The sequence below is a fragment of the Excalfactoria chinensis genome, chromosome 11 (assembly GCF_039878825.1).
Source record: "Excalfactoria chinensis isolate bCotChi1 chromosome 11, bCotChi1.hap2, whole genome shotgun sequence".
Classification (NCBI taxonomy): Eukaryota; Metazoa; Chordata; class Aves; order Galliformes; family Phasianidae; genus Excalfactoria; species Excalfactoria chinensis.
The window spans coordinates 16,533,571-16,805,501 of NC_092835.1; the positions used below are offsets into that span (position 1 = coordinate 16,533,571).

General features: G+C 50.8%; 21 protein-coding genes and 2 non-coding genes across 38 annotated transcripts in view; 12 read left to right on the top strand and 11 right to left on the bottom strand.

The window, feature by feature from the left end:
• The first annotated feature begins 342 nt into the window (after positions 1 to 342).
• Positions 343 to 414, top strand: TRNAH-GUG (transfer RNA histidin (anticodon GUG)). The gene has a single exon. It is a non-coding gene; the product is annotated as a tRNA-His (tRNA).
• An 868-nt stretch (positions 415 to 1,282) lies between these two features.
• Positions 1,283 to 54,236, bottom strand: RANBP10 (RAN binding protein 10). Of its 2 annotated transcripts, none has more exons than XM_072346680.1 (14): positions 53,943 to 54,236; positions 53,351 to 53,462; positions 37,242 to 37,294; positions 21,305 to 21,472; positions 16,011 to 16,033; positions 13,325 to 13,509; positions 12,367 to 12,479; positions 9,896 to 10,004; positions 9,366 to 9,514; positions 8,841 to 9,036; positions 8,319 to 8,443; positions 7,344 to 7,489; positions 6,792 to 6,903; positions 1,283 to 4,726 (listed from the first exon to the last, which is right to left on the bottom strand). In XM_072346680.1, exons 1-14 carry the CDS (start codon positions 54,145 to 54,147, stop codon positions 4,596 to 4,598), a joined length of 1,827 nt encoding a protein of 608 aa, XP_072202781.1. In that variant the 5' UTR covers positions 54,148 to 54,236; the 3' UTR covers positions 1,283 to 4,595. The 2 variants fall into 2 exon arrangements, with proteins under 2 accessions (XP_072202781.1, XP_072202780.1); XM_072346679.1 differs by having other exon boundaries at positions 4,042 to 4,726; positions 7,344 to 7,486; positions 53,943 to 54,190.
• Positions 54,237 to 54,709: 473 nt separating this feature from the next.
• On the top strand, positions 54,710 to 67,987 carry TSNAXIP1 (translin associated factor X interacting protein 1). Its single transcript, XM_072346320.1, has 16 exons — positions 54,710 to 54,774; positions 55,416 to 55,506; positions 55,965 to 56,077; positions 56,299 to 56,422; positions 56,819 to 56,912; positions 58,525 to 58,721; positions 59,236 to 59,377; positions 59,608 to 59,777; positions 61,003 to 61,162; positions 61,314 to 61,444; positions 62,022 to 62,150; positions 63,184 to 63,345; positions 63,908 to 64,017; positions 64,758 to 64,881; positions 65,181 to 65,287; positions 66,810 to 67,987. The coding sequence occupies exons 1-16, from the start codon at positions 54,710 to 54,712 to the stop codon at positions 67,036 to 67,038; spliced, it is 2,148 nt and encodes a 715-aa protein (XP_072202421.1). The 3' UTR covers positions 67,039 to 67,987.
• CENPT (centromere protein T) lies at positions 58,556 to 87,725 on the bottom strand. 5 transcript variants are annotated; one of them, XM_072346318.1, is made up of 14 exons: positions 84,383 to 87,720; positions 83,956 to 84,079; positions 83,250 to 83,343; positions 82,214 to 82,347; positions 81,260 to 81,290; positions 79,959 to 80,101; positions 79,088 to 79,489; positions 76,067 to 76,240; positions 75,145 to 75,351; positions 73,412 to 73,508; positions 72,412 to 72,576; positions 71,502 to 71,606; positions 70,102 to 70,192; positions 58,556 to 58,613 (listed from the first exon to the last, which is right to left on the bottom strand). In XM_072346318.1, exons 1-14 carry the CDS (start codon positions 85,340 to 85,342, stop codon positions 58,608 to 58,610), a joined length of 2,733 nt encoding a protein of 910 aa, XP_072202419.1. In that variant the 5' UTR covers positions 85,343 to 87,720; the 3' UTR covers positions 58,556 to 58,607. The 5 variants fall into 5 exon arrangements, with proteins under 5 accessions (XP_072202419.1, XP_072202417.1, XP_072202416.1 ...); XM_072346316.1 differs by lacking the exon at positions 58,556 to 58,613 and adding an exon at positions 64,648 to 64,782 and having other exon boundaries at positions 84,416 to 87,725; XM_072346315.1 differs by lacking the exon at positions 58,556 to 58,613 and adding an exon at positions 64,649 to 64,782 and having other exon boundaries at positions 84,383 to 87,723.
• A 3,060-nt stretch (positions 87,726 to 90,785) lies between these two features.
• On the top strand, positions 90,786 to 110,516 carry NUTF2 (nuclear transport factor 2). Of its 2 annotated transcripts, none has more exons than XM_072346834.1 (5): positions 90,786 to 90,909; positions 99,112 to 99,236; positions 100,529 to 100,600; positions 103,486 to 103,584; positions 109,992 to 110,516. In XM_072346834.1, the coding sequence occupies exons 2-5, from the start codon at positions 99,138 to 99,140 to the stop codon at positions 110,103 to 110,105; spliced, it is 384 nt and encodes a 127-aa protein (XP_072202935.1). In that variant the 5' UTR covers positions 90,786 to 90,909; positions 99,112 to 99,137; the 3' UTR covers positions 110,106 to 110,516. The 2 variants fall into 2 exon arrangements, with proteins under 2 accessions (XP_072202935.1, XP_072202936.1); XM_072346835.1 differs by lacking the exon at positions 90,786 to 90,909 and adding an exon at positions 90,917 to 90,996.
• A 1,125-nt stretch (positions 110,517 to 111,641) lies between these two features.
• On the top strand, positions 111,642 to 140,578 carry EDC4 (enhancer of mRNA decapping 4). Its single transcript, XM_072346689.1, has 29 exons — positions 111,642 to 111,797; positions 114,913 to 115,069; positions 116,038 to 116,149; positions 116,960 to 117,059; positions 118,482 to 118,671; positions 119,204 to 119,351; positions 119,852 to 119,956; positions 120,879 to 120,988; positions 121,559 to 121,642; positions 122,175 to 122,270; positions 123,075 to 123,177; positions 123,613 to 123,793; positions 125,585 to 125,657; positions 126,062 to 126,153; positions 126,684 to 126,880; positions 127,285 to 127,373; positions 128,142 to 128,295; positions 128,804 to 129,267; positions 130,364 to 130,465; positions 131,638 to 131,790; positions 133,036 to 133,072; positions 133,875 to 134,055; positions 134,429 to 134,584; positions 134,952 to 135,067; positions 135,729 to 135,894; positions 136,420 to 136,606; positions 137,721 to 137,940; positions 138,638 to 138,801; positions 139,708 to 140,578. The coding sequence occupies exons 1-29, from the start codon at positions 111,719 to 111,721 to the stop codon at positions 139,898 to 139,900; spliced, it is 4,209 nt and encodes a 1,402-aa protein (XP_072202790.1). The 5' UTR covers positions 111,642 to 111,718; the 3' UTR covers positions 139,901 to 140,578.
• Positions 140,579 to 140,723: 145 nt separating this feature from the next.
• NRN1L (neuritin 1 like) lies at positions 140,724 to 142,543 on the top strand. Its single transcript, XM_072346552.1, has 3 exons — positions 140,724 to 140,874; positions 141,852 to 142,026; positions 142,104 to 142,543. Exons 1-3 carry the CDS (start codon positions 140,802 to 140,804, stop codon positions 142,375 to 142,377), a joined length of 522 nt encoding a protein of 173 aa, XP_072202653.1. The 5' UTR covers positions 140,724 to 140,801; the 3' UTR covers positions 142,378 to 142,543.
• Positions 142,544 to 145,189: 2,646 nt separating this feature from the next.
• Positions 145,190 to 168,618, top strand: PSKH1 (protein serine kinase H1). Of its 4 annotated transcripts, none has more exons than XM_072346718.1 (4): positions 145,190 to 145,255; positions 146,751 to 146,857; positions 147,830 to 148,861; positions 164,575 to 168,618. In XM_072346718.1, exons 3-4 carry the CDS (start codon positions 147,917 to 147,919, stop codon positions 164,890 to 164,892), a joined length of 1,263 nt encoding a protein of 420 aa, XP_072202819.1. In that variant the 5' UTR covers positions 145,190 to 145,255; positions 146,751 to 146,857; positions 147,830 to 147,916; the 3' UTR covers positions 164,893 to 168,618. The 4 variants fall into 4 exon arrangements, with proteins under 4 accessions (XP_072202819.1, XP_072202822.1, XP_072202820.1 ...); XM_072346721.1 differs by lacking the exon at positions 164,575 to 168,618 and adding an exon at positions 156,144 to 156,325; XM_072346719.1 differs by lacking the exon at positions 145,190 to 145,255 and adding an exon at positions 145,299 to 145,407.
• A 794-nt stretch (positions 168,619 to 169,412) lies between these two features.
• On the bottom strand, positions 169,413 to 170,962 carry CTRL (chymotrypsin like). The gene is made up of 7 exons (XM_072346690.1): positions 170,911 to 170,962; positions 170,674 to 170,777; positions 170,515 to 170,594; positions 170,268 to 170,349; positions 170,009 to 170,189; positions 169,747 to 169,880; positions 169,413 to 169,574 (listed from the first exon to the last, which is right to left on the bottom strand). The coding sequence occupies exons 1-7, from the start codon at positions 170,960 to 170,962 to the stop codon at positions 169,413 to 169,415; spliced, it is 795 nt and encodes a 264-aa protein (XP_072202791.1).
• Positions 170,963 to 171,548: 586 nt separating this feature from the next.
• On the bottom strand, positions 171,549 to 179,629 carry EXOC3L1 (exocyst complex component 3 like 1). Its single transcript, XM_072346467.1, has 13 exons — positions 179,466 to 179,629; positions 178,524 to 178,684; positions 177,492 to 177,711; positions 176,560 to 177,220; positions 176,309 to 176,426; positions 175,994 to 176,119; positions 175,677 to 175,777; positions 175,223 to 175,333; positions 174,948 to 175,077; positions 173,838 to 173,960; positions 173,498 to 173,653; positions 173,168 to 173,292; positions 171,549 to 172,727 (listed from the first exon to the last, which is right to left on the bottom strand). Exons 1-13 carry the CDS (start codon positions 179,506 to 179,508, stop codon positions 172,541 to 172,543), a joined length of 2,262 nt encoding a protein of 753 aa, XP_072202568.1. The 5' UTR covers positions 179,509 to 179,629; the 3' UTR covers positions 171,549 to 172,540.
• Positions 179,630 to 180,114: 485 nt separating this feature from the next.
• E2F4 (E2F transcription factor 4) lies at positions 180,115 to 191,146 on the top strand. The gene is made up of 10 exons (XM_072346704.1): positions 180,115 to 180,320; positions 181,428 to 181,537; positions 181,953 to 182,114; positions 182,392 to 182,435; positions 184,877 to 184,938; positions 185,218 to 185,503; positions 185,697 to 185,888; positions 186,955 to 187,002; positions 188,930 to 188,974; positions 189,280 to 191,146. Exons 1-10 carry the CDS (start codon positions 180,162 to 180,164, stop codon positions 189,393 to 189,395), a joined length of 1,224 nt encoding a protein of 407 aa, XP_072202805.1. The 5' UTR covers positions 180,115 to 180,161; the 3' UTR covers positions 189,396 to 191,146.
• Positions 191,147 to 191,895: 749 nt separating this feature from the next.
• Positions 191,896 to 199,826, top strand: ELMO3 (engulfment and cell motility 3). Its single transcript, XM_072346312.1, has 20 exons — positions 191,896 to 192,019; positions 192,107 to 192,147; positions 192,619 to 192,691; positions 192,766 to 192,816; positions 193,258 to 193,427; positions 193,975 to 194,074; positions 194,156 to 194,307; positions 194,553 to 194,631; positions 194,826 to 194,876; positions 195,057 to 195,179; positions 195,343 to 195,474; positions 195,591 to 195,695; positions 196,229 to 196,337; positions 196,487 to 196,623; positions 196,701 to 196,864; positions 196,971 to 197,083; positions 197,197 to 197,301; positions 197,578 to 197,660; positions 197,893 to 197,973; positions 198,458 to 199,826. The coding sequence occupies exons 1-20, from the start codon at positions 191,942 to 191,944 to the stop codon at positions 198,668 to 198,670; spliced, it is 2,160 nt and encodes a 719-aa protein (XP_072202413.1). The 5' UTR covers positions 191,896 to 191,941; the 3' UTR covers positions 198,671 to 199,826.
• Positions 199,827 to 200,259: 433 nt separating this feature from the next.
• Positions 200,260 to 204,369, top strand: TMEM208 (transmembrane protein 208). The gene is made up of 6 exons (XM_072346534.1): positions 200,260 to 200,374; positions 200,454 to 200,549; positions 200,620 to 200,679; positions 200,779 to 200,915; positions 202,711 to 202,795; positions 203,918 to 204,369. The coding sequence occupies exons 1-6, from the start codon at positions 200,369 to 200,371 to the stop codon at positions 204,053 to 204,055; spliced, it is 522 nt and encodes a 173-aa protein (XP_072202635.1). The 5' UTR covers positions 200,260 to 200,368; the 3' UTR covers positions 204,056 to 204,369.
• Positions 204,370 to 204,838: 469 nt separating this feature from the next.
• MATCAP1 (microtubule associated tyrosine carboxypeptidase 1) lies at positions 204,839 to 221,315 on the bottom strand. The gene is made up of 7 exons (XM_072346803.1): positions 220,835 to 221,315; positions 215,786 to 215,929; positions 207,558 to 207,690; positions 207,091 to 207,396; positions 206,384 to 206,481; positions 205,611 to 205,771; positions 204,839 to 205,162 (listed from the first exon to the last, which is right to left on the bottom strand). Exons 1-7 carry the CDS (start codon positions 221,279 to 221,281, stop codon positions 205,060 to 205,062), a joined length of 1,392 nt encoding a protein of 463 aa, XP_072202904.1. The 5' UTR covers positions 221,282 to 221,315; the 3' UTR covers positions 204,839 to 205,059.
• A 406-nt stretch (positions 221,316 to 221,721) lies between these two features.
• LCAT (lecithin-cholesterol acyltransferase) lies at positions 221,722 to 228,135 on the bottom strand. The gene is made up of 6 exons (XM_072346717.1): positions 227,908 to 228,135; positions 225,190 to 225,346; positions 224,780 to 224,895; positions 224,342 to 224,437; positions 223,847 to 224,071; positions 221,722 to 222,897 (listed from the first exon to the last, which is right to left on the bottom strand). The coding sequence occupies exons 1-6, from the start codon at positions 228,059 to 228,061 to the stop codon at positions 222,263 to 222,265; spliced, it is 1,383 nt and encodes a 460-aa protein (XP_072202818.1). The 5' UTR covers positions 228,062 to 228,135; the 3' UTR covers positions 221,722 to 222,262.
• A 489-nt stretch (positions 228,136 to 228,624) lies between these two features.
• TRNAK-UUU (transfer RNA lysine (anticodon UUU)) lies at positions 228,625 to 228,697 on the top strand. Its single transcript has one exon. It is a non-coding gene; the product is annotated as a tRNA-Lys (tRNA).
• A 2,016-nt stretch (positions 228,698 to 230,713) lies between these two features.
• Positions 230,714 to 233,087, bottom strand: LOC140257507 (C-signal-like). Its single transcript, XM_072346845.1, has 6 exons — positions 232,941 to 233,087; positions 232,588 to 232,639; positions 232,231 to 232,418; positions 231,241 to 231,399; positions 230,958 to 231,077; positions 230,714 to 230,824 (listed from the first exon to the last, which is right to left on the bottom strand). Exons 1-6 carry the CDS (start codon positions 233,085 to 233,087, stop codon positions 230,714 to 230,716), a joined length of 777 nt encoding a protein of 258 aa, XP_072202946.1.
• A 2,391-nt stretch (positions 233,088 to 235,478) lies between these two features.
• LOC140257393 (C-signal-like) lies at positions 235,479 to 238,008 on the bottom strand. The gene is made up of 6 exons (XM_072346685.1): positions 237,862 to 238,008; positions 237,519 to 237,570; positions 237,162 to 237,349; positions 236,653 to 236,811; positions 235,895 to 236,014; positions 235,479 to 235,592 (listed from the first exon to the last, which is right to left on the bottom strand). The coding sequence occupies exons 1-6, from the start codon at positions 238,006 to 238,008 to the stop codon at positions 235,479 to 235,481; spliced, it is 780 nt and encodes a 259-aa protein (XP_072202786.1).
• An 842-nt stretch (positions 238,009 to 238,850) lies between these two features.
• Positions 238,851 to 241,184, bottom strand: LOC140257386 (C-signal-like). The gene is made up of 6 exons (XM_072346677.1): positions 241,038 to 241,184; positions 240,684 to 240,735; positions 240,327 to 240,514; positions 239,519 to 239,677; positions 239,267 to 239,386; positions 238,851 to 238,964 (listed from the first exon to the last, which is right to left on the bottom strand). Exons 1-6 carry the CDS (start codon positions 241,182 to 241,184, stop codon positions 238,851 to 238,853), a joined length of 780 nt encoding a protein of 259 aa, XP_072202778.1.
• A 1,701-nt stretch (positions 241,185 to 242,885) lies between these two features.
• Positions 242,886 to 245,213, bottom strand: LOC140257387 (C-signal-like). Its single transcript, XM_072346678.1, has 6 exons — positions 245,067 to 245,213; positions 244,724 to 244,775; positions 244,367 to 244,554; positions 243,567 to 243,722; positions 243,302 to 243,421; positions 242,886 to 242,999 (listed from the first exon to the last, which is right to left on the bottom strand). The coding sequence occupies exons 1-6, from the start codon at positions 245,211 to 245,213 to the stop codon at positions 242,886 to 242,888; spliced, it is 777 nt and encodes a 258-aa protein (XP_072202779.1).
• A 3,173-nt stretch (positions 245,214 to 248,386) lies between these two features.
• Positions 248,387 to 250,581, bottom strand: LOC140257391 (C-signal-like). Its single transcript, XM_072346683.1, has 6 exons — positions 250,435 to 250,581; positions 249,973 to 250,024; positions 249,616 to 249,803; positions 249,091 to 249,249; positions 248,789 to 248,908; positions 248,387 to 248,500 (listed from the first exon to the last, which is right to left on the bottom strand). The coding sequence occupies exons 1-6, from the start codon at positions 250,579 to 250,581 to the stop codon at positions 248,387 to 248,389; spliced, it is 780 nt and encodes a 259-aa protein (XP_072202784.1).
• Positions 250,582 to 254,545: 3,964 nt separating this feature from the next.
• On the top strand, positions 254,546 to 257,479 carry LOC140257298 (C-signal-like). 2 transcript variants are annotated; one of them, XM_072346510.1, is made up of 6 exons: positions 254,546 to 254,725; positions 255,159 to 255,210; positions 255,751 to 255,938; positions 256,142 to 256,300; positions 256,585 to 256,695; positions 257,203 to 257,479. In XM_072346510.1, exons 1-6 carry the CDS (start codon positions 254,579 to 254,581, stop codon positions 257,314 to 257,316), a joined length of 771 nt encoding a protein of 256 aa, XP_072202611.1. In that variant the 5' UTR covers positions 254,546 to 254,578; the 3' UTR covers positions 257,317 to 257,479. The 2 variants fall into 2 exon arrangements, with proteins under 2 accessions (XP_072202611.1, XP_072202612.1); XM_072346511.1 differs by lacking the exon at positions 256,585 to 256,695 and having other exon boundaries at positions 254,560 to 254,725; positions 257,203 to 257,461.
• Positions 257,480 to 259,517: 2,038 nt separating this feature from the next.
• The window catches only part of RIPOR1 (RHO family interacting cell polarization regulator 1), a 21,808-nt gene continuing 9,394 nt past the window's right edge, over positions 259,518 to 271,931 (top strand). For 2 of the 6 annotated variants that reach the window (XM_072346769.1, XM_072346772.1), the window contains exons 1-2: positions 263,957 to 264,194; positions 270,624 to 270,750. In XM_072346769.1, the coding sequence (XP_072202870.1) occupies positions 264,128 to 264,194; positions 270,624 to 270,750 (194 nt within the window). In that variant the 5' untranslated portion in view covers positions 263,957 to 264,127. Of the gene's footprint in view, positions 259,622 to 263,956; positions 264,195 to 266,642; positions 266,740 to 268,511; positions 268,745 to 270,623; positions 270,751 to 271,931 lie in introns of those variants that run through there. The other 4 variants (XM_072346768.1, XM_072346770.1, XM_072346771.1 and 1 more) reach the window with 4 other exon arrangements.

Sequence of the window (271,931 nt, forward strand, 5' to 3'; positions counted from 1 at the left end):
ATCGCCGTGGCTCCTATAGTCCCAATAAGGTGTGATGTCCAAGCTTTTGACTTGCCCGGGATGCACTGAATGAACAGGAATTGCCTTGGGAGAGCTACAGAATATATTACAGTGTTAGCATAGATCAGTAGCAATACTTACTTTGCTTGAAATCTAATAATAAATAAATAACATCAATACCAACATCATAAAACCAGTGCAATATTTGTTTATGCTTTTGTGATCCTAACGGACCAGAGCTGATGGATGTACCTGTGTTCTCCTGCAGTGCTCCTTCCCCACAGCCACCCCAGCAGCTCTCCCCTCCCTCTGCTCCATCCTTGTGGTGCCTCGCAGCGTGCAGCTGTGATCGTATAGTGGTCAGTACTCTGCGTTGTGGCCGCAGCAACCTCGGTTCGAATCCGAGTCACAGCAGTGGTTTTGCAGACACGGGGCTGTGCACAATGTATGCCTTGCAAATGAAGAGGAGGGAGCTGCAGCGAGGCTCTTTGCAAAGGCGGCCACATACGCTGTTTCTGAGATGAAATTGTTCCTCATACCCAGCCTGAAGCTCCGCTGGCACCACGTGAGGCTGCCACCTCTCCTATTGCTGCTACCTGGGAGCAGAGGCTGCCCGCAGAATCCTTATCCAGGAGAAAAGTGGTGTTGGAATCTGTGGGAAGGTTAAGAAGAGGTAGAAATGACCTTAAAGCTGTGCTGGGAGCTGGGAGCCTTGATGGCTCTGGGTAGTGCCATGCCCAGCTCTGTACGGGACCACCAGTCCCACGGGCTGCTGAGCACCTCTCCCAGAACAGCATCATCAGCACATTTGATTTTTCTTCTCCTTTCTTTTTCCAGAGAAGCTGCACAGAGCCAAGTTCAAGGAACTGCTGTTCTCTGCTTCTCTGAGAAGCCCTGCCCCTCCTCATCCCCTCCCACACTCCCTCTCATTGCCACCCCACGCGGGTGCCTCAGTTCACACTGACCCCAGCCACACCTTGCCCCCCCCCCCAGGTGTAGCTCTCAGTGTGGAAGCTGGGTGCTGTTGTGCTGCTTTCAGTCCGTGCCCCTCCTGACCTGGGATCAGACCCAGACTCAGCTCCCCTGCTGCCACGACCCCGATGTCCCCATGCCGTCCTGGGAGCTGCAGCGCACCCTGTGATGTGGTTGCAGGATCCAGCACCCCCCTCCTCCATGTGTCAGCATTCAGAGTTGGTCCCTCCAACTCAACCAGAAGCTTCTGCAGACCCAGAGCTTGCCATGCACGGGGCCCACAAAGCACACAGCTCCACACGAGCGCTTTGCACATGGATGTGTATTTTAATAAAAATAATTCTGTCGATATACAGCGGAACGTTGATTTCTTTGCCATATTTCCAGTATATTCTCATAGGCTTTTCTCAATTAAAACCCCCCACCCCCCCCGTTTTGTTGTGGTTTTTTTTATTTCAAGTTTTCATGCGAAGCATCAGGTAACTTAATTCACAAATACTACGCTTAGACTGAACCAATGTGCACAATGCGTGTGACCTCCACGGAGCCGACGTTTGTGCCACAGAGGAGGAAACCCTCCAACCCCGGGTCCTGCACAGACCTCCTTTCCCCATCTCCAGCCGAGCAGTTCATACCTGAGTTATGAGTTCACTGTGCTGCAGGCAGGTCTGTGCCTGGCACTGCTGGGTCCTGGCTGGAGAGCCACGGCATGGGAGCAGCCCAATGGAAGCCTTCACCAACATGATGCCCTTTGTAAGAGTGACCACGTTTCTATGCTGAACGTTTTCTTGCACATCCCAATTATCCTCAGATCCACCCCTGGCTTCTCCTTTTCTCCACATTGCTGCTCACAGAGGAAGGAAAGGGCCAAAACCCCACAGAGAGGAATCTGTGTATCAGAGCAGTCCCAGGATGCCCAAAGGGGATCTCAGATGCAAACAGAGGTTTGCGTGGACTCCAGGAATGTTTCTGTGAGTGCAAATCCCACCCTCCTGGAGATAAATAGGTGCTCCTGGAGCCAGGGGGGTGGTGTTCTCCAAGCCCAGGGAAGGGCAATGGGGAGCAGGTGGGGCTCCCTTTGGAGGAGGCTCTCAGCTGCTCCCTTCTCCTCTCCAGACCTGCCGTGACCGCCTATGCCTCACCAACAACACCCTCTGCAATGTGGTGTTACCAGAGTAACAAAGCACAGCAGCACCAACAAGGTTGATGCCCATGGAAAGAAATGGTAAATTCACCCCCCCCCCCCCACGGCTGCTTAAACCAGCTCTGGTTGTTGGCAGTTGTTCAAGGGAGTCTCAGAACCAAAGCTCAAGAATGGTGCCTTAATGAGACCATGGGACAGGTGAGGGCACAGCTGGAGGAAGGGCAGAAATGTCACAGTGAGAAACCAATCATCAAAACACGACCAAACAACAGAACCAGAAGGAATAACCGGGCGGACGGGGCTGTACACAACCACAAGAAGCAATGCTTGCAGAAGGGGCCGTTCTTGTGTTGGTCACCATCTGGGGTGTTCCGAAGGCCTCCCTCCCTCATTCACATCTGTTTCTCAGCAAAGCACGAGGCACTTGAAATGAGAAATCCCAAATCGCTTTTAAATATCACTTCTGAGCTTGTCTGAAGGCTCTGCTAATGTTGTAGCCGCACTCAAAGACCTCCATTCGACTCGCTTCCCTTTTTAGAATGACTGCAACGACCCAATCAACTCTCACTGATATCATAACAAGGCTCCAAAACGCAAACCACACAGGAACAACCACAAGAACTCAATGCCCAGAAGGCTTTTACATGTAAAATCAGGCTATGGGCTGCATGATGTACAACATTGGTGGCAGGAGGCAACTCGGCCCTGCCACCATCAGGGACAGTCAGCACGGCTTCGCTGGGAGCCCAAGGGTGATCCATGACAGAGGTTTGGCTAAAAGGAACTAAAAACTACCCCAAAAAGAAGGAACAGAAAACTCAGAAGGAGACAAAGACGGTGCTGCTGCACAGATGGAAGAGAAGTCTGACTGCAGCCAGACAGCAATGAGCCAAATGACGGCCAACAGCACAGGAATCCAAACGGGAGAGCCACCAGTGCCCCAAGGGAACACTTGGTCCCCTGCTCTGCCTTTATTTCAAACTGCAGCTTTCATTTCATGCTCCAGCAGCAAATCGTGGCACTGTTAGGTTGAAAGGGACCTTTTAAAGTCTATCCAGCCCCCAACCCTGTCATGGGCTGGGTGCCCCACCAGCTCAGGCTGCCCAGATCCCACCCATGGCCTTGGGCACCTCCAGGGATGGGGATGACTCCAAACCACATCCGCAAATGCAGCAAACTCTGAGAGCTCTCAGCTCATAGGCAGAGTTCTGACACCAACGTTCTTTCTCACACGGTACACCAGTTCAAAATGCACTTAGAAACACTTGCTGGCAGATGGTTTGAATACCAAAGCCTTAGCAGCACTTGGAGTCCCCGGACCACAGCAGTGACACATCAGTCTTACTTGGAGGTTACTCACCCACAGATCCTTGTTGGCCACTCTTGCACCTGGAACTAAAATCACCTTCTTAGTCCTCAAAGAAACATTGCCATTCCTTTCTAAATGGGTACAAAGATGGCACGGATCCTAACCTGCAACCTGATCTGCACCCTGCAAAGACGAGCACACTTCAAATCAGTAACCTCAAAACAACAGAACGTAGCAGTGATCGTTCAGTGAACACTATTGTGTAGAGTCTTAGTGGAGAAAAACAGGGATTTGGTGATGCAGCACAAAAACCAACAGCCCGACCAGGCAGCATCCACAGCTCTTCCTTACCATCACCTGCTCCCATCAGTACAGCAGGTGGCTTTGTGTTGCTTAGCCCTGTCCCTCCAGCTGCCCGTTTCTCAGGGGCTGTTTCTACTGTGTGGCCACTGACACAGGCAATGCCAAATCTTCTACTCACAGAGAGAGGAAAGACCGAGCTCCTTCAAGTCCAATTGCCATGGTTAGCATAGGACAGGACACACCTCACTGCGGGGATGTGGGAAGTGCACGGCTGGGCCCAAATCTCTGGGCAATAAATACATCAATGACTTTGTGGAGGTGGAAGAGACCTTTTTAATAAACAGGATTCAAATAAAATTAAAAAAAAATATATAATAATAATCCCTCTGAACTGCCACTGCAAGAAGAGTTCAGGTAACCAGCACGGATGATGTTGCATGTGCACGGATGGAGGAAGGAGGGAAGAAAAGAACAAGGTGTCACCGACTTCACGAGCTTCCTCCGTGTATCAGCAGAAACCAGCTCAGCAAAACTCTCCAGATTAAAATACTGGTGGATCCATGAGAAACAACTCAAATCAAAACAAAGAGAAATCCCTACGTTGGAAGGAGCTACATTAGAATAACCAGCGAAATACTGAGTGCCGCCGGAGTCGCAGCGGTGGCGGGGAGACGGGTCAGGTCTGCCAGTCACTCCTGGGTCAGGAATGGCCACGTGGTGAGGGAACAGATCCTTTCACAGGCAGTGTGTGTGTGCTAGAGGGGGTGTTGGTGGGAGCTCGGGCTACAGACGAGGTGGCGTTGTAGTGGCAGCAACGGAGGGTGAAGGGCAGCACTCGACGATGTCAGCTCCATCTTGCTCTGGTGGCTAGTGCAAATAGTCGTCTACTCTGGCAAAGGAACAGGAGCCCAAGCCCACACGAGCCATAAGTCGCAAACATTCCGAGGCCTGGCCCAGGGCAAGCATCAGTGGGGGCTGCTTTGGCAGGTTCTGAGACTCTGTGGGGGCAAAAGGAGAAATCTGTTTAGAAGAGGCACCATGGCCACCACAGACTGGCTCACCTGCAGGTCCCTCCTGGGCACCAGGACAAGCATCCCTGGCTCTGGAAGGAAGGAACCCCTGAGTTATGCTGGCTCTGCACTGCTGCTCCTGGGCATACCCCACAAACCTGCCCACCCACAGGGACACGACTCAACGGGGCCTTTTAGAAAGTGCTGCTTTCTCAAAGATGTCCATGGTAAGAAAATGGCAGTGTTGCTCCTTCTGCCTCTGCCAGAAAACCCTCCAAAGCGTGAGAGATCAGAGCATGGGAGAATAAGGAGAGGTGGGAGAAATGGGCTCTAAGGGGGAGGCAACTGCTCCCTCTCCTCCTTATGGGAATCCAAGCAGTAGTCTACAATCTAGACAAACTCACTCACTGGTCACCACTTTTTTGCAGTGCCATTTTTGCCAGGTCTGCAAGAGGGAAACCTCGGCTGCTGCAGTTAAGATGTGCATCGGAGGATGTCCAGACACTGCTTTTCATTCCTCTCTGGAGACATCCCTAAGAGCCTTACCTGGGCTCCCCAAGCACTGCTGCCCAAACAGTGGCTGGAACTGAGCCCCTTGATGCACACCTGGCCTCGCTGACTGTCAAGGAAAGGGACTCTCCTGAATCCCAATATTCCTTTACTCAGACAGGACAGGAACTCTCACAGGTTTGCCCATCAAGCGGTTCCTTCCCCAGCCTCCTTCCTAAACCTCCTTCTGGCACACTCAGTTCTCAGGTGAGCAGATCCACAAGGAGAAATGTCTGGGCACCACGAGCTGCTGTGTGCACAGCAGTGAAATAAGTGTTTCTGAGACAGAGGAGCTTTCCAGTGCACTGTATTTGGCCAGCTGTTGGATAGACTCATCTACCCAAGACAGGAGAGTGTCCTGTGAAGTTATCTGAGCAACAAGACAGTGTGTATAGGGCCCAATGACAGGATTATTGGGTCTACCTGGTGTGAAACAACTCCTTTCTTACAGATTGGTGGCAGGTTATAACCTTAGTATCTACCATGGGTCCTACTGTAGCTGGAGATGGCAGGATGGTCAGCAATGGAAGAGCAACTCACTGACTGCAAGTGCAAGACTTCCATCAGGGCAAGCTATTGCATTTCCTACACCAGGTTTAAGATAGGAGAATAAAGGACAAGCTGTTGGGCCAAAGATCATGCCTAAGAAGGCTGCTTGTGTCTGGAAGAGCAGCCATAAACACTCAGCTCTAAGGACACAGAGGACTTCTCATACCCGGATCCAGCCATGATCCATCCTGCTGACACAAAGGGCAAAGCTCATCAGAAAAAAAAGGAGGCTGGCTTGCTAGCTTAAGAGAACCAACATATAGCAGACCTCTGCACCAAGCAGGTCTTCACCAGTAACCCAGCCCTGATTCCAACCACAGGCTCCACACAGCCAGGTATCTGAGCTTCACCAAGCATACCACGCCACGGGAAACATGCAGAGACATATGTTCAAAGGGAATACAAAGCCTGCCTGCACTTAAGACTGCATGTTCAGTGTGGCTTTAAAGGTAAGAGGAATTGATGGCCCCCTCTGACTTAGAGCTAACACTGTGGGAACCTGCTGCATTTATGAGCTGCGGCAACAGAGCAACTGCATTCCCCATCAGAAAGCAGGATGGTGCCAGGTCAAAACTCTGTCAACCCAAACAGCACAGAAAACAGCCTTGCTAAGGCCAGCAAACTGATTAAGGTGTGTTCAGAACAAGAAAGAAGAGAAATGCAGCAGGGATATGTATCCAAAAGGTCTTGGCTCCTTGGTAAGCTGGGGAGGAAAGTCCTAAGGAGAATTCTTAGAAGCAGCACTGAGGAAGACTCAAGGAAGGGGGCCAAAACAAGGCCAGACTGGAAGCACCCATCCCCTGCAGCTTCACTCCCAGCTACAACCCTCCCCTGCATTAGAAGGAGAAGCAAAAGCTATGGACAAGTACATCCTAATTTCTCCTCACTCTCACAGGACAGCACCTGTGAGCAGGTATGTCCAGTGGATAGTGCTCACACAGGAACCAGGTCTTACCCAAAATAGCACTATTAAGAGCAGCACACACAGGTTCCCTCTGGATTGGGTCCAGCTGTTGACCAACAGGGCAGTTCCAAGGGTCCGAGTAAGCTAACAAGCTAAATGCATCCTGTGAGAGAGAACAGAGAGGTACAGTGAGGTGACGCACGGCTACAAACACACAGGAAAACTGCCCAGTCTGTTTGCTGGGGCATTTCTTGCCATCATCAATGTGACAGTTCCTGCCTTCTGAAAAGAAATGGCCTTTTTCTTCTTGGCAGCAAGGGACTGCACTGGGCCATCAAGGCAGTAGATTAAAGAGGGTGCTCTCTCCACTCTGTGCAGGAAGGCAGGGAGAAAGACCATGCAGTTACCCCTGGAACTTTATTCCTTCTCTCTTGTGCTGAGAACTGGGTTCACTGAGCTTCACCCTCCAACCCTCATGCAGACCCCCCCCCCTCATCCTCACCAGCTGCAGAAATGGGGAACACCCAGAGCCTTGCAAGGAAACCCACAACCCCAGCCCCAACCCAGAGAACTGCTGTGAGGCAGCATAAGGCCCAAGCTCACCTGAAGCATCTTTTTGTGCAGTGTGTTCTTCCCGTATTCTCTGCACAGCTGTTCACTCAGCATCTGCAGCTCCCGTCCAAACTGGATCATCCGCTCGGTGGCAGCATGGTTTCCTCCACAGAGCTGCCTCTGGGGACAGCTGTCTTCTAGAAGAAAGGCAGGGGAGAAGGAACAGTTGTCTCATTCCCCACCACCGCTCACTGCACGGCAGGCTGCCCACCCTTCCTTAGCCATAAATCCTTCCCCTTCAGGAGCAGTTAAATGCTGTTTATCCAAGCAGAAGCTTTTTCTGAGTCCTGCACTACAACAGTGGGCTGTGGTTTTTGCATAGGGTAACCCTGAATTCTGTTTAATGCTTGCAGACTACCTACAGATCAAGTCCTGTGATAAAAATCATGGGAACTTGCAACCCTGGCAGTTTGTAAGGTAGTCCACACACCACAGAAAACCTGGTCTAACAAACTCTGGTCTCAGTCAGAGATACCAAAACACCACCAACTTTCCAATGTTTGGTAGCTGTGAGATGCCAGTAATTGGAGGAATTCCCAGTTTCAGAGGTAATGTAGCTGATTCCTATCTCCGTCTGGGCTGAAGCACCCACAAGCAAGATAGTTCTAGCTGACCATACTGTGCCACAGATCCTTTGCAGCTGGGAATCAGTCTTTTAGTTCAGTTCATTTCTTCAGCTGTTAGAAGTTCCTGGGCTGCTCTGTGCTGGAATTCACAACCAGTGCTGAACAAACCTTTGACTCCTATTTCCTTCCCTGGCCCACAGTATCACCAGCACTGCTGCACAACTATGAAAAGTCAAAGCTAGTCTCAGTTCTGAGACAGATTTATTTCCCTGGTAAAACTGGTATCTTGAGAACTTCATTCACCAGGGCTGGGAAGGAAACCCCCATGATCCAACGGTTACTTTAACTCCTGATCTCAGCTCTTCCCATCTCCCATTGCCTCTCCTGCCCGAGGCCCTACCCATGCTGGATTCATCTGTCTGTAGGATCTCTTCGTGTTTGTAGGTGCCATTCATTATCCTGGTGGATGAATTTTCCAGGACTCCATTGGGGTAGTGCTCAGCCTCCATTTCCATCTCGCTGTCGCTGCAGTTAAAAGAAGAAAGGAAAGTCAGATGTTTACAAGTAGGGAAGAAATGAACAGTTCGGATGACAAACGATGCCCAACAACAGCCAGTTGACCACAATTAACTGCCAGTTAAACTACAGGAAGCGAGATGGTTTAATTCAGTGCAGTAAAAATCATTGCCAGCTTCTGAAGGCAACTGATGAAACAGGTTCCTGTTATGAAATGAACCTGCAACCTGAGCCAGAACAGGGAACTGGAACAGGTCTGTGTCTGCTGGGAACAGCAGTGACCTTGTAGATAGGAAGAGTTACTCTGTTGTTTAAAAAGAGCAGGACAGATGCTCTTCAGACAGAACACCGAGCCCTCTCCCACCACATCACCCTCCTCGGGGACCTACAAGGAAGAAAATGATACCTGGTTTCTTGGTTACTCGTACTACTGTGCTGCTGAGATTTGGTAGAATCTGTAGAATTGGACTCTGAGTAGTTCACAGATGAGGGGGAGGAGGAGGAGGAGGATGACGAAGATGAACTCAGCGTTGGGTATTTACTGTGGCTCTGTTTGCTTTTTGTGGACATGACTCCATTGCTACAGGTAGGACTATCTGCTCCTGAAGGTCAAGAAGGATGGGAAAAATGAGACTAGACTGACACTCTACTGGGAAAACACCAGTTTATCAAGTAGACCCCAAAGGAAGAAAGCAAAAGACCAAAGATCTTCACTATCCAGCAATATTAAACTCACGGGGTTTAGAGAAAGCACAAATGGATATGGAAAGAACCGAACTGTTCTTTCAAAAGGAGCCCTATTGGAAAGCAAGCAACATAAGGGAAAGGAGCAAAATGCACAGCAAGTAGCAGGTAATGCACAGTGCAGCAGCCTGCCTTTCATATTTGCTCCTTGCACTGGAAGACATAGGAAATGAAATAAAGCACCTACCGGTACTGTGAACGTGTGAGTTGCTGGATCCGTGTCTGGGACTTAAGCTGGGGGACCCAGGGTAACTGTCCTGGGATCTGGGGCTGCGTGCACTGAAACAACGGACTTCACTGTCTGTCCCGTTCACCATCTCCACGAACTGCCGACACCTGGTTTCATGGGAAGGAAGAAGAAAAGGCCGCGTGACAGCCAGCATGTTCTGCACTGCTGGCTCCTCACTTACTGCCTGCAGAAGCCTTAGGAATTAGACAGGAGTTGTTTATTTCCTTTGCACTGTTCCTTTATGGCATGCTTTCATCTCCACCACCTCCACAGGTAGTACAAAATTAGACCATGGATGGGTTTTTCACTACTAAAACTGCCAGTGAGAGTTCACCCTTTTACTCTGTAACTCAGAAACACTGGTGACCAATGGGACCTCAGGCAGAATTCAGACCAAGGTGTGCAGCCTCCCTGGATGACTGGGCAGCCCCTTATCTCCTTCAGCTTCACATTACGGCATTAGGGAGCAGAAAGCTGTTCATACTTACTTTAGCATGAAGAGCAGGTTGGGGTTATGTTCTAGGAGACCAGGGTACAGCTGCTGGGTGGCTTCTATAGCCTCTCCGACTCGGCCTGCTAATACTAGCTTCTGTATTCCTGAAAGTAAAAGGAAACCTGTTGACACACAGGGCAGGCCAACAAGAACAATTTCAGAGAGCAGCCTTAGGTACGTCACACAGCTCCCCACTACCTCCCCACACAAGGGCTGGGGAGAACTGGGGATGCTCATTATTACGGATTAGAATGAAGAAAAGTCTGTGTAAATGTGACAGAATCTGTTAGCAGCTCAGAAACACCCGGAGCATCTGAAAGATGAATTTGGTGCACCTGGGTGGAGTGCTCTGTGCCTTTACTCCTTTAGTCAGAGAAGCTTAGGCAGCAGTGGGAAAAACCAAGGACACAACAGCTGGACGGGAGCAAGGAGGGTGCTGGGGAAGCTAGGATTTGAGAGGGGAAGCCCCTGGGTCACCCCATGCTGCATCCTCTTGCTGGTTCTTCCTTGGAACTTAACCATGTGGCTGGCCACGAGACAAGCATGAATGAATGGGAGGCTTAAGCCACAGCAACACCAACAATGAATCACAGAACAGTCTGAGTTGAAAAGCACCTCCAAGATCACCCAGCTCCAACCCCTGCTGTGTGCACAGTCACCAACCAGCAGCCCAGGCTGCCCAGAGCCACATCCATCCTGGCCTTGAATGCCTGCAGGGATGGGGCATCCACAGCCTCCTTGGGCAACCTGTTCCAGTGCGTCACCACCCTCTGGGTGAAAAACTTCCTCCTAATACCCAACATAAACCTCCCCTGGCTCAGTTTAAAGCCATTCCCCCTTGTCCTATCACTGCCCACCCTCACAAACAGCCATTCCTACTCCTGTTTATCATTAGAAGGCCACAATGAGGTCTCTCCAAAGTCTTCTCGCAAAGCTAAACCAGCCCAGTCCCCTCAACCTTTCACCATAGGAGAGGTGCTCCAGCACTCTGATTTTATTAGTCCTTCTCTGAATCCATGCAGAGCAGCTGAAAGCACAGCCCAGCAATCCTCATTACCAGCGACAACTACAATAACAAGCTGAAACAACTCGGTCTGGCTCCTGCTTTTGTGTCTATTTGCTCGTTGTCATAGCTGACAGCTGAAGCCAACGATATGCTTCGCACACCGATCTGTGTAGCAATCTTCTTCATTCCCTTCTGTTCCTTCTACTTCCTTGCTCACAACTTACCACATCTTGCTGCTTTTGTTAGCTCTCCTCCTTGCCTCTGGCAGCGCTCACAGATGTCTCTGCCTTTTCTACCTTCTTCTCTTTTTGTTTTCCCACCTGTGCTCTCTTCACACCTTTATTTAAGCCCCAGCTGCAGAGCTCTGTATTCCTTCCCTCCGGGCTGCCTTGTCACCTGTGCTCACAAAGATCAGAGCAGGTTGTCTCGCACACTGGGAGACCCAAACCAGCAAGAGCACCAGCTGGGTGAGGGCCGCAAGGCCTGGGAAGCAGACAAACCCATCAGCACTAACCATACAAAGGCACTAATGGGCAGCAGCTCCCATTACTCTGAGCAAAGTATCCAAACCAATGGCATGCTGGCTCAGCATGTGTGATGTATGGAGGTGATGCACCTGATGTGTGATGGTCACGTGAGAAATGGTTCACAAAGGAAAGGGAAACACACAGGGCAGGGCACAGCCTGCATTCAGTGGGAGAATGCAGAAAAAGCACCAATGTTCTGTGAGCCTGTGGTCTGAGTCTGTGAATAGAATGGCTGAAAAAGCAAAAGTGCAGCAGGAGAAAGCTGCAAAGCCTTATTCTACAGGAGCCAAAAGGGCTTACATGCTAAGAGATGGACCACAGAGGAAAGTATTCAAGGCAGACAACAGAACACTAATTCTTACAACTGTAGAATCATAGAATCGTTTGAGCTGGAAGGGACCTCTGAAGGTCATCTAGTCCAACTGCCCTGCACTGAGCAGGGATACCTACAGCTCCATCTGGGACTATAACAGTGCCATTGTAAGGGATCTATGATGACCACTGAGTCCAACTGCATGACCACTTCAAGGCTAACCTAAAGATAACACATTAAGGCCACCATCCAACTGCCTCTCAAACACTGGCAGGCAAAGGGCAGCTCTCTAGGAAGTCTGTTTCTGTGCTTGACCACTGAATTTACCCAAATGAATGCAAAGGGACTGACAGACTCATTAACTCTGAGAGCTGTAGTTAAAATACATCGATATGTCCAGGTCCCTGTAACCATGCTAATAAAACTGCCTTGCTGCAAAAGAACGCACTGAAGAACCCAAATCCAAAGGAACCTCGGAAGCACAGTGACTTCAGTTCAGTGCAAGTCCTACGTGATGAGATTTATTCTCCACCAGTCTGGCACTACCTCTGTTCCAGATAGCAACGCTGCAGTCAAATAACGCAGCCAGAATGCCACATGTGACCACCCCATAGACTTACTTTGTCTGTTCTTTATTGAGGTCTGTTCCTCCTGGATTGCAGTGTCTGTGACCCTGGCGAAGGCAGTTGCTGTTGAACAGTACCCATGATGAACCAAATAGGAAGAAACCATACTAGAAAACAAGAGAACACAACTGGATGAAGAGGCATTGATAATGTGAATTAATCCCACTGTGGGAAAAAATCAATAGCAAAAATCAATAGAATAGAAGTTGTAATTTCAGTGAACAAACTCAGCTCAGCTCATTACCAAGGCCCTAACAAAAAAACAAAACTTCCAGCGTATACACAGTATTTATTTATGTAATTACTGCTGCCTAAAGGTCATCTGTAAGAGCTCACTACTATGTAAGTGCCATTGATGTCTCCAGGCCACACAAGGCACAGCTCCCTCTCTCTATACACACAGAAAATCCCAAACTCAGAGAAGCTTGTGGTTTTCAGGTAGACCTCAAGGAGCCCCAACATTCTGATCCTTTCTTTCTTTCCACTCTGGCCCTGAATTTACTATCGCTTATTTGGCCAGGAATTATTGGTAACTGGTAGTTGAATCCACTTGTGAACTGTAGACATTAAGGAAGGAAGATGTTAAACAGGACTTTGGCTTAGGATCTTTTCTTGCTCTTTCAGTTCTGAATCCAGCTGACTTATGTCCTGGCCTTTCTCCTATGATAGAATATTTATGGTTTCCTCTCCACTCCTCTTTACCCAGTGCATCACCTCAGCGTATATGTCATTATTACAAGCCTTCATTACAAGCTTTCACGTGCCTGAAAACTTCCCCAATATCTTTTAAGTTTTAAGCAGCAACAGTCTACACAGGAAAGGCTATTAAACAACGGAATAGAAAATAAAACAACACGTGTTAGATTTGAGCAAAGCACAACTTTTGCCATAAGAAAGCAGAAACAGGCACGTAAGAGAACACAAGAAGCTGAAGAGCAGAACAATGACTTACTTCTGCAGCATGGCTTGCCACTCGCCCAGCCTGTCTCCTATGGGAAACCGCTTAATGGTGCTCTGAATCTTGGCTCGCCACTCCCTCATGTAGTCCTCGATGTCAAACACAAATGGCTGCTGCCCAAAGTTGGCATCCACTATCTCCCCTGGAGTCTGGAGGCCCACCGTAGGGTACAGGTTTGACTGGGAAGGAGAATGAAACATGCATTAAACTCAGCTTTCTCTTACCGGTTCTGGTTACGTGGTTTGGTAAACCAAAGAGCTGCTCTTTCAAATGAAACACATAAGAGAACAAGAAGGGGAACAGGCCTTTTACAGGTATATCTCAAGGAACCTCATGACTTACTCTGCAGTTATTAGAAGTTACTGCATAAAACCAGAGCAACAGGTTTAACCTCAAACAGCAAAACTAAGTGCCTTCCATTGTTTCCAATGAAATCCCTTAATCCCTGACAAGAACAGCTATCAGGGTATTTTACACCTCTGGTGATAAGGAAAAGGATGGTAGAGGAGCTCTGAGGTGAGGGTCCCCATCCCTGGAGGTGTCCCAGAGCTGTGGGGATGTGGCACTGAGGGACGTGGGCAGTGGGCACAGCAGGTTGTGGTGTCTTGTTCATGGTTGAGCCTACGTCAGGTGTCAGGAAGGTAAAAACATCAACATAGCTGCAGACTCTTCCACTACCAAAAGGGAGGTGATAAAAAGATGAAAACAGATTCTTCTCAGAGGTGCTCAGTGAAATGTCCAGAGGTACAAGTTGCAGCCTGGGAAGTTCTGATGGTACATACAGAATACACTTTTCCTTTTGAGGATGAATAAGGACTGGAATAGGTTTCCAGAGAGACAACAACATCTCTGTTCTTGGGGATCTTCAGAACTTAACTGGGTGCAGTACTGCACAACCTGCTCTAGCTGCGAAAACAGCCCTGCAGAGAGCAGGGGTTAGGCATGATGATTAGGAGTTGGACTTGAAGATCCTTACAGGTCCCTTCCAACTCGGGATATTTTGTGATTCAATGACCTTTGGAAGTTCCTTCAAGCCTAAATTCTTCTAAGATTCCATTATTTTGTGGGACGTGGTGTCAAGATGGTGAAGGGGCAGCCATATAGATGAGCTCAGATGAACACTCTCAGTATTATGTCATGGAGGAGCAAAGGAATAACATCAGCCCCAATAACAACAAGGATCTACTGCAGGAGTGCAACTCCCTGACAACAAACAAGCTGTCAAGACCTGGAAGGAACCCTTCTCATTTTGGTGACCCTCCCAGCCCCTCCTGTGGGATTACACACAGCCAGACACCAGATCACCTCAGATCTCTCTTCTATGTGGAGTCCCACACTTGGTTCCTCAGTGGTTTTCCAACCTTCTCCTCCCTTTGTGCCCCTGCAGTCCCACTCTGGGTCCTTCCACATTCTTCTTTTGGCACATTTGCACTCTCACCACACACGGCTGCTTTGCCAAGCAGGACTAACCTGATAAGGGCTTGTGTAAATAAACAGAGCCAGGCATAAGTACTGATTCATAGAGGGGAAACTCCCTCTGTGGGATCTCCACTTCCATTTGCAAGCAGTGACTCCTGTATTAACTTCAGCCTGTTTTCCACCTACACACACTTGACCAAATGTAAACACTCTTCAAGGGGAACTGAAATTCGGAACAAGCTGAAGCAATTACGCTTCACTGTGTGTCAGAATTATCCCAAGAAAACATGAGTTTCAATTACAAGTCCCCATTTCAGCTTCCTGCTATGGCAAATATGGTGCCTTCCTCACTTGTCTCTGACAGGGGAACTTTGCAACACACACTTTCAAGGCCACAGTCACCAAACTGGTAGCGTGTACCTTCATTTCTTGTGTAGTCTCATTGAAATGTCAACACAATCACCCTAAAGGTGACTGAAACTCAAGAGGTAGAAAAGCAATGGGGCTTAACCAGCCCACCTTACGCTCCTGCCTGGAACACAATGTTGTAATAAATGAAAGATATAACTTGCAAGCTGTATCAACTTCCTATTTCCTACTACTGCAAGATTTCTCTAGCAATAGTTGCACTGAGTAAATCAAAAGCCTAACATGGCTTTTGGATCTCCTTCCTCAGGAGGGGCAGCAGACTTAACTCTCTGGGAGAGCAACCAAGAAGCAATGGACTGAGAGAGCAAAAAGGGCCAGAATTATACCCTACTATGGAATACACAGATGTGTGCAAGAGAGAGGAAAGAAGGAAATAACTGCAGGAGATCAAGGGGAGACTGAGGAACAGCAGGACAGAGGGATGGCAAGAAAGGAAAAAGCTGGGAATAACATCACTGGGCATCTCTGTGCTCTCTGATGGCAGAACACAAGACCAGCAAGTGACTTTGCACATACACTCCCCACACTGGATGCTGCCTTTGGAAAACAGTGACCCATAACAAAGTCTGAATCCAGGCTTTAATTCCAGGAGAAGGAGTGACATATTCTTCGAGGTGGTGAGGGAACAGAGGAGGTGTGTGAACAGCCCACATCCCAGCCACGGGACTATGAAGTTTCAGTTTCTGCACCATTCGGCGCTGTGTTTTACTGCTTGTTTTTTAACAGGGCATGAGAAGAACAAGGTTATCATTTCAAAAATCACATCCCCATCCTCTTCCCCCTCCCTTCTGTTTGCAATCTCAGTTAAAACACTGAAAAGAGGCGTACTTACTGGGAGGTCCGTGAAGGCTATACCTGTGGGGGCAAAAATATTACAATTAAAAAGATAAAAGATATTTTCCCTGCTTGACAACATCCCTACCATGCTACAAAATGTTACTACATCTCAATCAGCCCCACCTCTGACCCTCACTTTCACCACTTGTCACACTGAGAAGATCCTTCCCTCTCCAACTGCTCCTCTGGAGAAGGTGAACCTAGAGAAAGGTCCTAAAGAGCCTCAACCTTTTGGAAACCTCTCCTTAAAAGATACTTTTCCAAATAGTAGCTCCTCTTTGCTTTGCTTCTCCCTCTGTTACTCTGAAGGAGGTGCTTTTCCAGGCACACTCTGTGTATAGATCTGGAGCTTTACTATCAGTAAAGCTTTGGGTTGGTCTGTAGCTGCTTCTCCTTACCAGTCAGAGACAGGAATGAATATCCCAATGCTTCCCATTACAGCTGAGGAATGTTTTTGCCACTGGACCAAGCAGCAGCCAGGGACAACTGAGAAACACTGTGCAAAGAACAGCTTCATCCTCCACGATGCTGTCACAGTTCCAAATACAAGCAATGGAGAAAACGTGTGTGGTTTCCCATTTTGTTCACTTTGACATATGGAAAGAGAGAGAGAGCAAAACCTGCTAGAAATCACAGCTAGTCGTAGCAGGATCCATTTCTGCTCTAACTCACATCCCACTTTAGCCATCCCTTCTTTGCTGCACTGAAAAGCCTGTGTCAAAGCAAGAGGACACCATTCTCTGATGTTAATGTTATGGCTGTTTTATGGGGAGATTTCAGGTAGTCAAACAGTAAAAGAAAAGCTGCAATGAATCAAAGAATCATGGAATGGTTGAGTTGGAAGAGACCTCAGCACCCACCCAGTCCCAACTCCTGCCATAGGCTGCCTGCCCCCACCAGCTCAGGCTGCTCATCCATAGCCTGGGGCACCTCCAGAGATGGGGCACCCACAGCTCTCTGGGCAGTGTTACCAGATGAGCCTGAAATAGCCAGTTAAACCAAGTTTGGGAGGCAACATAGGAAACAACCACCATTTGAAACAGCACGGATCCAAAATCAAATGCTCAGAAAAAGAAAACAAACAACAACAACAAAAAAAACAACTGGATTTTGATTACATAGCCAATAATGCTTAATTAGCATCATGGCAATCTGTCTCATCTATCATGTTGTCTACTTATTCTTTGCACATTGGGCATGTCCTGCCCTAAATCTATTTCCCACACGCTCCCCACCACAGGCATAAGCTTCACACTTTGCTTCTACCCTTAGACAAGAACGAGGCTTATCTCCTCTTTGGAAGCCTTCCTTTGCCCTCCAGCATCTCATCCACCACACGGGCAAACACACAACTTGTGAGTGGACGGCAGCGTGGGTGGGAATTTGGCTGGATTGTCAGCAATGAAGGGTCAGTAGCACAAAGTCCAAGTGCTGTCCTGCAGAGATGGACGTTAGGGTCAATGCAGTTTAACATCTTCACTAACGACCTGGATGATGGGAGGGTATGCACTGCTCTCAGAAGGCTCGTGGACCAGGAGCATGGACAGCATGATGGAGGACACTGTGCTCTTCAGGCTGCAGAAAGGATCCAGCACAGAATTCTTCTGTTGGCATTGAGTCCAGCAGAGGCCAACAAGAAGCGAGGCAAAGGGAAAAGGGGTTGTTTGGTCTAAAACATTAGGGGAGACGCTCATTACTGCCTCCAACTACCTAACAGGAGGGTACAGAAAAGACAGTCAGACTTTGAGAAAAGTTGCTTAATAACAGGAGATGGGGGGGGGGAAAAAAAGAAGACAAGTATCAAGATCTGGGGATCTCCATTCCTGGAGACAGTAAAGTTGGACACATTTCTCAATAAGCTGACATAGCTGGCCCTGCATTCAGCAGGGAGGTGAATGCATGACCTCCAGAGATCCCTCACAATGTAAATCGCTCTACGGTTCTGCAAATAAATTTATTACACTGCCTTTAAATTAAGGCATTTTTATGTTTAACGCCCTCTATTATGAAACTAAGACTAATAAAACATTTTAAACCTACAGATCTAGATCTGTTGCACAAACATATCTGAACCTGTACTGCTACATACCACCATCCAACAAAGTCAACAGCAGAAACAGAAGAACCACAGCTCTAACTAGGCAGCTGAATTTGCACTCTCCAGTGTCTCCAAAGCCTGGATCCAATGTGAAATACATGAGAAATGTAAAGATGTAAGAACCGGACAGCTCAAGAGGTCACGAAGCAAGAGTTGGTGAGTGAGAAGCCTCTTCTATAGGTCCATAGTGGCAAGCTGATGGAAAGGCCTTCACTTTAAACAAATAGTCAGTGCTGGGGGGGCGGGGTGAAACACCTTCACCTGCTGTGCTGTGGACTGTAATAAGTGCCAACGTATTCAGCAAGATGGGCACCTTAAAGACTAGATTATGAAATATCAGCCTGTGAAATACTGCCTTAAGTTGTTGAGGAAAAGCATTATAGTGCTCAACTCGGGTAAAACTATTCCTACAGAGAAACCAGGCAAAATGGGTAACTTGGTCTCCCAAGAACCTGCATTCGAATTCAGGTGGGACATTTTCTATGCCAGTGCTTCAGAGGGTTGCATGCTGTTTCTATAGCCTTGTTGGTCCATTTACCTCGGGTTGCTGTCTAAGTTGTGGATTTGAAACACTCCCTGAGCAAACTTGTCCACTTAATCACAGAAACCTACAGCAGTGGCATTCCCTAATCACAGCCTACATCCAAGACCATCTGCTTAACGGCTAGAGCCCCAAGGTTCTCACTCTTCTCCTAATTCACCCTCACCACACTCCTAGCCCTGTCACATCATCTTTTTGCACTGCCAGGACCCTGCTCAGAACTTGTCCAAAGCATTTAATTATAGCAGAAGACACTGCAGACATTTTCCAGAACAGATAATTCAGACTACATACGATGTCAAACAGTTCTCATATGGTGACTCCAAGCAAAGTTCAAGACTTAGCTCCAACCAAAACATCCAGAAACTGTGATGGCCAAGAGTTCCTACACAGTGGTCCTGATGGATCTGATTACATGAAAAAGTATGGAGACAATGGGAGATCACAGCTATTTAACAGGAGAAAAGTGTAAGGAAAACAAGGGAGGCGTGTATCTAAACAACAGACAAAAAGGAGTCATGATGAAGAGAGAATACGATGAAGGGAGAAAATATTACATCTAAGGCAAGACGAAGCTATGGTGTGTTCACTGAAAGTGAGACAAATTAAGATGCCCAAAGGCTGGGCTGTGAAACCTGCTGCCAAGTTAACTGCCATCAAAAAGGGGCTCATCAGTCTCATGAATATTCTCCTATCTGCTGCAGCATTACGCAGTGACCTCATTCCCTACAAGGAGAGAGATTCAGCCTCAGCAGCTGGAGCCTTCACATCAAGGAATGCCAACAGAAAGCACATTCATCCCCTTCCTGATAAACCTCTGCAAAACACACAGCAAAACATCCCAGTCACTTTTGTGGGGGTCAGGACAACAACTGATGACCTGCTGCTCCCCAGTACTTCAATCACTGCTGACCACATCAGCCCTCCTCGCTGAATGCAACCATTAGAGAATGCCACAGCCTCTGACTGACACTGTTAGATGTTGCTTTCACACCTCTACTTGTCTTCACAGTACAGAACTGCTCACGGATTGAGTTAAATTTAGAATAATACAGCTAATGATCGGTCTTGTTAGGTAGGAAACCAGAAGTCTTCACCAGAAGCAGCAGAGCATCACACATGGTTTGGCCAATAAAGAGTTACTTCAAAAACAGAAGTAAAATCATATTCCTAAAGAAACATCCTCAATTCTGAGCAACAATTCGGGAGGGTTATCAGAGAAGTTTTATCTTCCACCAGGGGCTGCAGACCTCCATGTGTTGCAAAGCATCTTCTGGGAAGCCACGTGCCTCACTTCTAGGCAACCATCCCCTAAAAACCAACAGACAGTGGGAACGAAACCAGAGGAAAACTGAAAACCATTTTTCCAAAGAAGTTCTGTCTGCATGAGCACCAGGGCCTTCTGAATCTGCCTCATGGAACAGACCCTTCCTGAGACAGAGGAGAAGCAGCTCCATACTGCAGATCCATCTCTCTGCTACCACAACACAGCCTGCTACCTTTGCAGCATCGCAGACTGGAGGCTGGCAGACACTTCTGGAGGCCATCTGATCCAACCCTCTGCTCCAGCAGGGCCACCCAGAGCTGTGCCCAGGACCACGTCCAGGTGACTTTTGAAGATGTCCAGAGACTCAATTTTGGGCAGCCTGTGCCAGTGCTTAGACACCTATATAGCACAGCTGTTCGCTGGGCTCTCTGCTGTAGCTCCATCTCTCTCATGTATTGGGAAGCCTTGTATTTTTCTTACCAAGAACTCACCAGAAATTGTCCACATTACAGGCACATACTGCACTCCAGACCCGCTTCTTCCTTCAGCCCTGCCACTCACTCAAACAACTGCTCTGATAACTCTTTTAATTGGGTATTTTTCTACCAGCTTCTTCACTGTGATTCAGCAAAGTGCAACTGACACAGCAAGGAGAAGCAAAGGAAAGGGATGCTTGCCCCCTATTTACTGCATAGCTTATAGAAAAATTGACCAGAGTTTATCCAGGTTGGAGAACACGTCATCCAAGGGAAAGATAGTTCAGGTGAGAACAGACACAACCTTTTTATTTAGACAGGTGAGATACAATAGATGCCTGGAAAACACCTGTGAGATACTCCTTTGGCCAAAACCCTTAAGTCCTTTGCTTTAGGAGAACTACTATAATGACTGAAATAAAGCAAATTGTGGGTCAGTGTTTACGTCAGGCTGCTTATACTGAGCTAACATCTATGTTTGGGAATACTTGGAACAACGTGTTCAGCTTACGAATGGACAAGTTCCTTTAAAAAGCAATGATGCTGGTAACTGTGGTTTTGTAGCTACTTGAACAATATACTAAGCTTCCCACTTCTTTACTTCCCCATTGCCCTGCCATTAGCTTTCTTATCTAATCTGCCACGCAAAAGCAGAAGAAAGGAGCAGAATGTGGGGACCCAATCCCAACCTACTGAAACTGAGCAGTACAGAAACCATTTTAGCTGTTGGAAGTATTTATGTCTTGAAGCCAACTTACAATCCTGACTGCTGCTGAGTGCTCTTTCTCTCTCCCTTGTTTCTTGACACTTACCCACAAATGTGGAACAGGAGACAGAACACGTGAAACTTACTACAAGCAAACAGCAGCTGAGCACCTTCCTGTTGAGAACAACTTTCTTTACTCACCTAAACTGTGGCCATTTTTTGTGTAGAAGCAGGTATTGTTGATGAGGTTGACACAGCAACCGATGACATCTCCAGTTGTGAATGTAGGGCCATAGGGCTGTCCTGTCCCCGAGGAACAGAAGGAGTGCCCATCATCACCGTGGTACCCATAAGAATGTTTGTCCCATCCTGAAGAAAGACAGAAGAGCAGGTCAACAGTGAAGGCATATCAACAGTACAGGACACCATTTTTTACATTTAGAAATGCTCAGTATAACTGATAGCTGCTGTGTTTTAAATTGATACGGCTTGACACGCACTGTGCCAAACTGAAGCAGAAGCACAAGAAGGGGCTCTGACCATCTCCTGGCCTTACGCAACCTACAAGAGAGAAGGCAACAGAGGACCAGAGAACCTGCTTAAATGTGGAGCAGTATTTGGTAAATGGACTACAGAAGAACTGAAACAACACTCAGCTGGAATCAGTAACTGAATCATAGAATAACTGAATCATTGAATGGTTGGGTCAGAAGAGACCTCAAAGTCCATCCAGTTCCAACCCCTGCCATGAGATGGCTGTCCCCCACCAGACCAGGTTGCCCAGGGCTCCATCCATGGCCTTGGGCACCATCAGAGGACTCCACACACTCATGGTTTCTCAGAAAAATATGAACTATTCAGTAGATGTCCAGAGCTCCCAGTTCATTGCACTACAGTGCAGTAATGCCAATAGAAAAGACATGGAATGGAGCAAGACTGAAACACGGACCACAGGGCAAAGTCTGGGAGTGAAAGCTGTGACAGAGCCCTAGCAAACCACAGCCTAGAAATGATGAATGATTCCCCATTAAGTCTCACACACCCACAGGGACTGATAGACATCCCAGCTGCCAGCTCTGCCCTTCCCAGGAGCAGCTCCAAACAAGCTGTGACACCAGCTCCAGTCCTGTGTCATATTCTCCTACAGGACAAGGGCAGCAGCACCCTCAGCAAGACCGAAAGCAATGCCAAACAGGGCTGCCAAAAACAAAGCAGGGAGTGACAGAGGCTCTAGAGTTAACTGCCAGGATTCCCCTGCTGACTCCTTCCAGTAAGGAACAGTAATACGTAAGACAAGTAATACGTTGTCCAGTGCTAAATCTGGACCGAACACAACAATAAGTGCATTAAATCTGTCAGCCTTATCAAATCACCATGGCCATCCTAAAAAAACAAGTCAGTTTCCTCTGAGAACGCCCTGTATTTGTTGTAAGATGTGTGACACTAATTATATGCCTGACCCTTAGTTATTTATTAACCAAACAACCTCACCATCATAAGCACCATCATGGTAAGGGTGTGCAGGTTGGCAAATTTCAGCCACCCTTCTGGAATTCCATGCCATTCTCAATTCCAATACTTGCAGGTCAAAGCCCCACTGATCTAAACAGCACCTCCCTGTCAGAAGACATGTGGCATTCTCTCTTGTTACCAGCAGAGTGGGCAATAACTCATCACACGCCCGTTATCAATACATCCTCTGCCTTTTCTCCAATATTTGCTGCAAACTTGGACTGTTCTGCACCATTAATGATTTACTACCGCCACCTAGTAATAAGTCCATGGCATTACAATCAATTCTTGGCTTCCTCTCACTCCAGAGCATCTTCCTTTACAGTCCTAACACTTCAAAAGGGCTGAATGAGGCTTCCCAGATGACTTCCCCACACTTAACTCTGCAGTTCCTCTTGACAGTCCAACCTTTGTACTGCCCTCACTGAAGTATTTCCAGCTGTGACCCAGCAGGCAGAGATGAGATTTGATCTTTAGCTATTCTTCAAAAGAACAGCTATATGGGATATTGGGGTCAACCTAGACAGGGCTCCTGTTCAACATGTGGTTGCCTGTGAGACAGCACAACACAGGACATGAAGCATCATGCTCTTATCGAACATATCCCAGCTGTGTGCAGCACAGACACCAGAACCGGATGGAGAATCTATTTAGTTAGTGCTCCTCAAAGGATTTTCTTCCTATGGATTTCCCCAGAGGAGCACACGGCGGTGAGTTCTACAGCATGACTGCAAGCTGTGTGAATCCAGCCTCCTCCTCTTTGGATTTGGTACCTTGCAGTTCTTGCACTGCCAAAGATGGCAAACCATGTACTCAGCCCCCAGAATACACACCGTTGTATAGGCTTCTACATAATCACACATTTGCCTTTTTAGCTCTTCTCTGCTTTTCCAACCATCATCATCTGGACCTTTCCCAGGTTTACAGCATTGCTTTCCACAATGGAGATGCAGGTGCACCACAGACAAGGGGAGCGGGCTGCAGTTGTTTTCTGTACTGGCCCCATGTGAGTTAATCCCAGCATTTTCCCCTTTCTAATCCTTTCTACCACTGATGTTTCCATGAAGCCTGTTTTTTTCTGTGTAGCCCTTTCATCGTGTAGCCTAAAGGGTCACGCCGAGTCCTAACTGCATCATCTCTCCTGCCTGTCAAGGGACCATGCTGTTCTGTGCTGACCCTCACCTGTCACTGTGCCCACCCCTGCAGGGCCATCTCTCACGGCCCATCTCCAGCACCTTTCACCTTGCTGCCCATAGCAGCTCAGTGTCTATGGCACAGACACTGCCTCCTTGATGCTCCATCACTCCTTCCAAGCCATTTCTGACCACTCTTGGCAGTTCTGCCAAGCCCAACCCTATGGCCACCACCTTCAGCACAAGAAACCATTCACCCCATTCCCTTCCTCACTTTTAAACAATTCAGAATCCCCATTGGCACATCCCCCCTCAGTCTGCTCAGCCTCCACACCTCACCAAGGGAACTCCTTAGAAGCCTTCTGGACTTTCAAGACAAAGACAGCAACCCAATGGCCACATCCATGTGCCCTTGTGCACACCAGACACTGAGGTTCTCACACTCTTTGCTCTCTGACCCTTCCGAAGCCCTGAACAAGAGATGTAACACTTCTGTATGCACAAGTCATTGAATAGTCATGCTAGCTGCTGTTTCACGAAGCTCCTCCTGAATAAAACAGATGGAACAGTCTTTTCCTCTAAGAAACCACCTCAGGTTTCACATACTGAAAAGAAACCAAAGCGAGGCAGCCTTCTTACATGACATGTAGCCTGGGCAAAAGCCCAGCTCTGCAAGACTAGCAGATGCTTTAACCTGCACAACTCATGCACTGCCCTTTATATCAGGATTCAAATCAGAGAGCTCTCTATCACCATTGGCTTATCTTGATCAAAATCACCATTTGCTGTTCCAGAGCCACGTGCCTTGCACAGAGACAGTGAAGACAGACGGGACGGCCATCCATGCAAAGGCACTGCTGTGTGGGAACTAATGTACCATGGTACAGCTATATCTAGTTCTTCCATAAAGTAGATCAGGGACACCCAAAGGTCCTTACACAGGACTCCAAAATGTAGTGAGCTGGTGTGGCTGGCAGGCTCAGCCAGCACAGCTGTTAAGGCTGGCTATTAGGAACAATTTCTTCTTGGAAAGAGTGGTGATGCAGTGGCACAGCTGCCCAGGGAACGGAGTCCCCATCCCTAGAGGTGTCCCAGAGCCGTGGGGATGTGGCACTGAGGGACGTGGTGGTGATGGGTCAACAGCTGGACTTGCTGGTCTTTTCCAACCTTAATGATTCCACGCTCATAGCTCAGAACTGAAACACACAGCAAGAGGCCAAATGTACGTCACAGGGACAAAACAGTGATGAATGTTTTAATGTAAATGACCAAGAGCAATGTTTTAATCATCCCTTTGCTGACCAGATCCTCCTTCCACACAGAGTGCAGAGAGGAATGCAAACTGATGACGATCCCCTGTGCATCAAGCTTTGAACATGCCAGACTGGCCAGTGGGCACAAAAAATACTGGGAAGGCAACATTCATGGGCATCTGTGCTGAGCTCTCCTCTGACGCCGTGCCAAAGGGCAGGACTGCAAGGCCTAGTAATCATGGAAAAATGGCTGTTTCAATAAGGCACGCTTTGACACCCCTACCTCCCTCTGCTCTGCCATTTGTCATAGTTAAAAGGACTGCAGTCAGACAGGCTGACTTCACCACTCACACGTGGACTTCATAACAGAGGAGAAACATGTTCCACGAGGTTTATGCCACACATTCATGGTGCAGAAGCTGCTGCAAAGGGCAGGGCCTTAAAGAGATTCCCCAGCAACCTGACCAGCCATCAGGAAACCTGAGACATCTTAGGAGGTAAGTGATGCTGGTGAAATACACACTTGGCCACATGAAGAAAAGACAGGAGTTCCTCAGAGAAGCTGAAATGAGATGTGTGAACAGAGGGGTTGTGTCCTCAGTGCTCTCTGTAAAGCTGGAGGCTGGTTCTTCAGGACAGACTTGGGTGACTGTTCTGCACAGAACCCCTGCAGCATTTATACCTTTCCAAATGTTACCTGCACCTATTTTCTTTCTTTGCAGCTGGGGCAGACAAGAACTTATGCCAACACACTGAAATAAACCAAACAAAATAACGTCAGCAAGACTTAATGAATATAAACACAGCAGAAAGAGGAGCACAAATCTTGCTTGGGGAGTGGAGCCAGCTACAAAGCCTGACTGCAGACCACCTTGCAGTGTAGTTTCACTGCGCCAGTGATGTGCCTTTGCTGTCTGTTAGCCCATGCCAGAAAAGCATCGTTTTGCCACTAGCAAAGGGAAGGTTGTGCTCCTGCAGCATTGGAAGTTAAAAGCTTCAAGAAGAGCCTGTTGCCCCCAAGAAGCATCTGTGGTGCTGCAGGATCTCAGCTGCAGTTCAGTTTCACAACCTTCACGCCATGCCTTACAAAGTTGCATAAACACAGATGCTTGGGTGAGACCAATAGCGCAGCTTTGTTTTCCTTCATTCAACCATGCTTAAGAATCAAAGCAACTGTTACTGTTGCAACACAAACCTTGTGCTTCAGAATCCTGACAGCTAAAATATTTGCTCAGAAGCCACGGCAACTTGTGCTATAGATATGGGGTGGTGGGGACAGAGCATGCGTGGTCCTGGCCTGGTGCAGTCACAACACCAGGATGGGAGCAGAGAGGTCAGCAGAGTGGTCAGCATCCAAGCATCCTCTTGGCAGAACTTCCATCTGCCCAGAAAAAGTCAGGGGGAAAAACAACCCCCAAACCTACTTACCTTGGGGCACAAAGAAATGATGAAGCCCAAGCTAGTAACACCCCAACTTTTTATCCACGCAACTCCTTTCACATAACAGCTTCCACTTCTGCAAGGCAGCCAAATGACTTCAAATGCAGACACTACAAACACTTCACCCCAATGAGGACAAACTTCTCCAGGCAGTGATTGTACACAGTCAGGTCCACTGCATACAGTCCTTACAGAGCAACACTGGGTGATGCTTATCAGAGACTGCCTGGCTTTTGGCAGGGCTGGCTGCAGGTTTGGCTCAGGGACTATTCTATGGTTTTAAATACAGTATTTTCACTTGAAATTGAGAGAGAGACAAAGATTGGAGCAAATCTTAATGGCAGAAAGTCTGTGGCAAGAATCCAAAGGGGAAAAATAAGAGAGAAAACACAACACCTACCCCACATCAACTGGGAGCACCAAGGAAAGGACAAAAGATCAAATAGAGCCTAAGACAGGCAGGCAAAAAAGTCTGCATGGAAGTCTTGCAACAAAATGCGAATGCTAACAAACTGTTCCATCCATCACACTGTACCTAAGCACAAAGTAACACTGTACATTTCCCTTTTTAACATAATTGACCTTGCACGGCAATTTATAGACCGGATCCTCGACTCCTACCATTTGGCAGCCACTAGATGTTAACTAAGCTTCAAAACAACATCAAACCACGGCTGATGCTTAATTATATAAATTGACACTACCCATTGACTCATAGAGAGAAGAAAACAAAACCAGCAGCCTCTGGATGACTGCAACATGGGCCATACCTAATCAACAAGAATGTTCTGTTCCACCTGCCCCACAGACCTGCTAATGAATCTACTGCACTATGACTCGGCACGCAGCTCACCACAGAGCACAGGAACCCAGATCAAATCCTACTTCCTTAAATGAATAAAGATGGCAAGTCCTTCTGACTTACAAGTTTGATGGCTCAGAGAGCTGCAATAGATCGAACGCCTTTCGCCAGCATCAAAACATGATCTAGTCTTCCCTATGCCAGAGAGGGCCAAGGCATACCACAAGCCATTTACTGCCTCGTAAAGAACAGCATAATTAAAGTGCAATTACAAAACAGGTTGGTTTATCTACAAAGGCAGGGCCCAAAAAGCTCTCTAGTACTATCACTGTGTGCTGCATCCACTGAGCTCCCTGGCACTGCAATGGGAGGCGAGGTGGAAGCACATGGGTCAGGTTAACCTAACAAAAGGTTAGGAGTTTTGCCACTGATTTATGAAGTGGCAGGGGTAAAGAACAAGCTGGATACAACAGCTTTTATCACGTACATAGGCTTCAAATGTCATCACACTACATTATTCGTATTTGTGTTTATATGCTGACCTATATCTGATGGGCAGGAGCACCTTTATAAAATAGTACGATGCCTTCAGAAAAAGTAATGTGCGTGGTTAATGCACAGTGATGGGCTAAGCAGGCTGGATGGGGCTCTGAGCACCTGATGGAGCTGAGGGTGTCCCTGTTGATTGCAGGGGGTTGGACCAGATGGCCTTCAAGGATCATCTTCCAATTCAAACCCTCCTATGAGTCCACATTGAAAAGCCATTTACAGAGACCCTGAGGCAGAGCAAGTAAACGATTCAGTCAAAAAACAACATCAGAGCTGAGTGGGGAATGCAGGCAGGTAGCACTCCGTTACCATTACATCATCCCCTAAAAAGGTATCTAGAGAGAGAAGAAAATAACAAACAGGAACGTTTATGCAAACACAAAACTTTACCGAGTGGGACTTCTCCCAGAAGAGCGGCACTTCATGATGGCAAGAGCTGAAATAAACCCTTCTAGATCAAGAAACTGAGATTCCTTAAGTATCTTCCACATCAATTAATGTAAAGTAATAAGGTTTTCAGAGGAGGACTGTATTTATTCACCCATCTGAGGTTGCAGGGAAATCTAGCTTTGTGATGATATTATCTTCCATCTGAGAGGCCCATATAATAAGCACAGCCACTATAAAGGCCTTTTTATCTATAAAACCATCAGCACTGGTTACAAAGGGCTGATAATATATTTAATGGCTTAAAAACAACTACAGCAAATGAAAAGAGCAGGTCGTTAACATTAACATTACAGGTCACAATTATAATGTAAATGGTGTCTGCACTGCTAGACAGTGAGTACTGCTGCTAAGAGCATCTGGGTGTTGGAATGAGGTGGTCTTGGAGGCCTTCTCTTCCAACTCATAGCCATGCTGTGATTCTATGAGAAGCTCAGCTTTCTGTCTGCCTCCTCACCCCCAAACCGAAGCCCTTTGTGCCCAAAAGTCAACCCGAATACAAAGATCAGATCAAAAAGGGAGGGGCAGGAAAGAAAAAGAAGTGGAACAGCACCACTGTATAATGCTGAGCCAATGGCTGGCAGCAGTTTTCCTGGCTGAACAGAGGGCAATCAATACAAGTAGAGACGAACAAAGGCAGGTCTAAAGGGGGAAAAGGGAGTAACTTCCTACAGACCTTATTTTCATGTAAATAGCTATCAAATGAAACGGGAGATTAAATCTAACCTAAATTCAGAAGGTTATTTACCCTCACCCTGCGGCTCAGGAGATGTTTCTGTTACACTCCTGCTCTGAACACAGCTGATAGGGAGGACGAAGCCATCACCGCCATGCTGTCACCCTGCAGCCACCGGAGCCCACTATCAGCTCCCTGCAGAAGGCTGGTGTTTAAAACACATCCCACCTAGACAAGCTATATGCAAGATAACCTGGTCATGGGGCACACCGACTGCATAGAGCACAGAAAGGCTGGGTGAGGCTGCTACCGTGCAAGGACAGCCATAAGGAGGACATAAATGGCACACAGGTTCCTTTTGAGGGGCTGCTCTCCTAATTAATGGCAACAAAAGTTGAGCACGTTTGCCTATATATATCTATATCTATATATATATACATATGCATATATATTTAAAGAGCAAGATAATAATAAAGATGCAGTTTTAAGCAGCTGTGTACTTCTCAACCATCCCTGGATAACCAGCAATAGGATGAGGGGTGATGACCTCAAGCTGCACCTTGGGCAGGTTCAGGTTGGATGTTGGGAACAACTTCTTCTCCAAATGAGCAGTGATGCACTGGAATGGGCTGCCCAGGGAAGGAGGGGAGTCACCCCCCTGGGGGTGTCCCAGAGCTGTAGGGATGTGGCACTGAGGGACGTGGGCAGTGGGCACAGGGGGGTGGGCTGGGGTTGGGCTTGGGGATCTGAGAGGCCTTGTCCAAACACAATGATTCGGGTTCTGTGACACATGAAAAATCAATGGGAATAAGATGTGGAAGAGAACTTCCAGTTCTTCTGGATGTAGAAGGGAGCTGGGGATGGGATATGCATTTGCTATGAGTTCATTCATCAAAGCCATTTCAATATTCAAGCAGTCATTTGCATGGAAGTTCAGATGTCCTCGATGTGCCGATCAAGATCATGGAATCACAGAACTATTGAATGGCAGACTGTAAAGCAAGCAAGCTTATGCAGGATGAAGAGAATAAGAGAGCAATTAGATGGAGCCTGGCAAACCTCAATGGGTAGTGGATAGCTAAATCCATAAGCATGATATGCAGAGCATCTTTTTAAATAAAATAACAATAATTTTAAAAGGACCATGGTTATGAGAAAGAATAACCTTCTGAAAGGGTGCTTATTGACTTGCAGAGAGTAGCAGCAGAAAGAACAGATGAGGATAAGGCTGAATGTGGCTACCATCCAGTAATAGGAGGATGCCTACCTCCTATTACTCAGCCTGGATGGTGTGCAATAACTGTGATCCTGGAGAGCATCTTTCAGCTCAGGTTAGAAGAAAGAATGGCAGCACAGCTGGAGATGTAAATCAAAGCACAGCACGTGGTGACCACCAGGACATTCACTTCCCAAATACACCCCAGTTCCAGCACAAGTCTAACTAACTCAGGCAAACTGAAGAGGGCTGTAACTTACAAAGACCAGACCTCTCCGCAACGCGTATATTTTCTTGACAGCATTTGTTTCATATCCAGCACCGTTTTAAGCCATACAATAGTTTTCACTGGTCTGGATGAGATCCTTCCAAAAATTCCCCGCGTACAAGAGGATTGCTAACTCCAGAGTGGAACTGACACACTGACCCACTTTGCTTTCATTTCTTCCATTACACAGTACCAAAACTTGCAATTTCTAAGCGTACCGACCAACCCCTTAAGATGCTGAAGGCAAATCATAGAATCATAGAATCATAGAATTACTCAGGTTGGAAAAGACCTTGAAGATCATCAAGTCCAACCGCAGCCTAACCAGTAGCCTATCTCTTAAAAAAAAAACAACCACAAAACAATACCACAACAACAAACCTCTTCTAAATCATATCCCTGAGTACCACATCCAAGCGGCTCTTAAACACATCCAGGGATGGCGATTCAACCACCTCCTTGGGGAGCCCATTCCAGTACCTAACCACCCTTTCTGTAAAGAAGTTCTTTCTAATATCCAACCTAAACTTGCCCTGGCGCAACTTGAGGCCATTTCCCCTCGTCCTGTCACAAGTCAGTAGTGAGAAGAGACCTGCCCCACTCTCACTGTAAGAACCTTTCAGGTACTGGCAGACGGCAATAAGGTCTCCCCTCAGCCTCCTCTTCCTCAGACTAAACAGCCCCAGCTTCCTTAGTCTCTCCTCATAGGGCTGATTCTCCAAGCCCTTCACGAGCCTCGTTGCCCTTCTCTGGACCTGCTCCAGTACCTCCATGTCCTTCTTGTGCTGAGGTGCCCAAAACTGGACACAGTACTCGAGGTGAGGCCTCACCAAAGCTGAGTACAGGGGCAGGATGACTTCCTTAGTCCTGCTCACCACACCATTCCTGATACAAGCCAGGATGCCATTGGCCTTCTTGGCCACCTGTGCACACTGCTGGCTCATATTCAGCCGACTGTCCATCAGCACACCAAGGTCCCTTTCCGTCTGGGAGCTTTCCAGCCACACCTCCCCAAGCCTGTAGGGTTGCCTGGGGTTGTTATGACCAAAATGCAGGACCCGACACTTGGCCCTGTTGAAACTCATTCCATTAACCTTGGCCCATCGATCAAGTCTATCCAGGTCTCTCTGTAGTGCCCTTCTCCCCTCAGGCAGATCAACACTCCCTCCCAGCTTAGTGTCGTCTGCGAACTTACTGAGGGTGCACTCAATCCCCTCATCCAAATCATCAATGAAGATGTTAAACAGAAGCGGCCCAAGCACCGAGCCCTGGGGGACGCCACTTGTGACCGGCCGCCAACTGGATTCCACTCCATTGACCACAACTCTCTGGGCCCGGCCATCCAACCAGTTCTTCACCCAGCGGAGCGTGCACCCATCCAAACCACGGGCAGCCAGCTTCTCTACCAGAATGTTATGGGGGACAGTGTCAAAGGCCTTACTGAAGTCCAGGTAGACCACGTCGACAGCCTTTCCCTCATCTACTAAGCGGGTCACCTTGTCATAGAATGAGATCAGGTTAGTCAGGCAGGATCTACCATTCATAAACCCATGCTGACTAGGCCCGATCCCATGGCTGACCTTTAGTTTGTCCATGATGATACCTGAGATTATCCTTTCCATAACCTTCCCAGGCACCGAGGTGAGACTGATGGGCCTGTAGCTGCCAGGATCATCTTTCCGGCCCTTTTTGAAGATAGGCGTCACATTTGCCAGTCTCCAATCCACCGGGACATCCCCAGTCAGCCAAGACTGCTGAAAAATTATGGACAGTGGTTTGGCGACCACATCCGCCAACTCCCTCAGAACTCTAGGGTGCAACCCATCCGGCCCCATGGACTTATTACTCTTCCAGGTCAAAACCTAGTTAAGTTAGCAGCAAAAAGTGATGCTTTCGGAGCAGTTCTCAAGCTACTCTGCCTTCTCAGCTCCTACAACCACCACCATGAACTTGAAAGGCAGAGGCAGACAAAGCAAAGAGCTGCAGGCAGGCAGCCAGGCTTAACCCAGCCCCAATGCCAGCCTGCAGCAGGACGTGCCTTCTGAAAACCCATCTGCAATGAGCTGGGCAGCTGTGTACCTTTAATTAAAGCCTTCTGCACACATCTTAGGTGAAAGTAGTATTTGTTGCTATCGAAAGTAATCTCAGCCCGCTGTTACCCACTCATTGCTTCACAATAAAGCTTCACAGAGGAGCTGTTTCAACACGCACTACCTGCGTGATCAACTGGGACACAGAACACATCCAAGTTAATAATAACCCTAAAACCAAGCAGTGCCCCCCACGCTGTATTATTAACCCAATTACGCGGTTCAGTTCTCCTGCAGCCCCACAAACTGGTCTGCTAGCATAAATGAGAGGGTGCTGGAGAGGGACTGGCACAGGCAGCCTAAGGAACTTGTATGTATGTGAGACCTTGGGGTGTTTCCAGGAGTCATTCTGGGGGAACACACATCTGTTTGCTATTTACTACAACCCTACATAGGCTCCTGAACTTGACACGCCGATGTTCCTTAACTCAGTACAGACAAAATGATCATCCTCCTCTGTAATTTATGTGCTAAGCGATGGCTTTATGATCCCTTATGTGTAGTACAGTTATCTATGTGTGAATCGCACAGAGAAACAACTAATAATTGAGCACTGCTCAGTCTGGATCTCAAATAATTATACTGAGAAGCCTGATCTGTTCACAGCCAGCAAGAGGAAAGGTTTAAATACAGAGCAGTAAGCCCAGCTAGGCCACAAACCCAACCTGCAGTGAGCAACTCCAGCAGGACACAGTATAGACAGCATTGCAGTTATCAACCCAACAGGGTAATCTGAGAGATGCTTATTGCCATAATATGTATGACACTGAACAAAGCTTTGGTTAAATTACTCCAGTAAACACTTCTATCTTAAAGCTCGATCAAAATACTCGAAGGTTTCTATGGTGCTCAGCAATGAAGAGGATTCAACAAAGCAGAAAAAAATAAGGAAAAGAGGTAAGAAAAAGGGAGTTGTAAGCAGTGATGACGTAAAAGCAAGTACTCAGAATCCTTCCAAGCGATCAGAAAACCTCCTTCAGCCATTCCGCAATAACCTGAGTAGTTTGGTGTAAGCTCTCCATGAAGAACCACCATGTGAAAACTGAACTTCCCCATGCTTCTTTACAGGATTAAACCTTCCTAATGGATAATAACTGAGGGGAGCAACAGATACCAGGTATGAGTACTTTATGTAAGAGACCAGCAACTCTTCCTGTACTGGAAACGGGGAGGAAGAGGCACATCTATGGACTGGAGCCAACAGGGCTGGGAAGAACATTGCAATCCAGGATGTGCTACTGACATTATATTTACTACAGAGACAATAAAGTCGGTTTTGTATAAGACTTTACTAAGACATCGTATGAAAATCCCACGCACCACTTTGGTCAGCTATTTTTAAAGACAGTTCTAGAAGAGCTTTGCAGCAGAACATACACCATAAGGTATTTTAAGACATCGCTTGATCAGCTGCATAAATCCTTAAATAAACTTAACAGAAATGACTTCTAAAGATAGCAAATCAAGCTGGGCATCCAAAATGCTGGTTTAGCCAGGAGGATTTGAAAGCACACTGAATCACTGCTTGCTTGCCATAAAACGTTCACATATTTAACCCCGCACTTTCAGGCTTTGGCTGGCTGCTCTAGAAGCCGAGAGGCTGGGTCCTTCTCATCCCATTTAACAACCAGGCCTCTCCCATCCCCTTCCCCATTTTCTGCTTAAGCTTTACAGGCTGTGAGAGCTTAGCAAGCATTTCCCATTGCCTTGTTTGCAGCATGGGTGAAGAGATGCTTCCTAGACTTGCTCTGAATTTTACTATTTTCTTTTACTGTAAGGACAAAGACTCTGGTGCGTGATGTATCCAGCAGATAGAGTTAATAAAAGATAAAACAGCTGTCACTAATCAAGAGAACATGATAAACAGGGGCAAGGCAAAGAGTCATGTATGCTTCATCTAGAGAGAAAACCACAAGTAGTGATAGAGGTCTTCAGGCTTACACCTACAAAGATGTAAGAAATCAATTGTTTTCCACCTCCACATGAGCTAAGAGCAATGCAGAGCCCCAGGGAAGAAGCCAACACTTCTTTCATCTCATAGGAAGGGACAGAAAAACAACAGACTCCTCCAATACTTCGTTCCCCTGCTTCATCTTCTCTGCTAACATGCAAGACTGTCTGAGAAGAAATAAAGAGCTGCCTACAAACATCAAGAGAAACCTATTGGCAAGGGAGGAGTGCAAAGGAAATGAGCTCCAAACGAAACCTAAATGAACAGCCCACTCATCAGGTTGGTGGCTTATGGAGGTGAAGTGATGGCTTTTGCAGAGAAAGGGGAACCAGGGAAGATTCCATTTGCAGTGCTCATTTTTATTTCAATTACATCTATGGAAAGAGGGCATCTATTTTGCTGAGCAAAGGCACAGGACAGCTGGACAAACTGCTTTGCTTGTTGCTGATCTGGCTTAGGGCATTACAACCCCAGAAACCAAATCTAGTACAAAGCAAGCTTCTGCACTCCAAATGATGCTGTTTTGACTGCACGCTAACTCAAGTCTATTAAACACCCTTGAATTTGAAAGCCTGTTTTTCTAATAAGGAGTCTGAATCAAGCAAGTAGTGAATAAGCCAAACAGCATCTTTCAATTATACAAATATGGTAAAAAAGTAATCAAAAGGTTTGAAAAAAGAAAGCAGTGGTGAGCAGCTCTCCAATCAAGAAGTGCAATACTGCACAGCAGAGCAAGTCAGTTACTGACCAGAGCAGTGAGGCCAACCTGATGACTGAACTTTCAGCCCAATGCTACCCCCATCAGCACCCGGCTGGGCCAAAACCAAAACAAACATGGCATGATGCACAAATGTCCTGAGTTGGAACCTGATATGGCACAAGTGTTTGTTTGCAGGAAGAGGAGTTTTGAGGCAGAAGCCAGGACTGATTTCCATACCAGGTTCTGGGCTCCTGAACCGTGACTTGTAATAGTCATGTCCTGCCTAGAGAAAGTTAATCTGTTAAAGCAGAAGTGAATTAAGAAAGTCTAAGGAGACGAACTTGGCAGGGTTTTCAGTCACAAAAAGCTAAAATTACACTTTGACAAGAAGCCAAGACTCCAAGCCTATCAGTTCTTTATGAGCTCTCGCTATGTGCTATAAAGGACCTGACAACAGCTAAGCATCACACGTTCCTAACATCAGTTATATGAGCAATATACTTTAAAAATGAAATAAGGCTCTTTCTCCCAAAGCCAGGAAGACAATTACTGAGCTGCAGTGCAGAACCATGCATTCATTCCATTTCATACAGACGGTGGGAGACTGATCTAACTGCACTTGCAGGATCCTAATCTGCCAGTGATCAAACAAACAACAGGTTCAGAGGATCACACCTGTACAGATCACTGCTAAATAAGCACTATCTGAAGTCTCAAGTTCACTTCCTGGTTCTGTTTTTCCCCCCCCCCTTACTCAAACAAAAGAATTCCATATTCCACATTCACTACACACGCTCTAGAAATAAGAGTTAGACACTCTGAGCTAAACATGCCACAAAACACCTGCTCTTGTAGCTCTTAGACTTTAAGGATGTTTCTCAGCAGTGCTTTGGTCAATTTTCAGTCCCCGAAGAGAAACAAACTGAAAGAGAAGATGCTGGCAAGGCTGTTCAAAAAAGTTCAGTTTCAGGACAACACACCTATGGAGACCAGGATTTATCCTTCCAGGTTAGTCTTTAAGGGTTATATGCAAACTGTTATAATCCTAGGATAAAGAGCCAGAGCCCAACAAGAAACTTGCAGGCCACACACATGACAACATCTTTCCGTGGTGCAAGCTAGGAGCCATATCTTGAACAGAACTTGTATCCTCCAAAGCCAAATAACTCCTCTCCCAAGCAGCCAAGCATCTCAACATTGGGAAGAGAAAACTCAAGCTTCATCCTATGCATGCACACAGCCTGCTTGGCTGGGGGGACACAGGCTGGGGAGAAGACAGACAGGAGCCTGAAAACTAAGAAATCTACCTGTTAATACAAGATCACCTTGATCTGCGTGTTCCCAACCTATGTGCAACCAAGTGCCACTTGAGGAAACTGGAAGTGTCCTGCCTTCCTCCTTCCCTGGTCAAGTTCTGAAGGAATAAAGACTCATGACTCTATTCTCCCTTCAGTGGTATAAGATCTAGATCTGATACAAACCATTAGCAAGTAGAGTCTTCAATAAGACACAAATTCTTCAGGGTATGGGTGTTGCTGAAACTGCCCTCCTAAAAACTGAGTTACCATAAAAGCATGGAATAACTTAAGGGAAGGGACCTTCGGAAGTCGCCTGGTTCAATTCCTGCTCAAAGCAGGTCTAATTCAATCAGGTTGGATGAGACCACGTCCATCTGAGTCCTAAATATCCCCAAGGCTGGAAGGTTAAACAACCTCTGTGTGCAGGTCAGAAATCACCAGGGAGAAGAAACAAAGGATGGTTGTGGCCATCGCAGACCAGCAGCTCTTTGGGCTCGTCTCTGGCAGTGGACTGGCATAAGACTATTTAACTAACCTAGAGCCTAAACTAAAAATATTATGGGAAAAAAAAAGGAAGCAACAATATTAACGGATCATACCACTGTGGCACATACTCCTACCTTTCTGGTTGGAGGGTGGAAAGAAGACAGTAGTGGCTGCGACAAGAAACTCCCAGATATAAGACACTCAATCATGACGTTTTATTAATAGAGACACACATTCATTGATTCACACATAGGAATTACTTTAAATGAACATTCAACACAGACTGCAAGTCAAAAAACACCTTTACGGTGACTTACCAGGAAGCCTGTTCATGTTGACCCCTTGAGCAGAAAGTCCTATTCCCATATACCTTCCAAAAAAGAATAAAAAGCACAGCATCAGTCAAGCTCAGAACGGCCAAATTTCCCACAGCCTGGGGGATAAACAACATAAGGAAATCATCTAAGGTAAGACTGTTGACTGCTGATTGTTGTTATTCCCCCCACGAAAACCATTTGCTACCCGTCGAACCCAAACCACATCTTTCATTTTATTGTCCAGTCAGCCGGCGCTGTCAGATCACTCCACAGCTCTTCCAAGTGAGCCTTTGTTTTTACAACTACTGTTAGTTTCATACCATCATCTCATTTCACTTCCAGGATATTCATTAATGCAGTAAACACCACAGGCTTAGTGCACATCCCTGCAGAGCATCTTCAGCCACGGGGATGACTGGGAGCAGAGGCCATTCATCCCTCTGCCCCATATCCTACCTATTAACTTATCTAACCATCCAGGCACGCAATATTATCCCCTATTTCCATTACTTTCCTTACAGATTTTTGGGGATGAACCTGGTCAAACACCATTTGCAAATGCAAGCAGATACATCTTCATCTACACATGCATTCAGCAGGTCAGTGAGGCCATTCTCCAAGGCTCCTTCCCCAATGGGTGATATTTATGCACGTACCCATTTTGTTTGTTCTATTTCTGTTAATTTGCACGGTCTGTAATTCCCTTAATATGCCCCGGAGCCACAGAAACAGCTGCTCTGCTCAGCTTATTTTTAACGAGCTTCCACGTTTTTAGGTTACTGAGTCTGAAATTAACAGCTGACTGTGTGGCTCTTGTTCGCGTACAGTTATCAATCTAAATAGGTTACAGCCAGTGTCCTACTCTTCTTTCACAGCACCAGCTTTCTTTCTTCCTGTGGTTTACTTGCTCCATAAAATACTAACCACGTCTAAAAATACTATTCCTGATTTGTGCCCCACAGTAACTTCAGTGGTCACAGGCATAGCTTGATGGTTGGACTACATGATTTGATTGGTCTTTCCAACCTTAAGGATCCCATGATTTCTTCAAGGCCTGTGGGTTAAGTCCCATGCAGCAACCACTTCCCATTCTTGCACTCACAGTCTCCACTACTACCCTGGTTGGCTCCAAAACACCCAACCAGCCACATCCTCAATAAGACATAGGGAGAAAATAAGATGGATCAGAACAACAAGAAGGAGATCACTTGCCAGTCACCATCACAGGCAATACAGATCCCACCCGAGGAAGACTTAGTTCAAGTTTTGTTGCCCTTCATCACCTTTCACTATCACAGGGACCGCAACCACCACCTCATACATTATTCAAGTCCTTTGTGAACTTGGTGCCTTCCAGGCACCTCACAGTACCCATCCCCCTTCAGTTACAAACCCTGATCACTGAGCTGTTAATTACCCAGTGCTTCACCTTTTCTTTTAGCTGATCCCTGTCCAACCTGGGTTACCTTCAGAGCAGACTGATGCGTGGTCAGCTTTCAACAAGGAGATTCTACTGCTGGAACTGCATGTTTGGATTGAAATTTGACAAATAGGGCCACGTCAACACCCAGCTACAACCAAGAAACACCAAGCCAGGTCCTCTAGCTCTAAGCACATGGAAAACTATGTTCATTACACAAGCACCAGGAAAGTGTTAGCTTTTGATAAAGGAAATAATGAGAAGGCCACTGAATCTAGAAAAAATCCCAATGGGCTTTGGCAGCAGTCGGTTCAGGAGCAAAAGGTTTGAACTTCCTGACAGCATTTAGGTCAAACTAATTTATCTTGGAAACTCTCCAGTTGCAGAGGACAGAATCCAGGACATTTGGCTCTATCTCCTATTTCTCATTAGGAAGGATAAAAAGAGATTTGTGAGGGTTTCCAAAATACCTTGGTTATCCATAATCACGTAGCAAAGCTGATATTCTCCATAGAAGTGCTAAAAGCCTGTCTACAAAAAGAAGAGCTCAGAGCACCCTGCTTGTTGAGACAGAACACCAGGTGCTCACAGTGGAGCTTGGGCACAGTGCATGGAGGACCAAACAAACACATCTTTTATTAATGGAGATCAATTGTTGGTGTCCATTCCCCTGTTTTGAGAACCCTTCTATACTCAAGGTGTCAGTAGGACTTTCCAGCACCAACAACTACCATTGAACCTGGAGAAAAAACTAAGTGGCACCCCAGGCAAAGTGTCACTGCTGGAACCCTGAGATGTTTTGGTTAAGGTCCTTCACCAGAAGATCTTAAGGAAGTTATTTTGGTATAAAATCACCACACAGACTACTAACCTCACAGATAAAAGACCATGATTAAGCAAAACACTTGCAGGAATGCCACAAAGTAAAGACGTCACATTACAGGCTCCAAACCTACAGCCTTGAGACTCAGGAAAGCCAAGAAAGAAAAGTATGGGGGAGAGTAGGGTGGGATGGTAACAGAACATGATTAAACTGCACAATAAAGAAGTATTCCAACCAACCATATCCTGAGCTGTATTACCCTGAGTCCCCATCTGTTGGAGCTCGAAGAGCATTTGCATGCCACTCTCAGACCGACTTCGGGTAGTCCTGTATAGAGCCAGGGGTGGGACGAGCTGATCCTTGTGGGCTCCTTCCTACTCTGAATGTTCTATGACTCCAAGGGGAGCTCTGACTGCTGTCTACAGAGGTAAAGGGCCTAGAAAAATACTGAATCTCTGCACTCAGAGAGGTTCAGAAACTTGACTGCATACTGTTCTGAAGAAACAGACCTAACTGACGTTGACACTGCTTTCAATGGGGATGAACTGGATCACCTACCAAGACCCTTTCCAGCCTAAATGATTTAGTGATACTTTAACTTCAAGACACTTTTGTCGACGGGCAGCAAACTCTTGGCTACAGAACATAATGCAGGATATCAAGCAAGCTGGGAGAAGACAGAACTTTGTGGCACACACATACATCACGAGCTGATCTGATCCCATCAACTGACCACAGCTTCCTCCCTGGTCATCACAGAGAATAAGTTACCCAGTTAAAAAACTAGTTCTTGTAGGATCTACAGAACAATCCTGAACTCTCAAACAAAGAACGCCATGACGACTCCTGCTGGACATACTGACACAAGGACTAGGGCTGATGGTGTCCCGACTTGAAGAAAAGCAACAAAGAAGGTTCTGCTCTGATGTAGAGAGCTCAAGGAGAAAAGGGACTTGAAAGCACTGTGAGAAAGAGAAAGCACCGTGTTATCCACTGGGATCTCCATTAAAAAAAAGACAGATTTCTTTTTCCCCTGAAATCAAAGTCCTTTTAAAGATCACGCTCTGCAGTTAATGGCTTAGCTATTTCATTCTTTACATCTCTTGAATGAAGACCAGATAACCTCTAATGACTTCTTCCTGTGCTTTATGGACAAATAACATCATTGTGGTATTAACTCATCAACAGAAGCCAAATCATCCTTTAAAAGCAGACTGAAGCAGACTGGCATTTGGAAGCCTCGAATCATTCCTCCCCAATGGACACATCTACAAAGTAATTTGTTTCTCTGTCATGGCCCTTCATAAGAAATATTCCTGAATCATCTCCTGGCCCTAAAGACTCTCTGTCTCACCTCCTGTACCTGATGTTTTGGGAAGGGAAATACATTCTTTAACATTTGACTTGGAGCCAAACATCCATCAGGTCCCTCTGGTCAACTCTACGGTGCTTTTACACTTTGAGTTTGTTCTTTGCATTTTTCTCATCTAACAAAACTCCAACCTTTGCAGAGTGTATTCCCTGTCTTCTCTCACCCTTGTGTTTAATTGTGTCAACTGTATTCACTGTTCATCTCGAGTCTCTCCAATAGCTCATACCCACTTACTCTGATCCTCCAAAAAGAAGCCTGCTTGAAGAGCCTCCATACCATCTGAAAGCATTTTACCTTTATGATTCCATCTTTTTAGTAACTTGCCTTAAAGAAGCTTCCTCAATTTACACAGCATTTGTTGTTTTGGAGGAACATGAAAGAATCTGGGGGCCTTTTTACAGTACCTCTCATAGGACATTAAACACGAGTATTTATGCTCAATGTTGCATAATGTTTTAAAAACCATTTTCTGCACTGCTCAGAGCATGAGTCACAAGTTCCATCCTCTCCTGAGCTCCCTGACTAACCTCTTCGAATCAGTCATTTCCAGCATCTAAAAATTCCGTCTCACACTCCTATGTGACACATGCGTGATCCATAACGAACAAACTACCCTAAAGCTGTGTTTGCAGCCTGACAGGCACAATATAGAAGGTTTCTCCCTAGAGCTGCAAGGTGATCTCTTGCTTTTCACCTCCTCCCTTCTTAAAGCATTGACAGATAATGCAGCATGTTTGTTAGCAGTTCCATTTTCTTATTCCTCCTGTGTCTGGAACCCTCTGCTGCTGCAGCTGCATTTTTCCTTGCTATGTAGCAGGCTTTGTTGTTTCAATCTCTTTCCAACTGTGCACACTTGCAACGAGGACCAGAGTCCACAGCTAACGTTACTCTCCAGCTGTATATTGCTTCAGAGGGCAGTGGGAAGTGCCACCTCTGCCTATTGCTCAGGCCCCAATGAGTTGTGATTCAGAGTTCAAGGTCCCAAATTGTTTGGACACACAGTAAAAGCACCATTAAGCCTGAACCATTCATAGCAGAGTGCTGGGCCCTGCCTCTGGCAGGCCTGAAAACACTCAGCAAGAACCTGTTGAGGAGCAGACGGCTTGGTTGCTCCAGCAGAATGACCCAGATTCACTGGTATCACAGCTGCAGCACTCTGATGGCGTCTCTCCTGTCCCCAGCTCTTGCTGGATAAGGACACAAAGCAGTCGTAGCACTGCACCATCACCATTATGGCTGCAATACTGAGCCAAGTGTTGGAAGCTAAGAAATAGCAACCATCAAACTCGGATGAAACAGGTCATTTCCCACTTTGCTCACCCTTCTTAGCTTTATTTTTTTCTATGCAGACCCATCCTCCCTCTTTTCAGCACTACAGCAAATCCCACTCACATAAACAAGGGCAAAACGTGCACAACAGCGTCTTTCCATTTTAGGACAAAAACAGCTTTAAATTAGGGTTGGAAACTTGTATTTTTCTAAAAAGAAAGTACTACTAAACCCTGAAGTTCTAAATTCAAGACTACACAACATCATGGAAATCATGGAATCATAGAAAGGCCTGGGTTGGAAGGGACCTGAAAGATCATCCAGCTCCACCAGCCAGCCAGGGCCAGGGTTGGCAGCCACTAGATAAGAGTGCCAGGAACCCATCAAGCATCCACAACAAAACATGAAGATGACCACAAGCCTTCCTGGTTCATAAGATGCTTCTCCTCACAGCTTAGAACAATCATTAAAATAAGACTGTAACGACTGTAGAACTGTACGCACAACTTACAGACAATATTAAATACGTCTTGTTCAGCTTGCTGGATATTAACTCCACAGCCCACAGATTATATCCAGAACTTCACACTGTCACATACTTGATTGCTAGTTATTATTTCAGAAGAGGCTAGCTAATTTGCTTTTCCCATCTCCTATCGATTAACACATCAGAAGTGATGGATTAAATGAGCTTTGAGCCCTTAAAAGAGAAAAATTCATCTCCAGCACTAAAAGCATCAGCTGCCTCCTGAACTACTTGTGGACAGACTCAGTATGGATGGGGCTGAGAGCACTGATGGAGCTGTGGGTGTCCCTGCTCACTGCAGGGAGTGGGACCAGGCAGTCTTTAAGGTCCCTTCCAACTTAAATGAACCTACCATTCTATGACTCTATTCATCCACTGCAGTCACTTTTTGAGGGATCCAATGAGCCTCTTAGGGGGTGCACAGCTGGTGAAGCACTGGTACAGCCGGACAGAATAAATGTAAGCAACAATAGCATCCACCTTCAAAAAGAGAACCTAGAACCACCTTCTCAGTAGCTGTTAGGATACTTCCACCTGCCCCCACACCAGTCAGAAGCTTCAAAACTGCTCCAACACTTATTCAGCAGATCAATTCCAAACAGAGCAGAAAGGCAGACAAAAATAAACGCAGACACATGCCAGTGATTCAACCAGGACAACAGTTTAGTTTCCCCTCATCAGCAACCCAGGCAGTTACCATAGCACCAAACTCCTTCCAACTTCCACCACACCTCAGCCCTGCCCTGTGCAAACCAATGGCTTTTTAGAAGTTAAATGGGCTCAACCAGCCAGGTTCATCAACACGTAATTAAAAAAATCATTTAATACAAAGCCCTCTCTGGAAGAGTGAAAGAAAAAGCCAAAGCAATGACTGTATTTCTACATCAGACAGTAGCTTTTACTGATACAAAAGGCCTCACTTTGATGTAGTGAGTTGGCCAAGAAGCATCACGAATTGCCACAGGCAGCAACACAAGTTGTCACGGCAGTGACAACATTTAACCCACCTTTAAAACAAACCATCTCCTAAGGAGGCTGCTCTTGGTGTTACACAGGGTTATGCTTTTGTACATCCATCCACTAACTCTAGAAGCAATGCTGATCCCTGTATCATAGCTCAGTAGGTCACTCTCCCACCTCAGTAGGAGTCTATCAGACAGCCCATGTCTGTGGTCAGAACTCTTAGCATATTGATTCAATACAGAATTTTAGCAGCAATCATACCATATAATTTTCATTCATTTTCTTAAATGGTTTTGACTTTGATACGTACAGTTTGGGTTATTCATAAGCTGATACATCATAATAATGAGTAACTTGAGTATTTCCCTAACCTTTGAGTTTTGCTGTATGTTAAGTCCCTTTTTAGCCAACTGCAGGCTCTCTTTGGATGCAGACCTGTGGCTCACTGCACACACACGCACACCACAGTGGCAAGTCTTGATCTGACCCACAACCAGCAGAGGCCAGGCATCGCGGCACAATTACTGTACAACCCTGCATTGCATCCCATTTACAGGACTTGCACCTTTCACACCTGCTGCACTCACCATCTCCTCCAACCTGTTCACTCCCACTTATCCTGACATTCACATCAGCTAATGGGCAGAGTATGGGGAAGGCTTATGCAGACTCAGGACCTGCTGCTTCGCTTTACTTAACTACAGGACTGTTCCTCCTCACTATCCACGCTGCACAGCCAAGCAAGCAGTGTTGCCTGGCACGCGGGCCTCAACATGGCAGAGGGGTGACAACCTCTTCCATGGCTTTGCACCCCCAGGGAAGCACAGACCCAGGCTGCATACAGCATCACTTCTCCTTCCATCACACCACCCACCCTTACCCATCTGACATGTCAGATAAAAGGCAATCAGTGCAAACAGAGAATCAGACATTGCCAAGCTACCCTTGGAATATGGCTGAGATGCAAGGAATTAACACAGTGCAGCGTTCTCTGCCAGAGGTCCCTGAATGATACGAGCTCTGTAACCAGTTTGGATTTAGCAAGCACTAGATTTTTTACATTGCCTTGAAGATTTGTGTACATCATTAAGAACGCTGTTGTTCTTGCCCACTGCCTTCTGGAACGATCATCCAAGGAAGATCATCCAATGCAACAAGCAGAATCCCAACCCTTAAATGTCACCTCCAAAGGCTGCAAGCCTGCCCTGAAGGCCTCACAGTCCCACACACAGCATCTCAAGGAGTCAGAGGCAAACAGCCCCCAGCAGCAGCACCCACCCATATGACAATTCTTCGAGCTAAAGGATGTTCCTCCAGCACAAGCACAACACATGGCCTGCCAAACAGTCAGTGTCAGAGTTCAGCAGCTGATCTAAAGCTGCTTCATGCAAACAACCCACAGAAGTGCTCAAGATCCAGCAGGAGGGCTAAGAACAAACCTGATCTTTGACAGCAAGTAACTAACACTGAAGTTCCAGCACCTGGATCTGTTTGGCTTCTCAAGTGCAGGAAGGAAGAGCACATGGGTAGTTTGAGGATGGGGAAGAACACAGCAACAACAGAATTCACATACACTTCTTATCTGTCAGTCTTAAGAATGCCAAGAGCCAAGATCATCTCTCTTGAATGCCTGGAGAGCACCCCGTGCTTAGGAGGCACTCCTATGCACAAAATAAATAAAGGTGAGTCAGGAGGAGGAAGAAAGCAATTAGTCCGTGACTGTAACTGGACCAAGGCAGGACGCTTTGGATGAAGAGAGGTCATTTCTTTATCTGGAAAGCTGCAAAAATTTCTCCAAGAAACCTGAAAGCAGCGCTCAACCCCAATGCTGCTTCTGATTCTTCCCTGAAAAGAAAGATATTACAGCCCTCCTTAGTGTTCTTCTTAATGCACTGCAAGGTACCATGTTGGGATGGTTTAACAATCCCAGCCTCTCCTCTTCTGAAGGCCTGTGAAGCTCAGCTGGAAGGAAGACAAGATTTACCCCATCTGAAAGTTGGGGAAAAGAAAGCAGGAAAACATGCCAGTTCAGCACTGCTTGGATCACAAGCTTGGAGCCCATTTACGGTGCCAAAACCACGCTGACACAGTAGTCACTCCTTACAGGGTGTCTCGTCTGTATGCTGAGACATACCGAGGCTCAAACTGAAGAACTGGAAATGCACAGATGTAAATTAACAAGTTCTGTAGGCCACGACTGCAGCAAAGTGGTAATGAACCAACAGTATCTCTGTCACGTGGCAGAAATCCCTTGGATTGGTGTTTTATTACAAGGACCAGCTCAGAGCGAGCAGCCCAGCTGAGCCAGGAGCCAAACACGGGGTGTCTCTCACCCACAGACAAGCCTGTGTTCCAAAGGCTTACTGCACCCTGCAGCCCCTTCTGCTCTTTCCCAAACCACCACCCGGCAGGACTCCTGCCCTTCCACCTACCCCCACGCTTTCAGCACACACAGCTACATCTAAAACACTGAAGCAGGGTTACACAATTAGAGATTAATAACACACCCCATCACACCGATGGCATTTCAGAGACTTAAGCAGTGTCTTGTGCAAAGCCTTCAACTGTCTGTCTCGTTGTCTGAGGTGGGCCCTGAATTCATGCCAGGTTTAGAGAGTGGAGAGAAATGATAACCCCTATCAATTCACCACCTGCAACTTGACATTGTCCCATTTATGGTGGGGGGAAGGGACACACGGTGCCAAGGCAGTGACAAACAAGCTAGGCCTGTTTAAAGAAGTTACCTGTGGTGCATGGACTCCATCTCCTCGGCCTAACGATGAACGTTTTGGAACCGCACCGTAATGGAACACGATGAATCTCTAAAGTGGAAGTGGTTCTGGTTTTATTTGTGGATAATGCAGCGCTCTGTGGCAGTGCTTCAGAAATAGCACTGACTGGCTCCAGAAAGAATCCCAATTCCCCGAGCTGAGGTCAGGAAAGACAAATAACGCAAGGCTGAAAAGCAGCGTATAGAGGCAAGAAAAGAGAATTCTTAAGAGCTGGTGAGAAGCAGCCACAAGTATCCTCAGGCTGGAGGAGTCCAGCGCACATCAGCCCCTCTAAAGGCAAAGAAGCTCTAAAAGCCAATATACATCCAAGAGATGAGCGAGCAGAACAAAACAGAGTCGGAAGTCTGCTAACATAATGTCTGCGCATCCTTTTATGAGTAAACACTGCCACAGGGAGGAGGAAAACTTTCTTCTCTACCCCAAGGTGTGGGATGGCCAGCTCCCTTCCAACTGTAGGGTCATGTTCAACTGGTAGGTCAGCCCCAAGAAGGACAAACCTGCCCTTTTCCATTGAGTTACCTTCAGGAAGGGGATGGTGTACGTTATCACCTACATGTGGGAATACTGAGAGACAAAACAAAGATCAGAAATGAAGATTTGACTCGAGCATCATTCCAGAAGGAAGGCACAACACAGGCTGAGATCACTGTTAGGATCCCAGAATGACATCACCTACCCCAGAGCGCGGCCACATCTAAGGGGACCTCAAACCGCACTACACAGTGGTCAAAACCAACAGCCTCTGAAGCCAACGTGTCCTACCAAGGCAGCTTTCTAGCTTTAGTCTTCCACTCTCGCCAGCTGATTTGCTCCCCAAGTCAGCTGCTGCTCAGCAAAGTTCACATAAACCACATCAGTGGCTCACACAGCATTCGCTCCAGGAGCAGAACAGTGCCCTGCTGATAACAATCCACCCATTATTTATTCTAGTTACACCCAACTGAATAAGAAAGATTTTTGTTCAGCTTGCCATGCAGGTTGACAGAGTTCCCTTCCACACTGCTCAGTGTCACTGAACATTTTCATCCAGTTTATTAAGGCAGTTGAATTGGTTTCCACAACCAGAAGGACAAGCACTGCAGACACCACCTGTACCCAAGAGAAGGGCATCCAACAGAGGGCAAACCATAGGAGGGCTGCACCTCCCACACCAGAGTCTAACCTTAATTTCAGTCCATTGTAACAGCAAGTAAACTTCGAGACGCAGCCTGAGCTCCTGTTCTCTCCACTAAAAGACACTGGGAATGTAGAAGCAATACCCAAATCAGAAGAATGCTTTCTGTTGTCAGGTAGTTTTTCTCTTCAGAAGTACATATACTATGACATTCATATAAGAACCGTTTTTGTTTTAGTCATGTGGAGGTGTTGCATGAAGCTTTGATAGATGTACTTAATGAAATAAAACCACCTGTTCAAAATAAATACAACAGAGGGTTGGGGAGAGCACCAGCGGAACAAGAGCTACGAAGCACAGAATGGCCTGGGTTGGAAGGGACCTCGAGGATCATGAAGCTCCAACCCCACTGCCACAGGCAGGGCCACCAACCTCCACATTAAATACCAGCCCAGGCTGCCCAGGGCAACATCCAACCTGGCCTTGAACACCTCTAGGGATGGACGGGTCATCCACAGCCTATTTGGGCAGCTGTTCCAGCACCTCACCGCTCTCATAGTAAAGAACTTCCCCCTGACATCCAACCTCAATCTTCCCTCCTTCAACTTCAAACCATTTCCCCTTGTCCTGCTGTTATCTGCCCTTTCAAAGAGTTGACTCCCCTCCTGTTTATAGTCTCCCTTTAGGAACTGGAAGGCTGCAATGAGGTCACCCTGCAGCCTTCTTTTCTCCAGGCTGAACAAGCCCAGCTCCCTCCCTTCCAATCCAAGCCATCTTGTGATCCTATCAATTCACAGGCCTTTGTATGTCCACATGCCCACAACAAGAAAAGACTCAAAGTGAAAAGCATCCACAGTAAACCTTCAAACAAGGAGGAAGATTTGATTTGTAGCGGGCAAACAGAGACCTGGCTTTGCAGCCTGGACATGTTGTAAACCCCACTGCTAGAAAAGCAGTCAGGAAAATTAACCTGGCAGTAGTCAATGTAATGCCATTAATGCAGGCTTCACAGAGGATGATAAATTCTTCACCAGTTCCATCATGCTCCACCTTCATCAACAAAGGAAGAAAGAATTCCCCTCAATGACAGTTATGCAACCTGTTGGATTTAATTATTAAACAGAGAATTGCCCGGATGCATAACCCCAGAACATTTAAACAACCAGCTCCCATCATTCTCTAACCTGATTTATTTGCTGTAAACATAGTCCAAAAAAGTTACTTTTTACACGTATTCTAAGGACGCCCAGTTTATCCGGTCAGAACCTCCTGCTGTATTCCCACCTTTCTGTAGCAGCCATTGGGGAACAGCAGGGGCTGAGGGGAAGGAAACAAACCTTCCCTTCGCACTTTCCTTTTTTGTTGCGCAAAATTACTTCACAAATTGTTTCAATGAGACATTTATACTCTCCCACTACAACGATGCTCCCTTAAAGCACCACGTTTCGGCTCTTACTTCTCTTTTTAATGGAGCTATGAACTGCAAAACAGATATTCCAGTCCAGCAACTTGCTTTACATCCACAAAGTTGCCCTCAGCATTACTTCCTTCTATGAGAGCTTAGGAGAACAACATAAACTAACAGGTGCCGTGAGCTGCCATCAATCAGTGTGAAGCCACCAAGGAAAATGAAAGGGTCTCTGCACTGCAGAGCACTACAGTGAGCAGAACAGCAGCCAGGCAGTGGCTGAGCAAGCAGGACTTGCTTGGATAAGGCTGTTTGCAAATGGGAACGAGGTGAGAACTGCTTACTGACTGTCGCTGGGGGTATTTATGTGTTGTTTAAATCAATGTCTGAGGAACAGCCTATATTCAAACAAGGCTGTGTAAAAAGTCAGCCCCCCTCCTGCTTATAAGCTGCCTTCAATTAGTGGAAGGCCGCAGCAAGGGCTCCCTGGAGCCTTCTCCTCTCCAAACTAAGCAAGCCCAGCTCCCTCAGCCGTGAGACAATTCACCTTGCCCCAAAATAAGGAGGATAAAAAGCTCAGTTGTCTTCCTGAGTCAAAACGGCCTCTAAGTGGTGGGTTGACGGCCCTACCCTGATGAGTCTTACAGACACTGCTCCTGTTTACCAAGTGGAGATCACCAATGGGGAAACAGAGGCTGCGAGATGTGCTGACAAGCCAACAGCAAACAGAAACACCTATTTTACAGGGAGGGAGGGAACGAGGATAAAAGTTCAGCGCTTCCAATATGGTTAAGGTTGAACTGTGACGGACATCGCTGTGATGAAAGCACGAGTTATTTGTGGCAGCCCAGGAACATGAGAGTCATGTAGGTGCTGCCAGTCTGCTCAGCTGAGCAATGTTGGGAGCAAGGCAACAACAGGATCATGGAGAGGGTCAGATGGAAGGAACCTTGGGACCCTCCTACTTCATCCTCCTGTCCAAAGCGTAAATCACACCAAATACCCAGAGTCCACCAGGCAACTCTAAAGCTGGAGATGCCACAACCTCCCCCGGCACACCATTCCAGGGCTTAAAACTTACCCAGGGAAAACGAGTTGCTCACATCCAATTAAGTGTTTCCCTTGCCACAACTTGTAGCCATCGCCTTTTGTCCTGTTGGGCTCATGGACAACATGTATAATGGTTTTCAAGCCCCCAAGCAAACCTTAAGGGAGGTGACGGCCTCAAGTTGAGTTAGGGGAGGTTCAGGTTGGGTGTGAGGAGCAATTTCTTCTCCCAAAGAGTGGTGAGGCATTGGAATGGGCTGCCCAGGCAGGTGGGGGAGTCCCCATCTCTGGAGGTGCCCCAGAGCTGTGGGGATGTGGGCAGTGGGCACAGGGGGGTGGGTTGGGCTTGATGATCTTAGAGGTCTTGTCCATCCTTCCTGATTCTGTGAGAACTCTTTGCTCTGCGAGGGCTGACTCTGACCACCCAACTGAAAGTAGAACCCTGCTCCCTTATTGGAGAGGGGGAGAAAAAAAGCAGCAACTTCTGACACTGATGTCAATAGATTAAATCATTGCAGCTGTTGTGATGTGACCAGTTTTCAGCTCATTATCTTCTTAACACACCTTGCCTCAAGACCGAGTAACAGGCTGTGGGCATGAGAAGAGGCATGGACACGTAAGGCAAAGGGAAGATGACATGGAACTGCCTCCCTTGTGCTCATGGCACACAGGGAGGTGAGAACAGGGCTGCAGCTAATCGAGGGACTGCAAGCTGCATTCCACTCTGCTCTTTGAGGATAAGAACCACCTCCCCGAACACGGTATCACGAAGCACAGACCAACACACAGACGGATCTGATTTGTTACGTGAAGAACCCAACCTTCTTTCCCTGACAACAACTCAGCGGTAGGTTGGTAGCCTCTCCTTTAGCAGAAAGGACAACAAAACTGACAGACAAACGTGTCGTCTCAACATTAAAGACTAAAACCATCAATATGAGAACCGACCAGCGCTCAGCCCAAAGCAATTCAGCCATTAGCTCAATGGAGGGTGGCTGTATCTCACTGCATGAGCAGTGGAAGATCCCAAGCTAAGAGAAGCTGATAACTCACACACGTTTCTTAAGTGCACCAAATGGACTCTTTGCATGTTGTGCCTTGCTCTGTGTACCCCGACACGAGGACATACCCCATAAAAGCAACATCTCAGGCTGCAAACAGCTCATCAGGTGTGCTTCAGGATCCTTACCCTCCCCCAGCTAGAGGGCCTCCAGCTGAGCTCCTAGGGACAGACCTGACCACTTATACCACTTGAAAACTTCCTTTCCAATCCCTTCTCTGGCTTTCTGGCCTCTTATTCCTTTAACTGGAGCCACCACAGTGTAATAAATAGCAGAGAACTTCTTAAGAACAGAAATGCCTGTGGCACAGTTCAGTATTACAACACACTGGGCCCCAATGGGCTGGCTTTAAACTATTAAATATGAGACATACAAGAGTGAGCTTTATATTTATAGCACTGCCTGTCACTTGAAGTCACAATTACAAATCCCCATTACCACAATGCCCGAGATAAAGAGCTCTCTCTACCAGGAGAAGCAAAACAAGGCACAGCAGTGGCTGGGACATAAGTCAAGCTCTCCACTGCACTGACTTCAGACCACGTCTGCATTGCAACAGTGCTAACACAAACCATTCCTCACTGTCCAAAGAATTCCTGGAAAGTAATTGTGGAGAAAGAAGTTCAAATGTGATTCTTACAGGACTGATTAACTGCGCTCAAGACCTTTCCCAATGCTGCTTTACCTTCTGGATGGCCGCAGCTGCAATATTCATCCTTCAGCAAGGAAAAAACGACGTGTGGGCTCACACAGCAGGTTCGTATGTTTACAGTGATTAAAAATCAATCTACACCAGCAGCAGAAGCCCAAAACCTTGTTAGAAATGCCCCTTTGTTGCTTTCCCATCATCCCAAATCTGGTTTTAAAGGAACTCCATCAAGGACATCCTGGGCCAGTTACATATTGGCTCAAAGTAACAACCCAACAGAGCGACCACAAAACCAAATGGGATCCAACATTCACCACCAGGTCAGGTCAATGAGGCACCTCTTAGTGAAGTGCAGCTGCTCCTAATGCCACCAGCAGGGCTTGCTGCTCTCACAATCCTTCCTCTCAAAGCAGTGCAGACCAACAGGACAGCCTACAACACCAAGTGCCATAAAAAAAGACAGGTTTTGGTGGGGAAAACCAACCAGAATGCTCATATTTAGCGTTCCAGTTCTAGCTTCGTCTCCCAAGCTCACACAGGTGTCGTGTCACGATGCTCTGCAGTGCAATCTATCCTGAAAGACAAGTCCAAATTCAGGCCTAGACTATAGTTCTAGACTAGAACCAGTATAAGCTGCATGGATTCCAGCCTATATTCACAAACACTCCAGTTTCCCCTCCATAAAAGGATCGTTTCCTTCATCACGCATACAAAGCCTCAAAAAGCAGCCTCAGAAGTTGTCAATAGCACCGTGACTGCTCTTCCCCATGCAAACACCCAACAATCCCAAACTAATTTCCAGGCCCCTCCCTTCCTCTCCATTGCACACCTTGTTTGGATGGTGGCTGACGATGACTGAGAACACAGCACTTAGATCCCGAGTCCCACATTTTTTCCTCATGAGATTAATGAGAACAGCCCCGTCTCAGCACCTGGCCAAGGGTTTAGGCAGAGGAACTCGGCTATTGGTGGCTCTCATCCTCACCCGTCTTCAGAAGCGCCCACTTTGAAGCCCACCCACGTTTCAGCGTGAAAGTCACTATGAAAACTTGTTTGTTTTCTGCTCCAAAATGGGGGTGAACAAAAGTGAAATCCTTCTATTGCTTATTCCATCTGTCTTGAAGGGCACAGACTCATTAGCGCTGGGATAGGACAAGGTGAAATGGGCTCAAAGCAAAAGAGGGGAGGTTTAGGCTGGAGCCAAGTCAGGAGTTCTTTACACTCAGGGTGGTGAGGCAGTGGCGCAGGCTGCACAGTGGAGCCCCATCCCTGCTGACAGCCAAGGTCAGGGAACAGGGCTGTGAGCACTGATGGAGCTGTGGGTGTTCCTGCTCACTGGGACCAGATGCCCTCTTCGGGTCCCTTCCAATGGAAGCCATTCTATGACCTAAGCTCGCTTGCCAGGCAATCTCTATCATGTCATAATTCTTTGTAATTCCAGGCTTTGGAGTGCCCGGAGCCAGCCGGCAAGAGGGGAAAAAAACCACCCCAATTCACACTGCAGGTGATTTCTGACACTGGTGTAAGTGCTCACAGCAAACTAAATGCCTCTGCACTACAGATAGCACAACGTCCCCATGAGACACCCAGCGCTGCAATGAAGGGATGACCCCGGGAGGGCAGCAGGACGGCCAACACCACACAGCAGTGGCGGGAGGTACTCACCCATCTCTCCCCTTACTGACAATCTTCACTTCGAAGTAATAAATGCCACAAGCTGCGGGGATGGGATGCGTGGCTCGGACCGAGGCAGCGTCTTTGTGATTCTTACCATGACCTGGGATAGAAGAGCAGGGTCAGAGCCGGGACAGCCGCATCTCCCGTGCTGTTTGTCCTGAGCGGATCGGGGGCGGCTTCCCCATCCAGCCGAATACCAACAGCTGCCGCCTCTGCCCGGGGAAGCCCCGCGGCCGTCGCTGTGCGCGGGGCCCGGTGCTGCCATCCCAGCGCCGCACAGCAGCGGCACGCAGCTCCATTACGCAAGAGGGGAATGACATCAGTGTTTACCAAGCGGGCAGGAAAGGGGCACGCTGTGCTCTGCAGGGCACGGAGCGCCACGAACGGCCGCATCACCGCGATCCCCGACCCCACAACGCCGGGACGGCGCCTCACCCCGCAGCCCTCAGCATCCCCGTTCCCCCCCCCGAGCCCGGTGCCCGCAGCCCGCCCCCCCCGCAGCCCTTTTCCCGGCGGTAGCGGACACGGCGGGTCCCGGCCCGGCCCAGGGGACGCGACCGGGGCCGCCGCGACCCGGCACCTTTGTAGTGGACGCGCAGGTTGCCCTGCGAGAGGCCGATGTAGTTGTACTTGTCCTTGGGGCTCCAGGAGCGCGGCAGCGGCGTCTCCTCCTGGTTGACGGCCGGGTAGAGGCGGCGGAGGCGCCGACTCAGCTCCTGCTCTTCGGGCGGCCCCGGAGCCGCCGCGTCCCCCCCGTGCGGGCTCCCCGCGCCCGCCTCCGCCATCTTGGATTCGCTTTGTGTCACCGGGCGGGGAGCGAAGCCCGGCTCCGGCCGCCGGCCAATGGGCTGCGAGCTTGCCCACAATGGGGCCGCGCTGCCCGACGGGAAGCCGAGTCCGACCCGCCGCCTCCCGCCCGCCGCCCGCCGTCGCTGGGACTACAAGTCCCGGCATGCCCCGCGCGCCAGGCCCCGCCCCCTCCCGCGGCGCGCCGTGCGGTGGGAAACGTGTCCGTGCCGCGCAGGGCTGAAGGCGCCGCGCCGCGCTTAGAACTGCCGCTCCCAGAATGCACCGCGGCTACGCGCCGCTCAGGGGCCTCCGACAGGCCGCCGCGCCGCTGCCGGTGTCCGCCGGCCGCCTCCGCGCAGAGACCGGTTTCGGCCGCCCGGTCGGACGGACGAACGGAGCTGTTCGGACCGCCTCGCTCCAACCGCGGCCGTCTCACGTAGCCGACCCGTCGTCGGGCCGGGACCGGGCCGCGGTGGGATCGCTGAGGGCGGCGAACGGCGTCAGGCGCCCCGCGGGCAGCTATAGCGGCGGGCGGGGGGTCCTGAGGCGGCCGTCTCCATGGCAACGGGCGTAAACAGGCGGCCCCTGCGGGCCATGGCGGCGCGGCGCGTTGTGCGAGCCGGGTAAGGGCCGGGGCGGCGGGTGGGCTGAGAGCCGGTGAGCGGCACAGCACCGCCAGGAGCCCGGGGGGCAGCGGGACGGGATCCTAGCGGTGCTCATACGGAGCTAAAGGGTGGGAAGCCCATGGTACCGCAACCCGAATTTCCCCCTGACACACGTATGTGTTCACATTAAAGGCCTTCCACATACACACAGCTGCTTCTAGGCAAGACACATCCTGGCTCTATTTCTTCCATGGTTCGCCAGGTCTATTGGCCGGCTGGACGTCCGCACTGCGGCCACCCCATAAACCAGCTCTGCAGGCACTTTGGGATGCCAGCTCCTGACAGACAGCACTTTACCAGCCCTGTTTCTAAGCTCACCTCTTCAGAAGAGCAGCTGGCTCAGGTCTGCCCAGCGAAGGGCTCAGTTTGCTCTCGCTGTGACAAGGAGCAAAGCAGCCAATGTCGTGCCAGTCCTGGTGTTCGGCTGTACCACATCTTCCCATTGCTCTGCCTACATCATCCTGTTGGGTATTTCCATGTATAAGGCACATGACAACCAGCTGCCCGCTGTAGGTATCCATCAGGCAGGTTCCCAACCTCCGATAGGACATTCAGTTCATCCTGTGCCTGTTGAAAAGTCTCTCCCTGCTGTTGCACAGGATCTCTCCTGAATCTTCCTCTAAGCTCACGAGCTGCCAAACGCAGATCCGCAGTGCAAAGTCCACCCTGCCCAAGAAACAGAAGGCTCTGGTGAGTTCAGCTTGTAAGGGTGGAGGGGAGAGGAAAATATAAATGAAATATAAATGCTCTTCTTGGCTGTGCTGGCTTCTGTGGATGTAAATGCCAAATACTAAAGCCAGATTTTGACACACATAGTTCAAAACGAAGGGAATAAAAAGCTGTTTAATCATAGGCTTAGGGCACCTTCCAGCCTTCAGGAACCATAGTGTGTGTCAGTAGATAACGTAGCATGGTGTAAACTATATCCACAGTATGCATTAATAAATACCAGGAAGGGATATATCAACAAACTAATGAGTGGGTTGAGGTCCATAAAAGTCACATTTTGTTTCCATTTGTTGTATTTCTATCCCACTGTACTCCTGGGCAGTTTGATTGACTGCGAGGCATTCTTGGGGATATCTCAACCTCCTTTTGGCTCTGTTGTGCTTGCAGTGCTCTTTAATCCTAATTCTTTCTCTCTCAAGCCTTTCCAGCATTCTGCTAGAGGCCACTGGTCCACGTGGCCCACGTTTGCAGCTGGGCAGACAGTCCTAAGGAATCACAAACCCTGCAGTGCCCCAGAGGAGAGATCAGCTGGGTAAGCACGGCCTGTACTGCTAGCTAAGGCACAGGGGAGCTAGGAGCAGGGTCTGGAAACTAGGAATTTACAGAGCAGAACCTCTCCCAGCATTGGTGAGAATGAGGTTGGCTTATCTCACAAAACTTGAGCATAATAAGTAATATTATTGGTTCTACTGGTAGCAGTAGGAAGAAAACCCAAGTCCTTGAGCTGATGTCCATTCTCCTGTGTCCCTGCAGCAATGAACAGGCCCTTCTTACCATTCCAAAGCCACATCACTTGGAGCAATTGGAGTCTTACTTAAGGAAAGAGCTGCAGACTCTTGACCTGACTAAAGGGATCTCCCAGGAACTGAAGCTGCAGGTCGGATCCAAGTTTCTGTTGACTCGGAAAAAACATGCTGAGACCACTAGGATCATCTGGTCCAACTGTCAGTTCATCAACTGGTTACTGATGGATGATTAACAGCAAGAGACAGCAGAGGTTTCATGAATGCGTTATTCTTGGAAAGTGTTTTTCTTTTACTGCCTGACACCACGTTTAGTTGCATTTAATAGCGAGGTAAACTCAGTGAGAACATTACCTATAGCTAGAGAAGACTTCCCAGGCCCATATACAACATGGGACGCTGACTGTCCCCCCAAACAAGTTTTATTCTGCTGAGGACAGCATATGGGCCATCCTACCAGATCACGCCCAATTATCCACACTCTGAGAAGTGAACCATAATGTTTTCTCAAGCTCTCTTTCCTCTCTCAGCCCTACAGAGAGATCTTTGAATTCTTCATAGACAACTTCAAGACCTACAAGCCCTTGCTGTCAGCTATAAAGAAGGAATATGAAGCCACACTGGGTAAGCTCCTGGATTTTGACCCCTGAGGGGAAAACACTAATGGAGATGTAGTCCTACACAGCTGGTCACATACTGGATACATACATAGAGAATGAACATTCTAAATGTTCACATAGAATAGGTTACTTTGATGGACAAATATGTCAAATGGTAGACGTATCTTCCTGGTCTATTAATGAAGTCTTCCCTTCATACATAACAGGTGATATGGTGATATATATATATATATATAAAATCAGATTTTTATTCTTTAGATTTAGGTTTTATTCTTTAGATTTAAGGTCTTTAAGTATTTATTTATCCTTCAGATCTTCACCACGCTCATAGTTCAGGCAACATCCATATCTCAGAGCTTTTCTGAAGCCACCATGCTGATAGTAGAGTATATCATACCAATATTTTTGGGTGCACTTGCAGTGGTAACTTGAAGCTTGCATTACTGCTGAAGCAAGGCAGGGCAGAGAGCTGAACTGGCTGTTCTCTGTCCATTTGTGGCACGCTTTAAACCCTTCTTGGCTCTCAGATGCCACAGTGATAGCGGTGCTTTGTAAACAGTCAGTGTGCTAGAAATAGCCTGCCACCAGGAGCTCCTGTCACACTGAGCAGCCTGCAGATGTCAACATTCTTCTAACGGGACAGAGTTTCTTCAGTAAAACATATTGTTTATCCCAGCATCTGTTACCTGGCTGCCTAATGATGGTCCCTCACCGCAGGCAGAGCTCTCAGCACAGCACGCTTCAGTATCAGATCCGTGAATCAAAATTAATGATTACATCAAAACATTTTATTATCAGTTTCCTTCTAGAACTCTTTAATAGGCATCCCTTCAGCTCCCAGCGTCAGTTCTATCACCTGTACTGTGCTGAAGCTTACTTTTTCATTATTATTATCATCTTTAAGCATATTTTCTACTCGAGATGTTTCATTGACTCTTCCTTTCCAAGCGCTCAGCATCCAGTTGTGAATCACTCCCAGTTACACCTCAGAACACAGAGTTCTTCATTCACACCAAGTAAGCAATGCTGGCGTTCTTATTTTTGCCATTTCCTGGTACTGGTGTCATAGGGAAAGAGCTCAGACAAACCTTTGGTACACTTACAGAGCAGGAAGGAAACTCACACCCAACTATAAGAGAAGTCATGCCTGTTTTTAGATCCATGCATGCATTTTAAGTTCTAAAATACAGAGTCTACTGTGCAGTATTCATACGTGAATACTTATATTCAAGTTCTGACAAAGAGAAAAACAGCTGCAAATCAGATTGTTCAGCATCTATCAGCGTTTCTATCCTGTTCAGGAGAGAGAGAGTTTGCATTATTCAGCAAGCAAAACTTTTGCCACAGCCTCATTTGAATGACATCTTTTCCTGGTGGAATTTCACTTAGTCATAAAATCAAGCCTCCACAGCAAGATGGTGACAGGTAGAGTTCTACCATGTAACTGGGACCTGGCACCCAAGTCAAGCATAGCTCCATATGCTGCCTGTGCTTAGACGGCAACAACCCAGTGAAACATGATGGCATCATCGGTTTCCATTATGACAAAGCCTGAAGTACTCAAGAAAACAAAGTAAAATTCATGCTTTGTAAGAGCCCACCTCTGCTCTCTTTAGCTCATCAGAAGGAGACGATCCGTGCCCTACAGCCCCTGAAGGTCATGGTCACCACTGTGTCTGAGGAGTGCACCCAGAAGATATTAGCACTGCAGGAAAAGGAGAAAGTGGAAATAAATACTTTAAAGCAAGAGAAACTTCATTTGTTAAAGTTTATTGACAACATGAAGGAAGAGAAGAGTTCTCTTCAGACTCAGGTAAATAAGGCTATGGGGGCAAACATCTCCCAGCTGCAGCTGGATCCATCTGATCTCTTCCTCCCAGGTGCTCATCCTTTGGCACCAGAAGTGCTGGAGCTGCTGGTGAGCAGCTGGTATTGTAGAGATGCTGGATCTCATCCAGCTCAAGAGCATTTGTGTTCCCTTAGGGCTGGCTGTGCTGCTGCTATCAGAAGCCTTGGCTTGTAGCTGCTGTCCCAGATAACCAGCTTCTGCACAGGCTCCTTAGTCATGGAGATAGCACTTGTTGAACCTTGGAGACACGGGTTTCACCAGCTATGTTGAAACACTCAAAAATATTTCTTCCTTTTGCAGCCGTAGACATTCCTTTGGGTCCTCCTCCATCCTTTCCTACAGTGTTATTTCTTGCCCACTCTCCTGCTCCAGTTTTTTCCACTTCACATCCCCCTACACCACTCTCTGCCCCATAGTTCTGCTCTAGGCTCACTGCACCAGCTCGGAGCTTCCCACTGATGCTGATCAATTCCTGCAGGTGGAGCGCCTGCAGATGAGTGTAGCTGAGGAGTACACTCGCTACCTCCAGGAGTGCGGCGCCCGCAAACTGCTTCTAGCAAAACTGAATGATATGCACAACGAGCGCGAGCAGATGAACATGAAACAGCCCAAGGTCGAAGGTGGGGAAAGCAGATCTCTGTAGGAACCTGTCCTGCCCAGAGGCCCAATGCAAACCCACAGTGCAGCATTGAGCGTGGCCAAAATATCATCAGATATGATCCAATTCTTAAGCTAAATTTGTGAACAAAACACCCATAAGCACAGAGGAAAGGGATTAAGCAGGGATGGGGGTGGATGGTTGGAACAGATGATCTCAGTGGTCTTTTCTAACCGTAACACCTGTTTGAAGTTGACAAGGGCGAAGACGTGGTGAAGCTCACTCTGGCACTGAAGATGGCTCGGCAGGACCTCACCAAAGCCCAAGTGAAGCTGAATAAAATGATAGCAGATTACGGAGACGTTGTGCCCAGGAGAGATTTTGAATCACTGGAGAAGAAATACTCTGATTTACTTCAGGAGGTGAGCACAAGCTCTGAATTTTTGAGCTGTATCACATGAATGCAAACATAACAGGATGCTTAAGTATTCAGGTTAGGACAGAGACTCTGTACACACAACTCACATGCAGGCTTTTTGAACTATGTTGGTCTGACGTTCATTTTACAGTTTTATCCAAAGCACAGCAAACAAACTGCTGCTGAACCAGGCTACTAACAGCTACCTGCCTAGCTGGGTTTTGTCTTTTCCAATAGCATTTCACGGCTTCTTTACCTTACTGCAACTCCAGGCCTTCAGCTCCTGCCACCAGGGAGGTCAATGCATTTTCCAGCTGTGATAGAACCAGAGGAGGTTCTTCAAGCCAGGGAGACCTGTCTGTGATGGAAGCTGTCTCTCCAGCTCTAAGTTCTCCCAAGGAGAACCTGTTGTGTCTGATGACCAGGATGGCTATGAGTTGTGCAAGGCCTCCTCAGCAGTATCGTGTGATTCCACCAGAGAACTGCACTGAACCGGGACAAGACTCTATAATTCTTCTCTCTGCTCCTCACCACCCTCACTGTAAAAGACCTTTTGCCTTACATACAACCTAAATCTATCTTTGAGTTTGAAAGCATTTCCCCTTGTCCCATCATCACAGACCCTGCTAAAGAGTCTGTCCCCTTCTTTCCTGTAGCTGCCTTTTAGATAGTGAAAGGCTGCTCTTACATCTCCCTAGAGCCTTCTCTACTCCAGGCTGCACAGCCCCAGCTCTCTGCCTGTCCTCACAGGGAGGTGTTCCATCCCTTGGATCATTTTTGTGGCCGTCCTCTGTACACGCTCCAACAGCTCTATGTCTCTTCTGCACTGAGGACTCCACATCTTTGCACCAGCAGAGCAAGAATGAATTACAAGGAAACGTGTTCAAAATAAAGTTCAGTGGATCTGAAGGAAATGCACATAACATTTCCAGAACAACAACAAAACATAAACACCTCTCCCATTCTCTCCTAGTGCATTAAGGCCTGTTTTTAAACACAAGAAACAGCGTTAAAAACATCACTGATATATTCTGTTTGAAGTTTCTGGGAATGATAACAAGAAAAATTAATGGACTGTTTATTTTTCATCCAATCTAAAGGCAGTTAACCACGAATTGCTCGCTGTATATCAGTGTGTTGCACCAAATGCTCACCTGAGCTGTCAGACAACAGAAAACCTCCACTGCTGCAGCTGGTTTGTTACAGCCCTTCTTTTCTGTATGCTTCAGATGGAGACTGTGAGGAAGGATTTTGATCAGCTCCACGAGGAGTATGGAACACTGCTGGAAATCCACAAAGAGACTGCAGAAGATCGAGACAGTTTCTTCACCCGGCTCCAAGAAGCTGAGCGCAGTCACACACCCCGGCCCAACTGGGCAAAGTGTTCAGGTGCCACCTGTACTCAGCGCTGGTTTGCTTATAGACTACATGTCTATAGAGCTGTATCCATTGTGAGGTTCCTAACGGGCTCAACGTAAAACCAGTACTCAGAGGAAAAATGGATCTCTCGTAACAGCTCAGCATCTTTTTGTTGTTGCAGAAGCGATTCCTGGTGGAGAGGAGCGGTGGGACCGTCTGGCCAAGGGGAAGAGCAGCAGCCAGCTGGTGGATGTGCTGCTGGAGGAAATAGGAACAGGAGTGCTAAAAGAGATGAATGCCTTCCGTGGATGGGTACGTGCATGCTTTCTCCTCTGCTTGTTTCCACTGAGATTAATTGGTAGTAAATATCCATTTAGGAGGTGGGAAAATTGCTTACATGGCTGGATTTGGTGTACTCAGTGCCCACCTTCCCAATAGAAAAACTTTAGAGCTGGGGAAACTTGAATGCAAGAGAAAAGCTGAACCTGAGGGTAAGCATATGGAGGACAGCTGAATTATAATCATTAAGACTGGAAAAGTCCACTGCTGAGACGAGCCTAGCCAAGCACCAGAATGACTAAGAGTGCATAGCAGGAGCACACTGTGGGGAATGACTCCTTCCCATGGCATTAGGGGGTAATTCAAACCACGCTGTCCCATTGCACCGCACCCTGTCAAGCAGGGCAGGCAGGAAATGATACACAGACAAGGCAGCGCTACAAGGATTCTTCACCTCATCGTGTATCCAAACATTTTCTCAGAGACAGAGTAACACTTCCTTGGTGCTTCAACATCTCTCCCTATGGAATTCACCACAACGTTGCTTCAGTGCTGCACTGATGCCAGTGGGGGGGGAAGGCCTCATCTCTGTTTCTTTTCTATTACTTAGGGCAAAGGTGACAAGGTTCCTGTGTACCTGAGGTATGAAGGTGAAGTCAAGAACAAAAAGCCGACTAAGAAGGATGTGGTGAACATCCTGAGGGACATCTGGAAAGAGAAAACGGCACTGGATCAGCAGGTTTGTCATTTTCCTTCTCTAAAGCCCTGAGCTAAATCAGCCACGCTCATGAATCTGAGACCTTAGTTAGAGTGACTGCTGCTATTCTGGGATGTCCTGGCACACCAGGATGCCATCACAAGTACGTACCATCTGTGCTTAGGTTTGGAAGGCCTGGCAATATCTGTGCAACCAAAGCAAGGCCAATTGTTTGGATGTTTGTTTTTTCCCCTGGACTGATTTTAACCTATGCCAATCCACTCTGAAAGTCCACAGAGGAACAAGTGGCACCACAAGACATGAAGATGAGGAACAGAAAAGGAGGAACAAGGGAAAAAAAATAATCACTTATTAAGCAAATTAGCATAAAAGTGCTTCGGTTTTGTTGCACAAAAAAAGCAGAGAATTTCCCCTTCTTTGTCCAGGGTGTTTTGGGGGCGTCAGGTGGAGGCCAAAGGGCCTGTGTTTAAACCCTCTCATGTGAGGGACAAGTACCATGTCCTGTTGTTATGCCTCAAACACGAGAGCAACCTTAACAGAGCCAGAAGCACTTCACAGGTTTCTTCACTCGAGCTAGGAGCCTAAATACATCCCTTAGGTCAGCCCTCAACAGTTTAGTGTTTCCTATGGCTGCTTTCCAGTTTCAGATTAGATTCCTGGGGAAGCCGGGTTGCTGCAATCATTGCCTGGCTTCAGGTCTCTCCAGTGACCACTCCAAGCTGTCTGAACCCACGAACAAAGCTTAGCTAAATCAGACAGAGGGGGTAGCACCTCACAGGTAATAAGTTCCCAAATAATTCACAAAAATAGAAGAAAAGAGATGATCTGTGGACTCAGCAACAGGACAGCTTCCTCATAAACCTACCCTCATTTAGACTGTACAGACTAAAACTGGAAGGTTTTGAATGACTGAACAGCAGGGAAGGCTCCAGCCAGCACCTGTCCGCCAGCAGAAGTTACCAGAAGACACATCTGTATGCAAACATCTGCAGTCAGACTGGCAGATTTGATTTAGTTCTATTGTTTATACTTGATGCTCACTTGTTATTTGCAGACAGGAAAGCGATCCAGTCTTCCTGAGTTCTTTCTCAGCTACCTCCAGAAGAAGCACGGAGATGTCTCTGCTATGGAATGGTCTTACACTCTCTATGAGTACATGCGACTCTGTCCGTCAAACCATGTCATGAGCTCCTTCTATGAGATACTCACTGGGAAGGTAGGCAACCCATACCCCTGTGCTGCACCTCTGCCCAGACATTGCTGGTGGGACAGACAGAAGGCAGGGAAGCGCTCTGCAAGGCAGCTTCGCTTTGCTGCCCATCCACGTAGAAAGACCTCTAACATCAAGGCCACTCCCACCTCACTCACTGACCACATCCCTCAGTGCCACATCTCCACAGTTCCTGACCACCTCCCTGGGCAGTCTGTTCCAATACATTACTGCTATTTTTCCTAATATCCAACCTGAACCTCCCTGGCACAACTTGAGGCCATTCTCTCTCATTTTACCACTGTTAACCTGGGAGAAGAGGCCAACCCCCATGGCATATGACAGCGAACAACTTGCTCCAAAGCAGTTTGCTTAATAAGGAACTTATGAACAGCTGCCCCACAAGCTATGGTGTTGCTCAATTGTTTATAAATCACTAAAAGCAGCTCAGGTGAAAGTTGATTTAGAAGTGAGCACAATCCTTTGCAGTTTTGCCTCCCTCTTGAATGCAGCCCAAGGGCTGACAGATAAGTCAGCTCCTGACCTGTGAACCTTCCCTGTTCCACAGGTAGCTGAAGAGCAATACCACAGCCAGAACCAGCTGATCTCTGACCTGCAGAAGGAGCTGGCTGCCTGTGACAGCTCCAGCAGCGGGTCCCTGCCCAGTGAGCAGTTCAGGTAAGAACCAAGCACTACAAACAGCTCTGCACACACTGCGATATGCCAAGTCTGTCTGCTTTGCTTACCTGTCAGCACAGCCTAGGGAGCAAGTTTTCTCTCTTAAATTCTTGTGAGGACAGTTATAGCTATGTCTACTTATAAAACTCAGCATAAAGTTTTAGAATTATATGAGAACTGCAGGTTTTGAGTAACAAAACTGGGAAACCTGAGAAGACACACAGGGCACTGCACACATGCAGTGGGATGGGGTAGCATCTGCACCCTGCCTTGCTCCCCAGGGAGGAGACAGAGCAGCCTCTGCAGCACTCCCATTAGCCCCTAGGATGGGTCAAAGCATTTCTATGTGCAGGATTTGTCTCTCACCTGTGCCTTCATAAACAGTGCTCACTAGAGACAGCATTTCTTGGGGCTGTGGCACCAGAACAAAGGTAAGAACTACCTCCAGCACATAGCTGGGAACATGGCTCTGGTGTAGACATGCCAGCTCCCAGCTAACCAACACCACTCTGCATTCAGAACTCCCCAAATGGCTCAGCATCAACACCCACCTGAACACATCACCCTTTCTTTGTTACCTGAAGGTACATGCGCTCCCTTGGCATGTGTATCCTCTTTGAAGGCAATGAAGTTTTGAAGATCTGGCCCATGGCATACATGTACGCTCTGCTAACATAAGATGCTGCCATCCATACCAGCACTCATTAACTGCTCACATGCTGTTGCCTGTCTCCAAACAGGATGGTTCTGACAGAAGCTTTTCCTCTGAAAAGAAGAGATGCAATCCAAGAGCTGGTTGATGCAAGCAGGTTCAGTCTGGACAGCGATGATGACCTCATTGACTACAGATCCTTATTCAAAGAAGTAAGCTCACATAAGTCTTCATTTTGACTTGGATTTAATCAAAAGGCTTAAAATGGGTTGGTCAGACTGTTTATCCAAGTCCTGTAGCTGTGCTGCTCACCACAGGCTCTGAAAACCACCTGCAGATCTCTGTAACACAAGTTTGTGTTTGTTTTTTTTCCTGTGGAAGAGTTTTTCCAGATTTCATTTTCACTTTTCATATAGAAATTCCATTTCTAGGAGAGCTGTTTTAACATACGCTGGGGAATGACTCATACTGGGATGGAGGAACACGGGATCCACGCTGTAATCTCTTTCAGGATGAAGAGGGAAACCCTGAACCTTTTGTTGCAAAGCTCAGGAGCCAGTATGTCAGTGAGAAGCAGGAGTACCTGCAAGAGCTAAAGAACAGCCTGGGAGCTGTAACGTACGTACAAAGGGAATGGGCTAATGGGGGTGGGGATAGCGGATCAGGACAATGCATGCAGAGAATCCCCCCATGGACACAGGAGCATATCACCTGTGCAGGGGCTGTGCAAGGCCTCAGATGTGAATACCTGCTGCATCACACATTTGGGTCTTTTCATTGCCCAATTCCCCACTCCACGGTGATTTGTGCCTTTCTCCTCATCACCCCTCCCACCTCACTGTGCCCATGTGCTGGGGCTGGATTTGCACTGCTCCTGGGCTTGCAGGGATCCCACAATGACACTCAGCAGTGCAGAAAATGAGCTCCCTATCAGCTATGTTAGTGTGGAGAGAGACAGAAAGGAGGATCCTGGGAGCCACCAGGGGACTGGGCCTAAGCTGAGCATCTATGCTACACTAGGCACACTGCTGAAGTCCGAGCTGAGCAAGGGAAACTGTGGTCAAACAGGAGTCCAACCTGACAGCCGGGGAAACTGAGAGGATAAGTGGAATCAACACACAGACCAGGCAGAAAGCTTCTGGAATGACCATTGGCCAAGGTCCCTGCAGGGGTCAAAAAGAGAGCTGTAGGAACAGTGGGAGCCAAAATGGTAGAGTGAACAGGGAGAAAAAGGCCGTGCTGGGAGCATTCAGACAAGGAGGAGCATTTTGGGGACACGGTCTGGAGGTGCTGATAAGAAGCAGCAGTAAGTGGCTACAGACAATGGGAGGTAATAAGTTAGGGAGAACAAGAAGCTTTTACCAAGGAACAGCAGCAGGAGATAAAGCATGGAGAGATCAGTGTGGGAACTGGAGATGCACAGGGTATCTAGGACTTGCTGAGGAAGCCAGGGTCAGGTTGAGAAACCTGTTAACTAGCAAACAGGCTTACCAGCAACAAATGGGCACAAGGTAAAGAGGCAGGACAGACAACCTGTAAGGGCTATGGCAAGCAGCGAGTAGAGAAAGTTGGCTGTACTAGTAACAATCCCCTTCAGCACTTGACATCCCTCAGCTCTCTAAGAACAGCAGTAAAATCCTGTACATACTCAGAGATCAGTTCTAAGGACTGAGAAAAGCAAACAGGACTCACAGCTGCAGACTTGAAGGCAAAAACCCGAGAAATAATTCCACCTCAAATCAAGACAACCAGGATGGAGCAATTGCATAGAAAAAAAGGCCTTGTGCCAGGCTGAGGGGAACACTGAAGATGAGGCTGGATGCCCAGGAAGCTTGATGCTGTCTTTTATGGGCACTTTCATGATTAGCAAAGAAAAACATAGTTACGTAGCAAAGGGTATCAAAAGGCTTAACAGAGCAAAGTTAAAGTCTTCCCAGGTGATCACAAACTAACTTTTCCCAACTTCTGTTCAGTCTAATTAAGTACTTAGTTTATTACATGCAGATTAAAAAAGTCCTACCGAGATAGTACTGAGCAAAGGTGCATTCTGAGCAACTTAGATTCTCACTGTGGTACAAACACTCAAACATTCCTGTCATATACCACAGCATTGCAAGTGACTGAATTGTTTTGCAAGCAGAGAGGTGGATGCAGATGATCTGAAGGCAGCCTTCCGCAGAATTGATCCTGAGATCAACGATCAGACACTAGACACCTACATCAGCCTGGCTTACCAGGTTAGAAGAAAACAGCCTGACCAAGAAGTCGTGCCTGTGGACGCCATACTGGAAAGACTCCGTGTTGGAGACGTGAGACGAGTAGGGCCCTCACCCAGGAAAGAAAGCACAACAGACTTGGAAGGAGACTAAGAAGGCTTCCCATATTAAGAATAAAAAGCCTGTTTGATCTGCAGTTTTGGATACAAAGCTGAGTTAGAGCTACTGCACTAAATACCATTTCTCATGCACGTAGAGACACACCTAGTCACTAACTGTTGAGAGGATAGGCTAGTTGGAACTACCCTGCAAAAACTGATTGCATTTGTGAATTGGAAAGACACCATAGCCCACATGACAGAATAAGTACCACCAGGTGTATGAAGCCCCTGCAATTTCTGCCTTGATTACTGAAATTGGTGCTGCCTCCAGCACAAATTCTAAGTGTCAGCAAAGGAACTACAAAAGCATTGAACAGGGAGATGCATCGTCTAGCTAGAAATCAGGTGTCCTAACTGCACCTGTCACTGGGAGAGTTCTGAAAACAGAATGGAGAGGCACAGAAAGCACCGCACTACCAAAAGCAGGATTCACTTGTCTTGCTTCACCCTGAGCAATATAGATTCCATAAAGTTACATACATTGCCCTGTAAGCAGTTCTTTCTTTTGCCCTTCCAGTTTCATTGCTAGGAGTTGAAAGATGGCAATCTATCCCTCCAAGCCTTCAGTTTAGTTAACTAAAGCAACTAGGAACACCTCTCAACAGTAGAGAGAATGGATAAGGAATCTTACCTTGCCCTCCTACAGCAGGAACTAGGAAGCTCTCTCTAGACTCCATAACAACGGAATTGCTTTTGTTAAACTTGAAAATGACTGACCTTTGTGCTGGTAACTGCCTGACAAAATAACTAACTCACTGGCCTTCGTTTCCTAGCGCTGTGCAAAATCAGTTTGATTTGTAAGCACTGCTGCCAAAAGCCAGATGTGATTTTCAGGAGTCCTCATTAACTGCACCATTTGGAGCTCCATTCCAGACATTTGGGAAGCTACACCACGCTTTTCAATAAGAAACTCTTCCTCACGTATCCAAAAATGCAGAAAAGTGCATTTTGTGGCTTTAGAACATTTCTAAAATGCAAAGAAGAAAAAAGAAAAGAGCAGTTACTCCACTCCTTTAGCCTGCAGTTCTTTCCTTTCGTTTGGCTGAGCTGTGGCTGACACCAGCTGGAAGCACTGGCCCTGTTTAGCCCCACTGTGACACAGGGGGGGACTGCAGAGCAGCAGTCCTGAGCCATCCCTTCTTCATGGACTAATTGATCAGTTTGAAGTCTTTTTTAATTTGAGTTCAATTAATCTATTTAAAAGCTCTGGTTTTTCAAATCTAAGACAGCAGCTAAAAATCAGAGAAGGTGGTAGAGGAGGATGGTTCAGATCTTTTTTCTTCCCCTGAAAATAAGCAAGCACTTTAATTGCCTTACCTTGGGAACTGCGGATGAGCTAAATAAAAAGGGAACATGTCAGACTGGGAAACACAGAACAGCATTACAGGTGAATGATATTCAAGGGAAAGTCTGATGTCTGTTCCTCTGAAAATTGTGTCATTCTTTCCCAGCTTGTCAATTGTATTAGAAAGCCACCATTCTTTGCACCTCACAAATCCTCGCTCCTGGTGCAGCTTAGGCTCACTATAAGTGGTAAAACCACATACAAGCATTTCACATGTTATCTCCCTTACCTGAAGGACACAAGAGGTTTATTTGGCACCATGGTTGGCATCAGGAAATACTTGCAGAAGTGCAGCCCTCAACTCTGAGCAGGCATTTAAGAAACAAAGGGAGGGCCCAAACATAAAGCATAGTGTCTTATTATTAGCTGTATCTCAGCCAGCCACCATCTTACTCTCCCTCTTTGAAAGGACAAGACCAGGGTCAAGATAACAACTTACCATCGGGGGCAAAACAGCCTAAACTTGGGGAAGATGAAATTATTGGCAATTACTTGAGAAGAACAGGGAGAAAGATACAAAGCTAAAGATACCTTCCCCCCCATTCTCTTCTTCTTCCAAAGCTCTAATTCACTCCTTCATTCCCAAACTCTTCTACTCCCTTCCCACTCCATACAACACAGGAAGGTGGGGAACACACACAGGCTGCCATCAGCCCCTAACACTTCATCTCTGCTGCTCCTTCCTCCCCACACTGCCCAGTGGTATCGTGCTCCATGTGGTGCCCTCAGGCTGCAGGGGGATAGCCTGCTCCACCATCAACCTCTCCTGGGCTGTAGGAAACTTCTACTCTGCTCCTGGAGCATCTCCCGCCCTCCTTCCACACTGGCCTTGGGGTCTGCAGGATTGGTTCTCTTACATTTTCCTCATTACTCCCTCACACATCTGATGTGCAGCACTCTTTACCATTTCTTATGTTAGCACTGAAGCACACTGCAGAAGGGCTCTGATTTGGCCAGTGGTGGCTTTGTTTCATTAACTGGCCAGAACTGACTCTGACACAAGGGTACCCCTACAGTGCCCATGTTACCAAAACTTTGCCACATAAACCAAATATACACAATTAAGTCAATTTACCACATCTGAGCCAGGAAATTTAACCTCTCTGATGGTCTTCAATTACTGCTTGTTAACTCATAATCAGCTGTTGCCACAGATAAACTACGAGCTACTCTTGACATTGCAGACCAGATTTGCAAAGTAGGACAAGATCCCAAGCTTTGACATCCCTGCTCTAGGAAAAAACACACAGCTGTAACAAGGATCATCATCTCAGAAGACAGTCCATAACTGCTCGTTTGAACAAGGTCTGCATGAAGAGCATCAGCACAAGTGCTTATTAGGAACATTCTGAAAACACAGCAGATGTATGGATGTAACCTTTCAGCTCACCAGAATAAGGAGCATTTGTAGTATGTAGAATACACATCATTTTATTTTACAGAGCTATGTAAAAGTATTCGAAGTTAAGATACAAAAATTATATATAATAATCGATGGTGAGATCCAGCAGGCTGGCACAATACCACAGCACAATCTGAATCAATTTAAGCCTGTGCTGACTACGTATTGCCCCAGTAGTTACATGTGGAAAACCATCACATGGAACAACCCATGGCCTGCTTGCAGAAGTTAGCTGTTGCCACCCCGAGGACATGCCCACTGCCAGAGGGGCACGTTCACTTGCAGGGAATCACTTTATTCCCACTCACAGCAATGGGAATCAGCAGCTTCCTGTACTCCAGAGGGAGGTGACGCTCCACCAGCACGTGCAATGGCATCTTGTCTGTCACCAGCCCTTGCCTTTGTTCAGAAAAGAGAGCAGAGAAGAAGCAGAATAGTTAGTGGAAAGAGTTTCCAATAAAGTTAATATCAAAGTTTCTGAAGCTTTCTTGCAGGGGCATTATTGCATTTAACACCCAAAACACACAGGCTGTGGCTGTTTGCACTAGAAAAGTCATCTTCCTTTACTTTCACACAGCTCCCAGTCTCACAGAAAGAAAACAGACCCCTTTACCCATGTTTTCTTTGCAGTAAGAGCAGAAATACTGTTCTTATTCATCAACTGGTAACAATTCCTAATCTCTTTAGGAGGCGGTGGAACGGCATTGGGAAAAAGGTAGAACAAGCATACAGAATCCTCATGCCTGGCCAACTAAGCCATCATGCTTCTTGACCTGTTTTATCCATTTCAACACACAGCTGTCAGGTGGGAAAATTAATTCTCTAGACAGCAAGAGATTATTCTTTTTAAGCAGCAGCAGCACCTGGCACTCAAGCCCACACAAAACCGTTTACTTTAATCCCTCAAATAACTTTAACGTAACACCTGCAATAAACTCTTCCAAGGGAAACTAGAATAACAACTTCCATGACTTCAAATGAGGAGTGGGAAACGCTTCAGGCCTCAGTTTTACAGAGGGCTCCCAATCCAAGAACAGAATCCTTGCATTTTGGTTGCAGGACAACATAAATCCAGTCACAGCATTGGGGAGCTGAGGGAGCCCAAAGGGAAGAGTTTCACTGAAGAGGCTCTGAGAACATCCCATGCAGGATGCAAGCCCTCTGTGAGGTCTTGCAGCAGCCAGAAGAGGAACACTGTTGTCAGGAGAGGCCAGGCTAGAGTCTTTTTCCTGCTTTGGCAAGGAACTGTCAGTTTGAACTCTAATAGAGTGGGATTTTGTTTGAAGGACATTAGTGTGAGTGTTTGCAGTCCCTATTTCGGTTGCAAGTGCTCTCAGGGATGCAAACAGCCCAGCCTTACACTTACTGTTACTCACCTGCATTTTCTATCCATGCCTTTCATGTCCCAGCCCTATCTGCTTCACCCTTGCATACATTCCCCTCCTCTTACTACCTGTTTCTCAGACACCTCCTTCGCTCCCAGCCCTCAATGCTTCTTCCTGCCCTCTACTGAGCTGGCCCTGGAGTATAGAAATTCAAGTCCATGAATGCCTTATTTTGGAATAAAAAGCTAAAGCTGCATCACAAAGAGCAAGTCACAAATCACCACACTTACAGTGGAAACACTGCTAGTGTGCATACTTTGGCAATGACACTGGGCTATGAATGCAACACAGACCAAAACAGGTCAATAACACCTTTCCTTTACCTTCTCATGAGGAGTTCCACGTCAGCCATCTCCACCGTCTTCCTACCTGCATGCTGGCTGTAAGCTTCCAGATCACTGCTAATCTGCTTGAAGTATCTCTCAGAGCTGAAGGAGAATTGAAGAGAGAAAGAAAAATCAGGCTGCGGGGGTCTACTAACACCAAATGCTCACCTACTTCTGTGGGGGAAGTTGTACTGCAGCTGTGCAGGTCACAGCCTGCCCGGGAAAGCTGTGGGAGAAGAAACATGACAGCCCTGGGAATGAAATACTGCATCTCAGCCTGGGCTTTCTGGATCACCACCCAGCAACTCTGGATGTGCCAAGATAGCTGTCAAACAGCTGCACATTTGACAAGTAGAATCCTTCCTAGAACTCCCACACATGCAAGAGGAGGAGTTAGCTGATAGTCTCATCTTGAACACATTTATTAGGCTCTTACAGAGTACAGTGTTGGAACAATCCCCAGATTGTACTCAGGAAACTAATTTATACATTCCAAAGGCTGAGAAACCCTGGAGCAGTAAGAGTGTGCAGCTGGAACAGCTTCACCTTGCTCAGCCTGACACCGTGCCCATTCTCCAGAGTCATCCTGCTCAGAGTTCCAGTGATATCAGTGCACTATTAGCTAGAGAACACTGCATGGTGCAGTTGATCTCAGCTGGGACGAATGTCAGAAGTTACTGCAAGGCAACACTGTTCACTGATAGCCATGCAGCAGCCAAAAGCACCTGGCACATTTCTGTTCTCATTTTCATCACACCTCCTGCAGATTTCCCACCAGCTGAGTAGTGAAAGGCCGAGGGAGAGCTGTAAACTTGTCAACAGGTCTCTGGAAGAATTTGCAATTACAGGAGGAAGAAAAAACTAAAAGGAAAAAGAAGAGTAGGAGGAGCAGTTTGCTGCTGCTTACCATTTTTCAACAATTTTATAGGCATCTCTGGCCACTGGCATTTTCACATAATGGCTAAATATCTGCTTTATCAGCCCTCTTGCTATTTCAGGCTCACGTGTTTTCCTCTCTGTTGGTCCTGAGCTCTTTGGAACTGGCTTAGCCCGCACCGGCTGAGGGGGCAACCTTAGAGGGAAATTGAAGATCACATCATCAAGTGAACGAACACAGACAGTAGGGACAACCAGAGAACCAAGTTCAGGCAAGCCTTATGCTGAATTCAAAGATGTTAAGAACTACCACAAGCTCTTAATTCTTTCTCCCTCTTAAATGCTGAAATCTCCCATGCCAACAAGGTATAGATTTTGCAAAACATCCGTGTAATTTTCCAGCCTTGGTAGAAGTAATTCAGACTCAAGTTTCTGGAGATAAAGGTGCTAGCACAGCAAATGCCAGCAAGCTACAGCTCGCTCTAAAATGCATCTGTGCTACAGCTCCCTGTAGTTTTCACTTTCCAGGAGTGGACAAAGTTTGAGGTATCCCTAGGCCATCTCCGTATGTGCAGACAGGAGAGCCTGGTCTGTAAGATACCGTCTACCACTCCTGGCAGTTGACAATACTTACAGGAGTTCCTCTTTTGACACAGTTACCTTCCATGAAGTACATGCTCAGAAAAACTTTAACATTATTAGAAATGTTTTGTTTAGCCTTTTGCATTCCTCCTCCCTTAGGCAAATATATATGTTTTTAAAGTCCCAAATGAAACTACTACTGTCTTCCTTTCCTATCTAAAATGAAAAAAAACTGCAGTACAAAAAGGGGAAGCAAAGTCCCCAAATTCACTCAGTAGACAAGTAAGAAACAACAGAAAGCACCCGTATCTCAGACCAACACACACAAAACCCAAACAACACACGTTAGATAGCTAATAAGAAAGCAGCACCCTGAGCTCTCTGCTCTTACCACTTGTGTTTCCCACACACACTTTATCAAATCACCCCTGAAGGCTGCTTATACTCACTCAGGAGCAGCGGATTTCACAGGACGTGGAGATGGCAGCACAGGATGTGGTCTGTCAGCTGCAGCACGGACAAACGTGGGTGTCTTCATGGAAATTTCTAAGGAAAACAAACAAAAAGGTACCAGCTACCTTAAGAACTGAAATCTACTTTCTAAGTCCCTGCAGCAAGCATCGCTGCAGCAGCAGACAGAAGTCTAGCCAGCTTTCCACAAATCTGGTCTGGTGCTACACTGCCTGCACTCAGGCTGTGGAACCAGCCTGGCCATCGGCTGCTGCAGTTCTACCTGCTCCATCTCCTGCCTCACATGCTGGTGGTTTCCCCACTGCCAGCTCCTGCCCAGTAGGCTGTGTGGGACCTGTGGGCTGGGCAGGGCCTAGAATGCACACTGGGGCTGATGGTTCCATTGACTTAGACTGCCAAGAAGTTGCAGCCGCTTTCTCCAGAGAACTTCAAAGCCCGAAAATTATTTCACTGTCACCCTGTTAAATCAGTAACAAATTCTCCTGAGCAGAGGGATGCGTAGAGCAAGAAAATCACAAGATGAAGGTGAGTCTATGAACATCTCACACAGTCACAGCTCCAGAAACTCCCCCCAGCTAAGGCTCAGGATGCAGACAATATCTTGCCTTTTCTTTGCCTGTGCACCATCTGTATCAGTTTCATCCAAGTCCAATCTGCATCCCCTAATTTCAATCTTAAACCCCTTTAGCTTGTAACAACAAGAGCAGGAAAGTAAACCCTTACCTAAACTGAAATACTAAGCAGCTTCCTGTCTAGGAGTGGTCAGAGAGGACCTCTTGCCTGCCAGTTTCCCTCACAAGCTGAGCACAGCCCAAGAATCCAGCATATCTGATAACTGTACTTCACCTCCCCAGGAGGCTAAGGCACCTGTCCTGTGACAGCAGAGAAGTCTCAAGGTACTAATGGGAGTTAAACTCAGCAACTCAAAAGTCAGGAGTCCCTCACAGAAAGCAGGGCTGGGTGAGTCACTATGGTTGCTCACATTAGCTTCCTCTGAAGAAATCCTGACACATACTGGAGGAACAGGAAGTGGGATGCAGACGAAGGAACTACTTGTGCTAAGGTTTCTGAGGTAAAATTTACAACAACAATGTACAATTCCTCTTTTTAATTCCTGCTTTTCTTCTTCTCCTTGTTCAATAAGACCTAAAGACACTACTTCCACTGTTCCACCCTATCAGCACTGCACAGATCTCTTCAACAAGGTGCCTTCATAAAGCTAGGTTACAGGTAAGCATTCGAACATTCCTTTCATACACCCAACAAACACTTCACAGCTTTTCTTATGGCAAAAGCGTAATCAGATCAATTGCCGTCTTTATCACAGATGAATTCCCCCACAATGCCTAAAATCCTGGCATCATTCTTCCAGGATGCCCTTATTTAAGTTTTTCAGTTCAGAATACATTCATTACACACTGAAAGACTTTCAGACCAACCCCAAGAGAGCACTGAGATTCACTACAGACGTTCTCAAATGTGGCCTTGACTGAACTACGTTCTTTCAAATGTTGTGAAAACCTCTTGGAGCAATGGAGCAGACTGATATAGTAGACTAGCCCTAGGAATATCAGCCAATAGCTTCACCTGGGCTATGTTATGGACTAAGCAGCTGATCATGTTATTAATCTTTACTGTTCTTCAGCCAATTGAGAGATATACCAGGGGATTCTTCAACTGCCTTCTGCTACCACTACAGACTTTTCCTCACCTTCATTCTCGTTGTCTTCTATTTCACTTTCATCCTCAGTAAACACTTCAGCAGCATCCAGTTCTCCTGTGATGGTCCCACGCTCTATTTCACCTGTTTGCTCAACAGCTTCTTTTAATGGCTTTGTCCCAGATTTTTCAGGGGAATATGAAGCAGGAGAATCCCTGCCAAGACTTCCAGCTCCAACGCTTCCAGCCATCTCCAGCTCTAGATTTCCAAAACAAGAAGAATACCTTACTGTAACAAGCATCACAGCCAAAGCTGCAGAAAATTAAACCCAACTCTCCATTCCTGAAGAAGTTGCCCTCCTGTTATACTCCTACTTTCAAGGGTTAGAACATCGATCCATTAAGCTGGGTAGCTAAAGCACTGATGAATCCTCCTCTTTTCCCACTGCTGCACCTATGCATGCAGAAGTCAGGTGAAAATGGCACTTGGTAACATAGAGTGAAGTTGCCATCCAAGTTCCTTTTAGATTAACTTCTTTTAATGAAAAGAACTACATCGCTTCTGTAGTATAAGCAAAGGTGGATCTTCCCTCAAAATAAGTATTACCAAAGACTTTGGGCAGTATGTTAAAGATAGAAGACTCTTGTAATTTAAGATTATCTTAGCAGATCTAGATTTGCCAAAACATTTACAGGGCATCAAAGTTGAGTCAGCCAAAGATTGTAATTTCCTAGGGGGAGTTTTTGCCAATTAAAGAAGCTTTCAGCAATTATTTATTTCCAGTCACTACTGCCAAGAGAATTTTGGTTTCTACTTGAGTAGTACTGCAGTCTTCCAGCTGAAACATCAAGCTATATTTTTTTCCCCACAGCATTTAGCCCATACTGTACAATGGGGAGAGAGTTAACAAACATCTCTCCAAGCACTGATGCCAATAATGCAGCCTGAGAGGTCCTAGTGCAATTGAGCTCACCAGCTTTGGACAAGTCTTGGTGCTCAGCGCCTTCTGCTACTCCTCCTCCTTCTAAAGGGGTCATTTCCATTTCGATTCCAACATCCTGGGTTGCTGTTAGCTGTGATTCTGCTTTTCTTGACAGTTTCTTCTCTGAACGTTCAGAATATTCAGCATCTGCATGGTGCTCTGTAGCTAAATAGGAAACTTTATCATCAGTTTCACTAACCAAAAAGGTAACTAACTACCAGCATTCAGTTTAACAGTTAGTAAAATTCACTTGATAAGTAAATACAGCAACAACCATAAACTGCAAATGCAGTTTCCTTCCAGATTTGTACAATGAAAAACATTTCCTGAATCTACCACCTATTCAGGGTATGTCTCAGATCCCAACTAAGGAAACCTACTTTTCAGTAAGCAAAGATAAAGAGAGCAGACCTCATACAGCTATTTTCACTTTTGGAGACTGTGTCTTTAAAACTAGCAATATCTGGAGTTTGTGCTCTGATCCTCCTCCCCATTTCCAGCTCACAGGTATGGATGGCAGAGCACACACCCAGTCATTCTGAAACTGTGGCCCTTTTAGTACTTCAAGAAAGCTTATAAAAAGACCGAGACTGACTTTATATATGGTAGCAGTAGAACAAGGGGGAATGGTTTCAAACTAGAAGAGGGGAGACTTAGATTATATGTTAATCCTTTACTCAGAGGGCGATTATCATCCCTCCATTCTGCTCAAGGGTTTTCCTCTGTCTCACTCAGAGAGCAGCTGTCTTTCCCCAGCTGAGGAGTCCTTTCATTAGGTCATTCACTGTACAGAAGCTGCTCCACACATTTGATTATCATTAATGGTAATCACTTTTCTCCATGCTCTGTTAAACCTGTTTCAAAACACAGAGCTTAGAACCCCACACAGTAGTAAAGGTGAACATGAAAATCATTTACATAGCAATGGTTACCACTGTGTTATCTTTTCCTCTCGTAATAATGTTTACAGGTTATTTGCTTTTCTGACCATTCTCCAAGCTTCGAGCTGCTGTTCACAGAACTGCAGTATTTCTGAGGTGCCTTTCATCACCCTGCAGCGTCACATCCTGTTGAAACTCACACTTCAGTGGTGCACCCAAGCAAAGCTATAACAGGACCAAAGCCAAATGAATTAAGAAAAATTACAGGATGCTAATCTCGTGCTATTTCACATTTAGAAATGGAGAATAGCTGCTACCTAAACAAACTAATCCAAAAGAACTGCTTAAAACAAAACACTTTATTACCATGATTAACTAATTTTGCTGATACTCCCTAAACTGGAGTCTAGAAAATGAAATTCATTTATTGTAATGAAATTCATTTCATGTAAAACAAAGGAATTTGTGTCCACACCTACCCAAGGTTTATGCAATGAATGGGTACTACCTGCCAACCTCAGCACACATGCAGTGTTTACTGACCTTTTCTATGGCAAATGAATTCAGAGAAAGCAAAGAATGTGTTTGTATAAGCAGATAGTGAAGGCAGCAGCTAATACAGTTGCCTTAAACCTAAGAAAGGTAGTAACAAAGTAACAAAGAAGGAATTCTTACACGTTATCTGAGCATGGGGGCCCACCAAACACTCCCAATGAGATGACCACCAAGTAGAGATGCTCCCATTGTGGCTCCCAGCCCTTACAGGAGGTTAAGGAGGAGTGGACCCAGGGCCCAGCCCTTCCAGCAGCACAGGTGAATTGCTTCCACCTGTGCTTCCAGGGCTGGCTACGCCCCTTCACCATGTACTCCATTATCACTGCTTCAAGCCATGACCTAATAGCTCCCATACATCATCCAAAATGACTTTGGTAAAACAGGAGTACATCATTACTAACTTCCACTGTTAATGCCTTACAAATTCCAGCATCTTTGAGACACGTTCTCCTTCTCCTTCCTTTTCTTGTCTTTTGATTCAGCCCTCTATTTCATGCCCTCCTCACTTTCTTCCATGTTATCAATCCATTTGTCCTAGAAGGCCATAATCCCTACATAACCCCTACATGAAAAAAGAAACATTGGCTATCTGTATTTAGAAGTTAACTTCTGCTTTCCATGAAGAACTGCACTAAGCTATTCACTACAGCAGACCCTGTCCCGACTAGCTGTCCCAGGGTCATGAAACACAAGATGTAATGGTTACAACCATGCCTTGGAACCTGCTCTATGCAAAATGAAGAAAATAGGCTCCCATTTACACAGCCAGGAGGCAGTTCAACAAAAGGTCATTGAAACAATTAAGGGGACTGGAGCATCCTTCCTGTGAGGAATGGCTGAGACTGCTCAGCCTAGAGAAGGTTCAGGGGATCTCATGGATGTCTATAAGTAACTGAAGGGAGAGTGCAGAGAGGACAGAGCCAAGTGCTGTTCATCAGTGCCCAGTGCCAGGATCAGAAACAGCATGCACAAACAAGAACACAAGAGGTTCCCTCTGCACATCAGGAAGTACTTCTGTACTGTGCAGGTGACAGAGCAACAGCACGTGCTGCCCAGAGAGGCTGCGTAATCTCCATCAACAGAGATCTTTAAAAGCTCCCTGGATGTGGTCCTGGGCACCAGCTCAGAGTGACCCTGCTGGAGCAGGGGTGACACCAGGTGACCTCCAAAGTTCCCAGCTGTAATGCTGCAATGCAATAGAAAGCACAGCAATGATAGTGGGGTAGCAAAATCCTAGGCTGCAGCAAAGATGAGCCCAAATGCAGCAGCCACAGAAACAAAGGAAAACATCTGCTTACCCGTGGAAGGCCTCAGGTAGGCATGGATCTCCAGCAAAACACCTTTGCTTGCACTGCAAATGAGGTCTGGAAAGGGGTGGATCCTGGCTCCACCTCTTCCAGTCACTCAGGTACACTGCTTGCACCTGAGCTACCCTCGGGTTGGCCCTCCCTTCCCACCAGGTGCTCAATCACAGTTTCAAGCCATGACTTAGCATTTTCACTACACCTGCCAACCCAGTCACTCTGTGATTTCAGATAATACTTGCAACCCCCCATTCCCAACCCATAGTACTCACTGCCGGCCATTTCTTCTGACTCAGAGAACTGTTCCATCGGGTCATTCTGCTGGGAGTGATCCTGCTCCTCTTCTCCCTGCTTTGCAGGTGTTTTCTTAGTCATCCCATCAACATGTTCACGATCAGTTATTAAGTCCTTTTCAGAAAATCTCCGGGCTTTTCCCTCATCTGCGCTCGCACCAGACACCAGGTCCTCCATACTCGCTTCCCTGTGAGCAGAAGTATTGCTTCTTTGTGCTGAAGTCTTTGAATCTGATAGCTGTGGTTCAACAGCAAGATGGTTCTGTTCAAACTGAGGCTCAACAAAGAGCTCTGTATTACTCAGCACAACTTCTGTATCAGTCCTTATTGTAGTTGTTCCAATCAGAGACGATGCTTGCAAATCCACAAGATAATCTTGCGCTGTTTAAAAAGTTGAAAAAAACAAGTTTTATGTGGAAAAAAAAAGCTGTTGGAAGTTATTGGAACACGTTTATTACCAGGACTTTGATAATTCACAATCTAAGTCATACAACCAAACTGTATTAATCAGCAGCAAATTAAACTGTGAAACTCCATCACCACTCTTTAGTGGCCCAATCCAAAGCATCTCCCCAGTAGCTGCAGTTATGAACATAATCCTCTACAGTATACTGCTTGTGTGGTGTATACGACCAAGCTAGATAGAGGACACTGAAAATGCAAAGAATCAAGGCAACTATGGGTGTAGAGCCTTGTTCCAAATCTGGCCTCCTAAATTATAACAGATTTCTGTGAACAAGTCAGTAGCCTTTAAATCCTAAAATACAAGCCCTGTTTCAGCAGCTGTTTATTAAAGCCACTCTATACAAGCCCTTCTGTCCCAAAACAGAAGTATCAAAACAAAAGGAACCTTTTATCTGCAGCATGTTCTGTTCCACTCCCCCTTCAAAAGCAGCAATGTCAATAGCTCTGCGATTCTGCGGCCTCCGGAGTAAGCCTCTTTTTTCAACAGTGTCCGGTGCCATCACTGAACCAACTGACATGCGAAAAGATCTGTACAAAGAGAAAGACAGAAATCATTTTCCAAACTTACACACTCCCCACTTGCTCTCAGATTACAGACAGGGGGCAATTAACACGAGATTTCACAAAACTCAGCTAAGAACTTCACCCCACAAAGCTCCAAAGATTACATGCCAGTCTACTTTAATAAAACAAAATCAGACCCTTTGCTTTTCTGACATCAGTGTATGTACCACATGAAACAGATGGTCTTACAGCCTCCTACCTAGAGAGGGCTGCAGCAACGTAAGTGGCAAAAGGCTCAGAAATCTTTAAGAAAAATAGAAATGAAATAACAAGTTTTTGAGAGTAAAGGTGTCCCCCTAGATCATGGTGAGGATGGTGATCAAGTGTCAGAAGCTGCTCAGTGTCAGTACTGACAATAAACTACAGCTGCCAACACCATAAACTTTTTGAGGTAGGAGCAAAAACAGCAAAAAAACAAATATGGGGGAAAAATATTATCTGAATGTACATATTCTGTATCTTAATTAGACTGGCAAGCACAGCTATGTCTTCTGTTCTTCTTCCTACACAGTCCAATCAAAAGCAGGATTCAGAACAAAGGAGGATTTAAAAGATAGCAAGTGTGATACTCAGCCTTATGAATCACTTTGCATGAGACAATGAGCAAGGACTGCAAGGAGAAACAAGAACAATTGCTAACTACAGCAAAGTACAAGTGTGACAGAAGAAACAAATTCCTTGACATGCCAAATGGCTTTTAAGTCCAGAAAACCTGGAATGAAGTCTGAATTGCTGCAACTGATGTGATGAGTCAATGAACAGACACAGATAATATTCTAAGGTATGTTTTGCACTGATTTACTATGAGAAAGAAAGGTATAAAAAAAAAGGGATGGCCCAAGGAAGCAAAAAGAAGAGATCTGACACCTGCACAGAAAGGCAGAAGCAATGGTAGCAAAACATGCCAGGCCTGCTGGGCCACACAGTATAGGGTCACAATCCTGGAAAAATACAGAGTGTGTGGTATAACACTTCCACTCTGGTAATAAAACATGAGAGATGATTGTGTTATGACTAATGCAGTTCTTTACCATATATTCAATTATCTATAATGTTGCTCACAGTTAGAGAGGTTATGAATGAAGGCAATCAGAAGATAAGGCATTTTTTTTTCCAACTCACCGAGCCAAAGTGCTGTCCAACATTGAATGAGCTTAAAAAAAGAAGTTGGTGACCCGTTAGTTAAAGAGCATTGATCTTGCCCACATTTGTAAATACTAGAGCACATTCTCTCTACCTTTACAGGATTGTCTATGTCTTATAAACATGAACACATTCATACCACATGTTAGACTAAAGAAAGGGAGTCAATTTTCTGGTCACAGTGTGGGATTCAGCTCCAGATTAAGACAGCCAACCACAAGCAACCATGCTCCCATTACAGTGAAACACAATTCACCACCTATACACATCTCCCCTGAGCTGAGCTGAATCCCTCTCTAGACTCCAGCAAGTAGATCTCATGCAAACTTTAAGAGCAATTTAGCTACCTACTGTACACAGGGGCACACAGATTCAGAGATCTACAAGTTGGAGCTGAATCCCACCTTTAAATTCTATTCCAGTTGATACTGCCAACTGAATACACAACTTAAGATGAGGTCTTTTAACCTTCTGTCTCTGCTAAACTGCAACTACAATAAAAGCGTATTCACAAGCATTAGGTTAAGGGAAAAAGATATTCTAACGTCAAATATTATTTCCTTTCTAAAATTCCAAGACACTTTTTCCCCAGACTAGGGCTGCATAACTTACATGACAGAACTCCAACAAAACCTATACATGTTTTTTCTTATTTTCTGGCTTCTGGAATTTGGAGGAGACAAGGATAGCTTCCTTTGCAGATGTTTCAAAATGCAAAAGAGCACCAAGGTGAAAAAACAGCCAAGAAGTCACATACAATTAGGACAGAGCCTGCGACTTGGGTTAAAAAAAAGGATACTTTGCTTCCCCTTTTTTGCTGTCCTCATTGTACAAGATGCTGCAGCCTTGCTTCCAAACACAGAACTGCCCAGCTGAGAAGTTATTAGGTGCTAAACTGCAGTAGATCACTTGACAGCAAACGAAGGTCCTTACCCTGGTTCTGAGTAAGCCGCTTGTCCGCTGCTCTCTCAAATTCAGAGATGCTGAGTTTCTTTCTCTTCCTAGTCATGTGAAACGTAGTGACAGATTTATCTTCAGGAGCAAGGTCTGGCAGTTGCAGTTCCACCCTGTCAAAAAAATCTGGCCTTTAATACAGGACATTATTGTTCAGCTATATTCCCTGTAGCATTGCTCAAAAGTAAATGGAAATTATTTATCCTCTCCATAGCAGAAATAATGAACTAATCAACAATTAGCTCAACAAATATGGGAAAACGTTGTTCTTGCGTACTAAAATAAATGCCACAATGCAAGAGAAAAAAAAACTTAAGTGCATATTCAGAAGGACGGAGATGAGAAACTTCAGGCTAGGGTAGAAGCTTGGGCTCTCAAAACATTCCAAAGCTCTCTTCACCTGATGGCACACAGGAAGGCGGCAGGAAGGAAAAAGTCTACACCTGTTTGACTTCAACAACTAGCTAACATACAGAATGTAAGTCTGCAGATATCCAACCACCTGATATTTTAAGACAGGCTGATGAGACATGCATTTGAAGATGTGCAGGAACGACAGTAGTCAAAATCGAGACAGTCTGAGATGACACCATTCTTCTGGTTTGGCTTTTAAAGAAGAAATAAGTTAATGCCACTCACAGCAAACCCAAACTTCCTCTATCAAAAGAGCAGAACGACAGAAGCCTGCTGAGTATTTTACAGAACCCGTTTTAAGTTGTTTATTGTCAATGCAAAAGTTTAGCTACAAAAATCACACTATTTATAACAGGTTACTTTATTTTGCAGTAAGCAAAAATGCAGCAAATGACTGCATAAAATGGTCAGAGCAAATTAATACCTGTCACCTAACAGCTTTTCTCAATTTCACACTGGAAGACTCAGGCCTATTAACATAGTAAAAATCCTGTGTCATAACACAAACCTGACTGTTGAATCAGAAGAAATCTTGCTCCTCAATCCCAGCAGAAAAGAAACTGCAGCTATATTTGATAGTGTAAAAAAAAAAAGTACTCACGTGCTAGAAGTCCTCTGAGATGGAGGCTCTGGTCGAACATCTTCTTGTTCATTCAACTGAACTGTCTGAAGTGCTAGAGGCGACACTTGTGGTTCTGCCAACAAAACCAAACATTCTGGTTTCCACAGCTCAAAACAGGCAACAGTGTCAAAATGCAGCCTGGGACTGCTCAGTCTAGAGAAGGCTGAGAAGGAGTCTCATAACTATTTATAAACATCTCAAATGTAGGCATCAAATCGGTGGGGCTGACCCTTCTCAGTGGCGTGCAGCAAGAGAACAAGGGGAAATGGGCAGAATCTGGAACACAGGAAGCTCTAAATTAACACAAGGAAGAACTCCCTTACTGCGAGGGCAACAGAGCACTAGAACAGTCTGCTTAGAGAAGTGGAGGGGACTCCTAGGAGAGATGGCATGTAGGCTGACAAGCCAGCACTGCCAAATGACAGCACCAGCATCCCAGCACCTGCAGAGCTTTGGTTTGACACAGTGAGCAACAAGAACCTCTGTGCCTTGCACACCATCTCACAGCAGAAGACAGCACCAGGGCTATTGGCTTGTCTGCCAGGGAAAGAAAACAACAAAGATAACCTTCAACAGTTTTCTTCAATGCAGGACCCGGTGTTTGAAGCTGCATGCCATAACATTGTGCAGGCATCATTTGCTGCACTTTTACTCTACACTTTGCTAAGAACAGGGACCTGCTTACGGTTCTGGATGATCCTCCGCAGCATGAGGCGCGGCGTGGCATTGTCCAGCTCAGAGAAGGCATTGGGTCTGAACCTCGGCTGGGTGCTGCCGGCCTTGTTCTCCTTCCTGGAGCCAGATCCAGCCTGAGAACAGACACCAAAGACACACAGCTCAACAACCCGCGGCAGGGAGGAACCTCAGCATTAAAATCATTCATCATCTCCCTTCCTAAAGAAGCCAATCGTGGCTCACAGCACACCTTTCCCAAATCCCAATGAAGAAACTGTGCACTTTTGCTCAGCGATGCTTAAACCTCGAGGCGATCATCAGTGTAACTCACCTCACAGACGGCAACCCCGAGGCCGCACAAGCTCACCCCCCCCACACACACACATACACACACACTACCGACCGAAAAGGGGAAAAATAAAGAGCTTCTCCCGTACCACAGCGGACAGGACGGGCTCCTGCTTCCTCACCCGAGCCCGGTGGTGCCTCGGAGACGCTCTGACGGCGCCGCTCGGTGTGCGGGACGCCCCGCGGCCGGCTCGTAGTCCGGCCCTGCCGGCCATAGCGAAGCCCCGGGATAACCGTCGCGTCGAAAGCCGCGCGCGCACGGCAGTCTCGCGAGATCTCGCAGCGCCCGACGGGAGGCGCCGTCGCCGCGCGGCACGCCGGGAGCGGTAGTTTTGAGACGCAGCGCAGTGTGGGGCGCGTAGTTCCGGCGCGGCGCTGAGGCGGCGCTCGGCCTCCCGCTCCCCGCGCTGCATTGTGGGCCGCGTAGTTCCGGTGCGGCCCGGGCGGGCGGCGTCGGCGAGCGGCGAGAGGCCGCGGTTGGCCTTGTGGGAGCTGTAGTCCGGCGGGGGGGCCCCGCGTCCGCGCCCCGAGGGACCCCCGCCATGCCGGGCTTCACCTGCTGCGTGCCGGGCTGCTACAACAACTCGCACCGCGACAAGGCGCTGCACTTCTACACCTTCCCCAAGGACGAGGAGCTGAGGCGCCTCTGGCTGAAGAACGTCTCCCGGGCGGGCGTCAGCGGCTGCTTCAGCACCTTCCAGCCCACCACCGGGCACCGGGTCTGCAGCGAGCACTTCCAGGGCGGCCGCAAGTCCTACCTGGTGCGGGTCCCCACCATCTTCCCGCTGCGCGGCGTCAACGAGCGCAAAGCAGCGCGGGCCGCCCGCCGCCCCCGCCCCGCCGCCGCTGCTGCCGCCGCCGCCGCCGCCGCCGCGGCCCCGCAGGGCTCCGGCCCCGCCGCCGAGGCCCCGATAGGGGGCGCGGCCGAGGACGTGAAGCCCATCGACCTGACGGTGCAGGTGGAGCTCGGGGCCGCCGCTGCCGGGCCCAGCCCCTGCTGGCTGCCGGTGGGTCAGGAGGGCCCCGTGGAAGGCGGCCCGCCGGACCATTCGTACTCCTTGTCGTCCGGCACCACGTCGGAGGAGCTGCTGAGGAAGCTGAACGAGCAGCGTGACATCATCGCTCTGCTGGAGGTAAAGATGAAGGAGATGAAGGGCAGCATCCGCCGCCTGCGCCTGGCCGAGGCCCAGCTCCGCGAGGAGATCCGAGAGAAGGACCGGCTGCTCCACGCCGCCAGCGTCGGGGCCCGAAAGCGCCACGGGCTCTGAGGGCGGCCGACGCCTCCCGGGGCACGGCTGGGGCCCTGCTCGAACGCTGAGCCTCCATCGCCCCGGGACAGAGCCGCCACAGCCCCGCTCACCCCCACGCAAGCCCACTGGATTCAAGGAGATGCTGAGGAACGCTGTTACAAACACAGCATTCTCTTACAGACACCTCTGGCCTACGCCGAGTCCGCTGGCATCCTCTGTGTAGTTTGAAATTGTTCTCGTTTAGGGCATTGGGACCCCACGTCACCACTAGGTGGATGTAGGGTGTTGGTTTTCAGCACGTAAACTGCGCTGTGAGGCGGCAGGAACACTACCCCCTGGAGAAGGCACGTCTGAAAGCATGGTTGCCACTGTACCCATCATAGGAACGAACAACGATGTTTTGCTTGGCCTTGCTTAGCAAAGGCATGAGGAAAGCTTTAGAAACCCTCTCAGGGTGATGTGTTTCTTCAGTAAATTACTGACGCCATAAAAGACTGCCATTTCTAGTGTGAAAGAGTCCCCAGTTTAAGAGTGCTCATATAGGCTTGGCTTTCTCAGCAGTACATACGTCTTTGTTACAGTTGTCTCTGCTCTCAACACTAGCAAGGATTGTGACCTGGTACAAAGGACCTGGTGGCATTTGATGTCTGTAGTTTATCCCAGTGGCTTAAGAACTCCCTCTCGTCAAACACAGGCTTTGTAACAAGTTGGAATTGAAATCCTTGGCTTTTGTTCAGCGAACTGGGGTGAAGCCAAAAGTGAAGCAAAACGTATCTGCGGTGGTTGCGAACCTTTGCTGTCTAATCCTAACCTAGTTTGGCATGACTAATAATCTGTACCTTAGGTAAGACCTTAATGAAATGTGCTTGCGTCTTTTAAACCAAGAGTTAAAAGTATTGTAACAAAATTTACGTGGAATGATTGTGTAGTTTCTGTTTCTAGCCAGCGTTAAGTCCCCTCACATTCAGCAACAGGAAACCAAATGGAAGTTGGCCAGAAGGCTGTGGAATGAGGGCTGTGAGGCGATGAGCTTGGACTGAGCCATGGAATGGAGCCCTTGGTGCTTTCCAGGAGGAGGGCATCTGGCGTGCAGCTCTGACTCCATCTCCATGTGTACTTGGGGGGGGGGGGGAAGGGGGACAGGTTGACTATTATGTGTGTGTTGGAAACAAAAGGCAGTTCACCACAGTGTGCCCATAATTATTTCTGAAGGAGCGCCCAGGTGGCTTCTGGGTCTGTGAGATCATCTTCCTTTACGTGGGATGTGTTACACTTAGTAGGTCGAGATGTCGATTTTACTACATTTTATATAAGTATTTTCTAAATGTAAAAAGTATCTTTGGGTTGAAAATACTGTAATCTTTGTAACACTGGCTAACGTAGCTTTCCAACCGTGGGTTTCAATATTCTCTGTAGGAGGGAACAAAAAGGGCACATTGGCATCTGTTAGCTGGAGGTTTATCTGTCGATCATGTAGCCAGTTCAGCTGAAGGCATTGGTTGTCAGAGCCTGCTATGTGATGCATGGGTCATTTCTTTATTGCTGTGTGTACTGAGATGGATGGTTGACTGTGAGGATACTACAGGTCTATTCATGTACTAAGTATTCCCTGTTGTTTCATTTTTAATTTATTTTCTCTGATATGTAGCTCTAACTTCAGCTCTGCAGTGTACTGATTTTCCTGCAAGTCAAGTAAGCAGCAAGTTTGTTTCGTTTGCTTTTCTTTTGAGGGGGGAAGGGGGTTGGCAGGGAAAGCAGATACCTGCCAGCCTATGTGATTTAGCATATGTAATTGGTCCAGCAGATCTATGCTCCCATCAAGACAATAGGCAGCACAACGTCTCTCCTTACAAACGAGACCATTTGTGCATCCTAGCTTCTTGAGAACACACGCGTTTTAACAGTCATGGTACTTTTTTTACCATTGGAATGCACTTCAGGACGTTCAGCCACTTAGCCCGCTGGACTGGTTAACTGCTGGACTGTTTGACTTCTCCAGGTTACACTGAGGTGCTAACATGCTTAATTTTAATAAAGTATATTTTGTTTTGTTTCCTGCTTCCGTGTTGTATAATTGTGAGGGGATCCAGAGGGTTGGCAACGCGTTCTGTCCAAGGTGGAACTTTGCAAACTGCCCCGCTTAGGCCAAAGGAACTTCCTAATTGCTGTGAATACTGATGCATCTGAAAAATGAACATTGCATTTTTGTTGGCCATCTACTTCTGTAGCATTCTTATCTGGGGACCTGAACGTTTCATTTTTAATGCTGACTCACTGCTTTACTCTCCCAGTGAGGAGTTTTATCATTATAGGTTTCGCTTGCTAAACATTTACCTCAGAGGCTGATGTACTGCAAATGAAATTGGGACGTCTGCAGTTAGGCCGACTGGGTTGCTGAAAGGTCGGTGGCTGTAGCTTGCTCCTCTTTGGGAATGGCTTTTTATTCCACAGCCTGAACGTCCTTCAATGAATGTAGGGTAAGGAGGAAGAGTTTGAGGTCTGTTCTGTGTAATTATGTGCCTGCCTACTCAGGGACTGGAGCCGCCTGATGAGCAGACAGCTACTGGGACAATAAACAGGCTCTAAATAGGAGCAATTTGAGCAGCAAGAGCCAGACTTCCCACACAGTGCTTACACTGAAGGGTCAGACTGCGTGAGGCTCACACACCACACGTGGCTGAGGAAAGAGGAACCCTGGCCTCCTGTAAGTGTGCAGGGAGTGAACGTGCCCACTACAGTGTGCAGGAAAAAGCCCATGTTCAGCTTTTTGGTGTAATTCCCAAAGTTCGTCATCTGAGATTACTTGTAATTATTGTAATTATTGTTATTCTTATTTATTCTGAGCTCACATACACCCTCTCAGCATTCTTCAGCCAGCATCATCTGTCTTTGGTTGCCATGTTCCCGTGTGTTTGCATGTATATGATAACAAACATTAGCCCCGGAAGGGGACTTAAAGAATGTTCCCTTAGAATGGCTTTTATTGCTCTAAGGGAAAACCTTAATTCCATCTGCAGAATCAAACAGGAGAAAGACTCAAGGAAGATTCTTTCCAATGTAAAGCCCTCTTTCATGTAAATAAAACCCCGAACGCCTTACATGTGATTGCACAAGGCTTGCTCAATTCACTTGTGTTGTAGAGATCAGTATTGCTCCCATTAAATGGTTGGAGGACGTGTGGTTCTTTTCACAGCCTCTGACACAGCATCTTGGTGTATTCATTCACAAAGAACATTCTCCAGAGCTCTGTTCAAACTGTTTATCTGCCGTTCTTTCTGTCCACACTCACAGTCCTGCCCCATTCCTACCTCTTCCTTGTGACCTGAGCTCCAATATGACAAGGACAAAACAGAGCAGAAGTTACTGTGCCATTAAATATCACTGTGTAGAGGCTGGAGGCTCCCCTGGGAACTGGTGTTCTAGAAAGCATAGGCTTACAGGTTGGTTGGTGAACATTACTGACACAACCTCAGACTTCCCTGCTCTTGCACAGAGATGAGAACAGATGAAATTCTGGGCTAGACCAGGGTTAAAATGAGGCAGCACAAACAATGCCTAGACTTCTGCTCCTTGCAATTCTTTTCTGTCTTGCCATCCCTTTTTTTCTCTCACAGCAGGGATTTAAGGCCCGTTCCTGGGGCACCTCAGTCCCATGCAGGCAGCTCCCTTTGCTCTTCTCCACCCAGGCAGCCAGACAGGCTCCTAGCACTGCTCCCAGACACAGAAAGCAGTAGTGACTTCCCAGCAGAAATATTGCAGTTCAGAAAGGTGTGCTGGGATGGCCTCAGAGAGCAAGCTGGCAGTGGCAGAGCAATGGCCACAACCAGTCTGATTATTCAGGTGAAATACAGGCTGTATGCTCTTCTGAATGACAACTTTACCTCCCTGCTCACTTTGCCTTGGATTAAAGCACAACCTCCAGCACATTCATTCTGATGATCAGTCTGGGAGCAGCACTCACACAAATCCCCAAATCCCACTTATCTCCTTCATATGCTCCATTCTGCCTTCATCTTTTCTCTGCTTTTCACATAGCAATTCTCCCTCCAGTTCTTTCCATGTCTCTCCCTCACATGTTACAACCTTTGCTACACAAAAGGTGGCCACTAAAGCTGGGTACTCACATCCTGAAAGATGTGCTGTTCTGTTCTGTGCTGTTCTGGCTACGACAGGAATTGAAGATAGAAAATGAGCACCACGTTACATAGCCCGCAAGTTCCAGACGTGGGCCTCATGTCTGCAACGCATCAGCCAGAAGAAATGAAGTCTCCCCAGTGCTTTCTCCAAGCTGAACAGGCCCAGCTCCTTCAGCTTTTCTTCACAGCCTTTTAAGTGAAAAAAAAAGACACAACTGATGAGTCAGGATTGCTGTGTGCAAAATGTTTACCTGGATGGGAGTGTAAGTGCTCTGTGATTCAAAAAAAAAACAGGTTTTGTTCATGGCCCAAATCCTTGAGGCCCTGAAGAACTCTGAGGAAGGTGGCAGAAGTGAGTAACGTTTTGGGGGGCACTGACCCTCAGAGGTGCGTTGGATGGGGCTGGGGCTCAACTCAGCCACTTTTGGTCTGCTTTCCTGCTGTTCCCTCAGCCCTCATCACCCCCACAGCCACAGCAAGGCCTGATGTCATGGCTACATCTCCTCCAGGCCGTGCAATGCCCTCTGCCAGCCCGCTCAGCTGCTGCTTTGTGTGCTCAGCCTGAGCCCCCCTGAGGTCCAACCCCTTACAATATTTACATGTGGGAGCATCTATTTGAAGCCGTTTTTCTACCACGCCTCAACTTCTACCCAAACTGATTTCCCTAGAGGGGATCTGAGAAGCGTGTCGTGTTTCTTACCCACACACTGCACTGCGCAGCTCCTCTCAGGAGAGCTGAGGTGAACTTTGGGACATGCAGCCACACTCTCACACAGGTTCCCTACATTCCCAGGACCTCTCTGTGAGGAAATCCTGTCACCATTACGAGCCCTAAGCCAAACCCGCGCTGTTTATCCCGGCCTGGTGCCAGAGCCCGGCCAAAGGACGGAGAGGCACAGCAGCCAAGCGGGGGAGGGGAAAGATGGAAGGCTCCCCTCTGCGCCCCGCCGCAATCCCACAGTGCCCCGGGGCGCGGCCCGCGGGCGCAGCGCTGCGCGCTCTCCTTTCCCTCATTCAAATAAGCCACCGCGGGCGGCGCCGCGGGGCACGTCGGGATTTGTAGTCCTCCACGCCCATCTCAGAGTGTGGCGCTTGCGCCGGCCGGACTCGTTTTCCCGGCGTGCATCGGGGCGGGGCTGGACGGTGTGGGGCGGGGCGCGGAACTCGGGCGAGAAAGGCTGAGGGGGTTCGCGCCGCGCACGGGGCCGCCGCCATAGTGGGAGCTGCGGGGTGAGTGCGGGGGGCGGGGCGGCTCGGCGGGGCCCGGCTGTCGGTACGCGGCCTCGTTCGGCGGCTCTGCGCTGCGGGGCGTTGCCGGTAGGCGCTGGGCCGAACCCGGCCCTGACCTTCCCCGTCTTTGAGGCGGTGGCCGGGGGAGCGGGGCGGCGGGCTGGGCGAGGCCCTGCGGGCGGAGGGGCGGCGCCGCCGCCGCCGTTTGGGTGCGGGGAGGCGGTTTGTGAGGGGGATGCGGGGCTGCGCTTCCCTCTGTGGTGACCGCCGGCCTCGCGCGGCGCCGGGCTGTGTGAAACGAGATAACTGCAGGCTCCGAGTCCCAAGTTGTCCGGATTCGGGCTGAAGTTGGTGCCCGAGGCTTTAGGGCTGTGTTTGCGGTGTGTGCGGTGCGGTAGCCGAACAAAGGACAGCTGGGGGCTGGCTGCGGAGCTGGGGGCTTCGGGCCGGTCGCCGCGGCACACACCGACCTGCCTGCTGCGGCCAGGAGGCCCTGTATCCTGCTGGGGGTGACTTCAGGCTGTAGTAGCGATAGAGAGAGAAGAGGTGCTTGCAGGTCAGAAGTTACAGCGTCATCAATGAAACGCATCGCCTCATTGGAAATGTAGGTTAGGTGTGAGGAAGAAATCCTTCCCCGTGAGGGTGCTGAGGGAGAGCTGTGGGGGCCCCATCGTGGAGGTGCCCCAGGACATGGATGGGCTCTGGGCAGCCCTGTCCACATCAGGAGATTAAAGCTAGGTAATCCTTAAGGTTCTTTCCATCCTAAGCCATTCTGTGATAATACAGTAATATTGTGGCCCACTTTGGGGCTGTTCAGCTCTTTTTCACCGTAGTTTCTGCTTGTTTCATACACCTCCCTAGAAGACTACAGCTTATTCAGTGGGTAGCTTGAAATATAGTTGCTTTACCATTCATTATTCCTTTTGTTCTGAAAGCTCCATCAACTTACTGCAGTTCTCTCTAGTGGGGTTTCTGTTGTCCCTGTTGGTTATAGTAGGTCGTGTCATTACTAGTGGTGTGTGGTTATAGTCCATGTAAGGATTGCAGCCTATGCCAACAGCTCATATCTAAGAGGTGATTTCTTCCAGTTGCTTTTAAACTCCCAAATGTTGGGGTGTCACAGGTAGATTTAATATCCGCATTTGTGCACAAATGCACCTTTGCATACCCTGCTCTCTGGAAGTAGAGATTACAAAGAGACCTCATTGCAGCCTTTCAGTATTTAAAGAGGATTATAAGAAGGAGGGGAATCAACTTTTTACTTGGGTAGATAGTGACGGAATAAGGGGGATGGTTTGAAGCTCAAGGAGGGAAGGTTTAGAGTGGCTATCGGGGGGAAGTTCTTCACAGAAGGAGTGGTAAGGTGCTGGAACAGGCTGTGCAGAGAGGCTTGGATGCCCCATTCCTACAGGGTTGGATGGGGCCCTGGGCAGCCTGGTCTAGTATTAAATGTGAAGGTTGGTGGCCCTGTATGTGGCAGGTGGGTTGGAGCTTCATGATTCCTTGAGGTTCCTTCCAACCCAAGCCACTCTATGATACCGTGTGCTTGCAGAAAGCAAATGAGGAATGAAAAATGCATGATTGTGGAAGTGTGAGGTAGGTAGGTGCCATAGGAAAAGTTCTGCGAGTGTGGGTGTTGTGGTTTTTTTTCCTTCTTTTTCCAGGCATATGTTGCGAATCTGGAGCTTAACAAAGATCGGAGACTGTTGGTGTGGAGATGAGGTTTAACAAGCCGTGCTTATGTGCCTGCAAAGCTTGTTGATCATAAAATGTGCTGCAGAAAATCTTCCTTGTTTTAACGGTGTCAGTCAGTAATGAGGGAATGCTGTGACTAAACCTACAGCGGGGTAATATAATGCAGCCTTTAACTTGGTCCTCTTGCATTCAGCACCTAAGTAAGTCCACAGGACTGTGTTTTTAGGGGTGCTTTGTGCTGCCTCCTTTAGGGCTGATATTTACAAGGCCATCTGGATAAACATGCAACTGGAATTGTTCTTGGATGGGCCAAACTGTATTGTGAACAAAGGGATGAGATGGCAGTCAATGGTGGAAGACCTTGCAGGGATAAAACTGGATGTTACTTTGGGTCTTTCAGTCCATGAAGAAACCTGATTAAATTTTGAGTAATTGTAATGTAGGTTTTTTTTTCTTCTGTAGCTTAAAAAATAGCTTTTGGTTTTCTCTTAACCTGAAACAGCTGTCGTAATAGTCACAGGGATGGACAGAAGGAAACATCTGACAGCCTGCTATTTCTTGGACACGAAACGTTGTGTTGCTCTGCCTAGAAGGTGAGGAATGACTGTGGAGCAGCTGTGTTGTTCTGCCCTGTGCCCCCTGCCTTTCTGAAGGTGACCATTCTGGAGTTCCACCTGGGGAACATAGCAAGGATTCAGCCTTGTGCATTTGTATTCTGGTTTTTGGGTTTCATTGAGGGTACCATGAAATAAACAGCCGCATATAGAATCAACATGTGCGTAGCGTTGTTGCTTAACAGCAAAGTGTTCTTGTCTTACCCAGTTATGGATGAAATAATAATATATGCCCATCTATTTGAAAATCATCTAGGGTGCTTCTGTGACTCGGGGGCTGTCAGATTGCAGACAGGGTGAGCATCAAACTGAGCACAGGGAAAGCTTTTGCAGAACTACCTCCCCCGTCCATTTATTTACTAGTGTCCCTGTTCTTGCTAACGTCTGTAACCACCAAAATACACTTCGGGTTGGCATAATTCCTGCATTAATTTGTTTTAATGAAGTTGGAGGAGAGGGGGAAAAAAAAAAGAGAAAACCGAGAAAAGTCAATTATTTTCTGTATTTTTCAGGAGGAAACTGTCTGCTCCTTGTCACGCCTTTCTCACTTTCCATTTTACAGCTGTGCACATACTCAGACTTAATTCTTTCCAGGTCTGAAAGCATGTTTAGAATAATTTCTTGCATTCTTACCCTCACATTGAGATGCATTCTGTCTCTGCCCTGAGCTTGCTTTCTCTGGAGAAGCACAAGTAGGACTCAGCTCTGGCCTTCTACCACCTGCAGGATGGCTTTCCATATAGGTGAGGGGACTGGGGGAGGTGAGAGGCCTCCAAAACTTGAAGGTATTCTGCTATGGGATGGGGGGCTTTTACTCTGTGTGTAGATTGGAGTGTTGAAACAGCTTGCCCTGTGGGGGTTTGTGTTATCTCTGTTTTCAGAGGCTCTTGGGATCAAAGTGAATAAAGGCCTGAGCAGCCTGGTCTGATCTGGCCTGATACCCTGGCTGACCCTGTGTGGAGGTGGAGGTTGGAGCTCCTGCAGTTCCCCACCTGAATTATTTAAGGATGCTACCATCATTTGCTTTGTTTCTTCTCTTGATAGTGTATGCCTTTGCTAAAGGCAGCTTATCTGCTGTCGAGTGATTCTTGGAGTAGGCATTGGGTGAGAAAAGTGATGGTGGCTCCACTGTGTTCTTAGAGCATGCAGGAGGAACTCCTACTGTGGTAATTTAGTAGCAGTAGGGAAGAGGATGAAGGAAAAATAGTTGAAAAGTTATTTACTGCTTTACATTTTTCTTTGTGGCACTCTAAAGACTGCTCACTACTTCTCATTCACAGTGCATAAAATACATGTGTGTGCAACAGGAGCTGGCACAGCTGTGAGTTCTTCATTGTCTCCCTCTGTTAATCAGTAGCAAAGGGTGCAGCAATGGATGGTCCAGATTGTGTGTGGATCCCCAGGTAGCCCTGGCCCATGGCACTGGTTAGAAGGGGGCATTGCTGCTCCTGTTAAGTGGATCTTCTGTCTTCCAGAGAGCAGCCTGCCAGCTCGGTGTGTTTTAAAGCCTCAGTGGTCTTAAGAGAGCTTAACTTTGGTGCAACGGTGTATAGGGCCAGCTTTAATATTCAGGGGGTGTGGTTTGTTTGTGCTCAGATTTCTCATGGAAGCTGTGTAGTCATACTTGGAAACTGCAGAATAGATGGGGAGTCGTTCCCTTCTGTCAGTGCGGTAGAGTATTCTTTTAGGCTTTTCTCTTTTTTTATTCCTTTGTTTTCTGCAAGTAAGACTGCATTGAGCTTTTTTGCTTGTGCTTGTTGTGTGATTCGTTGTAGCTTCTTGCATGGGGCGTCCCTTGCAAAGGGAATCCAATACGTAATGCGCATAGCTAAAGAATGCTACTTTACTCACTACTACTCATACCCAAGTACTAGTCTGTGTTGATGTCAGAAAGAATAGGGTAGGGTTCTCATAGAAGTGCTGGCATGCACTTCTTGAACTCAGAAAGACTTTAAATTTGTTACCTGATAGCAGTCAGCTTGCATGTGTCCAGGCCTGATAATGCAGTAAGCACAGCTGCTGGCTAGAACAATCCTTTGAGGCCTTTTTCTGTCCTGCAGAGATGTGGTGACAGCCCATCTCCTCCCAAGGTTGCCAGTTCTCATAGGCTTCAGGGATAGCAATTTGTTTTCATCTGTCCGTGAATGGCAAAATACAAAAGTGGCTTTTCCTTCACTTACATCTCTGTGAGTAGCATTAGTACGTGCTGACAGAATCACCTCCAGGTTGTTCTCATCATTTCTGATTTGTTGAAGGAAGCTATAGGAAGAGTTTTCAACCAGACCTCGTGTTCATCCCAACCTCTCAAACCCTGGGTCAGAGCAACACAGAAGAAGGAATGAATGTAGGTATAAATACCTAAGCTGCTAAAAGATCCTATGTTTCTGTGATACTAAGCTTCACTTAGTATCAGTGCCTTCTGCTGTGTGCCAAAGCAGTTGGGTCAAGGTTTATTGTAACAGTCGTCTCTCATGTGGACCTGTATGGCTGGTGGCCCAGGATATCAAAGGATGGGGAGGGAGCCTTTGGGTTATTGGGCTGCCTTGGTTTATTTGGCAAGATTGAGCAGCAACAGAAGCACCCGGCAGTGATGCTGCAGTGGGTGGGGCCATGCAGGAGTTTTGTTTGGGGTGGCTTTGTTTGCATTGATGAAAGGCTGCCGTGGTGAACTGGGTAGTCTTGCAGGGTGTAGGTCTGAATTCCATCTGTGCTGCAGGACCTTTGCTTTGGGGTCAGGGATGTGGAAGTGCTGAGCTGCAGAAAGGCGAGTGTGAGATGAGAGTGGTGGGGATTCAGCCACTGCTGTGTTGGTCAAGAGGTGTATGAAGTATAGGAGGCATGAAGAGGGCAGGAGTTTACATTAGGGGATGTCAGTGTGTGGTGGGGAAGGAAAATTTGGGTGGGTGTCACCAAGAGGTCCCCTGCAGAGCAGTGGCAGAGCGCTGTGCTGTAACAGTGTACCATTTAAGAGGGACAATTGCTGGCAGCTGTAACCTTTATGGGCTACATTGGGCTTCTGCTTGAACACTGACTGCTGGCTGGTGTCTGAGCTGGGGATGAGCTCTTTAATATGAGCAGATTCCAAGCTATGTAACAAGTACTATGAGTCCAAGTGTTAGACTCACTGAGGCACAGTGATAGCTCAGCCTTGCTGCTGGAAAGAACCTGTGCTCTAAACTTCCCAGCAGGAAACATGAGACACCATGGAGGAAAGGGTGACGCATCAGAAAAGGAAGACAAGCCTTTTGGGGAAGAGTGTATTAAATAGAACTGTGTATGAGGGGCACAGGGGAAAAAAAGAAGTCAAAATTAACCAGGAGTCATTAATTTCAGCAGATTTTTTTTCTAGTTCAGCTCTCACTTCTCTAACAAAATCAACACTGTTGGATTTCTACAGATTTATTTAGCAGTGTTTTACTTAACAGAATACAAATACGTTTTTAAGGTAGCGAGCTTGCATGCTAATTTTAAAAGCCATGAAACCACTTTCTAAATTTAAAATACCAATCTCTTAATTTCTGACTGGCTTAAAGGCTTTCTCAGTTTCATGCTTGAACAGAAGGTGGCTGGGGCTCAAGGAGCTGCAGGGCTGGTGTACAGCTGCAGCTTGGCTTTGTGTGATGATGCAGTGAGCTCTTAAGGGGGAATACATGTCATGGATTAAACAGATTTCGCTTAGAGCCAACTTCTTTTACATGCAGAAGAATAAGATGGTGGCTGCTGTTTATTAGTTAGATACTGTTTAATGAGATTCACACTTGAACGTTTGGGAAGGATGTCTGATACTTATCTGTGTTCGTGGGGTGGAGCTGAGGAGTTGATGGGCTACAGGAACTGAAGTGATTTTTCACTTGGGCTGTTTGCTGCACCAGCCTGCTATCCCAGACTATTGCCTGTAGGTACCCTCAGGTCTGGAATGCAAACAGCAGGCTTTAAAAAACCAAATACTAGTATTTCTGGGTTTCCAAACAAGGCATGGGCATCTTCTCTCACTAGCAGGAAGTACAGGGAGAAGTGCAGTGAGGGCGTCAGAAGGCTTCTGCAGAAGCTGAGAGGGAGGTTGGCATGCTTGTATGTGATCCAGGCTCTCCTTTCTCCTGTAAGGACATATTTTAGAAGACATGTGAGCTGTGCTGCCCTGCCAGCGTTCATCATCTTCTCATAGGAAGCACAGAAACCTTGTGCCTGGCCATGGTACAAAGGTGAGGAAATGTGAGCAGAAGTACAGAAGTGTTCTTGAAGGCTGTGCTGTGTGTCACTCACTTGGGCTGCAGCTTGCCCAATGAGGATTACAATGGAAGGATAAATCCTGAGGAAGACTTGCTGAAGCTGGGGTGCTTTCCCCAGGACTTTTGAGATGGGGACAGAGAGGTTAGAGGTAGATCTCATCTTCAGCAGCACACTGGGAGACTTATGGTCAATGTCCCAAGTGCTGGGAGGGCACCGCAAGGCCCATCTGCCTCTGCTAAGGAGATCTCTGCTGGTTTGGGTTGTGTTCCTCATTCATTGGGCATGGATTTGTCTCCCACCTGCGAAACAACAACAGGACTGTGCAGCCAGGGCTCAGCAAGTCAAAACCAATCCCATGGAGTTTGCTTAGTGTAAGCCAGTGTAGAAGGGATGGCATTAGGGGGAACAGGGTGGTAAGAAGGCTTTTTTTTTTTTTGATTGTGAGAGACAAAAGCTTGTAGTCTGTGCTACATTAAGAATTCAACAGAGATGGACAGGATAATGACACAAAGGCAGAATGCTCGAGCCCATAGCAGTCTTGACATTCATTCTGGATCCTGAGGTTTCTTCTGGAAGGTATGTTGGTGTCTGCAAGGTTTGTTCTGACAAATGTAGTGAAAGAGGACAATCCCATGTTGCATTTTTGGTTGATTATCGCTTGTAGGGAAAACTGAAGGCCTTGAACAATGAGCTCATGCAGATTAGTTCCCATGGGATCATTTGGTGCATTCTTAAAACCCAGTGTGCTTGTGCAAATTCAGGACCGAGGCAGCTCCCCAGCAGTGTTGTGTGGGAGACCTTTGCTACATCTGGGGAGATTCACTGGCAAATCCTTCCTGTGCTACTCATGCACAGTCTGGAATTGTTGTGTAGCTGGAGAGCTGCTGCTGCATCTTCTGAGGTGTGGGATGAAGGCTGTTTGAAAGCAAGGAAGTGACTTTAGAAAGGTACAAATTTCAGTACAAGCTGAGGTTGTCTGCTTCATGGTAAGGAGTTCCCGAGTTCAGTGCTGGCTACATTGACTGAGCGGTTGCTGATGAGTTAAGGATGTTTCAGAAATGGGATAGGTGAGTTTCATGTAATGTTTCAGGGAAAAAAGAAGTAAATCAATGCTAATAGAGCCAGGTACCCATCTGTGTGAGGGCTGTACTTCTAATTAGCTTGCTAATTGCCATGATTCTAGGAAAGAATCAGACTGAGAATCATGTAACAATATGGGGAGATGGCATTTTCTCAGTGGAGCCTGTAGGAGCAGCACATCCCATGTAGGTCAGATGTGGAGAGCTAGAAATGCAGAGTGTTTTAGTTGAAAGGAATGTTCTTCTAGCTAGGGGAGATCTTAATAATTTTACCACCATGTCTTGAAATGATTCCAGTTTCAATTCTGAACACTGAGTATACCTCAGCTTTAGTGATGGGATAATAGAAGAAAGCAGGTCCCAAAGCTAGGCTGTGCTATGCAGGTAGCTAGTGGAAGTGAATGAACTCTGACTGTGTACCACTAATAGGATACTCTTTGTAGAGATGCAGAGGTGGTGTTGGTCATTTTCCTCAAGAATGATTTTGGCCAGCTGAGGCAGTCTGTGTCCACTGATGCTGCAGCCTAGTGTTACTCTTGTTTATGCAATTTCTCTTTCTCATAATCCCTTGTTTTGTTTTACAGTCACTGGCTGCAGGTGAGGATTCAGAATGGGAGACAAGCCTATCTGGGAGCAGATTGGGTCCAGCTTCGTACAACATTACTACCAGCTTTTTGATGCAGACAGGACTCAGTTAGGAGCAATATATGTAAGTATCTAATAAAGATACCCTGTCCCATCACATCCCCAGAATTCCTTATTTCGATGTGTGGGAATGCTTAGGGTGGGATAGTGGGTTTTATCCTGACTTGGAATATCAGTCAGTGCAACTGCACCTGCTGAACTTGCAGTTTTTACCTCCAGAAGATGCAGAGTGCTCTGTGTGATTACTGGTGGTGAGGAATGCTGCTGGGTGGCTGAGCTGTTCCAGCAAGGCACTCAAGTCTGACAAGTCTTCCAGCAGCATGTCCTGTTTTTCTGACCCTTGCTGGATGAGTCATATGAAGATTCACCAAGTTTTGGAGGATTTACGTTGTAAGAACACCATCTGATGCCCCACCTTACACCTCAGCAGTCTCTACCAACACTGATAGCATTTGCTCTTTGGATTCTTACATGTTTGCAAGCTGTTGCCTTGTTTTGACAAAGGAACTGTGAACAGAGAGCCTATAAAGCAGGGACAACCAAGTAGCCAATGTTTAATCACAGCTCTAAATATGAAAGTACTTAGCAGTTCCTGTCATGCCATTACTAAAATACTTCAGATCCTCAGAAGACTGGTAATAAGTACAGACTAATTAATTCTGGAAACGTGGCCATCCATACAATGAACTTGTGCTTTTTTTCTGCCCTTAGGGCATTTTTACCTTTCATCAGCATTCAGTGGAGGTACCTATGCAGAAGCAGACTGTGTTATGCAGCTCATCGATGTAGTGTTTGGTGGAGTTCCATGAATATGAGGCTTTTGACATGTTGCTGTTGCACCTGATGTTGTGTGCTCTGCGCACTTTCTCTCGTACGTGGGAAGAGCTTTTAGGCTGAAGCATCTCAATCGTTTTGTGCCACACAGGGCTGGCAATCTGTTAAAAAGCCTTTTAGATGCACATTCCACTTTTCTGGGTGTAAATAGGAAATGCAGGTTGGTACCTTAGTTGACTGAAGTGTGGTGGTACAAGACTTTATATCACGCTTCATTTTTTCTCTGTGTGCTTGACTTGTGCCCCATACTCTTAGACTTTTTCATGAAAGCTAACATAGATCCAGAGCCAGGAACTTTTTTGCTAGTTGAATCATGATAATGAAACTTAATCTACTTGATTTCCAGCTGACAGTTCTAAACGATTTCAATTGCTCTTTGTGGTTTCTTTCCATCTCCCTTTGAGGTTGTTTCCAAATAGTTGGATTCTAAGGATACGTGCCAAGAAAGCAAAACCTCTTAATAAGATTTGTGAAGCATTACCTAAACGAGGCTGATCATTCTTGTTTTCTCTTTTCCCTCAGATTGATGCATCATGCCTTACGTGGGAAGGACAGCAGTTCCAGGGCAAAGCAGCTATTGTTGAAAAACTCTCTGTAAGTCTTCAGTCCTTCCTGAATGTTTTGGGAGACAATGCTATAGACTGTGAACTAGCTGCCTCTTAAAAATGTGATTTAAGTTCTATAGTGAGGAACCCGGGTTACCCTCAGTGCAGCATACCTTGTTTTTTCTGGTATGAGTAGTTATGGTTATGTTTCTGTACTGTGAAGCCAGGGTTTCTTCTTGCATCAAGTCAGAGGAAAGCATTTTGTAACGTATACAGACTGAAACCCTCCATGTTTTTGTGTTAAACTTGGAGAAGTTTAGTCTTTTTCAGATATGCCTCTTCTTTAAAAATGGGTGTGCTTATAAGCTGTCGTGGGACCTGAAACTTTTTCTTGTGCAAGATATGTGGAATATGTGCTTTATAGCTCCCATTATGTCCTGCTCAGGGCACAGTGTGTCAAACAATGTGACACAGTTTCAGGCTTTTTGTTTTGCACTTTGAGAAGAAAATCTTTGTTATTTGTCTGTGTGTGTTGTTACACAGCTCTTCCTCCTGTGTTTTGGGATCAGTACTTTCATCTGAGGTATCTTTAACTGATAGGCTGAGATTTGCTCTGAGGTCTGAGTTTTAGGTGCCTGCATTGCTTTTGAGAAGGCCACACACCTCGGAAATAGTACAGCTTGCAACTGCTTGCTTCCAGATGAGGCATGAGTAAATAGTCACGCTCTGGAGTTGCTTGTTTACTCATTGCTCCTCAGGCAGCAGGCTACCAGCCATTTGGACATCCAACTAGCTAAAACTTGCATGGCCCCAGCATCTCAGGCTGCTACCTTGGATCTGGTCCAGTGCAGATCAGCCTATTTCCCACCAGAGTGTTGTATCATCTTTGTCTTACCTTTTTATGGTGGAAGTCAGACTTCGTGCATTCACGTTTTTGCTGCACAGTCTTGCTTGGTGAATGGAGGCATATTTCTTTCCCCTAGGGAAGTATTTTAGTTAATTCATCTGTTTAAAGGAAGGAAGAAATGCAGTAAGATTATTTTGTGCTCTCCCGTACTGTGGCTTGTTGTGGGACTCTAGCATCTTAGCCTGACTCTTGCTCTGTGGCTGTCAGCAACAAGCTGTGTGGGTTTTGTTTGCTCTTTTAGCCTAATTTGTGCACCTGCTGTCTTTGTGCTTCTGGAGTGTCTGAGCATTGTTGGGCACATGGCTGAAAGTTTGGCACTGGAGTTCTTTTGCACTTCTGTAACCCTGTGTTCTTCGGTACTGGGCCTTAAACACAAAGAGGCAGGTTTTTCTCTTGGCAGCAAGATATCTGCTGTATTATAGCAACACTACAGCACCTTTCAGCCTGCTCTGTCAGATGATGCTGATACAATTGGACAAGGTCAAAAAGACATTGCTTTGCAAGCACTTGTGCACCTGCACCCTTGTTAAAGAGTGGGAGCTGACATGCATGCCTTCTGTCTTAAGAGGTGCTGGATGGAAGAATCATTTCAGAACACCTGTTCGGTTAGAGCAGTTGATGTAAACCTGTAGTTCCAGGAGCTTCGTGGAGCAGGGAAGAAGCTGGAGTGGGTAGCTCTAATGATAGAGCGCTTGCAGACAAGCTTTAGTGTTGGGTGAAATATCTTGTGTCTCTTGAAGAATCCTGCTACAGTTGGGTTGTCTTGTATTATCCAAACTTATCCAAAATCTCTGCCAGTAAGGCCTTGGATTTAGCTTATTGCATGTAGTAGGCTTCTCAGGCTGGACATCTTATAAAGTGAGAGTAGTGCTTGCAAGTGTGGTCTCTGCACTGTGAGGTCCATCAGAGAAAGTCAAGAATAGGATGCTGGTAGCTTGCTTCTCGTACTTCTGGCTTAGTCTGCAACCAGGCCTGAGTTTAAACTGCCCCGAAAAAACTATGTTCTTGCAGAATTTCTCATGACTTAAAAGAAGGATTCAAGCTTTGCTTGTGGCTTTTCACTCATCAGCCACTTTTACTGTACTCTGCATGTAAGGAAATGCTTCTCTCTGGTACAGGTGGATACCATATGTGACCATCCTTCTGAGGTAGTTTCCCTTGATCTTAAATATTGGTGATGCTGGCAGACCCTACTCAGTCCAGTCACCATATCCCAGGAAGAATAGTTTGTTTGGCTGCCCAGCCATTAGGACCCTTTTTCTCTGATGGGGTCAGTCAGCTGTCTTTGTACAGGTACCATTGTGCCCAACAAGACTGTCGCAGTACCTGCTTAACATGTAGCTGTTGTGCTAAGGCCGGTTATGTAGTGCTCTCATTTGCTGAAGGATGGGTGTGTGATGTCCCAGCCTATGCTTATGCAGTGTGCATGCCCAGTCAGCACATTCAAGTTCAGGATGGTGACCTTGGAAAACGTTCTTCAAACTAGCAGACTCATTTTTCCAGTTCATGGTAGTTTGGCATTATTAACCCAGCCAAGAGGAAATACTGGAGGCTTTATTCAAAGCTGTTCTTGAATAGTGTCCATTTGCAATTGGAGGGCTGCTCTGTACGCTTATTTTGTTCCCCTCAGTCCTGATCCTTCCACAGTTGTGTTCTCTCTTAGCCAAGGATATAGTTTCCTTGTATGCTTCCTGAAACCTTATACTTGTGTGGCCAAGTTGGTTGCTCATGTTATTGCTAGTAGCACTCCTGTCTTCTCTACTTATGTCTCTGCCTTCTAGGAAGTCTTTAGAGCTCTTTCCACTTCAGGGTAATGCAGAACTTGTCAAAGGGCGTGTTTGAGTTTGTCTTAAGCCTCACCATGACACAAAGTAACTGTTATGATCCACCCAGCTGAGTAGTCTTGAGTTGCAGAATCTCTCTATGCAATACTACTAAATACTGTCAAATACTTTGTAATGTTGGATATATGTTTTGTGAGTTCAACAATGCAGTGACTCTGTTTGTTTTTCTACTTTTCATTACAGAGCCTTCCTTTCCAAAAAATACAACACAGCATCACAGCACAAGACCACCAACCTACACCTGACAGCTGTATACTCAGTATGGTAGTGGGACAGCTTAAGGTAAAGCAGTAAGAAATGCTTATATCTTAAGTTTTTGCAGGATACTAAACCACCCAGTTTCTGGAAGTAAAATACTCTCTCCAATGGGGAAGGAATTCTGGTGAGGTTGCACTGGGATGTCATTCTTTTGCTGTTCAAGTTTATCAAGAAAGTACTTCAGATAGCTAGCACTAGGTAAAATCCCTTGTAATTTGACTGTCATTGGCTCCTATCCAGCAAGATACTGTGGTTCTACTACATGGTGCACACATGTAACACGAGGACTCAAGAAGCATCAATATTTTCCTTGTTCTGTTGTAAGATTTTAGTGTCAGTTGCACTCAGACGCATCACTACACTGTTCCTGCACAACAAAAGCATCTCTAATAGAATATTTTATAACATTTACATGGAGCTGTGCTAGTGTACATCTTTTGTTACTTGACAACTCTTCGGTAAGACCACACTTTTTTGCTCCCATAGCATACAAATCCATAACCCTGGTGTTAACCTTGGTAGGCAGAAGCAGTGGGAATGTTCCCTCTTGAGTTCAAATGCCTCTTGCCAAAATCATTTCTTGTAAGGAAAAGCCAGAATAGTTTTCAGGCTGTAGTATGGTTATGCTGCTGTTTAAGTTGTGGTACCGAACTGCATGAGCTTGCTCAATCTCATCACCTTTTGAAGAAGTGTCTGCAGCCCTGGTATGTTATGATGCAAGTTAATGATACTACTTAATGAAAGTTGTTCTAAAATCTGCAAAAATATCCTGTATTTAAGAACTTGCACTCAGTGGGCAGTGTTTTATAACTACAGTGATTTCACACTTTTAAAATAATGATCAGAACAAGATTTGTTGGAGTTTGGTCCAGCCATGCTGTCAAGACTCCAAAGCCATGCAACCTTTAGAGTTGCTTTGGGTCCTGTTTCTCCTAAAGTAGCCATTTAGGCTTCCTTGTCCTATTAACTTTGAATGGCACTTCTGTTAACCTCCAACAGAATGTACTGTTAAGAAAACCTAGGACTGAAAGCTTAAATCTGTTTGCCTAGCAAACATTTTTTTGGGCATCCACTTCTAAGGCCAATGCAGATGGCTTTGGCTATCCTTAAAGTTGCTCCTGTTTCCTAACTGTGAGTTGGATTCCAGCTTTCTTGTTGCTCCCTCCTGCTTGCTCGAGCTCAAAAGAGTCGTGTGTGCTCACAGAAAGCACTGCATTGCAGGGCAGGTGTGAGGTCAGACATGCTGATCTCATCTGTTTGGTGTCTGGGTGTGCACGAAACTCAGTGATGTAACCAAGATTCCTTTAAGGTCAACGTCTTGGGCCACTCACAGCTGCCTCTGGTTGTGCACGGTCATGTTTTTAAGCTTACTGTATAATCACCAAGTGGATCAGAGCTGGTATTAAAATGTGTGGTATAATATTCAGAAGTGCCGTTCCGCACTGAGGAAGTGTTCAGGAAGACCAGCATGATACTTATTACAGGTGGACAAATGAAATACTCAGCAAGTCTCTAGCATGATGCATATAGTAACCACTCTTGTCAGTACATGAAGCTGATTGTCATACTTAGGAAATGCTTTTTCCTGTGCATGCATGCTAGCAATCACTTTAGTACACTTTAGTGCTGTTGTAGATAAAGGTGATTGAGCACAGCTGGGTTCGGTAAGTAACCTAGAGCTGGTGAGTAGCTCAACCCATCTGGAGTTTGTATTGAACAGGGTATGCTTTTATGCAGGGTATAGCATAAAAACACAGAGCTGCACACTTATCTTTATTGAAAAGTAACCTTAATGGTGTGGCTGTTCTGTCCAGCCTTGATTGTCTTAAGGAAAAAGATCCATAGCTGGATTTGGAGGGAAAAAACGTGTCACTTACTGTTTAGTTTTCCTATTCACACAACCAAATTCTTGAAAGCTCAGTACAGTTAATGCATGTGCTTTTGAATTCTCTATTTGCAAAGCCTGTGTTGTTGTATATAGTGGAGGATCTTGCAGGAAAATAACTAGGCTGAAGTACCTGCAGCATGCTTTTTATGAGTGGTCATTCTTGGCCTTAACTCTTAACTCTTTAGGCCTTTCCCTTTGGTGTGGGATTTATCTGTGGTCAGTTGGTAACCATAACTGTCCTGTATCAAAATCAGGCTGTGGGTCTGTCTCTCTACTGTTCTGGTCTGCAGCCTTGTGTGCTCATACCAATATGATCTGTAAACACGGAATATCTTTTGGAGCAATCTGGACTTAAGGGGATTGGATGCAACAGCTTCTTGGAGAAGACATTATAGTGTAACAGAGTGCATCTGAGTGGGTGAATGATGCCTCTAGTGAGGGTCAGACTCCCTGGCAGAAAAAAACACAGTGAGGGCTTTTATCAAAGGGCATATTGCCAAGTAAATATGCAAGATCCTCTCTAACGGTTATTAAGATAGGCAGTAATGTGTTCAAGCCTGTGGATGGGTAATAAATGTGCCTCTGCCTACTTCAGTTCTGCTCTCATAGCCTTTTATTGCTGTTCACTATGTGTGCTTGCTTGCTTTAACTATTAAGATTGAGCATCAGTTTAAATCTTCAGGAGTGAGATTCTTTTGTTGTGATGCTAGTTCTATGTTCCTCCAGCATGTTACCCAGTATTTCCAGTGTGCTTCACCTAGTAATATATTTCTCCTGTCATGCTTAGGCAGATGATGACCAAGTTCTAGGCTTCCAACAAACGTTTTTGTTGAAAAATATTCAAGGTGCCTGGGTGTGCACCAATGAAGTCTTCAGGCTAGCTCTCCACAACGTGTAACCTCTGCCTTACCTCTGCTCCCTGCAGTCCTCACTGTCCTGGTTGAGTAAGGAGTGCCTTCTTCTGGCTCTTCTGTCAGCTGAGCTTGTGGTGGCTGAGAAGCATGGCTATGGCTTGCATATTCTCAGAGCAACATGGAAGATCTGCAGCTCTATCTGAGTGTGAATTTTGAAGTGTTGTGGAATTCACATGTATAACTAACTAATATGCAGTGTTACTTTTTCTTGATAGGGAGAGGAAATTGGTAACCCAAATCACTGGATGCTTTTGCAATGCATGTTGGCTACTTAAAGCGTTGCTTAAAGCCTGTTAAATGAGGCCTAACATCTGACAAAATCTGTTCTCTTTAGTCACTAGCCTCTCCTTTGAGACAAAGATAGCTGCAAGTATGTGCTTCAATTAATACTTCCTCTGTGGGGGTGTGGATGGAAGGAGAGTACCTTCTTTCCAGACAAGAAGGTAACAATTTTTTGGGGGCTGGTAAAATTATTCTTTGGCAGCTACACTTGGATTACAAGATAGTGCAGCATCTAATACTGTGACTCACAGTTCTGTGAGGTGAGGACTTCTTACAGTTGCAAACCTCAAGGCCAGAAGGGATGTTGGAAGAGCTGGAAGAGGTCAAAAAGCTGCCAGGGTCACCAGTGTTTGAGAGCTGGAGTCTGGAGAGGTGACTGAGGGCTGTGTACCTGCAATGTGTAGATGTAGGGTAGTGTGGTACTTCTGCTAATGACTGGAAGTTCAGTATCTCCACTGACCTGAAGCAAATTCTTGGTGGTGCCAAGCAATGTAATGAAGGATAAAGGCTGCAAACCACAGCTTGGGAGCTTCAGACTGGACACAAGAAAACAACAGTACGTGACTTTATTGTGGGAATTAGTAACATGCAGAAGAGCAGCTGTTTGGGGAAGAACTCTTCATCTTTTTTCACGTGTCCAGTCCTGAATTACGTAGGGAAGGAAGAACTTCCCTCAAGCCAAAGTGCTACCAGCTGGGGTGTAGCTGTGCTTAACACGCGTGGAGGAATCCTGTTCTAAACCAGGCTGTTTTTGTAGAGGTACATTCATGTCAGTAATGAGTAAGCTCAAATTTGGTGAAAGCTATGTCAGCATCTTCTAGTAGGTGCCTTGGTGACTTCAGAGGAGACTAGAAGGCAACAGCAAGTATACAAAATGCTTACTAATAGCTGTAATTAATGCTTAGTCAAGCTGGTAAGATTCTGCCTGGTGATTTAAATTTAAGCCATTAGAAGGGAGCTGAAATGAACCTGAACTCAATTCTGGCTTAGTCAAAAAAGACAACGTTAATAAAGTGCTATCAAATACAGGGTTGCATTTCAAACTTCAGTGTGCTCAGCTCTCTTAAAGGTTCCAATGTGTGCAGTATAAAATGAATATCAAGCAGTAGCAAGACCTGGGATTTAAGCATTATGTCTGGTACCTGGGAAAGGCTAGAAATGTCACACTCCCAGACTTGAGCACACAGGACGCCTCTTCAGGGTGGATATGCAAGCATCTTTCTGGGCAGACATAATGATGGTAATTCCCCTGAAATAATTGGTGTGACTGCTGTCATATGTGCTAACGAACAAGATGGACAGCCAGTCTAATTCAGCACAATTGCTGTGTTTGCACTGTGTTAATTACTGTGGAGCCTCTGCCCAGTGTGAAAGAAGGCTTATATCAGCATGACAAAAAACTGCTCAGTTCATCATGCTGTTGAACTGTGACTTTATTAGCACTTGTCTTGATGATTTTTCTTTCAGCAACTCCAAGCCAAAATAATGATACTCCTGCTGCCTTATTCTCTGACTGGAGGAAACCAGATTCCTCCCTCACTCTGTCCTTCATGATTTATTTGCTAGTAGTTTATCTTCCCCACTTGCCCACTTGATCACATTTTTTTGCAAGCTAGAGTCATTCTCAGTTTACTATGCAAGTTATGTAGCAAGCTTGGTAGCTGGATCATCTCTTACCCATTTCTGGCCTTTCCTTATTCTACCTTTTTTCTTTTCCTTTTTTTTTTGTTTGTTTGTTTTTAATGTAAGAAATGCATGCAGGATTTGTATGTGGGTGCTCTGTGCATTTGTGTTTGCATAATGATGGGCTTTAGTCTCTGTTCCTAATAACTGCTGACACTCTTTGTCATGGTGGCTGGTGATCTCTGAGCTGCTGTTTCTAAGAAGTTACTCATAGAATCATAGTATATCCTGCGTTGGAAGAGACACTCAAAGATGGATTCTGGCTCCTGGCTCTACACAGGACCACCTGAAAACCAATTTCAGTATCACTTTCCTGAGGGACAACAGCTAATCTAGCACCCTTTTTGGTTTTCCTCCATGGATATCCTTGGAAATACATCCTACATGGATATACCTCCTCACACTGCATATCACATACCATATTTTTCACTAGTTTTTGCTATGAAATCCCCGCAGTTGGTTTTAGATTGGAATTTTCTTACTGTGCTTCAGTCACACGCTCTGCTATGGGTGCTGCGGCAGACCTCCTGCTCCGTGATGTGGTTGCTGTTCTTAGCAAACTCCTCAAAGTTGTCTTTGTCCCTCAGTCAGTTTTTCATCTACATACCTTCCACATGTTTAAAAAGATGTTTATAGATACCAGTTCTCTTTCTTCAGTCTTTTCTTTTGCTTTTCTTGCTAGACAGGTAGGCCACTCAGTAAACCCTCAGCATTTAAACAGCTTGTTTCACACGCTTCACAGGCTGCTGCTTTTCAATACTTTCTTTTTATGCTTTTCCCCCCTTTTCATTTTGAAAGCTTAAAATCCTCCAAAAAGGCTATTTTGAATACAGTATGGTCAGCGTTAGGGGATTGTTTTGTTACTAGATCCTATGCATTGTTCAGATTAAATCCTATTGTGATCTCCACCTCATATTGAGGCTGAATAATGTTTCTGATGAGACTGGTAAGCAATTAGATTGCAGAAACAGCCTCCCTACAGTACTATTCAATTCAGTACTATTGATATTCCTACTTCTGTAGCCCCTTATTCCTGTAAACATAGCACTGAATTGGCAGAGACAGAAGGTAAGGCACTGCTGGAAAGATTCTCTGTGCTTTTCAACACCTCCTTGCAGCTACAGCTGCCATTTCAGAGTTGGTCCTGGAAATAGCAGCAGGAAGCACTTTGTTGCTGGCCAGCTGTACCTGCTCTGGGAAACCTTTCAGAAGCCTGGATCATTACAGAGAGTCTTCAAGCAGCGTTGTTGCTGTTGGCTTCTAGAGCAAATCTCTTTTGAGATCCAATCCAAACTACAACCCGTTTGAATACATGTCATCTTAGGCTTGGTTCCTCAGGCAAGGCCCAAAGAAAGTCTGTAGTTGCACACAGTGAGGCAGGCACGTTTCCACTGATGTTGTGAAGTTGTTGGAATGAGATGTTTGTAATTATTCCACAAAACTCTAACAAACCATCCCAGGATTTCTGTCGTTGGGCCCCAGGTGTGTGTTTGCAAACAACTTGGAACGGGACCTCTGGTTGTGTGAGTGTCTCAAGGTTATTAGATACCTTACAGCATGCAGTGTCACTGTTAGCATTAGCTTTTAAAGTTTTCTTACCGTGTGTTGGAATCCATTTCTCAAGACAGAGCATTTTTTTGAACATTCTTCCTTTCTTTCCACAGGCTGATGAAGATCCTATCATGGGATTCCACCAGATATTTCTATTAAAGAACATCAACGATGCCTGGGTTTGCACCAATGACATGTTCAGGCTAGCATTGCACAACTTTGGCTGAGCTGGCGACCCCGAGGCACCTGTTCTTCTTTTTTTTCCCCCTCCTCTCCTCTTACTGATATTATTCACACTCACAGAACATTCCAAATATCATACACAAACCTGCAGCACTGCAGAGCGCGAGCAAGCAAGAGCTGTGACCTGCCCTTCTGCTGAGTTTACATTGTCACTAGATGAGTTCCTTGTGCATGATGTTTGGAAGTTAGTTAGCTGCATTTGACAAGAGAAATTTGTGTTGTACCAGCATGCCTCGGAAAGAATTGAAAACGCAAAAGGTTGTTGTTGATGTACTGACAAGATGCTCTATAACCCAAAGAATTGAAAGAACAGCAGCCTGTACAGCCCAGATACAGATTTGTTCAGATGTTTCAATGCTACATTACACAATAAAAACATGAGATTTTTCTTAACAGTTTAAATAGCTTTAATGAGTTGGATATTGAGTATGTGGTGACGATGTTAGGTTTGGGTACCCCTCATCTGCCTGGTAGGAAGACACCTTTGTGAACCTGGAAGCTTGATGGTTTCCCCAGTAAAGCCTGCTTAAAACAGCTGAATTCCTACTTCTCAGCAGCTCTTAGAAGCTTCCAGCTCAGCTTGTAACATTGCTTGATGGGTTTGATCTCAGCCGTTTGGTTTTACCAATGCAAAACCCTCAAGTAATTCACAAGGCTGACAATTGTGGTAGCCCGCAGTTAACCTTCGTGACATCTCTTGTGTTAACCCTCAAAGCTGAAGAAGCTGGCTGTGTTTCTTCACACGGGACAATACTCACTTCCAGCTCAGCCTTCTGGTCCATCCCATCGTGCCCTTCAGCCCTGAAGTCCTGGCTGGATGTGCCGTGTTTCTGTTCTAATGTTCCTTATACAGCCAGAGCTGGCTGGTAGTAGTACGGAGTATTCCGGTGTGGTTGGCTGTCGTGTCCCTGTCACCCTGCAGGTGGCGGCGTTTCGCTTCTGAAGGGGTTGAATAAACGGATCTTTTCTGCATCTGAGATAGCACGAGAGCAGAGTCGCTGCTCCTTTACCTGCAGACCCCACTAAGCCATCTGATCCGGGTTTCCGAGGGCTTCTCATACCTTGCTGAGCTCAGTCTGAGCATCTCAAGTCTATGAAACGCAGTGCTTCCCTTTCCCACGCTTCTAAGAGCAGCACGACGTGCTCTGCTCTCCTGTGATCTTATAGCGTGCCTTTACCCAAAGCAGCTGTGGGTGCCCCAGGCCATGGATGGGCCTGGGCTGGGGGACCGGGGGTTGGGGTGACTCCCCCCTCCCTGGGCAGTTGTGGCACCGCCTCGCCGCTTCTTGGCAGAATGGGGCCGCCGCGTCTCTCTGCTACGCGAAGCGGAGGACGCCTCACAGCCGCGGAGCGCTCGTACCCCCGCAGAAGCCGCTCGCGATCCCGTTACGTTGCACGCTGCCCTGCCCGGAAGGCCGGGCCGGAGCTCTGCGCTGCCGGGGCGGTGCCGATGTTCGCCCCGCCTTCGCCGCGCCCGGAACCCGTTGTCCCGGCGGAGGTTTCCCGCCGGAGCGGCGCCAGCGGCGGACCGGAGGCGGAAGTGTGGGTGGCGGGTAGGGACGGTGCGGCGGGCCGGGCGGGAAGCGGGCCGGGCCCTATGGCCTCCTCCAACAGCATCGACATTGAGGACGCCACGCAGCACCTGCGGGACATCCTCAAGCTGGACCGGCCGGGAGGTGAGCGGCGGCGCGGGGCCCGGCTGTGGGCCCGGCCCGGGCGGGGTGAGCGCAGCCCAAGGCCCCGCGGGTGGGGCCTCGCTCGTCCCGTGTTCCCGTAGCCCGGGGCTGGATCGGCGGTACGGAGCCGAGTTGGACGCTTGTTGGGGCCGCAGCTCAGAGCTGTGCCGAGCGCTGCGCCCCTCGCTGCGAGAAAGACGTGGAGGACACGGAGCGTGTCCGGAGGAGGGAGCGGAGCTGTGAGGGGTCTGAGCACAGCGCTGAGGGAGCGGGGTGGGTCGGTGTGGAGGAGATCAGGGGAGAATCGTGGATCTGCAGCCCCTGACGGGAGGCTGTGACAAGCAGAGGGTGGTTCCTGGGTGAGAGAGTGATGGCCTCACGTTGAGGGTTAGGTTGGATGTCGGGATTCAGTCCTTCTGTGAGGCAGTGGCACAGCTGCCCAGGGGAGGCGCCGTCCCTGGAGGTGCCCCAGAGCTGTGGGGATGTGGCACTGAGGGACGTGGGCAGTGGGGTGGGATGGGGAGCTGAGAGGTCTTTCCCAACCTTGAAGACCCTATGACTGAACTCCAGAGCAGCTGCCACTCATGCTGCGTTTGTGTAGCCTCAAGGCCCAGAGGTTGGTGTGGGGCTGTGGTGGAGCAAGTGTACAGAAAGGCAGCTTCATAGTACAGCTGGGTTGGAAGGGACCTTAAATCCTCCCATAGCCCAGGTGTCCAAAGCCCCATGCGTGGCCCTGAGCACCTCCAGCGATGGAGCACCCACAGCAGCAGTGCCAGGGTCTCACCTCTCTCTGAGTAAATTTCCTCCTAACATCTAACCTACATCTCCCCTCTTTCAGTTTGAAGCCATTCGTTATTCCCTTGACCTCCAACTATCAGACTGTGTAAGAAGTCACTTCTATCTTTTTTTATGGATTCCCTTTAAGTACTTGAAGGACACATCGAAGTCTCCCCAGAGCCTTCTCCACTATGAACAAGCCCAGTTTCCTTTGCTTTTCTTCCAGCCCTCTGAGGGTTTTCATAGCTCCTGCACCAGTACATAGGAAAACAGTTGAGAGGAGGAGGAGGAGCAAACAGATGGCAGGTCAATCACAAGCACTGCCCGTGTAGTAGCACATAGAGTTGGAAGAACCAGACGAAGTCAAATGAAAAGCAGAAGGGCCTCTGAACCTCCCACGTGATGCCAGAGGAAGGGGAAGCTTCTGAGACCCTCGACAGAGAACAGAGACAGTCCTGTGAGCTGCATGTGCAGGGCTGGTGTTGTCTGACGTGAAGCTGCTGAAATTCTCTCTACTTCCACTTTCTGGTTCTCTTTTAAGTTTCACTTACACATTTTGATGTCACATGGGGTGTAGCTGCTTTCCAAGGCTATTACCACAGTGAAGTTTTGCCATGTTAGCTGCAGGCAGCTCTGAGCATTCTTTCCCAACACGGGTTTTTCCCAGTGTTGGTGTTAATGTTTTTGTTCGTGTACCTCCTGAACACCGAGTCCCTTCCCTTTTCTTGTGCCTTCAGGGTTATGCTGGCTTGGCTCCCACTAGAGCAGTGCAAGGGGCTGAGCACATTCCCCAGCTTCATTCCCACTGTGGTGCTCATTGGCCTCTGGAGAGCGTTTCCTTCTTCCCTTCCCTTGGAGCTGATGTCACTACCCTGCTGTCCATAAACACTGATGTGAGCTATTCCTGTTGCTGCAAGCAGAGTAAAGCGTGTATCATCTTTCTCTGTTGGCCTGGGTGCTTTTCCATAGTGAATACTTTCTTGCTTTTGGCTGCAATGGATAAATTGAAGCTGATGGAAGCTTATTGCACCTACCAACGTGCTATAACAGTCCTCATCAGCAGCAGCAAGCTCAGCATGGGTATGCTGACTGGTTACAGGGCTGTATTCTGTGGCCTCATGCTGTGTGGCTGTGCTGCTGTCCTGTCCACACAGGATGGGTAACTGAGGTGTTGTGCCCAGGTGTCTCTGTGCTGGGATGCCCTGGAGCTACACAGGCTTGTTGTATCCATAGAGTGGTTGTTGATTTATTGACCTTGTTCTTCACCAGCAGGCAAGTTTTAAATGTTCTTTTGGCAAGCGAGTAATAGTTGCAGTTATGGCTGTAGGCAGCATTGCTCGTGCTGATGCATTAATGCCATTAAGGCTTTTTGGTAATAGGAAGATTGCCTTGCTTTCTTGGGAGCCACCTCCTGCCCCTGGTTTAGGTGTGTTATGTGTGGCAGCAGCAGTGGGGCTCACAGTCCTGCGAGCTGCTGTCTCACAGGAGCTTTGCAGCACTCGTTACCTGGCAACAGGACGTGGGATTTCAGTCTTTCAGTGCGAACGTTTCCAAGACAGGTGGCTTTGACTTCTGTGCAATCACATGCAGGCACTGGTGGAGTGAGCTTGCTCTCCACTGGGGATGATCAGCTATTCAGGGGACATGGAGGCCACCAGGCAACTTGCCCTTGGCCAAAGGTATGAAGGCAGGGCACGTACACCCCTCAAAGCAGAGACGAAGCTCTTGAGTAAGTGGTTGCTTTGTCCTAAACTTGAGTGCTGTGAACTTCCACGTGCTGAGTAAACTGAGGGGCAGCTGTGGGAATCCCGTAGGCACAGCTGCATGGTTTTGTAGCTCAGTTGCTTGAACGCCTCTGGCCTTTAAGGTCGCATCTTAGAGAATGGTTTTGGAAAGCGTTATTTCCAGCTGCCCCCAAGTGCTGTATGTGCTGCTGTATGCACTGCTGGACTGCAGAGATCTCTCCAAAGAGTGAGAACGCACCGGAGTTAGAAATAACTTATCGAGAACCTTTTGGCCGGGAATGTAAATATTAGATTCAGTAAATCTGAATTGTTGTCTTAGCCTTTCTGATCCAAGAATGTTACCTCCTTGAGCCTCATAAACTCCTCATTCCCATTCATTGGTCTCTCTGGTCGGCTGGGATTTCTCATGTAAGACAAGCACTATGACTTCAGCCTTTTAGGTAAGTTCCTTAAATGGGAGGTCTTCCTTTTCTGAGCCAACTCAGTACTTTCTACCTGACAGATCAGTAGAATCTGACCGACAGGAGTGTATTTCATGCAGCACTATTTCTTTTAAATGAATTTTGTGCATGGTTGGTTGTGCTTTTTCCTAGGTTCGGTGAATGAGAACCAGAGACCGTCAAGTTCCTATAATGGAGACCTGAATGGGCTGCTGGTGCCTGATCCTCTCGTGGCTGGAGATGGACCTTCGCTGACGAAGCCGGTGCACCGCAGCATTTCTCTGGGAGCTGTGCAGGAGAAGCAGGTCATGTAAGTGTTGAAGAAAGGCTGAGAGCAGATAAGAAGCAGCTAAAAATTACTGGTGGTGGGCCTGGGTGAGCATGCTGGGAATCTGAGCAAGTTTTACATTGAGCTGCGCTGACAGCTGTGGTTTGGTGCCGATGCACTGAGCCCAACTGCTGTGCTGCACAGGGACTGAAGAACATCAGCAGGCCTGTTTATAGAGGAGAGCAAAACTGGTCGCATGACCGACACTTGAGTCAGGATGGAGGTAGATTAGCAAGGCTGCAGAGAAAGCTAGTGTCTACATTTGCATGTAGAACTCCAGCTGGACTCCTGCAGGGACCTGTGTTACCTGAGAGGTAACTTAAGCCAGTTTGCAGTAAAGACTGTGCACTTGTCAAAGTGTTTCTCTCCCTGTTATTTGAAATAGAAAAGCTCCTCCCTGAGCTAGATGTCTGCCTAGCTCTGCTGAGCTCTGCGTATGCATTGGCGTATTTTGGACAGCATACGTGCTTTTACTGCTTACATGCAAACAAATGTGTGTAGAGCAGTGCAGATTTGCACTTCCTCATGGGAGTAAATGCAAATGTAAATATATTTTATTTGGGTTTTCTCTTTGTAGTTTTGAGAGAGGGTTTTGTGAGGACCATGACCAGCATGCTGTGCTGATGCAGGTCAGCTGGTCGGCTTTGTTCTGTTTGCGCCTCATGTTGGACAGCAGTCAAGGCTGCTCTAACCAAATATAGGTCTGTGCTCAAGTCAAACAGGCTAATGGTCTGCAGGAAGCTGAACAAACCAAGTGTTTGGCTCTTCTCAAACTCTGACATGCAGGGAAGGGAAACTTAAATGAAAGCAGTTTCTCCCTTCAGGTCAAACTTCTTAGATGCACAGATACTCCTGTGTTGCTGTTAACATTGTGAACAACAAACATGTGACCTCTTTGCTCTTCCTGTGGAGTTCAGTCTGATTGTTTTGCCCTTTGCTTTTCTCAAAAGCTGCCTTTCTGGTGATGACAGCTCCACTTGCATAGTTATATCAGCAAAGGATGTGGAAATCGTGGCCAGCAGTGATTCCAGCATCACCAGTAAGGCCAGAGGGAGCAACAAGGTAAGGAGCACGAGGGAGCGTGGTTCTGTCTATGCTTTTCAGTCACGTCAGCTCAGTGCTTCGATATTTAAGCCTATCTTCTTTCCTGAGTTGTAGGAGTATGTCAGGGAGCTTCACAAGGGGAGAAGAACTGGAACAGTATCTTATAATTGATTGCTACTGTTAGTCTAGAGTCTGGCCAAGTTGCCTTCTCGTTCTCAGGAGGGATTCCATGATCTAAGCTGGGCTTTCCTGGGAAAGTGCCTTCTTCCCTGAACAAATTTATTATGATGATTGTTTCTGTGCTGGAAGTTCTTTTCTACAGAGAGAGGGTTGCTCTTGGCAGCTCCAGTCTCGCAGAGGACTCCAGCCAGCAGGTCAGGGCTGCAGAAGAACCACTATGCTAAGATATTGCTTAAATAAAACCAGAATTCTTTTTCTTGGGAAGAGCAAGTGCCAGTGCAGCAAATAGTTTTTGTATTTCACAAGTGTCTCCAAGAACTGGGAAGCCAGATGCAGTGCCAGCAGGGACATAAAGGCCTCTTGGCTGTAGTTGAAGGCTATGGCACTTGTTCTGCAGTGTGACAGATTTGGTGAGTTGCATTCCTTCTTGCAATGGAAGCAAATACTCATCAGCCTTCATAACTTTGGATGTTCAGGGCTCTAATATTTGGCATTCAGTATGCAGTTTTTCTTAGCAGCTGCTGCTCTAAAGTTTCCTATTAAACATTAGAGGTCTTTCCAAGAGGAAATTGGATTTGGCAAGTTTCTTCCAGGAAAAGTTTATTCTAGGCTTTTCTCATAACTTTTTTTTTTCTTTCTCTTGAGCAGGTGAAAATACAGCCTGTTGCTAGATATGACTGGGAGCAGAAGTACTATTATGGCAATCTGATAGCTGTTTCAAACTCTTACCTGGCTTATGCCATTAGAGGTGAGGTACCTTCTCGTTGTTGCTGTTTTGCTCTGTGTATTTTTACGACTGGCAAAGTTTGCATCACAAGAAAGTAACAATAAGAGAAATGCTTTTTCAATGCCTGACCAGTGTGGTGGCGTAACAGGAGTAAAACTTGGAGGTACAGGGGAGGAAAGAGATGGTGCTGTGGGAGAGTTTGTACTGAGAAGGAAAGGTTTTCTGAGGGTAGAAATAGGTTTCACCGGGCAACATGTAGATGTTCACAACATTCATCTAATGAATTGTTTTTGTAGCAAATAAGCTTCTCTGCACAGGGACTGATAGTAATTTGAGTAGATGTTTGTGATGGATTTGCTTGCATAAATTTAGAGTTGAGCTTAAGGTTAAATTTAGAGGAGGCAAAGAGCAATGTAAAGGCAGCATGTTTTGTAGGAGAGAAAAGCAGAACAATGCAGATACAGTTTGTGAAATACTTTCTGGAACAAATGAGCACTTACATCTACAGTGTCTTTTGCTCTCAATGTAACTACATGGTGTTTGAACTCTTTGGTCTCTTTCTTCTTAGTTGTAGCTCTCATCCATTTGACTGCCTTTCACAAAAAACAACTACTCCACTTCTGTGTTTTTTTCCCAGCTGAGCTTATTCTGCGGCAGCTGTTTTTAGGATGCCTTACCCTTTTTTGAAGTATTAAAACTTGTGTGCAATAGAAAAGCTGAGCGATCTGTGAGGGCTGTGCTGGGCAGGCAGGTGGGATGGGAAACAATATGGTGTCCACAAGACTGCCTGCGTTATGGCGATGTTTAGATGAAATGGGGAAGCTGAAAACTTTGGCTAGAAAATACATGCATTCAGGTGTTCTCTTTCCAAGTGAATGGTTATGCTTTTTGCATTCTCTTAATGGAAGATGCAATTGAGCTGCCTGCCTCTCAGTGGCCCCTTTTGTCCAGTTACTACAAATGAAGTTGCATTTAGAGGTAATTAGCTGGCACTGGGGGTCAATCTTGAAGTTTTGGTGGCTTTGTAATCACCTTGGGATTAAAAATTCAGGCATCGCATTAGGTGAAAACATCTTTCTAGAGAAAATCGTGCTGAAATTGTGAGCAATCAACTTCTGTTGATTATCTCTTAGGTAGAGCAGCTTAGGGCTTCTGCTCAAGGAAACACTACAGAAGTTATGGGGAATTAAGCTGCCCCTTGCAAGGCAGGTGAAATCCTTCTTGATGCTTCCATTTCCTTCTGCACCAAAGCTGAAAAACACAGGGAATATTGTTGCATGCACCCTGGGTCTGCAGGGGGTTTGATAATGTGATGTCCACGGGTTTTCAGTGTACTGCAGATTGAGAGCAGCTCATGGCAGGATGGGTGCTGGGAATGACAAACAGAGGGACAGGGAAACTGCACGGATACATAGTGACTTCTCCCTTCTGTCTTTTCCACAGCTGCCAGCAATGGCTCCGCTATGGTGCGAGTGTTGAGTGTCAGCACTGCGGAGCGGACCTTGCTGAAGGGATTCACGGGCGGTGTGGCAGACCTGGCTTTTGCTCATCTCAACTCCAACCAGTTGGCGTGCCTGGATGAGGCTGGCAACCTCTTCGTCTGGCGCCTGGCCATGGAGAAAGACAAAATCCAGTATCTTGTCAAAACAAACTTCATCTCGGTGGTAGGGTAATGGTTAGATGTGAATGCAAGCTCAGAATTGCAACATCTATTGTGGCCTTCTAGTCCAACTCCCTTGCAATGAACAGGGACACCACAGCTCGATCATGTTGCACAGAGCCAGGTCCAGCCTGGCCTTGAAAGCCTCCAGGGATGGGGCATCCATCACTTCTCTGGGCAACCTGTTGCAGTATCCAGTTGTTGCTGCAGTGCTAGCTGAAGTGACTTAATCTGTCCACCAGCAGTTGCGTGGATAACGCATTCAGATAGGGGTATGTGCTCTTGTGCTTATCCTGCTCCTGTTTGCAGCCTGCAAGAGAAAATTAACAGAATCTATTAGCTTTTGTGAGCTTAACTCTGCAGTGAAGAAAAGCTAGTTTGCCTGCTAATTTTAATTGATTTATTTGAATAGCAATGATTCCAAAAAATATGAGGTTTAGTAGTATTTACCAGAGGGCCAAACCTGAAAAGTCCGAAAGCTATGTTTCTTAACTGTGGTGATCAGAGAGGAGATCTTGGTGAACATCAAACGACCCGATGGGACCCCTCTGAACACCTCTCGAAGAATCATCTGGTGTCCTTTCATCCCAGATGATAGCGAAGAGAATAGTGAAGAGGGGAGTCAAACGTTGGCATTGCTGCATGAGGACAGGGTAAGGAAATGTTGCTTTTGAAGATTATCTCATGTTGTTATGAGAGGGAAAGAATCTAATGGGGGAAAAGAGCCCATATAAATGGTTAGAGATGTCAAGGCTTCTCTAGTTATCTCTGCAGGGGATCTTCCCATAATAATGATTCCTCTCTTCTGAAGAGAGGTTGTGCTGGTCTTTCTCAGGGGCTCAGAAGGAAGGAAAGTGCGAATCTGGCTCAGCGTCAAATGGTGAACACCACTAGAAACAATGTGGAGGATCAGGGGCATCGTTCCCTTGTTCAGGCTTGGCCAGTAGGCAGGGGAGGGATTTGGTGAGCAGCAACTGTTAACTTGCCATGAACAGTGCCTGGAAAGCATCCAATGGCTGAGATTGAGAGGGGAAGGGCTGTGTCACGTAGTTTCATGGTGCTGATATGTTGGGTAAATACGGAAGAAATTCTTGACTGTATGAGACCAATGCTTGTAGAAGTAAACCTGCATGTATACGCATTTATTTTCCAGGCAGAGGTATGGGATTTGGACATCATCCGCTCAAACAACAGATCCTGGCCAGTGGAAGTGCCTAACATCAAAGAGGGCTTCATTGTAGTGAAAGGCCACAGCACGGTATGACTCTGCTTTGTTTTCTTTACTATCATCATGTAGGTGATTGCTGCAGCTCATTCAGGCCTGCAGCTCATTCAGGCCTGTAGCTCATTCAGCAAAACCCATTCTTTGGGTTTTGCTGGGTCTGGAACTGGAGTCCTTAAGGCAGTTTACTATAGGAAAGTTCCATGTCCATCCATCCAATCACCCACAGCCTTCTGGTTATGTGATCAAGGGCACCAGTCATTGTTAGGTGACCTTTGTTTCATGAGTCAAGGTGCATTTATAGTCATTTGCTTTGAATAAGGCTCTTGAAAAACTCACCTGTATTTCCAAAGGCCTGTTTGACATCTTGGGCTGCATTTCCACTATTTTCTTGTATGTGACAGTAAATGGGAAACCTAACGGTGCTGTTTGTTGCTGGATGAGAAAGGGAAAACTAAGCCCAACATCTTCTTTATTCATTTATGATCCCCCCAGTGACTATAGCTGTTATCTGTTAGGACAGTGGGCCAGGGCTACAGCCGAGCATCCGGGAGGTAATATTTTGAATATGAAAGATACAACTGGAAAGAATCCCGTTTCACTTCCTGAAAGGGAAAATGGCAAATTAATTCTATCGCCCAGATAAAACAAAGTAATTAATGCTTGTGAAAAGCCAGAAAATCCCAAAACAAAATGAGTTCTGTTCATAATATGAGTAATGGTAGAAACAGCAGCAGAGTAATCCATTTAATCCATGGTGCTTAACTCGCTGTTTGGAAAAGTAGATTATTAATTATTATTACTCAAAAAAAAAAGTGTTGTGTTAGAAATCACTCTGATTTCCAGTCCTATCAACACGTCAATCAAATTCCTGTTTGAAGAGGTTATTCTTTCTCCCTAAGGAGCTATCAAATTACTTTTCTTGATCTTTTTTTTTTCCCCCCTCTTTTTGGTTTAGTACCTGAGTGAGGGAGCACTTTCTCCGGATGGAACTGTATTGGCCACAGCAAGTCACGATGGCTTTGTCAAATTCTGGCAGATCTATATTGAAGGGCAAGATGAGCCAAGGTAAGTGGAGAACTAGAAAATGAAGGAACTTGGAGCAGAGCTGCTTTTTCTCTGAGAATTTTCTTGTTACGGGATTACACGAGATGATTATTCTCAGGACACAGTAAAATACAGGGTGAATGTTTGCAAAGTGATGTGTTAGGGAATAGTGCTGTTGTGTCACTGAGAATCTCATCCCCTCATGGTTTGGTGACCTTAGGGAAAAAGTAAGAAGCTATATGTGAAATCCTGAGTTCTGTGCTTTGCACAGGCTGTGCTCACAGTCAGACTGTTACTCTCTTTTTTGCAATGCAGAAAGCTGCTCTGGGCTATTCATCTCAGTGTTGGCTTCTTTTATATATTGTGTTCTTGTAAAGATAAGCCAAATGGCAACACACGTGTCGTTTTGGTCACTAGCAATGGCTTTGGTCTCTTATATACAAGCATCTAGACAGCTACAAGCTGGTAACACTTAGTGCCTGCTGACTAGATGCTCCCTTTGGACAGAGATTAGCATGTTCAGGGCCTACATTTTATCATCTTCATTTACCTTTCCACACACACTTGATGTTTTCTCTGATTCTTTCCTAGATGTCTTCATGAGTGGAAACCACATGATGGGAGGCCTCTTTCCTGCCTGCTCTTCTGTGACAACCACAAAAAGCAGGACCCAGAGTAAGACCCCAGTCCTTTACTTTGCGTATCAACACTCAGTAACATCTTCTAATGCTGATGTTGGGGCATTCGTTGTAGTTGTGACCTACTTGTAGGACTTTAGCTTTGTGACTGGAACAAGTCCTCTCCTCTACATCTTCTAGTAATGAAGAAATAGAGAGTGGACAGAGACAGCCTAAAGTTACCTTAATTCTAATGTCTTCCATGAAAGCAAAGACAGATCTAAATCAATGAGTCCTTTCAGGTTTGTGGTATGGCCAGTTTTGCCTGGCTTGTTGTCTTTCAAATTCCTATTGCAGTTGAATAAAAGAAATAGCTATTTTTCATCTTTCTTCAGTCACTTACAGATACACAGTTCTTGAGCTTCAAGAGCTATACTGGTTTCCAAGGTAGATTAGAAACAGAGATTTTCTGGGAACTTTGCTGTTGGGCAAAACCACCTATGTGCTGCTTGCAAGAATATTGCAGTGAAATATCCTGCTGCAAGAGACCAGGTCTTCTTTAAGAGAACTTAGCTGTGTTGTGCCTGCAGGGTTCCCTTCTGGAGGTTTCTCATCACAGGAGCAGATCAGAACAGAGAACTGAAGATGTGGTGCACTGTGTTCTGGACCTGCCTGCAGACCATCCGGTAGGCGTTCACATGCTGACTCCCCCAAAGGGTTGGCTTTACATCCTAACAGAGCTCTCAACTTCCAGCTGTCCTTACTTTGCCGAGATGATCTTTAATTTTAGTGGAGTCTACTCCAGCCTCGGTTAGAGCCTTTTTCTTGACATATCTGTTGAAAGCCATCAGGGCTGTGGTAGACTGTCAGGCTTTGGTATGGCAGCAGAGGAGGTCAATCCTTTTACAGGCATTTATATTACTCAGATCTGTTATCCTTGCTTTGGTCTGTAAAGTGTGGATTTGATTTGATTTGCTGAGCCATATAGGTCCAGAAGTTCAAGTGCTGATACAGGCCTTCCCTTTGATCAGCTTGTGCTGTTCCTTGATGTGACTTTTTTTGCTAGTAGACTGTGGCCTCCGTGATCACATGCACATGTAAGGCCACTTCTGAATTATGGTGATATACAGCTGAGTGCTACTTTTTACCATCTCATATTGAAGGAGATCCAATGCCTGTGGATTTGTGGATGTTCTTAATGCTGTATCGCTTTTCCTCCTATGAATGTTGCATAAGTTACCTGAGGATGTAGTGTCATTTTCCATTTAAATGTTTGGAATTCATAACTTGATCCTATTCTATGGTCTTCTTGCTGTCATCTCAGTTGATGTCAGCACTGACTTTTAGCTGTGATGCTTTTGTTTTAGGGGGTGGTTGCACTGTGTGACTGTAAGTAAACTCCTGAAGATTCATTTTAACTAATGCATGGTAGTTGTGGTTGTATTAATACACCTTGTTTTCTGTGCCTCCTCCTGTCTTTGTGGATCTAGATTTTCTCCTGACATCTTCAGCTCCATGAGCATTCTTCCCAGCCTGAAAGTCTGCCTCGACCTCTCTGCTGAATATCTGATACTGAGCGATGTGCAGAGAAAAGTAGGTTCATTTTATTGCTGGCTGTGTGGGTAATGGTGAAAGTAGAAATGTTCTGTGTGACTGTTTCTGCTTCCTGGGTCAAGGCTTTGCATGTTAATAACTGGAAGTGCACAGAGGTTGCCCTCAGCTAATTCAGTATAAGATAACAGACGGTGACAATTCAGATGATTAATCCAGAGGAGCCTTAAAGATTATTTTTTACTCCAAAGTAAAGTTCTTATTTGGAGGAAGTTGTCTGGCACATCAGGATTGAGTTTCTGATCAACTCTAACTCGGATAAGAATGTGCTTATTGTGGTTGCATAGTGTGGGTGAACTCTTACAGATTTAGACATCCTTGTGTTATTCCCATGCTTCCAAATGTAGGTGCTAGGCTTTATGTCCACACACGCTGTGTTCTGAAAGTCCCGTGACATACTGTTTTTGCTTTTACTAGGTCTTGTATGTGATGGAGCTGATGCAGAACCAAGAAGAGGGCAAAGCTTATTTCAGTTCCATCTCAGAGTTTCTCCTTACCCATCCAGTCCTAAGCTTCGGCATCCAGGCAGTGAGCCGCTGCCGTTTAAGGCACACTGAAGTGCTTCCAGCAGAAGAGGAGAATGACAACTTGAGTATAGGTAGGTGACAAAGAAAGAGTTTGGCTGCTGTGAGATCAGGTTGTCTGTTCTGACTGATTCTGGCTTGCTTGTGAAAAGCTTGCTGTCTTCTTTTACTCTGTATGAAAGGCGTGTTGTGCAGCTGGAGTACTTCTGAGAAGCACCGTACAGATGGTTGCAATAGACCTGGAGGTCTGTGGTCCAACCTACTGCTTGAGGCTGAGTCAGTTCTGGCTTTACCCAGTTACTTGTGGAAGGCCTTGAAACATGACGTGTCTGTCTGTGCCCTGGTGCCCTGTCCTAGGGCTGCACCTCTTCAGAAGAAACTCAGCTTGGGAAACCTAACCTACAGATCGTAGCTGTTGCCTCTTATTGCACAACAATGCCACTAGAGATGTTTCTGTTCTAACAGATCATTACAGGGCTGTGCAGGCTTGAGTGCAAGTGATGCTTTCATTAAGATACCAGGTGAGCTGCTCAGTATCAGGGCAGTGTTGCTTTTGCAGTCATATGGTTTCCTTGTCCCTAGCAGAACACAGGGAAACCTCCTCTGTCATTGTAGGGCTGTGAGTCTCTCCAGCCCAATTCCATACAGGCTCACAGCAGCAAAAGAATTCCTGAAAGTATCAGCAGAATGTATTTCTGTGACTGCCTGCCTTGGTAAACTCTGTGTAAGTAAACATCAGAGGTGTGAGCACGAGCTCTGAGAACCAGTTGGTTGCTTCTGAATTGTACTGCTTGAGCTGTGCTGGGATATGAAGACAGTAGACACTTTGAGTAGAAGGTGAGATTCTTCTGCATCATGTAAGGAAAGCATTTTCCCAAGCCACAAAACTACTCACAACAGAAATGAGCAAGAAAGTTTCTTTTTGAGAACTTCTGAGAGAGATACAAGATGTAGCAACAGCCAGAAGAATGCAGTGCCTATGGCAGTGAGTCCTGTGGAGAGTTGTTCCTTGCAAGCATTCCTCGATTGCTGCCTCTCTTTGGCTGTTAGTTTGCTCCCGACCTTCTACTTTTTATCAGTAAAACCTGAAAAGATGCTTTGAATGACATCATCATATTTCGTATTAGAGGGATTTTTGAGCTATCAGTACAATATGCTTCCCCTATGCCCATTTTAAGTAATTTCAGTTGATTAATGTTGTCAGTATTAGCAGCACATTACTCTAAAATACAGGAGAAAAAATGATTGATATGTTTAGCAAGTCATGATTAGAAGGGGTGAAGCTTCAGGTCCCTTATTAGTGCTTAGATAATTAGGATGAACTGCATAGGAATGCCTAATTTAGCATTTATTATGGGGAGTTATCCCTTCTACTCAACGTTCATTCTTAGCAGGGGGAATGATTCACGTCTTGGCTGATTATTGTTGGTACTGGCTGTGGGAGGTTTGTGCAGAGCTTCTCATAGCTGCAGTTACTCAAAGCCAGAAGGATGGGTCGTGACCTAGTCTGAACTTCTGTGGGATAGCATGCCTCTCTTAAAATACATCCAAGCAGTCGTGTCAACAGCCAGAGCAAATTCTTGGTAGCTCCAGACCTCATCTTCCCCAACTCTACCTCTACTTCTTACTTCCCTGAGGCTTATTTGACTTCATCAGAGCAAATTTGATTGTTCTCACTTTAGAAAGTAAAAGGAAGGAAAGTAAAAGAGATGTAAGCTACATTTTCCCTTAACAGAATGAATCTACCTCTGAAGTGGAGGAGTGATGAAGCTGCGTTCTTCTGGTTCTTCGTTCAGATGGGATTTGTAACAGTTTGTTTGCATTTTCCATCCAACTTCACATCTTATTCTTGTCTTGTTTTGCAGAAGGTGCTCAGGGAGCAGGGACTGTTGAGTCAGCGGCCGGCGTGCTGATAAAACTCTTCTGTGTGCACACCAAGTGAGTATGTAGAGCAGCTGCCATGGACAGCTGTCCGCCGTGGTCCTAATCCCACACTGACTTTTAGGACCTGCTGTTTGCTTACCAGTTTCTTTTGCTCCTGAGAAAAACTGCTTGGACCCTTTGAAGCTTCTGGCTGTGGTTCATTTAGTATCTCCCCACAGGAAGCAGCCCAGTGTGGTGCTGTGGCTGGGAAACAACTCTCATGTGCTCTGGGTGGCAGAACTGGGTGATACAAATGAATGGGGGTCAGCATCTGCTTTCATCACAGGCAGAAAATACCAGTGTGTGTTCCAGGAGTGTCAGTTCCATTAAGAGAAGTTTTCTAAGGCTTGAACTTTCCTCGATGACTCATAAACTAATCAGAGATGCCTCTTTTTTTTTTTTTTTTAATATTATTTCAGAGCGCTACAAGATGTGCAGATTAGATTCCAGCCTCTCCATAGTCCTGACATGGGTGCATCTGTGCCTTCCCATGGCTCTCATGAAGAATTTGGTGAGTGTTTTTCAGAGGGAAGCAGCAGGAGGGTGTTGGTAAGCTTGTGGCAGCTGTGGGTGCTCCTGTATAATAGTGGTGTCACTGCATAAAGATTCTCAATGTAGCCTAGCAGACCAGTTGGTTGGAGCCCAGTGAGAGTGTGGAGCACAAGCATATGTTAGGGTAGGAGCACTAAAGCTTTGTGCACACTCAGGTTTGCTTTCTTAGGTTGTGGGCTGTGTGTAGTGTTTTCCTGCAGTTCATTTCTTGCTCTGGGATGCATCTGTTAAAACTAATGCTGCTGCATTCAGAGGAGAAAGGAGCGTTGTACCTTGTATTACCAAAGCCTGATAACATCCAGTCTAGCACATAAGAAATAATCAGAACAGAAAGTTCACCTTGCTATTAGCTTTGATTAGCAGGTTGCAGGTTTTCTGTTTAGTCTTTTGGAGTCCAGTATGGCTGGCGGTGGCACAAGTTCGTACTTTGTGGAATTGAAACTTTTGAGGGAGGTTCCTGCAAACTGGTGTTTGTTTATCTCTTGGAAGCCTTTCCAGATCACATAGCTGATCTAGGCACAGAAGGGCTGGGATCTGAGAAAGGATCTGTGCATGGCTCTCAACAAGACTTGCGACGTATCGCTGACCTGCCTGTACCAGCAGACTTCCTTTCGCTCTCAAATGATGCCAAGCCTAAGCTGATGACTCCAGATGCATTCATGACACCAAGTACATCTCTCCAACAGGTAACAAGAGGGCAGCACTGATAGGGGTGGTGAAAGGGGATGAGTGTGGATTCTGATACATTTGGGAATGTTTTCTAGGCAGTAATGACTCAGGCAGACTAAACACAGGAACCACTGCTCTCCTTGCAATTCCAACTGAGTAAAGACATGTTGGCATGTCTAAATGCTAAGCTCATTTATGCCTGTATTGTGAATGCTCTGTTTAGCTGTATAACAGCTGGTGTAACCGTGTTGTGAAGAGATTTGTGTGCTAAATAACTATCTCTTGCTGGTTTACACACATTGTTTGGGGTTGTGATATAGCTCTAGTGGCAGAAGTTCTTCTGAAACCAGTGTTCTCAGCTTAGGCACTGCTGTTGGATTCTTCAGTTGTGTTTCACCCCTGTATATTCATTCTCTTACAGATCACTGTATCTCCAGGAAGCAGCGTTAGTTCCCTGACTGCAGTCACAGCCATGAGCAGCACTTCTGTCACAGATGCTTCTATGTCCAGGTGAATAGAGCATGTATTGAACAGTATATTTGTGGCTGAACCAGTACTGTTCTTCAGCATGGAGCAGAGCTGTGGTGTGTCCTATTGGAGAGGTGGTTGTTACCAGAGTTGGAAACTGGCCTGAGTCCCAGAGTCCCTATATGGGCAACTGCTTGTATCTCTGGTGCAGCTTGGAGCATGCCTGTTGTCTTCCAAGGGGCTGACAACAGTGATTAATTTGTGCTCAGAGGGATTCTTTTCTTGCTTCTCAGTTTTGTTGCTCTACATGCTTCTCCCAAAGGGCTGTCGTTGTTTATGGGTAAGAAAACACTTCAGCCACTGAGGAGCAGGCTGGTAATTGGGATTGTTAGGAACATTTTACTAGTGTTGAGGTGTGTTGGGCTGCATAATGGAGAAAGACTTTACTTCTGGGGACTGAAAAAGGACAAGGAGCTATTGTGTAGCATCCTGTTTCTTTCTAAACACTGTACAGTGTGAACTGAAGGTGTAACAATCCCCTTTTCTCACAGAACCCCTCAAATTCTAGGAGATTACTAAGCCCTTCTATTTCTCCTGTTTCCTCTTGATTTTTGGGGCTGTATGATGACTGGGAGATGCAGGAAGTAGTTCACCTTGGTGGAAAGAAGGAAGGCTTACGGGACACCAGTGAAATTTGTGCTGGGGTTGCTCTGTTGTGCTGTGGACCAGCCTCCTCACCATGAGCATTTGATGCAGACCTGTATTGTAAAATTGGCCTGCTTGACTTGTTTGAGTCTCTGTTCTCTGCAGGCCATCAGAAGACTTGACTGTGAGCCCCAAGATGCAGCTGGACACCAGCCTCACGTTGAGTAGCAGTAGCAGCAGCCTCCAAACTAGCCCTAGGAGCCATTCTGTTCTTATCCCAGGCCTTCCTGACAAGCTGACACCAAAGGCACCTGTTCCAGTAAGCTAAAAACATTGTTCTTCCTTCTCTATGGGCTGTACAACCTGAAATTAGGTTGGCCTTCATGTTCTCCAGCGTTACATTTTCTTCTGAACGTATATTCAAACCATTAGATTGGCTTAAGTGTGTTGTGAGCACAGCTGAGAGACAATTGAAATTGTGGGTCTAGTTCTGTGTTCCCTTGCATGCAAGTCGAGGAGAGTGATGTGTGGAGGAGAGTTATATGCTGAAAGATCAGTAAATGTTTTTATGCTTGTAGTTATTAGGGAAGAAATATGCTGCTTTTGCCCTGAGAAGTCATGGGGAGGAACAAATAGAGGTGGTAGCATGCAGCTCCATTACACGTGCTGAGGCCCTTCTCCATCTGCTCAGCAGTGGAAGCACAGGGATCACACACAGAAGGGATACAGCTGGCATTTTCCAGAGGCGGATGCCAGTGTAAGACATGGGTGTTTCTTGGGGTATCTCTGCATTACCCTGAAGTCTCTTGTTTAATTTCTCAATTCAGGTCACACCGGGAAACTCTTCTCTAGCTCTGGAGCTGCAAGAAGTGGAGCCCTTGGTGGTGCCTCAGGCATCTCCCACCCGTGAGCGTTCGCCGGATGTCATTTCCTCTGCTTCCACAGCCATGTCCCAGGATATCCCCGAGATTGCTTCTGAGACCTTGCAGCGTAGCTTTGCAGCAGCTCCATCTGCGCTCTCTGCAGAGGTGCTGGAGCCCAGTCATCACGCAGACAGTATGGCATCTGCAGCCTCAGCCTTGCATTTGCTGTCTCCAAGGAACCGGCACAATTCAGAGCACAGCCACCACTCTTTGGACATGCCTCCAGTGGAGGTGGACAGACTAAATGCTCCATCATTACTGGAGACTGCTCTAACTCAGGAAAATGCGTCTTTGGACAGTGTTGTGAGTCAGCCATGGCCAGCAGCTCCTGACATAACCAGAGAAACCAGGAACAGCATGGCAGACAGGTAATCACTCAGATGTGTCTTGCTTAGGATGGTTTCTTGATGGTTTCTTTATGCTTTTCAAGCTGCTGGTTTGATGAAAAAGTCTCTTGTTAGAGAAGAGTTTTCCATCCCTTCTTTTCTTTAAAGAATCTGGTGATTCAACCTTTCCATGTGCCTGGTCTATATAGGCCACATCCTGCATTTCCTAGGCCAGATCTATCAGTTTGTGCTCTTTGACCCTTTTAAACACAAAGGATATCTGCTAAGAAGGTGAGATCTGTTTTCCTGGCCTTCGTGTTCACCTTGAATAGAGACTTCAGCTGGATTTTTTTTTACTTTTTTAGTACATTGTTTCTGGAAAGAAAGCTGCCTCAAGCTAAAATTCATCTCAAGTGATCTCCCTGTATGCTCTTATTGAAAACAGCCAGTTAGCACATAATTGACAGGTTGATTATAGATTACTTTATCTCTTTTCTGTGATTGGCTTTCTGCAGCTAGTATTATAAATAAAGTACTGTAGAAGTGAGGAAATGCATGACATCAGCTCAGCTGAGCAGGCAGAATGGGGCAGGGTCACATAGGCCTGCTCACAGGAAGCAAACCATTATGCTAGCAGCAGTGTTAGGATTCACTGCAGAATCAGTGTCCTCATCTTCTAATGGGGCTGGGACAGGGAGGTGACTCCAGAGTATCTCTAGGCTGCTGCTGCCTGCACGCACCATAAGGGCCTTAGCACTAAGAGACTGTTGCTCAGCCACACCATCAGCCTACATTCAAGTGATAAGCATTCACTTCTGTTTAAAGATCCTGCTTGCCGAATTCAAATAGACCTACTTTTTGGCTTAGGTGGATATGCAGTTTGCTTACAAAACTTTGGACTGGGTTCAGTGTTGAACTGAAAGACTTGGAGAAATTAGTACCCACACACAGCACTTCTTGCTGCGCTCTGGATGTGTGCAGAGAGGTTTCTTTTGCTTGTGTTGATTTTTGTGTTGGTTCTTTTATTACTTAATTTTCTATCTTCTATCAGGATCTCCCATGGGAAGCAAATAACCAAGCTGAAAGACACTTTTCATGATGGTGTATATATATATATATTTTTTTTTTCTTCCTCTAGCCCAAGGGATGAGGTTGAAGAAAAGCACAAGAGCTCTTCCTATCATCGACACAGCTACCACCTTCTGCAGCATGACAGCCAGGATGCTAGTGCAGAACAAAGGTACAGGAGTGCTCAGCCCCCTCTCTCGCCCTGCATGGACTCTGTTCAGGCTGCATTCGTGCTTCTGTCCCCAGCAAGCCTTCACACGTGGGGTGAATGTCTTTGCTTTGTCTCCTGATTCAGTGTGTGTGCCTTCCAACTTCCATAATGTTTTGGTGCCTTCAGCTGATCATGACTGACCTCTGGACACTGTCCAGCTGACATTCTGGAGGGCAAGGTTTGGCCTGTACTGCTCCTAAGAGCAGGGACCAAGCTTGATTTAATTCCCAGTGCAACTCCATTAAGGGACCTGTTCCCAAATCCTTTGCTTTAGATAAGGTAGAGGAGATATCTTAGAAGTTAGCTTCTCACTTTTGCCATCTGTACTCCCTCATGAGCCACCCTGGAACTCTGTGGGCATGTTCTGTGTGCTTGGTGAGCTCAGAGCCATTTGACAGCTGTGAGTTCATTCACAGTGCACTCTTCAGTTCAGAGTCTGTGTTGGATGGCTTGTCAGCAGCTGAAAGACTCTGAGCATCTCCCAGTTCCTAGGCTCAACCCAATTCTCCTATGTTCCTGCAACACTTACTGCATTAAGTGCACTCTCTCTGTTAAGCTCTAAGGGTGTGCTATGCTTGGGTTCCCTGCTTGGGTTCCCTGCTTGGGTTCCCTGCTTGGGTTCCCTGCTTGGGTTCCCTGCTTGGGTTCCCTGCTTGGGTTCCCTGCTTGGGTTCCCTGCTTGGGTTCCCTGCTTGGGTTCCCTGCTTGGGTTCCCTGCTTGGGTTCCCTGCTTGGGTTCCCTGCTTGGGTTCCCTGCTTGGGTTCCCTGCTTGGGTTCCCTGCTTGGGTTCCCTGCTTGGGTCAGCAGTTGCATCCTAGGGCTTCTATGCTAGTGTGTGCGTGCAGCAAGAAGAGGCACCAGCAGCCACTCTGCCTGAACAGCAGCTCTAAGTAATGCAGAGACCCTTCAAGACCTGTCACGTGGCACTTGAGCTCTGCCTGAGCAGGCCTGGATAAAAATGAAGTGACTTCTGCAGAGGTCTGTGCATTAGAGATGAAAGTGGCAGGTGTCCTTAGCTGAGTGATCCGGGATGTGTGTGGATGCAGAGCAATGTGAACTCCCCTCCTTTTAGTGCAGGCTGACAGCGTGCGGTACTGCAAGTGATGTCCTCTCCCCTGCTGTTCCTTCATAGTGACCATGATGATGAAGTTGCAAGTTTGGCTTCTACATCAGGTGGATTTGGTGCCAAAGCATCCACGCAGAGGCTGCCTGTGAAGGACTGGAAAGTCAAGGCATCCCCTCGGGCTTCCCCAAAGCTAAAGCGGAAGGGCAAGAAAGATGACGGGTATGCTGGGCTTGCCAGGGAACTGATGGCTGTGGGATCAGCTGTGCAGGGCCTGACAGAGCTGTTAGCAGCAAGGCTAGGCTCTGAGGCTGGGCTGTGGCCAGGAGCTCCCAGCCCCGGTCCAGTTTTGCAGATAGGAGCAACCCCACAGAAAGCATTGCTGGCTGCACAGTTGTTGGGTTTGCTTAGGGATGTGGGAGGAGGTTCTGCTCTACTCAGAATCCAAAGTGCAGCAGAGAAATTTATGGTAGGTAAATCACAGAATTGTACGTTGGTGGGGGAACACTGGATGTGTTTGCCAGCTTCATTGGAACTGTGACACTGTAGCTTAATATGGCCTCGATTTCTAGTTGGCTTTTGAGCGCTGGCACAGTGCCCCTGTTCAACAACATCTATCCTTTGTTACCTGCTTGCTGCTTTTGTGTGTTTCTAAACATGCCCATATGAATGTCTTGCAAGTGAAAATGGATGACTGGAAGGAGCTGCCCATAAGAATTTAGAGCAACCTGTCTGTGTTACCGAGGGGAAAGTAGCACAGCTTCTGCAAGGGGCTTTTCTCCTCTTGTGCTCTCTTGGCTCCCCGATTTGAAGCCCTAGCTGTGCAGGTTGCAAAAGAAAAGATAGCTCGTGACATTAAGTTTCTGGCTGTGGTCCTTCACTGTGACACCCAGAAATGCTTTTCATTTCTCCTGCCTCGGTCTTTGTAAAGGTGCTGAATGGATGCAAATGTGTACTTCCCTTCTGGTAGTTGTTTGGTTTTTTTTCCTGAAGGTTTCTTCACCTTCAGAACTGGGATAGTTAGAAATGTTTTGAAATTCATTAATTCTCTGTTTCACAAATGAGTACTGGGTTTTTTCTTTCTGATATATTGGGAGACCTTCAAAAGCTCTTTGGCAGAACCTTCCCTGCCTTTGAACTCAGACAAGACTGATTTGTTCTTTTTTAACAGCCCCCATTCAGACTTGGCTCAGATCTGCTGGGTGTTGAAAGCAACCCTGTGAAGGGACCAGTCTGTAAGGGGCTTAAGGGCCTGTGAATACTGCAAATGATGGAGGCACAGAGTAGTGGGGACTGGGACTTCCTTGCCTTCCTGTTGCACTCACATTATAATAGGCAAAACAGAAGTTTGAGCTGGGTATGAAATCTAAAGTAACCTGTTAAGTCCGTGATCTGTTTGGGCACTTCTGATAATCAGAGCAGTTAACTGACGTAATTGAGTCCCCGTTTCTCTGTCTTTATCTCCAGGGACCTGAACCAGTCACCAAGATCATCTAACAACCAGGTGAGTCAGAGCTGCTCCTGCCGTCCCTTCCAAGGGCCTGATACCTCAGCTGTTTGCTGTCCTGAGAGAAGGATCATCCCTATTAAGTACCATGGGCCCTCTGCTCTCAGGCATGGTGTTGTTCCATTCTGTGTCTTGCACAGCGGAGAGGAAGCTGCCCAGACTGTCATGGTTTTGTGTACAAACCCATGGTGTCGTACACCAGATTTGAGGGCTTCCTTCTCACTTTTGCATGTTGGTTTTTCTTTCTGTGTTCTCACAAGCTCTGTATCATTTGAAACTCCACACCTCATTTCCTCTTCCCTGCTAAGATGACTTGCATGCATTGGCAGTAGGGTAACAACAAACTAATGATCACAGTGGGACTGACCTGGTGTGGTATGCTACTTCTGTTGATAGCACTTCTTTATCTGGTAGAAAATGTGCTCAGCAGAGTTAAGTGCACTTCTTAAACTGCCCTTAGATCCACGTCCTTCCTTTATATAAGGACGTCTCTGTACCTGGCCAAAAGTGAATTGGTTCCTATTTTCTTTTTTCACACCAGGGCTTAGAAGAGGGTTTTGAATCTACATGGTTCAGCGTGCTGTAAGCAACCATTTATGAGTTCCATGCAGATCCTTCATGTACTTGACTTTATCAGTTTATTTATCATTACAAAAGTCTTAGAAATCGGTGCTAAGCTGGCCCAATTTTCTGCTTTGTGTGTTGTGCTTCTGTCTCTGGCATGGGGCTTGACTTTAACACCTAGCAGAAAGCTTGGAGGGTCCTATCAGGAATGAGTGCTCATCCTCTCCACATACAGGTGACACCGGAGTTCCAGGAAGAGCTGATGTGTGTGTTGAGGAGCCAACAGCGTGAGCTCTCTGAGCTGCGTCAGAACCAGATGGAGCTGCTGCAGAGGCTCACAGATCACCTTGATGCCATTCAGAGCTCGCTGATGGGCCACATGGAGAGGGTGATCGACTCCCAGCAGGAGCAGGAGCGTATCCTTGTTGGAAATTGGAGTGGAAAGCTGTGAGGCATTAGGAAGGCTAAGAAAGCTCAGCAGTCTTAACAGCATGGGCTATAGGTGCTGTAAAGGAAGGCCTGGCTGCAGTGTAACCACTTCACAGTCCATTCCTGAGGGCAAGAAGCTCAGAAGTAGAATGGAGCATTGCTACTTTGTCCATACCCCTAAATCTTCAGCCAACCTATGAAGGCCATAAGTGCTGCAGTGCTTTGGGAAGTGACTGTGTAGTTCCATATCTTGTTTTTTGCCACTACTTTCTTAATACACTGGAGGATCTTGCCCTTTAGTTCTTTGACAGGTTACTTTATGGTCAGCTGTTTGTGCTCCTTAACGTGCATGCTTGCTAGAGAGGAGACTGGATCGAGCACTGACAGAAGGACAGCAGCGCAACGGGCAGCTCCAGGAGCATCTCTCTCAGCAGCTCTCTCAGACCCTTTCCAATGCTGTGTGCAACCGTCTGGAGAGGACTGTTCGTGAGGAGATGAAGAAAACAGTACCCCAGTGTGAGTGCTGCTGCCTGGGTTTTGAAGGTGGATTCTGGGGGAGGTGGGAGGCATGCTCTGTGAAAGCACTGGCAGTGCTCGAAGTAGGAGTTAGGTTGCAAGAAGACTTGTCGTGGTATGGTCAGGTCAGTTGTTACTTCATTTGGATGAGTCCTTAAAACTTTCAAGGCTTAAATTCCACAGCCTCTCTGTTGAGGTCTGGTGTCATGTCCAGCCTTAGTTTCCTAAGCCAGAGCTTGTGCCTTTGTCCCTACCTGTGTCATTTGGCACCCATGGGGAGAGATTGACTCTGTTTTCTTTGTCAGGTTTTGAAGTGTGGTACTGGGCTTTTAAAGCTGCAACTTTGATGTGTTTGTGTTGTGCTTAGGCATTTCCAAGAGTGTGGACCCAGTTGCTAGCCAGCTAAGTAACACCATTGCCACCAAGCTCACTGCTGTTGAGGGGACGCTGAAAGAGAACATTACCAAACTGGTGAAATCAAAGGTAAGGAGAACCAGACTGTAGCTATGCCTGAGGACACTGAGTTGTCCCCTGTATGGGTAGTGACTCCTCATAGCTCTTCCTCTCACCTGAATCTCCAGGTGGGTCTGAGCTCAGTTGAGCTGACAGCAATCAAAGCTTTCTTCTGGTTTCATCAGAAAAAGCAAGTTCATTGTGTGCTCCCCTGCCTGCTTTGCCTCGTTAGTCCTTTCTGCCATTTACCAAGTTGTTTGCGCTCTATACTGGAGGATCTCACTAGAGAGCAGCTTTTAGGGTCACCTTACTCAGCCAAGTGTTGAATGCTTTTAGGAGCAGAAACTTGTCGCTTGCATTAGTAGACAGTGATGGGTTGTGGGAGGGAAGCTGGGGAGGAGGAAAGGAGCCGTGCCTGGCTGCACCGCCTTCCCTTGCTCTCAAGCTGAACTGCATGGAAATAGTCATTTTCCTTGGGCAGCACCTCAGTAATCACGTGCTCTGCCTGCTGTAGTCATGGTGCTGCTTAGAGGAAGGAGTTCGGCTGCTCAGGGAATGTGTGCTCCTGACAGATGGGTCTGTCCTTACCTGGTGTGGGTGCGTGGTTGGGACATAGAGTGTTTGTTCACATCTCTATCCTGCAGCAGATAATTGTTAATTTTCTGGAGTCTCTTCTGTGTGTTCTTGTAAGAACCTTACAGACAGCGTTGTGAGGGCAACGGCCGATACCCTGCAGGGCCCAATCCAGTCAGCCTACAGGGAAGCCTTCCAGAGCGTCGTGTTGCCGGCCTTTGAGAAGAGCTGCCAGTCCATGTTCCAGCAAATCAATGACACCTTCAAGCAGGGCACGCAGGAATGTGAGTCATCTCTGAGTTTTATCTCTACAGCACTTTTGTGTTAGTGGCTGACGATTTGGCCCTTGGCTAATGTCATTTCCTTTCAGAGTTTCACTGTAATTGTTGAGCTCTTAGCCCACTGGCATCGTCTGAATGCGTACTACTCTTTTTCCCACTTGATAAATGGATGTGAAGGGATTTTGTAGGTGAATCTCTGGTCTTCCAGCACCAGCTCCAGGCTCTGTAACCCACACTGCAAAATGCTTGATGTCATTCAGTGAATCACTGACTTGCAGCTGGGCTTTACTACTGTGGAATTACCCCATACCACAACCTACTTCCGTTACTGTGTCTCATGTAATTCTTTGTGTGGGAAGACCAGAAGCAGGATTTCTATGTTAGCATAAGACCACAGCAAGCTTACATGTTCTCCCTTCTTCTGTACTCATGCGATGTCTTCTGCTGCAGGGTGTGTAGAGCCTGATGGTGGATTTCTACTCTGACCACAGTGTTTACAGCTGAAATCTTCCCCTTTGGCTGTTGCAGACATTCAGCAGCTCGAGACTCACATGAAGAACAAGAAGGCACGAGAGCAGGAAGCCCGGGACCCGCTGCTGAATCAGCTTCGACAGCTCATCAGCACCTTCCAGAGCACCACCGAGCAGCTGGCTTCCACCATTGCAGCCAATATCCATGCTGAGGTGCAGCACCAGCTGCATATTATTGTGGGCAAGTAAGTTGGCAGCTGGGTTTGCTGAAAGAGATGTCAGTGAGAAGCACGATGTTTAAAAACAAACTTCTCCCTACTTTGTTGTGGAAATGAGCCCTTTGCCATCCCTACCAGAGAGCCTGTTAGCTCTGTATGGCATGACAAAGGATGTGGGCTGGTGTAACTGTTGCCCTGTATGGCACAGAACACAAAGATCACAGAACACTTTGAACAACCAGCTGGATCTCTGCTGTGTGGGGAGAGCATGGTCACAGTATGCTATGCATAGTATGGTCTGTGATATGCCATGTGCACGTTTGAGGACCTAAGTGCTCTCAAGTCACTCCTTCCTCTCTGTTCTAAAATGATCTTTGGGTCTCTTCAAGGCTTTTCCTCTTTATGTCCTCAGACATGCCAACAGTTCTGCAGACTCCTTTTGTCTTCTCAGCTGTTGTGCAGCAATTCCTGTTTGGCCATCCCAGATTCAAGATGTGATCCTGGCTTGCATGCACCATGAAGCTGGTGGTGGGTTGCCAGCTGCAAAGACTGACTCGTATCACCTGCAGGGCAGAGTGCCCTGTCTATTTTAAGCCATTAGGGCATATGTCAGACTATTGGGGTCTTCACTGCGGAGCAGACTTGGCAGGAAGGGCACCAAACCAAATTCCAGTCCCATTGCATGGGCACAGCTGGCTCCAAAGGAAGCTGTGCTGTTGTACCACGGAAGAGCAGCTCTGATGCTCTGTGCCCATTGTAGAGGAGAGGGTCCCACCCCTGGGTTAACCCTGCATGCCAGAGATCATTGTAGGAAGTTGGCCTTTCAGAGATGAACCTACAGCATCATCACCTTGCCAGGTATATTCAAGAATTAAAGCACTCTGTAATGAGGATTAATTTCCTGGAATATCACTTTCCCACACAGAATCCTAATGTTTCAGCATGCACCCTGAGATATTGCATTGCTGCCACTGAGCTTCCTGGGGCTACCTGTTTCCAATGCCTGTGCCTTAGAAGAACCTACGTTGACCCTTTGGTAGCCATGCTAAACTAAGCAAGCTTCCTCCCTGCTACAAGCATTGTGCAACGTATTCCCTCAGCGCTTTGTTTTCAGAAAGACCTTTTTGTTTTTATGTTTTAGCCTGCAGGAGTCTATTTTGACCCAGGTGCAGAGAGTCATTAAAGGAGAAGTGAGCCTGGCCATGAAGGAGCAGCAAGCGGCTGTCACCTCGAGCATTGTCCAGGCAATGCGTTCGGCTGCAGGGACTCCCATCCCATCCACTCACCTGGACTTCCAGTCTCAGCAAACTCATATCCTTCAGCTGCTCCAGCAGGGCCACCTCAACCAAGCTTTCCAGCAGGTACGTGTGGCCTTCCTTGCAGTGAGCAGCATTGTTTTTTAGGGGATGGAGTGGCTCCTTAAGGTGGGGGACGTAAGTCCACAGCTCAGAGTTGCTGGCTGCAAAGACCTGTGGCAGCAAACAGCTCAGGGGATGCGTTTGCACTTACGCAGGTCAGGCCAGAGCCATGCATGTTCCATGACTGATGGCACTAAAGTTCCTTCTTCCTTATCCTGTCAGGACAGCATCAGTGCTGCCACAAGTCAGTGACTTTGCCATCAGCAGCAGCACGTGGTGCACCCCTGAAGTGCAACAGCTTTGTAAGCCTCTCTGGGCAGATCTGCCAGCTGGGACCTGACCTTGGCTTTGCCTTTGAATATACAGACAGATTCATTTGAGCTGTTGCAGACAAACTCCACTGGGAATAGAAACAGTGCTGTGCCATTGAGCTGCAAGCATGGTCCCGCTGCATGCTGCTGATGAACCTGGTCCCCTGTGCCTGGCTTTGAGTTGTTACCTGTCTGCTCAGCTTAGAACAGAAACAGATGTCCTCTTAGTGCAGGCAGTACACACAGTCCTGCCTGCACTAATGGGATTTGCTGAGCCCTTTGTTAGCAGAGGAGGCTGGCTAGCCATTGAGCCGTCCCATGCTCTGTCCCACATCCTTCACCTGCCCGGTACTTCCTGTGCATTTCTAGCTGTGTCTTCCTCCTTGCAGGCTCTAACAGCAGCTGATCTCAACCTGGTTCTCTATGTCTGTGAGACTGTGGACACGCAGCAGGTGTTTGGCCAGCAGCCGTGCCCGCTGTCCCAGCCTGTGCTGCTCTCACTCATTCAGCAGCTCTCCTCGGATCTGGGTACTCGTACGGAACTGAAGCTGAAGTGAGTATGGTTGGAGCCACGGGTTTGAGCCCCCTGCAGGTGCATGCCTGGCTGTAAACTCGCTCTGTGTGAGTAGAAAGTGGTGCTTCTAGGAAGGCTGCAGCTTCCTGGGGCTATTAGTAGTAAGTGAAGCCTGTTGTGTAGTGATGCTTTTAACCAAGGAAACATTGCCATATGGGGATATGAGGAGGGGTGGGGCTGTACTTCCTGTGTAGCTCAATGCCCAGAGCTGAATGCTTTGCCTGCAGTTCTGAATGAACCCATCACTGCATTCAGTGCTGCCTGTTTCCAGGCATGGCTTCCAGAGATGTTCAGTGTGAGCTGTCAGCAAGAGCCAAGGGAGGCACTGCCTGTTGGGTGTTCTGGGCAAAGCACACGTGCCTGTGCTAACACTTGTCATGAGCATTTTAAGGCCGAGGGTCAGAACCCTGCCAGCTGCCCTGGAAAACAAAGTGGTACCTACAGGGTTTGAGAATGGCATGTTTGGAAAACATCTCGGGATAAAGGTAGTTCATGCCAGGAAGGGAGGAGAGCTGTAAGTTACGGGGGGGGTGGTGAGTGGTTACGGTGGGTGCAGTCAAGAAGAAGCTGAAATGAAAGCTCTAAAGCTAAATTGCCATCAAAGGAAATACACACAGAGCTCTGACCAGGTGTGGCCACATGCTGCCTGCAGCACTGCAGTGAGGCCCGACTTGTAGCCAGCTTTGTTGCATGTCCTGCAGCCTGTGCAGTGGAGCTGCAGCACAACAGAGCTGCGCTCTGTTCCCACTAAGCATTTTCTGCTGGCTAAACTTAGGGCAGTGCTCCATCAGGGAGCAGAGCTGTGCCTCTGCAGCACTGGGATGGATGGAACTGGCATGGGGTCAGGCGCTGGGTTTGATTCTAACCCATCTTTCTCCCTTTCAGTTACCTGGAGGAGGCCGTGATGCACCTGGACCACAGTGACCCCATTACCCGGGACCATATGGGGTCAGTTATGAGCCAGGTGCGGCAGAAGCTCTTCCAGTTCCTCCAGGTGGAACCCCACAACACGCTGAGCAAGCCTGCACGCCGCCTGATGATCATGCTGCAGGGCCTGGTCACTCCTGGCATGACCTAAGGGGGGGCTGCTGGGTGCTGCGAGGAGCCCCCTCCCCCGGCTCCAGTAGTTACTGACCACCTATGGCTTGTGTTAAAGAGCTCTTGCCAGGGAATCTATCAACTCGTGTGTAATATCTCTTAAGGCAAACTCCATCTGCGTGTAGTCCCAAATAGTCACTGAACGCTCACTTGGCTTTATAGTCCTCAATAGCCTCTTTGGAGAGATGGAAGGCTCTTTTCCGCCCCCTCCAGCTGATGCCAGAGGGTTTCTTACCCCCTTTTGCTTTGGAGCCCGCTGCCATCAGCAGAGGAGGGAGGAGGTGGGCGAGGGGTTGTTCACAAGGAATGGGGTCCCTGTGTTGAGTCAGGGGCTCAGAGCCACCCCCGTGGAACCGCTCCAGGTGTGGTGATGGGGGAGAGGGTGTCAGCGAGACGAGGGGGGATGGGGGCAGTTATTGACCCCCAGTTGGTGGCAGGGGGATCCCAGGAGCGCCCCGTGGGGGCTGTTCTGTTGGGGGTGGGAGCACGTTCCTGGTTCAGCTGTTACTTTGGATTTTACACCTGGGGAACACAGGGGGGTGGGGGGGGAAGGAAGGTTTCTTTTTATCTAAATTTCGGATTTTTTTGTTGTGTTTTTTTTGGTTTTTTGGACGTAACGTTCAGAACAAACTCAATAAAAAAAAAACATTTTTTGGAGAAAAAAAATAACCAACAAAACCACACACAAACCACTTTATGCTCTGAGAGCGAAGTGCTTCTAGTGGCAATATAGGGGATGAGCTCCGGCCCCCCCCCAACCACCATCACTCGCAGCATCGCAGGGGGGAGGCGGGGCCGGGGGAGGTGCGCCGGGGCCGGGACTGCGCGGGGAGCGGAGCGCTGCGCACACGGAGCGCTGGAGGTGCGGGACGCTCCGCATCATGGGCTGCGGCTGCGGGCGGCTGCTGGGCGCCGTGTGCCCGCTGCTGCTGCTGCTGCTGCTGCCGCACATCGGTGAGTGCCGACGGGGGTGGGATGCCGGAGCAGGGCTGATGCTTTGGGGCAGCGAAAAGGGGGCTGGTCTTGTCCTGCCGTTTCTCCTTTCCGAACCCAACCTCGCTGCGGGGATGGATGTGGAGGTGCGGGAACGGGGGATCCCTAAAGCGGGGCAGCCGGAGCCGCACTTGTGCCTCTTCTCCATCTCTTCGTTCTCTCGCTCCTTTCTCTGCTCCTTTCTCCCATCTCTCTTAGAGCATACATACTCACTTTCTCCCCCCCCCGTCTCCCTCAGCCACTGAAAGCCGGAGCCGCACTTTTGCCTGTTCCCCATCTCTTCTCTCTTTTTGCTCCTTTCTCTCCTCCTCCTTTCTCCTCTTCTATCTCTTAATACATCTCCCCATCTCCCTCAGCCGCTCAAAGCCGGAGCTATATATACTTGTGCCTCTCTCCCCTTTCCCTTTCCTCCCCCTTTCCCTGCTTCTGCCCTTCTGTCTCTCTTAGAGCATCTCCCCCCGTCTCGCTCAACCACTCAAAGCCTTTGCTTTTGTTTGCCGTGCTGTAGTCACAAATTAATCTGTGCTGTTTGGGGATAAGAGGGCTGCACAGATGGCTCCGGAGCGATCCTAGCAGGCTGGGAGCGAGGGTCCGTGCAGCAGACACTGTCATTCCTGGGGCTGTGAAGGAGCCCAGTCCCGCTCCATGCATGGATGTGAGCCCCTCTGCATGGGTACCCAGCAAGGGCTGCTTTGCTCCATAGAACCACAGAGTTGTGACGGGTTGGGGTTGGTGATATTAGGTGTTCCACTGCGCCCACATCCTTTTTGTGCCTTAAAACCTTCAAACCCAGCATTTCCGTTTCTTTGCTTTGTGTGCTGGACCCGGGGACACACTGCTGGCTCTGGTGGGTTGTGGCACTCCGTGAGCCCAGCAGCTGCTACCTGGTGGTTGGGGCTCAGCTCCATCCCTCTGTCTCCCCCCCCACACACACGCAGCCGTCGCTCAGGAGCCCATCAGCAGCACAGCAGGGAAGTGCAACACCATCTACAAGGGCTTTGCTGACTGCCTCATCAGCCTGGGGGAAAGCATGGCCCAGAGCATGCGGCAGCAGCGGGACGAGGAGGAGGAGGAGGGCGGCCAGGAGGCGCAGGAGTTGGACACCATCTGCAGGTGAGCGATCCCATCCCCGTCCACCCAATCCTGGGTGCTGCCACCGCCGCTTCCCTGATGCCCGTCCCTGTGTCCAGGTCCTGGGATGAGTTCCACGCCTGTGCCAGCGGGGTGCTGTCCCGCTGCCCCGAAGAGGCGGCCGCCATCTGGGAGTCTCTACGCCAAGAATCCCGCAAGATCCAGTTCCAGGGCAACCTGCAGGAGCTGTGCAGCACTCGGGGCCACCTGGCCAGCGCCCAGGGCTCAGCGCCTGCAGAGACCAACCAGGCCACGCTGAGGGGCTCAGCCCCCCACAGTCACCCCGCCATCCTGCCCCTGCTGGCCCTGGTGCTGCTGGGCACCTTGATGTAGCACTGCCCTCAGCCGAGGACCTGCCGTGCACTGCAGGGCAGCCTGGGGTCCCCACTGACCTCAGCGTGGTCACAGGTTGAGCCCCATCCCGGCCCTGCATCCCTCTCCCTCTCCTGGAACCCTTCAGATGAATTTATATTTGTATTAAAAGATGCTTTTACATTTCTCCTGTCTCTCTGCTGTATGGTGCCATCGTGCCCTTCCCAACCCCCTGTGGCTCCAGGTGGCCTCACATTGTCCCCTCCTGGCACCCAGGGTACCCCAATATCCCCATTGTGGGGCACACCCGGACATCCCTGAGGGTGTTAAGAGCTTTGTAGGGATTTCACCTGCCCAGCAGGTCCGGACAGATGCAATCAATCTGCCATCTCACTTGGGGGAGCCCAAATGCCTGGCCCAGCTTTAGGCTGGGGGACACAGCAGTGCCCCACTGCCATCCACAGCATTTTCTGTCTCTCTGTTTCCAGCCCTGCTGTGTTTGGTCCTGTTAACGGCCACGAAGGAAATGGGGGTACACAGGGAGGAGGGGATGGTTGGGTGTGGGTTTGTTTTGGGTCTTTTTTTTCATAGTCTGATAGAGCTGAAATAACGTTATCTGAATGTCCGTCCCCCCCCATAGCAAGACATTCAGCTCTCAATGTCCGTATTGAACCAGGGAAAATTATTGTCTATTTCCTGCAGGAGCTGAAAAGCTCTCCCTGCAGGACCTGCTGCTTTGGCAGAGCTTTGTCACAGCAGCAATGGACACAGCCTCGGTCAGCGCTGGCAGCTGTCAGTCAAGCATCTGCCGGCCTTAAAGCTCTTAGAGGACAGAGGTGGTTGTTCCCAGAGCTGCTGGCTCACACGAGCCTGGCAGGACCTGCTATTAATTCATTATAACGAGGTATTGTATGGGAAGGACGCAGCCCAGAGCTGAGTGTTGCCCCGACACTCTTTGCACAGCAGCTGCTGCTTCCCGTGTTTAACGCTGCTGCCGGGGGATAATCTGCTATTCTTCCAATTTCTGACAATCCTGTGTTTAAGGCTGAATTAGTGCCGGGATGGCTTAGAGGATCAGCCGGGCAGGCGGCTGCCACCTCCAGGGGGCGGCTGGAGGAGGCTGAGGGCTGGAGGAACACCGAGGTGATGCTTGTTCCCTTCTTTGGACACGCTCTAACAGCTTTATGTCCTTCTCGTGCCGTGATGCTCAATAACAGCCTGTTGCTGAGGTTGTACACACATCTTTGGCCAGCTCACAGGTGGGTGTGTGGCACAGCGGGGCTATGGGGTGGCTTTAGGAATGGGGCTTTGCTGGCCACAGAGGGCTTCATCCTGCCCTGGGCTGCTATAGTGGAGAACAGCCCTTAAGCCCCAAAGGTCCCCAGCAGGTGTGTTCCTGCAGCAGTGCCACCAGTGCTCTCCGGTCGCCTCCGAGCGTCGTGCAAACCCCATCGCTCCGGTTATGAAACTCCATTGACCTACTTTGCACTCCCTGCTTTTGTTCTTAATTCCCAGATATGGCCGCTCTCCAGATTTTGCCCATCAAGGCAAATTAATTGGAGTCGATCCTAATTTGCTCTCTGCGATTCTTTGGGCAGAAGATTAAATGCTCGGCTGACATTATCTCCGTCTCCCCTTTCTAAGAGATGAACCTGAATGGTTATAATATATATATGTGTGTTTAAGGAAGGGGATAGGGGAAAGCAGAGCACAAACTCACTTCTTTTTGCAGTCGCACAATGGGATGGAGAGGCTCCTGCATCCCTGGGCAGGCAGAGCCGGATGGTGACAGTGTTCTGGGCAGCTGTGGGATGGCAACTTGAGGGCCAACATGCTGGCCAGGCTTGGTTCACCACGCCATGGTCTGCTCCTCCTTTCCTTTGCCAAAGGAAATCCCTGCTGGCAGAGGCACAAGGGGACACTGTGACACCTTTCTCCTTTGTGCTGATACTTCCTTGCTTCTCCATGCCCGTTGGGCTCAGGGCTGATGGAGGCTGGAGGACACGGTGCTGTATGGCCGCCCTCCAGCCAAAGGTCGACCTTTCCATCGGGGCACAGAACAGCACCCTCAATCCGCACGGACAGGCTGCAGCAGAACAGCTGAGCTGGAGTCACCTCTGTGCTCAGCCCCCAGCCTGGCAGCCCCTCTGCGCTCAGCTTTGGGGCTTTATTTGGGGGGGGGATTTCTTTCCCTAAGCAGATTTAATTGAACATCCTCCTGCTCCAACCTGTGCTCGGCCTCGCTGGGACAACCTTGAGCTTGTTGCCAAATGGATCCGGGGACAACCTGTCCCTTGGTCGGTGTCCTTTGAGGCTGAGCCCCTGCATGTGGCAATGAGGGACCACAGGATGAGCTCTGCACCCTCCTCCTTGTCCCCCCATAGACTCAGGAGTGGATAGAGGCCCTGGAGAGTGTCCAGGGAAGGCAGCAGAGCTGTGATGGGTCTGAACGCAGCCCTATGGGAGGACTGAGGTGGGTCGGCGTGGAGGAGCTCGTGGCTCTGCAGCCCCTGGTTGTGGGGAGGGGGTTCAGCCTCTGCTCCAACGGGGAGCAGTGATGGCTTCACACTGAGCCCCAGGTTGGGTGCTGGGCACAGTGACACAGCTGCCCGACGCCCTCTTGGCTCTGGTGGGTCCCCACAGCCCAAACGATCCGAGATATCCCCGTTCAGATGGGAGTTGTTCTCAGCCCGGCGCTGCGACCCGACGGCTCAACACACGCCGCCTCCGTGCGCTCACAGTTCCGGAGGCCGCCGATAGGGGGCGCCAGAGCGCGGGGCGGTGGCACAGTGCGGGCGTTGCCCCGCCTACCGCAGACTCTCTACCAATCAGCCTTGCTTCCGGCGCATGGTGATGACGTCAGGAGGCGGTGCCGGGCTGCGGGTCGGAGCGGGTTGAGGTGAGTGCGGGGTTCGGCCGCAGCGCGGAGCGCTGATTGTTCCCTCGGGTTCCTTGTGCCCCGCCGGGCCCGCACAGCCTCCGGGGCGGGTGGAGGCCCCGGGCAGGGCGCTGGTCTGACCGCATCGCCGAGTCCCGCCTGTGGGCCCCTGGGTGCGCTCAGAGGGCGGTCGGGGCGCGGTTGTGGGCCGGAGCTGCTCGCAGTGCCTCCTTGGGTGGGTCTCGGGAGAGAAGTGCGGCTGTAAAGCTGCGTGAGGGGCCTTGTGGCGCCAGGAGGGGCTGACAGCAGGCAGCAGAAAGGCCCTTCATCAGGGGCGGGGGGGGATGGCTTTGAACTGCATAGAGGGCCGGTATTGGTTAGAGGTAAGGGAGAAATCTCACCTTGTGACTGCACTGAGGCCCTGGCGCAGCTGCCCAGAGCAGCTGGGAATGCCTGATCTCTGGAGCTGCTCAGGGCTGCACTGGATGGGGCTGTGTGTGTTGCCGCTGTCCAGGGCGGTGGCTTTAAGGCCCCTTCAGCTCAAGCCCTTCTGCAGTCCCACGATGCTGCTTGAATTGGTGCTGAGGCAGCCAGGCCTCAGGTTTGCAGGTCAGGCAGCTGCCGCCCCACCCTGTTCCTGGGTGCATTACTGAGCCGTAAGGCCTTGACTTTGCACAGCAGGCTGCTGGATGCCTGTGTGCCAGCAGGAGCTGTGGCACCACCCTGCCAGTCGTCTGAGGAAGGGATCTCTTTGGTACCAAAGCTTTCCGCCAGCTCTTCCTCTCACCTGTTCCAGTTGTAACAAAAACATGCTGACATCGTTTGGGTGGTTTGGAGCCTTCTGAGTGTGTGGTTTCCTATTCAGAGCGGGGGCTCATTTCTGGAACACATCCACCTCTCAGTGTTTTCATGTATTTTCCCCTCCACCCCTCATTCTAGCACAGTGCTGGGTGTGCCCACAAGGCAGAGCCATTACCATGCTGCTGGCTGATACCTCATCTCTGCTGTTAGCAGCAGGATTCATACATAACCATTCCAAGCTTTGTGTTGGAGTCTTCTCATTGCTTTTGTTTATTGCTGGATTGCCTTACACAAGTGCTTCTTGAGGTGCAGAGTTGCTCTGTAACAATCCAGTTTGCAGATGCTCTCATTCTATTTCTCTATTAACTTGATGTATTTTAAGGTGCTGTGATGCTGGGGGAAAAAGCTGCTCATGTGAGTCGATTCAGAAGTAGCTGTAATATTTCATACGTTCCTTGTCACAGTGCTGTAATCTGAATGAGCGCCCAGCTGTAGGACAGCCCTCTGTGAGTTCAAATCTCTATTAAGCCGTCTGTGAAGTTGCTTTTTATTTCAGCTGCAGACCTGTTGGTGTCTGACCTTGTGGTCCTGCCAGGAGGTCTTATGCGAGAAGATACTGTGCTGATGTCTGATTTGAATATGGGATCTTAACTAAAGCCTCGCTTTCTTCCCAGAGCGAATGTAGAGCATAAACTTCTTCCTCTTGTCCTTCTAGATCACCTTTTTTCCTACGTAGTTCTGATGGAAGACCAGCTGGAGTTCCTGCAGTGCTGAATAGTTGCTTGGAGAAGTGGTGAATGAATGAAGATACGCTCGGTGATGGTAAGGGGGGTGATTACATCTCGAGGCTCACAGCTTTTCTGTAGACTCCTATGAATGCTGTAGCACTGCAACGATGGGCTCTGAGCCAAAGCAGAAACTTAAAACTGCTCAGCTAATTGCCCGAATGCATGCAGGCAGTTTCTTTACCTCCAGATTGTTTTAATCAGGACCTAAAGTAAAGACTTGCTGAAGTAAAGCTGATTTGGCTCTGTTGGAATAGAGTGTGGTGAGCAAGAGCTCTGTTTGCTCCAATGGAGAACAACTGGCTGCAATTCTCCTTACTGCAGCAAAACGCAGCTCCCTGTGGGAAAACAGAAGCTCTGCTTGGTATCTGAAAACATAAAAGAAGGCAAAGCTGAGTTAGGCATTAGAAAACATCAAAGCCCACCTTGGTTTCTTAGGGCTTGGAGGACAAGGGAATTGTCAGCTAAAAGCTGTTAAATAAGGCCTGGCATTCTGCAGGACGTGCAGTGATTAAATTAATAACACACATGGTAAGAAATAGCCTGCTGCTGTCTGCATATTCCTTGCCTTCCGTGCAGCTGCGTTGGTCCTTGGAAGCAAAGTAATTACAGGTTTAAAGCAGCAGCACAAGTTAAATGTAAAGAAAACGTTAGGATTTGTAGAGGGAATAAGTTGCTGAGGTAGTCTGTGGAGTTTCTAATGAGAAAATAAGGTCCAGGATGGTGAGTGCCTTGCAAAGTTTAGGAGGTGAAACAAAACTAAGGGGGATGCTTAATGCTTCCCTTGGTTTTTACTAAGCTGCTGTTACTGGATGAGCTGCAGAGATCCCTTCCAGCCTCAGCCATCCTGTGCTTCAGTGTTTAGCTGGGAGGGTTAGGCAGACTGTGCTTAATAAGAGTCCTCAGCTCTCAGTCTGTGGTAGCGTGGCACCGTTGAGGCGTGAACCACCTGCATGCTTTTCCTGCCTTTGATTGCCATTTATCTGTTTCTCCTCTTTCTTTTTGGAAGGTTCAAACGTGGGAGCTGCTACAGATGTGGTTGCTGCTGGCGCTGCCCTGGGAAGATGCCTTGATAGGGAATTAACACCTGTCAGTGATGGGCTGTGGGACAAGCAAAGTGCTTCCCGAGCCCCCCAAAGATGTGCAGCTGGATCTGGTTAAAAAAGTAGAACCTTACACGGGCCACAGTGACATCTACAAGCATTTCATCAAAGATGATGGTGGGGCTGTCATCAAAGCCGGCTCTCCTTCACCCCCACGTCACACAAACCCATTTCCTGGTAACCCCCTGCCTGCCCAGGCAGCCCAACCTGAGCCCCGCAAGAACAAAGTGGCCAAATACCGTGCCAAATTTGACCCCCGTGTGACAGCCAAGTACGACATCAAAGCCCTGATTGGAAGGGGCAGCTTCAGCCGCGTTGTGAGGGTGGAGCACAAGGCCACCAAGCAGCCCTATGCCATCAAGATGATAGAGACCAAATACCGGGAAGGGAGGGAGGTGTGCGAGTCAGAGCTTAGCGTGCTGAGGAGGGTTCGCCACACCAATATCATCCAGCTCATAGAGGTGTTTGAGACCCAGGATCGCGTGTACATGGTGATGGAGCTGGCTACTGGGGGAGAACTGTTTGACAGAATCATTGCCAAAGGTTCCTTCACGGAGAGGGACGCCACGCGCGTGCTGCAGATGGTACTTGATGGTGTGAGGTACCTGCATACGTTGGGTATCACACACAGGGACTTAAAACCAGAGAACCTGCTCTACTACCATCCTGGAACTGATTCCAAAATCATGATTACGGACTTTGGCTTGGCCAGTGCTCGGAAGAAAGGGGATGACTGCCTGATGAAAACCACCTGTGGGACACCGGAGTACATCGCTCCCGAGATCCTGGTCAGGAAACCCTACACCAACTCTGTGGACATGTGGGCTCTGGGTGTCATCTCCTACATCCTCCTGAGTGGAACGATGCCCTTTGAGGATGACAACCGTACCCGTTTGTACAGGCAGATCCTGAAGGGAAAATACAGTTACTCAGGCGAGGTGAGTGTGGTGGGGTTAGAATGAGGGGAAGCCCAGCAGGAAAGCTCTCTGTGTATGGAGCTGGGTGGTCTGGCTGTCTTATGTGGGGCAGTGTTAAAAACTTGCGATTCTGGCCCTGAAAATCCTTTCTCTCTCCTTTGCCAAAGTGCTTCTATTGCAGCACGATGAGCTTCATGAAAAAATGCGTCTATAGGAATATCTTGCTTCCTCCAGAGCAGAACTGGAGGGACTGACAGAGCTGAGCTACTTGTAGGCAAATAGCTGGGCTGCTATTGAGACTCGTGTCAGGGCATTTGAGATGTAGGAGGAAATCAAGGTAGGGATGTGCAGATACAAATCCCAGTCTGAAAGCTGAAACATGAAGCTGTGGCAGACAAAAGGCCTAAAGAGAGTTTCTGAAACGGGTCTGTGCTGCCTCCTGAGCTGAGCACATAACAAAACTGAGGCTAGAAGGATGGCTTTGTTTTGCTTCAAGTGGCTCCTTGGGTTCGAGCCACTGGCTTCTTGTAGGCTGTAGGAACAGTGGTGGCATGTGTGTGGCAGCAAGAGCACTAGGCTGTGTATGCTTCGGATGTGACAGCATGTGAGCCTTCTGCTTGTTAGCTCCCTAAACAACAAACCTGTGAGGCTGTTACAGGTACTGTGCCTGGCATGAGTGCTTTTGGAAAGGTGTAGATGTTTTACTGCCTTTGGAGTAAGGTGTGCATCAGCCAATGGCACCTTATTGCTTGCTCAAGTGCTTTCTGTTCTTCCGGAGAGAGTCAGGGAAAATGAATGCATTCATTTACTGCTGTCATTAATCCTGTGCCTGACTGGAGCTGTGCACTGGCAGGAGCTGTGGTAGCAGGCTGCTTGCTTTGTGCATGAATTGTAGGTGGAAATGAGGAGAGCCAGAGGGGTGGAGGTGTTTTGCACGTTTCCTGTGCCTTGCCAACTTTCTTGCTCATAGTCTGGGCTTTTAAAAGCTTCCAAATGTCTGATAAGGACAGAAATTTGTGTTTTGGTGTGTGTTATGCTGGAAAAAGTCTGGAAGACATCGGAAACGAACCCACTGATGTGTTTGTAAGGCTAATGAGGACAACAGGAGCCACGAGTCCTGACTCATTTGGAACAAGGTTGGGCAGAACACTGTACCGTGTTGCAGAACTGCATGTCTTGGGCAGGTGCAGGAACAGACGTTTCACAGGAGCAGCTCGTTTCCCTTTCTCTCTTTGAAGATGTGAAATGGGATGCGATGAAGGGGCTGCCATGCGATGGTGTGCATCCCCATTCCAAATCACTCAAGTTTGAGACCTGTTTCAAGCAGGGCTTTGGGGTTTGCCTGTAGAATTAGCCTAGTCAACTTGAGGCCATCCTTAGGGAAATGAGCTGGTGAGCAACATGCTTGTTGTAACTCGTGGTAGTAGTAGATACATTGGTAAATGTGGTGATGAAGTTTGTGGCTTTCTTTGAATGAAGTTGAGCATTGCAAATCTATTTATCCCCTTCTATGGGACTCAGCATCCAAGTAGTGAGGTGATCTGCTTGTTCAGCTTGTTTGGGTTTTCCACTTGTGGTTAATGAAGCTTCTTATATACGGCTCTTGCAGCTGCAATGCAATCACGGCCTTGGTGTGGACTGATGATTTGCTGAAGAGGAGAAGCAGCTGGTTCCATGGTGAGGGCACAGACCCTCATGGTGAGGAGGAGCTGTGTCCTTCTTCCCAGAAGGGATGGCAGAAGTTGCAGTAGGCAGCGGTGGTGCTGGGTTGCTCGGGGTCCAAATGGGCTGGGGAAACTTCCTGGCTTCTGGGGGTCCCAAAAGTTCCCCTGAATTCAAACAGCACCTGCATGGAATGCAAATCAATGGAGGGAATAACAGCTGTGGATAAGGCACCATGAAAGTGTAGAGCTGGGGAATTTGGGGGTGGTGGCAGTTGTTAATGCTGGCTGCTTCCTTCAGCTCCCCCTTTGTATCTACAGCCATCTGATTGATGCTGGAGGCACCAGACTGGACTAGTTCAAGGTTTGCTCCACCCTCTTCCATCCTTAACTTCGGGGTTTGTTTGTGATGCTGCTCTTTCCTCCTCTCCTCTCGTCCCTCAGTGCTTTGTCCTGCCCCAAGAGCTGCAGAGTGAAGGGCAGCCTGCAGGGCAGCTGGGTATGATTGTGTGCTGGGTCAGCTGTGCCCACTGATGTACCAGGAGCATTTGTCCGTCCTGTCTGACGTCAGTGGAGCAGGTACTGCTGTCTGACGTGATCCTGGCTTATGGCCTGGGGGCAGCACTGTGCCAGCTGAGCTCGAAATCAGCAATGAGTCCCAAGGCTTACCGACTCCCACGGGCTGATTGAGCTCACAGCGTGATACTCCTTTGGTAAGGCTTAGAGACGTAGAAAGTAAGGAGGGTAAACTTTCACCATTAATGTTCTTAAACTCCTTAACTATGTGTTGCTCTGTACGTGGGTGAAGAAGCAGATTTACTCCCTTTCTCCTGCAGAAGCATTTTTTTCCTCAGGAGAAAAGAGTCTGCCTTGACGTTTTTATCTATAAAGGAAAATGTCTAGGTTGTATCCTGTGTGTGACTCTGCCCTTCTCTGTTGGGTGACACGCTTGTGGTTGAAGTGTGAGCACAGAACCTATCTTGTCCCATCTCACTTCCTGTTGCCATGGCTCTGTTGTTTGATGTCTCCCTTTGCCCCTTGGTTTTGCTGGTCAGGATTTTCATTGCACCCTTGAGGGGCTGGGTCAGCTCTGAGACACCATCTTCTAAAACTACCCCTATTGTTTCCTTCTCTATCTGACACCATGTGCTGGTGTGAATGGAGGTATCGCCACTGTGTTGGAGGAGGGGTTGGTGGTGCATTCATACAGTCATTCAGCCCATCAAGTCCCAGCTGGCAACACATCACCACCATATCTCTGTGCCACACCTCCATGGATGGTGACACCTCCACCTCCTTGGGCAGCTATGCCACTGCCTCTTAGAAGAAATCTCTCCTGATACCCAGCCTGAAACGACAGGAGAGCAGGACAGCGGGATCATGAGTAGAGGATGATGCCCATATTGCTTCTTTTAGTAACCTGAAGAATTTGAGTTTATCTTGGTGGAGGTCCACCTGACTCCTTTTGCCCTCAAATGTGTTGTTCTTACAGACACTATTTGTGTTCATTTGTCTCTAACCTTTGCTTCCGAAGTCTCTAGAACCTTTTCTTTCAGCTGCAGAGACGGGTGTATAGTGGATCATGTTCTCAAGGCCCTTCCTTCTCCAAAGGGAGCAAGACAGTTGTCCACCATTGCACTGCTTCTGAGACTTCTTGTACTCTGCAGCTAAAAGCAAACCGAAGGAAACTCAACAAACTCTACAGTCCCTGAACTGTCATTACTGTCAGCTCCTGGCCTTTGTTAGGCACTCCTGATGAATGGGAGCTACAAGTTCCCAGCAATATTTCTCCTTCAAAAGGTCTGAAAGCAGCCTTCTGATGTCTTCCCTGTCCATCTGCTGCTGATGGCTCATGAGTCATAGTGCCAGCTATGTTTAGCTTCATCACCGTGCTCCGCAGGTGGTAAATTACAGCTTGCTCTCCTTGGTCTCTGGCTGCTGGAGGGCAGTCTTGGTGATCTGCTAGACCTGAAGGAGGTGTACTCAAAGGCACACAGGAGGAGGAAGTTTGCCATCGTACTGTGTTAGATCTGGGAAGGTTTATCAGATGTTTCACAGGACTTGGCAGTGTGATTTGTGATTGTGGAGGTCTGAATTACAAACTGCTGCATATTGATGCAGGCCTGAACAATGGAAACACATTTGATATTGACTTCGGTAATAGCTAGGCAAGGCTTGCTCCCTGCCAGCATTCCCTCAGGTGGATCCACCTCTCATCCCTATCAGCATGGCTCTCCTTTCCCCTGCAGTAACAGGAGCCAGCCCCCAGGGCTGAACTGCTGGTTGTGTTGTACCAGTGGGTGATGTATTCCAACATGGAGTGGGGGCTCAGATGTGCTTGGCAATGTCTTGCTGGATGGGAGGAGCAGCAGCTCGTGTCAGCTCAGTGTCATTGTTGAGCAGTAGTTTGCCCTGGGATCTCTGCTGTGTAAAGGTTTGACAAAGCAACAGAATGTGGCCCGGAGTGAACTGCAGTTGTCCACATCTGTTCATAGATCATCACCTGCCCTTCCTGCCACTCCTTCCCATCCTGCCCTTGTCATTTACATCCTTAATTCCTTTTTCCTTGCCTTCAGCCCTCTCCATTCTTTTGCCCCTCTCATTGCATTTGAACAGCAGTAACCTGTGTATCACTCACAGCTTTGCAAAGCACACTGTGCACCTTCATGTCCAAATGGCATTTCTGTCAATTTTTCTGGGCCCTGTTTTTGATCCAAACTCAGGGTGAGATGCAACTTTGGCATCTTGTGCCCTTCACTTTCCACATGGGCTCCTTACATTCACCTGGTCTGTGGCTGCTTGTTTGGTATCAAACCCCCCCATTGCTGAAAGGATGTGCTGTGCTCTGTCTGTTGGTCTGTTCCTGGCATGGATGGCAGTTTCCTAGGAAAATAAGCATTGTAATGATCCTAACTTGGAGCTGCAAGTACCAGCTTAAGTGCAGACATTAAGTAAACTCTCCAGGTATGTCTATGGGTAGATTCAGGCTTGAAGAATGCAACTGATTACATGATATCCAGGTTACCTTAGTGAAAGGTGAATAGATTAGTGTGGTGTCCCAATAGCTAAGTCACTGTAATTAAGGCATAAGGCACACGTTGTCCTCAAGCAGCTTTCTGTGTCTGCAGGAGCAGCGAGAATGGAACAGCGTGTTAGCAGATGGAGTGCTTGTGTTCTTAGCTGCTACCTGACAGACAGCAAGTGGAAAAGATGAAAAGCAACTCCAAAGCAGCTGATGACTTTGGGTGCACACCTGATGAATCCTCAAACCGAGTGTGTCTGTAAACCTATGGGTGCTCCCCATTTAATTGTTTTCATTGTGGAGGTTGGTCCCTAATGGTCCGTGATGGAGTCAGCTCATAGGTTTGTCAGCTTTTAATGTTCATTTCTTGTGTTTATTGAGCTTTCTAAGAGAGCACGTGGACAGAGACAAACATTCTCAGACCTCGGTTGTGGCTTTTTAAAGAGAACCATAGATTGGGTTAAAAGGGACCTTCAGAAACCATTTGTTCCAACTCCATGTGCTGAACAAGGACACTCACAGCTCCATCAGTGCTCAGATCCCCGTGTATTCTGACCATGGGGGTCTGCAGGGATGGGAAACCACCACCTCCTGAGCAGCCTGTGCCAGAGTGCCATAAGCTTTTATGGGTGCAGCAGAAAGCGTGGCCACCAGTCCTGGGATGGCACGTGCATTCTGCCACTTCTGATCACTCAGGTATATGTAAATAACTCAGTTCTGTGCAATTAAGAACAAATTCTTGCTACTGCCATAGTAATATGTGGTAGTGCCATAGTAATATGTGGTAGTGCCATAGTAATATGTGGTACTGCCATAGTAATATGTGGTACTGCTCTCTTGAGCCATGCCAGACCCATGGGAAGCTTTTGTAAGGCACAGTCGTGGTCTGTTTTTCTCTTGATATTCCTCCATGTAAGAGCTGTTCTTTGTATAAATCTGAGCTGTTGTTGTTTTTTTTGCCTAGAAAAAGGAAGAAAAAAGATCAATTTCCAGAAGAATGTGCTATTGCATTCCGTATAGCTGTGAGACAGCAGCGTAGAGCGACGAGAGCGGTGGTGAGATGCAGTGTGGGGTGGCTGTGCTGAAAAGAACACCGTGCTCTGCTTTGAAGAGCTGAGGCACTCGAGCAGGATGAAAGTGAACCTCTCCCAGCAGGCACAAAGCGCAGTGCTTGGGCACGTGGATGTGCTCCTTGGAGCATTCCTGGCTCTTTTCTCTATTGCTGCTGCTCAGTGGGTGGGAGCAGGAGGTAGGGTTGTGTTGCTGCATATGTTGTGTTGCTGAAGTGTTTGTCCAGCTCTCCTGAGCTGCACAGCAGGTATCTTAAGCTTTCTGCAATGCTACCAGCTCAGTTAAAACCTGGAAAATCCCTCAGCCCAGCGTGCGTTGGTGGCTGCACTCCTGCAAAACCATAGTGTGCTGTATTGGAAAATGCTTTATTTGCAGGTGAGGAAACACCTCCTCCTGTTAAAGGGCGTTGTGCAGGCTTAAAACCAGTGTATGCATTCAAAAATTGAGTTCTTTTCTACTTTGGTTGCTTATTCAGGCTCTGAAGATTGCTGCTGGTGTGTTGCAAATGCCTTATCAGGATAATTCCTGCCATCTTTATATCCCATAGCATAGCACCTACAGGTTGGTGGTGATAGCAGGCTGTGGTGTTTAGATGGAAGACTGCGTGTGGGGTTGTGGCACAGTGTGTAGCTGAGGATGGGGGAAGGCGGGAGCTGCATCTCAGGGAGAAGGACTTGTAATCATGCAGCACTTCTGTGAGCTGGCTTCATTTCTGCATCTCTGGGCCCCATAAAGTGCTGTTGCTTGTGGCAAGTTAGTGGTATAGGGATAAAGGAACATTGGTAGGGGAGAGAAAGGCTATTAAAGTCACACCAACAGCAGCACATCTGGAAGCTGGGGCAGGTTTTGGTGTTCTGGAGCACGAGCTTCACGGCTGGCTCCTCTGCTTCTTGCTTCTTTGCTCTCGTCAGCTCCTGCTTTGCCCTCCTGCTGCCCAGAGACTGCTAAGAACAGGCACGTTTTCTGTTTCATTTGTTACTGAAGTGGCTGCTTTTATGGATTTTTCCCGAGAACTGGGTTTTTGCTAATGCACCTGATTAGTGTTGCTTGGTGAGATGGGAATCACACAGGCAAGTCTCAGAGGAGACGACCTCTGTCAGTGCCATGTTCACTACTGAGCTGGTGTGTGGATGCGTGCTTGGCTGCGTGTCTATCAGCTGTGAGCTCCCATCAGCATCACAGCACCCAGAGTTTGGAGCCATCAGCCAATAAAGGTGATTTCCTACCCAGTTCAAGGTGGAATTCTGCTGAGGAGAAAGGTGTTCTTATCGTAGGATCACTCTGGTTGGAAAAGAGCACCAGGATCATCTAGTCCAACCATAGGCTTGCTTCCTGGGTCATCCCTTTCTGTCTGGAGAATGATTATAAAGGATTCTTGCATTTGTGGAGCTGACACGCTGCATTGACACACAGGTTTCTTGTTATAGCCGGGATGACTCAGAGTTGTTGATCCATATCACCACATCAGATGCTGATGGGAAGGTCCAGAATTAGTTTCTTATCTCTTTCTGCATTTTTTCTCACTGTTTTTTTTCCCAATTTGTTTTAGGCTTCACAAGCTTGGGGAATTCTTAATGCCACTCTTAAGCTGCCTTTTTATTGGAGGGCTGGTTTTGACAACCTAAAGCTCTTGGATGAAAACCTGAAAACTCTTTATGGAATATAGTCCGGGCTTGGTAGGAGCTCCCATACCTCCAGTGGTTGTCCAAGGGACTCATCAAGGATCCATCTGCTTCTCTTTTTCCCCCCAGCTGTTTCATTTTGTAGCCTCTGTGGGAGGGTGCAGGAAATAAATCACAGTTTGGAAATGCATTGTAACACTTGTTTTTTAAAGCAGGACAACCAATACAGTGCACTGCACAATGTGCTTGATGTAGATTGATTATATGGGTAAAACATACGAGCAAGTGCAATGGGGTGGTGAACTGAGCATGTCCGGAGGTGAGGGAGAGGTAGGGCAGGAAGCATGGGGTCATCTCCTTGTCTGTCTCTGGGCGTGCATCCTCTTCCCTGGCTGATCCCAGAGGTCCTGTGGGTGTTTGGGGCTTTATCAGCTAACTTGGATGAGGGAGAAGAGGATGTATTCATTATACCTACAGGTGCCATTGTATTGGAGGAGCCACACGGTGTATTTGGGTTCCTGGTGGCCTTAATGGATTGGAGCAGCTCAGTAGCAGACACCAATTTTTAGCAATAGGGATAAGTTGATGTGCAGAAATGGGTGAGGAATGGAAGGTTGGAGGTGTTGGCTTATTGGGAAAGGATGTGCAAATAGGTCACAAGCTGCTACGAGAGACAGTGGTATCACACTGGTAGGAAAAGACAAATGCACTGGGATGTATGACCAGAAAGGGGCAGAAGCCCTTTGCATCATGGGGTGCATCAGGCTGAAGCTCTGACACTTCTGGGCATTGCACAGCCACAAAAGCCCAACACAGTGTACAAAAAACAACTATTCAGATCAGCAATACTCATCCCAAAACCTAAAAACCACAGTAAAATGAAGCCCTCAGGCCAAGTGGGGGGAGTTGACAGGAGGTCAACAAACACAACTGGGTGTTGCAAAAGGAACCATTGGAAAACTGACAAGTAATTGGCTGCTTAGTGTAAAGAAGATGTTGTAATAGCAGTTTGCAAATACACCAAGGGTGCTTCAGAAAGGAGAAGGAATCGTCTGTTTTCCAGGTTATAATCAAAAAGAGCCTTAAACTGCTTCTAGAAGGATTTAGGTTGGATGCTTTAAAACACTTCAGTAGCATCTCCCGCTCACAAGAGAATATATATATATATATATATATATATATATATGCACAAAGAAGCCCTGAAGCATTACAAGGGGGATTGCTGAGGCTGTCTTGTAGAACAAGTTAGGCTGTCAGCTGTCAGGAGTGATGCGTCAGCTGTGGGTCCTTTGGGGATGGTGGGAGGGAGTGGATGGTCCATGGGCATCCATTGCAGCACTGTTTTTGTGCAGCTGTGCTGTCTGTCTTTCACTTTCCTCTAACTACTTTATTAAGTTTTAAGGTAAATTTCAGCCTGATCCCATGAAGCTTGCAGGATGGGCAGCGCTGTGTGAGGTGTGCCCATAGAGGAGTGCTGGTACAGGGAGGAGAAGCATGTATGGGGGCACAGAGAGTCGCACAAACCTCAGTAATCATAGAATATCCCAAGTTGGAAGGGATCCATAAGGATACTGGAGTCCAGCTCCTGGCTGTACACAGGAACATGAGAGACCTCTGGAGGTGTGTGATGCTATTCAGCCTGAGGTGTGTTGGCTGTGACTGGCTTCTTCCCTGCTTCCCTTCTCACCTTTTTAGGGATGCACCACCTTCTCTTTTTCCCCCACTCTTTACTCATATTGGCTTTCCAAGGTACAGCTTCTTCCTGTGCCCCTCGTTGCAAGGATAACAGCCATGCAGCTATTTGCAAGCAGCTATAATCTGCTGCTGGGGCAGCAGTGAAATAACATCCCTTGTATGCTGGGCATCCCTTTAACCTCCCCCACCCTGCAATCCACATCAACCAGAGTGAGTGATTAGTTCGTGGTGCTCATTGTCACCCAAACCAATGGCTATGGGCCCACTCTTAGCATGCCAGATATTTCTGTAGGCAGTGGAACCACGTTTCAGTTGGAGGATCCATCCCTAGCTGTAGAAAAAAGCTTTGTGTGTGTTGCTTTTATATCCGTGGTAGTTCTGCTGCGTGATTGTAGCTTGCATGGGGGGGAAGCGGCTGGCTGCTTCCATTTGGAAAGCTGGGTTACAGAAGTTCACGGCACCAGATGGCCACGCATACTTATAATGCTGTGGATTATTAAAAGGTCGTTGTTTTTTCCTCTTTCATCCTTCCTTTATTCCTCTTTCCCATATCAACAAATTAATGTAGAATACTTGGGAATCTGTTGTGCGTGCAGACGTTAGTGCAGAGATGTGTTGTGCTAGCATCTTTTAATCAGAAACTTGTCGTTCCAATCCTCTAGAACTGCACGGTTTTGAGCACATCATTGCAACTGTTTGTAGGCTGGGCATTGCCTTGGGCTGGGCAATCTTTTCTGTGCTGGAGCCTCAATACTGACCATGGCACAGCTGCCCAGAGCCCCATCCATGGCCTTAAGCATCTCCAGGGCCTCACCACCTTCATTGTGAAGAATTCCTTCCCAGTATCTATACTCTATTGACACTCTTAGTTTAAAGCCATCGCTCCTTGTCCTGTCACCATCAGACTCTGTGAGAAGTTGCTCTGCATCTCTTTTCTAAAGCCCCCTTTAAGTACAAGAAGGCTGCGATGAGTTCTCCCTGGAGCATTCTCTTCTCCAGGCTGAATGTGCCCAAATCCCTCAGCCTTTTTTCATAGGAGAGTTGCTCCAGCCCTCTGAGCATCCTTGTGGCCTTCTCTGGAGCTGCTCCAAGAGCTCCATGTCTCTTCTTTCCCCGGTTACCTCCTAAATGACACAAAGCGGCTCCAAAATATGACCTCTCCAAAACCCACCAGCCTCTGGGTAGTACTGCCATCCAAATCTGGATGGTGACATCTGCATTAGTGCCCTGCTGTGCCTGTTTTGCTGAGCTCGTGCATGATTCAGCTGCCTGAACTTCAGTTGTATGGAAGTCATCATCCAAAGAATACCTGGGCACCTTGGGCTGCAGCGCAGAGCCAGATGAGAAGCAGCACCTATATGAGTGTTGCTAATAGAGGCCAGCATCCCGTTCTAGGTGCAGGTTTTGGGAGCTCTGCTAGTCATGCTCTGGTTTCCTGCTTGCTTTGTTTGGAAGAGAAAAAGGTGGGCTGACTGCTTGACCCCTGAGCTGTGCGCTTTTGTTCTCTGTGTGCCAGTGCAGGACTGTGCTTCAATAGCTTTTGTGCTGACGTGAATAACAAGCGGCAGCATAGATGGATTCTAATCACAGAGGCCCAGCTCTGCGTGCATTCACCCAGCCTAAGTGACACTCCTGCTTTCCCTCCTCCTCCTCATACAGCCTCGGAGCCCGAGTTGAATAAAGTCGAGCACACTTGAGAGCTCTTTAAGGCATTGTATGTGAGGCTGCTTTTCCCCTGAGTTTATTATCCAGCAGTGTGGAAGCTGCGGATCAGAGCTGCACCCCATGTTTTATGCAGCTTAGAAGCTTAAAAGATGCTTTTGTCATAAATGTCACTGCATCTTGAAAGCAGCAGCTGTCCTCCCTGAGGGGCAAGAGCTGCAAATCTCCACGGCAGGAATTTCTCCCCCTCTCTCATCAATGCTGTAAGTAAAGCTGCTGGTGGCTTTGCATGTGTCTGAAGTGCTGCTCGTTGTGCCACCTGCCTGCTTGGGCCGATGTTGATGCCTCCATAGCTCACCTGTGAGTCACTGCAAGGAAAAGTGGCAGAAAACCCCAACAAAACAGTGGTGGATGATCCCAGGTCTGGCTCACTTTGTTTGCACAAACATCCGTGTTGGCACAGCAGAGGGTGCAGTGTCAAAACAGAAGTGAGCTGGTGGTGAAGCACACTGCCAGCTGCTTGGTTGGTCGACAGCCTCTACCTCTTCTACGGTATTAATTGTTCTGTTGGTCTGAGTGGGTTTTTTCTTCCCTCTCTGCTGTGCTGCTGAGGGTTTTCCTTTATCACGATGGTCTCGTTTTGCCCTTGCAGACACCCAAGATGAGGCTGGGGGGGGGCTCTGAGCACTGATGGAGCTGTGGCTGTCCCTGTTCATTGCAGGGAGTGGGACCAGATGGCCTTTAAGATCCCTTCCAACCCAAAGGATTCTATGATTCTATCTGCTGGGTCAGCCTCGTGCCTGATAAAATCTTCTGCGTCTTGTAAAACTTTAAATAGCCATCTGTTTTCTTTAGGTGGAGCTGCAGGGCCCCTCTGCCTCCCTGGTTCTTTGAGGCTTCTCCAGCTCTTGATCAAACTCTTCCTATGAATCAGTGAGGCTGGAGGCAGCGCTTCTGACTGAACTAGAGCAGCCTTTTGAAGCTGTGATAACGTGCTTTGTGCTTCAGCTTTTTGTAAGTACCGGCTGGCAAAGGAGATCCGAGGCTGTGCCAGTTGTGTGTCCCTCGCCTTCCATGAAACATCATCTGGAGAGCTCACATCATTTCTGCTGACAGCACCACGCGACTCGTTTTGGACTCAGGAAAATGAATGTGCATCTCTTCCTTCACCATGTGCTGCCAAGGTTGGAAGTGAAGCAGCTTGTTTTGTGTTTGCCCAGGACCGAGCAGAAGATTGCTCTCCTGCTTTGTGTCTCTGGGGAAAATGTCAAGGAGCTCTTTTGTGTGTTTGTGTTGTGCTGAGCGCTGTGCTGGCTGAGCTGGGGAAAGCTCTCAGCCTGCTAAAGAGGGACAGGCATCAGCTCGGATGGTCAGACAGGTCACTTGAGCTCTTGTTCTTTGATATATGGTGTTCATATGTGTGTTTGCAGCCCATCTTTCTCCTTTCAGCATCTAAAGGGCTTGTTAAGAAAGAAGGAGGCAATGACTCTTGGGCAGGGTCTGTTGCGATGGGATGAGGAGAAATGCCTTCAAACCAGGGGAGGTTTAAATTGGTTGTAAAGTCTTTTACCACAAGGGTAGCAAAGCAGTGACACGGGTTGTCCGGAGAGGTGGTGGGTACCCCGTCCGTGGGGAACTGTAGGTGTTCCCATTGGTGATAGAGGAGTTGGATGGGTGGCCTCCAAGTGTCCCTTCAACTCAAACGATGCTATGATTCCTCCCCATCTTCCTGAGAGGCCTCTTTCCTCTTGATCTTGGTTGTCAAAAAGGAAAACTCAGTGCAGAAGATCAAAGCGGGCAATGGGTGGCTGCACAACTCATCTCAGAGGCAGGGAGTTACTTCTTAATGGTTGCTTTGCTGCTTCAGATACGCACACAGGGGAAAGCCAGCAGCCTTTCCCACCTTCTGGGGAATCTCCAGGTGCCTGCAGGTTTGTGCAAGTCAGTAGGCGGGGTGTGGGGTTCTCATTTAATTTAAGGCTCCTTTACAGCTTATGGAGGCATCTGATCTCTTCTGATCCCAGAAGCCCAGCAGTCTGGGTCCTGCCTGGTGAGCAGAAGGCAGAGCACTGTAGAGCAGTACAAGGTTTCTGGAAAGTGGGTGTGTTTTCCCCAGGGGATGGGCTTGAGAACTGCACAGTTCGTTCCACTCAGAGCCTCAGTAGGATGAAGCCTTCCCTATTTTTAAACAGAAAGCTTTGGTGAAATAAAAGCAAAGATGTGCGTGGTGCAGCAAATGAAACCTCTGCTTGCATAAACAGATCGATAAACTGATTTGTGTTTGCTGACCAAAAGAAAAAGCTAATTGCGAGTACTCCGTATTCAACATCTGCAGCGAAACTGGAATAATTGGAGTAATGAGAAATCCAATTTGCTTTTGCTTGGAGCTTGTTCTTCCCTAGGCTTCATTTAGCTGGACTGGCGCGTGCATCGCCTGGTTGTTGCGGGCTGATACGTTCTTTATGGAGTTCTTCAAGCTCTAAATCACCAGGTTTGCTATCTGGCCTTGGGTACCTGCAGGGATGGGGCACCCATTGCCGTAACAATGCTTTCCTATGTGCTATTCCTGAAAATACAGCTCTGAGAAAAGTGTTCCTGTGTGTCAGTCCTCAGGTGTTCGTTGATCTGGATCAAAGTAGAAAAGAGAGGATAGAGATCCTGGGGTGACTGCATCTCTGCAATACAGGCAATATTCAGAAGGGTAAGAGTGAAGAAGATGCCCAGGAAAAACAGCAGGGTTGGAGTCATGCAAATCATGCCTTTGTTTTTGCAATTGGAGCTGTTCCAAGCTATCCAAGTCATCTCACTTGCTGCTACCCGTAGTGCAGATGGTAACGAAGGCTGAGAAAGATGCTTCCCTTTGCTATTCATTGAACAAAAGAAGCACCCAATGCAGAAGTATGGAAGGAAGTCTGTGGGCTTGGTGTGTGATTGATATCTGCACATCAGAGTCAGGTTGAGCTCTTTGGTCCTCTTGTGGCAAGTAGCATAAGGGCTGTGTGCTTCAAGACATACATGGCTCTGTAAAACAAACCGGTGTGTTCAGCTGCAGCCTTCATTGGGCCTTTTCCCCCCACATTCAAAAAGGCCTTTGAAAAGGGCTGAAATGATTTTCACTTTCTACCTTCAGTGCGCTCAAGGATGCTGAGTTTTGTTCATGCTCCAGTATTTCCTTTCTGTCCCGTATTTTGTGCCATTTTCTCTTTTCTTGTGTAGTTTGCAGCAGTGCTCGTGTATCCCTTTGGAACACGTGAGCTAAGGTAAGTAAGCAGGCTGTTTCAGTCATCTCTTGTAAAATACAGCATGAAGTGCTGTATGAATGTGAGGTATGGACTTTCTGTACCCCAGTAGCTGAGCAGCACATCCTGAGTGTCGACCCGACAGACAGGGCAGCATTGGCTGTAGGCAGAGCAGAGCAGCTCTGAGAGCATCCTGCCCTTTCAGTGTCAAGTTCTCCTGTGGATTAGCTCTCTTGCAGGTGGCTTTTCAGCTTCTTGAGAGGGGAAGATTGCTCACAGTGAATGGCAAACCTCAGAAAAAAATCAGGACGTGTCTCTTCTTTGGACCTTTTGTGAGAAGAAAAGGGCATTCTATCTGACTTCCCCATTGGTAGGTGCTGAAAGACAGAATCCTGTCATAGACTAGCCGCATTCTTTTCTTCCACACCAAAAGAATGAAAGACGTGGAGCAGCAGCCTGCTTTTTTAATCCACGTGCTGTTCTCACTTGGTTACACGTGTGTGGTGCTGTGTGACCTCAGCTCCTGTGTCAGAACCTTCACTTCAGTGCTTTAGGCTGTTCAGCTCTTGTTAAATCCACTTGGAAGGGGCCTCCATGCACTGGGTTATTGGTGTTGGTCAGTTTTTATGGCTGTACTTTGTGCATTAAGGGGTTATAGGAGTAATCAATTCTTTTCTGGCCTGGCTTTGTTTCTTTAAAACCAGAATTCCTTCCTGTTTTGTTGTGATGTGTTCATTAAAATTCCTTATCTAACATCACCTGCTGCATCTCATTCTGTGGGCTTCCTCCCAGCGAGGCTGTTATAGGATTGGCCATTGAGACCAAGAACTGTTGCAGAAAGATCTCCCTGCCCTCAGGTCTGGGTCGAATGCAAAGGTCACTGCTTGCTGGTGAGGTTCAGAGCTATGAAGACAAAGGGATAAAAGAGCCAGCATCCTGGCAGTGTGTCACAGTCCATCCTCTGAGCAGGACAGCTCACGTTCAGACAGCAAGGGCTTCGTCAGAACAAAGCAGGTGGGAACCCAAATTGGAATCGTAGGGTGGTTTGGGTTAGAAGGGACCTTAAAGATCATCTGCTTCCAAAGTGAGAGGGATCCTCTTTTCAAAGGAGGGCTGGAATGAAAGGGTGAATCTCGAGATGAAGTCTCCCAATAAAGGAATAATGGCTTTCTCTTGGAATCTTTATGAAGGGAAGCACATCCACATTGACTTCCCTGAGCTCCTCAGATCCCTGTCAACTGGGGACCCTACAGAAACCTTTGGAGCTTGGCTGCTTCCAATAGTTTGGCACGTTCCTGCCAATTCATTTTCATAATCAACGAAAGGATCGATGAGAGGATCCCTGGGATGTGCTTAGAAAAGGAAAGAGGCTCTGAAGAAAGAGATGTGTGTGTGTGGAGAAGGATCTTCACTTCTCCTGTTTTCGGATGTTTCATGTGATTCATTTAGAGGGTGGGAACAAGAAAGGCTGGTTGCTTGTAATTTTGGGTGACAGGTTGTTGTGTTGGTGAATGTGTGGGCCTGTCCCAGTGTGTGTCTGTGTGTTTGTGTCTGCCAGCTGGGAAAGCAAATGTGGACATGAGGTGTGGAGCTGCTGGATTCCCTCTTCCCTCGTAGGCTCTCAAAGTAATTGCGTCTTATTCTTCTGCTGTTGCAAGATTTGAGGACGGAAGAGGTGGAATGTCCTGCAACACCTTTAAGGGACAGGAGGAATGAATGAGTGAATCGGCATTTTGTTCTAATTCCCACTTTTGTGTTTCAGCCCTGGCCCAGCGTGTCCAACCTGGCCAAGGATTTCATCGACCGCCTGCTCACGGTGGACCCCAGCGACAGGATGACGGCCCTTCAGGCCCTGAAGCACCCCTGGGTGGTCAGCATGGCGGCCTCCTCCTCCATGAAGAACCTCCACCGTTCCATCTCCCAGAACCTTCTCAAGAGAGCCTCCTCCCGCTGCCAGAGCACCAAGTCGGCGCAGTCCACGCGCTCCAGCCGCTCCACCAAATCCAACAAGTCAAGGAGGGTTCGGGAACGGGAGCTGCGAGAGCTCAACCTGCGCTACCAGCAGCAATACACTGGCTGAGCACCGGGCTGGGACTTGCACAAAGTCTTTCCAGATGTCTTGTCTACAGTGTAGGTGTGCAGCACCCTTTGCTGCAGGTTCCTCCCTCCCTTCTTTCAGGTGTTCCCTCCCCCACAGTGCGGAGGAAAAAGGAACCTTGTGGTGGCACTTGTTGTGCCACAGGTTCTCATGCAGGGAACGGAGCAGCTCTCGTTGGCTCAGAGCTCAGAGCCTCGAGGAACACACAAATTAAGGAGCCAAAAACAGAGAGGAGCTCTTTCTGTAGCCCAGTAGCCTGGTCGTTCATAGTTATTTATTAATTCCACTCACATATGGAAACAAAATCACTTTGTATGTGCGCACGTAGCACATGCTGCACACCTGTGGGTGTGTGTATATATTTAAAAAATTCATATATACACACATTCTGAGCTGGTTTTGTCACACTCTGAGGTGCCTTTGCAGTGAAGCTGGTGTGAGTCACATGCAGTCAGAACCAAGATAGCACTGACTCACAGTGTGCTGCCCACCAGCTCCTCGTCCTGGTGCAGTGCCACCCGAGATGCCAGACAGCAGTTGTGTGTGTGACGGCCGTGAAGCTGTGAGGATCCCCAAAGGGCTGCCTGCCATCAGCGTGCTGGCATCAGTGGTTTGCTCACATCGTGCAGATTGGCAGCTGGACCAAAACGCTGCCACCTCGGAGCTGGAGTCCCATCCCTTTCGTCCTGTGACTGCATGGTTGCTCCGCAGTGAGGGGCAGTAAGAGAAAGATCGTCCTGCAGGACCTTTGTGCTCCACAGAGATGGAGGCAGTTCTTAGGGGTTCCCCTATTTGTGGTAGGAGCAGTGCCTACTGTGCAGGGTTTGGTTTTGTTGCTGTGATGTGGCTTGCTGTTACCGACTGTGTTTGCAATGCTTTGGTTGCTCTGGGTGTTCCCTGAACCCTCCTGTTGCCATCAGTGCTCTAGGGGCAGGGAAGTGGTGGTGGGAGCTGGCAGGGTGGCCACACAGGGGTAGAGTAGGGGCTTGGCTAGCAGAAGCCAGCAGTGAGAGATGTGCAGAAACCACCGAGCTGTTAGATACAGCTTAAATCCACCAGGAAAAAGTGGGCTTTCAGTCCTACTGAGCTGAATAAAGGAAATTTCTAGGGATGTGCTTTCCACCCCAGTGCTAAGAACCCAACCTAACCACACACCTTTTGTTCCCAAGCTCATGGAGAGGAGAATGACAGAGGATACCTAAGGATGGTGATCTCACACACTTGCAGCAGGGTTGCATTGGAAGCTCTGCATCCCTTGCAGGCTGCTCTGTCCCCAGTGCCCATCCTTCCATCAGCACTAACTGCTGTTGCAGAATTGCTGTTGTAGTCTTTCCTGGTTCATTACCAGGGATGACAAACTGGACACAGTTTCGGAGAAAACAGGCAGCTTGCCACCTGCTTCATTAGCAGCTCGGTGCTCCTTGTATTCCTGCGAGCAGCTCTTCAGAAGCAGCAAGTACTTCAAGGTGGGTATTAACTGGAAAAGTGCTCTTCCCCTTTACATGAAGAGCCTGTCGGATGCTTTCTCAGAGGGCTTCTGGTTATGAGCCATTACTTGAAGGAGTCTTCTGCTTGTTCGGAGCATCGCAGTCGGGCACTGTGATCTTTATGTCCACTTTGGTGCTTTTATAGCCCTCCCCAGATTATCATGCATGCTTACCCATAAAGCGGGTTTTCTACCTACACGAGGCAGTCAAACTGATGGACTGAGCCAAGACCCCTAGAATCTGAGACCCTTTAACCACTGGCTCACCGACGTGCCCAGATTTGTTTGTCCCTGTGTGCTTCATGTGGATGCAAGAGGAGGGCAGGAGCCTGACCAAGCTTGCATCTTTTTCAGACAGCAGAGCACCGATCTTCTAATCTATGGCTTAAAACAATCCCTTGGTGCTTCCAACCTTGCAGCCGTGGCACGTTTGCAGCGAGGGGACAGGCAATGTGCCACCAGTTGAGGTGCCTTCACTTCAACCTGTCCTTGAGGAGCTTTCACTGTGAACGATCTTGCTCACCTTCATCTATGTTCTGCAGGGGCATCTCAGCTCTCCATTCATCTGATATCTCAGGACTTCCCCCTTTTCAGAAGTGCCTTTGCCTTTGGGGATGTAAGAAGTTAAAATCTATGATGCTTTATTGGTTTGCCTTTCTTTTTTAACCCCCATTTCCTTCTTTGGCTCTTAATGGTGGTTCCATTGCTGTGTCCTCGGGGTGTGCACACCACAGTGGAGGAATGCTGTTGTTGTCTGTACGTGGTTAATAGGGTGAAAATGAAGCTGGAAGGACACCTAGTGGCAAACTGCACCGTGTCCTCATCCAGATGGAGTTGTAGGAGGTCAAGGAAACGTTGTACATTTGTCTTTTGGAACTTAGCACTACTGTGTAAAGCAATCCTGTCGTTCTGCCTTGGATGTTTCCCTGCTCTGCTGGGGAGGTGGATGCAGCCTCGAAGGACACTGCTGGCTGATTCCTTGGTATTGTGGGGGGGAACTGAATGTGAAAAGGTCTTCCAGACTAAACGTTGATAGTCTATGGACTGTTCAGCTTTGTGTCCAGGTTTCTGTGTGTGTGATGTAATTTCTTGCGTGCTTTGCTAAAAAGCAGTTGCTTGTCCAGCTGTGATTCACTTCTTACTCTTTCAAGGCCTTTGCTAATGTAACACAGCAGCCCAGGGGTAGCAGATTCCCTCGCTCCTTCGGTCCAGGAGCAGTCACAGAGCAATGTAGCAGCCAACATGTGGTGCTTTGCGGGTGGGAGAGCGCTCCCATTGAGATCCATGGTGTGTGGGGCCAACACTGGCTTTCACCTTGGGTTATGCCAGCTCTCTGTGGGCAGAGTAAAGCAGAGGCTGGCTGTTTGGAGATGGCACCGGAGGATTCCCAAAGCATTCCCTATCTGTAAAAGAATCCAGGTCAGCCCATGGGTTTGGGCAGCTGTTTTCCAGCCTTCTTCATCCCAGAAAACAAAGTGCTGTGCCTGTTCCTCTCAGACACCCAGCCCCAAGTTGCCCACGTTGCTCTTAGGAGCTTTTTGGTGCTTCTCCTGACCACTCGGTCTCCTCTTCCAGCCTGGATTCAGAAATGCAGCCCTCAGGTGCCAGCTGAGCATCACCGAGCAGTGAATTTGCCTGAAAATGTGAAGCAGCGGGGATGCTTTGTGGTATCAGCATCACGGAGCGTGGCACCTTCCCCCCCTTTGGTGTCCCCATGGCACAGAGAGCTGCCCTTGGTGACACCGTGTCCTCCTGCTGCTGTCCCCCCATTGCTAACACTGTACATCCCATGCGTGTGACCGCTGAGCCACTCACTGCTGTTGCCCAGATGTTGCACTGCCTTTACTGAATGTGGAACAAATCCTGGCCCAAACCAGAAACGAGCACCTACCAGCTGCTGGGGAGCCTTCCTTGTTGCCTTTCACTGCACAAAGACACCTCCTGGGGAAGCTCTGTGACCGGAGGCCTTCCAGTGCTCGCTGTTATTTTCGGTCACTGAATTTCCTGTGCTGGGCTGGAATCACAGCACTCGTGTCCTGTTTGCTCCTAACGAAGTTCTGTGCCTTGCCTTTGGGCCCTGTCTTTACGAACTGTCTCATAGAATGAGGTCTGAAGCGTTGTAATTAGTCTGTCACGTTCCGGTTAGGGTGTACAGAGCTATTTATTTTGTGTACTCGGTCTGTTAAACACGGCAATGTATCCTGTGTACCCCATCGCTGCCGTGTGGTTCCTTCTGGCTTGTGGCTGCTGCTCTGGGGGGTGTGGAGGGTGGCTGGACATGGTGCTGGGAGCCGCTCACCCCTCTGGAGGGACTGTGGGTGGGTTGGGCACCCAAATCACAGTGTTGGGTGCTGTGGGGGCACTTCTCTTATTGTTACCTGGCTCCGAGGGCAAGAAAAGAGCCCTGCTTTGTTCACAACTCTGGTTTCTCGCTTTATAGGACCAATAGGAAAACCCATAACAGAGTGAACCACGTCCCGCTGGAAGGGCGAGGGCAGCAGCAGGGGTGAAGGTGAGCTGAGCACTCAGCAGACGACCACAGAAAGTGGTTTCTCCTGCCCTCTCCCCAAATCCCTGACTACCTTTAGAGCCACGTACAAGCTAGCTAAAGCCAGGAAAGTGCATGCTTGTTCCGTGCTGTTCCAATGGGCCCCGCTGCCACGTGCCCTGGGGCTTTGGGACACTCTGATCTTCCTCCTCTCCGCCACGTCCCCATACCCAGCTCTATTTCCAGCTGCCAGGAGCCAGCCCTTCGTTCCCAGAACGCAGCGCTTTGCTCCCACACCACACAGGACTCAAACTGGGATGCCTCCCATTGTTTGCATTCCCAGACTGCTGTACCGCCTGGGCTGAGACCTTTTTCAAACCCTATGCGCCTCCTGCGCTGCGCTGCACCACCAGAGGAAAGGAGCAGGGCTGGCCACAAGCACATGCTTTATTACTCTGCAACAAAGTGAGCCTCGCTTTGTGCTCAGCCCTGTGCTGGCGCTGCTGGAGCGAAGCGATCCCCACAGCTCTACCCTTGGGCCACGGTTTGGTCGATCCAGTTTCGGAAGTGGCTGACGCGGGTGTAGATGGCGGGCGTGCGGACGTTGCAGTTGCTGCTTCCCCAGGAGACGATGCCAATCAGAGTCCAGACGTTCCCATTCTCGTACACAAGAGGACCCCCAGAGTCGCCCTGTGGGGAGGAGAGCTGCAGTTTAGGGATGCCCCCATCCCTACCAGTCACAGGGCCTTACTCCAAGTGGGTCCCTGCCACCTTGGTCCCTCAGCTGTTTGAGCTCATGGTCCCCAAAGGCGATGCCCCACGCGTTGCAGGCACTTGGTCTGGGGGGAACTCAGCTCCTCACCTGGCAAGAAGAGGCTCCGGCCCCCCCGGCACACAGCATGGCGCTGGTGATGCGGTTGCCCCAGTACTGCTGGCACTGGCTCTGTGAGATCAGGGGCAGGGAGACCTGCTGCAGGCGTGTTGCCAGATTGTTGGCTTTGAAGGGGTAAAAAAAGCAGTGTTACTCAACCATACGCCTCCCCACGTGCATGTCAATGGCTGCAGCCATGCACTGCCACCCCCACAGCGCAATGAGAGCCGCCCCAGAGCCGCCAGGTACCTACAGGTGGTGCTGGTACGTCCCCAGCCGGTGGTGACGCACTGCAAGGAGTTGGACAGAGCCAGGTTGGCAGGAGCCAGGCAGACGGGGGACACGCGGGAGTTCAGCTGGGCAGGCGTGGAGAGCTTCAGCAGCGTGATGTCGTTGTTCAGGGTGTAGGAGTTCCAGTTGGGGTGTGTGACGGCCTGCGAGGGCACAAGCACTTCGTCCCGGCCGTGGGGCACAGCTCAGTGCCCTCCCGGCACCGCAGCCACCCCACTCACCTTCGACACGGTCTTCACCTGGACGGACTCAGTCTGGGAGCCGAGGTTGTATTCCCCAAGGACAACAACGTGGGAATATGGGCTGCAAGAGAGAAGGGTTGGAGGTCCTGCGGCACCACCAGGAGGGAATGGGGGGCTGCTCGGTGCCCTTAGGGCTGTGCTTTGGGGCTGTACCCAGTGTGTCTTGACCCCAGGCCCATCCAGTGTCCCCAGTGCTACGTGGGGTGCGGAGGGCATCGCTCCTCACCTGAACTCGCAGTGGGCGGCTGTGACCACCCAGTTCTCGTTGATCAGAGAACCTCCACAGAAATGGGATCCCGAGCGGGTCTGCGAGGAGAGGAGGAGCTGGGGGTGGGCAGGGGAACCAACACCGCAGCATGTGCATGGGATGGGGACAGGGACGTACCTGCAGGGACACCTGCCAGGGCCAGGAGCCGGACACTGCGTTCTGCCCATTGATGATCCTCTCGTTGTACTGCACCGAGGGGTTGATCACGGGCACCCCGCAGCCTATGGGGGGCACAGGAGGGGCTCAGGGCTCGTGCCCTGCAGGCTGCTTGCACTCCTGCTCTGTGCTAATGGCCTCCTGCACCGTGGGACATGGAGCAGAGGGACATGGACACCTGCTAGGCATTGGGCTTACCTGAAACGGTGCTGGCCAGGGCCAGGCAGGTGACTGCCCACAGGAACGCCATCCTGAGAAGACATGGCCGTGCCGCAGGGCTGCTGGCTTTATAGCAGCTGGGAGCTGTGTGGCTCGTGGCCAGGCAGGGCAAGGTCTTGTCCTGTTCCGGCTGCGGGCAGTGGTGCCATGCCAAGCCTAGCACCCATCCTGCCCTGAGTGGTGATAGCGGCTGCAGGACTGCGCTGCAGAAAGCACCTGCGGTGCTTGGGCTGCTGCTGAAAGGAGCTGTGTGTGTCCTCTGCTGCAGCTTCCATAGCTGAGCTCTGGTGGGATGCAGGCAGGGCTGGGGTGGATGTCAGTGCCTGGGCTGTGGGAGATGGCCGTGGCCAGACCTGTGTGAGAGCCATCCTTCCCCCACGCAGTGGTGATACGGTGGCCTGGCAAGGCGTGTGTCCCAGCTGGATGTTCCCAGAGCCCAGGGCCACCGTGGGCACACCCCTGTGCAGGTGAGCACATCCCAGGGCCAGATGGGACAGGCAGAAGCCTTCCCAGGCAGTCAGGAGCCATCTCTGGAATAATGCTGAGCATAGGGATGTGTTCCCTGCTCTGTGCTCCCCGTGCCCTGCTCCCCTGAGGCACACAGCCTGGACGCTGGTAAGTGATTGCAGAGCTCAGGTCTTTATTTTTGGCATTGGTGCCATACAACGACAGCAGGATCAGGCCTATCATAAGGCAGAAAGAGTGGCAGTGCATAGAATTCAGCCCTCCCACTACCCAAGGTGCCTGCAGAGCTGGCACAAGTGTGCAGGCCAAGCAGGAGGAGGTGGCAAAAGAGTGCTGCACGGCTCCAAGGAAGCAGAGCACAGAGACATGCTTTGCTCCTCACCTTCCCCTGGCAAGTGGGGAGAAGAGGATTGAGGGATGGAGAGCTGCAGAGGATGATTGTGCCCTGGGAGGTGCTGCCCATCATGGAGGAAGCTGGAACTCGGTTCACATCCTCCCAGGTACTGAAGTCTTGGACTTTGATGCTGTTGTGAATGTTGACAAGACAGCTGAGGCCGGGAGGCAAGCAGGTCACTAAAACTCAGAGCTCTTCATGCCAGCAGGGAGAGAGCTGGTGGCACTACTCAGGGTGCCAAGAGCTCTGTGTGCTTCTTCTCCCCTCTGGCCATTAGCCACAGTGAGCTGGCTGAGATCCATGCAGGACCCAGTCTAGTTCTGTAAGACCATGTAAGCCTGAGTCTAGCAGTGCTCCAGTTTGGAGCTGTGGTGAGTAAAGAACCGATGCATGGGTCACTCTGGCTGCCTGGATGCACTGGGAATTGCTGCAGCCCCACAGAGACTTGGCCTCACCCCAGCTGTAGCCCCCTGTCCTTTGCTCTGTTGCTCCTCTTTCTCCCCCAGGCAGTAAGACAGACCTAAGCAGCCTTGATTTTCTCCTGACCTGGGTCTGCTTCGAGGGGTAACAGCTCAGCATGGCAAGCTCAGAGCAGGATGGCATGTATCCAGGCTGTCCCAACACAGGGCAAGGCGTAGGGTCGCTGTGCATCATCTCCATTGTCCCCACGCACAGCTTTGGAGCCGTCCTGTTCGGTCCTTATGTTGGTGTGGCAGTGGGAAGCAGGGCTGTTGCAGGCAGTGGGATGTCTCAGGCACACTTGGCCTTGCGCAGGCAGAAGGGCAGCTCAGGTGCAGGGACCAGGATGGTGCTGAAGATGGGCCGGTAGCCCTCGGGCAGAGGCTGGGGGTTCTGTGCCATCATTTCCAGCACCACGTGTCGCACGTCCTTGGAGACGTCACCCCGCAGCTCCAGCAAGGTGGAGATGTGCTCATCGCTGGGCACAGAGCAGGAGGTGAGCTGGGAGCAGCTGGCTCACAGCACCATCCACTGCAGCCCTGCTCGTGTCCCCCCAAACCTCCCACGGTCTGGGGAGAGCTGGAACTTTAAACCAGCTGATTTCTTCAATCGGCTTGAAAGTAACCCCATAAAACAAGTTTTCACCTTGGCATTTCATGGGTTTTGGTCAATTCCGACTAGGTGATTTGTGATTTCTCACCCTTTGGATGACTAAATATGGACAGGTGAGCAGCACAGAAATGCTTTTCCCTTTACATCTTTGTCATTGGGTTCCTGCAGGAATCCCTCATATCTGGGTCATGGCAAAAGGGAGCCTCACAAAGGAAGGAGCCCAGGTTTCTAAATGCTCTCCAGCCCAAACCCAGCTCCCCAGAGCAGCCATGCCCAGTCACAGGTGAGCAGAGCTGGGCTTCCTACCTGACATCGGGGTACTTGGTGATGAAGCCCAGCACCTCCAGGCTGAGCAGCGCTGGGTCTTTGAGGCAGATCAGCTCCCGCAGAGCAAACACGGCTTCCAGGCTCTGCTGGCTCCTCTCCAGGCCCTGAGAAGGGGAGTGCGATGTGGGTGAACTCACAGCCAGTTCCTCCCATCTTGGCCTCACAAGTGTAACAGCTGTTCATGGGCTGATGCAATTCTCCATCACAGCTCTTTGCACTCACCTCGCTATGGGGCTACCTAAGGGCTTGTGCAACACCCCCCTGTCACAGCCCAAGCCCAGTTCCCCACCACCTTCAGACATCCCTCACCAGGCTGCAGAAGAGCTCCCGGAGCTGCGTGGCGTCCTGCAGCAGGCGGTCACAGAACTGGCCCCGTTCCTCCTTGCTCTTGCACACCATCTTCTTCTGCATGAGCGCCCGCAGGTATTGGCTCACCACCAGGAGCTCGCTCTCCATCAGCAGGAGCTGAGCACCAGGGCAGAAGAAAGCTGTTAGCTCTGGGGGTATATGCCCGCCCCCCCAGCAGAGCACTATTCCCCTCCCAACACCATCTGGGCTGTGTCCTGAGCCTTAGCACCGCAACCAACTCCAACACCCTCATCCTGCAGACCAGCAGCCCATCAGAGGGAAGCCCCAGCAGTAACTGTACCGTGAAGGCTGGCTTCCTGACGTGGGAGAAATCCTTTGTGTATCTGTCGATCACTTCGCACATGCTGTTGACCAGCTGGGACCCAGAGAGCCACTTTCGGGAAGGCAGCTGCATGTAGAGGGGCTGAAACAAGCAAAGGAGGAGCAGAAGGTGACCTGCGCTGCATTGCTCTTGTAGCAGCTCCCAGCTGAAAAGAGGCACAGCATCCCATAGCACCGGCCTATTGCTCACCCAAGCCTATTGCTACCAGAGGGCCCTGCCTGGCAAAAGCCAACATAAAACAGAGTGATCTCCATCAGGAAATGGATGGAAAACACAGGGACTGCCATGCTCGGGTCTTTCTGATGCCCACAGGTCAGTGTTTTGGGGCTTCACCTGGACCACAGAGCTTCAGTGGCACTGCTGAGCACTGCAGCACAGCCAGCACCTGAGGTCTGGGGCAGCAAGCTGCTCTTCACACGCTTGCTTTTGGCCTGCCCTGATACAGGTTTAATTTGGGCTCCTTTTCCTGCCTAGACATAACATGTTTTTGGCTGGGGGCTTTGACCTCTTCCTCCCCTGCTGTCCCTGTAGGCAGCACCTTCCTGCCTAAAGGCACAGTCTCTCTGCAGTGTGTCAGTCTCCACGGCTGCCTGTCAGTGTTTCACCCTCCAGCAGCTCCTTTGTTTCCATGGCATTCACCTCCCAGCCCTAAATAGCAATGCCATTTGCTTTCCCAGATTTGCTCCAGGAAAAGCTAAATTTGACTATGCTGGCAGGAAACGACTCGGGTAGTCACACATGGCTTTGTATCCTCTGCACGGATATGCTCTGTCCTTGGTTTTGTGCCATGAAAGAGCCACAAAGAAGGAGTGCAAGGGAGCCCGGGTGGGCTGTGGCTCCCCAGCCCTGTCAGTTGGTGGGTTTGGGGCCATATGCCGTGGTGATACTGGGTGGTGCTGACAGGCTGCTGGTTGCTTATCGAGGTCTGGGAGATGTGTTTGAGGGATGATAGCTGGCTGAATGCTGCTCCCATAAGCTAGGCAGGAATAGACAGGGTAGCAATAGTGCTGTTCTTGCTGGGGAGGGGTCTTTGCATCCCCAGCAGACTCGGGCCATGGATAAACATACCTGTAGGTCAAGGAGCAGCTCCTCCAGCAGCAGCTGACAAGCTTTCTTCTGCATCTTGTCCAGAGCAGCCTGAAGAGATGCAGGGACTTCTCTGCAGGCAGCACTGGGGTGCAGAGAGGGGATAGAGGAGCTACGAGAGAGAGAGAGAGAGAGAGAGAAGAGAGGGGGAGAGAGAAGAGAGGGGACAGTTAGCCCAGGAAGTGCAGGAGGATGGAGAACTCGTGGCTTCCTTGTGGTGGGGTTGCTCTAAGAGGCAGCCACTAAGTGTGCATTACCTGAGAGCCAGGTTGTTGTTGAGCATGGCCAGCAGGTAGGGGACGTAGTGCTTGGGTACGGTCCGATCCTTCTGGTGCTCCTTCCCACACTGCACGAGGACTTCCCTCAGGCTGCAACACAGCCAGTGATCCGTGATGGGCAGGCACAACCCCTGCCATAAATGCTCAGAGCTGGGATGCTGCTGCAGCACCTGGGGGCATGTGGACCTCCCATAGCCCTCCCAGCTCACTGCTGCCAAGCTGGCAGTAGCCTGTTCTTGGGCAGCATAGGGCAGTAGGACCCACTCTGGAGCCCTCAGGGGCTCAGCACCACCAGAGAGGTGCTTGGGGCAACAGGCCCTGGGATCTGGTGGTCCTCTGGAGCTGGGACACAGCCCCGAGGGTAGAAAGGCTGTGCTGTGGGTACCCAGGGGGTCTGCAAGGATTGGGCAGGGGTGGCAGGGGCTCCACTGACCGTCCCAGAAATGCCTCGAGCTCCTCCAGGGCCATGTTGTAAACCTTCTGCTGCAGAGAGTCTGTGATCAAGGAGGCTACCTGGATATTCTCACTCAGCATCTGTGCAAGGAGAGGAGAGCGGAGGTGAGTCAGAGGCCATGGCCCCTTTTGGGGTGCTCTCAGCACAGCCTGCCCCAAGCTGCATCCCAGGGAGCAATGCACACAAGGGAAGAGGAGAACCCAACCACATCTCGGAACCACAGCGTGGAGCTGGACAAGCTACCAAAGCAGCAGGGGCAAAAGAGCCTGGGCTCAACCACAGTGCTGGGCACCCACCTGCACGACAATGACAGGCAGGGCAGACTGGAAGAAGCCCTGATGGTCCATCTCAGGTTCCTCTTCTCTGAACCACTCCTTAAACTCCACCTCCAGGGTCCTCTGCATCCACTCGAGCACACTCGCCTGCGGGACGGACACTCACCGCAGCCAGTCCCAAAGGCAGCTACCAACACCCCCCAGACCCAACACACAGCCCAGCAGTGAGCACCGAGCCTCATGCCACGGGCTCCTGCCACTGTCAGAGCAGATGTCTGCATGGTAGCCATGGCTTGGACCCCACACCCATTGCACATTGCCATCCTGCTTGCTCACCTTGACTTTCTCCACGTATTTCCTCTCTGTCTGATCCACGAGCTCAGGGGAGATCAGGGGGCCCAGAGAAGAAACATCCACCTCTGGGAGGAGGTCGGGGTGGCCCATCACCTCGGGGCTGGAGGGCAGAGGTGGGACAGGGCTGTGTTTGCCTGCAGTTCCTACATCTGCCCTGCCCACGGTCACCTCCAGCAGCCAGGGGCTGCGTGTTGGTGACAGCCTGGTTCCCTGCCTGTGAGGCAGGTGCTGACCTGGGGTACATGCGAAGCACCCACTCGAGGAGGAGGAAGAGTGCCTGTTTGTCCAGGTCCTCTCGGAGGATGTCCTGGAGGTGGCTACCGAGGGCCCGGTGGTACGTGGCAGTGCAGACACTGAGGATGTTGTAGTGTGCCGGGACACATTGGACCATCAGGTCCTTCACCACACGCAGCTCAGACACGATGGCCTTCTGCAGTGCAGCGAGGTGCTTGGCCAGCCCCGGGCCTTCAGCATCCATACGGATGGCATTAAAGTGAGCTGCCGTGATGGTCTCCTGAAGGACATGGTAAAACTTCTGCCTCCAGCCCTTTGGGCGGCCAGGGGGCAGGAAAGTGGCATCCAAGAGTAGGGTGTCATCTATTTTCTCCTCCCGTTCAATGATCCTGATGGCGGTGACAAACAGAACTGGGTCCTCCCGGACCAGCTGCAGGCTGCTGCCCACGATGCCCCACAGCTGCTTGGCCAGGCTCTCGTTGAGCTCCTGCAGACCACTGAAGTAAGACAGCACAGTTGCCTGGGCACTGGAGAGCCCACGAAGGTGCAGCTGGGAAAGGATGTCATCTCGGAGGTGTTCCATCATCATGAGCTCCGCGTGGGCCTCCAGGAGGTGCTGCCCATGGAGCAGCTGCAGGGTATGGGAAAAGACCTCGTGGACTGTGAGAGAGGGAGGAGAGATGCCGGGATTGAACACAGGGTGTGAAGGGGGTGTGGGCACAGGTTAGCAAGGAGATCACAAGGGGAAGGTGCCCCTGGGAGGACAGTGTTGTTAGGCATCTCCATCCACAGACTTCCCAAACCCAATTGGCAAAGCCTGTACAACCTGCTCCGACTTTGCCACCAGCCCCGTGCAGAATCCAGGGTAGGACTGGAATAACTCCAAGTGAACTTCCAGCCTAACTCCATAGGGATTGGGTCAGTGCCCTACCTGAGAAGAGCTGGGGCAGCACCTGGACCACCGAGGCCAGCTGCACGTGCTCCGCCATCAGCGCCCGCATCTGCTGGAGGTCCTGGAAGCGGTCTGCGCAGTCGAGCAGAGCCCACCTCGCTGCCCCCATGTCCTGGCACACGCTCTGCACCTCCTGGACCGCCAACCGCAGCTGCTCCAGCCCAGTGCTCACCCCCTCCAGATAAGACTGCACGGTTGACTGGGGAGCAGAAGAGGACAGAGGGGCAGCAGAGAAGCTCTTGAAGGCTTGCACTGTTTGCCCCAGCCCTGTCAGGGCGCTCTTGCACGCCTTCTCCCAGCCCCAGAAGCTCAGACCTGCCTCTGTCACCATGCTGTCCCCACTCACCATGACCCCAAGTATACACAGCATCTCGAAAGCTGCTCCAGCAGCAGGAATGGCCCATTTCGGCCCTTCTGAATGCACTGCATCACAGTTTACCGTGACTGTTTGCAGGCTTTGGGGTGTCCAATGGCTACTATGCGTGAGGTGAGAGAAGGGCACCTCTTTGGGGTTACCAAGGCAGCAGGGTGAGCAGTAACCAGATGTCTCCTTTCACTTTGAAGGCCATTTCCAAAATCAGAACAATCAGACCGCTCAGGTTGATTGTTATGCAGAAAAGGGTTCACAGTGTCACCCTGACCAAGGACGTGTGTGCATCCCCTATCTGTGTGTGCAGAAATACTGCTTCTCCTCTGTGGGCTCTGCAGGCAGGGATGGGGCTGCCTCCTCCCAGCCATGGGAGAAGGGATGGGGCCACAATGGGGAGCAGTGTCCCACACATAGGATGTGTTGTAGGACAGACAGAGGCAGAGGAGGCTCATTTTGAGTAGGGCAGGGGTGGTCACCAAATCCTAAAGGACTAAACCTAAACAGCTGCATTTCTCCCACCAAGTGCCAGCCAAAGAAGTGTAAAAAGCGATGATTGCACACAGAAGACACTGCCTGGGATCCGTGCTTGGGGAGGTGTGAAGCTGTGGGCACCCATTGGGTGGGAGATGACAAACACCCACCTTCAGCCGGGACTGGATGGAGCTGTTCCTCTGTGTCTCCCTGTTTCGATAGTGCCCGAGCCCCTCCAGTTTCTCAGGCCGGTAGAACACCCCTGAAGCCCATTTCAGAGCAGCTCCTCTCGCTAACTTCTCAGCCTTTTCCACCTCTGGCCACTCCTCATCTGGGGATGAAGCCAGGGGTTAATGAGCCAAACGAAGCTTCTCCTTACGGGGCAGGAAAGGCCCCTGAGGCCAGAAACAGGAAACCATTGTGAGCGGATGTTCAAGCACACCCAGATGTGGGAAACTGGACAGTAGGGCAGCAAGGAGACATCCTGGGAGGGCTCCCTGACATCCCACTACCACGGACGGGGCCATGCAGCGGACAGCAGGCTGCCCCGAGGAACTGCTATCCAACCCACCAGCTCGGGGTGCCACCCCTTCCCACCTGGGAAGGCAGCGAGTCAGCAGGTGGCACAAAGAGCTGCTTGTCCGTGTGCCACTCGTGGAGGCTCTGCCTGAGGGAGTGACGCTGGTACAAGCACACCCAGGCTCCTGGCCTCCTTGGTGTCCCCGATGGGCTGCGTGGGGCTGATTTCACAGAGCCCAAATAGAAGTGTCCAAAGCCACGCCAAGGGCTGAGCGCTGAGACCCAGCTCATCTCCAGGGCTTCGGTTTCACTGTTTGTTTCATTGTTTTCCCCCCTTCCGAGAACTGGGGCTCCCTGCACCCCCCCGGGAGATGCCACCTTGTCCCCAGCTGAGCTCCCCCGCAAGGACACCGCTCGGGTTCGGGGCTTCCGAGGAGCAGCAGCGCATCCCTGGAGGGCGGGGAGCTCAGAGGGAAGGGCTGCAGCGTGGGGAGAAGGTGGCAAAGCGGGGGCCGGGGGAGCGTGAGGAGCGCGGAGCGGCAGCCCTCCTCCCCTGCCCAGCACCGCGGGGGCTGCCGCATCGTCCCCGTTACCTGTAGGGCTGGCGCAGCGCTCGTCCTTCGCCGACATGCCCATGGTCTCAGCGGCGCCGCGCACACGCGAGCGGGGCTGGGCCGAACGGAGGAAGCCGACGGCCGTTTCCTCCGGCACACCGCGATCCTCAGGGGCTCATTGTGTTCCCGAGGACGCGCTCAGGATGTCGGGGCCGGAGGGGGAGCAGGGCAAGGAGGAAGGACATGAAGAACGGCCGCACGGCGCGGGGCTCCCTATGGCGCTGGGTGCCGCTGGGTGCCCGGGGCTGCCCTGCCGCTTTGTGTGAGCTGCGGCCGCACCGCTGGAAGCGCAGCTGGGTTCGGTGCGTTCATGCGGTACGGGAAGCGGGCGGTGCCGTGCGGGGCTCGGGTTGGCCATGAATGCTTTGGTGAACGAGCAACGGGACGTGCCGGGGCCGCCGGGTAACGGGGAGGCAACAGGGCATTCCCCGAGCGGTGGCGGTGGGCTCAGGCTCAGCGCATCGCCGCCGTTCCGGCCTGCGGCGCTCGGAGGGCCGAGCACACACAGAGACACACCGAGACACTCCGAACCCCGGACCCGCATCCCGCCCCGCCCCGCCCCGCCCCGCCCCGCAACGTGGTTTCCACGCCCGCCCCGCCCCACAACGGAAACTCCCGTCATGCCCCTCCAACCGGAAGCGGAAGCGCGGCGGGCCTGGAGCCGGCGGCGGGCAGATGGCGGAGTGCGGGCCGCAACCTCCCGGGGCTGGAGGCGGAGGTGGGAGCGGAGCTGCCGGGGCGCCCAGCCGGCACGAGAAGAGCCTGGGGCTGCTCACCACCAAGTTCGTGTCGCTGCTGCAAGAGGCCAAGGACGGCGTGCTGGACCTGAAGCTGGTGCGGGGCCGCTGGAGGCTGGGGAGGCCCGGCCGGGGGCATTGCCGTGTGAGGGAGGGGAGCGCGGGGAGGGCGGGCCGCACGCCGGGGCTGCTGTCCTGCCGGGGCTGCTGTCCTGCCGCCAACCCGCTGCTGCTGCACGGCCCGCACTCTGTGTCCCGCTCTGTGTCCGTCCGCTTGTGCGGCCTCCGGTCCTATTGCCGTCAGACAGCGGCCTGACGCACTGCGCCCTCCGGGGCTGCTCCACCCCCGGCTGTAGTGGAGCGTTGGCTGAACGTGCTTTGCTCTTTTTCAAGGCCTCCTTGCCAAAAGAACCGTGCCTGTGTGCTGTGTGCAGCTCAGGACGTTCAGCCTCTTCTCCGTGTGAAACTCCCCCGCTGTTTATTTGTATAGGAAACCCTCTAAGGTGGATCTATGTGAGCGCCAGAGAGCTGTGAGGCTGTGCTGAAAGCACAAGGCCTGGGTTGGTCCCTGCCTGCTGAGTGCTGTGCTCTCCTGTGCCAGCCTGCTGGCTCCTTGCATTGGGGCAGAGGGGCGATGTGCCCTAAGCTGTCAGTTCAGCAGGGGTTATGTTCATTAGTTTGTGCCTCCTGAATGTGAGGGGAGGGTCCTTCAAAGGGTCAGGATCACAGGATCGTAGGGGGCTTCTGGAGTTTATACAGTCCAACCCCCCTGCTGAAGCAAGTCCCTGCATTAGGATGCACAGGAAAGCATCCAGGTGGGCTCTGAGTACCTTCAGAGAAGGAAACACCGCAGCCTGTTCCAATGCTCCTTGCACACACACTTACTGTCCTCCCTGTATCCATTTCCAGAGGACTCATGGCTTTGTGTCCATTCTCTATCAGCTGGCATCAGGTTTAGATATAGAAGGCTGTTTGAATGTCAGCTTTGCTACACTGTTGTCATTCAGGCAGCCCTCTACGTTCAGATTCTCATCTCTCCTTATGCTGGAGGAGCACAGAATATTTAGGCTTCCAGGCTTGTAGCCCTGCCTTGCTGCTGAGGAGCTGTGTGGGATGGTGAGCAGATAGCTTGGTTAATCTGATAGGCAGGAAGGAGGGAAACATGACTGAGAGTTTGGAGTGAAGTGTCTGACTTCTATTGCAGGCTGCAGACACCTTGGCCGTGCGGCAGAAACGACGGATCTACGATATCACAAATGTTCTGGAAGGGATTGGGCTGATTGAGAAGAAATCAAAGAACAGCATCCAATGGAAGTGAGTGACAGAGTTTAAGTCATTGATGGGTCCCTTCGGATCCAAGGTCCTGTCTTCTGGGTGCCTCTCTGCTGGTTTTTCAGTGGCCTGTGCTGATGGTAGTAATGAGGAATGCTGAAGTATTTATGGCACATAGCTTGTACAGCAGAGCTGGTATTTTGGTGCAGACTATTTCTGTGTCTTGAGTGAGAAAAGATACTTTTCATGGTGCTGGAGGTGGGGGATGGAGGAGGATGCACTGAGTGGTGCTGTGCTGGAAGATGGTGTGGGGCTGCAGGGCGGGTACAGGTGAGATTCTCTGGCCTTGATGTGTGATAGAGGGGGAAGGAAGGAAGGAAGGTGGCAGCTCTTAAAAGCTGGGTCTTTTTGGTTGCTCTGTTAGCTGATGCACGTCACTGCTGTTTGCTTTGCACAGAGGGGTGGGTCCTGGCTGCAACACACGCGAGATTGCTCACAAACTCATTGAGCTGAAGGCAGACATAGAGGACCTGGAGCAGCAGGAACAGGAGCTGGAGAAGCAGAAGATGTGGGTTCAGCAGAGCATCAAAAATGTCACAGAAGACGTGCAGAACAACTGATATCCTTTTGTCAGCTGGCCATTACTCAGGGCTGAAAGGCAGGAGTTGGGGCCGGGCTGGCAGTGCTCTGCTGGGGGCACCTCATGTTGCTGGAGGGTCTGCTCTGAAAGGCTAAGGAAGTTCATGCCCCCCCCTTGGAAGCAGAGGAGCACTGCCCAGTATAGACAATAGCTTCCTTTGCAGCGTTTCTTGTGCTCAGAAAGGAAGGAAACTCCAGGTGCCCTTTGAGTTCCGTCTTCACAGGAAACTGCAGCTGTTCTCCTTAACCTTCCAAACGTTAGCTTATGTGACACACGAAGATATCTGCAAGTGCTTCACAGGTGAGGAAATGGTGCTGCATCATAAAGATACAATGCTGCAATCCTGTCAGCCTATCCCAGCTGCTTTCCTTTCTGCAGGAAAGAGGAGGCAGCACATCTTGGCTTAGAGTTGAGCATGGGCTGCCCAATAAGGATTGTGGAAAATGTGCTTCAACTCTGCTGCCATCCTTTGCTTTGGGAACCATTCAGTTGTAGCTTTGTTGTCAGAGGTGAGGCAGCAGGAGGCTCCTTGCACTCGTGTTTAAAGAAACATATGAGCATTTCTTAAGGAAGTACTTTGCTGTGTGCCACTCTGTGGGTGTACATGTTATGTTACGAGCCCTTTATTTGGCTGGCTTGAGTCAACAATGCAAAGGTAGTAATAGAAAGAAAAGTTGACTGTATGCTGGAAATCTGGGTGTAAGCAGGAAAATAGCAGTGTTCCCTCAGCTGCATCGTGCCTCTTACCAGGAGGAGAGCAAAGAGGAGGTAGTGAAGAGCAGGACAGAAGGGAACGTGCTTCTTGCTGTGACTTCACCTTCCTGAGGGGCAGGTGGTTGCAGTGATAGCTGCAGGGCCAGAAAGACCCCATCTGCAGTGTGGCAGCCTTCTCAGCTGTAGCAGCGTGGATTCAGAGCTGCTTTCTGCTTCAGTGAATGCCTACCCTCTCCTGACCCTCTGCAACTTACATATGCTCTCTTGCCTCAGAGAGTTCAATGGGGAAGCTGCTTATCCTGCCCACCCCAGCTGTGCATAATCTCACCCTCATCTGACTGCTCACCTCTTCCAAGCTGTCTCCTTATCCTGCACTGCATCAGCTCTTCCATTTCTTATCCTTCCTTTCTTGCACTGTCCTCCTTGTTCACCAGACTTTATCCTGCCTGAGTTCCTGCTTTACTGTTTCTTCTGGTTTAAGGTCATGCTTCTTGGGGGCGGGGGTTGTGTTTTCAGTTTGACAGTGTTTGGGGCCAGATAGTTTGTAACAGCCTGTAGGAGCTTCCTGGAGACCAGCAGACAGATTATTGCTTGGTTCATTGAGCACTTTGCATTTTATTGCACCTGTTTTTTTTTCCTAAAAGAGTTTGCATCTGAACTCAGACCACACCAAAAAGCACAAAGATGAGATCTTAGTGAGGGCAGGGCTGAGATCCTTTGGAATAGAAGCCTGAGCCACGTTTTCCCTTTGTTTGGTGTGTGCCCAGTTCTGCTGCATGAATATTCTTCGCACAGAGAATCTGACCCCCCCTCCTGCCAAGTGTCTGAGCCTTGCAGAGGTTCCGTATCAGAACTCTTGTGTTGGAAGGCTGAGTTTTAGCTCCTTTTTTATCCTTACTGACTGCGATTGAAGTCATTTTCTCCACATGAATTAAGACTTGAAGATTTGCGTGTTTGTGCTCTTGTCAAATATGAATTCTTGATCTGGATGTAGAATATCTTAGTTGTTAGTGACCAAAAGGAAGCGGAAACACACTGTGCACTGATTGGCTTGTGACAACATTTAGAACTTGGCTATCAAGAGAGATAGAAAGGCAGTGCCTGTTGAAGCTGTTGGGTCTCTAAGCTGGAGCTTTCTTTGGGCTTTATTCTGCCTTTTTAACATCATTTAACGATATTTTCCCTAAGTGTAGATTTGTTAAAGGACTCCCATCTTCTCCACAAATCTTGTGGTATTTCTCATCCCTGTACTTTTGCTGAGCTGACCTTTGGTTGCCTGTCCCTACTGTCTGTAATAGAAGGATGTGCTCTTCTGCTGTCTGCTCTGTGGATCTTAGGGAAGATTATCAGTCCTTCGTGCAGGATGTTGGTGAAGCGTGGACACAAACCACACCAAAGTTTAAATATTCAAACTGAAAGCTGCTGACTGCTCAGTCTTTATGTGCCTGCTTTTACTGCACTGCCATTTCCCCATTCACATTTCTCGTGTTCAATAGAAACCTGGATGCAGATTGGGAGCAGCTCATCTGGGTTTGTTGTGTTCTGCAGGACTTGGAAAGGAGATGATGCCGTCAGCCTGGCTCTTTGTGTCTCTGTGCAGGGGCCGACACAGCCAGCACCAGGCAACTCTTGCTGATGGAGGCAAGGGAACATTGGCTTCAGGTGTTGGTCCACGTGAGGCTGCTGTGCTGTCTCTGCTGGCAGGGCAGCTCTTCCAGCTGTGTGCCGTTCTATTCACAATTCATACTGGGGAAGATGAATGAGTTCTGTGAAGGAATCTGCTGGAAAAATGCTTGACTTTCTCCTGTCGGGTTGCTTGGAAAGAAGTTTTGCAGGTTCTTTATGCCCTCAGGGTTGGTACATTCAGAGCTCCGCAATCTGCTTAGCAGCTTGTGTGGGTGTAAATGGCAATCCTCCAAAAGAGGGAAAGCTGTGTGGACTTTGGGAAGTGCCAGGAGATGAGGGGCTCTTTGTCAGCATAGGAACAGCCTGTGCCCTCTGAGTGCTGACCTGCTCTGTTTTCACAGGAGACACCCTCCTTGCAATTCGAGCCCCTTCAGGCACACGTCTAGAGGTTCCCATCCCTGAGGTGAGTGATAAATGCATGGATTGAGAGCAGCTGTGTGGTATGTGTGTGCTATGGAGGAGTGCTGCTGTGCTGAGCAGGCTGGGAGTTGGGAAGCAGTTGGTGGTTGTGGTTTTGATGGAGTTGGAAGAACTGGCAGCTCAAGGAAAGCTCTGACTGTTAAATAGTAGAGGTGAAGTGTCCTGACCTGCCTGGACAGCACGTCTTGCCACTGGGAAACTCCTCTTCTGTTTGGAAAGGGCTCTTAATATACATCTATGTTTTGCTTCTGACTTTTCTCAGGGCCCGAGTAGGCAGAAGAAATATCAGATCCATCTGAAGAGCACCAGTGGTCCAATTGATGTTCTCTTAGTAAACAAGGATGCTTGGAGCTCTCCTCCAGTGGTGCTACCCGTCCCACCCCCTGAAGACCTCATTCAGTGCCAGGCAGTTACACCCTCAAAACCACAGATCCCGCCGCTTGCCCACTTCCAGGAGGCATCTGTTCCCAGCAGCACCCAGCCCTCGACGCCAACACCTTCCAGCACTCAGGATCACAGCCCTCCTGAGCAGAAACCCACGAGCACAGGTGAGAGGGAGGTTGCACAGAGCAGAAATGGGATGGTTGCCGACCAGCGGGGCAGTACACACCTGGTCATACAGCACTGTCAGCTCCTGGCAAAGGGAGCACCTCTGTGCTTGCTGCACCGAGCCTTTGCTTTCATCTTAGTGGGACTGGATGTGCTAATGGAAATACTGTATGTGTCTGTGGCTCCTTCCAGAATGCAGCATCTCAGTGCTGGAGTCCAAGAGCAGCAGTGACCTCGATCCCCTCAGCAATGTGTCTGCACCCAGCAGCCATACAGCCAGGCTGGACACGCAGCTGCTGCAGTCCTCTGCCTCGCTGGACAGCAGCTCTGTCCTACCCAGCCCCTCTGCCTCCTTTGAGCCAATCAAACCTGATCCTGAAGGAAGTGAGTATGCACCCTTGGTTTGTTTTGCCTCTCCAGATTGTGCCACTGGGAGTGAGGGAGGGGCTGCTGGCTCCAGGGAGATGAGCTGAACTCTGTTCTGCCTTCACTGTCAGCCAGAGCACATGAGCAGTGAATAGGCATTTCCATAGGGGAGAAACCACAGCTGTGTGTGGGTGCTGAGGAACCTGGTGCAGAGCTGACAGTGTCACATCTAGTGCCGTGCCTCTGCCCGTGATGCTAGGATTAGAAAAGCCACAAGGGATGCTCATGTGATGTGCCTGTGTTGTCTTAGGTAGGATTATTCTCTTTCAGCCCCTTTTGTAGTGCTGGGTCTGAGTTTTGAGACTGCGAAGCCTCCACTAACATCACTCTTGTAACCTGTTAGATTATTAAGAGAGCTCTAGTCTCTGTTTTTCTCCTTTACTCAGAAGTACTTTTTCTATCTGTAGCAATCTTGTGGTCTTCTTGGTCTTCCAGTATGTGTCTGGGGAGCTTCCTGCTGTGCTTGTTGAGGTGCAATGGGCTTTAAATGAGGAAATGTTAGCTTTGGGCTGGGAAATAGCAGGCTGGTCCACAGACAGAAAAGCATCCTCTGGATAAGACGCTGTGCTTTAATGCTTCGAAGCTTCCCTTCCATGCAGAAGTACTTAAGGTTAAAGTGTTAGAAGAAGAAACCTTCCTCAAACGTTGCTCATGCAGCTCTTTTCCATCTTGGACTGTGGCATCAAGCATCTGATGTGCACAGAGTTCTATGTGCTGACCGTCTGAAAGCATGCCCTTATCTATGCATGACAAATCAAGGTGTTGTGCAGAGCCTGATGCTGTGTGAAGTTTCATACCCTCAATTACTCTGCTGTGATAACGTGTTTGTGCACTGGTGCTCCTACAGATCTCTTCAAGGTGGTTGAGCTTGAGTATTTTACTGCTGATGTATTTGATGTGGGGCATGGGAAAGGAATTTCTGGGCATGATTTGGGTGCATAAGGACTGAGAGGATAGCAGGGCAGTGGGTGATGAAGCTGTATAGTATTAACAAAGTCAATCATTTGGTTTGTTACATTCACAGTGCTGGAGCTTCCCAAAGAGCTGTCAGAGATGTTTGATCCTACGAGAGGTACGTTCACACCCTGATCACAGATGAGAGCTTTTCAGACCCCGTGCCAGCACTAATCTGTGTTCTGCCTTCCCACGCTCCTCTTCCAACTTGCCTGCACCATCTAGAGCCACCAGCAAAATCCCTGTTAGTCTTGTTTCAACTGCAGCTTGCCCAAGGCTAATCCAAGCAAATAGTCTGGGGGGATTATCTGCTGTCCTTGAAATAGCCCTGGTGGTTTTAGGGGTGCAGCTGGGGAGGGGATGCTGTTATTTGTGTCGGTTCTGCCCCTGTCCAAGGTAAGTTTGGCTTTTGCTACCTGATGATGGTCTTTGGGTTAAGGGCAGAAGAGGTGCAGGAATTTGATCTAACGTAAGCCTAAGCTGGGAAGCATATTTCTACACGTGCATCCTTGGATTCCAGTCTTTCCTTTCAGTGCTGGTGTAATTCTTCCTAGCCTCAAAGCATGGCAGAGCTGTGTACACACAAGCACTTTGTGGTGATGGCAGAACACGTCACAGTTGTTCCTTGGAGTCCCTGGTTCTCTGCTCCAGTGGGTTCATTGTGAAAGCGGAGCCTTTGCTTTAAAAACCCCACAGCCCTGAACATCACGGTCAGCCTGGAGAACGCCATTCCTCCACACTCAGCCCAGCACTGGAGAATGCACTGCTGTAGGCTGCGAGGTCTTGGTAATGACTGAGCATGTCTGAAGAGTAAAGCTAATTCTTTGCAGGGATGAACATAAGGTGCTGCAGAGTGCAATCTTGTGGAGAGGGTACAGCTTAACCCAAACTATCTACTGTGGGACTCTGCGGACACTATTGTGTAGGAAAGGTTTTCTATCTGCAGTAATGCATGCTGTTTTATGGTCTATTCCTCCAGCTTTGGAGGGGTGACGTTCAGATCCAGGAGTGAAGGTTGTGAAGGACTTTGCTTGTTTTACCCTCATCTACTGAAGAAGGTCTAAAAATACAGGTTCTGTATTTTTACTGCTATTTATTTTAGCTCGTATTATTCCTCTCTGGTTACCTCTAGCTGAAATCCTCTCATCTCACAGCATGGAACTAGGCAGGGTACGTTCCTTTCCTTTAGGAAATGGCCTGCTGTGGTCATTGAAGATGGGCTCATCTGAGTTAGTTCTGTGGAAGATCACTTCACTCGTGGGTGATGAGGGCCTGGCCAGGCTGATTGAGATCATCGCTGTTTAACTTGGTGAAGTGAGAGAGGGAATCAGAAGGTTGTTTCCAAACACTTCGCTTCCGAAAGGGAAAAGATCCGCTTGCACATGCTTGGCCTGGCTGCTTGCCTGCCAGCCTTTCAAGTGCTTCGTGGTCCTGCTGGCCAAGATCAACATCACTGGAGGAAGGAACGAGGTTTCAGAGATAATTTCTGTTTGTAGCAGTTGTGTGGGCAGTAGAGCAGACAGCAGTTAATGGCCCATTAGGGAAGGATATACAGAGCTCAGATGTTTGCTGGTGGGCAACCGGCCAACCTCCCATAGCATATCACAGCTGTGGAGTGAAGGGATCCAATTAGGAGGAAGGAGAGGACAAATCTGGATGAAACTGGAGACACTTGATTAGTTCTGCTGCTCCTGGAACTGCTTGTTTCTCTTTCTTATTTTCCTCCCCACTCTAGCAAACTCGGTGTGTGTAACTGAGGAATGCATCAGGCTTTACCACCTCAGTTTCAGATGCATGTGGGGGAGTTTCCTTTGGGACTGCAGCTAGCACACCACTGCAGGGATAGGGCATCACCCTCCATGTGAAAGCACTGGGCTTGTGGCTGGGCTAAGCAGGAAGGAACCTCCTGCAGAGTGTTTTGGTGCTGCCTGAATGGTCCAACACACGTCGGCTCCCTCTGCAAACTGGGAAGGGTGGGAAACTGCACACACACACACAGAGCAGAAGTCAGGGTGCATTGCTTACCGTGTTTGTCTCTTCCCTAGAATGTATGAACTCTGAGCTGCTGGAGGAGCTGATGTCATCTGAAGGTGAGTCTCGAGAGTTTTCCCCTCGTGGTGTGGCCTTCCTGGGGGAGAAGACCAGTCCTGTGTGCCTTCCTACAGGTGACAGCCTTGTGCTCGCAGCCTTGCCCTCATTGTTCTGGGCTCAGGGCGTAGTTCTCATTGTGCCAGGCTGCGAGTGATGCACGAGGAGCAGATGAGCCTCTTCAATGCTTCAAGGCTGATGAGAAGCAATCTCAAGGATGCCAGGCTACGAGGCCCCACGGCTCAGCTCCAGGCTGGCTGTGGGAGTGCTGAGCCTTGGAACCCAACTGCTGGCTTTTCTCTTGTAGTGTTTGCTCCCTTGCTCCGCCTCTCCCCCCCTCCTGGAGATCACGACTACATCTATAACCTGGATGAGAGCGAAGGCGTCTGTGACCTCTTTGATGTGCCTGTCCTTAACCTCTGACTCCTCGGCGCGGCCGTGAGCCTCGCACACACAGACCCTTTTGTAACTCTTTGGAAAGTGTCTATTTTTGGATTCCTTTTGTGCTAGAGCTCGACGAGTGAGCCAATCAGAGATACTCTCATATGAACTCAGAAGCAAGAGATGTGGACTCGGAGGCCGGGAGCCTCCCCGTCGCTTCTTTCTCCTCCCGTCTTGCACGTGCAAGGACTGACCTCGCCTTGCTGCATCTCTCTCTTCACTGGATTCTGGGCATCGCTTCAGAGGGTCTGTGGTTTGTTGAGTTTGCCCAGGTGCCTCTCCAGGCTTCCTCAAATCCGCATGCCTTGGTTTTCCTGCACTCCTAGAGGCACTTTGCACCTCTAAGGTACCAGCTGCTACACGGAGCCCTGACAGCACGGCCAGTTCACAAGCCCGGAGGTAGTTTCAGTGTGGGTGGTTCTATCCCAGAGTGACATCAACAAAGAGCAAACCAATGGCACCAGAAGGTCCATTTGTTCCAGTGACTCCAATCCAAGCTAGTATGTTGTACAAGACAAAGCACTTTTCTCTGTTGGCTGACCCGGGAGCTGAGCTGAGAGTTTCCCTGCTGTGCCTCAGCAGGAATGCTGGTTGTCCCCTGGTGTTGGCCCAGCTGATGCACAGCCCAACAGCTGTGCTGTTCCTACAGGGCTGAAGAAGGATGCCAGTATTAATGTTTCCTTACTAATGAGTTGCTTGAAAGGTTAAGACTGCTCCAGCTGATGCCTTGAAGGTATCCCGAGTCCATCAGACACCTCTCGTATCAGCATCTCGCTGTTCTCCAGCGTTGCACTTGAGCCTTCAACTGTTTGTAAAGGCGACCAAGCAGGAATGGTGCAGTAGTGCTTTGCCACGACGAGTTCCACAGGTGTTGTCAAAATAGTGTTTTGTTCCCCCTCCTCTAACCCTCCCGCTTCTGTTCCTCCTTAGCATGTGCTCAGGGTCGGCCTTCCTGCCGATATGGATTTGCCCTGGTGTTCATGCTGTGCTCCCTGATCCCATGGCAGGTTGCTGCACGATGCGATGCCTTTCTGCATCTTTGTTGTCCCAGCATTGCTCTTTAGCACAAGGTGTGTTGAGGCGGCTTTGCAGTGGTTTTTTGTCTCTCTTTTGGATGAGCAGCCAGTGGAACCCGTGCATTTCTTCTTTTCTCTTTGCTGTTGTTGGAGTAAAAAAAAAACCCTCCCGGATTTGTTGTACTTTGCAAAACCCCCCCAGTGTTGCTTTTGGGTCAGATTTGACTATCAGTTTTGCACATCTTCCTGCCAACCCAGCAGTCACAGCCGTCCCACCGAGCCTTTCCTGCCCTGCAAACTGCCAGAGCGAAGGGCAGCTTCTCACAGCCAGCACCAGCAGTGATGGGCTACAATGGGATGTACTCAACGCTCAGCACCTGTAGAGGTGAGAAGGCCGTAATGCTTGAGTCCTTTCTTTCCAAAGCATCTCCCTGGTGCTGTTTGATCCTCTGTGGGACTCCTCCAGCAGACCTGCTCCTTTCTGCCCCCTGGGACACAGCAACACCCCGTAGGAAAAACGCAATGAATTCAATAGGAATGGACAGCCTCCAACCCTTTCTAGCTGAAGGCACTGGGTGGGATGGAGACGTGTGGGTGCTGAGCATGGAGCCCACATGCTGTCCAGCAGCCCTCCTTCCCTCTGTCACTCCTGACCTTCCCTCCTCCCCCCCCCCAAAGCACGTTAAGGTTTGTCACAGCTCTGGAGAGGAAAATAAACACAAAGAAAAAGGAGGAAAAAAAAAAAGATGTAGAGAAGATGAACAGATGAACTTTGATTCCTATATAAAGATTATTTTTATACTTTGGGGTTTTGTTGTTTTTGGTTTTTTTTGCAAAGGAAAAGAAAATTGCCTGTAATATTTGTACAGTTGTTGAGTGAATAAAAGAACCCTTTCCAGAGGCTGTGCTGCTTGTAGGGATGGGATGGGGATGGGGAGGGATGGGATGGGGAGGGATGGGATGGGGAGGGATGGGATGGGGAGGGATGGGATGGGGATGGGGAGGGATGGGATGGGGATGGGATGGGGAGGGATGGGATGGGGATGGATGGGATGGGATGGGGATGGATGGGATGGGGATGGATGGGATGGGGATGGGAGGGATGGGATGGGGATGGGAGGGATGGGATGGGGATGGATGGGATGGGATGGGGATGGATGGGATGGATGGGATGGGATGGGAAAGGGCAGGAAGGGTGGGATGAGAATTGATGGGACAGGGTGGGATGGATGGCACAGAAATGGATGGGATATGGGACAGGGTTGAGCAGATAGGATGGGACGGGATGGGACGGGGCGGTGGATGGGACCGGATGGACGGGGCGGGATGGGACGGGACGGGATGGGGCCGCCCCACCTGCGTCAGCTCAGGTGAGGAGGACGGCCGTGCCCGCCCCGCTCCGGCCCCACTCGGGACTCCCTCCCCGACGGCCTCTCGGCCCGGCCCGGCCCTCCCAGGGGCGGGGAGGTGGCGGCTGAGACCCGGAACTGCGGCGCGGTGCTGCGGGGAGCCATGCCGCCTCCCAAGGACGTGGTGAAGATCGCCATCCAGATGGTGGGAGCCATCCCGCAGCTGATCGAGCTGCAGCAGGTACAGCCCGTCCTCCCCCCTCCCCCCCGCAGCCCCCCGCCCCGCTGCCGCCGTCCGCTCACGGCTCTCCCCTTCCCTCTGTCGCAGAGCAAGCCGCTGGCCGCTGTGCTCAAGGACGTCTGCGATGCGTGAGTACCTGGGGACCTGGTGATGGAGTGGCTGGTGTGTGGTTGCACCATTGGGTTGTGACAGATGGTGGACGTCCTTTGGTGGCCCATCAGGTCATGTAATGAGCAATGGCCATCCTTTGGTGGCCCATCAGGTCACAGTAAGCATTAGCTGTCCTTTGGTGGTCCATTGGGTCTCCATAAGCAGCGACCAGCCTGCCATGACTCCTTGGATCATGCAATGGTCAACATCACGGGTGTTGACCAGCCTGTGGTGGCCCATCATGTCGTGGCAGACGATGATAATAAGTCTATGGTGGCCCATCAGATTGTCACGGTGGCCCTTTGGGAGGGATCAGCCTGTGGTGTCCCATCAGGTCTCAACAGCCGGCGTGTGTCACAGGTTGGGTTGTCACAGGCCACAGCTATGGGGCACGGCTGGGACGCTGTGCTGTGGTGGCCATGACCAGCCCTCCTCCCATGTCACTGCAGGTGGAGCCTGCCCAACGCCGAGCGCTATGCCCTGCAATACGCCGACGGGCGCCAGACCTACATCACTGAGTTGGTGAGCGCTCACCCACCCGCTCCCCGGCCCTGGTGGCTCTGTGTGCCCCTCACCCCTTCACTTTCTCTTCACAGAACCGTGGGGAGATTAAGAACGGGAGCATCTTGCGACTGACCACTTCTCCGGTACATCCCCTGTCTCCTTCCCCAAAGGCGGGCGCTGGGGTCAGCCTGCTGCTGCCTGCCGTGGGGCGATGTGGCCCTCCAAGGCCCCAGCTGTGCCTTGCTCAGTAACATGTAGCTCATGACAGCTCCTCTCGGTGGCTCAGACAAAGCAGAAATAACAGAGAGAGCTGCCTCAACCTTTGTTGTCCCTCAGTAGATCTTGGGGGAGCACGAAGAGAAACTAACTCAATAGTCTCGGGGAAACACTTTGGATGCGTCAAGTGCGCTCAGTGCAGTGTTGGTCTGACTTCCTTCCTCAGTCCTGCTGGTTTCTGCTCTGATTGCTCTCTTTCAGACCCCTCCTCGCCTCCTTCCTACACTTCAGCTCCTCCAGCCTCTGCCTCCAGGTCTCTTGCTGCCTTTCGATGAGCCCCTGTGGCTTGACTCTTTCCTTCCTGGTAGGACCAAGAAGCAGAGAGGTTGTACAGCGGGATCCAGAGCAACAACGTGGATGTGAAGACTGACTCACTGAAGAAGCTTGCGAGCCTCTCCCAGGACGTTACCTTTGCCCAGGAGTTTATCAACAGGAATGGCTTGAAGCAAATCTTCTATATTGTGGAGGAAGGGAATGAGTAAGTATCAGGAGGGGAATTCCTTTGCAGATCTCGCCTTCTCCCTTGCTAATGCCGTACGAGCTCTAAGCTGGGCTTCACTGGTGGCCTCTTTTGGCCTTGATAATCCCTCTGAAGGTTTTGGCTGTGAGAGATCTGCAGGCAGCTCGAGAAACCCCCGTGTGCCACAGCAGCGCTGCCCCAATGCCTTCCTCTCAGTACGCAGCTGGGAATCTCCTCTGGGTGCCGAACCCCACAGTCCCACAGTGCAGTGCATGTTGCTGGTAGCAGTGGGTGGGATCTGAGGCGGTTTTGGTTTCCCCAGGGAAAAGAAGCTTGCACTTCCCCCACCGTGGCTTTCTAGGATGACCAAGCCAAAGTCTGCTTTCTTACCCAACAGCATCCTCTGTCGTTCTTTTCATTCTCTTCCAAGTGCTTTTCTGGTTGGTTCTGTTGTACCCCACAATGGGCACAATGGATGGCTGTGCGTCGATGGGTCCTGCCTTACTGTGCTCACTGCGTGGTGTCCGGATCCATCCTCACTCAGTTTGCTCTCCCATTACTCCAGTACAGGGGAGATCCTCGCTCACACCCTGAAGGCCTTCATGGAGCTGATGGAGCACGATTTCGTCTCCTGGGAGACTCTTAGTGCGGCCTTCATCAAAAAAGTACACAACTCCTGTACCGTGGGCTGCCCCGCTGTCACCCAGGCTTGACCTGCCTTGTACTGATGGGTTCTGCTATTGCAGATCGTGAGTTACGTCAACATGAATGCCATGGACGCCTCCGTCCAGCAGCTCTCCATGTCAATCCTGGAGAACATGGTACCCAGCAGCCGCGTCCTCTTTGAGCTCGTCAAAAAAGAAGTGACGGTGGATCGTCTCCTCACCCACCTGCAGGTGTAAGTGGGGAGCCAGTGGGAACATGGACCTGCAGGGGATTTCTTGGGGGGGTCTTGCTGGCGATCCCTGGCACCATATTGTGTTGTCCCTTGTTGGTGAGCACTCAGCATCTGTTGCCCCATTGCTGGGGGGTGGGGTTGGGTTAGGGTGTGTTGAACAGAGCTTGACAGTGAAGAGGGGAGAGGACCGTGCCTTAGGGCTGTCTTTGCAGCTGGTGACAATGAGTTCCTTCCTCCATCCCCAGGACGAACGCCCAGCTGCAGCTGAAGGCCACGGCCCTGCTGATTGCACTGCTGCTGGCTGCCACCGATGCTGAACGGCGGGTATGGGGCAGTGGGCAGCACTGGGGGGCTGCAGGGTGGTGGGCACTGGGGATCCCAACACAACGCTGTGCCCATTGCTGGGACCCTCTGCCAAGAGCCCAGAATTAAGGACAGCGGGACTGTAAGGGAACACTTGGCTTTTCTGGAAAGAGCAGTGCTGAGCTGGGGGATGTCTGACAGCCTTTCCCCTCTAGGATATGATGGAGTACCTGAGACAGAAGAACATCAGGCAGTTCATCCACAAGGTGGGGAGCGGGGTTCTTACAGAGCTCTGTGCTTCTTCCTGACCTTCCCTCCTTGTACGTGCTGCCCACAGAGCCCAGCCCTGGGGTGCCGTCCTCTTCCCTTTGGGCTGCGGGGCTTTGGCTGTTGGTCCCTGGGTCTGGAGCACCCAGGGGTTCCTTCTCACTCAGGGTCTCTTGTAGAACATCATCCACAGCTCCGAGCCGCTGGGGGATGAGATGGCCCATTACCTGTACGTGTTGCAGTCAGTCAGCCTCAACCTGCACGAGCGCCGCATGAGGACCTCCATGGACCCCTACTCCCAGGTCTGGGAGCTCTCTCCTTGCTGTGCTTCCACCTTTGGAAGTGCGGGCGGGTGAAGGTTTGCCATTGGGGTGTGTTCCTTTCCCAGCACGGTGGCTTTCACCATTGGTTTTAGGCCACGGTGTGCAGGGCTCACGGTGTCCTTCCCCCCTGCTCTCCCTCCAGGAGCAGAGGGAGCTCCTCCAGTCTCTGCGCCAGGCTGCCTTTGAGTCGGAGGGCGATGCTCCTGCTGGCACCTTCAGCACCGAGCGCCGGCGGTCGCTGTGCGCCAAGGAGTTCCGCAAGCTGGGCTTCATGGTACAGCCCCAACCATCCATGTTCAGGCCTCAGCGGGACCTTGACATCTCCCCTAGACCTGCTGTGCTGCTGCTGCTTGGAGAAGTGCTCACTTGTGTCCTTTTGTGTCTTGCCAGAACAACAGCAACCCAGCAGAGGACCTGCGCCGTGCACCGCCGGGGCTCCTTGCCCTCGACAACATGGTGTACTTCTCCAGGCACACCCCCAGTGCCTACAGCCGGGTGCGTGCTCCTGCCTGGGGACTCTCCCAGCAGAAAGGCGCTGGTGGATCTCCAGCTTCTCATCCCTTCTTTCTTGGGACCCATCCTTGTTGGCCTCACTGCAGGAAGCCCCATTGAGGTTGAAAAAGACCTCAGAGAGCACCAAGCCCACCCTCACCGTGCCCACTGACCACGTCCCTCAGTGCCACATCCCCACAGTTCTGGGACACATCCAGGGACACCCCACCCCCCTGGGCAGCCCTCCCTGTGGGTAGGAGTGGTGACTGGAGGCTGGTGACACTCTATTGAGTTTCGGTGCTTTGGTTAGAACTGGGTTTCTGGGCATATGCAGTCGGTGGGTGCAGTGTTAGTGCTGCTCTGCCTCTGATAGCTCCAGTGCTGAGGATGCTGGGGTTGGGCCCTGGTGAGAGCTGGGTGCTGCTGTTTGGAATGGCTCAGCTCTTTGGAGGGATAGCTAAGCAGGATGGTCAGGAGGAGCATGGGGAGCACTGATCCCGGTGCGTGTAACACAAGGCAACGTTCCTCTCCTCCAGTTCATCCTCGAGAACAGCAGCCGCGAGGACAAACACGAGTGTCCGTTTGCTCGGAGCAGCATCCAGCTCACCCTGATCCTCTGTGAGATCCTGCACATCGGAGAGCCGTGTATGTGTGTGCCCAGCCCTGCACCATCCCAATGGTGGGGGTGCCACAGCTGACAGCTGGGGAAGGGCTGTGTGATGCCCGGCTTCTCCTGGATACTGCAGTTGTACAGCAAAACGGGAGCGTGGCATCATCTGTCCTTCTCACCGCAGGCTCGGAGACAGCTCAGGCCTTTTACCCCATGTTCTTCGGGCAGGATCATTTCTTTGAAGAGCTCTTCTGCATCTGCATCCAGCTGGTGAACAAGACGTGGAAAGAGATGAGAGCCACCCAGGAGGACTTTGATAAGGTGATAACGGGACCCTGGGGCTTTGCACGTAGCCCTGGAGCATCACCGGACTGGAGATGCTGTCTGGGCCCCCCCAGGTGCTGCAGGTGGTGCGGGAGCAGATCACCAGGACCCTGTCCCTCAAACCCACCTCCCTGGAGCTGTTCAAGACCAGAGTGAACGCGCTGAACTACAGCGAGATCCTGAAGCTGCGGCAGACGGAGCGGCTGCACCAGGAGGAGACGCTGGCCGTGCCCGTGCTGTGAGTGGGCTGTGGGCAGGGGGCTGTGCGGGGAGGGGACCCCATAAGGGTCAGCGGATGAACGCTGAAGGGTCCGCGCTCCTTTATCTCCTGGCTGCCATCCCAGGGAGCTGCGTGAGAGGCTGAAGCCGGAGCTCCTGGAGCTGATCCGCCAGCAGCGCCTGCTGCGCCTCTGCGAGGGCACCTTGTTCCGTAAGATCAGCAGCCGCCGGCGCCAGGGTGAGAGCAGCCAGGAGCGGAGGGGGCCGGGGTGGGCACAGGGAGGGTGCAATGAACTGCAGCTCATTAGTAGAAGTGCTAACGGGGTCTCAGCTGGGGCCTTTCTGCTGCAGATAAGCTCTGGTATTGCCGCTTGTCACCCAATCACAAAGTGCTGCACTACGGGGATGTGGAGGAAGGGGTGCACTCACCCCCCATCGAGAGCCTGACAGAGAAAAGTAGGTGATGGGGAGAAGGAAAGGGAGGGGGAAGGGAGCACTCTGCCCACCTCGGTTACTGTGTGAGCCAGATGGGAACTGCCCTGCTGTTGGGGTGCCATGTGTCCGGCCCTGGCCCTGGCGGTGCAGTGGGTTGGGGCAGATCTGGCACTGGGGTTCCTTTCCTTATGTGAAGCAGTGATCAAAATCCCGGCTGCTCACACTGCCCCAATGATGGGCCATGGTTCTGGGGGTGAGGACCACAAAGCAGGAACCCCCAGCTTTTCTGCTCCCCAGTTCCTGTGGCAGACATGAAGGCGCTGCTCGTTGGGAAGGAGTGTCCACACACGAAGGAGAAGAGCTCTGGGAAGCAGAACAAGGTCAGCACCCCTTGCATTTTCCCCTCCCTCCTTGTGCTCTGTCACTCTGTGCATCCCCATGTGTCGCAGGGCACAGCCAGCACAGGGTGTCCCCATCCCTGAGGTGTCCCAGAGCCATGGGGATGCGGCACTGAGGGACGTGGGCAGTGGGCATGGGAGAGAAGGGGGCTGGACTTGGGGATCTGCGAGCTTCTTTCTAACCTTTGTGGTTCTGTGATTCTATTCCCCATAGGATGTCCTGGAACTCGCCTTCTCCATAGTGTATGATGTGGAGGAATACTGCCTGAACTTCGTTGCCCCCACGCGTTATGAGGTGAGCTGCAGGGACTGCAGGAGGGCACATCCTTGCCAAGGGAGGCTGAGCAAGGGAGGACCCCTCTCTGTGCTCTCCCAGATCTGGAATTGGACACTAAAGGGTGATTTGTGACACTGCTCCCACCCTCCCCTACGTAGCCTGGAGGAACTGGGCTTCCCTGGCCTGCAGCCAGCGTGCTGGGCTAGCACAGAAAGGACAAAAATGCCTTTGTGCACCCATGGCTGAGGGCCTGGAGGAATGTGAGGACTGCAGCTCTCTAGTTGGCTGCGAGGTTTGGGGATGAACAAAGACCCTGCCTGGCTGGGAAGGTCAGATGTGGAGCTGGGGGCCGAGCTGCCCTGTGCTGGGTGAAGGTGTGGGGTGAGCATGGCAGGAGGGAGGCGAATTGGATACAGCTGCTCTGCCCTGGAGTTGGGAGCCACAGGTGGGACAGGGGTTCTCTGGCTGCACAGAGCTCCCCTGAGCTGCTTTGCTTCTCCAGTTTTGCCTGTGGACAGATGGGCTGAACGTGCTTCTGGGCAAGGAGATGACGAGCGAGCGAACGCAGACGGACCTCGACATCCTGCTGTCAATGGAACTCAAACTGCGGCTCCTGGACCTGGAGAACATCAGCATCCCCGACAACCCCCCTCCTGTCCCAAAGCCCCCCAGCAACCTCAACTTCTGCTATGACTTCAGCCATGCAGAGCAGTGAGTTCCTGCATCCCGCCCCGTGCCCAACCCCTGTGCCCCCTCCTTCTTTCTGCAGGCTGCCCCATTCAGCTCTGGGATGTTTGGAGCTGGAAACGTTCTGTTGCCTGCCAACAGCAAAACTCTTCCTCCAGGCTCTGTCCCCAAAGGGACGAGCCCAGGTGCTTGGATGGGGCTTGGGTGTGCGCTGCCTGTCCCCTTCCCATGCTGGTGGCTGTGAGCGGGGCATCCTGTCCCCTTTTCCCACACCTCTGCTATTTGCCCAGACAGAACTCACCAGCATCCCAGGGCAAACCAGCTTCCCTTCACTGCCTGCATCAGGGCTGAGCCACTGAGCTTTGGGCTCCTGCTCTGTTAGAGGGAAGGGACCTCTCTGCTCTGCTCCTGAGCCACGGGCAGCGGAGACAAAATACTTCTCAACAGCTGGACCCCTCCGTGCTGATGTCCCCATCTCCCCTTTGCTGCAGTCACACTGTGGGCAGAGGGCAAGGACAGCAGGAGGAGGGACTGTACAGACACTGCTGTGACACCGGGATGGGGTCAGCATTACAACGGTACAGCCACATACCCCGACCCTCCCCAGCACAGCTGCTCAGGGTGGAGAATCCCCTCTGGGTGCAAAAGGAGTTAGGAAAGGCTGAAGTCCTCCCCCTGCTTGGTTTGCTGAGCAGACAGCGCTTTCCAGCAGGGCCAGCATTGCAGAGGGACAGACAGGCTCTTAATGCACTGATTTTTTTCCTGCTCTCCTCCCTCTCCCTGCTGTGAGTGCAGGGCAGCAGGATGCGCCCAGAGGCTGTTCAGGGTACGAATCCTCTTCCCTTGCCCAATATAAGACGGGCACAAACTCAATGCCCAGAGCCCAACCCCAGCGCAGCACTGAGCTGCTCACATTAACCTCGGTGCCTTCCCTGCCGTGGCGGATATTGCACACTCCAGTCACGCTGCTGCACTACTGCATTACGACGAGCTACCTCCTCTGTGGCCCAAACATCCCCCCACCCCGGTGTTTTGCACCTCCTCGTGCCTATGGCTTCTCCAGGGGGTGTTGTAGTAACCAGGGTGCAGCCCGCGGCTGTCTGAGCACTGGAATGCTGCAGGGTGGGCAGAGCCTGTGCCCCCCACCTCCTGCAGACCGGGGCAATAAACACTTGTGGAGAACACAGCGCTGTGTGCTTTGTAAAGGTCTGGGGGGGGGAGGGCTAAAAGAGCATGAAAGGGGGCAATGCAGGGCTGGGCATGGATTACCCTTCTGTGTGCCGGGAATCACGGCCCGGGGTTGGAAGGGACCTCGAGGATCATGAAGCTCCAACCCCTCTGCTGAATGCAGGGCCACCAACCTCCACATTGAACACCAGCCCAGGCTGCCCAGGGCAACATCCAACCTGGCCTTGAACACATTCAGGGATGGACGGGGCAGCCACAGCCTGTCTGGGCAGCTGTTCCAGCACCTCACCGCTCTCACAGTACAGAACTTCCCCCTGACACCCAACCTCAGTCTTCCCTCCTTCAAACCATTTCCCCCCGTCCTGCCGTTATCTACCCTAGTAAAGAGCTGGCTCCCCCCCTGCCTGTAGGCTCCCTTCAGGTCCCGGTTCAGCCTCAGCTCTGCGCCCTCCCCCCGGGCAGCCCCAACCCCCGGCTCCAGGCCGCCATCCCCGCCCCGCGGGCGGAGCCGGAAGGGGCAGCGCGGAGCGGAGCGGCCATGGCGGTGAGCGGAGGGGCCGGGAAGGGAGGGCGGGGAGGAGGAGCGCGGTGCGGGTCGCTGACCGGCTCTGTCGGCCCCGCAGCCCAAAGGGAAGGCGGGCACCAAGGGCAAGAAGCAGATCTTCGAGGAGAACCGCGAGACGCTGCGCTTTTACCTCCGCATCATCCTCGGGGCCTCCGTGAGTGGCGGGGGGCGGGCGCGGGGCCGTGCTGGCGGGGCCGGGCTAACGGGGCCCTCGTGTCCCGCAGGCCGTGTACGCCGTGGTCAACCTGGTCGTGTTCTACCCCGCCGCCTCCGCGTGGACGTGGGTGAGTGTGTGGAGCTGACGTGCCCCTTTTACCCCCCCCTCTTCCTCACCCTGCCCGGTGGCGGCCGCTCGGCTCCTGACGGCGCCGCTCTGGTGGCAGCTGTTGTTCGCCTTCAGCTCGGCGGTGTACGGCGCCAGTTACCGCTCCATGAGCTCCATGGCCCGGCCGGCGTTCGCGGATGACGGCAGCCTCGCAGACGGCGGGATCGACCTGAACATGGAGCAGGGGATGGCAGAGTGAGTGTCCTCACCCGCACGAGCCCAGGTGAGCGGGGCCTGCAGCCCCAGCCCGGAGCGTGCCCCACTTCTCCTTGTCCGAGCAGGGCTGCCCCAGTGCTAATGCGGTTGTTTCCAGGCTATAAACCTCCGCAGCCTCTCCGCTTTTTCCTGCCCTCCTGCAGTTGTGCACAGTGCCTGTTCGGCCTTCCTGGTGCTGACACCGCTGTCTTTTCCTTGCTTAAAACCATTTCCCCTTGTCCTGCCATTAGGTAAAGAGTTGACTCCCCTCCTGTTTCCCTTTAGGTACTGGAAGGCTGCAGTGAGGTCACCCCATGGCCTTCTTCAATTTGAATTCATTTCTTATTGCCTGTTACCTTGTTTATTAACAGAAGCTTCATTTCTGTAGCCAGCAGTTGAATGGGAACAATTGAACAGTTGAATGGGGACATCAGGCAGACTGCCCTGTCTGGTGCAGAGCCTGTTCTCTCTGCACACCACGAGCTCCCATCTGGCTGCTTTCGCCACTGATCCGTGCATACGTGTGATGGCACTGCTGGGCCTATGGAAGGCTGCTGGAGGGGCTGGCTGCTACCTTGGAGAGCCTGAACCTTCTCCAGGCCGAACAGTCCCAGCTCTCACAGCTCTTACTTACAAGGAGAGATGCTTTAGTCCTTTCATCATCTTTGGGTCCTTTGCTGGATTCTTCCCCAGTCTCTCCGTGTCTTTCCTCATGAAGTTCAGGACCCCATTCACCTTTGCCCCAATGACCTGTGACTGGCTTATCTTTAACTTGGTTGTTCTTGCTGCTCAGGTGTAGCAGACACCCTCTATAACGTCACCTGTACCTGTCTTCTCTTTAATCTTAACCCATAAACTCTCGTTTAGCTCTTCATCTATCGCCAGGCACAGCTCCGTGTTCTCCAGCTGTGCTCCCATAAAGGACAGTTCTCCCTCCTCTTCTCACACAGTCCTTTCTAAACAGCCTTCATCCCTCCATTGCAGTGCTGCAGTCACGGGAGCCATCCCACAGCCTTGTAACTGCACACACATCCCCAGCTCATCTTTTTAACTCCCTACCCCCTGCACGTTAGTATACAGCCTCCTCTCTGCAGCAGGGTGTCACTCACTGCCATAGCTCACTGTTTCTCCCTGGTGCTCTTGCTTGGTTTAGGGTTAGCTGTGCCCATTTCTTTGCTTGTGGGAACTCTTCAGTGTTGACTGTGGTGAACTTATTTTGGGTGTAAGCCCTTAGATTGGGCAGGAGCTTTCCTCTGGGTGCCAGAAGTCACCAGCTTCCATCCTTCTCCTGAGTGCAACTTACCCTCCACCATGGGGGTGGGCACTGCCTGCTTCTCTTCAGTGGGGATGGGCTGAGGCTCTTCCATCTGTGACAGGGAAGATCCTCTCCATCTCCCTCATCTATCGTGCACAGCCTGTTCACTTCTCCTAAATCTTCCACTTTGTGACACAGCTCCTTCAGGGCAGGAACCATCCTCTCTCCCGACTTCAGAGGCAGGCACTCCCTGCAGCCTGGCACCTGAAGTCCTGCACTTCCTACCCAGTGCTCTGTGCACCCTGGTAGGGATTGCTGCTCCAATAATGGTTCAGTGGGAATGAAAGAACTGGCATTTTTCTAACCCGTCCCAGCACTCCTTTGTGGCTTGTGTTGGGAAACCCAATACCTGCTTGTGTGTTGGTTTTGAGATTGCTCCTGTCCTTCACTCTCAGCACTGCCTCAGGCTTTGGTGAGGAGCTGGTGGCTTTGGTGGGGGGCTGGAATGGGGAGGTTCATGTGCTGCTTTCTTTCCCTCAGGCACCTCAAGGATGTGATCCTGCTGACAGCAATGGTCCAGGTTCTGAGCTGCTTCTCACTCTACGTCTGGTACTTCTGGCTCTTGGTAAGCCCTGCAGTCGTTGTTGTTGCTCTGAGTTATCTGTCTTTTCCCCATCTTCAGAACGGAGGTTATAATTTATCCATCTCATCTCGAGGTGTCCCGATTCAGGCTGAAACTCCTTCCTGATTATTATGATTATTTGATCTCAGAAAACCTTCTAAAAATATAAGAAATCCTGCTCCTTCTGGGTCAGTCTCGTGGTAAACTAAAACTAGCTTGGCCTCGACCTTTCCCTTCTGGTCCTATGAGACAGCAACGGGAACCACGGAGCAGATGAAAGCTGCCTTTGTGCATAAGAGCTGTTTTCTTTGCCTTTTTGTGACTGTGACAAACAGGCTGTTTCTTCTTGTTTGGATTTCTCAGTCATTCACCAGCGCTGACCGAGGCTGGGAACTGCAGGACCCCATGCCACCGAGTAGAATAAACTGCAGGCTTTCATCCCCCTTAACACCAGGTGCTTTCTACTCCTGAAGTGTTTCTCATGCTTCTCTAACTAGTGCTGCTTTGACATAAGGATGAAAAGCCCAAATCTCCAGGCAATTGCAATAATACTACAGCAGAGTTGCTCAGAGTGTATCCCATGAAGGTAGTCTTGGAGCAGCAGAAAGGTATCACGTTTTAATCCTTACCCAAGTTATTTGGGTGGATGGTTGGACTGGCTGATCTTGTGGGTCTTTTCCAACCTTGGTGATTCTATGAATCTAAGTTAGTTCCTAGCTGGTTCTGGCAGGGGGCAGCCTCGGCTCTGGCTTCCCTGCAGGCCATATGGATGGTGGTTTTTTTTCCCCTCAGAGCAATGTGTTTTTGTTTCTGAAGGAGGGACAGGCAGAGCGGCCAGGAAGTCAGATCCTTCTGGGTAATTCAGAACTGATGCTGCCATTCCCGTGTATGAAGTCTTGAGTGCTGTGTTCCCAGAAATGTATGCAGGCTCCTGAATTCTATGAAATCAGGCCATTTATTTTGGGTGCCTGCCACTGCCTTTGATTTCAGTGGATCTCGTGATATCCCTGACCCAGCCCGTAGATGTTTTCCAGCTCCTTTGGTTTCCTCTGTGGGACCAGCCCACCCTAACCTGCCAAAATCACATCCAGAACAACTGACTTTGCTTCCATGTGTGTTTTGTAGGCTCCGGGCCGTGCTCTCTACCTCCTGTGGGTGAACATCCTGGGGCCCTGGTTTACAGCTGAATCTTCAGCCCCCAGTCAGGAGCCAAACGAGAAGAAGCAGCGCCGCCAGGAACGCCGCCAGATGAAGCGCTTCTAGCCCTGGCTGAGGAGATAGGTTAATGCTGTCTCATGTCCATGCTGTTCTCTCATCAGGGATGCGACTGAAGCCAATCAGAAAGCATCGCAGTATCTATGTTGCCCTCTGTCATTGCTGCCATTCCACGATGAAGGCTGCAAGAGACTTCCCTTGGTTGGTTCTTAGTGCCAGTCGAGGCCTTGCTCCTCGTGATGACAAGCAGGGGGTTATGCTGGGATGTGTGTAAATACCTTTCTAAAGCAGTGCTGTATCGCATTCAAAGGTGAGGATTGCAATGCTGGAGGAAATATATTAAAGAGCAGAGTCTAATTGGCCATGCTGGCATTGTGTTCATAGAGGGGTTCTCTCGGAGGGCAGCGGTGAAAAGCACCAGCATGTTTGTGAAAGCCTGGGCTAGATGGAAGCTAAAACCCCAGGCTGAGTTGTCTCATCCCCTTCCCTGGCTTGCTCTGTTCTGTGCTGCCTGCTGCAGCACCCAGCCTGCAGAGGCTTCAGCTGCCCTGTGAGCTCTCTACTGGGCCTGCAGCAGCTGGAGGAGCTACAAACTGCACCTGCAGCCCAACATGGAGCAGTTGGGATTGAGCCTGGGCTCTCTGCACACACAAATTGGTCTGTGCTACCTTCAGGGGAGCTCAGTCAGATGAAAGGTTCCAACCAACAGAACTGAAAAGCAACTCTTCGTTTTGTAAAGCTTCCCCACGGACAGCATAGCTGTGACTGGGGCAGAGGTTCCACATTAGAAACCACACACAGCTCAGGGCAGCACCTGCTGTTGTTGTCTGCTTTGATTTATTCTTGCTGCTCCTGCTCATTAGGTAGTTTTGCACACTGCTGACCCCTTCCTGCTCCTGACGCACCAGCTCAGCAGCATGCAGCTTTGCCCATGTGAGTGAGCTGTGTGATTACTGTCAGCACTAAATGCTGTCCATAAGGTTTGGTCCACACATAGTTTCCATTACATGGGTTTTATTACACCTTTTTTTTTGTAACATCAAGCCAGATCCCTACCCCAAGTCCTTTATGCCTTGATGCCAGGCAGAGCATGTATTTGGGGTGCAGTCATGGTTACCTGTAGGTCTGCATGGTCTGCAATGACAGGGCAGGTATCTAGAAGCAGGGAGAGCAGAGGTTGTTAGATGGGAGGACTGGAGTCCTTCCTGGAGGGCCCTGCCATGCTTTCCCCATTGCAACCAGCCCAGTGCAGCCTCTTGCACCAGTGCAAGACTGGTGCAGCTCCTAGGCTCTGCCCTTGCTCCCTCCAAACCCTCGTTTCCCCAAAACCATGCGGAGTAGCACAGTGTTCCTCAAAATGCACGGACCTGGGCAGGGGGGCAATCAACAACAACCACACCGACCATCTCAGCTGCACTACCCTGCACAGCGGTACATGCACATCAGCCTCCCGGGCAAAAGCCCAAGCTGTGCCATCTCCTTGAGGCAAAAACTGGCCTGACAGCCCCAATAAATACTGAATAAATAGAGCCAGCGACAACCATGGGCTGGCAGGCTGCACTGAGGCACACGGGGTGGCCGTGGGGTGCACGGTGCTGCTCACTCAGGCAGCAGCTCCTCCAGCTCCTGCTCATCCAGCTGGTTGGTGGTGACAATGTGGTCGAGCTGCTTCATGTACCGCTCCAGGTCCTGCATGAAATGCGGGATGCGAGCCTTCTCCAGGACGCCAAATTCCTTCAGGCGGTTCACATCTTCATAGGAGACCTGGAGGGAAGCAAGGGGATGGATCAGTATGTGCAAATGAAAGGGTTCTATTCTATTACCCTGTGACCCTCTTTGCCTGCCTGGCTAGGTTTTCTACCCTCACATTGCCCAAATGGAACCATGGACTGCAAAGGGATGGAAGTGAAGGCTTGAGCTCAAGCTTTGAAAGAAAGACATGGGAGATTAAAAGCATCTGCAGAGGCAAAAATGCCTGCAGAGCAAGTACTTGTCTGAGCCAGGTCTCAGCATTGGGAAAACGGGAGAAGCTGGTGATCCCTGCACCTGAGCTGTGGGACGGGGCAGGATGGTTACACCAAGGGGAGCCAGAGACTGAACATGAAGAGCTGTGCTTCTGGGCAGAAGAAAGGCAAAGCAGGACAGGCTCCTCGATGGTGCTGTGTTCCTGCTGGTGCTGCATGCACAGCTGCCTGCACACGGGCTGCCTGTATGCTGATGCTGCTGTCTGGAAGGAAGGTGAGACCTTGTCTGATGTAGTGTCTCGGTGCCCTAGGAAAAATCCTATTTGCTCTCACCAGGACAGCACACCTGGCTGCCCAAAACCAGACAGCCCCTTGCCAGCGTGGAGCTTGAGCTGCGACCCCAAGCTGTTACCTTTCCAAGAGCAGCCAGCAATGGGAAGTCGATTGTCTGCCGATGTCGCAGGATGCGGAGAATCCCATCCAGGTACACCTGGTCCTTACTGAAGCAGCCTGGAAAAGAGAGAGGACCTGGGAAACACTGGGAGATGACTCCAGGATAAACCCTATCTACCCAAATGTGTTGGGGCTGGCAGGAAGGAAACGACTCAAAAGGATGAGCAGAGTTAGCACTGGGGTTCCACACCAGGGAGAAGCCTGGGCAGCAGTGTGCAATGAGGCTCCATTCCCCAACCCTTAGGAAAAGGGGACAGGCACTGGAATTTGTCACCATTTTCACCATGCTTTCTGATTGCTTTTATTTATATGCTAGAATCTAAATGCATCCTCAAGATGCTTATCTTTTCTCTCCTTCAGCTCCTTGAGAGGTTGTGCAAGGAAGGGCTAAGATCCATCAGACTGGGATGACTTCACGGGGCTCCTCATCCATCCCTGCCTGATGGACAGCAGCCAGAGAGGCGATGGGGCAGCTGGGTGTTGAAAAATATACCATAAAGGGAAGTGTAAATCTATATGAAAGCAGAGCTGGGGATGAGGAGGATGAGAGGGCAGCAGAGCCATTGCTTGGAAGGACTCTCTGGCTGGCAATGGCAAAGCCACCCAGCACCAGAATGCATCCACTGAGATACAAAACTCCCTTTCAAAACACTGTAGGCTTTGTACCTGGCTGTGAGGTGTCAGTCTGGCCCCGCTTGGCCCGCACGCAGTACTCCCACCGGATGCCAGCATCCTGGACGTACTGCTCCAGGTCCTGGAAGAGCGCGGAGAAGGAGAGGCGGCTGGCCCGCTCAATGGTGTAGTAGAGCAAGGCTGCACGCCAGAGGAAGGGCTGCTTGCGGAAGAGGACACTGTGCAGGCTGGCCAAACCTTCCTCTGTGGGGTTGGCAGGCTTCAGGCTGTACTGCTTGCGGCCCTCCGAGCTGTGCCAGGGCTGGCGGGTGTTGTTCACCCCACGGATGTAGTGGGTGCCTGAGGAGACAACAGCAAGCATCGTCGGCTGAGGACAACTTGGTGAGCCTCAATAATCTCAACCCTACCACGTCCATCCTGCCTGCTATCCCCACAACAAAGGCCACTGAGGATGCTCAGCATCCCCGCTGCCCTGCCCATGGTCCCATCGCCCCACTGACCTATCTCATGGCGCAGCATGCCCTCCAGCCAGTACTGCCGGGCTCCAGACAGGTTGATGGCCAGTGTTGGCCGGCTGTCCTCCACCATCATCACGGCCTGTGACAGGAGATCATCAGTGAGCTGCACCACTACCTGCAGAGGTGAGAGAAGGAGGCAAGCAGCCACGTTAGTGATCTTCTGCTGGCTCAGGACAAGCAGATGATACTTTGGGCAACTCTTCATAACATCTAAAGGAATCACACTACCACTGTTCTAATCCAGAAAGGAAATATAGCAAAACTAGAGATACCAGGAGGCTTCCTGGAACTGATGAGGAAATGGACGACCTGCTCTGGGTGGGTGCTTGAGCAGGGGGTTGGATCCAATGGCCTCCAAGATACCTCTCAACCTCAAGCATCCTATTTTTCAGAGATTCTGTGAAATGTTTGCCCTAACACACTTGGTAATGTTCCTGCACCCTGGGAAAGCCAAACCACATCCACTCCATGGGCTTGCAGGGAGTGAACACACGTAGTAATGGTCACATGGCTGAGCAGGGTTGGGTGGGCACTGCCCCCTGAGATGTAGCAGGATGGCCTGGAGCCCAACATGAAGAAGCTCCTTTCTGCTAATTGCAACCACAAAACCTGAACAGGCTGTGAGGAAGCTGGCTGCCCTGCATAGCCCATCCCCAGCTGCAGACAGCCCCCAGTGTACTGCAGGACCAAGGGCCACATGTGGCTTTCCATCTTCACCCATCACTTCCCATGGATAGTCAGATGCCCAGACAGTTCCAAGGGAAAAGATGGATATAACCTCCCTAAGACCCAAACCTGGGGAGGTGCTGTGCACACAGCTGAGGGCAGAGCACAGCAGATTTGCACAAGCAGCATCAGTGTGACACCAGACGTGGCTACATCATTCCTACTTCTGTAGCTAAAGTCTTCCAGTGCAACACTATAGGAAATGAAGCACAAAGAGTACCAATCATTTAGAGCCTTCCCACCCATTCCTTGAGCACCACACACACAGCAATGCAAATACTTCTCATAGGGCTTCAATTGCTTTGTAATGTGTTCTACTTACAGGGCACCTGCCAAAAATACCTCATGAGGTAACCTAGCCCCTTTTTTACATCTTCATCTCCCTTTTCTTGTTGCTTTTAACACTCCACGAGCAACAAGAAAAGATCCGTCCAAAACACTTGCAACAAGAGCTGCCAGTCACACACATATAGCCATGCTTCCTACCTGGGCATCTGTCAGCTGTGATTAACAGCACAACTGGTGAACACCTTTACAAAGAAAGAAACAAACAGCTCACATCAACACGACTGATCCCTGCAGGTGGATCCTGCTACTCCCATGTGACACGAAGAACCAAACTACATACAGCCATGCACACAGGAGGCGTTTGCATGGGCACATACCTCAAAAATCCCTCTGCAACATATGTGTGAACACTAAAAACCATCTGCTTCATAGCTGAAGCTTTCCAGGTTGAAAAGCAGAAAGCTGATAACATTCTACTCCTGAGCAAGAGATCGCCTTCCTTTAAGCTTCTGAGGTTGCACTGCAGAACTGCTAGAACAGCCCAAACTGAAGCACAGATTTACTGCTACATTATAGCTTTTATCTCTTCATTTAAAAAAAGAGAGGAGACTAAATCAGTTTGTTTTAAACCCAGATTTATTATTGTGCAAAGCTGTTCATTAAAGCCAGAAGCACAACATAACAGAGCAACACCGACTACTGGGCAAATTAGCTGCATAAAAAGACTTAGAAAGCAATGTTTTAACTGGATCGTAGATATGAAAGACACAGAGAAAAGACTTGCCACTTTACTTTTAATGTGCACATCCCTTCAACTTTACTTCTGTTCCAGAAAGCAATTCAAAACAAATAAAAGAAGTTGTCCTTCCTCTGCCCCTCCCCACATCCAGCCAGCACTCAGAGCTCACTGCTCCAACCTCAGACTAAGGCACAAGTCCTGACCTGGGACCCCGGTGAGCTGAGCCCTGCAGATTTTAGGGGAAGTGACTGAAAACTGGAGACAGTTTCACAGTAAGCAGAAAGAAGGAGGCACGTAGGAGCCAAACTTTGGTATTAATTTCACTCATTCCTATCTGTTATATCAACTTGGTGTGACACGAACACAAGCATTGCGATCCCAGATGAAAACAGTTGAGGCTGAAATCTTGGAACCTGGGAGGGGAAGGGAAGATAAGAGAGCCAGAACTTAAAGATAAGAATGCATTTCATGGTCATAGTACTCTTCCTGCTCCTCCGAAGCCATTGCTGTGTTCTTCAGCACAGAACTAGTGCCTGAACTCCTTTGACAGTCCATTGCTGTTTGACCTAGAGCTCTTCCAGGGATCACACCATTTGATGCTCTGTGCCAGCTGGTGGGGCTCAGCTGCAAGGACACCACCCGACACACAGTGCTTAGCTGGCTGGGACAACATCATGCTGTCTTGTCGCTTTTAGTTGCCCCTATAGGAAAAACAACAACAAACAAACCACAAAGAGGTTGGAATTCAAGATACCAGATTGAGAGTAGTTGCAGAAAAGATCACCTCTTCCCTAGGATAAACGTTCTCACTTATACCTGCTTTCCATCAGCCTGTTTAAGAAGTAAATAATCAGAAAAATACACTGCCCAATTGTCCATGCTATGGCAAATTCCTCAAGGACAATCACTCGTATTCAGTGGTTTTCTATGTCCCCTCTAATGTCTGTTCCAGTGGGAACAGCTTCATTGAGGTTATCCCAGCTGGCAGCTTTTGGGAGGGTGTTGCTCACTTGGCATCCCATGAACAGCTCAAGTTTCAGTATTTGAAAAGCTGACTGTGAAAACAACACTGTAAGAGCACCCACGCAAGTGAGAGAAATATTGCATAACCCCAAGAGTTTAACTACATGAATCAAATTACTGAGGTCAATGCACCATGTCGACCAACTCCGCTGTTTGATGACATCCAACTCTCCCTTCCAGTCCGTACCTTCATCCCTGCCACCAAAGAAAATTAGCCAGGCTTATGATAACCTGATCTGTTCGTGGCTTTTTCCTCTGCTGTAAGGAGAATGCCTTGCTCAAGAATGCAAGTCTTCTTCCATCTGCAGCACAGGTTGCTCCTTACTTGATAGGAATGGATTTGCTGGAAGTTCAGACATTTTTCTCCCACTGCTGGCCACAGGAGTGACACAGAGCCTATGGATTCTCTCCTCTTGTTTCTTACCCAAAGGCAAAAAGCATCCCTCAGACCAGCTGCAAATTAGATTGCTTCTCCATCCAGCCCTGGTTTCTAAACCTACATTCATTCTGATGCACTCTAACAGTGGGAAGAAGGCATTTTGAACACCAGGCTTCTGCTCAGTGCTGAAGAAGCCGCATGCTAGCCAAGGAAGTGAGTACTCCCTGTTCAAGCAGGACTTTGCTGGATGGGGGTGGCACTCAGCCCTGCTGCCATCTGGGTGTGCTGCCAGAGCCAACCTTGGTCAAGGAGGTCCCTTTTTGCACAAAATCCCTCTTCAAGAGACCCACAGAGAGAGATGCCTCAGCTTTAATATGCTGTAAATAACACTTGTGACGGAGTGCTCTGCGTTTAAAAGGTTGAGAGCTGAAATATCTTCTCTGGATTTACACTGCAGCACAAGTCAACTGTCAATGGCCTTGGCAATCCCACCAGACTACTGTACAGGGGGTCTTGGGGCAATCCTCCATGTGTAAGCACAAGGTAACCACCAGGCACAGAAGGTACCTGCTTATTTTTTCCTCTCTCAAGGTAAAGAAAAGGTAAAGACAACACTGAACCCAACTAGATGAAACAGAATCTATTTTTTTTCCTATACAAGAGCTAGATGACATCAAGAGAAGTCATTAGAAAGCAGTTTCAGGACAAAGAAGCATCACTGAACTGTGCAACCTGCAGTGGGAGGTTCACAATGGCTCAAAGCTGTTAGACAAATGGAAAGGATTCTGCACACAGAAAAGACAGAGGCTCCAAGAACTGCTCCATGCAGTTGGTGCAACGTTCCATGCTCTGGGTGCAATTCTGTGTATCTCCAGGGAAGACTGCAGCTTGAATGCTTGCACTGCACTGCCCACAGCACGTTTCTGGATTCAGCAGCTGGCACTGAAACCTGATGCTTTCACTGGAAAGCACAGATCCTTCCAAGGTCAGCACAATTCCCAGCACCGTTGCTTCACGGTGTGCTGAGCTCAGCCTTCAGTATCTTCACCACAGAACCCTGTACACTTTCCAAGACCCAATTCCAAAGCAAAACAACATATTGTAGAATCCAAGAGAGAAGAAAAGGGATTGTTCTAAGGCTGGTCTTTTGCTGAGTACTCAAGTCAACTCTGCACAGCAACTGCAGCCTGACAGACAGCATCAGTTCCCTTACATCAGGACTCCCCAGTTTTGCCCAGGTACAGATGCTGTGAGAGCAGAGGACTAAAACTGTAACCAAAGCCTTATTCCTGGAGCAGCAAGGCCAGCTCTCCAGATCAATGATGTCTCTTGTGATCAGCCTTCACAGGTTGGGCCCAAGTTTTAAGCACAAACTCCAGCACCTCCTTGTGGTCCATTAAACAGTCCGCCCAGTCTGTGGGTGCAATGACAGAGAAAAGAGCTCCCTAAGAACCGTGGGAAGAAGCAGAGGATGCTCATGGGACCAAAGCCTCTCCCCAGCACTGACAGCAGCCTGTGCATCTGCTCTGTCCTGGCAGGGTGTGGTGGGATGGGGCAGGACCAGCACAACTGCCAGGACCTGAGCACATGCTAGCCAGCATTATTTAAGAACATTTCACAATGCCTGGATTACTACATAGTACTTACCAGCGGTCAGGGGTTTCTTTAGTGCAAACTGTGAGCAGCTGGGAAATCCATGAAATGCCTGAATTGGTAAGCAGACGTCTGAGCTCCAGCAACATCATCTCAGCCCTGAGCCAGAACAGAACCAGAACAGCCTCAGAACCTGCAGCTTGGACTACAACAAAGAAACTCTTGAATATGCAAAGTTCACTGCAGTGCAAATACTTACCCATAAACATGCTCCCTGGGGTTCTGGAATCTGGCATCCTGCCTTCATCACAGCTCAGACCATCCCTCCACACCTCAAGTGCCAGGGATGGGGGCACAAAAGGAGCACTCTGCACTGACACCTCCTTGGCAGCCAGTGCCACCAGCCCTGCCCATTTGCAGGCAGCTCAGATCGCTGATGCACTGAAGTGACTTTCCTTTCCTACCACATTCCCAAATAACCATCTTCTTGGCAAGTTTTGGAAAGACTCATCTAGATGTTGCACAAGTATTTGTCCTGGGACTTCACTTGGGTCAGGCAACTCTGTTTTGCATTCCCTAAAGTGCTGTTTGCTTGCTGATTAGCTGGAAAAAAAGCAGCACTAGTTTTGATGTTGTGTTTCTGGTTGCTGCAGGGATTGTAGCTGAAGGTCTGCAGTCACCTTGCAGCCCAGCCAGGCAGAGAAAGCAGCAGCCATGCTTGTACACCCACAGCCCCCCGCTGTGGGTTTGGCCACATCAGAGACAAGCTTTTGACTACACTTTTCTCAGCTGCATCCCCAGCCCACAAATAAGCAACACTGTGAGGTTTCTGGACTGCTCCCAGTGGCTAGAAGTCTTCAGCATAGGTCGAACAGGCCTGGGAGCTGTTTGGAGTTGCAGCAGTATGGCATAACCCAGCTCTGTGCTCTTCCAGGTCTGATGGAGATATTACTGCAGGGCTGAGAACTGTCAGGAAAATCCATGCTGACCCCTCTGGATCATGGTGCTTCCTGCACCCTGTCAAAGCAGCACTGCAGCAAAGGTGATGGGAGAACCAGAGGGTGCCTGCAGCAGCACAGTGCCTGGCAGCTCAGAAACCTGTGGGGGCCCCATGAGATAGAGTTTCTTCTTGTGAGAAACCCATCATGATTAGTGCACAACACAAAAGCAGCAACGGAAAAGCAAACAGCAGTGCAGAACAGACAGGGTACAGCAGAGAGGAAGACAGCAAACAGAGATACACAGGCAGCAGGGAGGGGAGGGGGGGAGGTTGCTCTGTGAAGCTGCTCTGTTCCTCAGCAGGGTGGAGAAATGGCAGCAAGCTTTTGTCCAGTACCAGAAGCAAAGTTTGACAACGTTTGCTATGCAAAGCACAGGTGAAACATTTCCCTTTTCCCTTCCCCAAAGAAACTCAATACAGTCTGTAGTGGCTGCTAATTCATGAATGGTTTTAAAAGCATTTATCAAAAGTTTCAGAAAAAAAAAACAACACAAGCCACGTATCTTGCACTCCAATATACAAACAATCATTGAACCCTTAGATCCCTTGAACAAAGGAAAACATACACAGGGCTGGCAGAAAGAAAATCAGTCTTTCTGCCCAGGTAGAGCTCAATACGTTTTAGATTAACAAAGAAGAATACAACAGCTGAATTCAATCAATTAATAAAATTAAGAGAGAGAACACAATCGGTCCAGAATTACTTTTCACCACTTGGATCTGGGGCCACGGAAGTGTTTGGCACATACACTGTGGACAGGAACAGGAGAAAGCCCCTTATACAAAGCCATGGGGCATCCCTCTTCCCTGTGAACATCCAGCTGCCAGGAATCACTCTTGTAACATGGATAAATCCTCAAAGTCCTCACCCTGCTTTACAATCCCAGTGAGCTCTGTTGTGCAGAAGGAGAGCAGCTTTCCAACCAAGCAGCTGTGACAGTGGCATCAGCAGTACAGCGCAGCAGGCAGAGACCACAGATATGTTTTTATTTCCACCTTTTCCCCGTGACTTTGAGATGAGAGAGAAAGGCACAGTGCTCCTGACAGGCAGGAACCAAGAGGTAAACAACAAGAAAGGAAGGAATGCATTTTTTATACTGCTTATTTAAATCTTTAAGATTTTTGGCTCAGTTCCTTGCAGTTCCACTGTTACAGAGCAGCTGGGAGTTCTGAGTTGTTTGGAAGGGGTTTATTTGGCTAAATTCAGGAAGCCAGCTGAAAATCCCTCCTGTTTCACCAGACCCAGGCTTGCACCCAATGGACACCTTCAGAAAGCAGCTCAGGTCGTGCAGCAACAAGTGGTAAGAGATGCTAGCAGCTTTCCACCCTCCATCCCACACAGCTGACTTACCGCTAGTAACATCTTAACATGGTATTTTCTAGTCTTAAAAGCTCAGGGTGGAGTTTGAAAGCACCAGAACCCAGCATATGCCAAAGAAAAGCCGGAAATCTCTCCCCCACCTCTGCCTTTGAACACACGAATGAACCCAGCTGCCACAGATTTCTGCCATACCACTGCTAACAGAAATAGGTTATTCATCCCAGCGGTAATTGATACCTCATGGACACAGCAAAATAGCCCCAACCCTACATGCCTGTCCACGTGGACAAGCAGTAGCTCTTCTCCTTAAGCTTAGCTCCCTTAGCTTAAAAGGGAGATATTTCTGGAATGAGAAATCCAGGTAAATCAGTAGGGCACTCGCACCTGCTTCCTAATGCAAGCCAGGAGCTGTGCCAGAGATAGAAGGAAGCCACAGTTTAGAGTTGAAAAGCAGAGCCATTTACTGCAAAGCAAAAGAGAAGGGCAGACCTGCTTCACTTTGTTCTTTTCTGCTCCAAGCCCTGCTATTCGGGCAAGCCAGATCCAGGAACATGCAGGGCAGCTGCTGGTGCAGCCCTCTCTGCTGCTCCACTCTTTGCACGGGGCCCTGTGCAAAGAGGTGCTGCTCCTGCCCTCAGCTTTCCAAAAGCTGCACGAAACACCCTGGCCATGAGCATGCACCAGGCAATGGCCAGTTCAAAAGGAAACCCTGTAGTTGTACCAAGTTTGCCCAACCCATACCCAGGCTCTTACACTGTCTGTGCTGGCCTCTTCTGGGAGTCACAAATGGCCTGAAGAAGAGGCTCAGAATGAGCTCAGTGTCTGTAAGAGCAACACAGCAATGCAGAAGATTGCTGAATTCCTTTGCGAAATACTTTTGCAAACAAAACTGCCACCAAGTTTGTTTACAGAAGCCTCAACCGCAAACCCAGGTCTCAGATACTGCTTTAACTCCTGCCCTGAGACATGATTCTCTCAAGCTTCTTTCCCTCAGCAAGTATGTTTCTTCTTTGTATCCAAAACACTTCTTAATTCGACTCTGTTATCAGAGCTGACACTTTGCTGAACAGGAGGAAAGCTGAATAATATTTTGCATATTTATTTCATGAAAGATTAAAAAAACACCAAGGATAGTGATTACCTCCCCTGCGCAGCCTTCCTTCTGCATGTACTTTCGGATAACAGACCAGATCTGGCACTTGCTCAGCAGTCTCCCACCAGTGGCAACTTCAAAGCTCTCGTAAGTCCCATACTTCTCCAGGACAGCATGAATGATCCTAATGGCCTGTCACACACATAGAAACAAAGCATCAGTCAGAATACCTTCTCCACTCTCAAGTGCCATCTTCCACAGCGCCAAAACTCTCAGATGTAACAGAACCCAGCTGAGGAAATCCCTGATAAGGGGTTCAAATAACCATTTTAGTGTCTGTGAGGTGTTTCTGTGGGAGAGAAAGGGAATGCCTTGTTAGCAGGTGAGTACCAGGACAGATCAATACATAACACAGTGAGCGCTGCCCATGGCACACTGTCTCCATCTTATTGTCCTGTTAATCCTCATGAGGGTTTATTTGCAGAAATGGCCAAACCAGAAGTGAAACAGCCTCACTGTACGTAGCACGCTGCCTCTAGATGCTAAAGCCATGATTGTTTTCATCTTTTCTGCTTTCACTTCTTCTTTCAAACTTAAGCATTTGCAAATCTTATCAACTTGCTTATTAGTTTCTTATTGCAACACTGGATTGGTTTCAGGAACTCACAGCCCAGAAGGCAGTTGATACAGCACAGCTCCTGGCACAGGACATCTTCTGGCTTGGCACGAAAGTAGCGAGTATGAAAACAGGAATGGGTTCACAACTGGTCATTCTGGAGCTACAGAAGTGATCCTTTGTTGTGCTCTGATAGCTCACGACAACAGAATTAGTATGAATCAGCTGCAGAGAATTTTAAGAAGAGGTGAGGAAGTTGTTAAAACCACCGTGAGGCTCAAGATGTTGTTTCTTCACTGGCCAAAACATCTGCTCTGGAGAATTGCTGTAGAAACAATGATTTCAACAGAGCACTCAAGACATGAAAGAGTCAGGAGTGCACATGAGTATGCCCTGCAGTAAAGCTCCCACAGAGAGTGTTTCCTCAGGCAGCAGTGCTGCTTCTTTCAGGGTCTCAACACAACTGTGGTACTGCAATAACAGCACATGAATAAAAGCAACACGTGCTATTTTATCAGAGTTAAAGTTACGGTACCCTCTACATGAGCACTTATTAGCACGTTTCTTTCCCTAAAGTGAGTTTGCATCAAAGCCATTTGCAAGCAATGACCCTCTCTAGTCTGTTTGTTAACACACAACCCAAACTGGATGACTACAACCACTCCTTTGCAGTTGTTCTGGAGTCTTTCAGCAGTTTTACTGCACATGTAAGCCTGCCTGCAAGATGCCTGCTCATCTGCTGCTGCAGGACAAAGTGCTACTGCTGAGCTGTGTGCACTTTACCTGCTCCTCCTGAGCTCTGTCATCCTCTTTCTCATCCAACTGATGTTGTTTCAGCAGGCACAGTCCCTGAGGGGACCCCTACCTTTTGTGAGAGGGATGACATAAGCTGAACACAAGTATTTCACAGCCTGGAAAAGATTGTGATGCAAGAGTCCAGCACACCTGGGCTGACTGTACAAACAAGCCAGGCTATGCACCACAATACATGGCTTCAGCAGGGAATTAAAAGCACACGGCTACACAGTTAACAACAGACTGGCTGGCACTCATGTTCTTTGGCAGCGTACTTGCTAAAACTCTGAGTGTCAGTACTTGCCTCTTTACTGCATTAGTTCCACACCACCAACTTGCACTGAACCTTACTCCACACGCAAACAAGAGGCCAAGATCACACTGAGTGTGGGAGCTGATTTTGTGGATCAGACCTCAGGTCTGCATTATCTGAAGCCTCCTTCATCTGCACACCTGTCAGGGAGCAGTGGAAGCTGCAGCAAAGCCCTCTGAGTCCAGGAACAGTTTTGCCCTTTTTCCTATCACAATAAAACCTTGCTAACTGCTGAAGCTACCAGCTGGAGCCCTGCAGAAGTTACATTCCCTCTTCTCCCCTACTGAATCTCACTTGCTTCTAACATCTGACACCTGTTCTCCCCCTGGGGAGGTTTGCTCTGCTTTTGCCTCTCACAGGAGCTAATGACCACGGTCACCCCAGCAAGTGCTCTTGCAGCAGCTCAGTCCCCTTCCCCAGCCACCAGATGGGCGCTGAGCTGAACCTGAGAGAGCCACCAAGGCCCCTCCTGCTGGCTTGCAGAAGAAAAGGACCATTCACCTTCTTATCACCTTTGTTTATCGACTGTGAAACTTTGTCCCCCATCCCCTAAGACAGCAAGCAAAGAGGAACTCGGTGCAGATGGTGCACAAAGCTGACAAAAGGGGAGCGCACTACAGCAACTTCCAGAGAAGTCACAGACAGCAACATTCCTAAGATAGCACATTTGCTCTCTGAGAAGCTGCTGAGCCCACATCAGCCCTTCCTGTCTGGTCAGTGGCCTGTCTGGGCTGGGAGCAGGAGCCTGTCACCAGCTCAGCCCACAGGCCATGTGTCAAAGGATAACAAACACTCAAGCTGTGCTCCAAGCCCTGTGTTGGTGCTGTTGGTGCTGTGTTGGTGCTGTTATGCCTCCAAGGAACTGGGCTGCCAACGGTCTTCTTGATCCCTAATAGCATAAGCCATAGAGGGGCTAGAAAGATCCTGATTTTCTTCCAGATTCTATAGGAAAAAAGGAAACAAAACAAACCAACAAACTGCTCTGCAAACAAAACCAAAAGCAAAGAAAAACAAAACGCCCTCCCAAAAGCATCAAAATCCCCCAAACAACCCAACAAACAAAACCAGCCCCCAGCTCAAATACCAAGAATCCAAACCCAAACCAAGATAACACACAATCTCCACCAAAAAAACAACAACTAAAAACCACCAGAAAACAACCCCCCAAATACTCCACGGTGCAGAAGAGCTGATTCAGCAGAACTGAAGGGGTCATCAATCTCAAAACACGGAGAATGAGGACAGGGAACTGATTCTTGTTTGTCTTGCATCAAGACGTTGAATCAGTACAAGGCGCTGAGCGCAGGGTGCCAGCAAAGGACCACTGCCACCATTGCTGCTGGGCTCCTGCCCATCTCCCCTTCACCTGAGCACTCACCTCCACATGAAGTGCCTCTCCACTGCTCTCATACCTGACTGCTACATGCTGTGCTTCACTGAGAAGGCAGAAGAACCCCCGTTCTCCCAAGATCCGTTACAAAGATAGAGAACTTGGAAAGATAGGTAGAAATATTTAACACTAATATCTCTTACAGTGGGTGTAAGAACAAGATGAGAGCACTCACGCTGTTTATGAACAGTTAATTTCATTGCAAGCAACGCACAGAGACAAATAACTTCAATTAATCCCATTTGAGAACACTGTAAACCAACTGTACCAGAAGAGGAGCGGGGAAGCAGCTCTGAGCAATTCAATTTACTGCATTAGTCAGAGACCCAAACACACAGGAAGCAGTGAAAGACACACCGAGGTCATTACAGCAATCCAACCATCTCCTCTGAAAGAGCATTGCTGGCACCAGTTTATCTGGGGCAGAGGTACAGCAGGAACAGCACTGGAAATGCCTAACTTGGAAAGTTGTTTACAGACAGAAGCCAAACAGTCTGGGTAACAGTCCTCTAGAGGAGTAGGAAGCAACAGGTGACGTGGCTGCTGCGTACAGGCAGAGCATCAAGGAACCCCACTGGTTTTGCCTCCTGCTCTGATGACCCACTGCTCTCTGTTTGCTGCCATTCATTCGTGACTACTACCCGTGGCAGAGAACAGCCAGGAATATTTCAGTAGCCTATAAGCAACTGAAGTGATGAGGAAAAAGACACAGACAAGAGGAACCTACAACCTAGCTGCCATCCACTGTGTTTGCTGATAATTATGGGTTAAGGGTGCTGCCACGCAGGACACCCTTTACACCTTCCAGAATACAAACCAGGCTCAGCCAGCAGGTCGTGGGCTGAGGGCTGCTTTACACGAAGCACGTGTTCCAGTTCTTGGTCTGTCAGTTCTAAAGCAACAGTGCAAGGGTTCCCTGCCAGCTCCCAGCCACGGCTGCACGTCTGTAGGCAGTTTGAGGCATGGGGTGTGATGCAGCCCCAGGAGTCACTCTTTTATCAGCTACAGAAGGAGTATGTTGAACGTGTAATTAAAGGAGAGCTTAGACAAGCAAAACAAAACAAAGCAATCAATAACCCAGAAGATGACAAGCAAAGCAAGGCCATACAGCAGCAGCCAGAACGAGGAGCAGCCCAAGAGAGGTGCCTCTGTGTATGGCACGTGCTGTGGCTCCAGCCTGGATGGCCAACAACACCAGTGGTGGCTACTGATCTCAGAGCCAAGATAATGGATCATGGATCAAACCTTATCATAGACCAGTTGGGTGGGAAGAGACATGAAAGCCCACTCAGTCTCAACTCCTGCCACAGGGGTGACAATTCCCATACATTAAGGCTTCCTAGGGCTCCATCCAGTCTGGATGGGGCATCCATAGCCTCTACAGGCAGCCTGTACCAAGGCCTCATTGCCTTCTGAGTAAAGAAGTTCTTCCTAACATCTAAATCTCTCCTTTTTTACTTTAGAACGGTATCCCCTTGTAGTGTCACTACACTCCATGACAATGAGTCCTTCCCTCACCTTCCTATAGGCCCCTTTAGGTTGGCAAAGAGACCTCTAAGATCATCTAATCAACTATCCACACCTCACTACCATGCCCACTAGCCGCATCCCTCACTGCCACATTAACATGCTTCCTGAACACCTCCCTGGGCAGCCAGTTCCAAAGCCTCACAGCTTTATTGGACACAAAGGTTCTCCCAGCACCCAACCTGCACCTCCCCTGGTGCAATGTGAGGCCATCCCTCTCACCCAGGAGCAGAGACTGAACCCTCCTGCCATGGGCTGCAGAGCCACGAGCTCCTCCACACTGACCCACCCCATTCCCTCAGCCGCTCCCATAGGGCTGCATTCAGACCCCTCACAGCTCCACTCCCTTATCTGGACACGCTCCAGAGCCTCCACGTCTCTCCTATACGGAGATGGCAGAGCTGCTCCATCCCCCGAGCATCCTCCCGTCCCGCAGGTCCCTCGGCCCGCCCTCACCTGTGCCACGAAGCGGTCGGAGGCGTCTCGGTACTTCTCCAGCACAGCCTCGGGCACGGGCTCTGCGTACTCGAACTGCGGGTCGTAGGCGAATCTCTCCCTGAAGAACCGCTCCCGTTCGGTCTCCACGTTGCGGGGCCGCAGCGCTACGAGCAGACAGGGGCTGCGCCTCCCGGCCCCGCCGCCCTCCTCGCCCCGCGCCCGCGCGATGTGAGGCAGCGAGGCGGCGGCCCTCATCCTCCCGCGGCTCACGGCGCTGCCGCTCCGCCGCATCCCGGCGCCGGTTTCCGACAAACGCCGGGTCCCCCGCGGACAACGGGGTGAACCGGACGCCGCCGGGCGAGGTGGAGGAGAGGGACACGAGCACAGCCGGGAGCCATCGCGGTCCGGCAGCGCGCCCAGCCCGGCACGGCTCTGCCCGCCCGCCGCCCCCGGGTCCAGCACCATCGCCTCCAGCGCGGCGGCCCCGGCCCCGCTGTCCTCTCACGCCCGCCGCGCCCGCCGGGCGCTTCACGCAGCCAATCCGCGCCGCGGCTTGCGGCCTCGCAACCAATGGGAGACGCGCGTGGCGGGAGGCCCCGCCCACCGCCCCTCCTGGCCGAGCCCATCCCTGTGTGAGGCGCCGGGAAGATGGCGGCTCTGTGTGGCTGTGAGCATCGCTGGGTGGGGGGCGCAGCGCCGTGCCCCGGATTTTGGCACGGCTGTGGTGGTACCGTGAGCTCCTGCTGGCTATTCAGACAGCTCCTGGGGCGCCTCGCCGCCCTCCGAGTGGAGCATTTTCCCGTGATACCTAAACTAAACCTCCCTTTAGCTTTCCATTGCACGTTGCTTATCACCCAGCTCGATTAGGCAAGCCGCAAGACGCTGCACAAAGGAGGCTGGAGGTGTAGAAGCCAAGTACGTTTATTAGGTAGATGTGCTGATCCTAAGGCAGTCTTGCAGCAGGGGCTCAGCTTGCTGCCTGTGTGACGGGGGCTGGCGGGGCCCTTCTGCAAGCTGTGCCTGTCCTCCTGTCCTCACCCACCCTGGGGCTGCCCAGCACTATGAGCTATCTTGCTTACATGGAGGCTGTCCTGTATAAAAAGAGGCTATGGCACCACGGCCTGAAAGTGTCTAAGGATAGCTTGTTAGCATGGAGGGCTTGCTTACACGCCATAATCCACGAGTGTGATGTTAATGAGCTGGCAGTGTGGTTAATGATCCACCCACTAGTGGGAAGTGACAAGCCTCTGAAATGCAATTAATCGCTGCTCCCAAAACCAAAACAAAAACCCAAACAATCAGAATGGAAGAGGGTGCCAGCCCATCCACCTGAGCTGTTGTTCTTGCTCCTTCTCATTGATACCCAGCTCCGAGTCCTTTACTCCTCCCCTTCATGCCAGCTTCTGGTGGATACAAGCACAGAGGGAAGCTGGCCCATCACCTCCTTCAGTTCTTTCTGGGCTCCTTAAGGACTTTGTGCCCCTTCCTCCCTACCTCTGGGCTGGATCTCAGAGCACCCGTCTGCTCAGGCTCTCCCTTCTCCTTGCTGCCAGCCCCAGCCTTGGTGCTCCCCAGCAGTATTTCATTGATGGAGGTCAGCGTCAGGTTGCTGAAGACCATGTTGAGGTGGTCGATGCCTCGCAGCTCCTGGACGTGCACTTTCTGCTTTTGCTGGTTACGCCATCGCTTGCACAGCTCTGAACTGCGTTTGTTGACAGTGTCGTCCCCATCACCGTAAATCATGTCCACGGGGTCCTCGTAAGGGAAATGCTCATCGTATATGTAAGTCTCCACTGTGGGATAGCCCGTGCCATAAAGGCAATATGTGTCCACACCAGGAGGGGGTAATCCCTTCAACAAGTCCTTCATGTCCTCCCACATGTACCAGCCATCCTCCAAGTTGACATCGGTGAAGAACCGCTGGTAGTCGCGGTAGGTGTAATTGTAGGAGGGTGTGGAGATGAAAACGTGGTCCTCTGGCCAGGCCAAGCTCGTCGGGAACATCCAGGGGCTGGTGGTGGTCATACGCTGCTCTTCACGCAGCTTGATGTTGGACATAAGTGGGATGCCCTGATTATCACCTGCAGGACAGACAGACGGCACCAAAATACACCCTTGGGCAGCTGAGGTCGGACACCTCTTGGCCACTCTTGATTGTCAGCGTGCACCTACCCAGACCCTCCTCTCTGACTTCAGCCCTCCAGATGGAAGAAGAGGCCGAGTGCTGACAAAGCTGGATGGATATTGTCCCCAACCAGCCGAGCCCTGCAAGCACTACACCTCCACCTAAGAGTGAGCTGAACCCAATGGGGCTGATAATGTGTGGCCAACCTGCACTTATCCTGCAAGCCTGGGTGTTTTTAGTGTGTCTGCAATCCTAAGACCACGCAACAATAAAGTTACCTTAAAAACAATGTCTCTGGCCCATGTGATAACAGAGAAAATGTCAGATGTTCAAAATTTGCAAGCATGTGTTTTTAAATGAATTCCATGCATTTTTGGAGGCTCAGCTTGTGGCTTGTAGATACTTGGGCTGTCAGCACTAGGCAACTGATTGTGGCTTTCTGGACTGAAAAGAGGCTAAAGAGAAACTAGGTGAAGGAAGTTAGAAGCCTGAACAATAAAAGCTTATGGGGGATGGGCTCTGAGATACAGGCAGATGCAAGCAAGTGATGTAGAAGAGTGTGTGTATCCCTACAGGGGCCTCCATGTCCTCAGCTGTGTAAGGGTTGTACTGCTTAGAGCAAAAGTCCATCTAGCTCACAGCTACTGGAGGCAGGGCAGCTCTCTGGGGAGGCTGTGAGAAGAGAGTGAGCACGGCCCAGTCTGCTTTCCTAGCCTCATGATGTGTGGATGGGGCATTATTTTGCCCAGGATGGGCAGTTCTGGTTTCAAGGAGCATCCTTAGCCATCAGCTGTCCGTCCCCCAGCTCTTCTACCACAGTGTCTGTTCTCTGCTCACTGCCACTCTTCCATTTCTGCAGGAGAGGCAGCAAATGAAGAGGCCTCTGCCCACAGGGAATCACTCACCTGATGCCAGGACACGCAGCGGCTTGACAGACCCTCCCCAAGGGGCACCCAGTGAGATGAAGCCCCCGATATACTGATCTTTCCAGGCTTGCTTCTGCTGGAGTAGGAAGTAGAGGACGTTGAGGTTGCCCATGCTGTGCCCAATGAGGAAGACACGCTGCTGGTACTCATCGTGCATCTCCTCTATCAGTGCCTTCAGGTTCTGGAAGTATTCAGGCTGCTCCTCTGAGGACAAGAGAGACACCAGCTCTTGGTCAGCTTCACATAGCGCCAGGATGACACTAAGAGCCTCAACCAGAGAGGTGTGTGGGCACAGATGCCAGAAGAGCCACTGCATACATTCACATGCGAGTGCTACTCACAGCCACAGACAGCCATCCCTGTCCAAGGGATGGCAAACCGTGCTGAACCACCACGCCACTCCTCAGCCTGCTCACTGGGAACCATCCTGCCTCCCTCCCTGCACATGTGATATGGCCACAACCCCAGACTTACGGGGACCAACCCTCCAGTCATAGGGGGCTGCCCGGACTGTCTGGTCCCTCACGTAGCCGTTGTTCACCAGGTTCTGAACCAGGGTGTGCAGGTAACCTGAAGAGAGAGAACGGATGGGGTTTATGTCTTTGGTCTTCTGTTATCCTTTTTCTGTTCTTATCCTGATCGCAGGCTGGAATTTCATCTGCTAAGCTCCGTATCTTGACTGCTCTGGTCAGAGATTGCAATTCTGTGCATCCTGGAGACGTAACACAGCACTTGGGGCTGGAAAGGAATTGTCCTGGGGCCAGCATCCTTCACACCCAAGTGACCTGGGCTCCATCAGCTCTGCAGGACTGAGCTGGGTTGAAACCCACAGACACAGGGACTCCTTTCTGTTGGGCGATGCATGACAGCCCTGGATACCCCGTGCCTCTCCACAAAGCTGGCTCCTCTCACCTGCCAGTTTACTCTGATCCAGGTACTCCACAGAATAGGTTTTGCCAAAGCCAGGCACACGGATGTGCACCCCGGGCGCGTTGGTCATTTTCCGAGCAGTTCGGTTGTACACGACCCTGTGGAGGGAACAGGACAAAAGGCAGCAGCTGTGTCATATCCTGACCCCGCTACCCCAAGGAAGGCTGGCAGCATCGGCAGGAGGTGCTGAGGACGGGCCTGTCGTGAGCACATGGTGGGACAGGCACAAAGGGGAAGGTGTTCAGAAAGGGTTGATGAGAGCTGTGTTCACATCGCAGAGTCCAGGAAGGACGGTGTGTGCGCAGGGTCAGGGCCACAGAGGGAGGAGAGGGGAGGGAGATCCCTGGTAGGTCATTAACCTGGGGAGCTCCTGGGATGGGGGTGAGTGGTACCTGGTGTTATCGATCCAGCAGTCAACTCCCACTGGCAGGAACGTGTTGAGGTTAAGCCAGATGGTGAAATAGTCCTCGGTTTTGCGGTAGCACATCCAGTTCACTACATCCGGCTTGTCCAGTTTGGCTTCCAGTTGGTTCCCAAGGCACCCGGGCACTGGGGGCATCACAGAAGGAAACTACAGCCAGGTAGACCTCGGTTTGTGGAGCTGCCTGGCCTCCTTGACCCACAGACTTCCCTGGGGCTGCCTGGCTAGGGACACCCAGGAACCCGCTGTTGGTTGCTGTTGGATGTCGCTGGAGCAGCACTCATAGAGAACAGCCTGCCCATGCCTCGGTTCTCACCAAGCACAGCACATCTTAAGGCACTTGGAGAAGCAGGTTGGGCATAGAAGCATTGGAATAGTGCTAAAAGCGCATCCTATGGGACCACCAACCCGCTGCCCTCACCCAGTGCTGACCCAAGAGAATGGAGATAACCAGCGTGGAGTATCCCAATGTTTCTCCCTAAGCTTGGCTGGGTTTCTCTGCTCCTATCATCAGCCACAGGGATGGCGTTGGTGCACCTCGGAGCTGCCCAGCCCCACCGTATGCCATGCTCTACCCATCACACCCATCAGTTCATCCAGGGGTAGCAGAGTCCCTGTCTGGGGTGAAAACAGTCTGTGTGCTGATGCCCAAAGCCCACACATTGTTTTCCTGAACTTTAAACCCTCTGAGTAGATTGAACAAAGTCTCTGAAATGATTCCGAACTGTTCCCTGTGGGAATTAGCTGCAAATGTCATACAGTAAACACAACACCATTTTAACCAAGTTCATGGCCTGCCTTGTGACCGGGGCTCTGCTTCTGGGAGCTGCCCTGTGGTTCCCTGGCAAGGACAGTGGACACTCACTGCTGTCATTGCTCCCAGCCAGTGCAAAGGGTCCGAGGTGTGCCCCAAAGGGCTGGAAAGGGATAAGAAGCAAAGAGACCTCAGTGCCTGCAAGGCTGGTGGGGTGGGAGCACTGGGTATGGACTGAAGCCAGCAGCCACCACTGTGTCAAGGACAGCCCCAGCAGTGTCCCTGCAGCAGGATGCAAGGGTAGCCTGGTCTGGAGATGCTCTAGTGGATCCCACCTGCCACAGCTACAGCTCCATGGCATGGCAGAGCATTGGCAGGGGCACAGAAGTGCTGTACCACATGAGAGGGGAAAGGGGTGGTATGTGGGGTATGCTGGCTGCCTTGCTCAGCCTGCTCCACAGCTCCTTCAGACCTGTGCATATGGGGAAGTTCTAATCCTTCTTTCAGCACAGGGTGATGATCAGCACATCCTTACCCACCCATGAGAGGATGCTGGCACAGGAGAGCCTGGGCTTCAGTTGGGGAGCTGGACCTGCTCTGGGAGCAAGCAGAGTAGGTGGCAGTTCCTGGGACAGCATGTAACCCTGTGTCCCATGGGGCAGCCCCATGTGGGGCTGCATCCCAAGGGTGCCGGGGGTGGCTGGGTGCCCTCCTCCTGCCTCACCATTCCCCCTGGCACAGCCAGCACCCCAGTGCTTAGTTCTGATCTCTGCCTCACCTCAGAGAGGACACTAGGTAATTATTAAGGGAGTTCCTGTGGGGGCAGAAGGGTTATCATTGGTCCTAAGGGCACTGGGGGTTTCTGGGATACCAGACCCAGGGGGATGGGCTTCACATGAATGCTGTCTCGACCACCCTCACACCCCAGTCTGGGTGCTGGGCATGGGGCAGGGGTTGAGGCTGGTATGGGGGCACGGGGCAGAGGCAGGAATGGGGAGAAAAAGAGGTCCCGGGGGGTGCTTGGAATGAGGCTGCCCGGGGGTCTGAACAAGCTGCAGGCTCACAGAAGGGCAGTGGAGATGCTCCTGCTGTCACATGCCATCCTGAGAAGTGGCACTAAGTCACTTGTGCTGTGCCGTCTCCTGCCTGGTATAGTGACAGCCTCCTGGCCACCAAGGCTGCAGCCACTACCTCTCCAACCTTACAGTGCCAGAGGCTGTGAGCATGGCTGCCTCTGCCAAGCTGTGTGCCAGCCTGCCCTGTGCATCGAGAACTGCATGGGGAAGGGAGTTCATAGGGTCATTCTTCGGATGTTCTGCTTTCTCTTCTCTTTTTAAAAGGGAAAGTCCTTCTGAGTCAGGAAAAGGGTGAAAGATAACCCCCCTGCTCAGGGCAGGTCTGACAAAATCCCATGCCAGTGTTGGCACAGGGAGGCAGATTGCAGCCACACGCTGACAGCCAGCTGCTTGCAAACAACCCCAGCCAGGCTGTGGAACTCCCCATCCCCACCTCCCCAGGTGATGCCCCAACCTCTCTGTGCACCGCTGATGCAAGGAGAAGCTGCACACCAGCTCACTATAGCCCAGGCAAGGATGTCTGCTGTGGGTCAGACACCCTGCGACAGCAAAGGATGGATTAACTGCAAAAAGCACAGAGCAAGCTGCAGGGGAGCAAGAGTTGGTAGTCTCCATCCCACTGGAACAGAAGCAGCAGCAGCACGGAGCTGCAATCCAAAGGCTGTTGCAACCCCTATCCCTCCATCTGCAGAGCCTCCCAAGAAGGGCAAAACCCGAACCCCATCTCAGCTGTGCTGGGGGATTTCAGAACCCCTTTTGATTCCCGCTGGGCTGAGCGTGGCAGCCTGTGCACCCTCAGTGCTCCTACATGGAGAGACACGCAGACTGCAAAGTGCCCCAGCCTCAGCTGTCACCTTACCGAGCACCACGGGCGGCGTGCTGTTGGTCGGGGGTGCTTCTGGGGTGGTGGTGGGTGGAAAGAGCACGTTGAAGAGCCAGAACTGGGACGTGGGCTGCAGGAGCAGCAGTAGAAGCAGCGTCAGCAGCGTGAGCCCGGCGCCCGTCCTCCCCATGGCCAGCTCGGCTGGGCTCCCTCCAGCAAGGGGAGCAAACGGGCTTTTATATCTTAGGCAGGTCCAGGAGCCCAGGCTGCAGGGGAGGGGAGAGCTGCAAGGGGCTGGCCGGGATGGGGAGGAGGGACTGGGAGGGACGAAGTCCCGGCCTTGCAAATGTACCATCCCCTGCTGAACACTGCGGTGGTTGGAGACACTTTGTACCCTCAGAGACCTGCCCACGGGCGGCTGAATCCATCGGTGTCCCTGAGAGGTGTGTGGTCAGTGACCACAGCACGCCTCCAGCGGGTGACACCGGAGGGCGACACTCCCGGCTCTCTGCAAAACCGCTGCTGTGCTTTGGGTTGGAACTGAGGTTGCTGCAGAGAAGTGACACTGGAATGATCACTGCCGGCCCTCTCCTTGGGTTGTGTTCCCCTCGTGTTCCCCAGGAGCTCAGGGCAGGGCTGGAGCTCTGAGTTCAGTCCGGGTGAGCACAGCAGTCCCCACGCTGCCCTCCTGGTGGTGGCAATGCGGGGTCCCCAATGGGCCGTTCTGAGCATCACCCAAAAGCCCAAATGTGAGCCTGGATAGCTCAGTTGGGAGAGCATCAGACTTTTAATCTGAGGGTCCAGGGTTCAAGCCCCTGTTCAGGCGAAGCTTTTATCCTTTAAGTGTGAACGGGGGAAGCTTGAGCAATGTTACACTGCCCAGCGCAGCGTGCAGCCTGTCCCAGGCTCTGCCTCCTATTTTCCCTCTCGTGCACCCTCAAAGAGGAAGAGCTCGTGGGCAGAGGCTGAGCAGCCTCCTGCTGCCCCCTATCAGCATCTCTGCGCCTGTTCACAAATGAGTTGTCTTCGCTTAAAAGCTGTCCCCGAACAGGACTGCTCTCTGCAGGGCTTGTTCGCTTCCCATCCTTAGCCACGATGGAGCTCAGCAGACCATAAACACCCCAACAGTCTGACTGGAAAAGGTTTGTCTCCCTGTACATGTGTCCGTGGGTTGGAACAGGGGATGGAATTCCTGTACCATGGCAGCTTTAAGGATGGACAACAACTCAGGGAACTGATGGAGCTGAGATCCTGAACCTATTGGGGGCAGCCCAAGGTGAGAGCAGGGAACTGGACATCTGGTGACTCGGTCTGCTCAGTCTGCTGTCCCTACCTGTGGAGGTCTCAGGCTCCCCTGGGGCAATCTTACCTGTTTGCACTGTCCTCAGCCACTGGGACTTTCCCTTTTCATCATATCTTATTTGACCTTCCTTCTGGGATGTCCTTATTCCTCTCTGTCCCCTCCTGGAGTGACCTCACCTCTGCGAATCACCCGGGGACTGTCCATCCAGCACTAACCATATCCATCAGATTGTCCCATGGGTTGGCATGGACAAGTCCTGAATTTGAGACAAAGCTTTGTGTTCACCTCCTCCTTCCTCATTCTCCACCCTTCTCAGTCCTTCTCCCTCTCCTTCACCCCTCAAGAAGGTTTGGTTTCCAACCTGAATGAATACTCTTTTCCCAGGTAACAGCTATAGGACAAGAGATAATGGTCTTCACTTGTACCAGGGGAGGTTCGTGCTGGATATTCCTACAGGCAAACGAGCCATGATTTTTGCTCTCAGTTTCTGTGTCCAGCTCCTTCCCTTCCAGCAGCATGATCTTCCAAGAAGGAAGAACCTGGGCAGCAGCCCACTGTGGAAATCCATCCCTTCCCACAGCCATGGCACAGCTCCCTGGCCCAGGACAGAACCATCTGCCCAACGCTCTACTCTTCATTCTGTTTTCTTTCTCAAGTAGATAAGGGATGAAAGAAGACATCAGCAAAAAGCCTCCCTCTTCCCTTCCCATGCACCTGTGGCTCCTTCACCAGCTGAACCCTGGGTGACTCCCCGGAGGGACCTGTGAGATACCTTGTTCAGCCTTTAATTTCTCTTCTGAAAGCTGCTGTCTGCTGTGAGCTCTGCACAGCTGTCGGGAGAGGGCACTAAGACAAAGGAAACTCCGTGTTTCAATGGGCTGAAGGCTTGTAAAGAATAAAAGGCACTTCTTCAAAGTGGAGACCCTCTGGTGCAGTGCAGAGCTCCCCGTGTGCCCTCTGGAATGTAAGAAAAAGGCTGATGGAAAAGGTCTGTAAAGGCACTTTGACTTTGTCCAGCATTCAAGAAATCCAATGGATAGAGGAGGAGTGTCCTCGAAGGGTCTGTGTATGAACATGACAGATCTGGGTGATATTATGATGAATCAAAAATGATTCAGATTCGGCTGTATTTGCAAGCAGGATTTGTTGTTTAAATTCCTGCCTCTACTCTCCTTTTCCAAGCGGATATGGCACATATCCCTGCTGGCATCCCTTCAGGACACATGGGAAAACAGGGACTACTAGGGATTTTGCCCTCTGTGCACAGGGACAAAGCTGTAGCAGGATGGCAGTCAGGCCCCTACTCAAAGGCTGACGGTTCATCCAGCATAGCTCAGTCACGTGCAAAATAACCCAGCCATTCCCTCAAAGCATTGGTGAAGACTGTGATAATTGTACCTAAAACAAAAGCAAGAAGGCGGCTCACGCACTGCGCATATACTGCAATCATTGTTTACAGTCACAACTTCTTTAAGACACAGGCACAGCTCGATGCAGCAACAGAGAGATCACTGTTAAAATCTGAGCTTGGCCAGCATCTCAACTGGCCACAACTTTCCCTTTCCAGTTCAGGAAGGTCCCGCTGTCCTCAGAGAGGGAGGAGAGCACCTCCAGCATCCCAGCTACGCTCTCATCCACTGTCACGCGGGTCTGCAGGGGCAGAAGGAGAAAGATGGTTATATGTGCCCAAGGGCCCAACCTGCCCAGGAGCCTTCAATGCACGGGAAGCTCCACATTCCCACAGTAAGGGATTCTTCCAAACCTTGGTCATAAACTCTCGTACCTTATCTTCTACTTTGCCTCCCATGTCTGTTTTGACCCATCCGGGATGGAGAGCGACGCAGAGGATGCCGTGTTCACGGTAGCCCATGGACTGGCACCTGGTGAGCATGTTGAGAGCAGCCTGTTGAGACAGCATAGGGAAGAGGTGGAGATGACAAGATGCATCACAGGGACCCTACAGCAGTCTTCCCATGCAGATACCCAGTACCAGAAAGGACCTGTACAGACATGGCCCTTTGTGGTTGGGACTGGGACCAGCTCTGGGAACCAGTGACTGACTGTACCTTACTGCAACGATATGAGATTGCTTGTCCGTAATGCCACAGATAGAGGTCCTGAATGGATCCAGCAGAGCTGGAAATGTTGATGATGGCTGCCTTGCTGCAGCTCAACCCTGAGCCTGGGTTCCCCTGGGCTGCCTTCTTCAGTAGGGGCAGGAACGCCTGTGGGGAGGGGAGAAGTGAAGTTCTGGATGATGGCAAGGTGAACATGAACCAGCAGAATGACCTGGAGCCAAAAGGGCTGACCATGTCCTGGGATGCTTCAGGCACGGCCCTGCTGCTGGGCAAGGGAAGGACTCACCTTGAGCATTGGGTTGGGTGCCACAGTGTAAGAAGGACATAAAACTACAGCAGAGCATCCAAAGGAGGGCTGTGAGACGGGGAGGGGTCTGAAGGCACTGTGTGCGAGGAGAGCTGAGAGCACGGGGTCTGCTCAGCACAGAGCAGAGGAGGCTGAGGAGAGGTCTGATGGCAGCTGCAGCCCTTCGTGACCTACAGCCCCTCATGAGCTATGGCATATGGCTCCTCACAAGGTCAGGTGGGGGGTTAGGGAAAGGCTCTGCACCAGAGGATGGTGGGCACGGCACAGCTCTCCAGGGCAGTGGGCACGGCCCTGAGCTGCTGGAGCTCATGGAGTGTTGGGGCACTGCTATAGTCCATAGGGTTTGACTTCTAGGTGGGGCTGTGTGGAGCCAGGGGTTGGAGGTGATGATCCTCATGGGTCTCAGTCCCTCTAACTCTATAATTCCTTTCACAGCAGCAATGTTGACACCAGCCCCACGGGCAGCTGCCTTCATCTTCCCCCTGTATGTGTTCCAGCTCCTCAGCACCAGTCCCTAATCCACAGCTTCTCAGAGCATCTCAGGAGCACCAGGAATGGAGCAGCACGAGAACAGAACAGGGCTCTGTTGCACCGGCCCCTTCCTTCCTCCACTGGGGGAATACAGAGGCACGGGGCAGGAAAGTTCCTGGGGCTGTGGGTGACAGCGTTACCTGGCTCAGCAGCAGGGGTGCAACGGTGTTGGTAGTGAACACGTGGAGCATGCTGTCCAGTGTCTCGGTGTCAAGTGTGCGGTTATTTGCTACACCAGCGTTGTTGATGAGGAGGTTGAGCCCCGAGCCCTTGAGGCGCTCCCCGACGCTGGCTGCGGCCGCCTTGATGCTGGCGGGATCGGTGACTTCTGCAGAGGCGAGGTGGGGAGGTGAGTGCCCGCTGCCCTTGGTGTGTGCCAGCAGGCACAGCGCTGGGACAGAGCCCCTGCAGCAGGGCTGTGGGAGGATGCGGAGCCCATAGAGCGGGGAGCCCAGCTGAGGGACCTTCAGCCTTTGGGCTGCGGCTGCGGCACGTACCGAGCGGGACGATGACCAGGTTGGGGTGCTTGGAGGCCAATTGCTGCAGCTCCTGTCAAAGAGGCTGATGTGAGCCCTATGGCACGCTCTGTTCAGCACGGCTGACACTTTGCCCCCTGCCCTGTGGCACACAGTGCCAGGTAAAGGCAGAAGCAGTAGAAGCAGCTCCCTGACCGACCCCAAGGAGCCCTGGGCACTGTGCACAGCTTGTCCTCTGCCATCCCTGCCCAGCTCTCATGTGCACAGGGCCCAGGGCTGCGGCTCCTTCATCCATCTCATGATCCTTCACACCTCCCCTCTCCTGCACCAGCCCTGCTGTCCCCCACCTCAGCTCCATCCCCTCCCAGCCTCACCTGTGCTCGCTGTCCATTGGGGTCCCGACAAGTTGCAAAGAGCCACTCAGGTGGGTTTGGCAGTGCCAGCAGGTGCTGGACAAAGCCCAGGCCGATGCCCCTGTTGGCCCCAGTCACCAGAGCGGAGCGGACACGCAGCTCTCCCATTTTGCTTCTCCTGCCTCTGCTCCAGCTCACTTGTTTGCTCGGTGCCCAGATGCTTCTTATAGCATGCTGAACTTACACCCCACCCACACAGGGCTTGCGCAAACCCTTGGTTCACTGTGGGTACAATTTCTCCTGCTCTTTGTACTATCCAGGACGATGGTCCCAGCCAGTAGCGAGCCTTACTGAAGGGCAAAAGTCACATTGCTTTATATTTACTAACTTGTTGTCCAGTAATTCCTGACCCCTCAGTCGATCACCAGCAGCAGCCCTGTCCTGAAGAAGCTGTGCAGGGTGAGGAGATTGAAGACAGAAAGTGGGAAGGAGACATGATGAAACCGTGGGCCTGCTGGACTTCCACTGAGCTGCTCAACCAGCATCACAAGCCAGATGGGATTTGCACATCATACCCGTGCATAAAGCACTCTGGGCTGATCTCGTCCCCCTTTCCCTGTCTGTCTCAGTCAGATTGTGCCACAAGCTGCTGTTTTCTGCTCTCCTTTCTTCCAAGCAAATGCTGCATCACCGACGTTTCCCTCTGCAGACTTGTGCTGTGCAGCACTGAGTCTAAAGCCACGGGCACTGGCTGATGGGCAGAAGAGCAGCGCTGAAGTCAGGGACAGTGCAGCTGTGTTGGCTTCTCCCGGTGCGTTGTCTTGGCAGTAAAGTCCATCCGAGCATCTTCCCCCCATCCATGCTGCTCGTCACTGTTGCTGTTCCCCATGGCTCAGTCTCAAGGCCAGTTTTGTTTGACATTTCTGCCTGTGATCTCACTGAGGGGCTGGAGAGATCCCTCAGGAAGCAGAAAGACAGCACCAAGTAGAAGAGCATCATCAAAGTGCTTGAGGGTAGGAAGGCTCTGCAGAGGGATGTGGACAGTCTGGATCATCAGACCAGGTCCAATTGCATGCAGTTCCACAAGGAGGAGCACCACGTCTTGCACTTGGGTCACAACAACCTCATGCAGTGTTACATGCTTGGGGAAGAGGGGCTGGAAGGTGCCTGGTGGAGAAGAAGCTGGCTGTGCTGATTGACATCCGGCTGAAGGTGAGGCTGGTGTGTGCCCAGGTGGGCAAGAAGGCCAATGGCATCCTGACCTGCGTTGGAAACAGAGCGGCCAGCAGGAGCAGGGAAGTGACTGTCCCCTTGTACATGGCTCTGCTGAGACTGCATCTCCAAGACTGGGCTCGGTTTTGGGCCCCTCACTGCCAGAAGGATCTTGGGTTGCTCGAGCGAGTGCAGAGAAGGACAGTGAAGCAGATGAAGGGCCTGGAAAACAGGAGTTATGAGGGGACACTGAGGGGACGGGGCTTGTTTGGGTTGGAGAAGTGTAGAAAGGTTTGTGTTCCAAGGAGTTTATGGTGGACGTCTTGATGGGGATGGTTGTCAAACATTGGAACGGTCTGAGCAGGAAAGTGGTGGATTCCCCATCACTGAGATATTATGGAGATGTGAAGACGTGGCTCTTGGGCACCAAGTTAGTGATGGGATTGGGTGAATCAGGTTGCAGTTGTGAACTTGAGGGTCTTCTCCAACTACAGCAATTCAATACCCCCTCTTGTGAGCCAAACCTCCTCCTTATCTCTGATCCTTAGGCAGTGGAGGACAGAGGGACACAGGAGCTGCTCTGCAGAAGCCAGCACTATCAATGTGACTGCCAAAGTGGTGCCATTGGGTGATGCCATGGAGTGCTGGAAGCCCCCATGTTCCCATATTGTGGCAGTGAGGTGAGGGGGCAGAAGAGGATTTGATGATGCTTATCCATGGAGGGAGGACCAAGGGACCCTCCACCTGCCCTAGGACACCCATCTCGTACATGGTACTTGAAGTGCAAGCACTCAGATGGCCTGCATAGGCAATGCCCTGTCTTTCTGCAAAGCAAAGCCCCATTTCTATCCTCCAATGCCTGTATTACAGGAAAATATCTCCTTCTCACCCAGAAGCATCCAGCAGCCCCAGCCCACCCATGGCTACAGGCAGCATCTTCTTCCTGTACCCCACCGTATGCGTGGTGATGCAGAGCTCTTCACCCCATCTCTGCCTTACTCCATGTTCCCACCACCTGCTCCCCCATGTGGAGCCCTTCCTTGAAAGTTCCTGTACCCCCACCACGCTCGTGCTTCCCCCAGCCCTGGGCAGCCCAGCTCACTTGAGGGGACATCTGTCAGTGGCTCTGGTTGGGAGCAGTCTGTTCTGAAACAGATGAGGAGCGGAACCACGCTGGGAAGGAGCTGCCCTCCATGGGCTCTCAGTGTGCATCAGAACCTGCTGTGGTCAGAGACAGAGCCAAGAGCATTGCTGTTCTCAGGGATGGGTTTATTGAGGGGGAAGCAGAGGGGAGGCAGCAGCAGAGGGGCCACTGCCAGGATGCAGGCAGGAGGCCGGGCCAGCACCTCACCAGGGCACAACGTTCCCTTCCCAGTCCAGGAAGGACCCGCTGTCCTTCTCGGAGAGGTTGGAGAGCACCTTCAGCATCCCTCCTACGCTCGCGTCCACCGTCAGCGGGGGCTGCAGGGCAGAGGGAGAAACACAGGCGTGTGTGCCCAAGGGCTGCCCAGGCTGTGCCCTGGAGCCTGGCTGCAGGAAGGCAGAAGCAGAGCCCTGGGAAGAGCTGAGAGCTGGGAAGCCGGGCGGGGGGGCTGCCAGGAGCCAGGGCTGGCGCTGCGCAGGGGTCCCAGGGCAGGGAGAGCTGCCATGGTGCTGATGGAGCAGGGCCCCTGGGGGTGTTGGTGCAGGGCTCCGGGAGACAGCAGCCTCCCATGGGAAACCAGCACGGGCTGTGGATGGATTCAACCCGGGGAGGCTCTTACCGTGGCTCCAGCTGCATTCCCCATGTCTGTTTGCACCCATCCGGGATGGAGAGCAACGCAGAGGATGCCGTGTTCCCGGTAGCCCATGGACTGGCACCTGGTGAGCATGTTGAGAGCAGCCTGTTGAGACAGCACAGGGATCAGGTGGGGATCAGGGCTATGTGCTGTGAAAGGAGAGGTGAGTGATAGGAGCTCAATTACAGTAGAGAGAGATGTGGAGACAGTCAGAGATGTCACCAGGGGACTCCTGCAGTCATTTGAATTATAGAATCATGGAATCATCAAATCACAGCATGGCCTGGGTTGAAAAGGACCACAACGATCACCTTGTTTCAAACCCCTGCTATGTGCAGGGTCACCAACCAGCAGCCCAGGCTGCCCAGAGCCACATCCAGCCTGGCCTTGAATGCCTGCAGGGATGGGGCATCCACAGCCTCCTTGGGCAACCTGTTCCAGTGCATCACCACCCTCTGCGTGAAAAACTTCCTCCTATTACCCAACATAAACCTCCCCTGGCTCAGTTTCAAACCATTCCCCCTTGTCCTATCACTGCCCACCCTCACAAACAGCCGTTACCCTCCTGTTTATACTCTCCCTTCATGTACTGGAATGCCACAACGAGGTCTCCCCAGATCTTTCCCTTCTAGCTAGAACAGCCCTGATCCCTCAACCTTTCCTCATAGAAGAGATGCTCCAGCCCTCTGATCATCAAAAGGATTAGAAAGGAATGCTGGACTCATGTCCAATCCATCACATACCTTGCTGCAGCGATAAGAAACACATTGTATATCTTCCCATAAATAGATTTCTCCAATTGAACCCACAATGCTGGAAATGTTGACGATGGCTGCCTTGCTGCAGCTCATCCCTGAACCTGGGCTGCCCTGGGCTGCCTTCTTCAGCAGGGGCAGGAACGCCTGTAGGGAGGGGAAGGAGAAGCATGAACAGAGGAGGCTCATTGGAAGGGCACGTTTCCTTCCATAGCAGCTCACATCTGATCCGGTGAGTCAGAGGATGGTGGCAGTTGGCCCATAACTCCATAGATCGCCAGGGATAACCTCCCCTACTCAATCAGTGCCACCTGAAGCCCATTGCCAACACTGTGGCTTTAGAGGTATTCCAAGCAGGGACAGCCTCTGTGCTCAGCGTGTGTCAGTGCTCAATCACACATCAGTAAGCTCCGTCTAAATGACCCCATCCTTCCTCCATCGAGCACCTCAGATTCGCAGGACAGAGATGTTCCAGGAGCTCTGGGTGACAGCGTTACCTGGCTCAGCAGGAGAGGCGTGATGGTGTTGGTGGTGTACACCTGGGACATGTCGTCCTGTGTCTCACTGTCAAGTGAATTCGCCTTCGCAATTCCAGCGTTGTTGATGAGGAGGTTGAGCCCCGAGCCCTTGAGGCGCTCCCCGACGCTGGCTGCGGCCGCCTTGATGCTGGCGGGATCGGTGACTTCTGCAGAGGCGAGGTGGGGAGGTGAGTGCCCGCTGCCCTCGGTGTGTGCCAGCAGGCACAGTGCTGGGACAGAGCCCCTGCAGCAGGGCTGTGGGAGGATGCGGAGCCCATAGAGCGGGGAGCCCAGCTGAGGGACCTTCAGCCTTTGGGCTGCGGCTGTGGCACGTACCGAGCGGGACGATGACCAGGTTGGGGTGCTTGGAGGCCAATTGCTGCAGCTCCTGTCGAAGAGGCTGATGTGAGCTGTATAGCACGCTCTGATCCGCACAGCCATCACCAGCCCTTTGCCTCCAGCCCTGGGGCTCACAGGGCCAGGAAGAAGGAGCAGCTCCCTGACCGACCCCAAGGAGCCCTGGGCACCCCATGCAAAGAGTGTTCCATGGCCATCCCTCCCCAGATCTCCTGTGCTCAGGGCGTGGATCTACAGCTCTAAAGTGGAGACCTTCAGCCACCATCACTCCTGCTCCAGCCTAAATCTCCCCCACCTCAGCTCCATCCCCTCCCAGCCTCACCTGTGCTCGCTGTCCCTTGGGGTCCCGGCAGCCTGCAAAGACCCACTCGGGTGTGTTTGGCAGTGCCAGCAGGTGCCGGACAAAGCCCAGGCCGATGCCCCTGTTGGCCCCAGTCACCAGAGCGGAGCGGACACGCAGCTCTCCCATTTTGCTTCTCCTGCCTCTGCTCCAGCTCACATTGTCTGCTCGGTGCCCAGATGCTTCTTATAACATGCTGAACTTACACCACACCCAAACATTTCTTGCGCAAACCCTTGGTTCACTGTATTATATCTCTGGGGCTCTTTGAACTGATGGGGACGCAGCCCATGGCTGAATGCCATCCTGACAAAGGGCATAAATGATGTTGTTTTTGAAGGCAAACTCTGCTGGTAGGGAGTGTGGAAGTGAGTGTGTATCTGGCCAAATAGCACCTGGTCAGGACCTTTTTCCTGTGCCACACAGGATCTGGAGAAAGCGAGGTAGCCGTAAAGAATGTGCAGAAACACAAACATAAAATGTGGCCTTAAAGTGTGTAGGGCTGTGTCTATGTGAGCCCAACCTGGTTAACTGCACCAGTGTCAGATGGCGGGTGAGAGGGTGAGAGAAGTCAGTCCATCAAGCGTGTTTCGTGGAGCCCCTTGATAACTGCAGAGTAAGGAGAGTGGGAAAGCCAGGAACCCAAATGTGCCAAGGCACAGAATGGAGAACGCAACCATGGAGACCATGAGAGGAGACACGCATTCCTGTAGCACTGCTTGCTTATGGAGACTCCAGAAAGATGCAGTGATTGGGAGCAGTGAATGCTGATGCACACAGATGTGGAGTGGGAATCCATGGGAATGGGCTTCCCACTATGGGTTCTAAGCATAGAGCAGAGTGTGCTGTGGTCAGAGGCAGAGCCAAGAGCATTGCTGTTCTCAGAGATGGGTTTATTGAGGGGGAAGCAGAGGGGAGGCAGCAGCAGAGGGGCCAGTGCCAGGATGCAGGCAGGAGGCCGGGCCAGCACCTCACCAGGGCACAACGTTCCCTTCCCAGTCCAGGAAGGACCCGCTGTCCTTCTCGGAGAGGTTGGAGAGCACCTTCAGCATCCCTCCTACGCTCGCGTCCACCGTCAGCGGGGGCTGCAGGGCAGAGGGAGAAACACAGGCGTGTGTGCCCAAGGGCTGCCCAGGCTGCGCCCTGGAGCCTGGCTGCAGGAAGGCAGAAGCAGAGCCCTGGGAAGAGCTGAGAGCTGGGAAGCCGGGCGGGGGGGCTGCCAGGAGCCAGGGCTGGCGCTGCGCAGGGGTCCCAGGGCAGGGAGAGCTTCCATGGTGCTGATGGAGCAGGGCCCCTGGGGGTGTTGGTGCAGGGCTCCGGGAGACAGCAGCCTCCCATGGGAAACCAGCACGGGCTGTGGATGGACTCAACCTGGGGAGGCTCTTACCGTGGCTCCAGCTGCATTCCCCATGTCTGTTTGCACCCATCCGGGATGGAAAGCTACAGTGAAGATGCCGTGTTCCCGGTAGCCCATGGACTGGCACCTGGTGAGCATGTTGAGAGCAGCCTGTGGGAGACAGCACAGGGATCAGGTAGGAGTCAGGGCCATGTGCTGCAAGAGTGTTGCAGGTACTGCTAGAGATGATACTGGAGGGCTCATGAAGTCATTTGCAGATTGGAGAAGGAACACAGCACATACCTTGCTGCAGCGGTAACAGACTGTTTGTATGGCTTCCCACAGATAGACTTCTTTAATTGAACCCCCAATGCTGGAAATGTTGATGATGGCTGCCTTGCTGCAGCTCATCCCCGAGCCTGGGCTGCCCTGGGCTGCCTTCTTCAGCAGGGGCAGGAACGCCTGTGGGCAGGGGAAGGAGAAGCATGAACAGAGGAGGCTCATTGGAAGGACACATTTCCTTCTGTAGCCGGTCACATCAGAAGCGGAGAATCAGAGGACAGTTGTGGTTGGTAGATATCAATGGAGATCTTTAGGTGCAGCCTTCACTACTCAACCAGATCCACCATGAGTCCATTGCCCAAGACCATGTCCACATGACTTTTGAGTATCTCCAAAGAGGGACATTGGCAGTATCAGCAATCAGCCCATGTCAACACTCAGCCAATCACCAGTGCTCATCACAAACACGGAGTGCAAATTCATGTTCCCCTGGCTCAGGTCATGGTACTCTGCTCCCTGGCATGAGCCCGCACCTCTGCACTCTTATCTTGAGGCCTCAAGCTCCAAAGTGCCAAATTCCTATGCCTGACTCCTGGTCCCAACCAGCAAAGATCATCATGTGCTCAGCCGTTCCAGGACTGATTTCAGCACCTGCTTCTGACAGCAAGAGACCTGACTGGGACTTGAAGTGTGAAGGACCCAACACCAGGGCAAGAAGACAGCAGGAAGAGAGTAGAGGGCACTGTACCATGGGCCCAATTCTTCCTCCATTGAGGACCTCAGGGACGCAGCACCAGGACGTTCCTGGTGCTGTGGGTGACAGCATTACCTGGCTCAGCAGGAGAGGCGCGATGGTGTTGGTTGTGTACACGTCAGACATGTCCTTCAGGGTTTCATTGTCCAGCTTGTTCGCCCTTACGATTCCAGCGTTGTTGATGAGGAGGTTGAGCCCCGAGCCCTTGAGGCGCTCCCCGACGCTGGCTGCGGCCGCCTTGATGCTGGCGGGATCGGTGACTTCTGCAGAGGCGAGGTGGGGAGGTGAGTGCCCGCTGCCCTCGGTGTGTGCCAGCAGGCACAGTGCTGGGACAGAGCCCCTGCAGCAGGGCTGTGGGAGGATGCGGAGCCCATAGAGCGGGGAGCCCAGCTGAGGGACCTTCAGCCTTTGGGCTGCGGCTGTGGCACGTACCGAGCGGGACGATGACCAGGTTGGGGTGCTTGGAGGCCAATTGCTGCAGCTCCTGTCAAAGACGGCTGATGTGAGCCCTATGGCACGCTCTGTTCAGCACGGCTGACACTTTGCCCCCTGCCCTGTGGCACACAGTGCCAGGTAAAGGCAGAAGCAGTAGAAGCAGCTCCCTGACCGACCCCAAGGAGCCCTGGGCACTGTGCACAGCTTGTCCTCTGCCATCCCTGCCCAGCTCTCATGTGCACAGGGCCCAGGGCTGCGGCTCCTTCATCCATTTCATGATCCTTCACACCTCCCCTCTCCTGCACCAGCCCTGCTGTCCCCCACCTCAGCTCCATCCCCTCCCAGCCTCACCTGTGCTCGCTGTCCCTTGGGGTCCCGACAAGTTGCAAAGAGCCACTCAGGTGGGTTTGGCAGTGCCAGCAGGTGCCGGACAAAGCCCAGGCCGATGCCCCTGTTGGCCCCAGTCACCAGAGCGGAGCGGACACGCAGCTCTCCCATTTTGCTTCTCCTGCCTCTAATCCAGCTCACGTTGTTTGCTCGGTGCCCAGATGCTTCTTATAGCATGCTGAACTTACACCCCACCCACACAGGGCTTGCGCAAACCCTTGGCTGTGGGTACAATTTCTCCTGCTCTTTGAACTGTCCAGGACGATGCTCCTAGCCAGAAGCCAGCCTTACTGAAGGGCAGAAGTCGCATTGCTTTACATTTACTAACTTGCTGTCCAGTAATTCCTGACCCCCTCAGTCAATCACCAGCAGCAGCCCTGTCCTGCAGAAGCTGTGCTGGGTGAGGAGATGGGAAGCAGAAAGTGGGAAGGAGACATGATGCCCCGTGGGTCTGCTGGACTTCCACTGAGCTGCTCAACCAGCATCACAAGCCAGATGGGATTTGCACATCATACCCGTGCATAAAGCACTCTGGGCTGATCTCATCCCCCTTTCCCTGTCTATCTCAGTCAGATTGTGCCACAAGCTGCTGTTTTCTGCTCTCCTTTCTTCCAAGCAAATGCTGCATCACCGACGTTGACAGGTGGTGACAGGGAGTGAGATGCATCCCCTGGGCCCCAATGGGATTCTGAAGTGACCTCCTACTTGTTTTGACCACTCATGAGTCTGCGTGGCCTAAGAGATTGTGCCAATGGAACTGGTGCAAGTGCTGGCCAGGGCAGTCAGGGCAGCCACACACATCCTGACCTACGTTGGAAACTGAGCGGCCAACAGGAGCAGGGAAGTGACTGTCCCCTTGTACATGGCTCTGCTGAGACTGCATCTCCAAGACTGGGCTCAGTCTTGGGCCCCTCACTGCCAGAAGGATCTTGGGTTGCTCAAGCAAGTGCAGAGCAGGGCAGTGAAGCAGATATTAAGGAGATGTGAGGATGTGGCTCTTGGGCACCAAGTTTAGTGATGGGATTGGGTGAATCAGGTGGGTGTTGTGAACTTGAAGGTCCTGCCGTGCCCTGAGTCAAACCTGCAGCCCAGATGGATCCCTCAGCTCTCCCTGCCCACCCTGGGCCGCACTGGTCATAGTGGCCCTGGTCCCCTTCAGCAGACACACATGATGGTGCAGCGCAGTGTGCAGGACGTCCCTGTGGCTCTGGGCAGCCTCTTGTGGGAGATGTCTGCAGGAGACCCGCCATGTTCCTCCACTAGGAAGGCAACTGATTGCCCGGGTGACACCAGCTCAGCCCCCACATCACTACCACCCTCCCATGGATGTAGGCAGCATTCCTCATGGCCAACCCCAGCATGCAGCACCCTGCTTCCCTACTGTGCCTGCACTGACTGCTCTCTGCTTTGTGTCCCTGACCTCCTGGGCCCAGATGAGGAAGCTGTGTTGGACAGGTTCGGTCCCTTCCAGCCCCAGGGATCACAACTCCTTGGAGACAGGCTCTGATCCCAGTTCTCTTCACTCCTGGAAGGGGCACTTACAGAACTCACATGTGTCTCTATATGAGGAAACCTTGCAGTAGCTGTGGTTGTGAGCAGAGGGTGCTGATGCACTTGGATGAAGAGCAGAACAACCCTGGGAAGGGGCTGCCCTCCATGAGATCTCAGTGTGTATCAGAGCGTGTTGTGGTCAGAGAGTTGGAGCCAAGAGCACTGCTGTTCTCAGAGCTGGGTTTATTGAGGGGGAAGCAGAGGGGAGGCAGCAGCAGAGGGGCCAGTGCCAGGATGCAGGCAGGAGGCCGGGCCAGCACCTCACCAGGGCACAACGTTCCCTTCCCAGTCCAGGAAGGACCCGCTGTCCTTCTCGGAGAGGTTGGAGAGCACCTTCAGCATCCCTCCTACGCTCGCGTCCACCGTCAGCGGGGGCTGCAGGGCAGAGGGAGAAACACAGGCGTGTGTGCCCAAGGGCTGCCCAGGCTGTGCCCTGGAGCCTGGCTGCAGGAAGGCAGAAGCAGAGCCCTGGGAAGAGCTGAGAGCTGGGAAGCCGGGCGGGGGGGCTGCCAGGAGCCAGGGCTGGCGCTGCGCAGGGGTCCCAGGGCAGGGAGAGCTGCCATGGTGCTGATGGAGCAGGGCCCCTGGGGGTGTTGGTGCAGGGCTCCGGGAGACAGCAGCCTCCCATGGGAAACCAGCACGGGCTGTGGATGGACTCAACCTGGGGAGGCTCTTACCGTGCCTCCTCCTTCATAGCCCAAATCCGTTTGCACCCATCCGGGATGGAAAGCTACAGTGAAGATGCCGTGTTCCCGGTAGCCCAAGGACTGGCACCTGGTGAGCATGTTGAGAGCAGCCTGTGGGAGACAGCACAGATGTCAGGTATCGTTTGGGGATATGTGCTGCAAGAGTGTTGCAGGTACTGCCAGAGATGATACTGGAGGGCTCATGAAGTCACTGGCAGATTGGAGAAGGTTGGCTCTGGCTCAACACAGCACATACCTTGCTGCAGCGATAACAGGCAGCCTGTATGCCTTCCCATAAATAGACTTCTTTGATCGAACCCCCATTGCTGGAAATGTTGATGATGGCTGCCTTGCCACAGCTCATCCCCGAGCCTGGGCTCCCCTGGGCTGCCTTCAGCAGGGGCAGGAACGCCTGTGGGGAGGGGAAGGAGAAGCATGAACAGAGGAGGCTCATTGGAAGGGCACATTTCCTTCCATAGCAGCTCACATCAGGGCCAGAGAATGTGAGAATAGTTTTTGGGAGAGTCCAAAGATGTAGATCATCTTGTGCAACCTCCCCTACCCAACCAGAGTCAAGAAGAGCCCATTGTCCAAGCCCATGTCCACATGTTTCTTGAGCATCTCCAAGGAGGGACATGGACAATGTCAGTGATCAGCCTCAGAAAGCACTCAGCCACCCACCAGCGCTCAGCACAAAGGCAGAGGGCAGATTATTGTTCCCATGGCTCAGGACATGGTACTCTGCTCTCTTGCATGGGCCCATACGTCTGCACTCTCATCACATCTGACTGAGAGACCTCACAGACCAAAGTGCCATATTCTTCAACCTAAAGACATGTATCAGCCATGAAAGGGCATTATGTGCTCAGCCGTTCCAGGACTGATTTCAGTACCTACTTCTGACAGCAAGAGACCTTGAAGTGTGAAGGACCCAACACCATTCAAGAAGGCAGAGAGTAGAGGAAGGTGATGCCCCACAGGCCCCATCCTTCCTCCATTGAGGACCTCTGGGACGCAGCACCGGGATGTTCCTGGTGCTGTGGGTGACAGCATTACCTGGCCCAGCAGGAGAGGCGCGATGGTGTTGGTTGTGTACACGTCGGACATGTCCTTCAGGGTTTCATTGTCCAGCTTGTTTGCCCTTACGATTCCAGCGTTGTTGATGAGGAGGTTGAGCCCCGAGCCCTTGAGGCGCTCCCCGACGCTGGCTGCGGCCGCCTTGATGCTGGCGGGATCGGTGACTTCTGCAGAGGCGAGGTGGGGAGGTGAGTGCCCGCTGCCCTCGGTGTGTGCCAGCAGGCACAGTGCTGGGACAGAGCCCCTGCAGCAGGGCTGTGGGAGGATGCGGAGCCCATAGAGCGGGGAGCCCAGCTGAGGGACCTTCAGCCTTTGGGCCGCGGCTGTGGCACGTACCGAGTGGGACGATGACCAGGTTGGGGTGCTTGGAGGCCAATTGCTGCAGCTCCTGTCAAAGAGGCTGATGTGAGCCATATGGCACGCTCTGATCCGCACAGCCATCACCAGACCTTTGCCTCCAGCCCTGGGACTCACAAGGCCAGGAAGAAGGAGCAGCTCCCTGCCTGACCCCAAGGAGCCCTGGGCACCCCATACACATCAAGTCCTGTTGCCATCCTTCCCCAGTTCTCCTGTGCCTGATGTCTGGTGCTGCAGCTCCCTTGTTGAGACCTCCACACCTCCCCTCTCCTGCACCAGCCCTGCTGTCCCCCACCTCAGCTCCATCCCCTCCCAGCCTCACCTGTGCTCGCTGTCCCTTGGGGTCCCGGCAGCCTGCAAAGACCCACTCGGGTGGGTTTGGCAGTGCCAGCAGGTGCCGGACAAAGCCCAGGCCGATGCCCCTGTTGGCCCCAGTTACTAGAGCGGAGCGGACACGCAGCTCTCCCATTTTGCTTCTCCTGCCTCTGCTCCAGCTCACGTTGTTTGCTCGGTGCCCCAGTGCTTCTTATAGCATGCTGAACTTACACCACACCCACACAGGGCTTGTGCAAACCCTTGATTCTGGGTACAATCTCACCTGCCCTAAACTTTTCACGATTATGTTCCTGGCTGGAAGCCTGCCTTACTGTAGGGCAGAAGTCACATTGCTCTATATTTACTAACTTGCTCTCCGGTGACATGTACCCCCTCAATCGATCACCAGCAGCAGCCCTGTCCTGCAGAAGCTGTGCTGGGTGAGGAGATTGGAAGCAGAAAGTGGGAAGGAGACATGATGCCCCGTGGGTCTGCTGGACTTCCACTGAACTGCTCCACCAGCATCACAAGGCAGATGGGATTTGCACATCGTACCCATGCATAAAGCACTCTGGGCTGATCTCGTCCCCCTTTCCCTGTCTGTCTCAGTCAGATTGTGCCACAAGCTGCTGTTTTCTGCTCTCCTTTCTTCCAAGCAAATGCCCCATCTCTGATTGTCCCATTAAAGCTTCATGGAGCACATCTCACATGTCCTGCTTGCTGAAGGATGCAGACCTGCTTTCACTCTCAGCTTTCTCACCTTGCTCACGTTATTGTGTCTCCTTGCATTTTGCAATTGTTCATTGCACAAGAGCGCTCCCATTTCAGTCACTTAGGAAGACATTGCCACCAAGACGACACTTTTACTCTCTCCTTTCTGCTGTCCATCCCTTTTCTTTCAGCACAGTGTCCTTGTGGCCCTACACGCCTTCCTGCACCAGCACGCTCTGATCTGTTCCTGCTGTGCTGCTCGAATAAGGCCATGCTTTCATCTTTTTGGTGCAGCGCTGCTCTGTGCTCATCACCACTTTGAGCCTCCCAGTCCTGCAGCTGTCCATGAGTTCTGGCTGAGGCTGCTCTCTCACTGAGCACTGTTCATTCTCTCTGCCCCAGCCCACCTCCTGCCTTCCTATCCCCTGATAGTTCTTTTCTATGACCTTCTCTCTATCACCACCATCTTTCTGTGCCCACAGACCAGCACTAGCAGATATATTCTGCTTGCAGAAGAATGCTCTGCCCTTTCATGGAATGGTTCCATGTTTTTCCTTTCCTGCAGGTTGCCTCAGAACCAGATAAAACCCAAACCAGCTCTTTCATCTCCGCAGTTTCTGCTGTGTCATGTTGGTTTTGAACCATTCTGTTGTTTTAGAGCCTTAATGCTATACTGTTGACTTTGCACTGGGGCCTTGTGCTGGATTATTGCCCATAAAATCCTAAGCAAGCATTCCCTTGGCAGGGGTCATAGTCTAGCCCGACATAAACACACCCAAAGAGAAGAGTCAGCCTTGCTGGGGTGGCAGTGGAGTCTCAGCCCAAGTGCTGCTGTCCCCAAGGCCTGGCTGTGGAAGGCTGAGCCATTCTTGCACAGACAGACCTTTCAGCTGAACAAAAGCAGTGTTTGTCAGGGTGCTGCAGGGCCCATGGGTGTATCCCATCCTGTCTGCCCGCTGACAGCCACATTTCTCCTATGGATGCTTTCTATCTTAGCGTGCTGCTGGCAGTTGGGGCACGATTGCACCTTCCAAGCTCCCAGTGGCCGCAAGCTCAGTGTGAGCACTCACCCAGGTATTTGCACAAAGGGCAATTCCAAAGTCACTGCAGAAGTGTTGGGAAACAGCCTGTTGTTTGTTGGGCTGAAGAACAGGGGAACGGCACTATTATCTTCATTATGCTTGATCTACTGTGTAAGAGGTGGTAAGGGAGCTGCCTTCCATTAAGGCTACTGGCTTTACAATGCACATCTCTGTCCAACTCCAGCTCTCCTGAGCCCGGATCCCACGTGGCAATGAGCCTGATGTGCTTCATGCCTTTTCTTCTTCAGTCCTTATGAGAAAGCTGGGAGGGAACCCAGGCCCCTGCCTTGTCAGGTGGTGACAGGGAGTGAGACGCAGCCCCTGGGCTCCAATGGGATTCTGAAGTGACCTCCTACTTGTTTTGACCACTCATGATTCTGCGTGGCCTAAGAGATTGTGCCAATGGAACTGGTGCAAGTGCTGGCCAGGGCAGTCAGCAATGTACCAGCAGTGCTGGAGAGCTGGGGAGGTGCCAGCAGAGTGCAGGTGAGCAGCAGCTGTGACTGCAGAGCATGAGAAGGGCAGGAAGAGCGATCCAGGGAATCACAAGTCATCACTGTGCTCTTGGAAGCAGGGAACGTAATGGAACAGACCATCCTGAGTGCCAACGTGGCCCAGAGGGGAGTCTCTGATGATGAAAAAGCAGCCAGGCTGGCCATGCTGAAAGGGTCCTAACGAATGGGGTTTGGCCCAGCTGGCTGCTAGTCACTGTTGCTGTTCCCCATTCATTAAGTCTTGGGGCCAGTTTTGTTTGGCATTTCTTCCTGTGATCTCGATGAGGGGATGGAGAGGTCAGCAGGGTCAATCCTGCAGCCCAGATGGACCCCTCAGCTCTCCCTGCCCACCCTGGGCCGAAGTGGTCATAGTGGCCCTGGTCCCCTACAGCAGACACACATGATGGTGCAGCGCAGTGTGCAGGACGTCCCTGTGGCTCTGGGCAGCCTCTTGTGGGAGATGTCTGCAGGAGACCTGCCATGTTCCTCCACTGGGAAGGCAACTGATTGCCCGGGTGACACCAGCTCACCCCCACATCACTACCACCCTCCCATGGATGTAGGCAGCATTCCCCATAGCCAACCCCAGCATGCAGCACCCTGCTTCCCTGCTGTGCCTGCGCTGACTGCTCTCCGCTTTGTGTCCCTGACCTCCTGGGCCCAGATGAGGAAGCTGTGTTGGACAGGTTTTGTCCCTTCCAGCCCCAGGGATCACAACTCCTTGGAGACAGGCTCTGATCCCAATCCTCTTCACTCCTGGAAGAGGCACTTGCAGAACTCACATGTGTCTCCTATGGGGATACCTTGCAGTGGCTGTGGTTACGAGCAGAGGGTGCTGATGCACTTGGATGAGGAGCGGAACTGCCCTGGGAAGGAGCTGCCCTCCATGAGATCTCAGTGTGCATCAGAGCGTGTTGTGGTCAGAGGCAGAGCCAAGAGCATTGCTGTTCTCAGAGATGGGTTTATTGAGGGGGAAGCAGAGGGGAGGCAGCAGCAGAGGGGCCACTGCCAGGATGCAGGCAGGAGGCCGGGCCAGCACCTCACCAGGGCACAACGTTCCCTTCCCAGTCCAGGAAGGACCCGCTGTCCTTCTCGGAGAGGTTGGAGAGCACCTTCAGCATCCCTCCTACGCTCGCGTCCACCGTCAGTGGGGGCTGCAGGGCAGAGGGAGAAACACAGGCGTGTGTGCCCAAGGGCTGCCCAGGCTGTGCCCTGGAGCCTGGCTGCAGGAAGGCAGAAGCAGAGCCCTGGGAAGAGCTGAGAGCTGGGAAGCTGGGCGGGGGGGCTGCCAGGAGCCAGGGCTGGTGCTGCGCAGGGGTCCCAGGGCAGGGAGAGCTGCCATGGTGCTGATGGAGCAGGGCCCCTGGGGGTGTTGGTGCAGGGCTCCGGGAGACAGCAGCCTCCCAGGGCTGTGGATTGACCCAATATGGGGAGGCTCCTACCATGTCTCCAACTTTTTTTCCCATGTCTGTTTGCACCCATCCAGGATGGAATGACATGCAGAGGATGCCGTGTTCCCTGTAGCCCCTGGACTGGCACCTGGTGAGCATGTTGAGAGCAGCCTGTTGAGACAGCACAGGGATCAGGTAGGAATTGGGGCCACGTGCTATGAAAGGAGAGGTGAGTGACAGGAGCTCAAGTACAGTAGAGAGAGGTGCAGAGACAATCAGAGATGTCACCAGAGGTCTCCTGCAGTCATTTGCAGACTAAAGAATGTTTGGCTAATGTCCAGTATGTCACAGACCTTGCTGCAGCGATAAGAGAGGCACTGTTCGGATTCCCATAGAAGCATATCTTTGATTGAACCAGCAGTGCTGGAAATGTTGATGATGGCTGCCTTGCTGCAGCTCATCCCTGAGCCTGGGTTCCCCTGGGCTGCCTTCTTCAGTAGGGGCAGGAACGCCTGTGGGGAGGGGAAGGAGAAGCATGAACAGAGGAGGGTTATTGGAAGGGCACGTTTCCTTCCATGGCAGGTCATATGAGAACCACAAAGCGAGAGGACAGTTGTGGTTGGTAGATATCACTGGAGATCACCCGGTGCAACCTGCACTACTCAGGCAGAGCTACCAAGCGCCCAATGCCAGGACTGTGTGCAGGTGACTTTGGAGGATTTGCAAGGAGGGACAGCCAACAACTGCTGTGGTCAGTCCCTGCCGGCACTCAGACACCCATCAATGCACCCTGTCCCACCATCTCCTTTTCCTCCTCCATCAAAGGCATCAAATCCACAGAACGGGGACGTTCCTGGCGCTGTGGGTGAGCACAGTACCTGGCCCAGCAGCAGGGGCGCGATGGTGTTGGTGGTGTACACCTGGGACATGTCCTTCAGTGTCTCGGTGTCAAGCGAGTTGGCCTTCAGAGCAGCGGCGTTGTTGATGAGGAGGTTGAGCCCCGAGCCCTTGAGGCGCTCCCCGACGCTGGCTGCGGCCGCCTTGATGCTGGCGGGATCGGTGACTTCTGCAGAGGCGAGGTGGGGAGGTGAGTGCCCGCTGCCCTCGGTGTGTGCCAGCAGGCACAGTGCTGGGACAGAGCCCCTGCAGCAGGGCTGTGGGAGGATGCGGAGCCCATAGAGCGGGGAGCCCAGCTGAGGGACCTTCAGCCTTTGGGCTGCGGCTGTGGCACGTACCGAGCGGGACGATGACCAGGTTGGGGTGCTTGGAGGCCAATTGCTGCAGCTCCTGTGAGAGAAGAGACTACGTGGGCACAGACCAGCAGGTCCAAGTGCACACTCTCTTGGCCTTCTCCTGGCATCCTCTCTTGCCGAGTGCCCTGCTTGGGCTGTCCCACTCCCTGCAAACATGTCTCTGTACATCCTGTATTCTTCACATGGCACACATCACACTCTTCCCATCAAGGCAGGAACCATCCCTTTGCCTCCAGCCCCAGGACACGCAGTGCCAGGCAGAGGGAGCAGCTCCCGACACCAAGGAACCCTGGGCACCCCATTGCTTGCTTATGGCCATCCCTCCCCAGTTCTCCTGTGCCTGATATCCGGGGCTGCTGCTCCCTGGTTGAGACCTTCACACCTCCCCTCTCCTGCACCAGCCCTGCTGTCCCCCACCTCAGCTCCATCCCCTCCCAGCCTCACCTGTGCTCGCTGTCCCTTGGGGTCCCGACAAGTTGCAAAGAGCCACTCGGGTGGGTTTGGCAGTGCCAGCAGGTGCCGGACAAAGCCCAGGCCGATGCCCCTGTTGGCCCCAGTCACCAGAACGGAGCGGACATGCAGCTCTCCCATTTTGCTTCTCCTGCCTCTGCTCCAGCTCACGTTGTCTGTGTGGTTCCCACGTGCTTCTTATAGCATGCTGAGCAGACAGCCCACCTGCCGAGGGCTTGCACAAACCCTTGTCTCTGTTTGCGGTATCTCCTGCTCTTTGAACTGTCTGGGACACAGCTCCTGCCTGAGAGCTAACATTGCAAAGGGCAAAAATCAGTTCCACTTTTCAATGCGAATTCGGCCTTAAGTTGCGTGGAAGGTGAGCGTGTGCTCCTACAGGGGTTTCTGGTCGAGGTCTTTTTCCAGTGCCACATAATTATGAAGAAAGAGAGGCAGCCATGAAGAATGTGCAGGGACACAAACTGGACCTAAAAAGGAGAAGGGACGTGTTTGTGTGAACCCAACCGGGTCTTGCACTCCTGAGTGAGGGTATGAGTGAGTGAGATAGCTTGTTCCATCAAGGGTTCCTCATTGGGCAGCTCGAAAATGGGAAACTGAGGCCAAAGTCAGAACCCAAATATGTCAAGAGACAGCTTGGAGAAAGCAGCCATGGAGACAACAACAAGAGATGGATCTTCCTGTGTCACTGCCTGATGAGATAGTGAGAAAGCAGAGGTTCCACTTCCTGCAGATAACTGAGCAGGATCTCATGTGATAGATGAGGGGAAATGGTTTCAAACAGAAAGAGGGGAGTTTTGAATGGACATTGAAGCACTGTGGACACGCAGCTCTCCCATTTTGCTTCTCCTGCATCTGCTCCAGCTCACGTTGTTTGTTCGGTGCCCAAAAGCTTCCTGTAGCATAGTGACCTTCCTGCTCACCCCTTGCGCAAACCCTGGGTTATGTTTGATATCTCTCATTCTCTGAACTACCTGGGATACAGCTCTTGGCTGAGAACCACCTTTTCTAAAAGGCAAAACAATTTACCTGCTTTTATAGCAAATTGGTTATCTGGTGACACCTGAGACCTCAATCGATGCCAGCAGCAGCCTTGACCTGCAGAAGCTGTGCTGGGTGAGGAGATGGGAAGCAGAAAGTGGGAAGGAGACATGATGAAAATGTGGGTCTGCTGGACTTCCACTGAGCTGCTCCACCAGCATCACAAGCCAGATGGGATTTGCACATCGTACCCGTGCATGAAGCACTCTGGGCTGATCTCATCCCCCTTTCCCTCTCTGTCTCAGTCGGATTGTGCCACAAGCTGCTGTTTTCTGCTCTCCTTTCTTCCAAGCAAATGCCCCGTCTCTGATTGTCCCATTAAAGCTTCATGGAACACGTCTCACATGTCCTGCTTGCTGAAGGATGCAGACCTGCTTTCACTCTCAGCCTTCTCACCTTGCTCACGTTATCGTGTCTCCTTGCATTTTGCAATTGTTCATTGCACAAGAGCACCAACATTTCAGTCACTTAGGAAGACATTGCCACCAAGACGACACTTTTACTCTCTCCTTTCTGCTGTCCATCCCTTTTCTTTCAGCACAGTGTCCTTGTGGCCCTACACGCCTTCCTGCACCAGCACGCTCTGATCTGTTCCTGCTGTGCTGCTCGACTAAGGCCATGCTTTCATCTTCTTGGTGCAGCGCTGCTCTGTGCTCATCACCACTTTGAGCCTTGCAGTCCTGCAGCTGTCCCTGTCCATGAGTTCTGGCTGAGGCTGATCTCTCTCATTGAGCACTGTTCATTCTCTCTGCCCCAGCCCACCTCCCAGCCTGCAGGCCTGGCTTTCTACACCCAGGTAATTCTTTTCCATGGCCTTTTCTCTATTCTCACTGTCTTTTCATGGCCACAGACCATCACTCCACCAGCTGATATCTGCCATTGGTAGGAAACAACAACCCTCCTTGCTGGGCTGACTATGGAGTCTTGGCACAAGCGCTGCCCTCCCCAGGTCTCACATGGGCAGAATCTGCCTTGTCATGCTGCAAGGAGTCAGGACATGACTCCACCTTCCACACCATCTGCAGCTGAAAGCTCCCTTCTGTTCACACCCATCCATCTGTTTGCACAGAGGGCAATTACAAAGGCCTTGGGAAATACGGTGTTGTTTGTTAGGCTGAGAAACAGGGGCATGGCACAGTTATCTTTGCTATGTTTAATCCATCATGTAAGCAGCAGTAAACGTGCTGCCTTTTATTGAGATTCATGGCTTTACAACGTGTTCAAGGCTAAACAGGCTCATGTCTTCACTTATCAATCAGTTACTAAAGAATAGAGAGGCAGCAGTGAATGAACAGCTAAGCAAGGGGTGGCTTGGGGCTCGCTCCTGCCACTGCCTGAATGGTGAAGCTGGGCAAGTCATATCAGCCCTGTGTGACTCGTTGCCTTTTCTGCCTTAGGAATACTACTGGCACCACATTGTGAAGGGTTTGAGCAGGGATCCAGAGTGAGACTAAAAGGACGTGTCTCCTTTTGAACCTCGTAGTGGTTTTTCTGGTTCAGAAGTTCCTGTTCCAAGGGTCTCTTGTAAGCAATGCATTTCTGAAGCTCCCAAACAGACATGGAGGTCTTGATGGAGCCACACTGGATGCTGATGGGAGCCGACCACAAGACCAAACAAGGCCCAGAATGCAGAAAGCACTTTCACTCCCTTGCACTCAAGCAAGGCTCAGGAAATGGAGGTGGAGCAGCATCTGGTAACTCTTTTATCCTCTATGGGATGGAGCACAGAGGAGCCAGCCTTATTGCAGTGCTGCTGGATTTTAGTATGGCAAAGGGGCACAACCACCTCCTGATGGAATGAAGCTTGAGTAGATGGCTGGGAGAAGCGCCTGGGCTCCTGGGATACAACATGGAAGATGTAGTTGTGTACTCGAAACAGACCTAGGACACAGAATCACAGGACATCCTGAGTTGGAAGGAACTCGTGTTTAATTAGCTGACAACACTGGAAGGCTTTGTGGTAGATCTGCAAGACTCCTCTATGCAGTAAAAGCATGACACAGTGATGGTGCAGATGCTGTAACTGCTACGCCATTCTCACTGCCATTTCAAATCAGGAGAAGTTTGTTGGCCCTAAAGCTCCTGATACAGCTCCCACGGCTTTATTTGCAACACTCCTCTCTGTGATTGCTTTACAAGCCTTCCCACACCTTGACCGTGCCAGGAGCTGTAATCATACCTGCTATCACCACGTGCACACTCACAACACTGACCTCATAGAGGGGAAAAGTTACAGGTAAAAACACAGCATTTGTAAACATACTCGTATCTCTACAGCCAAGCACCCCAAGGTTTGGTAATAGAATAATGCCAGGCCTCAGAAAAGTACCAAGGCTTTTCCTTCTTCTTCTCTTCTCTTCTCTTCTCTTCTCTTCTCTTCTCTTCTCTTCTCTTCTCTTCTCTTCTCTTCTCTTCTCTTCTCTTCTCTTCTCTTCTCTTCTCTTCTCTCCTCTCCTCTCCTCTCCTCTCCTCTCCTCTCCTCTCCTCTCCTCTCCTCTCCTCTCCTCTCCTCTCCTCTCCTCTCCTCTCCTCTCCTCTCCTCTCCTCTCCTCTCCTCTCCTCTCCTCTCCTCTCCTCTCCTCTCCTCTCCTCTCCTCTCCTCTCCTCTCCTCTCCTCTCCTCTCCTCTCCTCTCCTCTCCTCTCCTCTCCTCTCCTCTCCTCTCCTCTCCTCTCTCTCCCTTTATTCTTTCTCTCCTTCCTTTTCTCTTTCTCCCTCTCCGTTTCCATTCTCCCTGCAGTCTCACAGAACACTCCCAACATTCAGCTAACAGAACTGCTCAAAACCACTCGTGTTTCCAAGCCCAGAACGGAGCAGAGCAATGCACACACCCTGGAGTGCGTTCAACAAGGGCTGCTTGGGGTAACGCTTTTCTCAGGGCTCTTTTTACTACTCACGATTGATTTTCTGGTCTATTTACTTGTGCTGGCGGCGTTTCAGTTCAGTGTTTGTGCAAAGAAGGAATGTAAACCAGCACCACAAGGGCATCCTCTGTGCACGCAGGGCTGAAGCATTGCGCTGGGCCCCAGGAGGGAGGTGCCAGGCTGGGCCCTCCCAGGGCAGCGGGCAGGCAGGGGGGCATGGCGGCTCTGCGGGCCCAGTGCGTGCTGCTCACCGGCTCCAACCGCGGCATCGGGCTGGAGTTGGTCAGGCAGCTGCTTGGGGGGCCTCATCCACCCACACACATCTTTGCGACCTGCCGGGACCCCGAGGGGCCGCGGGGGAAGGTCAGCGTTGGGTGGGGGCTGCGGCGGGTGGGCTGAGGGGCAGTGGGGGTGAGGGCGGCAGGAAGGCCGCAGTGCCTTGATGGTGAGGGCTGAGCTGAGCTGAGGGCAAGGTTGGCAGCCTGCTGGTGTCTGAGTGCGGCCATCATAGCGCTGGGTTGGCCGAGAGGTGGAGCAAATACAGTTGTTGTGGGGAGGAACCACGTTAATGCTGTCACTCCTCGTCGCCCTGCAGATGTTGGGGTGAGAGGCGGCTGGGGGGCAGCTGGGCTGCAGGGGGGGAAATGCGCCCTGGCCATCACAGGGTGCTGAGGAGTGTTTGCCAGTGTTCCCCATGCCCAGCCCAGACTTCAGAAGGGATGACTATGGTCGGCCTGGCATTGCCCTTGGCATCACAGCCACCTCCTGCTGATGGTGTCTGTGTTTCTTTTCACAGGAGCTGAGAGATCTGGCATCCAAACACCCAAACCTGGTGCTGGTGAAGCTGGGTAGGTGTGCTCTGCCTGTTGGCCGATACCTTCGTGCCACCAAACACACTGGCCCAATTTCTCCTCCCATCCCTGTTCGCGGGCTCTGCGTTTGGCTCCACATCCCAACATTTGCCTTCAAGTGCTGCTACCACCCAAAGCCCAATTCCTCCACCCTGCTTCATCTCACACCTCCCACAGCTACAGCATCGCACTCCCCTGTGGCCACAGGATGGGGTTCTTCTGGAGACCAACCATGGGCCGTCTCCCTGGGGACTGACCCCCCCCCCATGGCAGCAGCGCTTTGCCACCATAGGGTTGTCCGCAGGGCACCCCGCGCACTGCAGAGATTTTGGGTGCCAGGGTGCTCTGAGCTGGTTGCACAGCACCCTCTGGTGCCCACAAGGGGAAGAGACAAGCACACGTCGGGACTTTAACCCGTACCTTCCCCCCAAGCCCCTCGGGTGGACCCCAGCCCCGGGGATGACGAGGATGTTCCAGCGTTCAGGAACAAACGTAAGCAGGGCAATGGGACCGAAGCTGATTGTCTGCCGTTTGCAGATGTTGCAGATCCCTCGGCGATCGTCAGCGCAGCAAAGATTGTGGAGGGGAAGCTGAACGGCGCGGGGCTGAACCTGCTGATAAACAACGCTGGCATCTTTACGCCGGTGTCACTGGAGACGGTGGACTCCGAGGAGATGATACGGGCATACAAGACCAATGCGGTGGGACCGCTGCTGATGGCCCAGGTAACTCTGCCTTCTGTTCCTTGTGGCTTCAGCCGTGTGCCTCTCTGGTCACTGTGAAGGTCCCGTAAGGCTTTTGGAAGCTTCCAAAAGGTGGATGTGGGAAGGAGAGGATGGTGCTAGCTGGTGCTCACACCCCTCTCTCTTGGGCAGCAGCAGGTAGGCCAGCTTGGGGCATGGGCACCCACCAGGCTGCTCGTTCCCAGGCGTTCCTGCCTCTCTTGAAGAAAGCTGCCCAGGACAGCAAGGAAAAAGGACTGAGTTGCAACAAGGCAGCCATCATCAACATCTCCACCGTCTTGGGGTCTATTGAGAGAACTCCTGAGTCCTACTTCAAGCCGGTCATCTCCTACCGCTGCAGCAAGGTAAGGAGATGGAGGCTCAGGAGCTGGCTGGGAGTCAGAGCTGGCCCTTGCCAGGCCTGGTCTTAAGGCTGCTCCTGAGCTTATGAGATGGAGGAATGTAAATGTGTAGTTCACCATCTAAGCTCTCTAGGCTCCTCCATGCCCATTCCCTGCCCACCTAGAGGATACTGGCACTGTGCACCACCTCCTGAAGACCTGGCATTGCTTTTTCTCCCTCACCTTGCAGCAGAGATGGGGTTGGAGGTTGGTGCGTGGCACACTCTAATGCTTCCTCCCTCCCCCAGGCTGCTCTCAACATGCTCACCAGGTGCCAGGCTCTGACCTACGGCGAGGCTGGGATCCTGTGCGTGGCACTTCACCCCGGCTGGGTGAAAACTGACATGGGCACCCAGGAGGTGGGTGCAGGCTGAGCTTCTGCAGGACACGGGCCTCTCTGCACAGGGCACCTTGGAAGTGGCATCGGCACATGCCCTGTGCCAGAGCCTCCACCTGAGGCTGGAGGAGGCTGGTTTGGGGGGACAAGGCTTTGGGCTGTCCCAAAGATGTGCTGCCATGAGATCTCCATCTCATAGGACTCATCCTGTGAGGGGTTGTTCACACTGCAGGATCCCTGTCTTGGGGTGGAGGACGGAGTCCTTGTAGCCATGGGGAGTTGATAAAACTGCCTCCCACTTGCAGCAGGACCTTCTACATGGCCTTCTCTGTGTGTCCTGGAGCTGCCCCTAAACCTGCATCTTAGCCCAAGCCACCTCCATCCAAACCATGCAGATACCCAAATGTTCTCCCATCCCATCTCCTGTGGCTCTCCCCAGCCTGGGGGCAGGGAGCTTTGCTGGGATGGGTGTGAGCTGGGATGGGTGCTGGTGGGCCTCAGCCCTGCTCCTCACTGATGCCCTTTGCAGGCTGACCTGACAGTGGACACGAGTGTGCAGGGGCTGCTGTCAGTGCTGCCCATCCTCTCTGAGAAGCACAACGGGATGCTGCTCAACTGGGAAGGCAAAGCAATTCCATGGTGAGCCCCTGTGAGGGACCACACAGTGCCAGGGGTACCCTGAGTTCCCAGGATGCTCATCATGGTGTGGCATGCAAGTAACCTACCCAGGACTCTGCCACTGGCTGTGCAGGGCAGGCTGTGATCCCTGCATCTGAATGGCTAATAAACACGATGATCAATTAATGCATTTCCCAGCTGCAGTGCTCTCACTCAGACTGTCCGCCCCGGCCCAAAGCTGCTCTCTGTACAAAGTAACCTGCCATTAGAGCAGTCTGTCTGAGCAGAAAGCTGATCCCACTGGGTGTTTCAGCAGCCCAAAGCCCTGCTCAGTGTGCCTGTTCTCTGCCATTCTTCTGCCCAGCACCTGCCTCCAGCACAGTCTCTCTGCCACTGACTTTGTGCTGGGTGCAGTGTCTGTGTGAGCAGCATTGGGGCTGAGATGGCCAGCAGTGCCACAGCCCATTTGGTGACCCCAGGCCGTTCCCAGTTTTGAGCTGTAACCAGGCACAGTACCCTTGGGAATGAGAAATCCAGCATAGAAATGGCACTTCTGGACGGAGAGGCTGAGAACAGCAATAACTGGGCTTCTGCAGCAGGCAGGGCTTCTTAATTGGGCCGAGCAGCTCTGGACTGTGTGGTTTTGCTCAGCAGGTGGTAGCAGCCCCCAAAGGTGGGTTTTCCCAGTTCTAAAACCTTTTCCACCCATACCTTCCCCTTCTGAAAGGATCTTCTCCTTGGGGGACTATGGGGAAATGCAGACAGAGGCTCCTTCAAAACCAGGAGAGCAGAACAACCTGTCATGTAGGAGCTGAAATCCCAGAGCTTACCCCTGAAGCCCCCCATTTCCCAACCAACCTCCCTTGCCCAGGCTCCCTTCTGCAATCTGGCTGAGCACTGGGACGAATGGCCTTGCAGGGACCATGGCTTGGTCCTGCTATGCTTTAGAGACCTCCAGCAAGCCCTGGCCCCAGCCTGCCCTGCCCAGCAGCCCATTGAGTCACGGCAGTGAGTATTTTCAGCTCTGGGTGCTCCCAAGCCAGTGACATTTAGCAGCCCAGACTTTGGAGAGGGCAGGAAAAGGGACAGCGGGGAGCACCTGCAGCTGCGTCCCAGCCTGGGTCAGCTTCCCATGGCTGCGGGTGGGAGAGCTGCCAGAGCTTGTGAGCTTATCCATCCTTCTTGGGGTTCCCAGGCAGGCTGAGAAGAGAAGCAAGCTGCCCCTATAAAGCTGAGGGGTGCTGGGAGTGTCCCTGGGTGGAGAGAGGGTCCCTCAGTACCGTACGCTGAGGAAGGCTGGGTGAGGGGTGAGGTCTCCCCGCTCCAATGCCTTTGCCAAGCGGTGCCGGCTCTTCCTTTGCACAAGTTCCGGGTGTTTGTGCTCACGCAGCTGATTATCTCCACGTTTCCTCTCCAGCCCGATGTTTCCTGCCTTGCTCACTCCCTTTCGCTGCCTTTGCCCTTTGTGTCAGCCTTATCTCCCAGCTCTGGGCAGTGTCAGAGCCCCGCACTCCCCCCTGCTGGCTGTGACGGTGCCGGGCGGCACCCATTGCCTCTCTGGCTCTCTTTGATTTCTTCATTCTTGCAGCATTCTCCTCCTTCCACGCCTGCTCTTTCTCACTGCTGCTCTCCTAGGTGAGGACACTGCCATAGAGGCCGTGGGAGATGGGTAGGCAGCAGGGAGAGCACTCTGTCCTTTCCCCAAGGGCTCAACATGGGATGCCAACCTGACCTGGCTCTGTGGAAGCATACCGAGCTGGAACAGAGCACGGAGGATTTCGGACCCATCTGCATTCAGCAGCTTAAATGGGATCTCCCGGTTCCATCCTTATGCACATGACGGGTACAAAGTGGACTGGGTGGAGCATTGCCCATCTTGCAAGATGCACCTGCAAGATGATCCGACCCCAGAGCAATCAAGGAGTTTGCTCTCCAAGCTGGTCACTTCCCCACGTGGTCTGACAGAGGCAGGTTGCACCAGGGGCTGCAGTGGGACACCTCCAGGGGTCAGGACAGAGTGAAAAGGACACGGGGAGGCCCGCTGGGATGGGGACCCGAGGGCAGGTTCTGCATCAGGTGGGGCCAAAAGCCCCGTGGATGACGACGCTGCTCCAGGAGGAGAAGAGCAAAAGAAGGGAGTGGGGGGGGGGGATGGAGCTGCTCCACCGTGCGACCTGCTGGCCTCAGCGCTGGGAGGTGGAGCAGCAGCAGGAGGCGGGTCAGAAACCAGCTGATGAGGACACGGACAACAAGCACGGCCGGTGTGGGAGCTCCAGAGCATCGCTGGAGCAGAATAAGCAAGAAGTGCTGGGACCTCAGACGGGACCTGAGTGAGTCCGCATCTCCCTTCTCTCCCATGGGACAGAGAGCAGCAGGGTAACACCGCGGGGACATCCGTGACGCTGCGGTCCCAGTGGCTGCTCCCAGCCCTACCACCCGGGGACCTGCCACAGAGGAGGGTGCTGGCTGTGGGAGAAGCACAGCTGGGCAGGAAGCACACCCCGGCCCAGGCAGCGCTGGGGCCAGCAGATAATGTGCCAAGGCTTCCTCCCGTACACCACAGCCATGGGGCTGGGGCTTCTGGCTGCTATCTGGTCCCCCGGTCCCACCAGCATCTATCCCCTCCTTTGTGTTATTGTTAGCCCCACTGCTTCCTGCCCTGCTGCTCCCTGCCCTGTCAGCCTGAGCAGGAGGCTCCGTGGCTGCTGTGTGCTGAGAGCTCAGTGCTGTCTTTGCCCTCCTGGGGACCAGCATCTTCCCCACCCATGTTGTGCCCCAAGGGCTCCTTCCTGGCACGTCCCCATGGTGACAGAGGATGCTGGGCCTGTTGTGCTTTGAAGGTATCCATGGTTTCCTCCTTGCTGTCTCTGCTCACTGTAAGCTGGACTGATCCAGCCTCAAACCACCCCACCATGCCTACTGACCACATCCCTCTGTGCCACATCTCCGTGGTCCTTGGGCACCTCTGGGCACAGGGACTCCCCTGTTTCCCTGGGAAGGAGTCTCCTGGGCAGGGTGGGACCCTTCGGTGCATGCAGGAGAAACTTAGGCAGGTCCCATTGACTTTATGGGGGACACGCTTAGGCTTGGGCACATGGCAGGTTAGATCTTCCAACTGGAGGTGTCCCATCCATGCACTGGGGGCCGTGGGGATGGTGGAGGAGATCCAGCCACCCAGAGCTGGAGCGTGCTGTGTTCAGCCCTGCAGCAGAGATAGAGGGGTCGTTCCCACTGAGCATCCCCTGCCGCATCCTTGGCCCCACCAGCAGCACACTTTGGCAGCTCAGATCAGCTTTCTCTTCATTGTCCCCCTCCTTGGAGCCAAGGAAGCGGTGCTGGGGAGGAGCTTGGCTCCTCCTGTTTGTTATTACAGGATAAAGTTACTCTTTAAAGCACAGCCAGCACTGTCGGGGCCGCATGCCATGCAGGAACATCGCTTGTTCCCGACGGCTCCGACGTGCTGGTTGATGTTGTGTCCCAGCCCCAGGCACGGAGAGGAGGGCTCAGATGGGGGGGACTCAAGAAGGTGCTTGGAGGCTTCTCCTCCTGCTCGGGGTCGTGGAGAATGAGGGGACAAAGGCTTGTTCCAAGCAGGAGGGGGATACATAGGGAAGCAGATACTAGAGCAAAAGCTGAGGGCAGCGGGAGGGCAGAGCATGCCTACAAGCTCCAACCTCTGTCCCCACCACTCCCACATCCAGAGGTGTCCTTTGCTGGGAGCCGGCAGGACTGAGCAGTGCCCACAGCGCCGCTCCCAGCACTCGGTGGTGATGTGTGTGTGGGTGTAGGAAGGAAGCGGAGCTGGGGGGGCTTCCTGGAGAGCTCCTGCACCGTCTGTGTCCCCAGGCTGGATGCAGGGCAGGGACCCTGTGCAGCTCCATTGACATACCGGGTCCCCAGGCCACAGGTCAGCACTGGGGAAACAAAGCCACCAAGGCTGGGGACGTCTCGCACATGCAGGAACCATATTCCACTTTGGTGTGCCAAGGTGAGGTGGGCAGCTCTGCCCTGACTCCAGCAGAAGGAGCTGCCGTCCTCCCCACCGTCACCCCACCTGATGCCCGTCCCCACTGCATGCTGGGGTCCCTAAGAGACCTCCTTGCTCCACGGCACCCTCCCCTGCACATCGAAACCATGCGAAACAGCATTTGTATGTGCCTTGCTGCGGGTGGAGCACCGGTCCAGCAGGGACAGGAGATGGTTACAGCTGCTTCCTATTGCCCTGCAGCTTGCTCACCCTTTCTCATTTCCTTGACCCATGTCCCAGTGCTTTTGTTGTTATTCCATCTGGAGGGCAGCAATTATTTGCTGAAGGGGGGAGCTTCGATCCATCCCTGGGGGCCACCTCGGCCGTGCCCGGGGTCTGCCCGATGCCATGAGTTGAACCTATTGGTGCCAACCCTGCTCTGAGCCGCGTGCAGCTCGGCCATGACCTCAGCCTTCCTGCCGCGTGGGACAGGCCCGCAGGGGCTGCAGGAATCCTGTGAATCACAAATAGTTTTGGAGTGATTACTGCGGGGCGTGAGATGTTTCCTATGGCGCGGGGCTGACGACACAGACCCAGCATTGCATCCATCCCCTTAATCCAGGCAGGGGCTGGGGATATTTCTTGCCATCCTCATGGGGCAGAGAACTAGGAGAGAGGAGGGCAGCTCTGCTGCAGAGCCGTGCCCTGGGTGCCAGCTTGCAGTCTGGCTGAGCTGGCCAGGTTTCCAGCAGAGCTCGAAGCTGTGAGTCAACCTCCGTCCTCCGTTAACTCCTTCCCAGGTCCTTCTCCTCTGCTTTGCAACCTGGGGACCTGGGAAGGCTGCAGCAGTGCGTGGCACCGTGCTGCGGGGCACAGAGGGTGAAGTGGTGGCTGTGAGGTTTGGGGGGCTGGAGGCTCCGTCCTGCACCGCTCCAGCAGGGAGCAGGAATGCCGACAATGCAGTGCTGCAGGGTGTACATGGAGGGAGGCATGGAGCCAAGCCCTGGCCTCGTGCCTTCTGCTGAGAGGGGAGAGGATGTGGCTCAAGACCTGACATCCAGGGCATCCAGAGAAGGGAATGAGCAGTGAGGGGTCTGAGCACAGTGCTGTGGGAGCAGCTGAGGGAATGGGTCAGTGTGGAGGAGCTGAGGGGCTCCAAAGAGCTGTGAGGCACTGGCACAACTGCCCAGGTGAAGCAGTCACCATCCCTGGTGACTGTCCAAGAACAGTGGAGATGTGGCACCAAGGGATGTGATCAGTGGGCATGGTGGGGTTGGAGCTGGGGATCTCCTGCACTGGGGTGAGCTGTGCTGTTTGTTATCCAGCCTTGGGCCAGTTGCTGCTCCACAACCTAGAGACATGGGGACAGCTGGACACAGACCAGCCACCCATCCTACTGGCCATCCATACACCCACTGACCATCCATACACCCACTGACCATCCATACACCTACTGACCATCCATACACCCACTGACCATCCATACAGCCTACTGACCATCCATACACCCACTGACCATCCATACACCCACTGACCATCCATACAGCCTACTGACCATCCATACACCTCACTGGCCATCCATACACCCACTGACCATCCATACACCCCACTGACCATCCATACATCCCACTGACCATCCATACAGCCTACTGACCATCCATACACCTCACTGGCCATCCATACACCCACTGACCATCCATACACCTCACTGGCCATCCATACACCCACTGACCATCCATTCACCCACTGACCATCCATACATCCCACTGACCACCCATACAGCCCACTGACCATCCACGACAGCACACTGAGCAGGTCAGCAGGGGACACTTCCTGCCTCCTCCCAGGTAGCCATTACGGACCTGTGATCTGATGACAGCTCCATCCAAGCAGGATGGAGGCCACAGCCATCCCTGGGCTGATTGATCCCCATGCTGCTCTCCAGTTCCCTCCATGTCTGCCCATTGCTTTGCCTTCTCCCTGCTACCCAAGGGACCTGCTGTCCTCTCCTCCATGTTCACTTCCAGGTAACAGGGCCAGCCATAGCATGGGACACCCTGCTCTTTGCAGAGTGTCCTTGGCACAGCACTTTCCTTGTCACTGATATTGCCCTGCTCTGCTTAGCTGCAAGGTGTGCCAATCAGCTAATTAGGGTTTTTTGCATCTCTGTAGCTCTGTGCCGTCTTGTCCTTGCAGTGCTGGTGTCTCTCCGGGGCCAGAAAGCCATCAGTCCCACTTAAAACTGGGTCAGTTCAGTGTGATCTAGGACAGGGAGGAGAGCAACGGGCTTTGGGAGAAAGAGTTAAGGTTGGGTTTATGGTTAGTTAGGGTTGGTTAGGGTTAGTGGTAGGGTTGGGACTGGGGTTAAGGCTGGCTGGGGTTTGGGTCTCCTACTTGCTGTTCCTGGCATTGAGCACCCCCATAGCATAGGGGACGGCAAACAGGGCACGGGGTGTCACCCACTGGGACGGCCGCGGTGCTGGGCATTGGGGTCTTTGCATCTCCACCAGCGACCAAGCTCAGCCTCGCCCCTTCGCCTCCCTTCTCTCGCCCAGCACGGGGCCGGGCGGTGTCCTGGCCGTGCTGCGGGCTCCATCCAGCGCCGCTGGGGACGGCCCGGTGGCGGTGTGACCGTCGGTGTGAGTGTCGCTGTCAGTGTCGCTGTCTGTCGGTGTGAGTGTCGCTGTCCGTCGGTGTCGGCGTTGGCTCCCGAGGGATGTCCGGAGGGGAGGCGCTTGCCGGATCCGCCATTGGCGCCGGCCGTGCCGTGGTTTCCTGCCGAAATCACATGGCTCTCGCGTTTCCATGGAGAGTGGCCGGGGTGGGCGCTGCCAAGCGCCTCTGAGCCGTCCCTGCCTGCTCCCCGTCCATGGGAGAGGAACAAAGGCGATGCGCCCAGCCAGGCCCGCTCCCGTCGCACGCCTCTCCCGGGACATGTGAGTGCCGCCGTCCCCGGGCGCTGTCACCGCGGCGGGGGGCTCCGCGCTGGGGTCGCCCTTTGGGGTGCGGCCGGGGGGCGGCGTTGGGGCTCTCCGTCCCCTTATCCGGACGGGGGAGTGCAGAGAGGGCCGGTGGGGGTGGTGGTGGTGGTAGGGGGGACGCCCCGCTGCCGCCTCGGGGACGCGGCGACCCCCGGTGACACCGGAGCTCGGGCGGAGGGGGCCGAGATCCCGTCCTGCCCCGTGGGGACGGGAGGTGACGGCCATGTCTGGGGGCTGCCGCCTCGTCCTCCTCCTCGCTGCGGAGGGAGGAATGCTCGGAGGAATTAATGAGACAGATCTGGCTTTGTTGCCGGCCCCATCCTCCTATCTCCCGGCCCTGCCAAGGAATCCTTTGGGAAGCAGAGCGCCGTTAACCCCTTCCCCACTGCGCCGTGGGGCTCCGCTGCTCCCCGATCTGGATCCATTTAGGGCACCCCCAGGCGGAGCGGGCGGCTTCACCCCTCATCCCGGCCGTGGTGACCGGAGCGGGGCTGTGCCGTGTCCCCGCACGGGGCCGGGAGCTGCGCACGGCGGGGCCGGGGGGTGACGCGTGACTCCGGGCTCCTTCTGGGGAGCCCCCCAGGGACCCCGACGTAGGGCGGAGGCTGCGATCCCACCGGCTGCGGGTTTGGGGCCGGGGGGGCTCTGCTTTGCGGGGCTGTAGGGCCGCTCCCACCGGGCGGCCCCAGGCCCTGCTCTTAGGGCTATTTATAGGGCCGCCGCTTATATCTGTGCTATTTCTGCCCCGCGTGGGGATGGCGCAAGGAAGTGACGAGAGGGCTCCGGCCCAACCCGACGGGGACGACTTTGTCACCCGCACTGTCACCTCCGGCCCCCTCCCAGGTGCTCCCTGTGCCCCCCCCTTTGGGTGCCATGGGCTCCTGCCCCAACCCCTTGCCTGGGGCTGCCTGGGGGGGGGGGAAAGGGCCTGAAATAGCTCCTCCATCGCCTTTGTCTAATTGGTGCCGCTGTCACCAGAGGGGCAGGTGGCCGTGGAGATGGCAGCCTCGGAGGTGTCCTCTATGGCATGTTGTAGTGGCGCTGGGGACGGCAGTGCTGGGACAGCTCAGTGCCTCTGGGACATGGGATCTGCAGGGCGTTCGTCCTGCATCCAGCTTCAAACGGTCCATCCCCATTGGGACGCACTGGTTGGGCTGCGGGAGGCTCAAGACCCAGCGGAGGAGCAGATGATGGGGACACCACCCATATGGGATGGGACATCACCTGGATGGGATGCCGTACCCGCATCCCTCCCAGCCTTTGGGCGGCCTCCCGTTGCACAGTGCCCTCACTGCCCACCACCAGGCAGCCCTCGTTAAGCTTTAATGAGGACAAACGAGCTGGCATGGGCCACGGCTGCAGGCGCATTGCCTGGGCGTGTGCCGGGCACCAGCTTGGGGCGGCAGCCAGCGGGATGTCAGCAGTGCAGTGCCAGCAGTGGGAGCTCAGCAGTTCCATGGGGATGAAGGGCCGTGTCACGGTGCTGGGCTCTGCTCCCTGCTGGTGTCACCGGGGTGGGGGGGTGACATGGCACTCCTGCTGCCAGCTCGGGCATCTCGGGCTTGTAACAGCCCTCCAAGGCTCTGCCCTGCTGCTCTTCATCCTGAACCTTGCCTGACCTCCCTGTAAAAGCAGCAGCAAACAGGAAGGGAGCCGGGAGGGAGGCGTCTCTTCCTGCGGCGCTGACGGCAGCCCTTCCCAGCCGGGATGGGGCCGTGCTGCTCCAGCCTCCTCCTTGGGAGCCATGGCTATGGTCAGACAAAGGGCAGGACCCAAAGCTCACATCTGTGCCGCAGTTGGGCCGTGGGGTCCCATGGCTCTGCAGGGACCGGGCCGTGGGTTCACGCTGCACTTATCAGCTGGGAATTGCTCTGCAAAGGGCTTTTCCCCGTCCTTGTCCCTCGTCCGGCCCCTCGGGATGTGGAAACACGTGGGTTACCCTCACGCCCCGCTGGTTTTAATGACAGATTCCCATGGGGCGTGAGGAACGCGGTGCTGTTCCAGGTGCCACCGCCGTGCCCTTGGGTTCCCAATTGGGAATGGCACCCAGCAGCCTTCCAGCACCCTACACAGAAACACAGCTGAAGGCGGCTTCTCCACAGCACAGGCTGGGAAACTCGGGGCTGGCAAACCCTCTGCACAGCCTGTGGGATGCACACAGCAAAGCCCAGGCAGGGTTCAAAACTAACCTGAACTAAAAAGCCTCCTAGAAGAGAAACAGCAGCGACGTGAGCTCTGGCCTGGTTGCGCCGTGCTTATCAAAGGGGCCCCTTCCCTGCACAGGGGACAGACAGTTGGATGGATGGACGGACAGGCAGACGGACATCCTCCCTTCCCCGGCCCTTGAGGCACGCAGCGGGGCAGTGCCGGCAGCCCATGGGCAGGGGAAGCGTGGGAGGGGACAGCCAGCACCGAGCCCTCCACATCCATCCTGCGGCATGAGAGCCTGCTGGGCCGCTCCGCTCCCCGCTGCGCCCCGCCATGAACAAGAAGCAGAGAGGTACCGAGCCCAGCAGGGATCCCACAGCCATAAAGTCACTGTCGGGAGGTTCCCCGACACCAAAACACGGCCAGAGCAAGACGTGGTTTGGGGGTTGGGTTGTGGGGTTGTGGGGTGCTCTGTTCCCCCGAGCAGAATCCCCTTGGTGAGCTCAGCGATGCGGTGCTGGATGCACGTGTGCCCTCAGTCTGCTCGGCAGGTGTTCTTAATCTGGGGAGCCCCTGGGTGGTGAGGTGGGGGATGAGGGAACCCTGAGGATCGCGGGGCACTGCGGTTGGTCTTTTGGGGTGGTTTTGGGGTGAGGGATTTCAGCCACTTTGCCATAGGGAAGGAAAGCCAGGGGCAGGGGGTCTGATACCCGAGGGATAGCTGTTAGCGTGACACTGTGGCACTGTGGCAGAGCTGTGGGGCTGTGATGGGTATCTGGGGGTCAAGTGTTGTCCAGCTGTCCACCCTGCACAGAACTGGGGAGTCCTGGGGCTCTTCCTGTCTGCAGCTCTCCAGCAGGGTTTGGGCTGAGCTGCCTGGGGATGAAGATGGCATTTGGGACCTCGTGAGGTTCTGCCACCCCCGCTGGGACCAATAGGTGCTGGGGAAGAGGGTGCAGCATCCCTTACCAGGGGACACAGAGAGGAGCTACAGCCCCTACCCCCACACCCAAACAGGTGGGGATCCCAGTGGGTTCCCCCACTCTGAGGCCCTGTCCTCCTCCAGGGGACCCATCCCGTTGGGTGCGGCACCTCCACGGCCACATCCCAGGAGATGCCCTAGAAAACAGGTCGTGCTTGAACCACCCTTTAAGGCAGCCTCCTCCCTGGGTGCCACCTCGGGGCTGCCATCCCCCCTCCGAGATCCACCGGGTGCCCCGGGACGTGCTGTGAGGCGCTCCGTCCCCGTCCCCCCTATGTGTCCAGCCCAGCCCTGCCCTTCCTCGGGGACGCTCCAAGGGGTAAATAAGCGCTTCCTCCAATTCTTCCCACTAGCAGCTCCTTCCCTTTCCTGCCGCCCTCCCACTTTGGTGCAAGGAGCTGACTCCATAGCCGGGAGGGCGGGCACCGGCACCATGGGTGCCATCGCCCAGTGTGGGGTCCCGGCACCCAGCATGGGGTCCACGTCTCCGTGACCCCAAACACGAACGGCTTTGGCTTCTCCCCAGCTAGAGAGCTGGGATGTTCACAGTTCCTGACTCATCCCACTGTGAACCCCAATCCCCTGCGCGCGGTGGGTGGTGGGTGCTGGGGAAGGGGCTGTAATGCGGAGGAGGTCAGGGGGGAGGTGGCTCCCAGGCCCTCCACTGATCCCCGGATGCCCCCATCTCTGAACCGGGGCAGGAAGGAGGATTGAACACGGCCAAGCGCTGTCCTGGGCCGGAAAGGGGCTGGCGGGGGGCCGGGGCGTGCAGCGGGGATGCAGCTGTGCAAACAAGGACGCAGCGGCTCCGGCAGAGGGAATGGTGCCAAGAGCCTGTGTTTGCAGGATCCAAAGGTTCTCCCTCGTGGTTTGCCCTCCTAACAAGGGCGAGTTCTCCCAACGGGGGGAGCCAGGTGCACCCCATTGTGCCGGGGGATACCTCGAGGGTGTTGCTTGATGGACGTTGGGCGCGATGCGTCTGGCTGCAGCAGCCGGGCTGGGGGCTCACAAGGAGCCGGTTTGGGTTCGGGTTCTTGGGGTGTCTCAGCCTCCCGCCGTGTTGATAAACCCGAAAGAGCGACCTGAGGCTGCTGTCTGAGTGTCAGGAACAGAAACCAGCCCGGACCAACCCAGCCGGTCGGACTGCCCCCTCCATGCGCCGAAGGAAGCTGCTAGCAGCATTCCTGGGATTGGAATCATCTGCCGAGCACCGGGCACGGGGACACGAGCGGCGGCCGGGTCGGAGAGCACAGGGGAGGGCTGTGGTGTCCCCACTGCACTGCCTGCAGCAGCTGGACGGAGCCGTGGGGATGGACGGACGGACGGACAGGCTGTAGGACTGGGAGAGCTGCGGGTGCTCCACGATCGAAGGGCGGTGAGGCGCATAGCTTTGTCAGAAGGCGGCTTGGTTAGCACTGTAATTAGGGGCAGGGGCTGTGGCTCTGTGGGGCTGTGGCTCCGTGGGGCTGTGGGACTGGACCTTTGGGCTGCTTGGGGTCCTGTGGGACTGCCACCCACAAGGAGCAGGAGGGATGTGCCGTGGGCTCGGTGGGTGCTGGGGATACAGACATGTGGGTGACCCACCCAGCGCTGGCTGCCCTGTGGTGAGGGGCTCCAGAGCCCCACGGGTGAGGAGCTGTGGCCATATTATCCCTTCTAAGCGTGCCCCAGGCTCGGCGCTGTGGTGTACCAGGTACTCTTATCTCGGTAATGTCAGGAATGCACCATGCTGGGGCTTCTCTTCCGCCAGCAAAGCGTGCCAGGAACAGACCCTGCTGCCACTCAGTGCCCATGTGTGCCAAGCTCGAGCACCCCGAGCAGTCCTGCAGACCGTGAGCAGGATGGGGTTCACGGGGCATTCCCTCCTCAGTGAGCTCCTGGCCCTGGGGCTGGGGACGCGGCAACATGAGGCTGGAGCTGATAACTGCAGCGTCACGGTGCTTTGGGTTGGGATGAAGCCACAGTCCCCAGGATGGAGCATGAGGACATGGAGCTGGCCATGCCATGCCATCGCTCCTGGCAGTGCTCGCCGTGGTCCTGATGCTCGAGGTCAGACACGTGTCCCAGTGTGAGGGACCCCCCCGAGGGATTTGGGGATACCCTGAGCATCACTCCATCCTGCCACTGCTCCCTGGTGGAGACCTCAGCATCTTTCACCTGTGTGCTCCCCGCTGCTGAAGGCAGAATACCTGGAATACCCCCCGTGCCCTTGGGGTTGGGAAGGACGGGCTCCGTGTGTGCCAAGCACTGCTGTGGGGCTGCTGGGCGCTTTCTCTGTAGATCAGCCCACCCGTGCCACAGGCCCCGCTCACTCAGTGGGGAGCAGATTAAACCGCCCTGCAGAGGGTAATCTGCCCAGGCCCTGCAGGGATTACAGCTCCTCCTAATGAGCTTAATTGGGGCAGGGTTGTCCTGGTGACTGAAGGGACCAAGGCAACACCGAGACCCACGGAGCTGCTTGGCTCAGACTGAGCACTGAGTGTGGGACGTGGACCTGCTGCATCCCGGCCCCGTTTGCACAGAGCCATCAGCGGTGGCAGCTGCCGGCTCCTGGTGGCCTTGGTGCAGTGTCTCCGTGCGCTGAGGACACAGAGTGTAGCACGGTGCTGAGGAGGCTGGAGAATGGCTTTGTGTTGGCTGGGCAGGTGCGTGCTGCGTGGGGACGGCTGGGATGGGCTCAGGGCTCCTGGGGACCCCACCCCCGGGTTGCTTACACCAGGAGGAGCCGCAGACCCTCCGCTTCTGCGTCCAGTGGTGGCTGGAGATGTGGCGATGCTCTCCAGGTGGCAGCTGGGTCAGGGCTTTGGCACTCAGGGATTGCTTCTACCTTGCACGGGACGTGTGGATGCCGTTGCCATGAGGACACGTAGCATTTTCAAGGCTCCTGCAGTGGCCACGGGGACTTCTCAGAGGGCTGGGAATAGCTCTGCCTTTCCCCTTCCTGACAGCAGAGCTCCTGGCAAAGGCCGGGGACTTTCCAAAGTGCTTTGTTGTCTGAGGGTTTCCGTCCTGCTCACAGGGCTGGGCAGCAGGGTCCTGCCCCACACCATTCCTGTGCCTGCAGCGGGTGGCAGGGGGACAGCGGGACACGTGTGGGGACAAGGGGGCTTTGACATGGCCACGTCCTGGAGGAACCGTGGTGGGCATTGGGCTTCAGCCTCTTCCCATGGGCCACGTGGTGATGTACCTGGGGGCTGCTCATTGGCAGCCCCATGCCTCGCTGGTGGTGACCCCGTTGTCTTGTGTCCCCGCAGGGAGGCCCTCCAGGTCACACTCAACGATGTCGCTGTCTGCGCGGCCGCAGCGCCGAGTCCTCGTCGCCAAGATCAATAGGAGCCAGTCGTTCGCCGGGGTGAACTCGACAGCAGAGCGGCCCTTCAGGTAGGAGATGGGTGCTGGTGCTGTGCTGGGGCTGGACACGGTGGTATTAGCCAAGGCGCCGTCCCTCCTCCCCATGGGGACATTGTTGGTACCCAGAGATGTGTCACTGGGGCCGCTGAGTCCATCCCGTGTCACCCTGACACTTGGTTGTCCCCATCCCAAGGCAGACATGGCAGGTTGGTCCTCAGGGCTGCCCTGTGACCACCCCAGTACATTGAGTGGCTGTGGTGCAGGAACAAATGTGGTCTTGAAGCTTTGTGTCTCTGCCCCTCAATGTCCCATGGCTGCAAGTTTCTCCCTCAGTGCTTCTGTGAGTCAGGGCTTCCTCTGGGCCGTCCTAAACCTGGTGCTGGGAGGATTTTTTGGCTGCCCGTGAGCCCTGCTGTGAGGATCAGCAAACAGCCGGTCCTTGCTCATCCTCTCCGCTGCTGGCGACTTGGTGGCACCCATCACATCCTCCCTCCTCCTGTGCCAAACTTACATCAAGGAGAACCACCCTGTGCCTTCCTCTGCTCCATTCCCAGCTCTTTGGGTGGCGCTTGAGACACAGACATGCTGTAGGTTTGGACCGTGCCATTTTAATGCTTTGGAGCCCTTTTCGGTTCTCCTTACCTCCCAGTCCCAGCAAGGAGTAGTTGGGAAGGGGTGGCACGAATGAGCTCCAGCATCACCTCCAAGCAGGCATCTCCATGGCATGGCACATGCCCACATAGAGCTTCCCCGTGCCTGGGAGCAGCTTCCCAGCCCCACTCAGCTCTTCCTGGTAGTGCCCAAAGCTTTGGCAGATGAGGAGGGGGAAGGGATGGATGTGCAAAACAAGCACTCCCCCATCATGTTGGCTTGGGTTGAGGCCAAGACATTCACTTTCCCGTACTGATGCTTCGGGGAAGTCTTCTGGCCGCTCTCCGAGGAGTCACGTAGGATGGGAGGTCCAGGCCAGGACTAGTGACGTGGCCACCTTAGAGGGCAGAAGGGAAGGGCTGTTCTGCCTGGGGCATTGCTGGGGGGGCCGGGCTGAGCTCACATTGCACAAGGCAGGAGGGGTAGTGATAGGATGTGCGGCGCTCCTGGGTGGAGGAGGCATCTCCGTGCTCTGCGTTGCTGTGCTGATGGGGGTTGGCAGGCACATGTCCCCATGCTGCTCCTGTGATGACACCTGAGAGGTCCCCCTCTGTCCTCAG

Bases quoted from the DNA above. Each gene is read 5' to 3' on its own strand.
- RANBP10 (XM_072346680.1), bottom strand. From the start codon at position 54,147: ATGGCGGAGGCGGGCGCGGGGAGCCCGCACGGGGGGGACGCGGCGGCT. The intron at 13,510-16,010 runs GTAAGTACGCCT...TCTCCTTCCCAG, and splicing joins TAGCCTTCACGGACCTCCCA to TCAAACCTGTACCCTACGGT. The intron at 8,444-8,840 runs GTATCATTTTCT...TTTTAACTGCAG, and splicing joins ACGAGTAACCAAGAAACCAG to CGACAGCGAGATGGAAATGG.
- TSNAXIP1 (XM_072346320.1), top strand. From the start codon at position 54,710: ATGGCAACGGGCGTAAACAGGCGGCCCCTGCGGGCCATGGCGGCGCGG. The intron at 56,078-56,298 runs GTAAGCACGGCC...GTGTCCCTGCAG, and splicing joins CCAGAGGAGAGATCAGCTGG to CAATGAACAGGCCCTTCTTA. The intron at 64,018-64,757 runs GTAAGAACCAAG...GTCTCCAAACAG, and splicing joins CTGCCCAGTGAGCAGTTCAG to GATGGTTCTGACAGAAGCTT.
- CENPT (XM_072346315.1), bottom strand. From the start codon at position 85,342: ATGGTCCGGCGGGCCGCCTTCCACGGGGCCCTCCTGACCCACCGGCAG. The intron at 84,080-84,382 runs GTACGGGAGAAG...GTCTGTTCTCAG, and splicing joins AGCCCGTCCTGTCCGCTGTG to GCTGGATCTGGCTCCAGGAA. The intron at 82,348-83,249 runs GTGAGTACTTTT...TTTTTTTGACAG, and splicing joins TCTCAGAGGACTTCTAGCAC to GGTGGAACTGCAACTGCCAG.
- NUTF2 (XM_072346834.1), top strand. From the start codon at position 99,138: ATGGGAGACAAGCCTATCTGGGAGCAGATTGGGTCCAGCTTCGTACAA. The intron at 99,237-100,528 runs GTAAGTATCTAA...CTTTTCCCTCAG, and splicing joins CTCAGTTAGGAGCAATATAT to ATTGATGCATCATGCCTTAC. The intron at 103,585-109,991 runs GTAAAGCAGTAA...TTCTTTCCACAG, and splicing joins TGGTAGTGGGACAGCTTAAG to GCTGATGAAGATCCTATCAT.
- EDC4 (XM_072346689.1), top strand. From the start codon at position 111,719: ATGGCCTCCTCCAACAGCATCGACATTGAGGACGCCACGCAGCACCTG. The intron at 115,070-116,037 runs GTAAGTGTTGAA...TTTTCTCAAAAG, and splicing joins GTGCAGGAGAAGCAGGTCAT to CTGCCTTTCTGGTGATGACA. The intron at 119,352-119,851 runs GTAAGGAAATGT...TTTATTTTCCAG, and splicing joins CATTGCTGCATGAGGACAGG to GCAGAGGTATGGGATTTGGA.
- NRN1L (XM_072346552.1), top strand. From the start codon at position 140,802: ATGGGCTGCGGCTGCGGGCGGCTGCTGGGCGCCGTGTGCCCGCTGCTG. The intron at 140,875-141,851 runs GTGAGTGCCGAC...ACACACACGCAG, and splicing joins GCTGCTGCTGCCGCACATCG to CCGTCGCTCAGGAGCCCATC. The intron at 142,027-142,103 runs GTGAGCGATCCC...CCCTGTGTCCAG, and splicing joins GAGTTGGACACCATCTGCAG to GTCCTGGGATGAGTTCCACG.
- PSKH1 (XM_072346718.1), top strand. From the start codon at position 147,917: ATGGGCTGTGGGACAAGCAAAGTGCTTCCCGAGCCCCCCAAAGATGTG. The intron at 148,862-164,574 runs GTGAGTGTGGTG...TTTGTGTTTCAG, and splicing joins AATACAGTTACTCAGGCGAG to CCCTGGCCCAGCGTGTCCAA.
- CTRL (XM_072346690.1), bottom strand. From the start codon at position 170,962: ATGGCGTTCCTGTGGGCAGTCACCTGCCTGGCCCTGGCCAGCACCGTT. The intron at 170,595-170,673 runs GTACGTCCCTGT...CTCTCCTCGCAG, and splicing joins CCTGGCAGGTGTCCCTGCAG to ACCCGCTCGGGATCCCATTT. The intron at 170,190-170,267 runs GTGAGTGGGGTG...GTGCCCTCGCAG, and splicing joins AGGTGAAGACCGTGTCGAAG to GCCGTCACACACCCCAACTG.
- EXOC3L1 (XM_072346467.1), bottom strand. From the start codon at position 179,508: ATGGGCATGTCGGCGAAGGACGAGCGCTGCGCCAGCCCTACAG. The intron at 176,120-176,308 runs GTGAGCAAGCAG...TCCGTCCCGCAG, and splicing joins AATACGTGGAGAAAGTCAAG to GCGAGTGTGCTCGAGTGGAT. The intron at 173,961-174,947 runs GTATGTTTATCC...TGCTTGTTTCAG, and splicing joins AGCTGCTCCTTGACCTACAG to CCCCTCTACATGCAGCTGCC.
- E2F4 (XM_072346704.1), top strand. From the start codon at position 180,162: ATGGCGGAGTGCGGGCCGCAACCTCCCGGGGCTGGAGGCGGAGGTGGG. The intron at 184,939-185,217 runs GTGAGTGATAAA...GACTTTTCTCAG, and splicing joins TAGAGGTTCCCATCCCTGAG to GGCCCGAGTAGGCAGAAGAA. The intron at 185,504-185,696 runs GTGAGAGGGAGG...GGCTCCTTCCAG, and splicing joins GCAGAAACCCACGAGCACAG to AATGCAGCATCTCAGTGCTG.
- ELMO3 (XM_072346312.1), top strand. From the start codon at position 191,942: ATGCCGCCTCCCAAGGACGTGGTGAAGATCGCCATCCAGATGGTGGGA. The intron at 195,180-195,342 runs GTCTGGGAGCTC...CTCTCCCTCCAG, and splicing joins CCATGGACCCCTACTCCCAG to GAGCAGAGGGAGCTCCTCCA. The intron at 196,338-196,486 runs GTATGTGTGTGC...TTCTCACCGCAG, and splicing joins CCTGCACATCGGAGAGCCGT to GCTCGGAGACAGCTCAGGCC.
- TMEM208 (XM_072346534.1), top strand. The intron at 200,916-202,710 runs GTGAGTGTCCTC...TCTTTCCCTCAG, and splicing joins ATGGAGCAGGGGATGGCAGA to GCACCTCAAGGATGTGATCC. The intron at 202,796-203,917 runs GTAAGCCCTGCA...TGTGTTTTGTAG, and splicing joins TCTGGTACTTCTGGCTCTTG to GCTCCGGGCCGTGCTCTCTA.
- MATCAP1 (XM_072346803.1), bottom strand. From the start codon at position 221,281: ATGGTGCTGGACCCGGGGGCGGCGGGCGGGCAGAGCCGTGCCGGGCTG. The intron at 207,397-207,557 runs GTCAGTGGGGCG...TTGTCTCCTCAG, and splicing joins CATGCTGCGCCATGAGATAG to GCACCCACTACATCCGTGGG. The intron at 205,772-206,383 runs GTAACAGCTTGG...GCTTCCCTCCAG, and splicing joins TGCTGGCTGCTCTTGGAAAG to GTCTCCTATGAAGATGTGAA.
- LCAT (XM_072346717.1), bottom strand. From the start codon at position 228,061: ATGGGGAGGACGGGCGCCGGGCTCACGCTGCTGACGCTGCTTCTACTG. The intron at 225,347-227,907 runs GTAAGGTGACAG...TGATGCCCCCAG, and splicing joins CACGCCGCCCGTGGTGCTCG to TGCCCGGGTGCCTTGGGAAC. The intron at 224,438-224,779 runs GTGAGAGGAGCC...CTCTCTCTTCAG, and splicing joins GGATCAGAGTAAACTGGCAG to GTTACCTGCACACCCTGGTT.
- LOC140257507 (XM_072346845.1), bottom strand. From the start codon at position 233,087: ATGGGAGAGCTGCGTGTCCGCTCCGCTCTGGTGACTGGGGCCAACAGG. The intron at 232,419-232,587 runs GTACGTGCCGCA...TCGCCTCTGCAG, and splicing joins CCTGGTCATCGTCCCGCTCG to AAGTCACCGATCCCGCCAGC. The intron at 230,825-230,957 runs GTACGAGAGTTT...CTGCCCCTGCAG, and splicing joins GAGGCAAAGTAGAAGATAAG to ACCCGCGTGACAGTGGATGA.
- LOC140257393 (XM_072346685.1), bottom strand. From the start codon at position 238,008: ATGGGAGAGCTGCGTGTCCGCTCCGCTCTGGTGACTGGGGCCAACAGG. The intron at 236,812-237,161 runs GTAACGCTGTCA...CCCTCCCTACAG, and splicing joins CGCCTCTCCTGCTGAGCCAG to GCGTTCCTGCCCCTGCTGAA. The intron at 236,015-236,652 runs GTATGTGATGGA...CTGTCTCAACAG, and splicing joins TTTCTTATCGCTGCAGCAAG to GCTGCTCTCAACATGCTCAC.
- LOC140257386 (XM_072346677.1), bottom strand. From the start codon at position 241,184: ATGGGAGAGCTGCGTGTCCGCTCCGCTCTGGTGACTGGGGCCAACAGG. The intron at 240,736-241,037 runs GTGAGGCTGGGA...CGTCTTTGACAG, and splicing joins CCAAGGGACAGCGAGCACAG to GAGCTGCAGCAATTGGCCTC. The intron at 238,965-239,266 runs GTAAGAGCCTCC...TCTGCCCTGCAG, and splicing joins GGAATGCAGCTGGAGCCACG to CCCCCGCTGACGGTGGACGC.
- LOC140257387 (XM_072346678.1), bottom strand. From the start codon at position 245,213: ATGGGAGAGCTGCGTGTCCGCTCCGCTCTAGTAACTGGGGCCAACAGG. The intron at 244,776-245,066 runs GTGAGGCTGGGA...CCTCTTTGACAG, and splicing joins CCAAGGGACAGCGAGCACAG to GAGCTGCAGCAATTGGCCTC. The intron at 243,422-243,566 runs GTATGTGCTGTG...TGTCTCCCACAG, and splicing joins CCTGTTATCGCTGCAGCAAG to GCTGCTCTCAACATGCTCAC.
- LOC140257391 (XM_072346683.1), bottom strand. From the start codon at position 250,581: ATGGGAGAGCTGCATGTCCGCTCCGTTCTGGTGACTGGGGCCAACAGG. The intron at 250,025-250,434 runs GTGAGGCTGGGA...CTTCTCTCACAG, and splicing joins CCAAGGGACAGCGAGCACAG to GAGCTGCAGCAATTGGCCTC. The intron at 248,501-248,788 runs GTAGGAGCCTCC...TCTGCCCTGCAG, and splicing joins GAAAAAAAGTTGGAGACATG to CCCCCACTGACGGTGGACGC.
- LOC140257298 (XM_072346510.1), top strand. From the start codon at position 254,579: ATGGCGGCTCTGCGGGCCCAGTGCGTGCTGCTCACCGGCTCCAACCGC. The intron at 256,301-256,584 runs GTAAGGAGATGG...TCCCTCCCCCAG, and splicing joins TCTCCTACCGCTGCAGCAAG to GCTGCTCTCAACATGCTCAC. The intron at 256,696-257,202 runs GTGGGTGCAGGC...TGCCCTTTGCAG, and splicing joins CTGACATGGGCACCCAGGAG to GCTGACCTGACAGTGGACAC.